This window comes from Chelmon rostratus, chromosome 23, assembly GCF_017976325.1.
Source record: "Chelmon rostratus isolate fCheRos1 chromosome 23, fCheRos1.pri, whole genome shotgun sequence".
NCBI classification, from domain to species: domain Eukaryota; kingdom Metazoa; phylum Chordata; class Actinopteri; order Chaetodontiformes; family Chaetodontidae; genus Chelmon; species Chelmon rostratus.
The window spans coordinates 1766180-1999003 of record NC_055680.1 but is presented as its reverse complement, the minus strand read 5'-3'; the positions used below and the strand labels follow the sequence as shown (position 1 = coordinate 1999003).

At 43.0% G+C, this 232824-nt stretch overlaps 1 protein-coding gene across 1 annotated transcript; it reads right to left on the bottom strand.

Moving 5' to 3' along the window:
- Positions 1 to 34960: 34960 nt before the first annotated feature.
- adam19a (ADAM metallopeptidase domain 19a) lies at positions 34961 to 212343 on the bottom strand. The gene is made up of 23 exons (XM_041965111.1): positions 212170 to 212343; positions 185067 to 185146; positions 130769 to 130845; positions 104197 to 104278; positions 96552 to 96628; positions 80441 to 80624; positions 76967 to 77032; positions 76295 to 76366; positions 75798 to 75964; positions 71698 to 71782; positions 66652 to 66794; positions 66079 to 66256; positions 63026 to 63115; positions 61563 to 61758; positions 60039 to 60147; positions 55939 to 56143; positions 50834 to 50911; positions 45619 to 45727; positions 44562 to 44703; positions 42148 to 42247; positions 40775 to 41026; positions 39196 to 39404; positions 34961 to 35807 (listed from the first exon to the last, which is right to left on the bottom strand). The coding sequence occupies exons 1-23, from the start codon at positions 212297 to 212299 to the stop codon at positions 35756 to 35758; spliced, it is 2883 nt and encodes a 960-aa protein (XP_041821045.1). The 5' UTR covers positions 212300 to 212343; the 3' UTR covers positions 34961 to 35755.
- Positions 212344 to 232824: the final 20481 nt, after the last annotated feature.

The following is a 232824-nucleotide window of genomic DNA, read 5'->3' as shown; positions in this document are numbered from 1 at the left end:
ACCTAGCTGCTCGAGGATACATTAGGCTCTACTAGCACAACACACCCAAATCTACCAGACTGACAGATGCTGAGTTGCATTGTGGGCAATTTAGGCACTGGGTGTAGGCACAGCTCTGCGTAATTATGACATTACAAACATTAAAATAAGGTAGAAACATCATCAAAATGTGTAAAATTGTCTAGATACTACTTTTAATAGCATGTAGAATAGCTGAGGTTATCAGCAGCAGCGCACAAAAAGGCAAGTGAGAGACATGCGATCGTTTTGGACATGGTGGGGATTTTCAGATGCAGGTTTATTTCTGAAAAACCTGCAAGCGAGTCAACCTGTGTCTCGTTCAGAGCTGCCAAAGCGTGGCAAAATGTCTCAAACATACAGGCTGTGGAATTGAACATTTGCGTCGCCGCGCTGGTTCCAGTCACTTCTGCAGCAGTGGATGGATACAGCTGTGTCTGTCCTCTTTGGGCACTCATCACAACACCGACAGCAAAGGTTTAATTAACGTAGCAAAGTGTTCCAATCCGAGGTTTTCACCTCTGACTCATTGGTCTAACAGGAGTAAACAGTTCTGCTGCAAAGTGTTGCAGGCTATGAGGTAGGTTGTACCATACAAGCTGTAAAACATTTACATTTTCCTTAAATTTAATCTTATTCTTTAACATGCATGCTCTGAACCAGGAGACTGATGATGGAACTGGAACAAATATATCTTGAGTTTCTTTCCCATTTCAACATTTTATTGAGTTGAGCTAATCCTATCACCTTTCTCTAAAATGGCGAGTTCGCCCTCACTTACCTCTTGTGTCATCTTGCCATTGGGTTTTGATTTATTAGTCCAGGTTTTGACATACGTGTCTCTGAGACAGCTTTCCTACCTTATCAGACAAAGTGCTTTACAACTGGCCTCTCAGTGACCTCACTTCACACACACACACACACACACTGGTGATGAAGCTGCATGAAAGGTGCTGGCATGCCCATCGGCAGGGGCGTTTCCAGGATGTTGGCCTGGGGTGGCACCGGCCACTCCTCAAATCTGATTGGCCACCAAAAGTGCCACACCATTAACCTAAAGTATGATTGGCCATCTGCCCAGTGAGAGGTGGGGCCTCAGTCCGAACAAATATGTAAAATCCTTACTTTTGAGGGTAAAATTTCTTCTTGAGGACTTAAAGTATAAAGCTTCATATTTTATTTGCATGGTGCCACTCAGTTGTGTTGTGATTAGTACTTTCAATCTTTTAAATAAAATTTTTAAACACAGGAATGTAAGAAACTGTAATGTTGGTGATTAAAGTAGATATGAGAAATGGTAAATTATTGCTATTCTGAGGTGTGTGTGTGTGTGTGTGTGCCAGTCAAAAAGTCTGGCCAGGACACTGCCCATCAGGAGTTACAAGGTTCAGTGTCTTACCCAATGACAAGAACTGAACCAAAGCCTCCACATTAAACACACTGCCAAGGATTTTCATATCCAGAGCAAAGTGTTATCCTTAGTAACTGAGTAAGCTAAAATCTGAAAGAAGTCATCTTAAGAATGGCTCAAAAGCTTTGTAAAAATGAACCTTTGTGATTCTTCAGTGCCAACTGAAGTGAAAATAAGAACTACAAATATGTTTGCCAAGCATTTAATCAGCCAATGATGAGCCGCAAAAGGTTAGGCATTAGGGCTGCATTACATTAATCAACACAACTTCACAATTTTAATGGTTAATCATTCTGAATTGTATTTAACAGATTATACATATATGAGGGACAGTATTCGCCCATGATAATATCAGATATTCTTTTGCTATTTGATATATAATTCAGGTGAAAATTGCTAAACTTGAAAACATTTTCATTTCTGTTTTTTTTGGCATTCTGACAAACCTGCACCACACAAAGTCCTCGTGCTCTCTGACAGAGAACATTATTATAATCATTAATATGAAGAAACAGCCAGTTTATCCTCAACAAACACCTGACATGTCATTACCACTGGAGAGAGTAAAGCAATGAACTTTACTAAAACTTTAGCCACCACCTCGGACACTACTTCACGAAGAAATGCTGCTGTCGAGGATTCTAAAATGTAGCATGTTGATGCCAAAAGCACCTCAAATCAAATTCCACTGACCTCCTTTGTATTGAGGTGGTGAAGGAAATCTTTAAACAAGGACAAATACAACCAAAACTGTCTGCAGATGCCACCAGAAGTGAGAAAAAATGCCTTTCTTTTACACTCTTTTCACTCTATTGATGACAAGCAGCATCAGTTTGGAAGCCAGAAGTCTCAGCATCTGGCCAGATAATCTTTTATTAGCAACGAGTCTATCGAGCACCTCAGTTGCTGTATATTATTATCATTCTGTGCTGTGTGACAGTTATGATCGTGCTTTACGTTTAGTTGCAAAGACAGACGGCTGAAGCTAGAGATGAAAACGTGATGAAACGCAAATAAAAAGGGCAGTTTCACGGCCGTGCTGCTGAGTGCTAAGCTATCCAGCGTGCAGCTGTTCCGCTGTTTATTTCTATGCATCACCACGTACACGCTCTCCATCACATCTCCTCCACATCAAGGCCGAGAAGAAGAGCGCCGCCTTCACTTCATTAATCAGCTCTGGCTTTAATAATGAGTCAATTAGCAGCGTGGTCTAATTGACTGCCATCTTAATTGCTCTATCACGCTCCGCCTTGGAGGACCGTCTGCTGCCAGCTTATCGTCTCACTTCTCGATAAGACGCGCTAACACTTGTGTGTGGAGATGGCGCCGGTTCGATTCTTCTCACGTCTGAGTGGATGCCCCCGTGGGGCTTACCGCTAACCGAGGCAGGGACTGAAGAGGCAGCCTGACATTTAAGGGATGTAATTGAAGATGGGTATGAACCCCCACGCTCAGACATAGATGGATATCAGCCAGCAGCAGATCTGCTGACTGCTGACTGTTAAATGGGGAAGCTGCTGGGTCTGAGTCTGTTTTCACATTGAGATCCACTTGGTCTCTCTGGGGGCAGGACCACGGGTTAGGGGTTAGGGGTTAGGGGTGAGGGTTTTGAGTTATGTCATCGGTGATGTATCTGCAGCTGGAAGTTCTGATAATCAACTGCTTTTCAATATTAGGAGTAAAATAATTGTCATAAGATAAATCTACTGCTAAGACGAAACACTTGAGTTGAGTTTAAAAATGTTAAATGTGGAGAAAAAACTTTGAAATTTGTGCCACTATATCTGCTATTGAAAAAGAATGAACACTAAAAATAACAGAAGACAGAAAGTCTATTTGGAAAAATTACAACTATGCCTGCTGTTTATAGTTTGTTCAGAAAAAATAAAGGTTGAGTATTTACAAGGTAATTTTGAAGGTAACTTATTAACGTGATTGCTGCACTAGCTAACAGGTGCTAATTGGCTACGTTTGGCAGCAAAGGTGCGCTTTAACAACAGGTGATTCATTACAAGCTGAGCCAGTGGTATGAAGGGGTACATGCTTCTTGTATGAAAAAGTATGATACGAAATAAAGGAGTAATTATTAGTAATTAACAGACATTATTTTCAGGTGCATGTTCCTTGTTTGAAGTCAGGTTGTAGTGAACTGCAAATGGCTAAAATCAACTTTTCAGTCATTTAGCATTCTTCACGTCTGTTGACAAAAAAAGTCAAATTGCGAACACGCACAACCACAAAAGCCTGTTTTGACTGGTGGCTCGAGGTCTTCTATCAGGTGAAAGGCATATGGTCCGTGTTTCTGGTTCAAACACTGACTCGCTGGACTCGCAGCGGGAACACAGTGAACCTGTGGGTGGCCGACCACCTGAGGTCAGACATCAAGGCGTTTCCACTAAGACGGCACAGACAGGGAGCAGAGCATCTTTTTATTATCACCATTCATGTGTCAAGAAACATCTTGTGAATATTCCATCATCTGAACGAGACTGGACTGGAGAACACGTGGAAACCCTGATCAGTGCATTCTCATGCAGGTATTGTAGATGTCACCGTGCTTCTGACCAAGCGTAATTACTAATCTCATCAACATTCAGAAACAGCCCGTGTCTTCAGATTCACTTGATGTTTCCTAACACGCTGACAATGACTCATCTGTGAATCATCTCTTTCCTCAAATGACTCACTTCATGTTGAATCCAGAGTCCCTGCGTCTCTGCAGTAAGGGGCTACTGTGTCTGCAGCTTAGCGTCCACACTCGGGGTATCTGGGTGTCTCCCGGGGCAGGTGGGGGGTAATGGGTGAGTCCTGAAATTAGACCTCCTCCTCCTCCTCATACATCCATCATCTGCTCTGAATTGAGGTCGGAAACTGAAAGCTGGACCTGGACAACCAGAAAAGACAACAAAACTCAGGTAGTCTTCTTTTTTCCAGATCACTTGCATCCGTCTTTAAAGAGCGGGCTGTGATTTTACTGCATATCCATCCATGATGTATTCAACCAGCTAGCTGCTTATTTTATCTGTCTGGTGATGGAGATAGCGTACAGTTAGTCTAGTTGCTGTTAGCGTTAGAATACTGACAAGTTAACACCTTAAAAGTTTAATGTGTAAAACTTGGCCACCTGTCGAAGGTTGATCCAAACAAATAGGGGCCAGTTAGCTCAGTTAGCTGTGCAGCCACTGGCCCTGTTAGCTGACCTACGAGCAGTCACTGGGGGATTGTTGGTGTTTACACCAGCATCTAATATAGCTGGAATATTTTCGCATATTTCGTTGTTCTAACTGTGGAAAGACAAGATAGTTTTGCATACTTGTCATGTATCTAACAAATGGCAAGTCAATCTGGACCCAGGCGTCCCCTGAGTTTGCTTTTGTTGGCCAACTATTGCACTGAGTCTCAAACTGAGTATTGTATTGAGTCCTTGAGGAGGAGCCTTTTGTTGTGATCGGGTCATTGGTAGCTGAACTGTGGCTTTTTTATTGAGCACTGACTGAATGTGGTCATTTACCTATTTCTGACATCGTTGTCATGGTGAGGAGTGTTTGTTGTTGCTGCAGAGTTCACCATTAAGGTTATACTGGAGAATTTCTGGAATCATCTCCTAAATCACAAAAAAAGGTGTCTCCTTTAGTCTTGGACACAATTTCTAAACTAGTGTAAATGTAGCTGTAACAGTATGCCTGAGTCAGAAATAATCATGGACTAACTGTGGGATGTGACGTTAATGAATTGATTAAATATTATTCTGTGATTGAGTTTAAAAGCCAACATCTGTGATGGTAGGGGGGGTATTAGTGCCCATGGCATGGGTAATGTGCACATCTGTCAAGGCACCAGTAATGCTGAAACTGACATACAGGTTTTAAAACCTCATTTCATCTTGTTGCCTGCACGTCTTTGTGCAAATGTACATATATAAAGGGGTACCCAAAACACTGCTCCTGAGTGCGTCTAGCAGTCCAAACTCTACACAGTGCCTGTAATTTTTTTTTTGCATCAAAACTATCATCTTTTCTTGTCTGGGTCATAACTCAGTGGTGATGGAAGTATATCTGATGTCCACTGTGGATCATTTTGAATTAATCTGTTAATATGCGCTCCTTTTAATGTAAGATATTGCATTATATTCATCAGATACGTGGCCTGTGTCACAAAGGGTTAACACTGGCTTTTCAGTTCCACTGAAGTAGCTTGATTTAGGGAGGCTATAACAGCTATTTTTTTAATGTTCTATCAAATGGCAATGAAAACAATGCAACAATATGAGAGGTGTCTCTGTCTCTGTGACATACTTCACAGAAGTAAATATATATATATGTATAGAAACAAAAGTATATTAAAAATATATAAATACACACATGTATATATACATATATACACACATATGTTTAATACATACATACATATACACACCTACTGCTCATAAAGCAACTGGAGGGGAGGACTTCATCGTCTTTACTGCTCTGGTTCACTGCTCTCATAGCATCGTTTGAGCATCTTCAGAGAAAAGCTCTAAAACACCATTGTACATGACCTGCTCTAGACCAAACAGCCGACAGACACAGTAAGAGACCGGCTGGTGAACATAGTGGAGCATTTAGCCGCTAAAAAAAACAGATAGTTCCCTCGTGAGTTGGTGGAGACCAAAACAGAGCTAAGAGAAGAGTGAATGCTGGACTTCAGGTGGACACGAACAAACAATGTCCCTGTCTAACTAATGTAGTTCACACATTGTGATGATACACAACTCGTTTCTGCTGTCCCCAAGTGGCCAAGAAAAAACGACAAAGGGATTCAGTTGTCATGGTGACTAACGCTGCAGGCCAAAGGAGCAGGCTTTTGTTTGGGCTCATGTTTCAAAGCATGTGAAAGAACCTCCTCCTCACCAATCGACTTTGAAGAAGAAGAAAAAGCACCGTTCCTACAGGACTTTACTTTGCATGGAACTATATTGGCAATAAAGTTCTACAATGTCTGTCCCACTTTGCTTATAAAAGATGGCCTCCGGGCTACTTAACCTATTAAATGTCAACTGTGTGTGAAAGCATACAAAGTATATTCACACTCATATATAACCTAGCTTTTATTTAGTTACTGTATTATTTTCAGCACTTTTTATATTCTTTTTTTATATTGCTGTGCTTCAGTTTCGTAACTTTCACCTACTCAAAATGAGTTACCGCTGCAATGAATGAATTTCCCAGGAGGGATCTCTCATTTAAATGGAAGCTGTTTGTTACGAAAGCTGCATGTTTCATGAATAAAGATCACTGTTAAATTGGTGAACTCAGTTAACAGAGAAGAGTTGGTAACCAGCATTATGAGGCCAGTTTTCCAGTCAGTGAAGCCAGAAGCCAGAACATTGACACCCTCCTCTTTACGAAAACCTTTTTTGTCATTAAAGATCCTATATCTAGGTCCTAGAACATGTACGGTTCCAGGGCCATGTTGGGTAGCACACTTTACTCAAGTAAAAGTACAGTTACTCCCATTACAAACTGCTGAAGTGAAAATTCCCATTTGACTGACCAACTTAAGTAAAAGTATCAAAGTGCTTGGTAAATTAATCACTGAAAGTACAAGTTACAAGTTTTAATATTGTTTAGTGTGTGCAGGCCAGAGATCTTCACAGGTCATTTTATGCAAGTCCAGGTCAAGTTTCTGAGTGGAGTCTCCAGTCTGTTTTTGTGAAATGCAAATTGATGGTGTTTCTGAAAAGCCTAATTTACCCTGAAATAAATTAATTTCCCTTGGGAAGGTCTGTTTGGCAACTTTAGTGGGTGCTTTGATGCTGTTGGGCCTTTCATTTCCATTTGACTTCATTTTTCTTTCCTTAGCAATGTGAATGTTGGCTGTTAGAACAAAGAGAAGTGATGCTGGCTTGAAGTATTTTTGGTTCCATTGAAGTGAGTTTACTTCATCAATGTAAAGCAAACAGAGGCTTCAGATAATAGACGACTGGGAGAAGGTCAGTGCTGCAGTGAAACCACAGCTGGGTCTGTAATTCTAGCAGAAATGAGAAGCATCATACCTGCAGAAGACAGTCCAGCAGCGCCATACTGCCAAGAGCTCCTTGACTACATACAGGTGTCAGTGTGGCTGACTCTGTGCTGCATACGCTGCCTATAGAGAGTCCAGTGTGCAGCAGCAGGAGGAAGACGAGGCTGCACAGCGAGTGAAGAGTGTAACCGACTAACTCCACCAGCCGCTGAACAGCTGCCCGTAGAGGGGGAGCTGCATGGATAGATCTACAGCTGGGACATACAAAACACAACAACAAGGTTGTGGTTGGTCTTATTAGAAATGTGATCACTGATCAATGACCTACTTGTCAGAGTATCAACACTCCTGAGAAAAGAAGGTCTTTGTATGAACAGACAAAACACTGCTCATATGTTGTCAAATGTATTTCTATCTTTTTTATCTGGGCTCTTCTCACCGGTTCCAGGTGGGCAGGGATCATGTGGTTCTGTTCACCAATCAGGATTTAGCAGCGCTTGAATCAGAATGCCGTGTTTTGATGGGTTTTACTTCCAGGTAAGTATGATCAAACCACACCCACACAGTCCTGATGAAGTCCTGACAGGTTTTTGAGTGTGAACGCTTCAGAAAAAATTATGTTTTTTTCCAAGATTAAATTTTGATTATTATATATTTTGTCACGACTATTACATTTTTTAATTAAAAAATTAGGATACAGCAAAGAAAAATAAAATGAGCATTGTGGGTAAATGAGGAAAATGTAAAACAACTGACAGCAGATACGATACATAATGCATTAAGCAGCATTGTGAATATGCATGTGCATGTGTTTACTACTAAACAGGCTGCAGAGCGCATTTCAAATAAGCAACAGTAGAATTTATGAAAAGAATGACACGATAAGATGAAGACAAATGAAAGATCAATGGCAGTTTTTGACTGAACCAGTCTGGATGGAGTTAAAGCTGAATGACAAACAGCAGCTATGGAACCAGACCATAACTTGGTGATTACTCTCTCCGGCTGATTAAAGGCAGGCGGGGGGCATTTGGACCTCTCAAAAGCTTCGTTACAAACTATTGTGAATTGGCCAACAGGTGAAGGCTCTCCTCTCAATGAGGACTGATTACTGTACTGGGGCAATCAATGGACCCTGCCGAGTGAAGAGGCATGTCTGATGGCCAAGCAAAGCATGAACTGCCTGAGGGAAAAAAAAGCAGACGCAGGGCTTGTGGGAGTTTTACAGGAAGCAATATTGTTGTCTACCAGCAGCTTGTTGATAAAAAAAAAACATTATATAGAACAAATCAGAGGTTTTATCACAGAGTGACTGCAGCAGAGAGCAGCCGTACATCTCCTCAGTGAAGCTACAGACTACAGACTGTTGCTGGGCATTCTAAGCCCTGGCATTTAAACTCCACCCAGGGTCCCTTGACTGTGTGTAGGAACAGAAGAGCTGCAGAATGAGCTGGGATACAGATTCACAGCTTTTGGAGAAATGGGGAGCTCATTTCCTGTTGTGATGAAATGCAACGACAACAATCAGCTAGTGAGTGAGGGACAGGCAGAAGCAATATATCACTGCTTTGATAAATTAGAGCATCTATGGATGGTCTCTTTCTGTGACTGGCTCTGATCTGATGCCTCTCTGTGTTCGTAGACACACAGAAATCTTTTCCTCACATCAGCAATGCAAGAGCCTGACTGAAGATTCCTGCTTTGTTAAATACGCAAACTCTGCAACGACCTACACCATCAGAACACAGCACGGTACAGACCGCATCATTCAACACCGGAGCCATGACTTTTCCCAACCTGGCTCATCCACCAGCGACTGGCTAACAAAGCAGCACGCCAAGGGGTCCCCCTCAGTGGACATACAGATAGCATCACAAAGCTAAGCACAGGGCTGCTTAACTTTCATCAACTCTGAGTTTATTGAGCCCGTTCAAACAGCATTGACATGCACCTCAGGTGATCAGATCAGAAGTGGACAGCACTAAATACAAGTGCAAACGACCACCAAGACACACTGTGATGCGATCCTTCAAACGCCATGTGTGTGACAGCCCTGGTGAGCTCAGACCCAGATGCAGAGAAAAACACAGGAGGCAGATTGATGTTCAAACAAAAATCACTGTCTTTACTATGTTTCAAAAAAAGGCAAACATAAGGAGTCCACTAAGGCAAACAAAACAGACAGGAAAAAAGACAAAACTCTCCAAAATCTATGGCAGGGAAATCCAACAAACACTGAGAGCCAAACGTAGCTAAGCACGAGGTGAAATCACTGGGAACAAAGACAATCTGGCAGAGACATGTGGAACTGGTGGAGGTATATACACAAAGGGAAGGGAGGGAGGTTAATCAGGGGCAGGTGAGTAAGTAGCCTCAGGTGGGGTTGATGAGAGGCGGGAAAACACAGGAAACTGGAATGACACAAGAGGTAGAGTTACAAAAATAAAACAGGAAACAACATGACAGGAATGTTACAATGTGACCATTTAGGAGTTTAAACACTAATACGACCCCAACAAGGACGCACTGGGAGCATGACAAGCCCGGAGGCACAAGATTTGAGGACTCAAGATGCAGACCACAGACAGCTCAGCAGAGTTTCAAAAATAAAAGGTTTTATTGAACTCAAGGCGCTCAGGATAATGCAACTGAGGGAGGTACAAAGTACAACAGAAAACGCTAAGGATAACTAGAAAACTAGAAAACAAACTATCAAAGCACGAAGGCTGATGCGATAACAAAGTACAAACAAAAGGAGAGAGGCTGAACTAATCTCAAGGCAGGAAGCAAAGTAGCAAACAAAAGATACAAAACTTGACTAGGTGCAAAGTAACAAACAAAGGATCTCAAGGCAATACTGACAACTAGACTTACACAGACAAGGATCAAGGACGCTAGAGAGCAAGGCGAGTACGAGACAAGGCACATGACAATGGGAGACGCGGACTATATATACACGAGGTAACAATGAACAGGTGGAGACAATTAGGGCGGGGTAGACAATCAGACAGGCGGGAAACACACCGGGAAGTCAAGGGCCTGAAACGAGAGGAGAGTTAGGTTTCACAATAAAACAGGAAGTGTATGACAAGACATGACGCTAGTGAACAAAAACACTTAACAGATTTGACGAGACATGACAGTACCCCCCCCTCTAGGGCCGGCACCTGACGGCCCAGGAACATCAAGGTGTTGTGTGTTAAAGTCCTCTATGAGCGTTTTATCTATAATAAAGCTTGTGGGGACCCAGGATCTCTCCTCAGGACCATACCCCTCCCAGTCCACTAGGTACTGGAATCCCCGTCCCCGACGGCGCACAGCGAGCAATTTTTTCACCGTGTAGACGGGGCCTCCATCTACTAGGCGAGGAGGTGGGGGTGGGTCGGTGGGGGGTACCAAGTTGCTTTCACGGACAGGTTTGAGTTTAGACACATGGAAAGTGGGGTGGACTCTCATGGACCTGGGGAGTTTCAATCGGACAGACACAGGATTAATGACTTTGGATGCTGCAAAGGGACCCACAAACCTGGGCGCCAGCTTTCGGGAATGCACATGGAGGGGGAGATCCTTGGTGGATAGCCAAACTTTCTGGCCCTGAACATACTGTGGTGCCGCTTTACGATGTCGATCCGCCACTGCCTTCACCCGTGCCTGGTTACGGCACAGCATGCTCCGTGCCGCTGCCCAAATGCGTCGACATCTTCTTACCAGGGCGTGGGCTGAAGGGACGGTCACCTCACGGTCCTCAAACAGAGGGGGGTGATATCCATACACCACATGAAAATGGAGACATTCCAGTGGCTGCTGTGGGAAGAGTGTTATGTGCATATTCCACCCAAGTAAGGTGGTCACTCCAGGAAGTTTGATTTTGGGAGACCAGGCAACGGAGGCAAGTTTCTAGGTCCTGATTCATTCGTTCACTCTGGCCATTGGATTGTGGGTGGTACCCGGATGTCAGGCTTACGGTCGCACCCAGCATCTGACAGAACTCTTTCCAGAAATTGGAGATAAATTGTGGCCCTCGGTCTGAAACAATGTCTTTAGGTAATCCGTGTATGCGAAATATTTCCCTGATCATAACAGTAGCTGTGTCTTTGGCTGACGGCAGTTTGGGTAATGCGATAAAGTGGGCCATTTTGGAGAATCTATCCACCACAGTGAGTATGGTTGTGTTACCTCTCGACGTGGGCAGACCGGTGACAAAGTCCAGAGCGAGGTGTGTCCATGGCCTCTGAGGGATAGGCAGGGGTTGAAGGAGTCCGGTCGGGTTTTGACGGAGAGTCTTGTTCCTGGAACAGATTGCACAAGCCTGCACATATTCCAAAATGTCTTTATTCATGGTGGGCCACCAGAACCTTTGCCTGATCACATAACCTGTCCTTTTTACCCCCGGATGGCATGTAAGCAAGGATGTGTGTGCCCAATGGATCACCTGTGACCTCAGACGAGCCGGTACAAACAACCGGTCACTGGGACAGCCTGCAGGGATTTCATCACCCTCAGTAGCTTGTTGCACATCCTTTTCTATCTGCCAGGAGACCCCTCCGACCACACAGTTCAGTGGTAGGATGGTTTCGGGCTCCTTGGCGGCCGGTTCCGGCTCGTAAAGCCGTGACAAGGCATTCGGTTTTGTGTTCTGAGACCCGGGCCTGTACGACAAGGTGAACCGGAACCGGCTGAAGAACAGCGCCCATCGGGCCTGTCTAGCATTAAGTCTTTTGGCAGTCTTAATATATTCCAAGTTTTTGTGGTCCGTCCACACTAGGAACGGCTGTTCTGCTCCCTCCAGCCAGTGCCGCCACTCTTCGAGAGCGGTCTTAACCGCTAATAGCTCCCTGTTGCCCACATCATATTTTCTTTCTGCCTGGTTTAGCTTGCGTGATAAGTAAGCGCATGGGTGAATCTTATTATCTTTAGCAGATCGTTGAGATAAAACTGCCCCTACCCCTTCGTTGGATGCGTCTACCTCGACCACGAACTGCCGTTGCGGGTCAGGTACCGTGAGGACAGGAGCGGAGATGAAGGCTGTCTTCAGACGCTGGAAAGCTGTCTCAGCATCGGGAGACCACTGAAATACTGATTTGGCAGATGTGAGAGCATGGAGAGGAGCAGCAACAGAGCTAAAGTTTCTGATGAATTTTCTATAAAAATTAGCAAAGCCTAAGAACTGTTGTAATTTTTTACGGTTAGTCGGAACTGGCCAGTTAGCCACCGCGCTCACTTTCTCTGGATCCATCTCAATCTGGTTCTTGGTGATCACATAGCCTAAGAAGGAAACCTGGTTAGCGTGAAACTCACATTTTTCAGCTTTTACATACAAGTGGTGTTCAAGTAGGCGAGAGAGTATTTGGCGTACATGGCGCTGATGAGACTCCAAGTCAGGCGAGAATATCAGGATATCATCCAAATACACGAAAGCAAAGTCATTCAGATATTCTCTCAATACATCATTAACGTACCCTTGAAACACTGCTGGGGCATTCGTCAGTCCAAAAGGCATTACCAAATATTCATAGTGTCCGCTGGGGGTATTGAACCCGGTTTTCCATTCGTCCCCTTCCCTGATGCGGATCAGGTGATAGGCGTTGCGAAGGTCCAGCTTAGTGAACCACTGGGCCTGTGTAAGAGCTCAAAAGCAGAGGACATTAGTGGCAATGGATAGCGGTTCTTAACAGTGATATCGTTAAGCGGACTGTAGTCTATGCATGGCCTGAGGGACCCATCTTTTTTTCCAACGAAAAAAAACCCTGCCCCCGCGGGGGAGGATGAGGGTCGGATTATTCCGGACCTGAGTGAAGCTTGGATGTATTCATCCATCGCCTTACGCTCAGGCACCGAGAGTGAATAGAGTCTCCCCTTGGGGATGGGAGCTCCGGAGAGCAGCTCGATGGCGCAGTCTGAGGACCTGTGAGGAGGTAACGATGTTGCTTTATTTTTGTTGAAAACCTCCTTGAGATCCCAATAACACCGCGGCACCCGGGCCAAGTCCGGATACTGCTCACTCTCCTCCTTCGAAACGTCGATAGCTGCCGTGCTCTGGGTCTCTATGCTGTGGACAGATAAGCATGGAGAGTTTGTCATGCACTCCCTTCCCCACCCCAGGACTTTCCCAGTTTCCCAGTCTATGTGGGGGTTATTTTTGCGGAGCCACGGCAAACCCAGAATGAGAGAGTGTTGAGCTGAATCGAATAGGTGAAAACTGACAGTTTCGCTGTGTGCATTGTCTATGGTCAGCTCACATGGCTCGGTGCAGTGAGTAATCTGAAATAGGAAACGCCCGTTCAAGGCACTGGCGTTTATGGGCTGTGATAGCTTCTTTACGGCTACCTGTGAATCCCTGGCTAATTGCCAGTCCAAGAAATTTTCGTCAGCCCCAGAGTCAATCAGTGCCTCTAAGTCACATAGTTTCTGATTCATTTTCAATGTTACCTTTGTCAATGCGCGAGGAGGATTCAGTCCAGGCTTACGGCTCACCAGCGACCTCCTTTCAGTTGGTGAGCCTGCTCTTTTACCTGGCAGGTAGCCAAGAGGTGGCCTTGTTCACCGCAGTAGAAGCAGGCGTTTTCCCTACAGCGGCGGCTCCTCTCTTCCGCCGTCAACCTGGTATGCCCAATTTGCATGGGCTCCTCCGTTCCAGGAGGCGGCGGTGTGGGCGTGAACGGCAGAGGTGCGGACTGCAGCTCGAAGCGGCGGTCCTCCTTCCTCGGAGGTTGTCTCCAGCCGTCTCCTCGGCGCGCGTTGTCCCACCGGCGATTCCTCTCCCGATCGCGTAGTCGAGAGTCGATCCGGATGGCCGTCGATATGATGGCTTCCAGATCCGAGGGCAGGTCCAGCGGAGCCAGCTGGTCCTTCAGCGCGTCGGACAGGCCGTGGACGAAGGCATCGTTTAATGCCGGGCTGTTCCACCCACTGTCGGCGACGAGCCTGCGAAAGTCTATGGCATAGTCAACAACTCTGCGCTGACCCTGCCTCAGGCGCAGCAGCGCCCGGGAGGCGTCATGGGCTGGTGACTCATGATCAAAGATTTTGGACAGCATTTTGGAAAATGTCTTAACATCTTGACACATCATAGATTCTCTGGACCATTCGGCCGTGGCCCAGGCGGAAGCTCGCCCCGACAGGTGGGAGATCATGAATGCCACTTTGGATTGTTCATTTGGATACGCACCGGGATACTGCTTGAAATGCAAATCGCATTGCACCAGGAAGGATCTGCATCCACCGGAGTCTCCTGAGAATCTTTCCGGAGCAGCGAGGCGTGGAGCGGCCAAAGTTTGGTCGCGGACCGGCGGAATGGCGGTCGGCTCAGCGTGGGATTCTCCGACAGGTGAAGCAGCGTTGGCAAGGTGGATGTTCATCCGGTGGAATTGTTCTGTGAGTAGATTAATTTGTGCCATGGCTGATCTCTGTAACTCGCTCTGTCTGTCTGAGAGATCCTTTACTCCCTGCTGAATACTACGCAGCTGGTCCTCGTGCTGGTGGAGGAGGCTGCCCTGAGCTGTAAGAGCTGTTCTTAACTGGCTAGGGTCTGCTGAGTCCATGTTTGGCCAGATTGTACTGACAGGCCCGGAGGCACAAGATTTGAGGACTCAAGATGCAGACCACAGACAGCTCAGCAGAGTTTCAAAAATAAAAGGTTTTATTGAACTCAAGGCGCTCAGGATAATGCAACTGAGGGAGGTACAAAGTACAACAGAAAACGCTAAGGATAACTAGAAAACTAGAAAACAAACTATCAAAGCACGAAGGCTGATGCGATAACAAAGTACAAACAAAAGGAGAGAGGCTGAACTAATCTCAAGGCAGGAAGCAAAGTAGCAAACAAAAGATACAAAACTTGACTAGGTGCAAAGTAACAAACAAAGGATCTCAAGGCAATACTGACAACTAGACTTACACAGACAAGGATCAAGGACGCTAGAGAGCAAGGCGAGTACGAGACAAGGCACATGACAATCTGGCACAGGACAAAGGGAGACGCGGACTATATATACACGAGGTAACAATGAACAGGTGGAGACAATTAGGGCGGGGTAGACAATCAGACAGGCGGGAAACACACCGGGAAGTCAAGGGCCTGAAACGAGAGGAGAGTTAGGTTTCACAATAAAACAGGAAGTGTATGACAAGACATGACGCTAGTGAACAAAAACACTTAACAGATTTGACGAGACATGACAGAGCATCACCCATCAGTGGTGGCTGTTATGGTAACAGTGCACCAATGCTCCAAAAAATCGAGAGGAGCACGGCACACACACACACACACACACACACACACACACACACACACCCTATTGTTCTTTATTTTAGTACTTTTAGTTGAATGTGTGTTTTCTGTTCGTCTTTTAAATAAATGCTTTTCAATATACATGCTGCTCTATTTAATGTTTACTTGTAGTTATTCATTTAATTAAGTTCAAAATTGACAGTTTATTGTATTTAAGACTTAATTAACTGGCAATCAACTTTCCCTTTTTGAAGAGTGCAGCCCTGAGGTGAATTTAATGCAAGTTTAATTACTAATTAATACAATCATTGATGCCATTGACTCATTTTCCCTACAACACAATTTCAGATACTTGAAAAACAATTCTCATTTATTACATCTTGGGTCTTGTTTTTATATGTTCAATGGCCAAGTAATGTAAAATAGACTTTTAAGTGAATGTAATATGAACAGCATTGACATTTACATAGGTTGTGCAGCTGGGAGTGAGTGACAATAATAACTCCTCAAGAATGAAAGTAAACTCTGGTGCCTACAGTTGGATGATGGGGTGGGGGTGGGGCTAAAATGCCATAGCAGAAAGTGTTCAGGTGACCAGTGCAGCAGCAGGCATGACAAAAGAAGAATGAGCACAGCAAGCACACTGCCAATCAAAAGGGTACGTTGGATATACAGAATGGTGCAATGAGAAGCATTTTCTATGTGAGTGTTCTGGCCAGCTCGAGCTAACTAAACTAGCTACCAGGCTTAATTGCTATCATTTGATTGCAATCACCATAACAACCGGGGAACACGGCAGCACTGTGCCAACAAAGTCAAACGAGGCCAAGAAACATGAGCAGTCAGATAATCAAACAGGTGGTAGACAAGGAGGTAAAAACCTAAACTCAACACATCCAAAGTGTGTGCTCTCCACAGGAGGATTTGAGTTGCCCCCCCCCCCCCTTTACTTTCAGAAATAAATGTTTCTTTGTTATTCATGTTCCAGCACCTGCACGCCCCTTTGAACGAGTTAAGCCAGAGGTGTCAAACTCAATCACTGCTCGTGTTCAAAAATTACAGCCAATTTGAGGGCCTAAATGTACTGAATACTAACCCAATGTGGTTGTAGTTTTAATCAAATTTCAGCTGGATGGAGCAGGACTTTGTGTTGACCTCTGTGATATAAATCCATTTAGCACAGGAAGCAATGTGACCTGTCAACCCATTCGACCAGAATGCACACAGGCGGATAGAAGGCTCGCTTGTAAATGTTTAGGTAGAGAAGCAGCACCTTTAACCTCCCCTTTCTTCTACTAGGAACAAGCTCACAGCTGACATGAGGAAAGATGTGATCTGGGTCTTGAATGTTCCAAGTGGCAAAATGTCAAGTTGTAAACAAGAAATCTATTCAGAAACATTTCTTTTGAAAAATGTATTGAAAATGGATTTGCTTTTATTTCGTGGCAGGATTTTTTTTTTTTTTTTTGCACATATCAACTGAAATGTGATAACAGTCCGTCATTCTTCTTTGTATTATGCCAAAGCTTATAACAAAGCTTTAAAGCTTACTGTACTTTAACAGCTGTGTGTGCGTGTATGGTAAGACGGTGTGTTTAAGTATTGTAAAAATAATAACTAAAAGTTAAATGGTCTGATCTGGGATTTGTTCATGTGTCCAACCTGACACTGACATGATATTTGGCTGCAGAAGTGACCACAATATCCTGGATGTGGGTCTTCAGAATAAACCTGTAGTCGTTCTCCCCTTTTCTCTGTCCCACACACAAGAGAATAAAGGCATACTGTGCATAGTTATAACAACACTATTTGTACTTAGACATATATAAGATTATCCAGTATGCAATGTACACCTGTTGTGCCTGGTGATTTATAAAGTCTCTGACATTCAAGGCTGGTGTCAGTGGTGCAGAAAGCAGAGAACCTCCTCCGTCTAGCAACACCTGTGCAAAAACAAATAAGCCAAAGGAGCATATTCGGAGAGGCGGGGATATCATTTGTAATTCAACTGTGTCCACAGCTGTCTTTTTAAGAGAGCACTTCTGAAAAATGTAAAATATTCACAGTGTGGTTGAGGCAAAAAAAAAAAGAAAAAGAAAAAGATATAATATGAAGCATCTGTCTGCCTTTTCAGACCAAACCTTTGAAGGAAAATATAAAGTGAGAGCCGTGTGATGGTTCATTTACATGGAAATAAAGCTTTGTATAAATGAGACCATAAAGACTGATTTATATTAGTATAGGTAGGTATGCATGAAATTACCTGAATTTCTTTAATGAGTCTATCCCATGCAGGAAGGGGGCCAGTGCGTGTCCTCTTCCATCAGCACATACTTCAGCCCAACATTGCTACCTATGCTGCCCTTTGCAGCTGTGGCAAGTGGACCACTTAGCTCTACCCCATGGACAAATAGGGGAGGGAAATAGGAATAGATAAGGTAGAGTAGAAGCAGTTCAATGAATTTATTAACACCACCATGCCGAAGTTCAAAAAGGCTTACGGGGCGGCAAGTAAGGCAGTCCCAAAGATTCATACAAAGGGAGCAGGCGAGAATCAAAGTCCAATAAAGTAGACAGAGTCCAGGGAATTAAAGCGCAATCCAAAATCAATGGGGAATAAATTCCAGGAGAATCATTGGGGGAAAACCACACCTGGACACGGCTGGAGCCACACAAGAGCGAGGGAAAAACACAGGTTTCAGTACACTGAGGAGGGAAGGCTGACGCAGGACAGGCGAAACTGTCGCTGAGGAGAGGGAGTACACATCGAAATAAAACAGGAAGCAGCCCCAGAGCCATAACACGCTCCGAGCTTCTCCGACATGGACGGGATGAAGGACAGGCGTTCGTCGTGGTACATGTAACATGTAACACCCATTTAATTCAGTCATTTAAACAAATCTAAAAATCTGACGGATGACAATAAAATATCATGCAAATCGAATCATAGAGTAGCGAGCTTAACTGAACAGCTTCAGACTGAAAAACGCTGGACTCTGAGCCGATCTGGCACCTACGCCAGCACGCTAGCATGCTAGCAGTTAGCACAATAGCTGCAAAAGTTTACGAACGACCAACACATTGAGGCAGAAAAAAAAGCCTTTTCATTAGAGCACAAGAAGATGTATAGAGCTCCGTCAGTGAGCCCATGCTAAACAAAACATTTGGTCGTCTGCTTGTCTCTGTTCAGTTGGTACAAACATCCCAGACTGCCGGAGTACACTCCAGCTTCAGCTTGGACTCGACAGAGCTCTCTCACACTGAAGCAGGAGTTTGCGGAGCACGCCTCAGAAGCTTTCTGTGAGAGAAACAGGAGCTTCACAGAGGCGGCATGCTGATGGTCACACTCAAACCTGCTGTAATGAGGTGCGACGGTGCTTGTCCACAGTTCACTGGGGTTTATCTGCCTGTTCACGATGGAGCAGCGGTTCTTCATCATTAGATAAAGGGTAGCTTTGTAGATCCGGTTCACAGATCCCGTTTTGATCAGACTTAGTGACAGGGGTCGATACAGGTGGATCACTGGTGTTGATTTCCTAATCTGGAGGTAAATTGAATCTTCTTCAATCCAGCAGAGTGTACTGCTTGTTTCTCTGAGTGTTGCAGTGTGGCTGGGTGTCATCACTGATGATCAGTTCTTTGTGGAGTCACTATTAGCTTTCCCAAACTTCTCCTCTTGCTCAGGAACTCCCTGATCATGCTCACACAGTCACATACATTCACACTGGGGCTGAACAGGTGGGACAGTATGTACTGTACACCATGTGACAGTAGACATGTGTCCACAGGTAGACATTTGGCAATGTCATTCCCACAATAGGAGTTATCCCTGAAGCTGCACTGCTGCCCTCCACAGCAAGTGAGCAGGCATGTTGTAGCTCCTTCATGCTATTTTCTGCTTGCCTCCATGTTGTTTTCCACTCTTTTGTTGATATTGTGGATTTGACCAAATCTGATATTCTGATATCAATATCAATATCCTCCTCCTGCACACTCTAACCAGAGTATTTCCAGTAGCAAGAACTTGACTGACACGTTCAAGTGTGCAACAGGTGTGAAAGGACAACTCTGGACAGTGTCCCAAGCTGATTCTGTGGACATGAGTGAGTTATGTGAGGAAACCGCCTTAGTGTCTAGTCTATATGTTCAGGGCAGGCAGTGTGATCTAGCAATCCATTTTGCTCACCCCTAATTCACACCTGGAAGCTGCCCAAAAACAACCTCAGTCTGATCTCATGGCCGCTGAGCGGCTCCTCTGGAGCACTTTGGGGTTATTAGTCTGCACAATAGCTCATGTTTCCTATACCTGGATTTTTTTACAGTCAGCTACAAGTATGTGGAAGCAGTCAGAGTCCACGGTTTTGCAGAGAATGATAAAGAAAAGGTGGGAATAGTTTCAGCTGAGCTTTATCTGCACAGTGGTGACCAGCAGTCTGCACACCAAGAGGGGTCTGATGTTCACTGCCTCCACTCAGAAACAAGATAAAAACAGCACCCTTCGGGATGAAGTTGCTTTTTTTTTAACAATATATTAATTATCGCCTTGTTTACACACACAAACACAGATTAACAATATGAAAACACACACACACACAGATAAACAAGACACAAATCTGTTTTTTCATACATCTGTAATCCCTCATGCAGCACTCCGAAATTGAAAATAACTGATCAAATGATATTTCACTAATTAACTTACATAATAACCGCCTTAAAAGCGCACACAAAACATTATGCAAGGTTTACAACAATTCGTGATTTAGTCCCTACACCACTCAAAACTTTTCGAACAAGACCATTTTCAAGAAAGGCTGCAGGCCCAGACGGCATCAGATCAAGGCTTCTCAAGTCCTGAACCTGAAGCTGGGGAGAGTGCTGCAGCTGTGGAAACATCCTCACCTGATAGGCTGGTCCTGGCCATCTCTCAAAAAGTATGGAAGATTTTTATTCCACCAGCAAAAAGTCACACCAAAAGACTTATTGCACTAAACCTCTGAACTCTGATGGATGAAATGCCAGGAGTGATGCTGAACACGCTTCTTAAAAGTAACCCTGATTCCAAAAAAGGTGGGCCGCTGTGTAAAAGGTGAATAAAACAGAATGCAATCATTTACAAATAAAGTGCATTCACTGAGTTTTATGTATTGTTCCCAAGCCCATAGCAACATCCATGCTGACTCATCTGTTTCACAAAGTGATGAACCTCGCTGCTCCAACATATTCTGTTTTGTTTTGCAGCATCTCAACTTTCTTGGAATCGAGGTTGTATGATTAAGATACCATATACCATGTTTTTGGCTGTTGGTTTCATCAGATTTGGCCAAATATCAGAATATACTGTGTCTATAAAAACATGTCAGGCCTCCTTCTAATTTCCAAGTTTGACTGTCTTTCAACTTTTAACTTGCAGTTAACATCCATGTCTGTCCAGACTCATAAAATATGTAGGGAAGACTTTGAAGGAGTTTAAGAAAAGGTATCAAGTGAAATGGAAGTTCTCACTATATTAACATGTATGATCCCAGTGAATAATGTCCAGTGAGAAACATGCTATCGTCACGTAGAGACTATTTTTCCAGAGGAGTCCAGAGGACTGATAGAGAGCTTCATCACATGGTGCAACAACAATCACCTGAAGCTCAGTATCAGCAGAACCAACGAGCTGTGCTGGACCACAATGCTTCAAACGTGGATGCTGCTGCAGAGAAGCTACAAACTGTAAAACGTGGAGGCTTCACACACGTCTTCAACCTGCAGCACAGAAGATCTAAACAATCAGCACAGTTTCAAGATTAGTCACCATTCAGTATCTGAGCGAGTGTGACACATGGTCACAATCTGCCTTCTGTTGCTGAGTTATGCTGCTGAATAATGACCAGAAAAAGAGTTTGCGGAGAAACCTTTGGGACATAAAATGTCATCACTTCATCAGTGAAATTTTGTCGCAATTAACATATCGATTCTTGAGTTATGGTCAAAAATGTGTTTTGCATGGTCACAGTTACCTTTGATCATTAATGGCCAGAAAAGCGTTTTTGCAGAACATTATGACATCACAGTGAAATTAACCTTTGGGATTTAAAATGTCACCATGTCATGATTTCATCCTATGAGGCATTTGTGTGATATAGGGTGTGAATTCATGAGTTAAGGCCAAAAAGGTGTTTTGTTTGGTCCCAGTGACCTCTGACCACCACAGTCTATATTCAGTTCATCCTTGACTTAAATGTTCGTGTCATATTTAATTCACCTACATTTTTTCACATCAATCTAGACACAATGCTCCACATTGACAAGTAAAAACTAGTTTGTTTGTTTTGTCAGTTTCTTGAAAATAGAAGATTGAAAAATTCCATTTTACATAGTGTAAGTCTACAGAGCCTTTGTAATGACAAACACAATTCAGCTCTGCAATCCTGATCCTACTTCTATCAGTGGTCCTTGAGATGCTCCTTCACCTTGATTGCACTCCAATTGTGCCTAAATTAATTAGTTGAACATAATTAAGAAAGGCACACAGCTGTCTATATAAAGCTTCACGGCTGATGGTGTATGTCAGAGTGAACAGCAAACCATGAGGTAGAGAGAACTGTCTGCAGACCTGAAAGTGCGCAAGAGCACTCCATCATTCTCGAATGGAAGACGTTCTGAACCACCAACAGTCTTCTCACATCTGACCACCCAGCCAAACTAAAAGGCACGTGACAGCTCGGCAGACAGCACATACTGTCTTTGAACTTACTCAAACTGGTCTCAGTGAGTCTCAACCTCTGAGTGCCCGACAATGAGGAGCCGAGTCCAGCAGGAGCCTTGGTGTGGCCACTCCGGTCTGATACTGTGGTGTTCAAAGTCTTCTCTGTATCCCTGAAGCACTAAACATGCAGGCATCATTAACCCCTCTGTCGTGGTATGGCTACATGCACACAGGTCATGCACAAGATGTGTCGTTTCACACTCGATGGCCAAGATGGAAGGCATGCTGTCGGGAGGTGTGCATGTCTGTGGCCTTTTACAATATGCCCAGAAAAAAGGGCAAAGTTCAAACATAATACTGCACTGGACAACTGTACTGCAGTAGACTGTTAATCAGGAAACTGGTGTAACCTACAGAAAGGAGTTGAGCAAAGTCAGTTGAGTAACTGGCAGGCCTGTCTCAATTACTACGTAAAAGACCTGATCATGATTTTTGAGCTGACCACAGTCCTTTTGCACCTTAGATTCCACACTCAGGGCAATTTTAACCCAATGTTAGAAATGTTTCAACAAACAGAATGCAAATTAGGTGCATTTCCATCAGCTGGCTTGAGGCAAATAAATTGTCTACATGAGCACAATGTTCCAGTGTCAGAAAAAAAAAGAGCCTGGCTGCTACACCTTACTGCTCTGGGGTATGTTCCTTTGCTTCAGCTCATTCGAGACCATATTTCTTGCTGTCTTAAGCAAGATGATGACAGACAGTTGCCAATAACAGGTCTCTTGATTTATAGAGTTGAGCCTCCCCTCTGTGCACAGCAGCGTGTTCGACAGCTCTGGGGAAATGTACGCAATGTAATCGAACCAAACAGCTGATCTGTCATGTAATATTCGCTGGATCATTATTTTTTCAACAAACGTGTTGCCATAAGGTCTTTTTGGACGAAAGGAAAAAACCCTCAAGCGAGTGTAAAACCTTCTCAGCAATATTGTGGAAGTTTTGTTGAATTATGGTTTTAAGCTAAATGAAAAGGAGAGCCCAATAACTGAGAGGAGGCAGTTTGTTGGATTTACAGCAAAAGGATGTGGCAGTCAAAGGTGCTAATACTAAAACATTAGCTTAAAATGAACAGAAAAGGACAATTGAATTGTTAATCACAATTATTTGTATGACAACTACAACTTTGTTATTGTGACTAGTGACTGTTGATGTTCTTGAAAATGCTGAATGACAACATCTTACATTCTGAGAGCAGAAACATATTCAGTGCTGCATGTTGGAGTACGATTGATCATATGTAGCCTGACTTTTTCTGTGTTGTGCACTTGTCTTCGTTTTTGATCCATGTAAGTAATATCAGATTGGGTTTTTTTCCTGCAGCAGCAGCAGCTGCAGACATCTCCTATTTAGATTTTTTTTTCTTTCATTTTGCATGGGTTGCTTTTCCAGAAATAGGGGACATCCTTAATATTGCAAGAACCCATTTTGTCAGTCAAGTGAAACTGACTGATTTTTTAAGAAAAAAAAAAAAACACTTTTGGCATTCAGGCTTTAAGTACAGTCAGCCTCATCTCAGTTTTCAGAAGTCAAAGTATTGAGTTAAGCCCTGCAAACAGTATTTAGGTCCAGAGACATGAAAAACCACCCACTGAAATCAAGGATGGTATGAATATATATCAAATATCAACATATATCCATACATCCATTAACCCAAATTTCCACTGCTAGGGATGAATAAAGTCTATCTTATGTTATCTTATGTGTCATGAATGAAGCATATGTTGATTGACGTGTGTACATAAATGTAAAATTAATCAGTTCCAGTAAAGGTCTTCCTATTGATCCCCTGACATATTGATCACATATTGAGCACAGTAACTATGGAGTCAATAAACCATGAAAACCGAGTTCACTGGACTGAACCACGTTCCATTTGAAATCAAAGGCCAATAACATGTCATTATCGAGTATATCAGTCCAACAGCTGTCTGTGCACTGGCCTCGCCCTGGAGGGGAGAGGGGTCGTGTGGGTCTACTCCCCAGGCGTCCACAGCTTGCTGCACCGACAGGCTGCTGTTGCGTCAGTGGGCCAGTGCTTCCCATTGGACGCCATCTGACATGCAGCGCTGCAGGCTAAGGCGGAAGTGGAAGTGCAGGCAGGCCTCTGCCAGCCAGCTGCTGTAGAAGTTGTCTTCAATGACGTCATAACAAGGTGTTTGGCTAAAGTGGCTCACCTGTTGTGATTCAATGATGGTAGCAGGCAATTCAACCCATACCGAGTTCACTAACAATTTTACATTTGCTGTCATGAACACAGTGTTTGGTAGTAATTCATTACATTCATTTATTGTCTCTTGAATTTCATCAAAATCTGATTATAAAGGAGTCTTTTAAACTGGCAAGTGCACTTGCACGCAACAGTATCTATGCACATTTTCCATTTGCACATCTGAATGGAATCATGTGAAGAGTCTCTCTCAATGAGGCAGTGATGCACTGATTCACTGAAACCAAAGACATAGTGGAGTATTGCATCTATCAGCCTTCCCTTTTGGTTTCCTGAGAAGACATACATAGATTGTGATTTTTATTTTGCATCAATATGATCAGCATACAGAATAACATGTCAAAATGAATGTCAGAATGACAGTCAAAAACACCTGAAAACCCACAGTTCTGAGAAAGCTGCTGTGGTTTCTAACATAAAGATAAAAAAGGTCCTTACGATTTATATGCTCTATCTCTGCAGTTCTTCTAATTCCACAATGCAAATATGCATCTGCTTATTTCCCTGTTCTCTGTGAGAAGGTAGTAATAAGTGAAATGAGCTGGTGTAGTGCTTGGTTGGAATGAAAACCTGCAGGTCCATAGCTGAGCGATACTCACTTCAATCACAGAGAATCCACCCTTGATCTTCTTGCCAAGTGGCACGGCCAGACTCCACAGGAAGAGACATGGCAAATAATGGTTTTAATCTGGCCAAAGAACTTGTGGAGGTTCTCTTTTTACTGTTCAAGACACCCAAGGCCGTACCTGAAAATGGAGCCAGCATGGTGAGTTTGGCATTACTTGAAAAGACTTTTATTTTATGATGTGTTCTGTTCTTTTTATTATTTTGGACATACGGTGCTATGCAGCCTTTGTCACTGATAACTCCACCGTGGACTTGTTAATGAAGTAGAGAGCCACGTGCCATGTTTGTGACTCATGATGTGCTTTACATTTAGCTGATGTATATCCTCTAGATTAAAATGGATTGCTATGTTCTTTAGAGTTACGCCTGGACTCCTCCTACAGCTGATGACAGTGAAAATGATTTGTAGAATATTATTCATATAAATAAAACTCACTTATGTTGTCACTGATGGTGCACAGTGTGCCATAGTTCCAAACATGCACAATAAACTGCTGTCACCCACCGCAACCTTCTGTATCGGAGTGTGTAGTCACTGTGTTAAGTCACTGAAAGCTGTTTGGCTTCATATTAACGGCACGTTTGTTAGCATTAATTTAATTATTTCATCAGAATGTACATAACATTCATACATAACAAGGCCACAGAGTTTCATTGCTATCTTACTGAAGACCATTGAATTATTTAATTCTTTCTTGTGAAGTAAGATAAACTGGAGGAAAAGCGACCAGATGCATCGACCTGGGCGTGCTCGAACAGATTCCATTCAAACTGGTTTTGGAAAAAATCACACATTTGGGGGCAGAGATCATAAGTCAGTATGACTCATTATTCTAAGATTTTACAACTATATTAGACAAATTTAGAACCAAATTAGAGTTTTGGAAAACACTCCCAAAAGTAAATGCAGTTAAGATGACTTGTCTCCCTCAAGTCTCCTATTTATCTGGAATATATAAATCCCATGGAATTAGGAAGGGTCATCTGTGCAAGCATGAAGCTTGGACCAGATTTCATGTGCTATTAATGGGTGGCAAACATTTGCTGTGTCTCCAATTTGCTGGTGGAGACCATTGTGCTCACCAGCTGGCTAGATATGGAGCAAGAGGACTGTCTACCCTACACACTGTCTCCCATTTGTCTCACATAAATCATGTTATAATTCTAATCTGGTAATTCATAGTACCATTTAATCAGCACCATTCACCAATCAGACAAAAAGCAAAACAGTTAAAGCTTAGAGCTCTATGCTTTAAACTGCTGATATCGGCAAATTCATCCTTCAATTCAAGGATGAATGAAAGGAAGTATGACGTCAGGGATTCATACAATTTCGGTACTTTTGCATCATTTCAGCAGCTCAGAAGAAATATGGGCTGACAGATTTCTTTATTTTGCAAGGAACCATCTTCACTATTTTGGGGAAGAAGGTTCTGGGGATAGAAATAGCAGAGGCCATCTGGGACATATCACCTTTTATAGTTATTACATGTTAGCACTTAACAGTTACTTGTTTACACATCTAGCAGACACAGAGCAACATTATCATTCATTTGAAGTTGTGATTGTATCCACCTGATGAATGTAAGTCCAATATTCACTCTCCTTTCAGCTCTAGTTTGGTCTCCACCAACTCCTGAGAAAAATATCTGGCTCTTTAGTGGCTAAAGCCAGCAAGCGAGCAAGTTTCTGCTAGTAACTGTGTCTGTGCACTGAGCAGCTAGTATACAGTGCCGCTGCCTGCGGTGGCGGAAAATGATGCTATGAGAGCAGTAAGAGTGAACTGGAACGGTAAAGTTGTGGGACAAACTGCTAAATAAACTTGCTAAAAGGCTCTTGTTGATGTGAGGCAGCCACATTTTTTCAGATTTTCACTACTGTTGTTTATTTATTTATTTTTGTTAATTGTATGACATAAGGCAAAACACTGAATGCTAGCTGTGTTGGTTTGATGTTGGTGTATGTGGTGTGTGGTGGGGTCTGTGTTCTGAACAGTCAGTCTATGGGGTGGCTGGATGAAAGAAAGAACACTGAGGGAAATTATAGGAAGGCAGACAACTTAAAAAAGATTAAGAGAGTGGGTTTAGTTGGGATCATTGTGAGTAGATAATTTATTTTAGGAAGTACTATTATTTTGGCCATCCTGCCCAAAATGGATAGTGGAGGGTTCATCCAGTGGTGGAATTTGTCATTCGTTGTTCTGAGTATTGGAATAAAGTTTAGCCTAACAGCTCTGACAGCCAGGGGAAAATGTTCATCCCTAAATACGTGATATGACCTGTACATAATGGGGTAGGTGGTGTGTGGGCTGCCCCATCCCAGCTGTTACTGTGTAATGGAAGGATGGAAGATTTATTCCAGTGGTCAGAAATATTTCAGTATTCTTCAATAAGTTTAATTGATTCTTGTTGCGATGGGTGAGGTTTTTGTAGGAACAGTAATACATCATCTGCAAAGAGACTGATCTTATAATGTGCTTTGGGTGTATGGATTCCCATCATGTTGGCGTTCTAAAAAATGGCTGCAGCTAATGGTTCAATGAAAATGGTGAATAGGGAGGGACAGAGTGGACATCCTTGCCTAGTCCTCCTGTGCAGTGTGAAGCTTTGTGAAGTTCGTCCAGTGATGTTAACAGTTAACAGAAACATACAGAAAGTTGACCCAGTTAATAAATGATTCCCAAAAGCCAAATCTTTGCAATTTGGTTACGAGGATTGACTAGTTTACTCTATGAAAGGCTTTATCTGTATCTTAGGTGGCTATGATGGTTCCAGCTTGTTGCAGTGATGAATAATCCGTTAAAAAGTCTGCATTTTTCTGGATTAGTGACTACCTTGGATGAAGCTGCTTTGATCTGGGTGAATTATGGATGAAATTAGTTTTTCTATTCTGAGCTAGTGCTTTGGTGATGATTATATCCACACTGAGGAGAAAAGTAGATCTAATCATCACCAATATTTCAGTTGTCAGGCTGTTTTAAGTCTGTTAGCAGACCAGAAGGCTGGATTTTGGTTTGTTCTTTACTAAGTTGTGGTTGGTTAATGCTGTTAAGAAATGAACTGATGTCCTCTTGACTCGGGTCGAGGTTGGTTGAGGCTTCATTGCTGAGTTTTTAATGGAGATTGTTTTGTTTTGTTTTGTTTCATGATTTGCCAAGTATTTACCAGATTCATTATTATGGTGAATTTTCTTTGTGAAGTCTATGTATCAAGAGTTTTCTTATTAATAGTTTCATTTATTTGAAATTTCCACTTTCTTTGTTCATTCTGGCTTTCCTCTGCGGTTACTTGCATTAATGTTTTCGAGCTGCTTCTTGTTCTTGTTCTCTTTTTATAAATGGAAAATGAATGACTTCTGGGTTTTTTTAACTGCCAAGTTGGAAGATTTAGAGCTCTCAGAAAATCTGACTTGTCTTGTTCATTTACTTGTTCATGATTAAATTAACCGGTTGTTCACATGAACGCAACAACCTGGCACTTAATGTTAGTTCTCACATGAGTGAATGAGGCATTAAGTACATCACAGTAGGCAGTGAACGAAGTGGAAGAGCTTTCGTCTATTATTACACATCTGTGCACATTCTGATGTTCCGCTCTGGTGCTTGACAAATAGTTCAATATTTCCTCTTCTTCAGGCAGCAGAGTGAATTTCCTGGAGCAGAAATGCGTATTGGGACAGGAAAACAACAGGATGGAGCTGGTACTTGATTTTTCTCAGGTGCTGGCTGCTTGAGCAATTCCATTCAATGTACCTGTACTCTGTCTATAATTAATCGCACACTCATCTCCCCCTCACTCCGACTGATCCCGAACAAGGCTCAACCTTAAATGAAATTCATTTCAAACAAACGAGCAGAGGACGAGGATGTGCAGTGGCAGACAGGCTTTCCAGCAAGCAAGAAGAAAAATGCAGTTTCATCACGATAACTTATGAAACACCTCTCAAGAGATCACTCTCATTTTCAATGCAGACACTGTACAGGAGATCATTTTTAGTCTGAGTGTCAGAGTGAAGTTTGGGTGGAGGTTGAAGAAGTCAGACAGTGACAGCTCATGGTGTTCAGTTGTTTTAAGAGCTTGTCAGGAGCTGTACAGTGCAGGGAATGAATAGTCTATTCGTAGAGACATGTACAGCAGATACTGTGAGACAGATTCCATTTAATTATTCTGCAGTTTAATACAGCTTTGCCTACTGGTGTTACATAACTGGGAGGAGATAAGTTTCGGCATTTTCAGAATCGTTTTGCAAAAAATGACTTATGAGTTGAAATGCATTCATCTGATAGGAGGTAACACACGATGTCAGCTGACAAGATAACTTGGACCAGATCACCCAACAATGAGTGTTGAGCCTTTGCACCAAGTACATGCAGGTTTTTATGAAAGTAAACTAAGCTAACAGCCACAGCCTTATGCATCTGTTAAATAACTGTTTTTTTACATGGAATTAAATGGATAAAAAAAACACAGAACACATTAACTGCTGGATTTGTCAAAATGGATTTATTAAGTCTCCATAAATATTCAAGGCTGGATTTTGAAAGGGATACGATGGCACTCAAGCTTTCGTCGGAACAACACAACAACATCCTCCTGGCAAACAAAGAGCCTTTCCAGGATGCTCCTTTCATACCCAATCATGATACTCTCACCTGTTACCAAACAACCTGTTTACCTGTGGATTGTTTCTGGAGCATTCCCCCACCCTTTGCAGCTCCTGTCCCAACTTGTTTGAAACCTGTTGCTGCATCGAATTTAGAATAAGATGAGTTGTATGTGATGATTTTTACACCGAGGCCGTTTCCATTGTACTTTTGTTTTTATTTTATCAATACATCAATGTCCTCAGCAAGCATAAAAACTTTTTTTTGATGTATTGAGATTTGTTCTAATTTTCGGTGTTTCAAGTATTTTTATGCGCATTGAATGAGACAATAATTTGTCCAAAAGTAGGGCTTTTTTCATGCTCTTGATTTGATTGTTTCGGGGGGCATAAGTATTTCGCAGAAAAAGCTACAGCAGAAATATAATACAATGGAGAAATTCACTTGAAAGACAATTTATGGCCAGTTGATAAAGACAGAGTGAAGTATGGAATACAGACTGAGGAGAGGCCTTGAAGGCAACAAAAAGATGTGAATTGAAATGGCAGGTTTGTAAATGTCACTGTGGGTACAGTACTGCTGTTTCACGAGAATGAAAAGCTTGTGGAAAGATTTATTTTGGACTTGAGCTCAGTCAGAGTCAAGTACTGATCCCTGTGAAGCAGCAGAGCCAGGTCCTCGAACATGGAGCGCTGCACTGAAATCAAAGAACAAACGCAACAGGCTTTGCTCACATCTCGTCGAAGGAAAAACCTCAAAAGGTGTCAATCAGCTTCGATGAAAAATAAGAGCTTGAGAAGGAGCAGGGCAGCGGGGAACATCGAGGGTGTGGAGAGCTGCTAAAATGTGAAGTGGTACTGATTCCCTGACTGTACATGTGATGTTGAGTCCATGCTAGCACCTTCTCTCTGATCAAGAATTTAATGCTAAATCAATCATGTCAAGAAACATTTGAGAATTGTGACATACAAGTTTTGTTGTTTTGTTTTTTTTTTTTAAAAAGCAAAGATTCCTGTAGCTTACAAATACAGCTAAATATTCAGTTTCTTGTCGATGTCTCTCACCTGAGAAAGAACTTGTTGTACAGAAGCTGCCCGGCCCAACTCTGCTTTACACATGTCCTCCTCACAGCTCCACACAGCTCTGTTTACTGAGTGATGCTGCACCATTCGACATGAATGATATGATTTCAGTGTGCACTTAGTGCTATTTGTGTGTGTCCAGCTACAGTTAGCTCCAAACTCTGTTCAAAAACATGGAAATTAAAAGATTCAACACACACACACTGATGTGAGTCCAGCCAAGCCTTAGGCTCTTCTTTGCTGGTGTCATTGAGGGCCACGGTCTTGCAGCAGAGGAGAAAAAAAGGTCTGTGGTGGTTTTGTCTTTTAGTTTGATCTGAAACCTTTGGTTCCAAAGGTTTGGATAATGTCAGTGTTCTCGGCTCTCGGCTTCCAGCGTGACAGTTTGCGAACTGAAATGGTTTTCATCTGAGGCCTGCATGAAAGCCTCCATTAGTCGGCTGAGTCAGTGAGGGACAACAACATTAACACCATTTATGCAAGAGGCCGAAAGGTTACTTCAAAGAGCAAAAACGTTCCTCTCAAAATGATGGAGCACAGACTGAATAACGTTTAACTCAGCTCACTGTGGAGTTAACGAAGTTGCCAAAGGGCCCTGACAAATAATACCTGTGGATGCATTGAGGTGCCCCTGCTTATTCTTGACGTATACCGGCCAGATTGCCATGAGATGTGCTGTAGCTATTCACAGTCTGCAGAGGATGACCCCTTTTCATCTTGTGCCATGATCAAACCAATTTATACCAACATCAAATATATATTTTCTGCACAGGAAATAGAAACAGATTTCCATGACACTTACACAACATATTCATGCTCCTCAGAGGAAGAAACTTCTCACACACAAACAGCCTTTCCCACAAGCCCCAGACGGTTGCAGGAGGGCTAAATGGTACAGATGGTTTTCAGAAGGTTTAATCGGTTTTCAGCGATTAAAGATTTTTTAAAGGTTTTTTGAATAGCGAGTGCTGTAGTCCCGTAGAAAATCATTCGTTTTAGAACATCTATTCGAAAGCTTTCCTTAAAAAGAAATCAGCGGGACAGCGGCTAGGCCGGATGTGACTTTGGGCCTCTGTTGCTATTAACCTGAATGTACTGTACGAGCACCAACACCTGGCTGGCTGCTGTTTTTATAAACCCCACACTTCATTTATGTGACTCATCAGCTGAAGGCTAGCCTGAGGAAAGACATTAGCGTATTTATTCAACTCCCTGCAGGCCCGCGGCTGCACAGGCCTTGATTTATAGACAGCGGTCCTGGAAAAACTCAGCTCTTTTCATTTAGATCACGTCTGCCGTCTGGCATAGAAACCACCCCACAGGTTTGTTTGGGCGCCGGGTGCCCTGGTAATGGGGTAGGAAAACGTCTACATCAATATCTCTCCCCACGAGGCCATTCCTCCTTGCTGTCCGATAGCGCTCCACTCGAACCGTGGACTCTCCAAATGCATTAGTCTCCGGGGAGAGGAGAGCTGCCTCTCGCAGATATCTCATTTCCAACAGAGTGGAATCCATTAAGAGAAGGTGAGAGTGGAGACTACCCATGATGCAAAGCCTTCATACTTGCTCATCAGCCAGAAACTATAAGATCATCATGACGCCACTGTAAAACAAAATGAGTCTTTGTTTCAAAAGGAGAACTGGCAGTAAGACAGTAGGGAGGACTGACTTAAAGGAGCCATCTCTCAGCCTTCAGTCCTACAGTTATTACTGAGGTCTTGTACATCCAAACTCCTAATTTTATTCCTCATTGTACAAATGTTTGACTCATGAGGTGGAAGTCTAGAATAAGGAGAGGCAGGTCTTCAACCACAGGACCTGAGTAAGACCTTTCAGTAAGATACTGAAAGCCTACAGTGGTGCACAGGTGTGCCCCTCCCCCCCCTGACCTTCAGCTGGCTGCTCTGCATCAAAAAACAACGTCGTCTGTAATCCAGTGGTCAGAAACAGTAAAAACGTTGCCTCATGTTGGCCTTTTGGGTGAATTTTATTTCTAATCGACTGAGAGCTTTTGACTTTGTTTCTGGAACAGATCAATTCCTCTTCCTGTTCAAAACCTGACGCCTACATTACCCACACTGCAACTCGACCACCAACAGTGATGTTCTAGTAGCAGCTAGCGTAGCCTTGAGCCGCTGGCCTCAAGCTGGGACGAGGAGCTGGCTGCAGAGGTCTGGCGAGCTCGGTTCTTCACATGCAAACTTCAGTCGTCTTCACCCCCAACTGATGCTGATTCCAGAGACATCACTTGAGGACATTTGTCAGACTTCACACAGCTCCCTCTGGAGACACCGAAGTCTGTACACGACAGTTGCAGTTGTACTCCGCAAAACCCGAAAGCAGACTTGAATGTGTAAAACTGGTGAAATTACCCTCTCACTGCATGTCCATACAGTAAAAACGCCTGCTAATTGAGCTGAAACCCTTTGACTTACCATCATGTCCCTCCTGCTGTTTGTGTCGTCCCCTTCACCAAAGGTTGTAAATAATAAAGCTTGACAAAATAGTATAGGACAACAGCTGTTTGCTCTTGTCTTTTGAGTAAAGTAGCTGTGTGCTGAACACTCTTGCATGTACTGAGTGTAAACTGAGAATAATGTGGGTTTTATTTGTATTGTCATTCCACAACACCCCCAGTTTTCATTTGTTTAGGACCTGACTCTGCTAACCTCCAGCCTGCACTTAAAAAGAAACCTCTGCTGACCCACCCAGTGGTTTAACTTGTCACCTTGCTGTGGTGATATACAGATGTACTCGAGTACATCATGGCATCACTGTTGCCACGGTTACAGTTGCAGTAGAGCACATTACTGAACACCCTTAAAGCTGTTTCACACCCAAAAGTGATGCTGGCTGCGATCAGAGGTTACACAGGCTTGAAACGTTCGACCACAGAGGGCAGCAAAACACTGACTGTCAGCCTGGTGTGAAGCTGCTCTTCAAGTCTGGAAAGTTGGGAGGTTCAGAAAACAAACAAACGCTTCACAGGAAACAGAGATTTCTGTAACGAACTCATTGTCCAGTGCAGAGAATCATTGTTTTGTTAAATTCAAGTGAAAGATTTAAAACAGAGCACAAGTGCTCTCGAATTCTCAAAATGTTTGTTTTAATGGGTCACTCCAATAATTTAGTGCTGCACGTCCATCCAGTCTCTGGTTTAGACATCTAGACAGCACACTGGTCCAAACCAAAACCCAGGAGGTGCAGGCCTGCACACATGAACTCAGTGGACATTAACATCAAGCTCACACGAGAGGACACCAGGAACAACACCCTGGTCTTTTTGGGTGGTGCTGTACACACTGAAGAGGACAGAAGTAAGAAGGAGTGATCAGAATCCTGCAACACCGAGCTGATAGTGCACCAACAAGTGTCCAGGCCCAAGAGAAGGAGGGCAAAATTCTGAGGGATACACTTGAAGCTTGTGGAGACCCTAACCAGACCTTTAAAAAACAGCCACAAGATCCAGGAAGAGGAGTGAAAGGGCTATTTGTGTAAAACTAGAGACATCCCCCCCCCAAGTAGTTCATAATATGGGTAAATCTCCAAAAAACACTGGATCCTGCATTTCCCATAATACACTAAATAATATATTTTTTCAACCTAAGTCTTTCAAACTCCACACCCACAGTTTATAACACAGCTTTTTGGTTATAAATATACATTCCTCAAGTCCAGATTTAGCTGACCTTGATGACTATGACTTCATCAGGGTTACTTTCTCAGACTTCATAAAGCTTCCTCAGAGCAACAGAAGACATAATATATTATGTCTTCTGTTGCTCAGTTTTCACAGCGATTCCCCTCATGACTAATACGTTTATCGTAATGTCTAAATGATTAATTTGTGTTCTTATGAAAAACTTTGGCCTTGGCATGGCAGCAGCTCATTCATTTGCATCCTGTTTGTCCCTTTGCACTCACAGACGGTGTCATCACATATAAATCTCCATGAGGTTAGAATGAAAAAAAAAAAGACAGAATGAAAGAAATTTGATCGTTTTGTAAAAATATTTTATGCAACAATTCAAAAGTCATAACACACAGCAAGAGACGTTAAAATCAACATGAGCGACCGGGGTGTGTCCTGCAAGCCCCAAGCATCCATCAAATCCTCCACCATGTAAACAGTGCTGAACAGAAGCTGCTGTGTGATTGGCTCTCCTCCCTCCTGATAGGCCACTGTATCTCCAGATTGGTATTTTAGACATTCCTCGTACAATACAATAAATTATAAAACCTAAAAAGATGGAGGAGTTGACTTGTGGTAAACTTAACGTGACGTAAGAAGATTTTAAAGCGGTCGGGACACACCCCAGGTATGAAGAGACCTCTTTGGCACATAACACAAATCATAAAACGTGACATAATACAAACTGTAAACAAAACAACAGTCATTACAAAATGCATTTTTTTTATACACAGACGACATTAACAGTTTAAAAAAAACAAACAATAATCCTAAAAAAATTGATTTGGCAAATGTGACCGCCCCCCAGCGATAACACTTGTCTCAGTCTGCAAGGCCTCCGTGCAAAAACCGCGTCGCTGTGGTTAATGTTGATGCGCTGGGAGGAGGAGGAGGGGGGGGTCAAAACCGAGGGGAGAGGGCGGAGAAGTTTCATTTTGAAGTCTGAACTGGTACGAATCCTGTTTGTTCTTTCGTGTCTCCGTTTTTAACTTTGTGTTCGTCCTTCTCTGGTATGTGCGACAGCTCTGTGGTTTACCAGCCAAAGTCTCTTTAGTGCAAATAAGCTGTCAGCTGCTGCCTCCACGGAGGGCGGAGGGGGCAGGAGAAGGTCATTTTCGTGGCGGAGGCGAGGCTGTGTTTGGTTTGGCACCTGGGACCGGTCTGTGAGGAGACAGAGGAAACAGAAGAGGTTCAGGGTTAAGCTTTAACTGTTACAGCCTGACGACTTGCTGATATTTTAGAATAAGGCTGGTGAAACTCTGAAACGTGGTGAAGTGGTCTGACATGTTGGTCTGCTAACATTTGCTAAATAGCACTAAACACAGAGTCCAGCTGAGGCTGATGGGTAATCTGTAACATTGTTTGAAGTCTGTTCTTTCTGGCCGTACTGGCCCTGAGATGATCTTCCCTTCCTAATGGAAAACAAACCCACAGCGCTTGTTCTGTGTAAAAATGCATTCTTAAATTCAGATGAAGATGTGAATATGATAATATGAATACATAGCAGCTCAAAATTATGACAGTATTGCATAATTTTGACTTAAGACGTATTTCTAATTGTGCTTTAAGGGGTTATGGTCTAGCAGCCGTAGCTGCCACAGCTGTGGCATAACTGACGTCCTCAAACATTTAACTGCACTTCGGGGTGACGGTGGCTTTTACGTGGAGGCAACAAGCACTGTGATTCGTCAGCTTGGACTACATGTGTTCTCCTGTGTTTCAGATGATGGTGGAGCCGTCTCCACTGCAAACCTTCTGCCACCGCAATCACTCTCTATTCCAGTGAGTCAAAGAACACAACAGTGATTGCATGGCTGCCGTCTGCCACTCAGTGATGGGACATTCAGGTAACACGTGGGTTACCTGGATGGAACTCTAGCTCTGGGAATGCTTCCACAGCCCAGAGGCACTCTGTTTCACAACGTGAATGATAAAACTAACTGTGAGGAACACAATTAAAGCGTGATTAGCATGTCTGGTGTGGTGGTGGTGCCTGAACCCCAGTATGAACCCCACTGTCACACCGTGGTGAGGTTTGTCTCGTCTTGGGTCTGTTGTCTTGTCATTTCCTGTTTTATTTTGAAGGTCTAACTCTCCTCTCGTTTCAGAGCACTTGCCCTTCCTCATGTGTCACCTGTGTGTCCGCCCCGATCACCTGTTGTCTCCACCTGTTCCTGATTACCCTCCACAAATAGTCTGCGTCTCCCTTGTCTTGTGCCGGTGTGTCTTTGTCCCTTGGTCGACTCACCCGTGCTTCGCTTGTTCACAGTCACAGCCACAGAATTATTGCCTACGTGTTTTTTTTCCCTCCTTCGGGAGCGTTTTCTGTTTTTTCATTTTATACATTCATATTCATTCTTCTTTATCCTCCTAGTGGAGCGTTTTTTGTTAGTTCTTTAGTTTGTTCATGATATAATTTGTTAGATTTACCTAGAGTCATTCATAGCCTTTTTGGTTACACTCTGCAAAGAGATCTCTGAACACTGTTAAATAAATCTGTGAATTCTGCTGAACTCTGCATCTGAGTCCTCATTCCAGTATCAGCCTGACACCCACGTTTGTGTCTCTTTGTCTCGGTTTTATTTATTCAATCTTCTTCTTCTCCTGGCAGAAATAGACTTCACTTTTATTCAGATTAAGGTCTCTTTATGAGGTTTGTTGACAATAAGGAAATATAGATTAATGCAAGCATGAAGATCAGATGTTTAATGTAATGTTCTGATGAGAACGTTGTTATTCCAGAGAACAGAACATGGTATGAGTGCTGTTTCCCGCTCTCCACCATATGCACATGCTTTGCTGTGGATTCCTGAAGTCTGATACAGACTGCTCATGCTCTTCACTCTCATCGAGTCTTTCCACTGAACGGAGTTACACGCAGCTGGTGTTAAGTGTGAAATCTGATGTGGGATCAGATCGTGAGAGAGAACCAGATGTAGAGATATTTTGATCCATCTGCTACATGAGAGGAGCAGAGGAACCATAAAACCTGAAGAACAAGCACCTTGAGGTTTCCCCGCCGGACTTTTACCACATTCACAGCGTGAAACTAAAAGCATGACTCTGCATCTGAAGAAGTAAGTACGAGCCTTCAGACTGGGGGCCTGTCATGTAGAAGAAATGAAAATGGATTGTTGATGAGGACCTGAGTCAGTGATTGCATGGTTTGTAAACTTGGAGCATTTATGTGCATACACCCACCCTGAACAGAGAACAGCATCAGGTGAAAGGAGAGGAATATTGTGAGGCAGTATTTCTCACAAATGAAACCTTTTATAGGTGGGTCATAAAAGGCTTTTCAAAAAGGCCTTGGAATTGTAGGATATGAAAAAAATACATGCAACAGCTGAATTCTTTCATTAGATGTTTGAAAGCATCAAGAAAAGTTAAAGTCAGAGGACGAACAAACATTCTTCTTTTGTGTAGATGCTGTGCTGCTGTTTACACAGGACTGTAAAGTACATACATACTGCAACCGCCTTGAGCAGTTAAATTATTCTTGACCCATCCTCAGCATTAGCAGCCATTCTGCAGCACCCAGGGGCCAACCGAGGGCCGGGGACAATTAACCTCCATCCACGTTTTTGACGGTGGTGGACAGCACCTGGAGGACACCCACACAAACACGTGCCAGGGTTTGAAGCCAGGACCAGCTTGCTGTGCAGTGGCAGTGGGGTGAGTCACTGAGCCGTCAATCGTATGGAGTGAAGGCCGTGAGATAGAAGCAGGTGTCCTGCATGCTCACACGTGGCATCCTGCACTTACTGCACCATACATTCAATCCACCCCTTGTGATCAGGCCGTAAAGAGTCTAATAACTCGGCTTGGCCTGAGCACTAGTGGTGACAATGTGCTTCGTCCACACCTGTACAGCAGTGATGTAGCTTGGTACTGGCTAGTTGTGTGTGTCAGTGCAGTCACTGACTGGAATGGCAGCAATCAGCTCCCAGAACACGGACGTGGAAACCGGTGGTAAGGCTGGCCCCTCCATCATACACATACAGCATATTCATTTATATCCCTATTTTATTCGATTTGATTGATAGAATTTAGATAACGTTAAGCTAAGTACCTCTTAAAATAATTTACATGATTCATTAAGCTAAAAGATCCCCAAGCTGGACCAGGCAGTTCCTGAACATGATGGTATGTGTCATCCTCGTGATCGACATCCTCGACTACCTAATGGACTCCTGGTGTCTGTTCTATCTGCTGAAGGAAGAAATGCTAATTGTAGCTTTCTCTTGAACGCTCCTCCGTTGTCTCTCAGGCTGCATCACTGATGGATTTTAAAACTGTTAGCCCTCGCTTCTTATAGTGAGTCCGCTGGTGCATTCAGTATCATTTCCATCATTTAGCATTATTAGAGAGCGACTTTGCTGCATAAACATGGGTTGCTGTATGTGAAGCAACAAGAACTACAAAGTGGCTCTCCCATAGTGTTTATCACACTGGTGATTTTTATCTTAGTGAACAGGACACTGAAGACCATTTCTCTCCTTCTCTCTGCATGTTTCACCGTTAGCGTGTTGGCCGTGTGTTTGCCCACCTGAGAGCTCTGAGAGGGGGGACGGCCGAGACTTTGCCCACAGGCTTGGGTCCCACCGCCGGGGGCATCATGACGAGCAGACCCGGGGTGGGTTTGGAGACCTGGATCTGGGCTGGACTCACTGTGGGGGAGGCTCCTCTGGCTGGGCTGAGGGGGAGAGGCCTCTGAGGAGGGAAGGGGGACGGTCTGGGCTGCAGCTCAGACACTAACTAAAACAGAACAAACAGAAATATTGATTATTGACATTTTGATTATTCAACACTCAGACGCAAGAGGACACCAAGACATAGCAACCAGACTGGGTTTGTACATAGCGTTAGTAACCAAGATTATTATACATTTGCAAATGTAGAAAGAAAAGACAGACATTTTAATGTAAAAAGGGAAAAGACAGGGTTATCAAGTGGGATCGCCGCCAGCATGGAACTCAACACTAAATCCATGGCACATGGACACAGCAGGGAGAACGCCATCCCAGTTTCTGTACTGGACTGGATCCAAGTTGTCTCTGGAATCGGTTCAGCTAACTGATAAGAGGAACTTCTGTCCCACTTCACACAGGTAGCAGTTTGAAATTACCACTACAGCGCAGCTCTGAGATCAGATCACAAAGTAAACTCTCATGAAATATTGGATGTTTGACACACACAAGAAAAAGCAATATGCCATTCAAACCATGATCTAATTTAAAGGCATTTTACACTTCACAGAGGAGCACTGATGAGAGCAGTTTTGGAGGCTAAATCAATAAGAAAGCAATCAGATAAGAAACATACTGCACTTATATTCATTATTTCTTCAGGGTTCAGAAGAAATCTCTGCACTTCATCTACAAAGTCTATCCACAAGTCCGACAAAGTCCAACAGTTTTCTCGTTAGCTCTGGAAAAGTACTGAAATACATTTACAAATTCTGCATTTAGCTGCAGCCAGGAGCGATGTGACGTTCTTTTAGTTCTTTTAGGGGTTTTCAGTCTACAACTATGACTGGATCGTCTGTCTTCATCTGTTCAGATGTAACTGAGTACTGACTCAGACGTTACCACAGGGCACTTTTTATATAGACCAGGTCTACACTGTGCTCTCTTTAGAATATTATTTACAGAGACCCAACAATTCCATTATCAATCCAGGCGTGTGTGCACATGCTCTGTGATTGTGGAAGGTTTCTGATCAAATCTCTGTTTAGGCTGAGCCCTCCTCACCTGTGTACATACAGTAAGTAATACACTAAGCCTCAACAGTACTGAAGGACCTGAAACTGCTCGTGATGTTAACATGGCAGCTCTGGAAACAGTGTTTCACCTCAAATACCCAGCATCATTTGTTATGGAATAAATAAAATGAAATTTGGGGTGAGACACAGACAGTCCTATAGATATCGTTGTATATAAAAATGGACCTGTTGAGTTTTTCCCGGATGAAGAGTGTTTAAATGTGACTATTTTGTGAAAAATTGAGGAGTTGGAGACGCTTTTGCTGCTGTGACAGGGGGACATATGAATTAACTTGATGACAGTCTGGTTGTCTGACAGGCAAAATGAAATAATAAACCATTACAGTTCAGAAGAGGGTCTCACCAGTGGAGATCGTGTCGGGTTTAGAGGCAGAGGTTTCTTGGGCGGGCTGAGTCTCTGTGGTGTCTGGGGGGATTTGGGTGGAGCTGCTGGGGGTTTGCCAGCTGGCAGGGGTGGGCGAACAACCTTGAGGCCCCGGGGACCACCCTGGGGAGACGGAGCGGGTCTCAGAGGTCGCACAATGTTGACTGGCTGGGTGCCGTTGGGTGCGGGACCTGGTCTGAGAGGCAGAACCTCTTTGCTGGTGTGAGGAAGCTGGGATCCCAACAAAGACAAAAACACAAGAAAAAAGGCTAAAGATGACATCAAACCAGTTCCCAACCTGCTGTCCTTAGCAGCGTGGGACCTCAGTGGAGCCTCTGATACTGTTTGATCACAACCTTTTCATTGACAGGTAGGAAAAGCTCGTTTCAGTCTCACTTATAAAACACATCAAATCACAGAGAGTGTTCCATACAGTCTTTCTGGGTCGGCTATTTTCAGTCTTCATATACGACCACTGAGGGTGGTCATCAGAGTGTGCAGTATTGATTTTTATGGATTGAGCCATTGATCCTGATGACCTCAGTGCCCGTTAATACCTCCAAAACTGAATCTCTGACATCAATCTATGGGTGAGCCACAGTTTTCCTCCATTCGACAAATGACAGCAGGAATCATAGATCCTGATCCGAATCAGTAAAGACAGAGATAGTGCCTACAGTCTTCCTCACTATGGGTGCTACCATGTACTCTATCGATCACTCATTTTTTCACCACAGGTCTATTTGTTGATAAAAGCCTCAATTTCACAACTGGTCAGTTGTTTGCTGCCTGCCAGTCAAACCTGACTACAGTCCTAATGAAGCTGATTACCTTGGCTTAAACTCTTCATATATAACACCTAAAGTTGTTGTTTTTCAGGGGCTTTAAGAAGTTTTCTTGAACAATTACTAGCTTCTGATCTGGTGCCATGGGAGCGACTTTTAGTAAGTTTTCCACTTGGTGCCCTCACCCTTTTCCTTCCATCGTTTGTCCCTCCCTCTCCTTTTTTGCTCTTGTTGTATCTCTTTCCTTTCCGGTGACTAACATACCCTCACCTTGAGCTGCAAGCTCATCTTATCAAATGAATGTTAAAAAAAAAAAAACAAGGAAACAGCAACATGATGAAATGATGCTGAAGGCGCAGTGAACCGGTGCAGAGGGGAGCCGTGGACGTGGGAGGAGGCGACTCCGAGTGGTCGCACAATATAACAAGCTGCTGTAAAATGAGCCCATTTAATATGAAGGTCAACCTCATGGATGGCCCATTATTCACTAAAACGCAGCGGGAGAAACAGTCGCCTCCCCCTCCTCTTTCCTCCCTCCCCTGCCTTTGCCACACGTACTCCACTCACCCCCTTGTGGCTGCTAGCCTTGTTGATCGGTCCGACCACCTTCAGGTGAAAGGCAGGATTCAGATGGCCATTCTTCCCTTTCTCCACCGATGCCTCCATCCTGAGCAGAGAAACGAGGACAGGCAAAAAATAAACCAGTCTGACACCTGAAAGCTGTCCTGCTTCATCACTCTTCTCAGTCTGACATTGATGTCAGAGCCCCAGGTGGGAAAAGAGACAGAGAGGAAGTGGACATGGGAGTTTCTCATCCGGCATGATGTGAGAGGAAATACAGAGGTGAAGGATAAAGATGAGAACATAACACTGACATATTGATGATCTGGCTACTGTGTTAACAGACAGTGTCCTATTTACACACCCAGCAGACAATGAGCAACATCAGCAAAATATCTGTGGCTTTTTGACTGCTAAATGCTCCACTGTGTTCACCAGCTAGTTGCTAACTGTGTCTGGCTGCTGTTCGGTGCTGAGCAGGTAGTTCACAGTGGCTTTAGCAGAGCTTTTTCACTGAAAGCAGCCACCTGCTGCTGCTGCTGCTGCTGCTTGGAACAAGGTTGATGAGAGGGTGGTGAGATCCGAAGCAGTTAAACTGGAGGCCAAAAATTAAAGCTAAAATAGGCGAAATGCAGAGGGGAACTGCAGCGTTTCTGTGGGTTCGTCACTCTGAATGACAGCTTCTTTTCACATTCATTACTCATCACATTGATTAGTGCAGCTTTAAAAGTCCAAGACCTTAAGCTGCTATGTATTTGTTCCTTCCACCACATATATGCAGACACATCCAATCCAGTACAACAATGCAGAAACAGTCTGTATAAATCAACTGAACCTAAATACTGGAGGCTTCATAAAGGAAGGATTTACCGTAGAGCTGCTGCGTTGGACTGAATTAGACCACAGAGGTGAAGTTAATAAACTGGTTAGTCAGTGTATGTATATGCTGCAGGCTCTTAGCTGATTAGAAGGCTTTCCAAGCATACTGGATATATACTGTATGTATTGTATATGCTTAGAAAGGCCTTTAATCAGCTCAAGCCACCCACTGTTGAACTGCAAATGAACCCAAACTATTGCCCATGGCACAAAACCAAAAAGGGAGAGGGTTTTCATTGCTGCAGGTGCCATTAAGAGTCTTTTTAATCATCATAGTGTCTCAATTTTCCTTTCATTCAGTTGTCCCTGCTCCGTCTCCTTCTAGCTGCAGCTACCATGAAATCCTGCTGAGGCCCAGCATCAGCTGTATTTAGCCTCCCTCTGTCTTCATTTGGAAGGTCAGGGTCTTTAAAAGGCTGCTGTAACGCTGGATCCTTTCCAGACACATTTCGGTTCTGTAAATCACTGTGGAGGACCTGAGTATTTTCAGAGGCACTAACTCAGCCAGTGTTATGACGAGGCTGTCTCTGCGGGTGAGGTATATGGCAGCGCTCATAAAGGAAGCTCCGGGGTTTACGAGGACATGGGTTTTGTTTGGTTCTGACGGAGGTGAGCTGCAGAAAAAATGGTGCCATTGATGCTGATATAGAGATGGAGAGATCCAGTGTTTGCATCGATCTGCTTGGAGCACTAGCAGACGTGGCAATACGCACTTCCCCTTCCTTCTTTCTCTTCTCGATTCAACACCTTTCCTCCTTGCCTTCCTCCTTTCCTTGTCTCATTTATTTCCTCCATGACCTTTTTTAATCCATTCTGCTGCCACATTGTCCCTGCGTTCTTCTTTTCCACCCCTTCCTTCCTCCCCTTCCCTTTCCTTTCTCCTTCCTTTTCTGAAACATTTTCTTCCTTCCATGCATGATTCATTTCCTTCTCCTTTCACTTCTTGTTACCCTCCCTTCTCATGCAGACGCCGTGATATGTGACAGTTCAACTGCATAGTAATACACAGTTTTTCAAGAAACTAAAGAGTTCCAAGATAGAGGGTGGTGTGAGAGGAGAATAAAGCATTACAACTCCACCAATGAGCTTATTTCTTCTAACCTAAACTGTCATTTATTTTCACTTAACGTCTGATTATGGGAATGTTAAATGGACTGCACTTCTGTACCGCTTTCTGCCTTAACGGACGCTTTACTATTGGCCGCTCATTCACCAGTTCTCACACACACACACACACACACACACACACACACACAGACACACACACACACACACACACATACACACACTCTGAGCTGGAGGGTGCTGGCCTGACCATCGGGAGCAACTTAGGACAAACTGAACTGCAGACAGGAGGAGCCGAGGATCAAACCGTCAACCCAGATCAGTGGATGAGTACAGTACATAATGACCTTCAATAATGCAACTGTGTCCTATCCAGTATGTAATTCCATTCATCCTCTCCATTCTGGATGCATTTTTAGCAGGCAGATACACAGACATGCAGACAGACAGACAGACAGACAGGTGGGACACAGTACTTGTTGTTCTTGTTCTTCTCTCTCTGGGAAAGCCACTTATGGTAATATGAAGTCTTGATCCTGTAGCAGTAGAAGAGCAGCAGCACTGCAGGCAGGACCACCAGGAAGGCAAAGAGCAGCCCCACCACCAGCCCAACCTGACCTGTGGAGACACACACACACACACACACACACACACACACACACACACACACACACACACACACACACACACACACACACTGATTGTGTTTACGTGAACTAGCATCCCTGATGTGAGTCGTATCCTGCTTTTGATTAGATTTGGATGTGATGTTTACACAGCTCATGGAGTAATCATATTATTCACAGATCTGCACGTGGTTATCATGTCATCAGGTTTCCAATTACTGCCTGTGTGTGTTCACATTCAAGGAATTTAACTGGTTGTCACCTCTCTCAGTGTTACACACATTTCCAAGAACGACAACTAAGCTGAGTGAAGCCAGGAAAACAAACATAGAATTATAATTTACATAGAAGGGGGTGGGGAGGGGATATGCCACTGACTGTCACCTCTACTGAGAATGTTTAGTCTACAGATGAGGATAACCTTACGGTGAATTATGGCTGTCTGGACACTGTTGCATATGAATGCTGTTGGTGCATTATCTTATTAAGTTGATGACATGCTTATGGAAATGGCATCTAAAAAAGAAACATCTTTACTGCTCACTTTATATGGAATACAAACTTTGACTGACATTTGTGACTATAAAAATAAATCTGAGACAACTGACAGTTTAAGAATATACACATTAAAGAACACTGATATATGATTGTCATGTAATCTCCAGTGTTAGCCTGTCACTTGCACTTTAAAAAAAAGCTGGCCTGCACATCCCCAACAGGTGAGGTGTGAACATGATGCTGTTCTGGTGTCAGTGAGGAAGTGTGTTTTAGAGAATAATCAGACGGCAGAGCCTGCAATATGGTACACATACCCAGTTTCTAATTCATGTGAGGGAGGCACAGCTCGACACAATAGCAGAACACTGTGTGTGTGTGTGTGTATGTGTGTGTGTGTGTGAGAACTTACTGTCATACTGGACAGGTCCACTGTCCACACTGCCGCCGAGTCCTGGCTTGTCACAGAAGGGTGGTGCCCAGCCACCATTACAGTGGCAGTTCCCATTACTGTTACACACCTGTGTACACACACACACACACACACACACACACACACACACACACACACACACACACACACACACACACACACAAAAGGCATTTGCCGATGTGATTTGCTGTTCGGTCTCGGTATAATCTTGTATGTGTGTGCCTGGAGGTTTTATCTGCCAAATTAGAAGCTCTAATTTCTTGTTTACTACAGACTGGCACTGTATGTGTTTTAATGGGATTTTCCTTCCTCTATCTTTAGATACTCACCTCATAAATGGAACAGACTGCACAACACTGACATAAAAAGCAATGACAGCTCACATTTGCTTCAAGTACTTCCATAATCAATCCGTGTATAATGTTGTACCTTTGTATGTGCAATTTTATTTCACTTATTTATTCAATTGTTAAGTATTTGGTTTAACTGTTTAAGAAATGATGTTAGAGTTTGAGTGTTTACTTCCTTTGTCATGTTTTCTTCTTCTCTTTGGTCTCACTTGAGTTAATTTGGGCAAATAGGCAACTGTGATGAGGCCTCAAACCATCAGGGGCCCTGAACGCCCCATATTCATTGTGTGGCAACTAATTATTGGTCATGTGATTAACTGCACATTTGTTCAGTATTATGCACCACTAAAGTATAATATGAACTGAAATGAAGCAACTGAAATAAAGGTGGCTCCTGCATTTACAGCTACAGTATATATAGTTCCCATACCTTGATCATTTCAATTAATATCATGTGCACATTAAATTTGTGATAAATCAAGTTAGGAACTGAAACAAACCAAACCTGGGGCAGGTAGTATTACAGCACAGCACTGATTGGTTTCAGTAGCTCCAGGCAAAATCTAATGAAGCTGCCACGTGATTCTGCTGTGTGCACTGTACCTAATGGGTGCTTAAAGGCAGCAGGGCACACACACACAGACACACACCCACACACACAGGGTGAACACATTGTGCAGAGAATGAAAGGAAAAGGAAGCTCAGGAGGCTTACAGCTACAGCTTATTTCTAGGTCCCGCATGAACGACAAATAAAAATGAACAATGAAGCACAGCGTCACGTATGTCCTGACAAGCTCAGTGTACAAATACACTACTCAAAATTCATAGTCAGTTTTGAAACAAAGATTTCAAGCAGAGGTAGACAGAAGCACCTTCTCACATCTAGCTGGTTGTCATTTTTTCTGGTTGTGATATCAACCGGTAGATTTTATCATCTCCATCTACCTAATGAGCAGAAAGAGCCTGAACAGACTGGTCAGGAGGGCTGGCTCTGTCCTCGACTGCCCTCTGGACACCACTGAGGATGTAGGCGAGAGGAGGATGTTAGCCAAGCTGACATCTATCATTGACAACCCCTCCCACCCCTTGCATGACACTGTGGCGGCCCTCAGCAGCTCCTCCAGCAACAGACTGCTGCATCCACTCTGAAAGAAGGAACGCTACCGCAGGTTATTCAACTCGAGCGCTGTATAATGTATCACTGTGTTCACACACATACTGATTTCTGCACGACTGTAAAACATCCCTCTACCTCATACTTGCTATAACCAGTGCAATATTCCATTCATTTTCCCTTAAATACTACACTATGCATATATATTTGTCTTTCCACTGTGACACACACATATATATTGATCTACTGTGCAATAGAGCAAATACTGTACTTGATTTATCCAGAACAACGTGCAATTTTTCTTTCAATCCCTGTGCAATTCTTTTTCAATATTTCTCAAGTGCTTTCCATTGCCAATATATTTTCTATAGTCTTTTGTATGAAATGTACATATACACTTCTTATTTGTATTTTCTTATTTCATATTAATTATTTTCTATTGCTTTTGCTATTTTCATTGATTCTGCTTGTAACCCCAAATTTTCCCCAGCTGGGGACTAAAAAAGTTCATCTTATCTCATGAACTGGGTTGTTGGTTGATGACGCTATGAGTTCACTGATGCTGTTAAAAATGAGAAATGAGTCTTGAACACGCACTCGATGGTTACCTGCATTGCTGTATATCCAACAAACACAATAATAGCTGCCTGTGAAGTAACACTGGGCTACCTCTGTAGGCAGTGAGCTTGAAAGCCAGGCATGCTAATTAATTGAAATCAGAGCTGTCACACTTGAATGGTGCCAATTTGGTCCTGTTATATTTCAGTTAGAGGGGGGTGTTACAGTTTCTCTAATAATCAAAGGGAAATAATCCAATAAAAAAGAGAAAAAAATGTTAACCACACTGGTGGGTGCTTGGCTTTTCTATAAAGTGAAACATACAGTGTAACCCAGCCCCCTGCTAGTCATTTCACCAAAACAGGCCTTTGAATAATTACCAGTAAGCTGCTACCTTTGAGACTTCCAGCCAAACTGTGAGCTGAGCTGGAAAAAAAACTCTCTTCACTTCACTGTATTTGGGAGTAAATCACATTTAAGAGTTTTTAAGTGTCTTAAACTTGCGAAAAGAAACTTTTATCTAGACATTAGATTGATTAACATCTCCAGACATCTTGTGGAAATTCACCGGCCCTAAATGAAGGAGAAAACACCGCCATGCTCCAATTACATCGAGATGTGATTATCCTATCAGTGATTAAGATGCCTATTTACCCCATTAGCGCTCGGTCGACATGAAGGGCACACAGTTGTTTGCTGATGCTTGTTGCTCGGATTCGAGAGGCCTGGTGTGGTTTCTTTGTGAAAATTCCTCATGCTGTTTTTTGAAGGGGAAATTTTAAAGGCATTTCTCCATCAAATAAAGATAAGAAGGGAAAAGCTGTATGAAATGAAATGCCATGACCTGGATTTAATATCATTGATATATTACGTATCCTTCAGCTTACTAAATCTCCAGGACTTCCAATATGTTTTAAGCTTCTTTAATGAATATCTCCAATATAAGGTTTTTGAAAGATGCAAACCAGTAGTGCTCGCAGAAGCAAGCAGTGCTTCCCCTGCTCATTATTCTTGTTTATTTGCATGAACATCCAGCAAACTCCACAAGCCCGAGGATCAATATGAATCAAACGATAATGTTGAATTAAAAAACACATCCAAACACATGAGAAGACCCTAAACTGGGGGGAAGGCAAAACGTTCTATTTAGAATAATCCTGACTCAAAGCCACTTCCATTATCCATCTGCTGTTACAGTGAGAGGAGCGAAGGAAAAAAAAGAAGCATAAAACAACAAAGTGGAGAGAGAAGAAGGGGAAGAGGATTACAGGAGGAGAGGATATGTCTGATGTTTTTCTTCTCGCTCATAATATGTCAAATCCTAATCAAATAGCTACGCCTTGCAAGCAGGAAGCGCATTTCTTATACAGGAGAGGGGGTAAACACAAACTTGACTCTTTAAAAAGTTATGCGGTGTGAAATTTCTGTCGTGGCTGGGTTCGCTTCAAACGCTCAGGGTCAAGAGAAGCAACAGAGCAGTTCAAAGCAGAAACTAGATCCAGCCGACTGGGCCCAGACTCGTATACTGCATGTATGAAACCGGCCTTTGAGTGAAAAACGTATGTTTTTGAAAATGTCTCGGGTTTAAAGTCTGGTCACGTAGGAAAATAGGTGCTGCTAGAGGCTTTGTGACTACTGCAGCATCACCTGTTGCCCCACATAATAATGTAGTTAGGTAATGACGTGCTAACGGGTGTAATGCTTGCCCCCTACTGTGGGTTATGAGTTAGCCAGAGTGAACAAATAAAGACCATTTGTCCTCCTCTCAATGATAAAAATACTCAAAAAAAAATTGACAATAACTTGAATTTAAGACTACAGGCTATATTTTCCACAGATGACACAGTTGAGCATCATTTCACCCCCTCACCAAACTAATAAAGTGGGAACTTTACGTTAGTACTTTGCAATAAAGCTGTATTACAGCATGCAACTGAAAACCCAACAGTTTCAGTTGTGTTGACACTGGAGAAACAGACGGCAGGAAAAACAAGGCAGGGGACTGAGGGGAAAACTGATTGCTACATTCAAAAACCAGTTTTCATTTCCCTGTGGTGTACATATTAGACTGCAGACAAAAGCATGTCAGCAGCTTCGGCCTGAAAGCCCTCAACTATCAAAAAGTCATACCGGCGGAACATTACGACAACACATTACGCTGCTGTGTTCCTTCCTGAGCCCAGTGGAATCAAATGCAGGAGAATGACAAAACAAATGAGTTCTTCAGGAAGACTCCGGCTTGTCTTTTCATTTCAGACCTGCAGAGCTATTGCAGAGTGTACCTAATAAACCAGTGACCCAGTATAAAATTCAATCTATATGAATGAATTCAACCTACGCACAGTTTCTGACAGCTTGGACAGGTATTTTCTGTTCATCTGAGGGCAGATCTATAATGCTTATTGCAAAATAAAGTGCAAGTAAACACAAAGGACGCAGTCTGAGTTGTTGGCTTTAAAGTAACAGTGCCACTGTTTTTAAGCTCCTATGCAGTGGTGGTCAATCAGCGACTCACTGGATTGCGCTGGCCCCTTCACAGTGGGAGGTGGAACTGGGAGGGATGGCAAAACCCCCCACACATCCCTCATGATGTCTGCCTATACCTGCAATAGACTGAGCTGGACCTTCCAAACTGGCACAAATTGGGGTAAAATCAACAAGATCGAAATCGCTACAGCTATCCATCCATTCCCTCTCGTGTTTTCACATACAAATGTGTGGTTAGGTTTCCATTAACATTCATAGAATCGACACATATCAATAAACTCAACAATGATGTCAGAGGTCAAAGTCAGAGTTCCAAGACAAGTAACCTTGATCTACATCTTTTCTTAGAGTAACAAGTGTTAAAGGCCCAAACACTCCACCCCAGAGCTTGGTTACTGACTCATAAACTATGTATGATTCCTCCTTATCTGCCTCGGTCTTGCTTGTACCAATTCCAACCGTTCCAATAAATGGTTCATCACGTCAGGCGCTGTCGTATTCTAGCCATCTATTTTCCTGCCTTTAACGACAGACTTGGTCACAGTGCTGCAAAGCGCTACCTTTGCCCAAGGACACAGTGTGACAATAAGATTAGAGAGCCGTGCCTGGCAGCTAAGTGAGTTGAGTCTGTTGCGTGACTCGTGAGTGTGTGTGTGTGTGTGTGTGTGTGTGCGTGCGCCTACCCCGTTGCCGTAGCAGCGTGCGATGCAAGAATCCAGTTCGGTAAAAGAGGCATTTTGGCATCGGCGGTCTCTGCACACCTGTGGCAACACAAGCAGAATGATCACATACTGTGTTAAAGATTACAGTTCACACTCACACTCACACACATATGCAGACTTTGATCGGCCCTCTGCCAGTGCCCTTGGGCTTTGGAACAACCTGTCTGCCTGAGGACATTGGGGGAGCAGTGTCAATATCCTGTTTTATATCACTTCCACTACTTTTATGGACTTACTACGAAAGCTTGTAATGACGTTTGTTGAAGCACTATTACTTAACCCATTATTAATTTAACACACATTAATGCTGGAGTGATGTTTTGCTTTATAAGGACTTTGCAACTCATGTAACATCTATCCTATAAGTAAGGACAGACATAGAGGGAATAGGTAGAAGCAGGTTTCAGGGGTGTGAAGGATGAGTCAGTGACACTGGGCCAGAGACTTGAACAGGGTGGAAAGGGACTGAAGCTCTTTGTTGTTGCATTTCAGCTGTAAGAAGAGGAGGTGGGATGGAGGAGTTAAAAACACATATTATAGCCTGCTGAAAAAACTCTTTCTAACTCCACCCAAACAGCCAACAATGCACATAACCAAACCAGCAAAATAAAATGAAATAAAAGGGTGTGGAAAGGGCTGGAAGAGAAGAGGCTGATGAGTGTGCATTTAATGGTCGCCACAATAACTAAAAAAACTGCAACTTCAGAGAAGCTTATACAGACGCACACAGTATGCAGCATAGAGAAACACACTGCTGGTATAGAAAACAAGGAAATGCAGAAATATGGCCATCAGGTCTGAGGTCAAGTCCCACGTCTCAACCAGCAAGCCCCATCGAGCCCTGCACGAGTCAGTGTGCTCCTTCACTCAATTCAAATGTCTCAAATGGCCAATTTTACATTTATTGCTCCCAAATAAAAGCCAAATTTAAAAGCCAGAGTGGTCAGGTGTGTCTTGTTTTATTCCCATGACACGGCTACAATCATTTGTCACTCTGAGCTGAATGTTTGGCACGTTGCTGCCTGTGTTCGTTTACCACAGCAGTCATTCCATCTGAATGTCCTGCATCATACAACATGAGTGTCTGCTGAGGGGTTGACTTTAGGTATATCCATTGTCAGGAAGATTTAGAGGTGACTGGCTGCACAATTATAACATAATTTTTACATTTTGGGCTTGGAGTGGGGATCAAGTCATTCCTTATTTTGTTTTATACGCAACCACAGTTTAGATTTTTATCTTATTTCTGGTTCACTGGTTTCTGTGGTTTGATTTCATTGCTGTTTCTTTGTTTAAATGCTTTCTTTACATTTGCTTTGAAAACATTATTATCATTATGAAGTCAAAGTTGAGTTGCAAGTCATTTTTGACTTAGTCGAGTAAAATCTGAAGTCAACACATTTACGACCCCAGTCTGACCTGAATTTGACTGGAATCTTACACAAGTGTAAGAAACAAAACAGAACTGCATTACAACCAAGTTTCCAATGAGTTTTCCACATTAAAACTGAGTTATGCAAAATAAATGAGTAATTAGCAGGCTAATGCTAGGTGTATAGCTAGTATCTAGTGCGCTTCAGAAGTGTCGGTATGTGTATTTTTTCATTTTGGACAGAGCTGCTTCCAGGCTTTATGCTAAGCTAGGCTAATCATGCCCTGACTCCAATGCTGTACTTAACACACCAAATCAATCTTCTCACCTCAGTCTCAGAAAGAGGCTAAATGAATGAATTTCCAAAATGGTGAACAATTGTTTTTACATAGGGGTTTAAGTTCCCTGACTTGAAGGTCCAGTGTGTAGTATTTAGGGGAATGTATTGGCAGAAATGGAATAAAATATTCATAGTTATGCTTTCATTAGTGTACAACCACCTAAACAAGCATAGTTACATCCATGGAGTCTGCCATGTTGCACCGCCATCTTTCTACAGTATCCCAGAATGAACAAACCAAACACTGACTCTACAGAGCACCTTTGGTATTTTTAGTGGCCACCGTAGGTTCTCCTACGAGGGAAGGTGAGTTGAAGGCTGTTCAGTTGGTTTCAATCTGCAGCCTCACCACTAGATGCCCCAAAATCCTTTACACTGGTCCTTTAACCCATACTGCGCTGTAGCTGCTGTGTGACATTGAAACACATTGGGTGTGAGCATTCTGAGTTGATGGAAAAAACAGCGTTCACCGCTGTCTTTTTAAGTGTTGTTGGAGGCGTCTCTTGCAAACTGCCTGTCATAGTTCATCACTCTCTTGTGCAGCACTCCATCACTGAGTTGTATTCACTCCCACATTAGTGTCTGCATTACTACTGCACCTTCGGCTTTGCCTGTTGTTGTTGGACTATTGTTAGCAGGGCAATCAATTTCATGTAGGTGAATGTGTGACTGTGTGATTAGAAGCAGCAGCTTTGTGCTAAGTTTGCATTTATTTCTGAGAAAAGGCCCGTTCGATATGATGACTCAAAATTCATCACGCTGGATGGCAGACAATATTCTCTGCTGCCTATTTATAATATATTACTCAGGCAGCACTATTCAGTCCTTTCAGCGCAGCCTGCACAATAGCTGAAATGGAATTCAAGTGTTTGGAATCTGCTGTAGAGGGAAAGCAATATAGACAGACAGAGAAATAGAATTTACTGGTGGAATGGAGGAGACTGCAGATATTACTCTGTGAGTGTGTGCATTGTCATATATAGGTATTTCATATGCATAATTCAGCCCTTATTTTGCATGATTTTTGTGTGGGTTTGTAGGTGGACTGACTGAGAAATTTATATTCCATTTAGCATCTGACTTGCGAGCCAGTATTAGAAAAATCGCCTAAAGCAAACACCTGACACACAACTGACCGTCTGGTTCCCTGTGACATTTAGACTGTAAGAAGTGGACTGATATAAAACCCTAATAATTGATTCAGAAGGAGAACATCAGTGACTAACATGGGAACAGACAACTGACTGCTACTTTTAGTTGGAATAAATTAACTTCTGTCTTTGTTCTTTCTACACATGTTCATCCACTTAGAGCGAGTGAAAAGACAAAGTCTAAGACCCTGTAGACAAAAGATCTAGCAACGTGAGTCCACCTGGTTCTTTTCCTCCAGCAGGCAGGTGAACTGTCCCAGATTGAGATCTATGAGCACAATATCTCTGCATCCGAGACTGAAGTCCCAGGCCTCCAGTCACCACCTCCTGGTGGACAAAGACTCTACCAATGAACTTCAGCCAGCAGACTCAGCCAGAAGGTAACTGAGTATCTTTATCCTTAAGACTTCTTGCTAACAAGTCTGAACTAATCTTCCAGAATCGTTTAAGACAGAATGTGTAAAGTCTTTCCAAGAAACCCAACAACAACAATGTACAGACTAATATGAAAATAGTAATAACACTCATCACTTACGGCTCTTTAGAAATGTGTGGTGGTGTCTGTATCTGCCTCTGCCTGTATTTTCTTATTTTGGAGTGTTTGGGATGTTTCTGGGCATCAACCTGTGTAGCCCACAGCCAATAACAGCACGCAAGGTGTGAGGGTGGGACTCTATGAAAACATAGTGCCCAGGTGCCAGATCGTAAGCACGCATCCTGCGAGGAATCTTACGCTGTTGTTGAGCAGGGGAGGGGGGCCAGCTTTGAGACAAGTCCTACTCACTCATCTTAAATCCAGAATCTTATAGTTTCTGTAGGCTGGACATTCAGGTCCACTCTCCTTGTAGCTCTGTTTTGGTCTCCACCAACTCCTGAGAAAAAAAGTCTGGGTCTGTTCTAATGTACTATGTTCACCAGCTAGTCTCTAACTGTGTCTGTCTGCTGTTAGGTGCTGGGTAGGTGGGCTACACGGAAAACGTCTGCCTGCTGCTGCTGGAAATCACACAGATGGGAGCTGTGAGACTGAAACAACACGGTAGAATTGGTTAAACTAAAACAATGAGCTAGAAGAGGCTGAAAAGCTTGGTAGAGCTCAGGGGAACTGGTGATCCATTGAGGGCTCATCACCAACAGTGAGTCCAGCCCGTAGAGTGGTGGTCCTTTTCTTTAACAAGCTAACTCTGGTCCAGAACAGACGACTGCGTGTGGACATCATGTCAGCTAGAGATTAGCCAAGTTTTGTTTTGGCAAGTTTAGGCAGAAACACTCATTATCATTGTATCATTATATAATTGTCAGACCAACTCTGTTCCAGTCTGGATGTGGTTTAGTTGCCGTTGACAGCTGGCAGATAGAAACACTGTGTAGTGCTGCAGGATTCCAAATTCATTTTTTTCCCCTTTCCGTATGGATTTTAGTATAAATCGCTGGCCGAGAAATGTCTGTTTCTGTTTTGGCAACAGACACATGCAAATCCCTGTGTTTTTCCTAGTAATGCAACTGTAATCACACCATTGATTCAGCTGGTCTTTAGGTCTGTCCAATTTTTACTGACGGACTCAACATTAATCAGCTCCATCTGATATATGTTGATATCTGCCATGTTAACTGGCAAGAGCGACAGTGAGCACGGGCTAAAAATGAGAAGCCCGAATGCGTCGTACACTGATCTGCGCTAATAAACCAGAGTGACGACGGCTGAAAGATGAGAGGAGTAAGCCAGCAAACTTGAGCAGAGATCCCATGAAATGAGTGAATGAGCTAGTCAAGTGAAGAGGTGAGCTCCGCAGACAGCAGAAACACTGCTCTGCCGCCGGACCTTTGGCTTGAAAACACAGCTTTAAAGCCTTTGTGACTGAAACGTGTTGCGCTGCCAATTGTCCTCTCCCTGCACCCCCTCCAGTCGCAGGCCAGTTCAAAACACCAGGCGCGTGTTAATGTTCTCAGCAGGTGGCCGTGCACAGTAACTGTTGAGCCAAGTGCTGGTATTTATCAAAAGCCCTGTTAACCTTATGGACCCTCCAGGCTGTGGTGCAGGAAAATCCCACTCATTCACTTAATGTATGGAACTAACTGATCAACTGTTCATGTGAGCTGCTGGATTATTCAATTATGCAATTTTGATAATATGACGCTTATTTATTATTGCACAATTACATCAGTCTTATTATGATGGCTGCAGTCCAGCCTGGTGTGGACTAACCTTGCCCTCTCCACATTTGGTGCCGGTCATGACGAGGCCGGGGTCGGGCAGGTCGCCCTGGCCGTCCTGGGTGCTGTAGACGTAGGTGCCCCGGCACTTCACCTCGATGCCGTCTGTCTTGATGGTGGTGTCGATGGACACGGCATTGGTGCCTTTGGGCTTCTTGGCGGCGCTGTGGCACTGGATCTTACCACATTTGGCATCACTGGAGGGCGATACAAACACACACAAAAAAATATGTAGCCTTTACTTTTTTATGGGCGACTCAACAGATCGGCCTGTAAATATTTAACAGCTCTGCTTTACAGTCATACAGCTCCACAGTCAGACCTCACAACACTGCCGGGATTCTCCAATATTAAATATTTTCCTGTAAATCTCCCTATTTTTAACCTTTCTAAAAGAAAAACGAAAAGAAAGATGAGAGGCATACGCAGCTATTTGATGTGTTTGCTACATTCCCCTTCGGTACAGCAGGGGGCAGTATGTGAAACATTAGCTGTAATTTCTATTGATGGAGGAGGAGTCATTCACTTATTAAAGAAGAAGAAGAAGAAATACTTAATAAACAGCAACATCAGTCAAGGTCACCCTTTTTGTAAAATATGCCTCATGGATTTGTGTCACATGGAGGGGCGCTGCGCCGGAAACTTTCCCTTATTTTCTAATCCAAGTGTTGACAGGTGTGCTGTGAGCCTGGGCAGCTCCAGTGGAACAGCAGGGAGTGGAGGTGTGTTGTCTGCTGACCAGTATCTATCAGCCAAACTACATTTATGTCGGCAAATCTATGTTGTGAAATACCAGCCGCACATAATCAGGCACATAACAGCAGGTGTTGGCATTTGTATTGATGTTTATGTGATTAACTGAAAAGAGCCGTACAAACCAGAATTCATCATTCAACTCTGGGAATATTCTATGTTTTTCTAATTATCTCCAAATCCCAAAGCCAAACCAACAATGAATATATCTAAAGCCTGATGTATCTTCCTCCTCTGTGCTGCAGAGCTCCATTGTTGTCCAGAAACTGTTAGAAACATCATTGAGCCCCACTGGTGCACTGGGTGACACGTCCCTTCATTACCATGAACACACACACTGTAGTTCCCCCCGTCCTGCTGCCACAAACACACAGCAGAGCATCAAATGTAAATTAATCTGCTGCTGAAAACAGCCCCCTGTTTGAGTAGCATTTATTAAACTACACATAAAGCCTTTAAAAATGAAACTGTTTGTTTGTGAGGCATATTTACAGAGTTATATTCAGTCAGAAGGAATCAGTGAGTTTGGAGCCACAGACAGCACTAAGAGACGGACTGACACATCGTCGGCTTTGGCCCTCTGTGGAATGCACAGACGATAAGAAATGATTCTAAGCAGCAGCCACATCTTTAAGGTGAGTCCAGACCATGTTGAATGGTGCCTTTTCTCCTGGCAGTGTTCTGTGGCCACAATCACAATGTTCTGACTGCACAGACGCTGGCTGTAAGTAGGAATAAATGCACTGATCGCACGGGTGCCACCCAGGACAAAATTGCATCCACTTGCCTTGCACTTTGCCGTGTCTGTAAATGCAGTCTTGATGGCTCTTTGAGTTCAGTCTTAATAAACATCTATGCATGCACACTTTGATTCTACTCTCAGTTCTCACTACATTTTCACTTCCATCTGCGAAAATTTAACTCCATAAAGGATGTACTACGTATGGAAGGTGGGAATTGTAATGACCCGTGCTGTGCACGCCGGTTTTTTGTTAAGATTCCCCTTGTGTGTTGTCTTTGTCTGGTTTTGTCACATCCTGTTTTATTTTGAAGGTTCATGTTATGTGTCTTTGTTTGCTTTACTTCCTGAGTTTTCCAGCCCTTGTGATTGTCTGATCGTTTCCACCTGTGTGTCATTAGTGATCCCTCCTTGTGTATATAAGTCCGTGTCTTCCCCCCGGTCTTTGTCTTCGTCACCTTGCACCGTTGTGATATCTTTGTCATGTCCGTTTCTAGTGTTGTCTTTGTCTTTTGTTTGCCACAGTCCCTGTAAGTTTGTTTCTTGTCTTGTTCTTGTCTTTGTTCATGTCCATGCCTCGTTTTATGTTAGTGTTCCACCGCCTTTAGTGTTGTCTGCGTTTCCCTTGCTGTTTTGAGAATCTATGCCATAGCCCCCATAGTGAGTGTTCTCGTTGTGATATCTTTGTCATGTCCTTGTCGTGTTTCATGTAAGTGTTTCTCGTTGTGTTGACTGTGTTACCTGTCTTACCTCTTTGAGTGTTAACCCTGGTGTTGTCTGATCCAAGTACATGTTCTCAAGTCTTGTCCTTGTCTCTGTCATACCTCAGCCCATGTTAGAGTTTCCTTGTTATTAACCATGCCACAGTTCATGTGTTTCATGCCATGCCGTTGTCCATGTTAGTGTGTGTTTGTCTTTCGTCATGCCCCAGCCCTAGTGTGTTCTAGTATCGTCTTGTCTAGCCACACCAACTTCCTTGTCAGTTTTTGTTCTGAGTTTTGTTTCCTGTGTTGTCTTCGTTCTCTGTGTAACCCTTTACCATAGTGTGTGTTTTCCCTAGTATCCTGAGTTTTGTTTTTTTCTTGGTTTTTCTTTGTTAAATAAATTTGTATTATATTATAATTATAATTTATATCAGTGCCCCCTTGTGTCTGCGTTTGGGTTCAACCCCTTAGTTTCCTCTTAAAACCCCGACCTTCCTGACAGGAATGTATTTGTATCTGAGTACAACATATAAGGAGACATGGCAGCATATCTGTGACAGCACGAGCCTGCAGACATTACTTTTTGTATGAGAAATGTTTTGTTTTCACTGATCATAGAGCAGGGGGGTGTATTAATTTTACATTGTAAAAATAGTTAAAGCATTTAAGTATTTTCTTATTGAAGAGTTTCTAATCTACAGCAGCATAGGTGACTTTGTCACTTTGATTAACAAGGAAGAAGATAAGAAGAAAGAAATTATTTTCTTTTTCCAAATATCTTTATTGCTAATTTCCCCTTTATTATGTACAAAATGTAAGACATTTATTTAGATGAGAAGCTTTTGGCTACTGTAGATGCCTTAACAACAATTATGAGGGTGAAAAGGGTTTTTCTCGTCAACAGCTAAATCATCCTGATTAATATGGAAATTTATACTCATAAATACACACACACACACACACACGGCTTATCTTGAGGAAAACGAATGAAGGGGATTATAGAATGATGGACAAATAACAGCAGTGTGTAGATTAGTCATATGTCTCCATAACAGGCACATTATAACAACAGTGCGTAACATAAAGTGAATAACAGTGCATTTACATATCCTGTAATCAGCTGTGTGACTCAGTTTGAGCAGGAAACACGGTCAGGGTTCCCTGTCTTCTCTTTTCCACACGACACTAACACGTTCCTCTCTGTGGAAATCTGATTTCCGAGAGTTTAATGTCACCACTTTTACTACTATCTCCTCTTACTGTTTTTTCCCCTTTTTTATTTCGTACCACGCTTCAATGTTTTATTTCAGTTCTTTTTGAAAGCTTTTTGTGCGTCATGCTTGGCAAGAGCTTTGCAAAGAAAATTCATCATTCTCATTATTATTAATTCATAACCTGAATCCCTTTTTTCTTCTGAATTATATGAACCATTGCTGCCTGAACAACAATAACACAAATAATAGCCCACAATTCTGCCTCCAGACAAATCTAGACTGAGCTTAAGTGTATGATTCAAAGTTAGAGGGCAACACAAGATTTTCCAATCCATTTCAATTTTTCTCTCATTTTCCAAGTGTTTTCCATGACTGGAAAACTGTTTTCCAGGTTTTCAAGGTTTTCCAAGAGGCATGGGAAGCCTGACTCTAATGACTCCGGTGGGATCCCATAATGATTTGGGCAGTGGTGGATTACACAATGCAGCCATCAACCACCTTTAATCCACAGCCTCATTTACATAGCTAAATCGCTAATTTGGCTCCACTAATTATCTCTGGCAGTGCGCCAGGGAAAATGTCTTCCAGAGGCCTGTGTTGAAAGCGTACAGAGGGCGTCTGTGTGTTACAATAGTGCCAGTATTGACTATAAAAAAATCTGTGTATCACCAGGACCTCTTACCTTTTCTCACACTTCATGTAGTTGCCATGTTCGTCTTTCCCACAGTTTCCAAAAGCGTTCCCCGCTGCATTCACATCTTCAAAGCAGGCATCATGGGCTGGACGGGCTCCTGGAGACACAACATATCCCATCAGCCCTCTGGACTGGAGGCCGGAGGCTGTTTACCTGCGGCTAACCATATTAGCGATGTTCTCCACAGAAAACAAATGCTAATGAGCTGACTCACAAAGATCTTGGCAACAGACAGACACAGCTAACGCTGATCTCACCCACCTGCTTTTCTACTGCGGACGTGATCGTGACGACCACAGTGCCGACCGCACACACAGTGTAAACCCTCCTTCAGCCACAGTAAGATACGTGTGGCATGAGCCAGGCATGTTGGGAAATATGCTTGTTTGTTGTCAAAGCAAGAGCCAGGTGAAAAAATCAATATTAACTTCATCCACCACATGTAGAATCAAAAGTCTGCTCACGGTGGAGTTCAACAAGAGCTAAAACGTGACAGCCCCACGATGAGGACAGTCATTCAGACATTTTATGATTTCAGTTTCTACAGGGGTTAAAAAGCAACAGCTTTGTGCATGTTAGAAGACGGAAATAATTCATTTTTGTTCATGCTTAACGAGCAGTTTCTGCCTGCTGCCAGGAGTCTTTGTGCTAAACTAGGCTGAACACACGCTGTGCACTCAGCTACCACTTTATTAGATAGAACTAATGCAATCTCATACCACAGCCCTGACATAATTACTACCTTCATGAGGGTGGGGCACTTTTACTGTATATTGATGAGGGTAAATTAAATGGACAGGACTGAATACAGCCCCAATTCCAATAAAGAGGGACACTGTGCAAAACATAAAACAAAATGCAATCAATTGCTAATCCTTTTGACATATACTCAATTGAAAACAGCACAAACACAAAACATCTACTGGTTTTTGTAAATATATCCTTATTCTTTGAACATTATGAGAACGCTTGTCAAACTCTCAGCTTTCTCCAAACAGTGGCACTACTGCCAAAGACAAGCACTGGTTTCAGTCTCTGTTAAAAAAAAAAAAAAAAAAAAAAAAGCAGAGCAGTAAAATAAGATGATGCACAATAAAAATCAGCGTGCTGCTTTTATCTGTTGTGCTCCATTGTGCTGCTGTACAAACACTGTCATACTTGTGGATGCCGCTTTCACATCTGAGATGGGGAAAGAACAAATACGTCTGGCTTTCATGAGCGTTTATTTTGACAGACTAGTCCCAGCTCATGTTATTCATTGTATTAATCAACCCTGACATACACTGCAGCATAACAGTTGTCAGATCTGGAGTCAGTTACATCGCAGCTTATTGTGGTTTTAACCGCCGATGCTGTTTAAAATCAAAGTCCTGCCTGAACCTCCACAGATCAATCGCTCATTTTCAAGTGTTTAAACAAAGGCTTAACACTGGTCTGAGGACACGTGTATCCCGTGCATGTAGAGTGAGTGGGTTAAGTGTATGATCTGGATTGTGTGGTAAAAGACTTTACCGTAGCCCCAGAGCTGCAGGCACTGCTGTTCGTGGGTGAGGCACATGCCGTTGTAGCAGTAGGCCAGTCCGTACTGACAGGAGGAGCCGTCCAGCAGGTAGACGTTGGCAGGACAGTAAGGAGAGGCCCCGGTGCAGTACTCTGGCAGGTCACACGCCCCCGCCGGGCCCCGGCACATGGTACCTGCCTGCTTCAGCTGGCACAGGCGGGGAGCGAACGGTGAGAGGGGAGGGAGGGGAGAGCACAAGACATCTGAAACAAGATCACGTCTGAAGTAGTGATGCAGTGACTCTCAGAGGGCTGGTTCGCAGTGGACCCTTTCGACAAGATGGAGCAAAATTTAGCTGTAAAATATCTAGTTTAAAGACATTTCAGTTGCTTGTGTGTTTAAATAGTGAATATCTCCTCATAAATTTGCATTTAAGCAATGATTACAAACAAAGTCTGATAATCTTAACACTGAGCATAAGTAGAAACAGACAAACGCAAGAAAACATTAGCATTATAGTATTTTTAAAGTGTGGAATACAACAGCTTATAGTGCTTTAGGTATGTCATTTGTGTATAACTATGAGGTGTGAGGTGGCTGGAGGTGGTGGATCTTTACAAACTAATGTGTAGACAGGCTTTGGTCACGGTATCATCACACTGTACAGTGTAAAAGAGGTTCTACAAAACTTAAACTAACTTAAAGCTGAATATTAGATTTGTTAACACTTTATGTTAAGGGACATAACATGCATATTAGTAACACTAAAAGGCCATTAACTACGAGTTTTCCCTCAATAACCTCCTAATTACGGCTTATTGATAGGAAGTAAGGAAGTTGTAGTTCATGAATTATAATCTTCATGACTTAACCGTAACCTTTAATAACCCCAACCTTGAGAATAAGTATAATGACTAATAAAGAGCCAATATGTTAGTAATATGCATGCAAATAACTAATGAGTGTTGAATTGTAGTGGTCAATATGTGTAACTGAAAAAGTATGCAAGGGATGAAAATATGCTCAAATATGAAATATGTACCACTGTGCAACATGCAGCATGTGAAATAAAAGGAACAATGTGGATGTTAAGATGAGAACACTGCAATGAGAACAGAGTGAGAGGAGGAATAGGACCTCCTCTGCAGACAGCACGTAAGTTATTGCCATCTCTTGTCTCCTCTGCAGGTCAAAGCTCAACAGAATTTGGGTTCACAGTTGAGCGTATTACAGTGTCAGGACGTGCATTTTAATAGCGAGATGAGAACAGAGATGAAGCGCGCGGGTGTGATGTGAAGATGCGACGGGAGCTGACACATGTTCGGGGTACAGTACGTCAACACGCTGACACGATGACTGACAGTGAACTAATGATACTGAGGCACGGCTGAAAACACGGTGAGCGCCCCGCCTCGCCGCTCTGCCTCGCTGCTCTGCCTGAACACGTGTGTGCGTGTTCGTGTGTGTTTCGTACTTTGCAGCCCTCGCAGCACACTCCATGGGCACACTGCGCCTCCTCCTTCAAGGTACAATTATTGGCATTGCAGCAGTCATTGGTGCACTCCTGTAAACAGTCACACAAGCACACACATGTTATCACAACTAATGCAGCTCAAACATACACCTCTAATGCAGTTAGTCACCCCTTATTAAAGGTTTATGACTAATGGCTTTATTAATATAAATCAATTATTTAAGAAATGCTTAATAGTTGGTTATAAACCATCCCAGAACAGTGTTTATCTGTAAGTATATTATGCATATGTAATACACATGAAATCAGCAGTGACAAATGTTAGTGAGTCATTATTAATAGCAATAAACATTAAGTTTAAATTTTACATGATTTTGCATGTTGTGTTAATGGATAATTTAACATCTGACCAATGTTCTGATCAACAGAAACAGAACCAGAAAAACAATAAACACACAAATAAGTCAGCTGTTGTAAATATTAGTAAGTCATCAACCAGTCAAGTTCCAGTTCCATAAAGTTCAGTTTAAAAGTTAATAACTCATAAATAAAAGATAATAGGACATCAAGGCAGCAGTTGTAGATGTTACTCAGTCATTAAGAAAAGCGTTTTTATTCAGTAGGCAGTTGTAAATGTTGCTTTGTACTTCTATCTGCCTGACCCTGACCCCAACCTAAACCTAATTTTAACACAACCAAGTCTGAACCAGCAAACAGCCCTTTGAAGCTCTGTCTGGAAGTGAGGACTGGCCTGAATGTCCTCACTTTGCTGAACTGTCCTCACCCCCAAGGTCGAAACCTCAAATTCGTTCTCACAAAGATAGCTGTACAAGCGCGCGCGCTCACACACACAGACACAGACACAGACACACACACACACACACACACACACACTCATCAGCCAGCAGTTCCAAGGTGACAGACGATTGACAGCTGTGACTGGCAAATCACGATTTCAACCGATGCTGGCAGTAAGAAAAAAAACCCTTAAAATCCAGAGAAGTGACTTTGCTGCTTCTCCTGTACCCATGTACACAAAAACAACATCTCCTGTTGCCATGCCACCCTCCGCCAAGCCACGGTTACCCTCAAAACAAATGTGGGAGTTGAGTCAAGCAAGAGGAAAAAAGCCAATTATACAGGCAGGAAGGAACGCAGAGGGGATTAACGACAACAACAACAATGACAAAGACAACAACAACAACAACAACAAAGACAACGACAACAATGACAAAGACAACAACAACAACAACAACAACAAAGACAACAACAACAACAACAAAGACAAGGACAACAATGACAAAGACAACAACAACGACAATGACAATGACAACAACAACAACAACAACAGACGCTGACTTGTTTGTAGAGTTTTCATTCGAAGGCGGAGCCAGTGATTGAAACCTATAAAACACCCCTGTTCTGGCCAATGCTGTCTCAGATTTTCAAAATAAAAAACTTTTTAGCTTTACATTAAAATATGCATGTAAAAGATTTGGTTTTGAAAGGATTCTGACAAGCCTTGCTGAAAATCAAGAAAAATAGAATTGCATCTAGTTTACAATCTGGAACTCCACACCTTTACGTAGGTCACGTCATGTTTGTCTCCGGTGGGGGGGATCACAAGGTGAGACCATTAAGCAGCCTTCTGTAGCTCCTCTCATTTGCAATGCTAAGAACAGGTGGCTCGTCAGTCGCCCGAGCTCGACTGTCAGATCCACTCTGAGTGGGAGTCATAACACACAGGCCCATCAGCGGCGCTGCTGCTGTCAGATACCAATTTGCTTCCTCTGTTTTCAATTTGCTCTGCTGCTTGAACCTTAAAGACGGTTTACTTAACCTCTGGGTTTATTGAGCGCAAACACTTTGTGACGATTTGAGGAAACTCTCAGCCGAGTTGCACAAATGCAACGCAGAGCGCATAAATGATGAGGCTGCCATAGGACGGATGAACCGGCGGTCAAAGAGTAACAGCAGCTGCTTTTTCACCACCAACGTCTGAAAGCTACATCGATTCATTTACATTATATGAAAAAATAAATGAAAAAAAAAAGAAACTCAGTTTTTTCTTTTCCTTATTTCTATTTGTGATTAACATGGTTATACAGAAATACAGTTCCCATCATGCTTTGCGTGATGCAAACAGGATGCATGAAGTTATCTTAAGATTTACATTAGCCTTATTTTTTCCCCTGTGCTTGTTGATATCATGGTCCACCTACAAGCTTTTATAGAGCTTTCAACCACGTCTCAGACTTGCAAGCTCTGGAAAAGCAACTAACCTGACCATGAGCTGGGATTATTTTGTATTTCCAGTGCCAACAACAGCAACATGAACTGATGAAGCCTGCTTGGATGAGAGGCGAAACGCCTTCTAAGACAAACTGACACGGTCCAGTTGCGAACGATTGAATGCCCTAAAGCCAACAATGAACTGTTACTCTACTTATATATTAGAGTTGATGTGAGTAAAGTAAACAGATGGATGGATCTATTTCTTGACAAACTTCCTGGCTTTACCAGAATATGATTTTTAACTGTAGAACTATTTTTAAGTCACAAGTTATCTTAGGCTTTTCTATGCAAAATCTTGATATGTGAAGTACTTAAATATCTCTAACTAAAAGTACAATGTTTTCCATTTAAATGTAGTGGAGTAGAAGTTTTAAGCGTCATAAAATGGAAATACAAAGTAAAGCACTTCAGTAAAGTGTGAAAATCAGTACACAAAGACTTGAAATTGACTTGATATGAGTAAACATCAGCAAAACAAAAAAGGTGTATTTTTGTTGTCAGTTATGTCACACTGTGCAGTGTCAGAACAAATTTTAAGTCTCCATCGAACCATTTGGAAATGAATGGAAATCAAACACTGTTTCACAGTGTGGAAAACACATTTCAAGATCTGAAACACCACAGTATGGAGTTGATAGGCAAAAACACCAGAACGGTTGTTTCAAAATCATGCATCACCAGAAATCATTTGATATGAAGTGGTGGGGGTGACGGGGTTGGGGTAGTTCAGACAACTATCAAGGAATAAATGTGCTCACATCGGGTTCTCCACAGTCGCACTCTTCTCCGTCCTCCACGAAGCCGTTCCCGCACTTCTTGCCCCCCACCAGGTCCTTCATGTTGGGCATGTTGTAGAGACACATGCCTCCTCCCTTCTGGAAGTAGCTGTCCAGGTCATGTTTGCTGCAGCGACTGAACACACGTGGGAATGGATGCCTTTTGCAAAATTTGCAAGAAAAAAAAACAACTAATTATCATCCAGAAATGATTCTTGCTGTGCATTGCTTTGCTGAGATGTAACAATAGTTCCTTATGTTCCTGTGTGGTGCTTTGAGGGAAAACTGTTTTTGGTCATTCGGTTGAAGCTAATATAAAGGACAGTAAAACAATATCAATGAAACCTGGTGATAAAAAAAATCTATTATGCTCACAATAAAGTAGTGCAAAAGTTTGTGTTTTTATATCTGACAAGCTCTTTAAGCAGCCGCATTAATAACTAATTTGTTTTGCCTTAAGCTGGTGAAAATGTTACTCGCATGCCACACAGTTAGCAACAACAGCAGAGTGTGAGCAGGTTTGTGGCGAAGCCTGACGCGGCGCCTGAGGCTCACCCGGTGGCAGCAGCCATCACGCAGCCCCCCTGCTCAGCGGTGGCCTCCACGCAGCAGCCGTCGTGGTCGTGGCTCATACCGAAGTTGTGGCCGATCTCGTGGGCCATGGTGGCCGCGGCGCCGATGGACAGCTCTGAATGGTCCTGTGGGCGAACCAGATTGATGATTGATGATTGGCATGGCTATATGCCATGAAGACAGGCCTGCATTTTATCTTAAGACCCCTATTATTTCAGTTTATAATGTGCTTTAGTGGTGCACACAGGATGCTAACACAAATGTGCAATCATCAAATTGGCACATAGCGAACCCACAGTTTTTTAATTTTCCAGACATCTACTTATTGCCCTCCTGGGTTCTAATAAAGCCAAAACCCGACACCTTCCTGAGACTCTTCCAACAGGCGCACCAGCCTGGCCTCACAGTTTGTGGGTTAGCTCAGTGTGTGCTCGCTGCAGCCCTCTCCTTATTGCGGGGAGAAGATTGCACAAGTAAGATGTTAGAAGAGGATGATTATGTGTTCCACTGGATTCGCTAAGGTGGAGGTAAACACAATCTGTGATGGACAGTTTTGTTGGGAAAATGATCTGCCTCTGAAAAGCAGGTGTGAACAGAGTGCTGATGGGATTTACGTGCGTTCACAAGGACGATTATAGTCGGGGGGAGGGCATGATAACCTGTATTCTCCAGTAATTCAAATAACATGACACAGTGGTTGTCATGGTCAAACAACACAATGACAATGCTAACATGCTGATGTTTAGCGGGTACATATAGTGCTTATTATGTTCACTCTTGTGTGTGTTGCATACTAACAACACAAGCTGAGGCTGATGGGAAAGTGAGCAGTTATTTGGTCTATTTAGTAATTAATCAAACTATTGGACAATTATAAATTGTGACCTAATGATGGCGCTCAATGAGAAGTTAAGAAACTCACCAAAGTCATTAGGATTCATCCTCTGGGGATCATGAAATTTCACAGCAGCCCATCCATTATTTGTCAAAATATTTCAGTCTTGACCATATTTCAGTCTTGACCTATGCTGCCATTCCTAGAGCTACGCCGCTAGTCTGGATAGAAATTAGTTGATAAGACTTGCTAAAGGGCCTATTGATACAAGGCATTCAGGAGAACACGCTGGAGGAAACTTAGAAAGTCAGGTACATAATCAGTACATGTGTTTGAAGGTGGTGTACAGTACAGTTTGAGCTAAACTTGCGACAGTGTCCTCATTCCAAAGGTAAAAAACTCACAGAAGCGGAGCTGCATGAACACACACAGCAGTGACAAAATTCAGATGAATTTAGCTCCTCTTTGATCCGCTGAAAGCTGTCATTCACTCTTAGCTCTGCCTCTGAATTATGCATACTGTATAAAACAGGGAGGCGTTAACTGTGTGGAAGAGCTGATATGCTCCAGGGAAATCCTTCATGTTATTTAGCATTAGCAGAGGCAACGTGTGCTGGTTGTGTGCCGGTGAGCGGCGATTCCTCAGCTCAGCCACAGGACATCTGGATTCAACTCCACCTCTGCCCACAGGAGAGGTAACAGCCTATTAGAAACTAATCAAGCTTGGAAAAGCTATCGATCTCTCCGACTGCGTCCATTCAGTCCCCTGCTGCACACATGTATGAAGCCGTACAGTCGTATACAGGAGCAGAACAAAGCTGCAGGCGGCGACGCAGGATTTCAATGTGAAATCCTGCACCGACCAAGAGAAGCTGCAGCAGAGAGGAGTGCCCCATCCTTGAAGCAATGCAGATTTGCTTCATCAAATTACTATTATGATTTACCAAGGTATGGGTCAGGATGCTGTTATTATGTTCAACACTACCAAAGACAAATCAAGTGGAAAACACTGAGGCAGTTGCCCAAAATGTTATTCATGTTGGACAGCCTGGGTCTGTCCCTACAGATCTCGTAACTCCAGCATTGATATGTGAAGGTCATTTTTTCTACCCACAAAAAGGAGGAATTACTTAACCTTGCATGCAGATAGCTCACCCTGTACTAAGTGGGGTTTTTAGAAAGGTTTTTCACTCATTAAGGATACCTTAAAGTCTCAGACCTTGCTGAAACATCAGCAAGCCTCGTATTTCCTGTCAGTCAGAACTGGGGGTTTTCGTGCAGTTTTAAATCTGACTGGTGGTGCCTGCATGACTTTGACTGCAGATGCTGCAGATAATTTGACAGATGTCATTTCTGCTTTAAAACATTTCAGCTCTGCTTTCCATTCTGAGTCCAGCCTGCCTGTTATTGGGGCTGTATTGTCATTTTTCTTGATGGCTAGGTGTTGCCTGAGCTGTGATCCATACAATCTTACTTAATATACTTAATGAGCCTGTACTGGTTGATGATAGAAGTGGGGACATTGATAATGAAAATTACCCCCAAAAATTATAGCTTTACTTGGATGATGATTTTGCTTAACAGACAATTCTGTGCTTTCATCATTCTGCTCAGACAGCGCCACAGGCTGCCGGAAATGTGTGTGAGTACTCCGTGTTAGGCAACGTGAGAGCAGCGCTGCAGGTGACCTGGAAAAAGTTCCATTCAGCTGCAAGGAAATGATGTCTACAGGTGCAAGATCCTCCGGTTATACTGAAGCTTTTGTAATGTAAAATGACAAAAAAAGGAGTAAATGGGGAAGTAGAATTACTAGTTATCATTTTACTTTGGTACATATATCCTCTTACTCTGTTTTCTGTGTCAGGGTGACCTGGAAAATGGCCCCAGTGAATGAGGCCAGGCGAAAAACACTTTCTGTGAAGGGGAGGCCTATGTCCTGTGTGTGTGTGTGTGTGTTAAGGAAAATGAGGCAGTGTGATCACTGCATGTTCAGAACATGAATTTGTAGAAATGGGTCAGATTTTGAAACAGAGTTATTAATAAGCCAATAGAGTTATGGTCAGTGCACGCCATTGCCAATTGGTCAAAATTTTAGGTAACTGAAAAATGAAGAAAGTTCTCTGTCAAGAAGAAGACAACAGAAATTGAGTGTGTGTGTGTGTGTTTTTTACAGTTGCATGCCCTTATTGTAGCTACAATAATGATCTTTTTAACTTTCAACAATCGATGTGTTGGCATGGTTAGCCTAGCTTAGCATAATGACCAGAAGCACAGAGAAACAGCTAGCATGGCTCTGTTCATAATAATGGTGATAAGTTTTGAGTCTCTTTTTGAGAAAAGCCTAAATTCTCTCTCCTCTCACAATGCTTCACAGTGATTGGCTTAATCACTATTCACTTATTCACTGTTGTGTGGGTAGTAACATCCAGTCACAGTCATGCAGGTGTATAGTGCAGATATTATGTCTATTCTGCTGTCTGCTGCTGCAGCTGACCTCTCATGGTCCGTGCTTCAGTGGCGGTTCAGTTTGCTATGCTGCTGCATCTCTGCCTGTAAAATTGTATGCATATTAATTCACAATGGTGTTAATAAAAAATATATGTTTAGATAATAATTCAGTAGTTCTGTGTAAGGTGAGGAGTCGGGGGCACATTTCCCCCTTGTGGTTTCGAGTTGTTTTGGGGTTTTTTTTTGCTCATGCATGCTATTTGCTGGTTTATGGATGTTCATATATTTGTTAGCATTCAAGGACAATTGCAACATGCTTGTTGCATGGATTTAGGAGGATGGACTGCACTGGCTCTGCTGTTCTGCAGTTTCAAATGCATTCTTTGCAAATGCTTACTAAGCAGGGAGCAGTCGTTTTGTTTTCGGGGTTAGCTTTCTCAGCAGAATCGTCATTGCTGCTCGGATTCACTGAAAGCTCCCGCAAACACCAGAGGCTTTGCTATGAATTGTCAATTCTGTGACATGTCTCTGACTGAAACGAAACATCGCATTAGTTCAGTCTGACTCCTTCTGTCCAATCATAATCACGCAGGTGTACGGCGGGGACAGCATAATCTGACACTACCACTGTTACGCTGCTGATTGCCATGCCAACACGGTTTGCTGCTGCAGCGCCCTCCACTACCCCAACCACCTCCTTATGTGGTGTTTCGTGTCGCTGATTTAAAATTTATGTTCTTGAGGGTGTTTATTGCGGGGGATTAGCTCACTCAGCACAGTCCTTGTTGCAGAGTCTTCTCCTCCATATCTAACTGTACAACCACTTACTATAAATGGGCAGTTCCTTGATGCAAGTTTCTCTGACTTGAGTCTTTTACGATATCTGATTATCTGGGTTCGGACTGTTGTTCAGAGAAAATAAGACATCGCTCTGGGCTTTGGGTAATTGTGATGGGCATCTTAACCAAGGCCAAAAAACAAATAGATTAATTGAGACATATTAATAATCATTACAAATAATTTGAGGTTAGTTAGTATTTTTCGTACCTTTAAAGTAGTGCAGCTTCACATAGCAACATAGAACAAGAACAATAATAATCATCATTATTAATATAGCACTTTTCAAGATTATGGCCAAAATGCCTTCCAGTTGAAAAGATTTACAGGATGTAAAGAAAAGAAAATTCCTACCAGCTCCTGGGTGTCTCTACCAACTTCTGAGGGAAATTTTTGGCTTTTTAGCTGCTAAACACTCCACTCTGTTCACCAGCTATTCTCTAATGTGTCTGTCTGCTGTTTGCTGCTGAGCAGGTAGCGCACAGTGGGTTTTTGGAGCTTTATCTCTGAAAACAGCTGCCTGCTGCTGCTGAGAGCTGTGAGACTAAACCAAAGCAGTGAAGTGTCCGGCTGCCACACCAAAACAATGAGCTGAAAGAGGCTAAAAAGTAGAGTAGAGTAGAAGGGTGCTGCAGAGCTGGTGATAATTCTCTGTGGGTTCAGTCACCTTACATACTCTCTTGATCTATTGTTAACATAAAAATACTGATTTCATATCTCACCACTGTACAATCAATGTTAACAATTACATTATTATAAAATAATCCTCATCAATCCTAATGTTAACTTGGACCCTAAACATAAACCAAAAGGCAATGCAAAGTGAAGAAGTGAAGGCCAGAAGCATATACTTATACACAAAAGCATGGACAATCAATAGAGGATGAGAATTGTGCATCCCTACGTACCACATTGATGCCTCCGGAGTTTTCCAGGCTGCACATCCCCTCCAGCGGTGCCATTCCGATAGTTGTCCCCTTGAAGATCACACCGCTGTCGGAGCCACACAAACACACACACACATAACGAGAAATCAGTTAGCCTTAATCTCCTCTTTGCTCACTTTCAGGCTCCACGGTGGATGCACATTGATTGCGCAGGCGACGGCAGTGCAGTGGCCGACACGACGAGCCTGTCGGATGTGGACTTGTGAGGAACCTCAGTCCACCATGTGGTCTTCCTGGCAGTTGTCACTTAGCATCCAAAAACAAAATCAAGCCTTGTCTGATGAATCAAAACAAAATAGGCCCTTTAGTATCAGCACAGCTAAGTGTGGAGCCGGGAGGACCAACAATTCACTGCTTATGGATGAATGTATGGGTGTGTGTGAGTGTCAGAGTGTGTGCACGCCGGCAGTCAAGCTGCGATGCTGCTACTGCCGGCATGCTGAACTCCTCAGTCTTATTACAGGCAACTGAAGCGACATCCTTAGCTTAATAACATCTCTTTAACTAATAAGTTGCCAATTCAAACACTAACGAAATATGAAATGATCTGACCCAATGCTGCGAGGGTTTCTGTCATTAGAGCCACACAGAAGCTCATCAGGGGACAGGAGGTGCATGTAGGAGGATGTGGAGTTAATCAGCTTTCTTATTAGCTGAGGTACAATGATGATTACGTCCCTGTGTACTAACATCAGGAGGGCAGGGAGTCTGCAGGTTCTCACTCCAAACAAAAACCGAAGCAGCTCGTTTCTCTGATTAGTTCCTCCTGAGGTGAAAAACGATGGAAGAATGACATATTGTTGAATAAGCGTTAGTCAGAGGTGGGTTGAGGATTGAAAGCTGCGTTACTTTTTGAAAATGATTTCTCAAGTAGAAGTAAAAGTAGCTTAAAATAAAATAGCAGCAAACGACTGTCGGTTTCCTCGCTTCTTTTATTTGATGTGAATGTGAAATCATTTCCATTCACCCTGGCCTTTCTCAGCTAAAGAGGTGAATACACATCTGTTTGCTTTTTCACCTGTTTGTAAAGTCTAATACATGTCAATGCATATAAAAGAATATATGCTGCATCATAAATGGTTAATGTGTAAGATGCCAAAAATGCAGAGAATTACAAGCAAAATGTGCCTGCTTTAGGAACTGACCACTGCAGGTCAGAGAACACAGTCAGCAGCTGGAGTTTAGCTCTTTACTTGCAGGCTGGAAATGGCATAAGCAGTGCAAACAGTACAGCATGGTGGTGCCTAATTCTCCAGTTACTGCTATACTTACTTTTTAGTGAAACAATAAATAAACTTAACATGGACTAGACAGTGTAGCATCATGAAAAACAGAGAGGGAATTGAGTTACTGTGCTACATTAACCTTATAGCAGTAACATTATAAGCAGTATCGACGGCACAAAGACGGAAAAAGACGGAGGCAGAAACAAACCTGTAATTATAAAACAAATGACTGATGACTCTGTGCTCTCTGACCTGCAGTGGTCTATTTTCCAACAAATCAGTGGCGGGGTCCAATCCCTAACATGTTATTTACCTAGTTCATGTGCACTAATTTCATTCCAGCCCATGTTTTGCTGTTGTTTATAGTCGCACTGTCTCTCATGTGATTTCAATATGAAGATGGTCCTGGCCAGAGCACTAGCAGCTCTCCTGTTGATACAGTGCATCAAAGAGCATTTTGTGTGTTTACCAATGTAATCGCAAAGCAGTATGAATGCATTATACGTCACTATGAAAGCCCCATAACGCACTATAGATGTGTTATCCCTGCTGAATTATATAACAACATACAGCATTTGCATGTGGTAATTCCTCTGCTCAGGCAGGGTTCCTGCTGTCTTATCACTGAGTCTAACTGTCGACACAGGCCACATAGTTAAGTCAGAAGAAACTAGACCTGAAGTGTACAGTTCAGTTTGCAGTCATAGATGAGAACGAGGAGCGCGAGCAGTCAGGCGGCTGGTGTAGGCAGCTGTAGCAACAGCTGCAGTCCCTCGTCAGCGTCAGCACTGGAGCCGTTTAGCCACAGCGCTGCTGCTGCACTGTACTGCATTTTAAAGAGCGACTTCTAGAGTGAATTTCTTGGTGAATTTATACCGAAGGCCTCATGGATATTAGGATTTCAAAAGAAAATATAGGATTTTATGTTTGATAAGCTATAATGGCAAAGAGTTGCATCAGTTGATGTCACATAAGGTGGTAACAGTTGGTAGTGAGTCTGGGCAGCTGTAGTAGTCTGGCTTCTTTTTTTTTTTTTGTAAATCTAATTTTGATTTTTTCCCCCCCTTTGTTTGGAGAACTCTGCTTATGCAAGCTGCAAAAATTCCTCGAGTCTTCAGTTTTCCAAACAGAAGAAGGAAAGGTGCTGGCAGTTGTGTCGGGGTGTGTTTTGTGCAGATGAAGAGACAGGACTTCACCGCTGCTTCTGGAATGAAAAGTGCGGCTGTGTGGAGGAAAGTCTCCCATTCTCTCTGTCTGCCTCTCTGTCTCCCTCTCTCTCTCTCTCTCTCCTGTAGTAAACAAAACCTGCCAAACAAATTCTTGCACATTACTTCCTGTTGTAAGTATTGCTATTTTTGTCAGTATTAGTTTTGGTCCTGCATGATGTGAAAGCAAACCAAGCGTTGCATATCAGTTGTAAACTCAGTTATAAAACTGTGGGTCATATACATATTAACATGGGCTCACTGTTGTTGCTCTTGATGTAGCATGGCAGCTCGCCCAGAGGTGGACATAAAATTATCTCACAAAAATTAGTCCAGAGTTGGACCTTCAGATGAAAATTACTGTTTAATATTTAGACTTTCTTACAAAATTTATGTTATTTATGTAAGCCTGTTAGTGTGAACAGACTCCTAACAAAAATGAAATATCCATAATGTTAACTAGATACTAAAGTCCCTCAGTGCTGAACACAAAAAACACAGTTCAACTACCAATGACTGAGTCCTGATCACAACAACTACAACTGCAACCCAGCGTGTCTTTTCTGGGAGCTTTCATGCCTCACTTGACTGTTCGGTTTGGCTCATATAGGCTGTTATGAACAAAGGATGTTCCCTAGTGTAGTCTATAAAGTTAAAAATTGTCTGTATATATTATTAGAGCCATTTTAAACCGTTAATCACCATCTTCATTAATCAGATTGCATTTGCATTTAAATGCCAGTGAAATGTGTTTCAATGGGTTTACAATGCACGTCCACTAAAAGTGCTTGTTTTTTCTACTGGAATGCTCAGACTGTTATTCTAAGTGTCTGATTACATTAAGGAAAGGATCTCCACAGAGATAGTTCCTTTTATTAAAGAGTAAGATCCTTTCTGTTTAACCAGAAACAGCCGCTACATCGCTTTGGCCAAAACCACCAGACTCCATTTACAGAAACAGAAATTTTATCATTGTAAAACACACTTCACTCAAACTCCTTAGAAAAAGAAATAAAACTCATCAAAACCTTCTTGGTTCATGTTTCCACTGTTTCAGCAGTCATCAACTCTGGTCTGGTCAAAATAAACCCTTAATACACCAAATCGGGAGAGAAGCAGCGAGGAAAACAGCGTGTAGAGCCAGTATATTTTCACCGACATTGTGGCTGGAGAGACTGAAATATGTCAGACCTCAACAGATTTTCCCAGAGAAAAAAAAAGATAGATAAGACAGATAACTCTGCCGTGCATAATGAACACATTACCCTATTATTGAAAAGTGTTTAGTCGACTAATCGCGCACATCTCTACCGTGAACAATCACTTGAACTCTGATGCAGACTAAATAATCAGACTGAGACCATGTGAAAAGATGTGATCTGGACTAAAAAGCAACAGTGTTATTTTTTCTTTGGTTTGCAACAAATGAACCAAACCACAGGTGTGAAAATAAACTTAAACTTTTAGTATGTGTGTACCCACACTGAGCTGTGGCTGAACAGATTCAGTGAAGACACGACAGAGGACTCATGATCTGCTGTGTTGCTGATGTGCTACTTTGGCACATGGTTGGCATAGCTTAGGTATGTTTTTTTGTGTGTGTGTGTGTGTGTGTGTGTCCGTTGCTCACGTCAGCAGCTGGGCGTTGTCGTGTTTCTTGCGGGACTTCAGCTTCTGCCTCCACTGGAGGAAGGACCAGAGGGTGGCGTTCGGCTCCTCGGTGACAATACACTGATCCCTGTCGGTCCAAACCTCCAGACCAATCAGAGGCACGCGGATGTTCAGAGCCCTGTAGAACTGAACATAAAAGCAACAACAGGTAGGTGCCAGCACACACCCACAATCCTGTCATAGGCTCCCATAACACAGCCTGCTCACATCAGGTGATTTCCCCCAAATCTCCTCTTAAGGGCTGTTGAAGGACACTATGATTAAACCCTGATGAGGCGTCATTGGACAGCAGACATTTGAGGGAAATTTCGATTACTCATTTATTCTGAAGATCAGAAATTAGTAATAGATGACATCAAGATATGTGACGCCTGTGCAATATCTAGTAGTTGTTGAACGGAGCTGCTTGTTCTCTGGAGAAGTGCAGTGTGCAGCAGAGGAACCCATCAGCCCTACCTTATCCACGTAATTGGCAATTTCCATTATCCTCGTCTTGGTCTTTTCATAGTCCTTATTCTGCCGTCTAAACTGCAGGATGGGGAAGATGGAGGAGTATTAGCGGCATGAATGAGGTCAGTGGTCAGAAAAATAAATAAAATGTTAGACAAAATCCTTCTTAAAGTTCTTTGCAGAGACTAATGACTCATGAAAACAACACTAATACCCAACCAGCCCTGCTTTACCACTCCTATCCCGGTCCATCATCATAATTATACCAATTACAGAAGGACAGGACCAGACTTATATTCATCACCATGTGCTGTTACCATGGCATTTATGTAGCGGGCGGAATCCTAAACGGCCTTTTATGAAGACATAGCATCTCATCACTGTAGCTTACTGTCTATCTAAAAGCCCTTCCACCTTTAGATTCCACCTAAATACTCTCCCTCATTAAGCAGACAAATCCCTCCGCCTCGTCTCCACGTGCTTTTGCCTCCCCACGTCAGCTCCGAGCTCTCACTGTGAAAGAGCTCCATTAGCTGCGATGAGATAATTGTTTAAGATATGGGCCCTGTTTCCGTCCCGGTGTGTCATTTCTTTGGTTGACTGACGCTCGCGCTGATGTGCGGAGGAATATTCTGCTGTGGCGTGGATGGGGTAGGTGGAGAGTTGCTGTCAACTTACCAGCGTGTTGTCAGCCACTATGTACAGCTCCATGTACTTGGTTGTGCCCCAAGTGTTCCTTTTAACCTGACAGTAGACAAAAGCAGACAGGAGCATGGTTACACACAGCACATCAGACTCTACCATATCACACTCTACTACACTATTTCTATTCTATTCTTTTTATTCTATTCACGTTGGAATAGAATTTGGCCTCATGTGACAACTTCAGGGACTCTAACATGACTGTGACACGGCGAGGAGACCCAGGTGGTATCAATGACCTTGATAGCGACCCCCCCAGAGGTTAAATATTCAGGTCTCCTCGCCAATCACTTAGAACTAAAGGAGCCCCTTTGGACGAGAGGCGAAACATTCAATTCCAGTTGCCCTTATTCAACCCTCCTGGGACGACCATGGCCTTGATGACCGAGACTCTTCACAGACAGCTTCACGATACGACCTACCAGGAGCTGGCAGCTAGATTCAGCCATGGGCCGTGAGTAAAGTGGAGCCAGCGTGGTTTTATAGACATGTATGCCGTCAGTAGTTCAAATTCATCCGACAGTTATTCTAATTATATAAGAATAAAATAGCTGTATAACACATATCATTTTCCCATCAATAGTGCTGACAGTGACACAGCAGCTTATCTCACTGTAAAACTAAAAAGATGTACGAGACCGCAACTGATTACTAACACATTAACATAACTTATTCCATTTTTCGTCCCTTTTTACTGAACTATTTCTACTATAGCTGTTTGAGAAAGACAAGAACTGTTTTTGCTTTTTACTACTTTCTGTTATCTGATCACTAATTTCTGTGAAGTTTGTTATTTTTGTAGGAATTTCTGACTTTTTTTCAGATCTAAGCAATGAAGAAAACCATGTAACATATTCTTCACACACAGTCAAACACAAAGAGCAGCACAGCAGAACGACAGGTCAAAGCTACAGTTTTCCTGGTGGAATCTTGTAATTTCATGACGTGATTGTTTGACCTCCTAAACGACCCAGTCTGAAAGGGGTACATAAAGAGGTGAAGAGCCTAATATGTATGAGTAGCCTCTTAGCAGTCCATGCTGCTTTACAAAGCTTTACGACTCCTTATGTCCCTCCATCATTAAGTTTCCACCCGGCTAATACTTGATTACAGCCATTAGGGAAAGGCTCTGCTGTAATTAAAACTCATTGATTTACGTGCAGACTACTACTTGGCTCGGTCTGGACTTAACACCAATACTGCAGATTGGTGGGGAGTCTGTGACGCTGTGATGGCAGCCTGTGGAGTTCAGACACACACACACTCACACACACACACACACATACTAATGCAATAACACATTGCAGTGTTTATTTGAGAGGCAAATAGTGGCAAGGCAAAAGCATTGGGACTCAGCCTGGAGTGTGCTGTGGCTGGCATTTCTGCATAACAACCCAGGATTAATGGGTAGCAGAGGAGGGAATTGGGAGAGCCAAGGGGTACGGTGCAGGAAGGAGGAAGATAAAGAAATGCAGGAAAAGGATGATGCCCCGGTGGAGAGCTAAGAGGGCTTTAGCGTACGAGGAGGAGAGAAAGATGAAGACAGTTTAAAGTGACTGAGAACGCAAATGGGAAAATGATAAATATGGGAAGAAATATGAGAAGAAAAACCAAGGAATGACTGTTTGTCTCTGCAGTGGAGACAAATGAAGGCAAAAATGACCCACTGAGGAGGCTTTTTATCATTTATAACTGCAGATGAGCAAACTAGTCCTGTGTTGAGTTCTTCTCAGGAAATCAACTTACTGTATGGCCGTGGCTTTAACAGACCTGAAAAGCTCGGTCAGAGCCACAGTTCCCTCCATTTCTAGGTGGTGTGACAGTAATTTTGCACCCTAAAACGGCACAGAGACCTATTCAATATTGTGTTTCCGTATGACAAAGAACCAAATGTTCCCATGTGGCTGGGGATTTCATTTTGCTGCATAATAAACCAAACCATAAGAGAATTACGACTCGGTCCATCGCATCGGAGGTGGTAAATGAATCACGACTTTCGTGTCTTTCAATGCATCCACTGTGGAATTCAGTTTCTTTACACACAACACAAAGCTTGAACGGTCCCACTGAAAGGTTATGAGGAATATTTCAAGTGTGCGCGTTGTTCATGGCTGGACGACAGCTGACGAGGAAGGAACATTCGAGCTATGTGTCTGATCATAGCAGTGAGCTTGATGATTTCAGTCAGTGTTGTTGCATGTGAATATAGAGAATGTGTCTGGTGGCGTCCTATTAGAACTCCCTTCAACTGACGATGACTAGCTGCACCCCCCACTTCACAGGAAAAAGCAGTTAGATGCCGACAGGTGGATGCTGGTGCCAAGGCCTTATTGCAAAGGGTGTGTTGGGTTCATTGTTCAGGTGGAGGATGCCATGTGACTGTCGCACTGACATGAACTGTCCGCTTCACTTAATCTCTGTTGTTCTGCAGGGAGCTATAGCAACTTCAGGTGTCCAAGCATAACTGTGAAGTTGTTAGGTCTGGTTGGTTTAAAGCAAGACTGTCAATGTGGGAAAAAGGGATATACAGTTGACTGCAATTTGCAACCTCACCGCTAGATGTCTCTAAATCCTGCACTCCTACACTTTCATTCAATACACTCAGGGGTTTTACGGCTGAAGCCTTGCACGGTAGGCTGCTGCAGTAGCTTGTGCTGGCAAATGTTAACTAATGGTAGCAAACCTAAAAGACAGATATTGCTGAGTATATTCACCATTATCCTCTAATTGCCACTTACGGCCACAGTGGCTGATGCTCAACCAGTTACAAAGGCCCTTGTACAAAACAGAGAGAACATTTGAAGTCATGAAAAAAGAATAAACTTGGAAAGAAAAACACCAACAACATAAGTTATGAGTGGGCGCTAAGGGATGCTATATCTCCAAGATTTCAGGGTTCTGCTGAAGGCGTCTGGAGGTGGAGGTTTGGGTATGTCATGTAATTCTCAGGAAAAGGAGCTTTTTGTTAAACGTCCCTCTGCTCTGTGTGTCAAACCATCCCACAATGATCAGCAGCAACAGCACTCATCAAAACAGCCACGTACTAAATATGTATGTAAATGTTGCTACCAGAGCTGTAGCCTTGAGACTTAACTCGACCTTCGTGCCTTTATAAGTTGTCTGATGTGACAATACTCCGACTGATTGCAGATGAACCCTGGTCCACTAAAACTGGATTCAGGAGGGAAACTTTGCAGCTAAATGAAATGAAAACCCTTGAACAAAAGCTGTTTCAAGGCTGCTTCTTCAATGTGGTGAGAGACACAGGAATCATTCCTCACATTTTCTTGGAACAGACCAATATTTGGTCATTAGTTTGTCTTGAGGCACAGTTTAGCATTGAAGACAAAATCTTAGTGTTGTCACACTACTTATTTTTACGTCAGGAATATAATTCTCATATTGTCTAACCGTGCTTTGCAGCAAATGAACGGCGTGCGGGAAACTCACCCGTGAATGAAATGATCTGAGCAGGCCGGAGATGTGGTCGGACGGTGTCGTCTCATGGTGGTGGCCGCAGTTTCCACCTTTGACTGGCAGTTCCTCTGCACTCAACAGTGAGTGGTGGAGAGGATCCACTCCGCTGATCGGCTCCAGGTAGTAGGTGTCACTAGAATTCAAGGATATCAGGCCCCTGTGTGAGGGAGAAAGAAGGAATGGAGAGGAGCGACGCCCGTGAGCTTGTGGAAGACACCAAGAGGGGATTGAAAAAGTGGGAGAATGAGGTTTTCTTGGGAGGGTTAAGAGAAGAAGGTTTTATACAACACTGCCTACTTCTTTGTCGAAGATAATTTACCAGGCTGTCATATCTAAAAGTGTGCTTTTTGCCCCACCTTTGAATGTGGACATACTTTTGTCTTTTGATGTGGTCGGATGACACTTTGTACAAACTACTTCTATTCAAACATTTCCAAGCTTTTAACCTTGTCAGCAAGACCACCAAAAAGTAGCCAACAGATGCCTCCAGCTGTCTCCAGCTGCATCTGATCCATACTTGAGAGTGTCCCCCATTACTTCTCATAATGCCAGCTCCACCTGCCCACTTTCCACACCGAGATCACATCACGCTGTGGGCAGAATCGATTGAACTCCAGTCATACCTACAATACCAGGTGAAACTGTGAAGATCTTGGGGAATAAAATTAGTCCGTTAATGCAGGTGTTTTCAAAGTCTGACCCTGTAGGCTCCACCTCAGACAGAAATGAGACATCTGCTCCCTGTATGGCTTCAACACAGGGTAACTATCTGGACATGAACGTGTCATCCTCAGACTTATTAATGCCAAGACATGTTGCCAGCGGAACAAGAAGAAAATTCATCGACTTTTCTCACTTTTATTGTGTCAAGCCTGTATCTGTAAACTGGCCAGCAAACTGGCACTATTAACAGCATGCAGGACTAGCTATTAGCAGTTCCTGTTTGCACTGTAACCATGGATATAAAGATGATGGATTAGTAGTGATTAGGAATTAGGGCTAGGAATAGTGAGATAATGAGTGGAGCTGGCTTTAACAGGAGAGGTCACACCACAAGTCGTGCATTCACAGGAAGGACGTCGATCAAGGACGACGTCATTCCTCGCCCACGTAAAGTCCGTGTGAAAAAACTGCTGACAGAGCGGGTCAAACTAACCTGCTTCCTGTTGTTTTTAGAACACCGGCGTGCACCGTTTGAGCTCCTCTGAGTTAATGTATCCAGATAAATGGTAAATGGACTGCATCTGTGGCACTCTAGTCTACTTTTGACCACTCACAGCACTTCACAACAAAGGCAACATTCACACACACACACACACACACACACACTGCTGACACAGCCTGGGGTTCAGTATGCTGCCCAAGGACACTTCAGCATGCCGACATGGAGGAGCCGGGATTGAACCATCGACCTTCTGATTGGTGGAAAACCCGCTCAACCTCCTACACAGAACATGTTAATAGCTGGTGGAAATTAATTTATTATCTATGAAAAATGTATGATCTATGCAGAGGGAAAAGGAAAAATGAGGAGACAATGATTCTGTCATATGTTTGAAGTTTAGTCCTACATGCATCCTTACAGAAAAGCCATAATGTTGTCCCAGACAACACCGAGCTGTAAAAGGCAATTTCAAGCAAAGAGGGTCATTCTGCATCAGTTACTGTCTGGGGGAATATCCAAACTATGTGTGTAAGTCACTTACACACTCACACACACACACACTCATACAGAGTGTGTGTGTGTGTGTGTGAGAGAGACACTGAGAAAGAGGTGGAGCCTCTTGTTTCATCCAGACAGACACATACTTATACTCAGTGCTAAATTTGTAAATCAGGAGGTTCAGGAACACAGAGCAGGTGCTGTTCCAGAGTGTGAGGGGAAGACAAAAAGCCACGAAACGCATCAGAAACCTACAGGGAAACCTACAGTGCCTGGAGCACTGAGGACAATGATGCTAGCTGATACAAGGAAACAAACCTGTCAACCCAAACGAAGCATTATTTATTCACATTTATTAATCAGCACACTCACAGTAACCATTCAAAATCAGCCGGGAGAGGAACGCAGAAACAGCTGTGCAGGGTTTGCAGCTCTCTCTGTCTGTCTGTCTGGCTAATTGTCTGTCTGTCCATCTGTCTGTCTGCCCTTCACTTCCCTGTCGTTTCCCTTCTGTCTGTGCTTGATTGCCACAATTGAGAGAGAATGGAATTGGGGCCAATGGTTCTATTTAGACCCACAAAAAGCAAGCAGGCTAAGAAACCAGATGTCGTGTTCAGTCTGAGTGTCTATCGATCTCCTTCACCCCGTTTCAGTACTACGGACATGAACACACAACCCCCAATTTAGGATACTCATGTCACCATTTCACAGCACAAACGCTCACTTGCATAGCTGTGCAGCTATAACATCAATTATTACACCAAATGTATCTACACATTTTGATAGAGGCAAAAGAGCTGCCAGATTCAGTCAAATAGGACCCCCCAGGCTAGATCTAGAACGTACTGCATCCTGTTCCAACAGGATCCAGCACAAATTAAGCCCTGCTTGTACTTCTGTTCTTATGAAGATCATCAACTGCCTACATTTCTTCACTAAACCCTCATAAAATTAGTCTGCCTCAATCCCAGGAGATGGTGTTTGACCTCTGACTCGTAACTCTAACCCTCTATCTGGTACATGAAGGAAAAAATGAGCAACATTAAGTCACCTGACCTCTGACCTCTTCAAAGGGAGGGAGAAATATTTAGTTGGACCCGTGTCTATCTATCTTTCATTTGACTTCAGGGCTTTTTAAAAAGCTGTTTTCCACAGCCAATTTAACTATTTACCCAAATGAGACCTGAAAAAAAAACAGTCTTATCCAAAATCTTTTTACTATGAAGAAAGTGGCTTTGAAAGGCAGCTGTAAAAAGCAGCAAAATGTTCATGCTAAAGTATTGTTATTATACTTTTTAACTCTCAAATATCAAAAATGTTATCAGCCTCATAATAACATCAGTCAGACTTTAATATAAACAGTATAAATAGCTTTTAATTGGTTAATCATATATTTAATAAAAACTTTAAATCCACATAAAGACATTAAAACACAATATAATTATACAAGTCTAAGGATTATTTTAATTGTGATATCTATACTTAGAAAGAGCATATGCCTTTTGTGGATATCCATCACTGTCCTGATGTTGAGAAACAATGATTCATACAGGCTTCCTGTGGTTCAATATGCATTTGAAGTTTGTATGAAAACTATTCCACCTTGCCTGTGAAGATTTTGTCAGAGTTGCTATTTATTTCACAGCAGACAAAATGGGCACAGAGGGAATCAAATTGGTTTTTGTGAGACGGGTTGGGCTGGCTATTGTGTTCATCCACACTGCTGACCATATGGGCACAGATGGGCTCGAAGCCATGCTTTCTGAGAAAGTACCGTAGGTTTTTTTTCTTTGTTCTTAAGTAATTATGTGTCCAAGGCTGTTTAACAATTTCCCTTAAAACCATGTAATTCATCCCGAGTCAATACAAAGCACCTCATTATAGCATGAAAGTTGCTGGCAGGGAAAATGAGCTGGGAACTGCAAGCAGGAGTGAAAAAGAAAACACACAGAACCGCTGGAGGACTGCAGATATGAACAGAGAAGGTCAATGCTGAAACCTGAACAAAAGTTCTGATCAGAAACTTTGTTATCCTGGCAGCAGGGGCCTCCAGTAACTCACATTTTTTTTTGCAATCATGAGATTTTTCTTTTGCATAATCATCACTTCCCTGTAAGTACTGCAGGGTTGTGCAATTTGTCCATTCCAAAGCAAAGTGTCAAATCCACAGAGAAAATGTTGAGGATATTTCATACAACACTGTAGCTGGAACACAATAAATAGGTATCATCAAGGTACTTTTTCAACTCTTTATCCTTGCCGACACATCCAATGCATATACCAGGAATTTTCACAACTCCTCGTTAAAATCCGGCATTGTTTGTGCCGTAATCATGATCTTATAATGAGAGCGACGGGGACAGATGGTAGAGTTGCACTTGATTCAAAGTTTATGACAGCACTGTTGTCGAGCAGAGGAAATGCTCAAAGATGTCAGGGCATAAAAGGTGACCCTTGACAGAACGCTTTCATTATGGCTCATTATGGCTTCCGGAAAAACACATCACTCTTTTCCCCGCTGAATCACACCAAACCTCTTTTATCTTTCTGCTGATTTTATTTGCTTCCTTTAACATTTTTCTGATATATGCTAATACACATGCCTACAGCATGTTCTGGTCGACCCCCGGGTCTCCTACTGGTTGGACGTGCCCGGAGGCATCTCGATCAAATGACTGAACCACCTCAATTGGCTCATTTCTTTGCGAGGGAGCAGTGGCTCTGCTCCAAGCTCCCTTTGGATGTCTGAGCTCAGTGAAAGGGTGAGCCCAGCCACCCTGCGGAGGAAACTCATTGCAGCCGCTTCTATCCACCATCTCGCTCTTCTGGTGACTACTCAAAGCTCCTGACCGTGGGTGAGGCCTGGAATATAGATGGACTGGCAAATCGAAAGCTTTGTCTTCCAGCTCAGCTCTCTCTTGACCACAACAGCCCAGTCCAACCCTGCATTACCGGTGCTCCTGCAGCGATCCGCTGCTCCATCACATGCTCCATTTTACCACCACTCCTGAACAGGATCCCCAGATATTTGAATTCCTTCACTTGGACCACTCACTCCCGACCTGGCAGGAGCAATCCACTCTTTCCAGCAGAGAACCAAGGCCTCAGACTTAGAGGTGCTGACTCTCATGCTGGCTGCAAACCACCCCAGTGCCTGCTGAAGGTCATGATCTGATGAGGCCAACAGAAACACGTCATCTGCAGAAAGCAGAGACGCAATTCTTCGATTACAAAAATGGAAACTCTCCTCACCTCGGCTGCGCCTTGAAATCCTGTCCATGAATATCACCTACACCACTGGAGACAGGGGAAACCTTCGTAGAGGCCAACACCCAATGGTCATCACTGTCAAGCACTGGGGTTTACGTGACAGCAGCGGCTGAGTTCTTGTGAGCAGAATTTTATGCCATTTTCAATTCATGAAAGCAGATTGCCAGGTCAGCTGCATCGTTTCATGGAATCGCCGACCTGGTTTGAGAGCTGTGACTTGAGCTAAAAATCAAGTCACAGCTCTCACTATGGTAGTACAATGGTCGGATGGTTCATGGCAACGGCCCCAGTACCCCATACTCCTGTAACACACCTGACAGGACTCCCCAGGGTACACAGTCACAGGAGACACATGTAGACCGGATGCACAGCCTTGTATGAACCCCCCAGCAGCCCTGCAAGGTTAAAGACCTGGTCTACTGCTCCATGGCCAAGGTGCAATCCGCAATGCTCCTCCTGGATCTGAGGTTGTACAATGGGTTGGAGGACATGATCTGGATAGTTTATACAAAAGCTATGTTACTAATGTTGTTGCGTTGTTACTTTATACATTATATATACCCAGTTTATATTTCCATTTCATTAGCAAAGAATAAAGTGTGTTAGTTTTTAGGGAGGTCATTTATGTGGTATTAGAGAAATATACTGGATTTCCTGCAGGTAGAAGGGTCAAGACACCTGGTCCATTTAACATCCGGAGTATGAAAATGAGTTTTGCTATAACTCACTTGCTACAGGTGGTATATAGTGACTCAAGCAAGACAAGACATTTCTCAGTTTCACACTCAAACTATATCATGGTGTCGACCAATCACAATACAATATTCTCTACAGTATTTTGAAAGGGAGCTGAAGCTTGCCATTTTTTTGCCTCTACCTTCAGATTTTTTTTTAACATGTCTGGTGCTGTCCCATCTGTCCCGTTCAGTACATTAACTACAGCAGCCACTCCCTGCATATTCTTTTGTGACGAACACAATATGTGCTTTCTGACCTCCACCTCGCAAGCACCTCAATTTCTGTGTCAGAAAAAAATCATTTTTTTCACCTTCCTCTCAAAAATATGAAATGCTTAACAGTCTGTGTATGTGTGTGAGGTTGTATACATTGTGTGTGTGTGCATCAATGGAGAGATTACCTCAGACTTCCCTGGACTGGCTGCTGACAGAGCTGCTCAGGCCATAATCATTGGACCAGTGAATTTCTGCCATGATGACAGGACGCCAGAGCTGGTCGCCATGTGCACATATGGGGCTGCTGTAAACATTTACGTGTTTCATTGTCAAGCTACTGCAGTTTTATTAACAAAAAGGTGGAGAAAAAAAATACTGCCATGCTGAAGAAGTTGTGTGAAGAGAATAGAAACTCCTTTTTGAAACTGGGGAAGTTTGACAGTATCAAATGGTCTGCAGGGACGCATGAAACGAGCGATAACAGCAACCTGCAGCATATCTGCAGAGTGTTTTTAGTGTTTTCTGGCCAACATGCTTGACATTGGCAACATTTTGAAGACCATATCCAACAGAACACATTCTTTCTGTTTCTAACACTGATGATGACAGGGACAAAACAGGTTTACTGAGGGGGGTTAACAGAAGAGTTTGAAATCAGACATGACTCCTTCAAATCATGTGATAATTTTTTAGTTTTTAGTCCTTCAAACTGACCTCAGAAAAAGCAAAACCTCCACCTCCACTGCAGCACAATGATGTGCACAATTCGTCAAAAATACGAGGCCATCCTGTATCTTGACAGACTCCACTGTGGATAGATGCGATTAAAGCTAGCAGGAAAGCAATTGGTAGTGCTGTCTGTGTATGACCTGGTCCAAAAAGTAAATACACGCAATCCAGTCTGTTACTCCAACATCAACAAGGTGATTGAACTGACTCTTACACTAAAAAAGTGTAGTGCATGTGGTGCTTTGCATTGAAGTGTGGTGCATGTGGTGCTCTGCATTGACCATTAATGGTTGAATGTGAGCGTGTAGAGGGTGGAACACAAGGCTGATCCACGTGCGTTCATTCCCAGGTGGACTAAAGGGAACACTGCCTTCAGCACAAGCCTTTTCTAGAGCTTTCACCCACATCTCACTTCCTAAATGAAGGCTCATCATTCACTGTCAGAGACAGTCAGCTGAGGTCATTGATAGGGAGATAGTTGAGGTCGCTTGTAAGTGGATTTTGAGTTCAGATTATTGTATCATGCACACTCGGTGTAGAAAACAAACAGGAGTGACAACATGTGAGGCTGCTCTCGTACCTTAAAATGTTCAAATCCTAAAAGTAATGGGAGGGCAGAATTAGCTCTTCTCTCCAGTGATCTGGTTGGAGCAATGGGATTATGAAGAAGTGGCAGGAATAATGGCCTATTTTAAGGTGACACAGCTCAGATTTTTACTCCGTGTTTATGGCCGTTTAATGACCCCTCTCCATGGCGTCAGTCTTTCTTGCCTTGACTTGTCCTCTCAAAGAAGTCCCTCCAGCACAGAGTTTTCTCTGAGACCACTTGAATTACAACATGCTGAAAGGGTCTTTTTGCCCAATGATGCCAAAAATAAACTGCCTATCACAGCTTTAATTTACTTATGCATCCTTGACTGAAAGTAAAAGGCTTCATTTAACCTCGGTTTGTTTGTGAGTCCAGGAACAAACTTGTGTCAGTCAGCTCACATTTGGAAAGCTCTGTGAATGACTGGACATTTAGAAAGCATTTACATGCTGTTGGCTCACAGAGCTTTATTCTCCCCCACGTCTGCTCTGCTGCCATCAAAGCTGCTGTCAACAAGCAGCATCTGGCGTCCTTCCCAGATCAGGACAGAGGGACTGAGATTGTCAGCTCTGAACCATCGCTGAACCAGCTTCTACTGGACAGAAAAATATAAAGATTTTCTTACAACGTAATGAAAAACTTCCTCAAACTCTTTATCGGTTTAGATTTACTGAACAGACTTCGGAATTAATTCCTGCTGAAGCCCCACTGAGCTCTAACTTGATGCCTCTTTTATTGGATCAAATTCATGAATATATTTTTTTGGGACACAAGTCCTCAGGACGTGCAACATCTTTGCCAGGAGAAAGCTTCAATCTGAGCCGTCAATATGCAAGGCGTTCCACATTAAAATCTGTCTGAGGCAGGGAAAATTTAAGACTTTAAAACTGCTGCCTGGATCCCCAAAGAGGATCAAATTAGTCATTTTTAGTACAATCTGAAGAAAAAAAGAGCTCTCACAGTGCTAGCTGAACTTTCTGTGTTCGGACAAAACCTTATCCAGACGTGTTGAGGGAAGGGTCCAGGCTCAGTGGCAAACACTGAAGCTGCACAATCAGACTTTCATTGATATTAAAATAAACACATAGCTTCCCTGAGTGCACAGGTGAAAACCCCAGTGAGCCGGGTGAAGTGAAGCAGCAAAGCCAAAGTCACGTGATAACACTTTAAAGTAAAGTACAGAACAGTAAATATATAATGCAGACTCTTCATCATATTTGACTGGAATGACATCAATCATTAACACAAGCACGTTTTCCAAATCACATTTTTGTTCCAGACAACAACCATCATAGTTCATTACTTTTAATATTTCTATACATTACACACTGGGCCTCTTGCTACCTAATGATGTTTATGACACTTAATGACTTTGTACTTCATCATGTAATGAAACTGCATCCTAAATCCCTTGAATTGTTGTGTTTTAAGGTTACCGACACAGTTATCCATACAGTATTCATATAGTTTAAATGTACAGTTAGAAAGCTCAAATATTATTAATATTAATATGTGAATTAAAACATGAGTAAAGTGAGTGTGGAGGCCACAGAGTGGCAGTAACGTCTAAGCCAGTGTCATTAGTTTTCCAGAAGAGTGTTGCGAATCCCCGGAGGTAATAATGTCACATATGAGACGACTTTGCTGGCCAGCATGAGAGAGGTGTAAAAACACATTTTGTCGATGCAATAATTGTTCAGGAAGGAGTTGAAAGTTGAAGGCTGAGACGTCATTTCGCTCACATGAGCGAAATCTCAATGAGATTACCTGACCAAATAAAGGTTCAATTAAAAAAAAAAGGGAGACAGATGCCTCGAGATGGTGGCTCCCAGCTGCTAGACCACTGATTCAAACACACATCTGTCCTTGGATATAAAACGTTTGTTCTTCTTCATTATTATTCCTCGACTATTGTTCCCTTTTCCCATTCAAAAACCAGAATACATCCAACAAACTGGATCATCTGGAAGAATACGTCCATGAAGGCGTCAACAGAATCATAACCAAGGACAATACAGGCCACTAAAAACAGGCAAAGCCATCTTCACTCCACACAGCAAAGCCTCCGGTCAGGTTCACTCTCCAGCCAGAGTTCAACACGGAAATAAACGCTCCAGTCTCGACGGCAGAATCGCGCTCGTTGAAGTGCTACACAGGGAATTTTAAGCGCAGCGTCTTCAGTCAGGAGTAAATAGACACAGAACAAATCACTCAGCTCATAACACTCTGTCAGCGCACTTCCCAGCCAGCTCAGCCCTGTCACCGCAGACAACAAAGCCATGAAAGAAACCGTTCTGGACTTACAAGCACGCAGAATGAGACAATCTAGTTTCCACCGGCATTCCTGAACAAACCGCAGATGACCCAGAAAAATCAATCAAGGAATTCATGACTAAACAGCTTAAAAAGCCTCCTGAGACTGTCAGCAACAGCACCTTTCACCACGCTCAGCGCCTGGGGCCGAGGAGCACCGGCAGCTGATCAGGGCCAGTCAGGGGCAGGCACCTGGATTAACAGACGAGTTCCCAAGAAATGATGCAAAGATGCAAACAGCGACTACAAATCTGAAAACAGATGATGAAAGAAGAAGAAAAGCAATAATCTCTCTCCTCCTCCACGTGCACACATCATGCCAGTCAGTTTCTCCATCTGTCTCCACTCTGCTGATGACACAAGCATCAATCATTCATTACTATATGATGATTCTTCATACATTGTTGCACACTTATCTTTATACTCATTGCACTCTCACAGCACTGCGCTCTCCTCCTGTATCAACACATGGAAACCCCCAAAATTCTCTTGACAGCAATTGCTTTTTTCTGTGATGAAAGAAAATAACATAAAATAGCAGAGCAGTGTTGGGCAACGTGTTAAAATTTTCCAACCGGCCACCATCAGCCCAATTGCGTGAATAAATCGCCAATGGCTGTTTGCTGAATGCAATCTGATCCTGAATATAACTTATTCCTTTCAGATGCCACTGTTATCTATTTTAGGGAGCTCTGATATTTCCCAGGTTTCCCCTCAGGATCAACCCTGATTCATGTCCAGCTTATAATGAGTCTTACAAAATGTCATCACTCAAATACATGCTTACTGCAAGAAACAAACCTCGCAGAATCAGATTATAATGAACTGACATCACCACAGTTCAATCACTCATTCTCCACAAATACGTCTCATTTGTCCATTACACCACCGCCACTGAGGGACACGCAGGACGTTTTATTGTCATGAAGGTATCAATCAACAACAGCGCAGCAGCAATCCGTAATGTTTATGACCCAAATACTTTTTCATACCTTTTTTCCTTCCATCTCAAAACATTTCCGATGGCTCAGTCATATGTGTGAGGTTTGTCTCATCTTGGGGTTTTTGTCTCGTTATTTCCTGTTTTATTTTGAAAGCTTAACTCTCCTCTCGTTTCAGAGCACTTGCCCATCCTCCTGTGTCATCGGTGTGTCCGTCCTGATCACCCGTTGTCTCCACCTGTTCCTGATTACCCTCCATGTGTTAAATAGTCTGCGTCTCCCTTGTCTTGTGCCAGTGTGTCTTAGTCCGAGAGCCGATTCACCCGAGCCTGTCTTTGTCCCGTTCCCATAGCCACTGCATCTCGTCCACGTGTTCCATTGTCCTCTTCATGAGTGTTTTTGGTTGTAAGTTTTATAGTTCAGATTTTGACTTTTCGTTCCTCCTTGTTAACCCGTTTTGTAGTCCTCATTAAGAGACTTTTGTGTTATTAGATCTTTTCTTTCGTAGCGTTAGTATTCCTCTGTTTTCTACAGAGCGATTTTCTTTTTCGATAGATTTTCTAGTCAGGTTTTGTTTTCTGTTAGTCCATTGTATTCTTCCTCCCTCGGGAGCGATTATGTTGGTTCTTTTCCTTTCTTTGTTTAGCATTATTGTGAATAGTATTACTGTTTATATATATATATATATATATATATATATATATATAACTTAGATCACTTTTAGAGCCTAAATAAAAGCTGTGATCATTTTAAGTTCTAATTGTGTGCCGGCCTGACACACTTACCAGCGAATAAATCAAATCAAACATTTCAGACTCAAAGGTCCCCGTCATCATTATCAGCGACCATGCCCCCATAACACAAAACCAGTCTACACACACCCAACGCCAGATGGCCAGATCTCCACCACACAGGACTCAGCAGGGAGGCCCCCACGTTCCCCCGAATAGCTAAACAAAATCATCAGAGAATGTTATGCCAATCTATACGTCAGTAAAGTGAGGAGGACATGAATTCATTTCTCTACGGCATGGACTTATCACAGCTCAGAACAAATTGCACACAACAGTCACATCCCATTATCCCCGTCACTAACCGTCAGCAGGCTATTAGACAACAAAACAAACGTAAACAAAACAAACAGTAGATTACTCCTCGCAGCTCTGAACATCAGCACAAAACCATCGTCACCACGCGTAGCGCGCAGTGGAAAACGTATCCGCCTCCTTCAGAAGCTCGCCCCGTCTGGTTACCCCTCATTCATTATCTGCAAACATGATTCCATTCATCTTGATACTCATTGATTTACTTTTTTTTTTCCGTCCGCCAGTGATAAATTGAACACACACAGCAGTATCTACACCTCCACTGAAAACCACACACGTGCTTGTATGAATACATGCATATGTACAAAAGGGGGAAAATGGGAAAGAGGAGGAAAATCAGTCATGACAGCAGGAATGACTGAGTTGCTTTTATGCGCAGTGCTTTAATAATATGTGTATCAATACCCATGACACTAATAATAATATTACTAATTATGACAGATATTATATCTACATATCTATTGTCATTATTGATTTTGTTCCTATTTATTCTATTGTACAGTAGATTATTCATTTATATGAAATCAATTCTTTATTTTTTCTCTGTTGATCTCAAATGTTTTATGTTTTCTCATTTTTATTATTAATGAGTGTGTTTACAGTATCAGTAAAGATTATAATTATGATTATTCTTTTTATTAAAAACTGCTACAGACACATCCACACTGACAACCGAACACAATGTATTTATTATTTCTTGTCATTTCATAATTGTCATAAAATACTTTATATTTGTCATGAATATTATGCATATCTCCCATATTTTGTGCCCCTTTTTGTGTAGCCACGGCTTCACAATCACCATATTGTTTATTTATTTGCCTTCCTTGCCCCCCTTCCACTCTAATACTCCCCCACCACCACAGTCTTAGTGAGTTAAATAAGAGCTGTTGGGGTCGTGCTCCGCCCTGTCCCTGGCAGCTGGAGCTTCATTCGGGACTCTCTGGAACAGGCGACGTGAGGGAGGAAGGCTCGGTCACCTTTTCACTCATTCCTCTTGCAAATTAATTTGCATATACTGGGCCCCTCCTTAAGGTCTGGGAGCATTTCTGTGAGGGATCAAGCCCACAAAGGGCCAGACCCCTCGTATAAAGGTCTGGAGAAAACCCAGAGCTGGACCGTCAGTCAAAATAAAAAAACACAAATCTGTAGAAGAACCAGAAAGAAAAAAGTCAGACTGTGAAAAAAGGAATTTTGACAAAGAGACTACAGCTGAAAGTATGTATTTTTGTTTTTCTACTGCTGTCTGTAATGTTTTATTGCAGACGTGACTGACTGAGGCACGATGCTGGGAGGGAGGAATACATGCAGGAGGCAGAGGGACAGCACTGTAACCAGGTATTAAACAGGCCGAGCCGATCAATTATTAGACTGCTGTATTGATAAGCTCCAGTGTCACTGGTCCTTTTGAGGCTACTTTGCAGCATCTCCTCTCCTGAGCTGAAGCTGAGCCCCTCCAGCAACACTCGTTTCTGTCAGTGCGACAAAAACCTTCACGAATGAAAAGTCAACACTTCAACGAGCACAAACATGTAAACATGAAGCAAAGCAAGGTTTCAATCTCTCATCTACCAGCAGCACAGCACACCAGCCTGGCTAACAGGTCATCTGTTTGCCATGTGTGTCCCTTCAGGACTGTTTTAGTTGTGTCTGCTGGCTCCTGGAGAGGACGCTGGCTGACTTTGGTCTCCTGTTTGCAGCACATGGACACTGTTCATAAGATTGTGTTGAACCTCCTCTCTTGAATCGTAGCTGTGTTTAGTACCAGCTGCAGATGCCTGCCCTCATATCTTTGTCTGAGATCACCACCAGTGTTTGCTTTAACTCGACGTTTTCTGTCGCTGTCACTTTCCTCGACTGTCAAAGAAGAAAATATCTTCCAATCTCGAGGCGGGTCGGAGGGGAGGGCTATGTTTGTCACCACTGAGGGCTGACGGGGCTCAGTATCTCCTCTACAACCATTTCTTCTGATCATTGGTGGGAACTGAACAGACCGCTTGCTGCTGTTGGAGAAATCTCTCCCCCAGCTCCCGGCGTGGGGAAGCGTCCCAGCATGCGGGCTCATTATGGATCAGTCGGTGTTCAGACAACTGCAAATCTTTCCGTGTCTTCTTCTGCTGTTGAAACATCTTTGGTGACCTTCTCAAAGCAGACACTCTCTCTCAGCCTTGGCAGTGCTCAAGACACACAGCCTACATCCAGGTTAACGGCTGGTTATGACCAGAGTCATGACACCAGCCACGTTTCACGCATCCAGCTTCCTGTACCACCTCCTCCAACGCCAACACAAAGCTGTCTGAACCTGGGCGTCTCAACAGCGTACACAGAGACCTGATGCATGCATACATGCTCTGCTGCAGCTCTGCTCTGTTTCTTTGCTTGATGTTGCCTGGTTGCTCTGAGGGGAATTAGTTTCACTTGGAGACACCTGAACTAAACACTTATCAACAACAGTTTGCTGGGTCATCTCAGTGCTACTCTGCAGCATCGCTTGCTTATAGGCTTCCTTGTGTCCTTCACCTTTCCTCTCCCTCGCTGTCACCCAAAACCGGTCCTGGAGGCTCTGCACTTACCATATTTAATAACACCATAACAGAACCGGAGTGAAACCGGAGCAAATGAGACGACAACGAGAAGAGAGCAGCAGTGCGAGTGAGTGAGAGGAGGTCAAGAAAACACAGCTGGGACCAGTGTATCAATACTGTGGCAAATGAGCACTGAAATACTTTAAAATATTCAGAATCAATATGCACTGAAAAATCAATGCTACTCAAAGTCTAGCAGCACTATTTAAATATTTAACCATTTTAAAAAGCACCCCCAGATAACTGTGGCTTAATGCTTAATGTCGTTTTGTACCTCACACCTTCCCATTTTTCTGCTTGTCATACTGTTTATGACACGAGGAGGCCTGACATTGATGCTTTGTGTATGTATGTGCATCATTCCACTTCCTGCTCTCTCACAGAGCAGACACTCTCTTCTGCCTCGCTTACATTCTTTCGCTGATATCCTTGTTTTTTTCTGTCAAACGTTTCAGAAAGTGGATGCTGGATACTTCTACATCACCGGGAATTTATGAGAGACACGAAGGCGACCATCATATTCTTATCAGTTTTATTCTAATCATTTATTATTATTATTGCTGTGTTTGTGACTAGAAACCTGGGATCAGGATGGAGACAAGATGCAAAACACTGTGGGCTGCACTGAGCGTGAGCGACCGCTTGAGAGAAGAAGAAGAAGAAGAAGAAGCGTTGCATCAAATATGTGAGAATGAGACATTCACTGAGTCCATAGCAGCTGCTGCTCAGGGTGCTGAAAATGGACAGACTTTTCTACGCAGAAGCACATCAGCTGTAGAGCAACCTGTCACGGATTTGGCTGACACGCTGCCCTGGATATGTCCTAACGCCACTGGATAAGCTCCTCAGGCTCCCAGACGAGCCTTCCTGATGACGATTCTCACTGACACCGCACCGGCACTACACCGAAAGCCTCAGCTCCGACCGGGACGGGGCTGACGTATCAGCCACCAAGACTTTCACCGCCGTTTATGCAGGAATTCTTAGATCTGATCCCTTGTGGTATCACTAGCTAGATTAACAGAATATTCCTGAATGAAGACCTGATTTCTTGATGGCAACGCTGAAGCAAACTTCTGTAATATATAAAATAATTTGAGTCACACAGCTATGACTGCTCTTTAAATGGCATGGTTGAACATTTCAATAATACCATGTCATCTGCTTTAAATACTGTTGCGCCAGTAAGGGTGAAAAAGAGGCCGACTGACTGAACCTCCTCGTGGTTAAACAACGGCAGTGTTAATGAGATTACGAGAATGTGACGAGCAGCTGAACGGAAATGGAAGAAAACTGGGCTCACGGCTCACTGTAGCACACACAGAGAAGCCAAGACCGTCTACAACAAAGCAATACGTCTGGCAAGAAAGGATTACTTTTCCAAGAGTACTGCAGAGAATGCTCGGAATATTATTCTCCACTATTGACCAGCTACACAGGCCTCTGCATCAAACTTTGAAGAACTTCTTTAACAACAAAATAACCCCAATCAGAGCAGAGAGGTTGAAGGATGCCATTCTGTGCGATTATCTCTCCTTTCATCAAACTGTGCAGGCTTAGTCAGAAAAGTAGATTAGAAGTCCTGTATCCTGGTAAGATCACAGCACTGTAGTACGCACAGCCGGGCAAAACCACAAACATGACTGTAGACTTGTTTCACATTAGTCAGGCATCGTGTCTGTACTTGATAGCCTGCAGCAAGAGACAGCGACATTCCAGTTATGTCATAATTCTCACCAGTCAGAGGATACAGTGTGATGTGTCTGCTCATTCAACTAGTTTACGGTCCTCACACTACACTGAATAGAATCACTTCAAGTTCTAAATGCAGTATGTAATCTACTGGGACCTGTCCCAGTCAAGTCAGTCTTACCCAAGCTGCCAAGGTCAGTAACACAAGCACACAGTAACAGTGCTGAATCTTGTTTTCTGTACCTGACTCCTGAGCATGTGCTGAGAGCCACCCAAGACTCTGGATGTCCTCTTACATGGCCATGGTAGAAACAGTGATCCTGGAAGAGAAAAGAATTGCAATCAGTGCCTTCATATTTCATGTGGTAGAAAGCTTCAAAAAGCAATGATAATGTTTATGCAGACACGCCTCCGGTGCAGCCAGCGATGAATCGATCTGCCGGATCGACTCGGTGGTGCAAGTGTCCACGAAGCGGGCCACGTGCTCCTGCTTCATGAGCGCGGCTGCCGGTAAAATACTGCCCACAGTATGTGAACAATGAGCATGACGAATCAATAAAGACATGCAAAGCTCCTTACGGCGGGACTGTGTTTGTGTGAAGGATGGAGCTTGGCCACTCGAACATCCTGATGAGGATTTGAAATTAATTCACAGGAGTAGCAACAAAAGGAGCTAAATTTCAATAACTTTGATAACAGAAACGCAGGCTGCTCTGGGGTGTGACACACACGTGTGGATTCAAAGCTGTTCAGGTGGCATTGGAGTGATCCACTGCTGGAGTCTTATCATAGAGAGCCACTGGCCTGATGAGCAACATCAACATGTTAACAGAACAAAACACAGTGCTGCACGCTCCTTTGGCAGAGATAGTGGACGTCACATGGCAGCTGATCTTTAATTCAGTTTTTCCTTTAAGGCGTCACATGATAACCCAAACAACAGTGCAAAACATACAGTACAATATCAATCATTTTATTCCACAAACCACACAGACCTGATGAGCTGCACGAGTGTAGTGCTTCTTGTTCCCGCCCCAAACTTCGCTCGATTCAGCCTGCACCAACCACTGTTGCATTAGCTAAATGCATTTACTGATATGATAAGGTCAACGCCTGCATGTGCATGGACATAAATGAAGTGTTTCACCTGGAAAGCTTTAGCAGCGGGTCGTTGTCTGTTAGCTAAACCATGCTCATTGAGTTAGCCTCCAGATCAGAGGTATCAAACTCAATCAACAACTACAATTGCTGATGCATGTAGTGAAGCCTTTGAAGGAGTTGTATGATCCCGGTGAATAATGTCCAGGGAGAAACATGCTGTCTTCACCTAGAGGCTATTTTTTAGAGAGCTTCATCACACGGTGCAACAACAATCACCTGAAGCTCAGTATCAGCAGAACCAACGAGCTGTGCTGGACCACAATGCTTCAAACATGGATGCTGCTGCAGAGAAGCTACAAACTGTAAAACGTGGAGGCTTCACACACGTCTTCAACCTGCAGCACAGAAGATCTAAACAATCAGCACAGTTTCGAGATGAGTCACCAATTCAGTATCTGAGCGAATGTGACACATGGTCACAATCTGCCTTCTGTTGCTGAGTTATGCTGCTGAATAATGACCAGAAAAGAGATAAAGCAGAATATTATGATGTCACAGTGAAGCTGACCTTTGAGCTTTTGGGCATAAAATGTCATCACTTCATCATTTTATCCTGTGAGACAAGTGTGTGAAAGTTTGTCATAATTAGCATATAAACTATTGTGCTACGGCCAAAAATGTGTTTTGGTCACAGTGACCTTCAAACATCAAATTTTAATCAGTTCATCCTTTACTCCTACTGAATGTTTATGTCAGATCGAATGGCCTCTAACCCTGAAATACTGCATTTATGAGAACGGGATGGAGGTCTCAGTGACATTGACTTTTGACCACTCACCACCAAAATCCAATCAGCTGATCCTTGAGAACATGTGAAGTCTGATGAAATTCACTCGAGGCGTTCAAGAGAATGGGACAGATGGATGCTCATGGCCATTTAATTTATTTCTAGCTAGTTAGGTTTACTCACAAACACATTCCAGTGAGTCAGTTTGTTGTGCCTGCCCTCTATACATTGTCTTTTTAAAAATGCTGCAGTCATCCAAGAATTATCCTATGCCCTGCAAAAACAGGCTCACTTTTGCATTGTCCAGGAATTATCCATTCCCCTGTATAGACAGATTCAAGGTGCAGTTTTCCACGAATTATTATAACCAAGTTGTACTAATGAGCTCAGCCTGATGTCCTACAGGAATTATCCGCTGCCCTGTTTAACTGAACACAAACCGCATTCATCCAGGAATTATCCACTGAACCTATATAAACACAGAGTCCGGCCATCCAGGAATTATTCACAGCTTTACTATGTAAAACTTGTGAATGAGCACAACTATATCTTCTACTACATCTATATATCTCTAATCTTTTATAAGAACAATGGAGAGTTACTGAAATATGTGTTTTCAATTTTATATTTGTGTTTAATCTTTTATATTCTTACTGACCAAATGTCCATGTTTGAATGGCATCAGTACAATACTGAATTTGCAAATTTCTTTTTGGAGATGAATAAAGTATCTATCTATCTATCTATCTATCTATCTGAATGGGGAAAAAGACCATTTAAGTCTGATGATGCAAAGATGATTTGCATGATGACAGTTTTTAGGGATTTTCTGATTCTATGATTTGTTCTGTATTTTCATGGTAAGTTGTTGCGTTTGTTCTATGTCTGCAGCTTCATAATTGTTGGTGAAACAAAGCTATAAATAAATGAAATGAACACATTTAACCTTTAAAACTACCGTTCATGATTTTTAAAAGCAAATCTACCTCAGGTCTCAGGACCTACTGTTCGTGCTGAAAAGGGCTTTATCACCACAAGCTTTAAATGATGCTTGCATGTTGATTTGTGACTATTCAAAAGCCTCTGTCAACTCATCAGAGAGTGAAGCGAGCTCTTTCATGTGAACAGCAGCTGCAGCGGTGAGTGCTCCGTTAGAGCCAACATACCCAAATCAACTGTCAGCGTGAACTCTCGCTGCCAGCCCCCAGCAATTAGCCTGCTTCCAGTCTGGTCAGAGGATGGGGGGTGGATGGGGCTCAAGAGACTGGCCCGCTAGGCCTTGTTTGAACTGTGTGGAGGATAACCTGCTATCTGTGAGGGCTTGATGTGCAGGAAAACACAGTCGCGCACAGAGACTGGATCCCATCTGCAGGTCACGCTGTGTGACCGCAGTTGGCCTATCGAATATGTTTGCAGGTCATTTCCTCTGGAGGGTGGGCCGTTCGAGCTCAGTTTGACCAGGGTGTAACGCAGACATCTGACCTCAAGAGGCCGTCCAGACACGTTAGGTCTTTGTCAGTCTATATTTCATGGACTTTATCATTGACAGCAGAGTGTGAAATTCTATACTATACTACACTATGCAGCATAATATGACAATTGGGGGGGGGGGTCCCATGCCATGGGCGGTCCTTTAAAAAAAAACAGAAACACTAAGCAAAACACAATCTTTCAGCCTATATCTCTCTCTTTATATATTCCTATACACACACATGGTCATTTTATCACCACATGCAGAGCTGTGCAGGTCGTCTCGGGAGCGATCAGGCCAGCTCCTAAGCTGATGACTCCACAGCATTTTAAACATGATATAAATCCTTCTGGAGGATTAACTTTGCTCTCAGGGTTTAAATCTAATATCCATTACTGCAAAATTAGCTTGCTTGAAGGTAAAGTTAGTGTTGATGCTGTCGCAGGGCAGTTGCCCCACTGTATGTTTGCCTGTGTGTGGTGTGTGAGACTCAGTCATGTTTTATTCAGCATGAGATAACACTAACAGGTGCACCTGTTGACCATATCTAACAGAAACCCATAACAATCCATCTGTCCAAATTCAGTGACTGATCTCAGGTCTGTGTGTCGATATTAAATTCCATTCACTTTTTGGGATTTGATGACAGCAAGAACGCTGTTGTCTCTGTTGTACATTGAGGGAGCTGTGACCTTCAGTTTCATTGTAATTCAACATGCCAAGTTTGAACTCCTGAGAACATGCAGTACTGTGAAGTGAGAAAGGCCCATGGTCCCCCTGAAAGAATGAACTGGCTCATGGAAGTGAGAGCAGAGAATGTAATCTCTTCTTGAGGCCAGTTTAGGGATTGAGAGCTTTTAGTGACTCCCTTTAAAATAATTTATTTGGGCAGCTCACCAAATAGATTTGTTTCATACCAATGTCTGCACAGAAACATGGTATGTTTCAGCTTCCCAAGCCCGCACACAAACTCCCAGCTCTCAGGGTCCGCCCCTAGCATCATGACTTATCTGACCAACACTTTGCTCATCACATTTAAAAAAAAAAAAACCCCACCAAATAGAAATCACCTGAATTTAGATTTGACTTCATCTCAACCTGGTGGCTGCTGCGATAAAAGCTCGCCGAACCGCGTCCAGTAAAGAGGCTGCTTGCAGAGAAGCTGAATGAATGAAAGTCATTCTTTGGTCTCAAAGAGTTCACTACAAAGAAAACCAAGGGTATTAACAGATCACATACATAATTGGCCGTTTGAATTCAACCGACTAATTAGCAGGAAATATCACTGCATATTGTTTCTATATCAAGATACAAGAGATTTTGACTAATCCCAGTGCTGTGGGGGCGACTGTCTTTATCGGTTTGTATTCTGGGAATGGGACAGAAATATGTTTTGCTACAACCTGAACCACAGAGCAAAGCCTCAGTTTTTTCTCTGTTGCAGTGCAATACAAGCAAACTGAGCTTGAGAAGGTTCACGTCATGCTAACTGATCTCACTGTGACTTCGGGCAGATGTTGCACCTCGACGAGCCCGCCGCTTCACTCTCGTCTGAAAGTTGTCCCGTCGTGTTAGCTTTTTGCTCATCACAGTGCTGAAAACGAACCATGCGTCACACGACTGTTGAAAGAGATTTTTGTGCAGATGACAGTTAGAGCTCAACTTGAAATTGTTGACTTTATTGATTTATCTACTGTATTGTATAACCTTGCACAGCAGCACTTATAATCCTCAATGACTGCTTCACAATGAAGTCTGACAGCGAGTCGACACTGCCCATGGTGCCGATTGATTAATCTTAAGCCCCCACCCCCCGCGATGCTTATTAGATGGTCCTTTTTTCAGACGAGAAACCGCTGCTTCATGTCATGATGCCAGAAGAATGAGTGAACTGGGTGGAGTGGGTGGATTCAAAGGTCTGCACCCAGGCAGCACGTACAAAGGTGGAAGCTTTGCTGTTCTAAGCTCTCTTTACAGTATAAAACAGGCTGCAAATGAGAATAACTGAGTATTTTTAACAAGCAAAAGCATTTCCTTCAATACAATGACACCATTTTTCCTTTTTCCTGCCTGACAAATTGTCCGGCCTGAAGTACTCGCTGATATTAGCTTATTACAGAGAAATGCTTGAGGTCATTTAGACACACAGCCTCCTTGGCAGAGTTTGTCCACCAGCACATCCATGCCAACACATTATTAGTAAGACATTCTAAAGCTTAATTGAGGTGTAGGTTAAAGGTATCATTTATACACAATGCTTACACATCAAATGACCTGTTGTTACGTAGCAGGACGGACTTGTCCTATCCTGTCTGCAAAGCAAGTGAAGGTGGGCGGTAGTGGGAGACTGCAAACTCTGAGCCACTAGCAGCTCCAAAACTAAACTAAATCTTCATACTTTATTCATCATTTAACTGAGCCTAGCCCGACACATCTGGGCATACAGCTCTGCAGCCAAAAGTCTACTGAGGACAAATTGACGATTTGGTTCCTATGATGTAGCAGTTAACAGCTAAGTTGATCAAAGGGCCAATCAGGGTGCTCAGCCATCTCTGATCATCAAAAACTCTTGAGATGTGAGACGTCTGCAAAGATCCTAATAATTTGACTCTTTAAAGATAGAAATCAAACGACTTCAATGGACGCTGCATGAAGAGAATTGCGACCCGCTAAATACTGTTGATGACAGACCAAAGAGGCAATCACCAAAGGGTTTCATTACCTCAATTTTAAACCTCAACGTTGGTAAAGACCAAGATGACAGTCAATGACCTCACGAATAGTTGTGTATTTATACTGATTTGAAGTTAAACTTATCAGAAAACGTCTTTGCGTTCACAAAAACCACTATCCAGGTTGTTTTTGTGAGGAAAGCAAGGTCGAGACGAGCTGCAAACACTTCACGTTTTCTATCAAGATTTACCTCGTTTGACTGGAGGATGATGACGGCCACTCTTTGTACTGAATACCTAACAAGCTTAAAGAGTAAATCAACACCAGGCCTCAGACACTTGTGTCAAAACATTGGAGAAGTGGATTTTGACATTTAGTTTTACTGCGAATGAAGCTGCTAATACACTCAAATATATGCTTGTTTGTTTCCATTAAATATATTAGATTTCAGCTTTTTTGTGATATACACTGACTCATATTGCTAAATGCCACATACACAATACATGCTCCAGATTGTGCAGCTGTTAAGTGAGCTGATGTGTTACTGTCTCTATTAAAGTTAAGTGTGTTTGTGTGTGTGTGTGTGTGTGTGTGTGTGTGTGTTTTAGTCGGTAACCACTCACATGATGCTTTCATACAGTTTCTGTTTCCTTTAACACACTTTCGACCTGGCAGACAAGCCTTCGCTTCCAAATGTGCCACACACACACAGCCTGTCTGACACATGGCCGACAGCGTTAATAAAGTGCTTCATAATTTATGCATCACTTGCGGCGGCAGCCTTGTGCTGCTGTGACATATCCCGTGCGGTCATAAGAACTAGGATTGAAGACAAAATCCACTTTTTAGGGAATGTAGGATTTCAATCTGCAGTGCTCAAAGCACTCCAGAGGTGTTTTGTTCTGAACAGTAACCTCACTTTCTCCTCACTGGAGGATAAAAAAAATGAGTTAGTATATTGAAGACTGTATTTGCTAATATTAAAATTAAATTATTTAGTCAAATCAAAATAATGTTTTCCATTTGTGTGTTCATTTATTTAAAAAATGTATGTATGATGTGAAAAAGGATCCAATTTTAATTTGAAAAAATGCATAATTACAACCAAAATTAAACCCAAAATGAAAACATTTAATCATAACTTTATTAACTTGGATCCAAAAATTACTTTTCATTTTTGTATTGGCAGATAATGTGCAACCTACACTTAAAAAAAGACATTGCAAACTGGAGTTTTGCATTTGAATGTGAATGATGTCCCCATTTAAAATAAAAATCCTTTTTAAAATTCAGTTTTAATTTTGTCATACATCATGTGTGCAGAAATGGAAATTCAATCTGATTAAACTATTTTATTTTAATGTTGGCAGCCAAATACTTCCACACAGGTGACATTGTCTGAGTTTTGTGAAACCATAAATAACAAAATATTAAAGATGAAACAAAACTACAACTATAAGTACAAAATAAATATAAAACATATATAAATATAAATATTCATAGGTAAGATCAGGGCTCTACAAATCTCTGCAATAATGTAATCATGAAGGAAACATTTCAAACGTAAATCCTGATGTGCAGACATATGCAGTCTTTTTTAAATGTCGTTAAATTCCACATGAAATGTCAAATCACATAAATATGTGAGAGGTTTTACGCTTGCAAGCTGATTTAATTACCATTCTGAAACAAATGGCATCCGATGGCTACCTGAGGACACAGCAGGTATGAGACACAGTGCTGTTTGCTGGGTAGAATTAGGACATTGGTTATGATAATGGGATGAAAAGCCTTAATGGAGGAGTGTGCTTGTAAGCAGCAGTCAGATTGACTCAAACCTCTGGCTTCATACTTACAGTGTAATTGTTATTGGTCACAGTCACTGGCTGCCCATCTTCTGTGTAGTAGGTCTCGGTAAAGTCTGGACCTAAGAGCTCCCTGGGAAAGAAAGAGAGAAGAGGGGAGAAAAGGAGGGCAGGTGATTAGATAAGAATGAACTTTAATGATCTCTGTGTAATTTAGATCTCAGCAGCAGCGGGTAGAACTAAGACGGTATAAAGAAAAATGGTCTGGGGTTTGCACCACACAGAACATGTTCAGGGCCTTTTTCTGATCTCTTTCATGGACAGACCGTCTTACACACCGCCTTTACGCTCCAGGAACCTCGTGTTGATCTCTTTAGAACCTTTTACTTTGGGTGAAAGTTCTATTAGAGTATATCTGCCATAACCAAATGGAGAAAATCACGAGCAGGTTGGCAGTAATTGTTTCTGCTGATACCTCAGATACCGTCAGGACATACTGAGGAGCATCAGGCTGGGAGCGCCTTGACAAAGAGCTAGTTTTTTTCTTCTTTAGGCAGCTAATGATATTAGCTGATGACACTGGCTAATGTCATTAGCTAGACTCGCTAAGTGATGGACAGCAGCTGACTGCGGTTGCCTAGCAATAAGGACATTTCCTGAGCTGCTGCTTCTTGCAGAGGTCTGACAGTCAAGGCATTGTGCTTCACCTCAAGTTTAAACTAGAATGAAGTTAAACAGAGGATTTATTTAAATGACTGGTAGAGCCCAGCAGGAATCCTGCGCACCTGCTGCCAAACCAGCTACACCTGTAGCCTGCAGTATACAAACCCTTCCTACCCGTCCTTCACTCCACTCTTCACCACATTGCTCAGTGTGTCATTCTGATACTACATTTGGCTGAGTCTCCTCGTTCTCTACAGTGTCCTCTAGCTGTCTTTGAACCTGCCTAATCCTATTTTACCTGTGCCTCAGGTCCATTGTCTCCTGGCTTCCTGGTTTAGCTGCTCCAACCTGATCCTGGTCAGTCTCCAGTGTTTTCCCTCCCTGCTCCGCTGTCTGCCTCTGATTCACAATACACAATCCCACCGGTCCGGCTCTGCATTTCCACCACTAACTAATCTTATAGTAAATGGCTCTTGGTTTAACTTTTACATTGTCTCTGAGTCTGAGCTCTACTTTTGGGTCCTGAGCAATCATCCAAAACTTAATGATATCATACTACATCATTGCCAAGATAAAGACTTCTTGCCATTTATCACCATAAATTTTATATTTTACCTCTATATTTATTAAAAATAAGTAGTATAAAATAAATTATTTAATCAGTGACAAATTCAAGCATGTTGCCTCTTCATCCAGACAGACCTGGTTATTCCCGAATCATTGATTCGGGAGTGATGAGTGTTTTCCATCACTCGTCACTCAAGCCAAGACGACCCTGATGACATCATCCAGGGTCATCTCGGCCTGGCCTTGGAGGCTCCAAATTTGAACAGAAAGCAGAGGGAGCCGCATGAAAAGATGCTACTAGTTGCATTATGGGAAATGTAGGATCCAGCATTTAAGAAATGAAATTAAAAATGTTCCATCCAGGTACCAGTATGATTTCCTGATGAAGCTGATTCTTCAGATGTTGAGATGCTGGCACTGTGATTGGCTCAGCTGTTTCAGAGAAATGAGACCAGTGATGTGATTGGCTGAGAGTGTATTCATTAACCACAACACCCTCCACTCTATTCTCCACTCCACCCAGCTCTGTTGCACTTTGCGCTGCTGCACATACATGAACCAGAACAGCAGGTGGGCTCGGAGACGCCCACACACAACGCTCTGTGCTAGTTTCTGAGTTTGCACAATTAAAGCGGGGCCCGAAACGTCAGACTTTCACTGCTGTCTCGCCTCATTGGCTCTCTGTGCACACCAAAGTCAATGATTGAAAAACTAACCACTTGATTGTGGAGATCGCAGTAGGTGATCTATACGACTGTGCTCCGGAGTGCCATAAATAGACAACACACAATCTCTACGAACACGTCTCGCAGAAAGCAGTCAGCTCACTCACCATTACCATGCAAGCTCAAAGTAATGACAGTGCTCGCTTGATGTGAGACCTCATTCCAGCTCGTACTACACTCGCCTACTGAGCGTCTGCTTTGAAGAAAGTGCAAAGTCAGACAAAGCCTCAATGATATTCATAACTTCTTTCCTTGCGTGCTCCCTGTGTGACTTTTTTGATATTGCCAAGCCTGATTGCAAAAAGCATAATCTCCTTCAAATTAAATGTTGGATCAGCAGGACTGGAGTCTTTCATGTTGATGGAGTTGGGCATCGATAACAAAAAGAGACAGAGAAGGAGGAAAAATATCCCAGCGCCTTCGCTGCGAATCTATCAGATCTGATTCATCCAACAGTTACTTATCTCATGCAAATTCTTATCTGGTGCAACCAAACTTTTCTTTATCTGCGTTTTTGTTACCGCTCTGCTGACAGACAGCTCGCAGAGTCCGACAAAAGAAAAAGAAAAGAGATTACTGTTTGATGTCTCCTAAAAGGTCACCTCACAACAAAAATGCATCGGCTCCATTTTAGCCGGCGAGAAAAGGTGACATTTGTCATGTCCGGGGACGAGCAAGTCGGTCGTCAAATGCCAAGATGTCCCTAGATGGACGCTTCAGTGTTACAGATGTATGGATCAGCGGTATCATGAGGACTTCTGGCCTCGTTCTGCCTCTGTGTGTGGCTGAATTACTGGCCAGGCAGGAGACACACTCTGGCAGCAGATCCCTGGGCAGGAATGGGCAAATGGAAGACGGACATGAAAAGATGAGCCCAATCTCCATTTGGTCCCTGGGGCCCTATTGTATTATTCATCGAGGGGGATCGTAATGGAACATAATCCAGCTTTCTCACCCCTTTTACTGCAGACAATTTGCTCTGCAATATAAAAAGACTGTCTTACGTGGCAGTCCCCTAAAGTTAATTTGATTGAGGCTGGTGCAGACAGCAGTGTGTGAAATTCAGCTCCATCTTATCCAGGACAGTATTTACACAGCAGCTTCATCAGTGAGAGGAAGAAGAAGAAGCCGATTGACGATCACAGTCAAATATCTCCTATGGCTTCATTAAAACCTGGGAAAGGGTGTGATTAACTCAGAAAACCTCGACGCTGGTGAAAAGTTCACCTAGAGTGACCGCCTGCTGTTTATCACAAATTACCTTTCATGTTGCCGGAGAAACACAACAGACGTTGATCCGTGTGTGTGTGTGTGTGTGTGATCAGCGTAAAGGTCTGCAGCTCCGGCAACCCGAGCTCGATTGAAGCTGTCAGCCTGTCAGGCTTGGTTTAGGCTAATATTCACCTGCATGCTGCAGGTCGGGTGGAAATTGCCTTATAAGATAAGATTTAAAAGGCAACTTTCAACCATCTGAGATTTGTCCAGTTCTGGAGACTCGTTGCTCTGGTTGAGTGTGAGTGATGGTCAGATCACTGATGAGCAACATGGTGTATGTCTTGAAGATGTTTATTCCCACTCGGGTTGGTTCAGTTGTGACGGCACTGTGCTAACCAAAGTGAGCGAAGTTGCTGAGATCTCGAAACACTGCAACATCCCTAAAAATATGCCTGTTTAGCCAGACAATCTAATCCAATGGATTTGGATGTAGCACCGAAAGTGACGGCACCCATAATGATGCATGCGACCCCTCAGTGCACAGAAGGCAAGTTTGGCAAGTAAAGTAGGTGAGAGTTGAACCAGGACGTCAGGCTGTAAACTGTGATTTGTTTGTTTCTAATGGACAGTGTGGGTAATCAATTGACTGTGCGCCTGCTACTGCTCCTGCGATCAGTTTGTGCACAGAGAGCGAGTCTTCATGCCCGGGCCTGCAGGAATCAGGTCAGGTACTGAACATCGCTGTTGATGGTGAATGTAATTGATTTGTGTGTTTGCAGTCCTGCTGCTCGACTCCTCTTCTGCACTTCATCTGAACTGAAACCAAAGACAGCGGAAATGAGACAGAGAGAGAACTTCTACTCTATTCGACCTTATTTTGGGGGCATTTCTCAGATCCACTTTGACGTGGCACATTGCTTAAAGGAGTAGAACATATATGGACGGTTGCTGGTATCGAGTTGAGTCACCATTCTGCACAAAATGCGATGATTTCCTGAAGTTTACCAACGTCACTTCACTCATTGTGGTTAACTCTTCTCGTTTTGTCCTCTAGATACAAGCCCTCACCTCCATGAGGGAGGAAGTGTGCAGGTCTCACTCTGCCACATCGTGCGTTCAGCACTGTCGTCGACATGAATGCTCATTAAAAAAATTCCAGTAGATGTGGAGCAGCTCATCAGCAGCCCTGACACTGAATAATTACACAAACATACCCGGCCTCTTCCTCTGCCTCAGAGCGTCAGCTGCAAAGCCACACAGTGCGGCCGGGGTCAAACCGCTGTGCTACCTCCAAGAGTATAAGTAATGGGCTCTCTTCAAGGCGGAGGGGAAGCAGACAGGCAGCTTGGCTTTGGCACTGATAAAATGTGCTCTAACGAGCAGGCCGAGAGGATGAACAACTGGATACAGAAGTGTAAGTGTGTGCGTGGACATACTGCAGAGGATCTGTGTTTTTCCACCCGTGATCTTTTCTCCTTTTGGCTTCTGATTGGTTAGCAAAGCTCGGTTGAACAAGCTCTAGAAGAAACCACAAGGGGAGGGGAGAAGAGAAGCAAAGCAGGCGATGGAGGTACGATGAGTGAGGGGAGGGGTGTTACTGTCGGAGGTTCTTGAAAAACCAACAGGGAGGCTCTTTCTCAGATCTCGTGCTACAAACATGGTGCTGCAGGAATCACCCACATGGATATCAGATGCCGTTTGTGTGGGTGTACTTTCAACAGACAACACTGTTTTCCAACAAGAGCAGTGACTTCAGGTACATTGAAGGGTTTGGTGAGGCTTTCATTCATCAATTATTCATGTAATCCAGAAAATGTCAGAAAATAGTAAAAACAAACACCCATTCAAATCTTCTAGAAGCCAAGATGAGGTCCTCACATGTTTTCCTTTTCTACGACTAACAACATAAAACAAAGAAAAGCAGGCAACTCACACGTGTGAGCAGCTGAAAATGAAATTTTATGCAAGTGTCTGACCTAAAAAATCATGAATCTTAACGATTTAGCAAACTCTTGTAAACTTCAAGGCTGAGACCAGCAGCATTTCCTCACCCTATCAGTGATACCTGCTCAGCAATAAATCCCTTGACATTTCTAACATTTATTAAATCTTAAAGTATTCTTCTAGCACGATAATCAAAAAGAGCCAATACACAGTATTGATAAAAGCAGTAGCTTCAGTGGCATTTCATGCCTGCCATTTAAAATGATTGGCATTGGCTGCTACCTGCGCTCATGAGGCCAATTAGACAGAAAATGTCACGTCAGTGCACATTCTTTATTTCCAAACATTTTGTCTGAGTTCGAGTGGATAATACATTTTTTTGTGTTTTTTAAAAAATGTTAATTGGCAGCAAAATAAAGAGATGCTGCTGGCTGCTACTGTTCATTTATTTCAGCTTGTGTTCTCTCTCAGATATGAGCTGCTGCTATCTGCTCATCGCGCTGTTCTGCACTAAAACTTTTCAGCTACATGCTGACCAAGAATCACTTGATCCTTTAAAGCCCATTGCCTGTGAGTGTTTACTCAGGGTGGGTGGAACCAGTCCTGCACAAGATCCTGCACAGACCCAAATGTCAACAGTGAACAAGGCACAGAGCTCACCTCTGTCCATCTGAGATGTGAGATAAACAGATTTCTACATCACCAGATTTCATGAGCAAACACAACTCCATGCTATTCAGCCGCTGTCTGAATAAACACGTCACATGAAAATGACTAATAAGAATAAACATTGTGCTGTCTGAGAAGGTCTTATTGAACAGTCATGCCTACGGGCTGCTGGGACTGATAGGAAAACAGGGAATACCAGAGTCAGTGAATGGCTCCATTGAAGCAAAGCTCTTCATTTTTGTACTGAGTTGCTGAATGGAACTATCACATGCTGAATATTAAATACAGCGAGTGCTTCAGGCACAGTTGCTCTCAAATGAAGCTTTCTGGAACGTTACTAACAACAAAGTCACGCTGTTCTTGAAGCTATAGGAAATTGCTACTGTAGCTTAGCTTCAGCCTGACGTGCTTCTTTGTCCAGGAGAGAATTTGTGCTGATTTTTGCCTCATACGTGAGTGATAAATGTACAGGAGGATCAGTCTCCAGGGATCATCCGTTATCACCATCTCTGTGGCGATAATCCAAAAAATGCAATGAAAAACTCCAAAATTAACCAATTTTCTTTAATATGTAAGAAGTTAAGTAAACGGTGAGCCTTCTCTTTGCCACAAACAGAGCTTGCACATTTGATGAAGGTGAAAATACACAGACATGATGAATAAAGCAGTGTTACTAAACCAAGGAAGTAAATATTTCATGTTTTACACATTATACGAGCTGTGCAGGAGCATATACACACATATACCTTCCTTTGTCTGGAATGCATATTCAAATGAAACAGGACAACCCGATCACTCACATGAACCTGTGTGGGGACTAACGACACACACATACTCTATGTGTTCATAAGTGTGTACATAATTGGGATTTGGGAGTAACGATGCTGCATAAAGAGTACTGTCAACAACAAAGACAAGAAGATCTAACCATGTTTTACAGCCAGGAAGACCCCAAACACATGTGATCCATCCTTTTCTGTGGCTGACTTCTCACACGACATCAGTTTAAAACCATGTCTATGAACTATCTGCAAAATAAGTAGGTCAAGTATTAAGCATCACCAAGTATCAAGATAAAGTAACGTTAAGTATGTTTTTTCAGAGATTCTACAGACAGCCCAGACAGACAAAGACTAAGACAGCAGGAAGGAACATATATTTTGATGATTTGTGATTTTGAGCCAATCACAGCGACGCACAAAGACAACATCTCAACAACCGCAGGATGGACTTCTTCAGGAAATCAGACTGTTGTCTGGACAGAGCAGAGCGTCCAGATGTGAACACACTGAGCCACAGATCTGCAGCCAGAGGCAGATGTTTGTCAGCACTTCATCAGCACAGTGACGACAGAAAGAAATCATGAAAAAAGATTTGGTGAAGCAGGAAACCTGATGGCATCAAACCCATCAGTCAGAACTCACAAGCATTTGCACTGTAACACAAGATTTTTTTTCCTTTTACCGCATTAATAGTTCAACACATCTGTTGTAAATGAGTTTATTTATGTTTTGAGCATTATTCTATTTTTGCAGCTTGATCCAACAACTTATTCTGCTTCTGTTGATAAAAATCACCAAAATGGCAGCTGAGCGTTTGAGACTGTAGTCTCAGCGAAACGTTTAAGGCACATTTTCCACCAGACCATCAAACTGTTTCATTTGAATGAACCTCCCACCTGTTTGTTCCTCCCCTCCCACCTGTGCACCGCGCGCTCTGCGCTCGACACCAAGATACCCGACTGCTGGAGTGCTATTTGTGCTGATTGCTGTGCCGCTACAAAAACAGGGCCCGAAAAGTCATGGATTGTTCCTGTCTTCAATTCTGGGATCAGATTACACAATATTCTCCCCTATCAAGATGTGACTGTGTCAGATTGGGGCGTCATGGGGTAATATTAATCCTAAATTCCTGCTGAGTGCCGACAGACCAAATGTTAGACACTGGTCAACCACAGCTTGCTGTGTTTTATGACTTGCACAACATCCGCTGTTTCATTCAACCTGGTTTCTAGCAAAACATTAATCACGAGATATGATACATCACCAGTATAGATGCACTGATTCATTCACCTCATACTCACTGAAAATAGAGATGTGTGACCTTTGAACAAAACTGAGGGCATGCATATAAACACCCAGAGGTGTAGTGCGTGTCACTTTAAGGCCAAACGATGCTGAGTGCTCAATCAGGAAATAATTATTTGACACAGCTCCAACAAACAAAAGCACGGAAGACGACATCAAATCAGCTAAAACACATTCTGAAAAATAAGCTCAAACCCTCAACAGACTCTCAAATCACTGTCTGTAACCAAAAAAAGCTTGACAAATGCTAACTTTTATCTGTCTGTCTGCTTCCTCCTGGCCTTGCCTTATCGTCCCTGGGCTCAGTGCTCCGTGGCTGCATAGAATGCCATTAAAAATACATACAGAGGTGAGATAAAAGCTTAGGGCTTCACAGTGGCTTATGGAAGCACATAGTTTGTCACAAATGTCTGATCTCCATCCAACCGCTGATTCTATTTTGTTCTAACTGCCACAACGGTAAACCATTTATCTGTACCGCTGACGGATGATCTATTTGATATAGAGAAATGGCAAAGCTGGAGCCTGAGTGATAAAATAAACCTTTGACTGAATCGAAAAAAACAACTGAACTTTTTTTTGCTTCTTTGAGATATTTGAGATAAGTCTTTGTGTTAAGGAGAGGAGTCAGGCTGTTCAGCTGCTTCCAGTCCTTATGCTAAGCTAGGCTAACCACAGCCTGACTCCAGATCCATAATTAACACACAGACATGAGGTTGACGGCAATCTGGCCTGTCACTCACGTCAAAGAGCAAATATGCGTATTTCCCAATAAGTTGAACTCTTTTTAACATCTGCGCTTGTATCACACATGTATCAGTTCTTTTCTGCAGCTGGCTGCATCCTGCTGCAGTATTCATATCTTTCTAATGCACATGTTTTTAGGCACTACCCATTTCTTTTTGCTTTTAGCTCTACACCTTAAAACAGCACAGTAGAAATACAGCAGCACACATGCATATTCTCGACAGGGCACGTAAGATTAGGACTGTTTGACTTTGGAATTTCCTCCTGTACTGTAGACCATGTTCAACACTGTTAGCCTACAGTAAGGGCTCACAATGATACTGGCTCCTATTGGTTCATCAGATTCCTCTTAATCCTCCCACTTACCACTTGCTGTCAAATTATTATTTTCTCTATTCATGTGCGGATTATTCCCTTGATTAATCCTTTGTCAAAGTGGAAATGTCACATTTGAGAAGCTGAAAGAAGCAAACAGTTGGCATTTTTGCTTAAAATGACTATTACTCGACCAATGGTTGCACGTTGAATAAACTCCCACTGATTGTCAACACATTTCAACCAAATGACTGCCACCCCAAGCGAAAACAAAAAGGACATTAGGTCCGATAAAGCAATTTCTGTTTCATGTATCTTTGAGAAGTGATTTAGAGGAACAACAGAAATGCCATGCAGGAACTGATACTGCCAGGGAAAAATGATATCATGCTGCCAAGACACAGGAAGTGAAAACTGAACGGCTGAAGGGTGTTGTTCCTCCTTCTAGTCGCCACCTGGCTCTGCTTGCCGCTGAGCTGCTTTGTCTTTAAAATCTGCCTTGATGCTGAGTTGCAGGAAGTGTCAACACGCTCGCCCGCATGTGTTAGAAAAACATCCTGAATATCTCTGCCCCAGTGCTTCGGAGCGATGCCTCGCCTCTCTGAAACATAGCAGCTGTGCCAGTCTGGTTGAGGCGTGTCACTATCTCAGCACGGATGAGGTTAACCACAAGCACTAGAACAGCTCTGAAGATGTGATAGCCTGAGACACATGCGAAACTGTAGCTACCCTTTACCGCAGATGATCAAATAATCTTATTTTAAAGTGCAAACTCAACACTTGCACAAGAACAGTATCTGTCATTCAACAACAAGATTACATGTAGTGATAGATGAAAATATGCCGTTATGTGTTTCCAGCATATCCTCAACATGGATGCAGGTTTCATTTTAGTGATAACTGTGAGTTATTAACTACAGGCTTTAACTGTGCATGCACAGCAACATGCAGACCAGCGTGGGTTTCAATATAGTCCATCAAGATGGAACACAAGTCTGTGAAACAACAATATGCTTTATCCCAGAGAAACTAGACTGGAAGAGTTCAGTGGATTACCTTCGCTGTCAGAGTCTGTCTGCTACTTCCTTTGTTTTAGTTGTGAGTTAAAGATTAGCTGTCATTACTGTGTGTGTGTGTGTGTGTGTGTGTGTGTGTGTGTGTGTGTGTGCAGTCTTGGAAGTAATTGTTACAACTGCATAGCAGAGAGAGAAGACATTTCTAGTCTGCATGAAAATTTTATATTCAAAGACGATAGAATTTACTTTTTTGTAAATTCTTTAAATATTGATTTGATGGGTTAATGTGAAACAGTGTATATTTGGCAAGTGCATGCATGTACAGTTTCTATGTGTATGTACACAAGTATGCACTGTGTGTGTGTGTGTGAGTGTGTGTGTGTGTGTACACTTCCACCTACCTTTATGGTCAGTGTCATCTCTTTTTAACATGACATTGATTATTCTGTGGTTGGAAGCCACTGGAACTGAATCTGTTTTGACATGAAGACTGTATTCAATATTTTATATGAAAGATGTTGAATCATGTGAATATCATGTCTTGGAATTATGGTGATTTTTATTGATTTTGTAAATGTGCTTTCCCCATTGAGAGTAAATACTGAAAAGATGTCTCACTAATACTGGACTTTTGAGGCTGATTCCAATATAAATAACTGAGAGTTTAAAAATATATCTCAATTTTTTGAGTTAACCACTCATCTGTTTCTCAGTTCACATTGCAACTTATTTCTACTAGTGATGAAGCTAATGCTTTACGAACCACTGATCCCAGAAATCGGCTGAAGATAACAGACTGGATCTGTTCCTTCTGAAGCTTTTCATGGCCTCATCACAGAGCAAATAATACACACATTTCATCCTTTCATTTTAACTGGTATAGTTCCCAGTATCTGGAAGGCTGCTCAAGTGATTCCTTTGAATAAAGATAACATAAGATAAGACTTTATTCATCTCCAGCCGGGAAAATTCAGGGAAAGAGGAGACAACGGCAATCTCAATGTTTATAGGCCAATATCCAAACTTGTCTCAAAGATCCTGGAATCACGGGTATTTCTCTCAAAATTATGTTTCTTAAAGATTCCAATACGTCAAAGCAGGAATTATGTAATTATTTTACAGTTCCAAAATGTTCTGGGCTCTGCTTGTGTAGTTTCTATTAATAATATTGTCTTTTGCTGACTCTGTACAACTTGCTGTTGAAACCCTACAACTATCTCTCAATGCTTTTTTTCTGGAGAAAGAGGTGATTTTATCAGCCTACACCTATCCACACTGAGACATCCACAGAGTATAAATATGTATGTATAGTGTTTGGCTTAATGAATCAGTTACAGTTAACCATCATGTTGAAAATCTTCCCACCAAATTCTGGCCAAAACTCTGCCCAGTGGAGGCCGTCTTTCCATCAGTCCTTGATTATAGTGATGTACATAATCAACAGACCCGCCACTGCTTCCACTCTCAAACCCCTCGACTCAGTTCATCATTCTGCTGTGAGATTCATTACCACAGATTGGCCCTCTGTCACAGAGGCATGACAACCACTTGTACCTTTTCATCATAAATCCCTTATAACATCCATGCTGAACTGGACCACAGGACCCTACCAAACTCACTCCCCCGTCTTCAGCCCCGAGGCTGATGTGCAGCAAACGTGGAATTATCTGCAACACGTTGTCAGATGGACACTCTCACTGGCTCTGCACAATTCAAGACGATGATCTCAAACCACTTCACCTCTGTGTGCAATTGCAGGTATTGTCCTCTTTTCAGTTTTTTGTTGTTAAACTGCATCTTTCTCTGTATCTATCCATCTGTATCTGACATCACTGCAAATGAAAGAAACCTCAATGATTTTTAGCTTAAGTAAAGGTTTGAATTGACTTGAATTGAAATATTTACCTCATATAATAAATGTGCTACTCTCTGGAGGAAAAATCATGAAATGGAGACCGTTTTTAAATGGCCTCAAACACGTCTTTGGCATTTCTCTACAGCGACGTCTTCTTACTTACTGACTAACGTCCATGCCAATATTGATACAGGGATCTGAGATAAGGCTGTGACTATCAATTATTTTCATTACAGATTGATTGGGTGATTATTCTCTCGATTAATAGATCAGGGTTTAGGCTACAACATGAATTAAAATGTGACAATGCCCACACACTTGTTGTCCAACCAGCCCCGCCAAGTATTTAATTTATACTATTTATTCACATTTGAGAAGCTGAAAAAAGTGAATTGAACAGTGACGTTTTTGCTTCAAAAATGAATTAAACAATTATTTGATTGTCAAAGTTGTAGGCGGTGGTTCCTTTGATGTCAGTCGACTCACCAATTAACTGACGAACCGTTTCAGCTCTAATCTGTGACGCGCTAAAACTGGCGAGTGCATCAGTTGGGTTTTTTTCCTGTAAAGTCATGCTAGCTGCTCTGTGAGGCTGCGCTAACAGGAAGCAGTTTGTGCTTTGAGCTAAATGCTAACATCAACATACAAACAGGCTCAGGTTTAGTGTTTACCATGTTTATTGTGTTAGTTTAGCGTGTTAGCATGCTAACATTTGCCAAATAGCACTAAACACTAAATAAATCTTAGGCAGATGGCGATGTCATTAGTCTGACAGGCATTTGGTCATAAACTTAAGCATCATTAAATCATATTTATTATGTGATGAAAAGCCAGGAAATCACCAAATTTCCTGGAATTGAATACAGAAGGGAACATGAACGCCTGCTCCAAATGTCATGGCAATCCATCCACTAGTTGTCTCTACTGACAACTTAAAACCAAAGCTGTCTTCATCATGCTGGTGCTATGGGAAAAGTGACGGGATCACCTTCCTCTGGACAGCGGGCACCATGAAGGTGTGCCCAGATTTCACAGCAATCCATCCAACAGTTGGACCGGTGTGTTGCACCTGACTGATCCTCTCACTGACACCACCATCCATGGAACATGGCTGGTGGCGAGGCTAAAAAGTGGAAACCTCGGATACCGTCCTGATGAAGGACAAGAAGCAGACAATTTTGTCGGGATAAAGCAAAGTATGTTGGGGAAGTGGTGCTTGACTTGTCGACAATTCAAACAGATTAAACTGAGGTATTACTGATGACAGTGAAGCGTGCCTGACTAAAGCTCACGCTGCAAAAAATAATTGGCCTCTTTTCTTTGTGGTTTCCACGAGCAGAGTTAGTCGTGATGGCTGTTCAATCACTGAGCTGTTTTCTGCCGGGCCAGGGACCGCATTGCGTGTTTTCATGTCGCTTCTGCACAACAAAAACCCGAAATTGCTTTGAGATCCCCCACAGTGAACTGACAATTAAGCAGTAATTGCTCCAAAATGCTGCACTCCACAAGGCCAATCAATAATCGCACAAAGATAAAGCACAGAAATGTAGAATGTGCAAAGCGTGAATGGAGATGCGTCGGGGCCTGGCATCATTTCTCCACCTTAACGACAAAATGATGATGAAGATCTGGACTGGGTGAAAGGCTATCTCTGGTTGGCACTCCATGTTTTTGGTGAGTCATCGACCTTGTAATGACGAGTCCATTTGTTACTGACACAGATCCTCGTTAAACCAGCTGAGGCACGTTTGAGCTGGCCAAGAGGAAGGATGTAGTCACATCTCCTCTTCCTCTTCCCGTCTTCCTCCTCTTTTGGTCGAGTATTTTCTTCTCTCCTTTTGTGATCCTGTACTTGTCAGTGCGGAGGTTTCAGAACACATAAAGTGGTGATGACGGCTGACAGGATTTTATGGTGTGCTTTGGAGCTGCAGATTACAGTTGTGGGGAGAGGACAGTTTGTCTTTTCCTGCTGCATCCTTTGTTTGGGCCTTGGGGATTGTGGAGAAGGAAGAAGTAAAGCCGAGGTTTTGAAAAAGGATTCAGATGAAGCCATATTTTCCTAAATAAATGTTCCTTTATAACCCAAAACTAATTTTGAAAGCTTTTCCATCGTCCCATCAGACTTGATGATGGGACGATGGAAAATGATTAAAATTCCTGATTAAGATCATGTGACATGATTAAAAAAAATCCAGAACAAGAAGACCATGAACAGGAAGTGGAAGTCAAAACACATTTTTCTGTATTCTGCATACCGTCTCTGAGACATTTCATGCAAAACCACCCAGAAGATCTCGCGGTCAAGCCGGCTTAAGATTACTCGATGATCTTTCTTTCTTAACCGAGAAATCAAAGCTTGTCTTGTCTGCTTTTGCTGATAATTCACAGTCCTCGCTCTTTTTCCCCAACAAGGACACGTTTTGCTGCAGTCCTCATAGGCGACACTCTGACGAGGTCCTCTTCTTCAGGAGTCGTTTCTTTCTCGGCCCCCCGCAGCGAGCCCAGGTGATGCAGATGACTGCGGCGTGGTTGAACTATGTGGCGCTCAGACAGCATCCTTGACTTATAGCTCTGCCCTGAATAAAGCTTTTGTGTTTTAGTTATCTGTTTGAAAGCAGCATTTTTCTTTTCTTTGCTATGAATTGCATTAATCACGACTCTGCATCTGTCAGCAGTGTGAAGTACTGTGAAGACCAGACTCTTTTCAATTAGAGTGAAATGCTTTGTTGTAATCGATTGAACAAAAAAATATTTCACTCTTGTTCTACTGTTTGCTCGATTGTGTGGATTTATACTTCACTTGTTCTGTATTTAGGGAGACATTTGATTTGACATCTACTAGAAAAGTATGTATTCTGTAATTTCGGATGCTACTGAACAGTACTGCTAATGAAGGATTTCACGTATATAATTCCAGAGGGGTTCATGTTGCCTTGTCTTTCATGCATTGGTATTTCCTCTTTGCCATTTACCTTGTCAGCGTGTCGCAGAAGGAGTTTTCATTTCTGGCTTTTTGCTACGGTTAGTTCTTTCATCATAAAGGTGTAATTTCACATACTGATACAGGACCTTGGCATCTGCAGTGTAGACATGTCAAAGTGTCCTTGGGCAAGACACTGAAACCCCAAATTGTTCCAGACATTCGTGCCATTAGTGTGTGTGTGTGAATGGGTGAATGTAGCATGCATTGCAGAGCACTCTGAGTGGTCAGAGGAGTAGGAAAGTACTGTATGAATGTCAGGATTTATACTGCATGTTTGTGCTTTGACAGTAGCTGTCTCTCGGTCAAACCTTTTTGGCTTCCTCTGTATTTTCTCACTTTGATCACCACCAGCTGCGCCTTATACAACTTCTACGACCAGCACAAAGAGATTCACTTCGTCTGATCTGCCACCTCTGAGGATGAGGTTTAGTTAGGAAGGAAAAGAAAACATGCCATTGAAAACTGGATTATGTGTATTAATGTAACTAATGAGTCTTCGCTGAAGAAATACAGTATTAACACTATTTGCACTTGCTCTGATCGCAGCACTTCCTCACCATGGCTCTGGCAGCAGGTAGCTTAGCTTTAGCTACCAGCTAGCATAAACATGGCTAAAATGCCTAAAGCTAGAATCGCGTGTAAGGGAACAGTTTGGCGATGCACAGGATACACGTGAAGGCAAAGCGATGCACCGCGTTTGACGGCTTGCGTGACCCGATGCAAAGCACATCAGCTGTGAACTGTGGTCACCCCGGCGATGGTGAGCCCAGTGATGATGATGATGATTTTACCCTTCCCTCAGGTTAGTAATAGAAGGGATAAGGGTCTATATTTATGCTTATGTTTAAATGTGTTTCATTTTGTTTGAATGAAGCATGTTTTACACTGAGTTAACAAAGCAATTAAACTATGCTAATCTTAGCTCAATGTGTTAGCAGCGCTGCAGAGCTGTGGAGGACGACTGATCTGAGTATTGCAGCTACGGAAACAACAGCTGATGTTTGTCAGGCGGTTGTAAAAGAAAACCTCTCATTTTCTACGAGCTCTGTCTCTCTTTAACGTGTTACTTTATATTTTAAACCGATCAGGCGCTTGCTAAAAATACAGGCGCGAGATGATCACAAGCAGCAGATGTCAATCTGCACACCCCACACACATTAGCACCTCTGACTTAGACAAGCTGAGAGACAAAATAACCGAGTCGGAGCACTTCCTCTTTGTTGAAATGTGTAATGTCAGTAACACTGTCACGCTGCTTCTGCTTAATGTCGAAACACTACAGTAATTATTTGCACTACCACAAGAGGGCGCCTTACAGGAGAATGTAACAGGTCAGTTTAAGTGTGTGACCAGAAAATGAATAGTGTTGTTTTTCTGTTGAGAGATGCTGTTTCAGTGCAGTCATATGAGAGAGCAGACAGTGGAGCTCGTCTTCTTTTGCAGGCACATTTTAAGGTCATTCAACCTGAAGTTGAACTGTGGGGAAATTCACCAATAATATGCTCATTTGCAACCCAGAGTTTTACACCACTCAGTGCTCCACCCTGATTCAATTCCTTTTTATGTCTTTTAGCTCTGTTGTGGAAACAGACTATTTATCGGGCAGCTGAAACAACACAACAAGCCTAAGAGCCCGGCCAGCTGTTAGTTATGTCTACAAATGAACTACTGCCAAGAGCTGGCAGAGAGACATCAGCAGATAGCAGGGAGGGGGAGGGTGGGAGAGCCGAAGTGACCCATTGCCCTACTAACAGACGAAGACATGAGGAAACAAGAAGAAAATGTGCAAACACACATTTTTCTCTTGCTCACACACATTCTCACACGTTAAGCACTGCCATCTGTTGTTAATCATCTCTCTTTGTCCACTTCCCCCCCTCTCCTCCTCCTCCTAACCATCATTACTGACACATTCCCAAAACTAGTTGAAGAAAAATGCCTTCTCCTTCAGTCTACTTCACTGGCTACCTGCCCCCCTGCTCCAGGGACTGATCACAACAGCAGCAGCATCGAGATGGGCTGATAAACATGTGGCACCATGGGGAGGGAGGCGAACAGTTGCCCTCTCTTGGCTCCTCTCTTGGTACAGCAACCACTGTCCCCAAAACAGCATCTTTTGCCTGCATCATCATATCGTAATGGATTATACCAACACACAACTTACCTTCCACAACCTAAATTAAATTAAACACAAGCTGTGCTATAAGAGGACTGAAAGGACTGGTATGCAAACATTCTTATCAAAAGAAAAATGACTCAATGCCTAACAAGCGAAACACAAAAGCAAAAACAAAAAAAGGGGGGGGTGATTGAACATTTGTGCATGTCTGAACTGAGCGTATTGTGCTGAGTCTCAGACAGAAACGGGAGGGCTGAGAGAGGACATTCATCATGTCGGCAGGAAGGGTTGAGCGCTGTTGGAAGACGGAACAGCGGTGATAAGGCAACAAAGTGATGATAACAGCCAGGTTTCAGGTGCTGCTACATCAAAACACCGCCATCCCTTTCATTGTGCTCTGCAGAGAGAACATAAATACTTTAATAGTAATTACAGTGTGAAGCTAAGTTAATAGCTTTTGGGAAAAAAAAGGAAAAAATCAATGGTAGAGCTGCAGTTAATGTAATTATGGGGCCCTCCCAGGTCCTCTAAGAGACATGTGGAAAAACAGAGCTAGCATGTGAGGCCTGATGAGGGGCCGCCATTACACACTACAGCAGACAACCTGACTCAGTGAATGGCACACATGACTGTTACCAGACACGTGTGTCGTTGTAGAGGAAAGCTAAATGATTACTCAGACAGTGCACGGTTTGATGGTATACTGTAGGGATCCAATCGTTAATATTTATAAAAGCTGCATTATTCAATACACACACGCAGAGGACTATCACCGGCTCTGCAGCTCCTCTCAGCTCTGAAGAGCTTTCTGTCCTCTGTCAGCTCATCGGTTGGCTTTACACCTGCAAACTGCGCTCTTATCAACCTGGTTTCCAGCTGCACCAAACAGCTAACGGACACAGCGAGCAGACATCTGGTGAAGAGAGCTGAACATTTAGCAGCTGAAGAGCCGGATATTTTGGACACTAACGTTGATCTGTGTCCACTGGACGTGTAAATGACGACCAACCCTGTAAGCTACCTGTTAAAGATAACTTAAAGGTCATGTGATGCAGCTGATGTGCGCTAAGGGGATGCAGCTTTAGAGCGTACGCTCATAGTCACCATAGCTACACTGTGACTGACCTGGACCTAGTCAGAAACGTACACATCAGGGCAATGGCAGCTATGGAGTTCTGACGCTGGTGGACATGGTTGAAAGACAACATGAAGCTAATGCACGTCTAGCAAAGTCAGGGACGACCTGACAGGCACGCCTCGCAGCCAACCTCAACCCGACGGTATGCCGCGGTCACATTCTTTAGCTCGGACAACCAGGGACCGCCATGTTTGTCACGCTGGCTCTAATTGGCCCCGGTGTCTGTTCACGGCCCGTCACCCATCTGTGAAGTGTGCTGTCAGCTCCCTCAGCCCCTGTCACAGGACCGGGGCTTATGTTCCGCTGAAAGCAGAAGAAGTGGTGATCGCTCAGGGCAAATACACAACCACAATTCCAGAGACATCAGGACGCTGTGTAAAACGTAACAAACAACGCAGACAAACTGTGTTCACCAGAACGGTTTTACAAAGTGTGTCCATGCAGCAACATCCTTTATCCAATCATGTGATCACAAAGTGGTGAACCTCGCTCCATCCTCGCTGTGAACCACTGAGCCTTTCCAGGATGCTCCTTTCATACCCAATCATGATACTTTCACCTGTTACCAAGCAACCTGTTTACCTGTGGAATGATCCAAACAGGTGTTTTTGAAGCGTTCCACATCTTTCCCAGTCTTTAGTTGCTCCTGTTTCAACTTGTTTGAAACATGTTGCTGCATCAAATTCAGAATAAAAGGTAAATATCAAATATATTGTCTTTGCACTGTTGTCTTCTGAGTACAAGTCAAAAAATGTTTTACACAGCGTCCTAACTTTTGTGGAATCAGGGTTGTGTGTTGGTGCCAGTAAAAAGTGTGTCTTTGTGCAAATGTCAATTCACAATTTGAAAAGTTAATTTCACAAATAAAATAGTACAAATAGAAAACATTTATGTCTTTTAGCTCTGTTCATATATCCCTAGTGCAATTTAAGGTGTTGAATGAACCAAAGAATGAAATCACTTTCTATAGTGCCTACATCACGTCTCTGACCTCCGCGAGTTACTGCATGAGGCGGGAAGAATACAAGTCCCTTAGCTTTCTCTAGACGTCATGTTTATCTGTAAATAACAAGCACGAGTCAAGCTCTAAGCGTTCCTTGGGCGGCCTTGTGGAGAGCGGAGCTGAGAATATATTGAGACAAACATTGATCACATCTTGCACTAATTAAATGCGATGTGATAAACTTTCCTGGAGCATCAGCGCGTGTCAACGCCGGGACAGGCCACAGGCAACGCTGCGTCATCTGGCAGAAAAGGTTTTTGCATCATCCAGAAAGGCGCTGACCATCGAGAGCAAACATTCAAGCACGCAGCCCCTCGCATTGTTTTAGTCCAGGGCTCATGCAGCCAGACTGTACTGTTCCGAAGTCTGCTGGATGTGCACTCTATAGCATTTAGCAGCGTCATTAGAAATAGCACTGAGGACAAACGCGCAGCAATCACATGTTAGCATTAGGAAGGCCAAATGAGAGAGAGCCACCTGGCTGCTAGCTCAACTAAAAGAGAGACTTGAACAGAAACTGGATGAGGGGAAGGCCACGCAGCGACACTGTGAGAGCTGGAAATTCAAATGAAAGAGACATCAACTGACTGCGGCTCAGCTTTGCTAGACCCAATTCAAATTAACATTTAAGGTCATTTTCATTGGAACAATTAGCCTAAAATGCTGGGTGTGGATTAACATATTAAACATACACCAACTGGAATAGAATAAACACTGAAAAACTCACAGGGAGACACTCTGAAAGCTAAAATCATTAACTTCTCAAATTGAAAACAGCTGCGTGCTTCATCAGGATGAAAACCTTTCAAGGTTTAGAGCAAAGATGAAAAACTTTCAGACATTTTAATGATTCCAAGAACCTTTCGACTGCGTACAAATGGACCGCGGCCGTGGCTTTCTGTCTGAGGACGTGGAAAAGGTGTGTGAAGTGTGATTTGTCCCAGCCATCAGTCATCCCGGACTTGAGGCGTGAAGTGAAATGAGAGATGGCAACAAAGCCCCGCGGGGCCGAGCCTCGGTCGTGGTCTGTCTCAGGCATTCAGTTTCAGAAGGTCACACTCTGACAGATGAGGCTACGCTGTCTTTAGGGATGCAAACACGCCGGCGAGCAGGACTGTACTGCGCAGGCATTAGCTGTCAGAGAGTGTGTGTGTTTGTGCACACACACGCAGAAATGTGAAGTAAATATATAATGGTTCAAGGCTGCACAGCTGCTCGAGCAGGACTTCCTCTGCCCATGCCAAACAGGAAACACTACAGAGTCTGCAGGGTATACAGGTCTGGCAGGACAAGGCTTGCGTCGGCCAAACACCACCACCTGTTCTCCGTCTCGCTCCGTCTTTACATCTAACTCTCCTCTTCCAGATCCTCACCCCTCACGACCTCCAGGACCAACTCTCACTGAAGGTTTGTTCTGCTTCCTGTGAGCTCCTCTAGCTCTGTAGCGTCTCTGTCTTTCCCACACTCCACGGAGCCTTTGAAGGACAATTCATTTCCTGGTACTGACTCATACGTCACCCCCCTCTCATCATCCCCCTTCGCTCCCTTCATCCCTTCATCCCGCCAGCTGAAGTGGCTCCAAATCGGAGCGGTTTTCTCTGGATTTTCCTCCGCAAAAAAAAAAAAAAAGGAGGCGGGCGTGGCCGGCTCGGAGCTGCCAGTCATCCTCTGAGCTGACATCCCGAGCTGGATTAGAGCAGATTAACAGAACAAAGCTCATTATTGATTTTAATCACTATTAAAGTGGAGACACTGCGGGGCTGCAGCCAAGTTCAAACAAACTAGTATCTCCTGGGGAAAATCGATGGAGGAACTGGGATAATAAAAGCTGTTGCCAGGAGAGCGCTTAAAAAGTGCCGTTTCCTCTCAACTTGTCTTTGTGAAGTCGGACTCTCGGAGGACTCGAGTCCTAATTAACACCTTGTCGGGTCTGCCGCCTGTGGTACAGCAATACATATAGCTGAACTAGACACATTTGCAAGGGTCCGCCTCATCATTATGCACAATGGATAGCATGTATTGCCCATTTCATTACATATCATCCCAGGGTGGCGGTGTAATCACGGCTTTCATTAACATAAAGAGAGCTCACACTTCATCTAGTAACCCTCAACAGAAAATTTGCAATTACGATTAAACGTGGTCTTTAAGTGCAATAGCGACATCCGGAGCTGTGCGTGTGAGATATACTGAGGCGAGGAGATAAAGCTGCTGAGCACCACCAGCCTCTGCAAACTAATTGAATGATATGGTCAATTGTTTTGATGCCATTAATATTTAATATATGATGATTACCCTGCTGGCAGTTCTTTAATAATGTACGTTTGCTTAATTTGTTTTCCTTGCTTGTACAAGCTCAATGCACACACACACACACACAGATATGCAGCTGTTTAAACAGGGTCACCTGTAGCATCAGCAAGAGAGAGTTTCCATCTTTCTGATGTGAAGAAGCTTTTCTTGATTTCCTAAACCGAAACTGTGCACAATTTTAAACAGATTTGTATTATACACTGTGTCTTCTCCCTTGAAAGCTGCTTCATTTTCTCTGTTTAAGGATTACTTTGGCTGTTATGAGATTATTTCCTACTGGATGAGGAAATTGCTTTCTTCACAGCGCTGCTATCCATGAAATAATTATTGACAGGAGAATAGATCCAGCAGACGCAATTACAACAATTACTTCCTGACAACATATAATGTCCCGCTGTCTACAGCTGTGGTCAAACTAGCTTCAGATCTGACGAGCTGCTGGCCGTTTCCTGGTGACCGTGAGTCTGCGACCGTGTAGGTCCATCTGCACTGCTCAGAAATGTCCCAGCCGCTAGCAGGGAGCCTGAATCACTCAGTCTTACTGTTCAGGACATCGCATGAATATTTCAGGTCAACATTTGAATCAGGAGCCGGGCAGCCGCTCAGTAAAGCGTGGCATCACCTCCAAATTAAGTCAAGTGTCACGTGACTCAAGAAGAGGCGCCGACATAACTGCTGTATATGACTCCAGATCACTAATATAAACCCAATCAACAACTCTGTTTTACATCATTTGAGGCTCCTCTTAGTTGTAATAGTTTTATATTGCAATTTTATATGGACCACCACGGCCTTATTTACAGTTTCTACCAGAGTTTTCTACCTTTCTTTGGCACAGATTTTAATGCTGTTGTATTGTTTAATATTGTTGATGACAAATCTGAGCCGTTCAGTAAAGCTTGTATCAGTCTCATAGATTCTGCTGCTCTTTTACGCAGCATGTCGATGCAACCACTCACCTCTGTGGCCGCACGCTTGACCGAGCCTTGAGATGTGGCCTCTCGTTCTCAGGTCCAGCTCTCTCTGATCTGTCCTTTCAGATCACAGCTCGCCTGCGTTTGAGGTTACGCAGTCTGTGCACTGTATTAGCCAACACTGCCCGTCGTAAACTTGCAGAGCAACTTCAGTCTGCTGTAACCGCCACAGATCAGTCATGCTGCCTCAGCAGGTTCACTGACAATTTAAATCTCACATTAAACTCATTTAATTCAATTGACCCCGTCTACTGGGAACGCTACACTAAAACTGTGCCCCTGGGACAACCGACACATGTGGTCTCTTCAACAAAAATGCAGAAAACTGGAGCACAAATGGCCGATAACGTGTGAGCCAGCTCCACTCACTGCTAAAAACCTTTAGCTTTCTGTCACAATGAAAGAAAATTCAAGGAGTTAATTCTCGACTTTAGAAAAAAATCTCAACAAGTCTCATCACAACGTCCATTTAGTGTCTGTGTTGGAGCTTTCAGCCTTGATCTTCCATCAGTAGATGGAGTCAAACGTGTTCAAAGTTCTATTTTTATCCACCTTGCATCAAAAGCAGATGTTCTAATTTTTTTCTGATGATTTAAGAATTATTTCTTTTATCTTCTTGGAGAGCCTCAGCAGATGTGGTATCCATGTTAACTGTCATCAGCTACTACTATAATGAACACTTTCTCAGTGTACATACTTAAAACTTGCTCAAATTAGTATGCAATGAAGAAGTGAGGCTCGGTCAATCCTGGCTGCAAGTATGCAAATGATCGTGTTGGTGCGTTACTCATTACATCAGTCTGAGCCAGCGTCAAGACGGACAAACATGTGATTCACAGATGAACTGGCAGCACATTCCCGGTCATCTGTCTGCTCTGAGAGCTTCAGCCAGCACAGGCATGTCCTGCTTTACGTCAGCTGGCATTCCAGGACCCACCACACACACGCACACACACACACACACACACACACACACACACACACACACACACACACTCACACAGCGAAGAGGCTTCCCCTGCTCGGTCAGCTACCCCTCAGCACTCTCCCAGCTCATTCTCATTCCGTCCCTGCTGCGCTCCTCCTCCCTCATGTCTGTTTAAACTTCATGAAGTGAATGAGTCACACCTCGTAAGGCCGGCCCATCGGTCGGATTCAGCACGCCTCAGATACGCCACTCACCTGAAAGCCTGCCGCGGCGCAGAGAGGAAAGCGAGGAGGATGGACGGGAGAATACGCCGGCGGCTGAACAAGCTTCTTCAGCAAATGTTTTCATTCCAACAAGACATTTGAAGCGAGATGGGTTGTTGGTATGAGGACATAATAATGTGTCTTCATCAAAATAAAGACTTTCTTTCTTTCAAATAAGATGTTTTGTTCCGATTTCATGATGTTTTTAGGATTTTAAAGAGGTATTTTATTGTTGTTTTCTGTAACAATTAGGTGTTGTTTTTACTATAAAGATGCATTTTTCCTCGAACAAGAAGACACTCTGTTTTCATATATTTATCATTATAACATATTGTTTTCTTCTTCTAATGAGATACTTTGGGCTCTTCTTCTATAACAAAATGCAGTATGTTTTTTCTTCATAATGAGATTGTGATATTGATATGATGTGATATTGTTTTTCATAATAAGAAGCTTTCTTTCACAATACTGCTGTGATTGCTTTCATCAATATAAAAAGATATCTTGCACCCTATAACAATATACTTTGTAATGATAACGACGTGCTTCTGACATTATGATATTTTTGATTTCCTTTAATTTGGCAACAAAGTACTTTTTTATTATAACAAAATATTATTTTCTTCTATTAACAAGATGCACTGCCCTGATAATGCTTCTATCAATACTATGAGGTGTTTTTGTCTTCTAACAATGACATGCATTGTGATAAAAGCTTCTTTTTTTATTCTAACAGATTGTAGTTTCTCCTGCTAATGAGGTGCTTTATAGTGAAAACAGGATACTTTTATTAGAACAAAACATGTTTCTCTTTGGAAGACGGTTTATTGTGAAAAGGAAATATATTCACCATTATAAGATGTCATTTTCTCTTGTTAATAAGATGCTTTGTTTTAATGAAGACAACCTATTATTATTATCATCATCACCATTATAGTAACTGTATTTCCATTCCTTGAAATGAAAAGCTTTGCCATGAAATTGCACTTTCACCAAAACCTTCATTTAATATACACTACATGTTGTTTGTAGAAGTAATGATCTTGGCCATCAAACAGCTTCTTCCTGGACGGTTCCAGTCCCGTCCCAGTGGAGCAGGCCCAGTAGATAAAATAAACTCAGTTTCCTGTAATATTCCCAGTGACTCCTCCATCAGCAGAGTGACTGCTTCCCCAGAATACGTCCCTCTTTCTCTGACCTACATTTGCTAGTCCAGACCGAACTTGAGCGCCTCGCCGGGACTCAGCTGCTGCTTTAAAATAAGCACAGACTCTGCCGGCTCGCCGTCCTGTATCCCACACTGTGGCTCCCCGTCACCAGTCAACAATGTCTCGGTCCTCTCGTCATCTCATTCATCACTGCCTGCCTGCTTCATGTATGCCACCATTGTCTCAGGGCTTCTTCTTTTCCTGTTGGCCTGACTAACTGTCTGCATCAGGTCCTCCATTTTTCTCCTCTTACTTCAAGTCATCAGTTTGTTTCCAAGCAACGGAAACCCAATGCATCCAGTACGTGAACGCTGCCGTGGACTGAAATACACAACAAACCAACAATGCTGGGAAATAAGTTGAACACAAATCAGCCTTGAATTGCTATTTGTCTGTATTCTAGTCAGTGTTATGCATTATTCTGTGTGGTTTCAATCCACTGATGGCTGAAAGCACAATTAAAATTACTTGATACAATGGAAGTTGTTGAAGTGTATGACAATCTAAGTTCAAATTGTAATGGCTAATAACAACAACAACTAAAAAAAGCTTAATTATATGCTTTTCACATTTGGTCCAAGGCTGTTGGAAGACATTGTTGATGAAAAAAGTGCAATTTTAAGCAGTAAAGACAGACATATCCTGACTTTTAGTGACTAATATGGGTCAAACCCTGGGTCCTACTTTCACATAATGCAACTTAACACCGTGTTCTGGTAGACTGCCTGGTCTGATCTTGGCTCTTTTCATAGACTTGACAAAGCTCCTCCTGAGCTCCAACGTGAGAAGGACATCTTAGGTACATCTCAACATATGTATGCTATGTTTTGATCATGTCCCAGTGGTAAACAGAAAAAACAAACAGAAAAAACCTCGAGCAGTTTTAATGTTGCACATCTCTAGAATTAAAAGTGAGGCACATGAATGTACTGTTATTGCAACTCACTACAGGATAAATGAGGATGTCCGTTTTGATTGTGGGCGTCACTCCCCACTAACACATATGCAGTTCAACCCTTAATTATTAGAACTAGGGTTCCTAAATGAAAGTCCTCATGTCCATGGTCTAATGAGGATGTGTTTGTTAGGTTAGAGATCCCTGCTCTGGTGAGCAGAGGGGAGGTGTTCAGACATGTTCTCTCCACCTCCAGGCTTCACGGGCATGTTAAGTGGTCCACCTCGGGAGTCTCGGCACGTCTCCGGCTAATGTGCACGCACCAGGCAGAGCTCCCCTTGATGTTATCGCAGGAACATCACAACCTCTGCTGGCCTTGAACCCTGTTCCACGCGCCCTTCATGGGGACTCGGCGCTCATTCTGATTAGCCTTGTGTCTCTTTGCGCCCTGCGGTGTGACACTTACACATTCCCTGCTCCCACTACAAAGAAGCACATAAGCGGCTAAAGCGATGATTCAAGAGCATGTCATAATAATCGCTCGAGTTAAATATGAAAAGCTTCAAACGCCATTGGTTGAAACCACGACTTCCCTTTTGGGTCATGGACTAGCAGCTATCATGACCATTAAATAACATGTGTGATGTAACATTCGCTGTCTTTTTCACAATCAGTGATTTAGAGCTTTCTGTGACCGGTGTTCGCAATGTATTTTTAAAAGCTTTATGGTTACTGAGCTACCGTCCGTTCAATCTTTAATATGCTTTCAAGCCGTGGAAAATTTTGTAACCTTGAGCGTCTGTCTTAAAGCACAGATTGACCAGAAAGTCAAGACAAAGCTGAGAGAGAGCAGACACGGTTGGAGCTTTTTGATATCTCCTCCTATTATCACTTCACTCTCTCTCCCAATTTATTTCGTCTCTCTCAGGTGGAAGGCGGAGGAGGTTATTAAAGGTGTTGAGGCAGTAACGATGGCAGGAGAGAAGGAATACTCACTGATTACGTTCCACTTGTAGCACCAGTTGGAGGTCATTGGATGAGAGCACTATTTCCCCTCTGACCGGGTAGTCTTCCTGTCGGGTTAAGAAGAGAGAGATCAGATCAGGCCGGAGCAGCGGGAGATCTCACCAGGAGCGCGTTACTTAAAGAGATTTAAAGGCATCAAAGTGCATTTACAGCGCCGCTCCAGCCAACAGGTAACACTCAACAGGCTGCCCGAAGGTAGTTCATTTCAAGCTGAGTGGCCATGGAGCCTGAGAGCCATCTATTTCCTGAAATGTATTTCAGAATAAACCATTTTCTGTTCAAACTGCAATTGATTTTTTTTTCTGTCTACTGACTAATTGTGTTTTCTCAATTATGGTTTTCTTTCTTTTCAGAGCCCAAGGTGATACCATACAAGTGTTTGTTTCATCCAAACAAAAGTCATGAACCCAAAGATATTCAATATCAAGAAAGATAAAGGTGGCTATAGTCTTAACTGCAAGTCTTTTCAAAAACAGAAATCTTTTTTTCTTGTGCTCACTGTGATGAACGTTATCTAACATAGACATAAATGCCACCAACTAGAGGAAATGGTACTTGAATGACTGAATTTTGTTGAAATCTGTTGTTTTTTGCTGCCTGACAGCAGCTGTGCAGAATAATAGTCATCCATAGGAGGCTGTCAAATCCTGCTAGCAAGGAAACAAGTTGAAGTGCTTGAAGTTTTTGTTTCCTCATGCACAGAACCCTTCTGTGTCTATAGAAAGAAAGAATGTGCACTAAGAACAATTAGCAATGAAACCATGCACTCCCAGGTAAAACAAAATGAGCTGTGCCACGTCCCGCTTTTCCACAGACAGCGTTTGCTTCCCGTTTGCCGCACCGCAGCTGACAAGAGTCTCGAACGCCGTAAACTTTACAAGCACCGTGAAATCATTACACTTGTCTCAACAGAGAAAATCCTCTAAAAAGAGAGAGAGAGTGCAGCTGTGTCTCTGTCAGAATGATCTGAAGTGACACTGCATGCCTGCTAGTCCTACAGCAGCATCAAAGAGACTGTTTCCGAAACCATATAGTTTTCTAACATGCTAGGAGCTCAGAGTGGCGGTGGTGCGTTTGATGCCACTACGGTACGCGGCCATCATGCCCGAACCGCACCGCCCACACTGTGTGTTCTGCCAGTCGCCGCAGCCACTGTCTTGTCAGGTTTAAATGTCAGAGTGTCTCATATTTTCTTGCTCTCTCTCTCATTTTACCATTCTGAGTTGGGAATGACAGATTGTGAATGTCAGTTATCAACTCCCCTTATGCAGTTTTGTGCACAAACCGTATGTATGCCAAGTGCCACAGACAGAATCAGATTTATCCGTTTCTTTATGTGGTTGACGATGTGCGTATGTTATGTATGAGCGACATTAAACTCTAATGGGCTACTACTGTCAGTCATGTGTGCAAAATTAATAGATTGACAACTATTGTCCTGAAGACATACTTGACCCAATATTGCTGCAGAACAAATGACATATTTGATAGTCCAACATTTCCAGGTGAGGTTCACTTCGAAATAGCAGCTCTGTGCTCTGAAATGAAAAGGCAACAGGGGTATTCTGTCTGTGAAAAAGAAAAGCTTCTTTCAAGGTGAAACTAAATTATTTTAAAATTGCACTGGCTTCCTGATGGTCCTCCGTAAATCCAGGAATGCCTCTTTTTCATCTTGTTTTTCAGCCACTGCATCACTGAGCGCCTGCAGCTCCGGTCTTTTGTCATGAACGACAGCGACGCAGCTCTGTGCCCAACACGCACCCGTGTGAAAACATTTTGCTCATTTAGCAGTATATTAACCTCACTGTTTGCAAGGTTTGTATATTATATTAAGCTTTTTAAGAAGGATGTCATTGACAATTCCCACCTTGACTAACATTCAATGCCAACATTCAGTGTCAGTACAGGAATGAATCCCTCTTAATGTAGCAAGGAGAAAAGAGAGTTCAGGGAGGTGGATGGACATGTGCAGCTTTTGTTGCAATGTTCAGATATCGTGGAAAGCAGCGGCAGTGAATATAAAAAATAAATAGTTTTTGTTTGGCCAAAGGGTAGCTCAGGTAGAATCATTTAGAATAGGTGTGATTTTTCACTGTGCACCCGTGTCTCTATGCACATTTAATCTTCTTACACACCAATTTAGAACTTGGGCTAAGGTAAACCCTGCAACATGACAGTTAAAAGGGTTACCTCTCTCTATTAAAGTGTGAGCGGAGCGAAATCATTCACCACGTACGATGAAACAATAAAGAGGGATTAACGGAGACGACAGGTCTTATCTGCATTCTGTCAACCATCTCCGAGGAGGGCTCCAAACAAAACAACCCACTGTGGATTCAGCACCATCTTTTCCCACATCATTAAACTTGTCATTCCAACATCAAGTGACACATGCTCAGCAGATGCACTTCCACTTCTCTTGCATAATTTTCAGGTGTTCAGTTGTGAAACTTCCCCAGCTCCAGCTGAAAGACCTCACTTGTGGGGTCACAGTGGAGGGGGGGTGAATGGGAAGTGCGACAAGGGGGACAAGGAGTGCCACTGGTGCCAGCCAGCAGTGCGAGTACGAGGTTTTACCATCCCAGCTGGCCCTGCCTCGCTGGTGTATTCATAATATGGTTTGAGTTATGAGTATGTATCATGGTGGTGGCCCATCTGGCACCCTTATAAAACATTCCTGGGGGTGCCGCTGATCTCAGGGTCGTTTCTTCATAATGATTGGTTCAGAGGCTCTGCTTACTGAGTTTGTTGTGGGGTATCTGCACATTAACGGATCAAAGGGCTTCCAAATCCTCACATTCCCTGAGCCACATTTGTTGATCTTTCGCAGCGGCCACTGGAGTTTGTGCTCTGAGTGGTCTGGGCTGCTACTCCTGGTCTCAGCTTTAATCTTCACGTTGCACCCTCACTCGCTTTTAAAGGGCGAATAAACGCACAGTGCAAAGCTGTGTTAGCGTGAGCACACAAATTTAAACTGCGTGCCGCTACATGTTTCAACGTCGGTCGGTTTGGATCATCCTAAAGGTTAAGATGGAGGAGGAAAGATGGAGAGGGGCGATGAAGAGGGACGAAGAGTTCGAGAAGCCACTTGATGTTAGAAAAGTCTTCTTCAAGAGGCTCACTTGACAAACTGAGACAGCTGGAGAGACACTAACAGACACTGAAATAGAGACAGAAGCCAGACAACAAAGAAACAGGAAAAGACAAATCGATGGTGAGAAACAGGAAAAGAATAAAAAGAGGAAGCCAAAGACACAGCACAAGAAAGGACGACGACCACTGGTGCTTATCTGCCCCGGGGTGTGGACAGACGTGGAGAGGGATGAAGACGGCGGCATCCATGCATCAGATGGAGCTCCCAGTCTGGGCCCTCTCTGTGCTCCAGTGAGGCAGAGCAAACACACACTGTGCCAGAGGACGGCTTATTAGACGGATCAAAGCTTGTCTAATCTACATGCTGAGAATACGATGAGAGGGCCCTGACAATCCTCCCTGTCCTCCTGAGAGGCAGCGATTATTACACAGGGCTGATGAACAGTAAACATACAAAGATGTGGTGATGTGCTCTTCACATCTGTAACGTGGCTTGGTTGCCACAGTGACAGTAACTATACTCTATTAAGGCTCATCTCGTGCATTACAAGATGCAAGGTAACCCTCTTTAGTGTCAGTTAACGTGTGTTCATTTAATGACACAGAAACATACTTATAGCTGCCACTTTGCACAATGGGTCCCCCAGAATGGCACCGCAAGACCTCAGATGATTCTGGTTCAATAAGACTTGGGTCTTACTTCCACAGGTTTATTGTACTGACTAAGATAACACCTGAGATCTGAGAACGCGGTGACACTGAACTCAGTCAAGTCAGACGAGGCAAGAAACAGCAGTGAGACAGTCAGGCGGGTCGGAAACAAGCCGGTGTTTCATCCAGATGACCTAAACCACTTCATCTGAAAGGTGTGACTGAGGATGAGCACCTGAAATGTCAAGAACGATCCATCACTGCACAGAAAAACTGTGAGCGCACAACTATGGCAAGTACAGTAGGTCAAACCTGCAGAAGGTGATGAAAGGACAGTTTGGCTCATAATTTTAGCCCCCAGCTTTTCTCTTCCAAAAAAGTTTGGCTAACCTGGAGGTTTGTTTGTTGTCTGATTCCCAACAAGTTCATTGTCAGTATTTTCATGAGTCTCATGTTACCATGACAGATAGCAATGATGGCCCAAACTACAAAAGTAGGATCCAAGTTTTATTTACCTTTCAAATTACAGACCTGAACACAGACAAATGTCCTCTCAAAGAGGTTCTACCAGTCGCTGCCGTTTGTTCAGCGGTGTGGTGTTCATGAGGGACAGCTTCTTCCCCAGAGCTGTCAGAGCTATCACCCCCAGCAGCCCCTCACTGGAGTGAGAGACTGTGAGGACTATGAGCACTTTTACACCTCCACCTCCACCTGCACCTTCTGTGTACTTAACATTTAAGTACACACACACTTAACTTATTGTCAGTAAGTAATGACCTTAGTTTGCCTAGGCACTGATTGAGTATCAGTAATATTCAATCATTTTAACACCCACAATAAATGCAGTGAAGCGTTGCTTTAAGTTTCATCATTTTTCAAAGAAATTCCTTACCGCTGACTACACCTGACACCTGAACATTAACGCGGCTAATTATTCATTATATATCTGTCAAATCAACAGCAGCTCAGAGGAGAAACTGAGACATATTCAGTTGTAACACTAACCATGACCCAGAAAAGCTGAAACCCACTCAGTTCAACTGTATTGAAGTACATATGGAAGAAGGTTTGTCAGTGTCACGTCTATTGAGAAAGCAGATGCTCAGTCACATACAGTATCTGCTAACAGCTAAATATTAGAGAGTAAATAAAAGAAGAAATGGTTTCAGGATTGAGCTTTCCATTCGCAGTGCTGGCTGACTGACTGACTGTGAACCAATCACTTATTCCTTCCTTTTTTGGGGCTGTTTTTCTTATCTGAGTGAAACTAGGCCATGAAATAGTTGAAGGAGCTCTAGTCGTCTCCAGTGCAATTTCTCCCGATCAGTGAAGCAGCATGGAGAAGGGCCAGGAAAGGTGTGAGTGGATGGAGCTTTACAGGAGGAGGCAATCACGTCTGAGGCCCGAGAGGGCCTGGAGGGCGAGGGCGGAGGCGGACGGAGTGATGCCGAGGACGGCGGAAGAGGTGCGAGAGCCGAGGCGGGGACGGCTGCTGTGCTTTGCTGAGGTTGAAGTTGATTTGCTGCAGAAGAAACGGCGCCCTGAATAACCATTTGTTCTGGTGGTAGTGTGTGTGTGTGTGTGTGTGTGTGTGTGTGCGGGTCTGCGACTCACTAAAGGACATGAAGAGCCTCTATAATTAATCTATGTCGAATGTGCGTCAAAACTGCTCAAATTAAACAACTCTTGTTCTGAGAGGCAGAGGAGAGCAGCATGGAGAGGCGGAGGCGGAGGGTGGATGGATACGGGCACATGCAGCGAGGCGCTCATTACTCTTCCCTTCAATCCCCTCCTGAGCCAAAGTGGGGTGTCGACAGCTTCCGATGATCTGTCAGGCCAAAAAAGCAACCGGAGCAAGGTATCAGTATTTCAGCAGAAACCCCCTCACTTCCAGTTTGGTGTCTTTGGATACTGTAATGATAACAGACAGGCCTGCCTTTCCTCAGGGAACAACCCAGCTTTGTTATAAGCAGCTCAAAGACAAATGTGGTTGAAAGTGATATGTGTGTGAATACCTACTCTTCTAAATACGAACCAACAGTTGAAAAATCAATGTAAGACCAAGACTGAGAAACTTCATACGGCATCTTTAACAGATTTTTTTTTATGATGCCCAATAGCAATATCAGCATCATCCAAAAACATCCAGTATTGGCTGGGCTATAGCTAGCCGGAGTCTCGTTCCAGCCAACAGCTGGCTTCTTCTGTTGAGATAATGATGCTTAATCTACAAAGGTCATGGCATTCAGTAGATGCTGCTAAAAGCAACACTTAGAAGTGTGCTTTCTTAAGTCTGTTAGTTGAATCTCGTATCCTTCTAAATTTAAATTCTGAGCTAAAGTGAATTGTATCTAGCTGACTCTGAACCACACTCGTTACAAATGAGTCTGTGTGAGTCATTCTGTATGGGATTGTCGACCCCGTCCATCTACATACCCCTCTGATCTACCTATCTACCTTCTGCCTTTCTCAATCATTGTCCCATTTGTTGATGGTACTTATAATAATATGTCAATTGATCTGCCATTGATTAATGCTTAAAAAGGCCTCATTTGGTTCCCACAGACAAAAGAAGAAGTTGAACTCAAACAGCATCAGATATCAGTTTGTGATACGAGTCGAGGGCTATTGGCTGCTCTGATTCCAGCTTGTTTGAGAATGTGTTGATGTTTGTCAGGATCTCCTGGCTCTGATGCTCCCTCATGCTGTGGCAGACATGGTATCCAGGCTAATCACATGCACCGCAGCGCCCAGATCCACTCAATGAATTCACATGCTGCAGTTTCTCACACAACAAACTACAACAAAAGCTAATGACCTGCTTGATCGCTGCGAAATCCATCTAAGAGGGAATCCAGAGAGCGTGTTTTTGTGACGGCACAGCTGGATGTCGGAGTCAAACAAAAAAAGGCTAAACAGCAGAGTTTTCTTATAAAAGCACGGGTAAGGCTGTATCCTGAGAGGCTCTTTGTTTGATTCTGATGCTTTCGCAAGTACAGCATTCCCAAACTTATCAGCATTCGTTATGAACATAGTTTGGCAAAAACAAGTGTCGGCCCGAGCATTTCCAGTTTGTGCCACTTTCTGTCACACAGACGACAAACGGCGTAGGTGACGGAAAGCAAGAAGACGAACCAGTAGCTGAATCACGGCTGTTTGTTCAGCGCCCTGAAAGAGAATTTATCACTGATTAAACCTGCACAAAGCTACGATGGACTGAAGATCAGGACACATTCAAAGAAGTTCAGAGTTTCTCTTCTTTTGATAAGTTGATTCTCTCCCTCTGCTCTGACCGTGAATAGCTGCAGTCCAGCAGTACCTGACTGGCAGTGAGCCTCCACAGTACCTTCACTCATGGACAAAACAAATTACAATCAAAGCTTTGAGCAAGATGTGAAAAAGCTTTTGTGATGCTGGACAACAACGCAAGCCACTTGGGGAGGACACAGACCTTCGCTCACAACAAGGCCAAACTTATATTACAGTTCAACACCAAAGAGTTCTCCCAATATGGCGAGATTGCAATTGCAGCAGTGTGCACAGGCATCCAGTAGGAACTGTCAAAATGTACACCCCTGACTGTGCACCAACGCCTGCTACTGGCTAACAACAACATTTTCTGATTTACCTGTTGTTGACTATCATTTCAACATTAGCTAGACGGAGCGAGAATAATCAATTTCAGGCGACTTGGAAAGAAATCCATCCTCTGAACCGGTTCCTTGAGTGCACAGGCACTTTCCAAAGCCACAGCCCCTGAGGGAAATCCATGCAAATATGGGGAACATGGAAACTCAACAAATACTGCTCCAGCAGGGCCCCGGCTGGCCAGTACCTGGACGCAGTTTCAAGTAAACTGTGAAATGCTGCAGCCTCATTTTCATGGCTGTACCTCTACATGCACTCCTTTGTGAACGAGATCAGAAAGCAGCGGTTCTTGTTCTTGATACTACCTTTCTAGTTCAGGGAAGAAGAATCAAGTTTAAGATGCACAGAAACCTGCAGTTATCATATGTATTGAAGTAGTGGCCCATGCATAAAATACCATGCAAATTATTGTATGATACTAAGTTTTTTGTCCAATGCGGTGGCCTGCTTTTGGATTGGAGAAGATTTGTAATGAAAGGTACTTTAAAGATCACCAAAACCAGACCGCTAACATTCACCTCCTCATCCATCCTCATCTGTTGCTGGAAGACAGCAATCTCTCTCTTCCCTGATTGGTTTAGGGAATTAACATACACTCTCCATTCCTTTGGTGTCGTAGGAACAGTGACAGGGGCTTTAGTCATTTTTCTCTTGTACTATCAGTTCTACCTTTTGGATTATTTCCACCATCATGCCCTTTACTGTAATTCCACCTTTCTGTGGACAGACCAATCTCTGGTACACTAAGTACTTGCACCCAGCGCTGCATATTCAACAACCTTTGAGAATACATCAAATTTGATTTTGAGTAAACCAAAAGCTTTACTCTCCCTGCTACTCTGCCATCAGACACACAATCCACTGCCACTGACATGGCATTTAAATGACATCACACACAGCTAGACCTGTTTCATTTGTCATCACAACTGCATTGGAATATCTCAGGCTTTAAAAATCCCCAGAAACAATCAGGAAAAGGAAAAAAAAAGGGGATCCAGAAGTCAAGGCATCATACGTCTCTGACCTCCACACAGGACAAAGATGAAAGACTGATCTCTGTTCATCATTAGCATGTTATCTAACAGTGTTTACAAGGACTGCAGCTGCATTGTAAAGTCAGTTTACCATACCAACGTCGTATTAGTGCTGTATAAGTTCAAGACTAAACAGTCAAAACAACTTTACTTCAAAACAGGTTATACAGAAGTATAATATTCTAAAAAACAATTTCCATACAAATCAAATCCACTGGAGGCGAAAAGACAGGTTTTTGCTTGCTTCTTCCCTTGGACACCCCTGTGTATGGCTCGGAACATAATATTTCACCGGTCACTTCACAGCATGAGACCTCTTTCAAGGAAAATGAAAATCCCTTTTACACTACTAATGGTTCTGAGAAAACAATCCCACCTCCAAAGAAGCAACAAATATGTCCAATTAGAGCTGACGGAGACGTCTAAGGAGAAAGTAACCAGACAACTTGTGATTAATCATGTAAGCCAGTGTCATACTGTACTTCAGGCCACAGAGCCTCACTTCTTCACACTGATGAGAGTATTCTAGGAGGACGGGACTAAGCCGCCACAGTGAAGGAAGCTCTCGCAGAAGTCACTGCGAGTGTACAAAAAATACTGAAATAATACAAATCGAAAAAACTAAACTTGTGGTAAAGTGTATTGTGTCGTCTGTAAAGACTTCAGTTGTTTGTGTTTGTGTGTTCGCCTGCCTGAGCACAATGAAAAACGATCAACTCCTTAAGGGTCATTTATCAGCTAGAAGTGAGTCGCTCCGCACTCATGGTGCTTAGCATCTCGCCTCACTCTTCGGCAGCGTGAAATGTTTTTGGAAATGGACGTGGGTGGCTGGATGAATGCTGATATGAGAAATGGAGGGCTCTCGTTTGCAACTTTGGTATTTTATCTTGGCTGAAAAGCTCCTGTGTTTACCTGCTTAATATTCACCTGGAGCCAGGCACCATGAACAGCGCTCCTCAGAAGCCATTTAAAAATAAAAAGCCTGTTAGGAAAACTAAGTGTGAGCAATTGACAGAGCATTCTGCATTCAGGCTAATATGAAAATATCTGTGCTGTCCTTCGGCCTGCTTACTTTATCCGTACACACTCCTCTACTGTTGCCTTGAACAAATTTACCAATCAATAATGTGGCCTACTTACAGCGAACTGCATGACCAACTGCTACTAAACCCCCAAAGATAGACACGTTTTCCATTTCCTCAACAGCACTGGTCTTAAGTGAGCTTGTCTGATAGCACTTTGGTTGGAAAGCTGATGCTGGATCATATTTTGCTTTAACCCTTTGAAACCTGGACTTTTTTTTTGCTTGGTTGTCATTCCTTATATTGGCAGGCTTATGTTATAGTCACTACATGCATTCGGTAGGCATGCCACATGAAGCTAATTCCAGGACTGCCCAGCTTTCAGGAAGTTGGACTTCTTAAAAATACCACCAATTAGCACTGTGCTATACACTGACTCTGAGTCTTACGCATCTTTATTAATAGGTGGCAGTGGTCCAGGAATATAAGGACCATGTTGCCTTAGCAAGGTTAAAAAAAAAAAAAACATCTGCAAAACAAATTAAGTTTACTTCCATGAATTGGGTCATTTCTTTCTCGTGGACATTGAAGATCAATGTGTTTCAAATTGACTGAGTAATGACTCTAAAAAAAACAGGTGCAAATTGCAGGAATTTGGTTAGCAGGGTTGCTGTAGCTGAGCAAAGAACTGCCTATTTTCACATCCAGTGGGCTCAAAGTAGCATTCATTTGTCGCTGTGTTTGACAGATCTACATCTAACATCCACTCTCCTTTCAGCTCTGCTTTGGTCTCCACCAAACCAGAGCCGGTGAAAAATGTATGGTGTGCAGTGGGAACAGTGGGTGACTGAGGTCCAGGGGCTGACTTTGGGTTGCTACAGAGACAACCGGGTAGAGAGGACCTCTACTCTGTTCCATCACTTTCAGCAACTACTTCCTCATTACACGCAGTAATGTGATTCCTCGTTAAGCCAGGACATTGAGTTAAAACCGACACAGCCTGCTGTGGCCAAAAGTGCTTGTAAGAGGCAGAACAAAAAGACTCAATTATTGCACTAAAAATTCTTTCTCCCTGAGGGAAAAGGACAATTTTCTTGACTTCACACTGGGCTTCATATCTTCCTTGAGAAGTCATAAGTTTATAGATGAATTTATCTGTGGTTTATAATACAGAGCTGATGTACAGGAGGTGGACATAGCTTTAAAGCTCTTTCCCTGCAGGTTCAAGGCCTTAAGGCAAATTTTTGAAACTTTTCAACACTCTGAAGCCTCGTTCACTAGCACAGAACACACAAACAGAGAAGAACAGAAGTGTTGAATTTTAAAAAAAGGACCAGATGAAAGGACATTGTGAGAAAGCACATAAAAAAATAGCAAAATTAGAGCCTGCAACAGTGGACGAGTGAAGATGGTCGACTCCTTCCACCTGCAGCTTCACTTCACTGGTGACTTTCATTTCTAAATGAGTCGCCTGAGGGCTGTAAAGAGGAATTCGGATTGAAGCTGAAGGCCCTTGGGGATTTGATCTAGCATGAGGTAATGGGCACTGGCGTGGTTAAGGAGTCAGCTGAGCCCTTATCGGAGAACGGCAGGCTCAATTCCCAGGTGCCGACATTGTGGCACGTAGAGGCGAAGGAACCGGCTTGCTGATTGCTTTTGGGGCCAAGAAGAAGTCCATCTCTATCTCCATTCCAGTCACTTTGCACCATGTCCAGACGGATGGCCCGCACAACCATTATCTCACTTATCGTAAGTGACGTCCAACAGGCACTGACCAGCAATTATGTCCTCCTTCCAGTATGCAAAACCCCAAAGATGAGCTCACACACACATACACTCTCAGAACACAGGCTGTAGACACTGGTAAGACAAAGAGAGGCTGGAAATGATTGAGTGTTTCAATTTAAACATGCAACAAACACGCACACTCGTCTCTCTGCGTCTGTCCATAGCAGCAGGCCTGGATTTCTGAAGCTCCTTTTGCCCCATTGGAGCTTGATTAGTGTTAATTATTATTCGCGTTAGGGCGTTTGCTGAGGCTTAAAGGAGCTTTTGGACGGAGAAGGTAATGATACGCAGTGCAGGAAACCTGTGAAACTGAGCTAATTTGAAAATGATCTGTAAAATAAAATAATGGGACAAAGCTAATTTTGAGTTCAAATTCTATAGAACTCATGTTTTAAAACTGGTTGTGTACTCTTCCTCTCATGTTTAACTATACTCCGGTTAAAAAACATCAATGATGTTCAGATTAAAGGCTGCTGAACGGTGTCCAGTGTCATATTGGCTGAACAGCAGAGAAATCGTGACTCTCTCTGCAAAATAAATCATAGTAAAATTACAATCTGGATCCATGGCGCTACAATCTCAGCTTTACATGCATCACGATCAATCTGCAGCATCAAATGAAGCACCTACAATTTCTCACTAAACTGTATCAACAAATGATAAGGGCGTTTCCACCACATGACACCACCACAACATGTGTACGCGAAAGGAGGGAACAAAAATGATGGCGAAGATCAGATAAATGTAACCGATCCCAGCAAATGCAACACCACAGGTTAGTACAACCACCTGAAATGCCACAAGAACAAGGCCGGACTAAGACTGAGGGCGTACTCAGACACAGTGGTGCTTTGAGCTAAACGCTAATGTCAGCAAGTTAAAATGCTTACGATGCTAGCATGTCGATACTTAGCAGGTATGTAATTGTTACCATCTTTATCATCTAATTAGCACTAACCACAAACTGCAGCTGAGGCTGATGGGAATGTCATTAGTTTTTCAGGTATTTGGTCACAAACAGCCCCGGACATACAGAAATATTGACATGATGGTGGTGTTACAAGCAAGGTCCAGGGATTAGAGTTTTACTGCAAAAATCATGAATAAAGCCGTGAATGTCAGCTCCACGTGCCATGGTAATCCATTCAGGGACATTTTCATTTGAAAATGTCAACCTCATGGTGGCACTAGAAAATAAGTCAGAGGATGAATTCATCCTATGGGAAATATAGTGCCTGCTTCAGCCTCTCATTGATTGTAACTGCAACCACCTTTTAAATATGCTGACTTATGTTCAGCTGAACGTTTACTTCTGTGGGGACTGTGTAGAAAAAAGGAAGTCAAGTTAAAAGTCCAATGTGTGGGATTTAGCATCTAGCGGTGACGTTCCTACATGGCGGTGCAACATGGTGGTATCTGTGGAAGAGGACACACTCCCTCTGTATAATAAGAGCTCATTTTAAGGTAACGAAAACACAAATATACTTTTTTTAAGGTGATCATACTATAATGAAAACATGAAAATTGAATATTATATTACATTTCTGCAAATTCTACACACTGGACCTTTAAGTGCGAGGAAACACTTCCAAATTAAAGTCAGCACTGAAACCAATCAGTCATTGTTTCACTACACATCGACTGTGCTGGAGTGTAAGCCGACACAACTGAAAATGTGCTGCTGTTTTCTGCCAGTGTGACCTCGGTCCCAACAGTCACAGTGGAATTCATGCAGCATAACACAAGTCTGGGCCTGCATGCTTCCTCTGTGATATGGGTCATTATAAGTGAGTGTCTTTCCAAGAACCTTATACGCTGACGCTGACAGTAGCGTCCTCAGCAACCTGAAACCCTGTGTGAATCCTGATTCTGAGAGTCTTCCATGCAACAATCCCACCACTCATGGATCCTGGATCTCCCACCCAAGAATCCCTCGGCACAGACGTAACTGGCACTGTGCCGAACAAAGCCAGCATCATGGCCTTGGCTGCCTTTCACCTTCAGTATCATTTGTTTAACAAATTCACAGGATTCACTGCACATCAAACTATACCGTATGTATTGGTGTTTGGTGAAATATATACCAATATTATAACATTATATTGGTGTGCTTGGGCATGGGCATTCTCTGTGTTTTTGTTGTTCTTTTGAGCATGCAAGTAAGTTTATGAATGCGATCTGTCTACAGCAGCTTTAGATAAGGGCCAACTGTCTGATCTGACAATAATTTAGAGCAGAGCATTAAGGTTGCAGTATAAAAGCTCTCAGAATTCATGCCCTGATAAGCACACAGAAGCAAACAGAGTTGCTTTCCCAAAATGCTTGGAATAGCAGGAATATGTGATTACATTTCTCCATTATCAGCTCCTCTACACCCTTAGCCATGCTTGTTATTGTTCTCTGCTACACTTAGGCTTCTCCGTCCTCGTGATATAATCTGACACTCAAAGGCTTCGCTTTGGGTCCTGGCGGTTTTTCACAATTTGCTGATGATATGTTACGCCGCAAACAAGCAATCAGCTAAATAAGGGAAAATAATCAGTAGATGGAATGACACCGAAAATAAAAAAGAATCATTGGTTGCAGAACTAGTGTGGCTGTAGATTAAAATGTTCATTACTCGTTCAGGCTTTTCTGCCTTTCGACTCTGGCCCTGACTGAGCACAAAGACTTAGTCATCTCCAGGCAGAGAGACACATGAACAGACAAAGAGAGAGAGAGAGAGAGAGAGAGAGGGAGAGAGAGAGGCTGTCAGGCAGCATAAACACTAACTTATGGATATCGTCTCCAGATGCAATAGCTACGGTACATTAGACAGTCACTGTGGACACCACCCAGTTTCTTTTCTTGGTTAATACACATCCATACATCACGCTGCAATAGGAGACGCCCATCCGCCATCCATTTATAACACACTGAGTAACAGAAGGACAGAGGAAAGGCATGTTTTTGTGCTTTTGTTGCTCCTCCAGCCACCCTGCACACTGCATGCATCATTCTCTAATGTTAATAGCCTGTTTGGGGATTCTCTGTCTGCCAGGACCTTATAAGACTTCAAGCCAAACCCAGAACACAGATTGTTACGGCCCCTTTTTGATTTGCCTTGGCTCCGTCTTGCTTTCTGCCTCGCTTTTCGCCATGTTATTATTCGTGCTTAGAGGCGGGGGACCACATTGTCGCCTCTTTCATTATTTTACTGTTGCTTTGTGTAGATTTTTTTGCTGCGGTGGCTCAAAAAAAGTGGGTCAGGCGACTTTAATATTCATGTTAATAGTAAATCGCATTCTGCGGCTGGGGCGGCAGCAGGTGAAACGGTAAAAAGTTACACCCTCAAATTTGCAGAACAGACACAAAAAGAGACAGAATGATGTATGTATGATGTATAGTGATCCTCAGCACTGGTAAACGGGAGGAGGAAGGAGGGATTTTTGGGGGGATTTTTTTCATTTCTGTGCTGTAACCTTGTTTTTCTCCCTGGCTGCAAACCTTCCCCTGTTCTGACTTTGATACATATAAACACTGGGCCTCCTCAGAAATAGAAAGAAAATAGAAAGAGGAAACGAAGGGAAAAAAATTGGGGGGGGTTGAAATTGCAGACATAAATAAAAGAGAAAAGGGGGAGGACAAAGAGAGGAACTAGAATATGGAGAGGCAACAGAGGAGGTGAGCGCAGAAGAGTCAGACCAGTGAGGGAGGTGAAGAGGTAAAAAAAATCAGGACAAAAAAGGGAGAAAGAGGACATTTCTTGGCTCGAACTCCTCCCCCCCTCGTGTGCAGGCCATCTTAATGAGAGCCACATTTAGGTCAGCGGTGGTTGGCTTTTTCCCTCGTTTTCTCCTCTTCCCTCTCCCTCTCTCTCTCTCTCCTTCTTTTCCCTCCCCACCCCCACCTCCCGAGAGAACGATAAAAACCAGTACTGTGTGGTTTGGCTATGAAATTAGCGATTCCACACAAGTTAAAGAAAAAAAAAAGCCAGAGGACTCGTTTCTAGAGACCCTTTTCAGACTTTTCCAGGACACTTTCAGGGATGATGTGGCTGGTGTGACAGACAGGCATCGCTCCATACACTAACATGTTCCTGTCTGTGGAAATGTGATTTAAAAGAGTACATGAGCACGACTTTTAGATGGTTTAATGTTATTCTTTGCTTGAGTGATCTGTTAGGGTTGCTTGGCAAGTGCTATGTTAATAAAATGTATCTTCATTATTATCATTAATTCATAACCCGAATCCCTTTCTGCATCTGAATTATATGAACCATTGCTGCCTGAACACCGATAACACGAATATTAACCTACAATTTTTGCCAATTGACAATACGCTGGACCATAAACTCATTATTTGAACGTTAATTTGAATTTTTTCAGGACAACACAAAATTTTCCAATACATTTCACTTTATCTCTCATTTTCCATGTGTTTTCAATGAATGGAAAATGATACCTGTTTTCCAGGTTTTCCAGGATGGGCGCAAGCTGAAAGTAGGTTTGTTGGTGGTTTTAATGCTAGTGGTAGTGGAGGTGGAGTAATTGTGTGTGTGTGTGTGTGTGTGTGTGTGTGTGTGTGTGTGTAGTGGAGGTCAAAATCACTATCATTCCTCTCCACAGAAAGGACACTTGGAAACAAAACACTCACTTGAGAAATTTCACAGAGCCTATACTTAAGGAGCACGCAGACAAAGAGCGAGCAAAGAATGCACCGAAATACAAGAAAGTCTACTTTTATCTCTTCCTGCTGCCTTGGATTGGTAAGGACAAAAAAACAACCTACTCGACACTATGAGGCATTTTTCCAAAAAAGGAGAGCAGAATGGGCACGTGAATGAACCCTAGGAGGTCGATGTGCGGCCACACGGCGGATGCCCCACCAATAATAGATGAGCATGGGCAGGAAGAGAGAGGGACAGAGCTTCCTGGTTGGAGAAGTTCAAGGTTTCCTACTGTCTGACTTGAGGGAGGGGAAGCAGGGAGTTGGGTGAAGTGTAGAGTAAAGGGAGAAAGAACGCAGAAAGAGAAACAGAGGGAGGGGTTGAATTTACACAGGGTTTTGTGGGAAGTATTTCTGTCCTTTGGTTTGACTGAAATACGAGAGCATCAGATCAGTTACCATAAACATGCAGGGCCACTACAAAGCCTGTGCTAGTACCAGAGGAAACTTACGCTGCTGCCCTTGAGAGCCACTCATTTTCAAACAGATACATTTGACATGATGTGATAAAATAATAATAAACTTGTCAACATGTCAGAATTCACTGTGTCCAAAGGCTGTCCACAAATACTCTAAATCTGAATATATAAAAGAAAAATGCAGCGGCTGTTCCAGCATGGGCCTGTGCTGCTGCTGCGCTCAATGTGCTGCATGACGGACACAAGTTTCTGTTATCCACTCATTACTGTTTTTCACCGGGGGAATCTGTTAAAGTCTGACACACTTAAATCTCTCTGCTCATAATGTCTGGTGAAAATAATTCCCGGGCGAGATTCTTCTCCGATGTCCCCCTCTCTCTCGCTCCTCTCTCGATTCAGCGAAATAAGGATGAACCAAAACCACAGTGGTTGGTGGGTGGTTGTTAGAGCAGTGAAAAGACGAACCGAGGTTTGGATGAGTTGTATTTTGTTTGTATCATGAACATTTTACGTTGATAAAATCACTGTTTCTGTAAATGGAGTCTGGTGGCTTTGGCACGAGTGATGTAACAGCCGTTTCTGGTTAAACAAAAAAGATCTCACTAGTTAACAGAAAGGTCCATCTCTGTCGGGAATAACAATCTGAGCCTGTCGGTGGCGAAAACAAACACTTTCAGTGGACGTTCACTGAGCACGAAGGGATTACACTGCAGTCTGTTTTGCAGCTTCTGGCTACAGCGCTCACTCAATACTGGAAAAACTTGGAAAATTGTTGTCCCCATCAGTCATTCACACATGGCAACATGGGAAAATAAGGTCCATAAGACAGGTAATATTCACTGGAATTCCTCCTGTTTGTCCGGGACATTGAAATCTTCCCTTTAATTGATTGAAAACGTAATGCAGGTCAAGCCGATACAAGCGAATAATTCAACGACATGGTAGAGGACATTATTTCATTTATTTGTTTTTCGTTGAGTTGGTTTTCCTTTTCATGGGCATAATCTGCAAATATACTTATTCAAATGGTTCAAACCCATGTGTTCGCCTCTGTCTGTGTGGCACGTCCAGTGTGTGCTATCAGCTGACGCATGTGAAAACACAGAGCACGGTGACGGTGTTAATGTGTGTTGCGCATAAGAATTTCAAAAGCTGAAAGCAAGCACCTTCTTTATGACTTCCTTTTTCCGTGACAGCCTGTGGTAACAGTGTCACTTCAGTGAGCTCGCAATGGAACACATGGAAACACAGAATAACAATCCTCATCCAGATGAGGACGACTGATGAGTCTGTTTCTGTCCGACAGATGCTGGTGCAGCAGCCCAGCTTGAGCATCTTTCCAGGCAAGACTTTCTGCAGTCATGACAACAGACCAGACTCAGAGGTAGGCAGACTAACCAAAAACTGTACTCAGGTATAAGTACTGTTACTCTGCAAGTACTAAAGTTAGTGTGACTAAACACATTGAAAAACACTTTGAGGAGAAGAACGATGAGCTAGCTAGCAAGTAAAATCACTGCTTCAGTAAATGGAGTCTGGTGAGAGCGGCAGACAGCAGACAGCCGCGGACCAGGTGTGAACCCCTCCACATCCTGGCCTCTCCAATCACATGAAGACAATAAGACTAGAGAAGTGGCTCAAACAGTCTCTTATCTTTCATCTACGCTGATTAGGAGATGCTGTGATGTTTGCTATCTTCAGCTGCTCATTAGATACAGGTGTGTTCACTCCTTCACTTTAACATGAAGAAGACCATCTGTGGTGAAACATGACAGCAGTCATGCCCACCTCTTTTTTTTTTTTTTTTTCATGTGCGTAATTTGGCTTCTACTTTCCTGTCTCTCTTCATCGGGCTGCTCCAGTGAGCACGGCGAGTTAAATTCCCACCGCTTGCACACCATTAGCTCGCATATTTACATCGCAGCGGAGGGAGGGAGCAGCGGAAGGCTTGAAGTGGGGCTGTCCACCAATCACAAGGTCGCTGATTCGATCCCCTGCTCCTCCTGCATGTCGAAGTGTCCCCATGGCTCTGCCATCAGTCAGACAGTGTGTGAATGTGGCATGCAGCCCCTTTACCATATACTGTGCATATATTATTAAACATATTAGCACGAACACAAATATACTCAAGTGTAGTAAAAAGTATGCTGCATTAAAACTACTCTCATAAGTACAATTTACTCAAAAAAAAGTTATTTAAGCACATGTACTCCCCAACATGTTTTAAAGCAAACTCTGAGTGTTGACTCAACCAACCCTCCAAAAACAGACGGAACATCTTGAGCTTCTGCTGAAGAAACTGCATTTTCTGCATTCTGTCCATTAAATCATTCTGTCTCCTTCCCGACTCTCAGTTTGATGGTTTATGCTAATTTACCGCAGGTTCTCATTTTCAAACCAGCCAGCCAGAGAAATGAACAAGTCCAACTGCAACAAGGGCAGAGGTAAAGGCAGCACGGGGCATGAAAAATTAGAAATGTGTGGAAAGCTGAAGATAAATGGGCAATGAAAGAATAAAAAAAAAGGAGACACAGAAAAGAGTGAAAGGGCCGTATTCAGAGAGGAATAAACCGAACCGTACTGGCATAAATGCAGACAACCCACGCAGAGCTGCATGGAATACAGAGACAGAGACATCCAAGTGAAAAGCTTACCAGTAATGTGTGTGAATGTGATGTGGAGGCTAATTGCCCTGTAATGGAGGCAGGTGTTGTGTGCTAATTAAACACACGTGACCGCCACTAACACACACACACACACACACACACACACACACACACACACACACACACAGGCCTGGCCTTTGCCGAGCAGCTAAATGAGGCAAACTCAAATCAGTGTTTGGCCGCCATGCTTTGGCCGCGGACGTGTCAAATAGGCCTGACTGAGTTAACACGAGGGATAAAAGGGATGAGTCATGCCTGCGTGTGTGTGTGTGTGTGTGTGTGTGTGATTGTTACTATACTTGTGTGAACCTTCAGTGGCTACATGCAACTCTTGAATGAGGGTTATCTTTCTCTTTTATCAGCTCTCGGTGTTACTACCTGCTGCCTGTGATGAGCACGCGCAAGTTTTTTTCGTGGTTGAAATCCATTACCGACGGTTTTAATGATTCTCCTTCCACAGCTTCTCTCCAAGTACAAATGACCACAGTGTTTCCGGTGTCATGTTACATCTGCAGCTTAGCCGCTAATGAGCCACAGTTAGTGGGCTGGACTCAGATTGGAGCCGACTGCTCCGTCACACAGACACATCCAGTACGCTCGCATCAGAGCCGCAGCCAACACACATCTGAGGATTTTACATGTAACATATTCAATCTGTAAAGGTGCACGCATCAAACTAAATGCTTGTTGCATCTTCGACACCCCACGCCTTTCCAACATGGGTAATGGCAGGGGGGCTGCATTCTGTAAATTTCTGAAACCGACCACCTTGCGATCACGCCTACCTTACGCAGGGATTGGCCGGCTGTGCAGAGGTTTAAAAGTAGCAGTTGAACTTCTATGGAGCTCACTCATTACACAACTATTTCTGTCAGTTTGCACGTAAACACCCGAGTGCAACACCATAAACGCCTCAGGCAGGGACTGTTGGGAAGCGCGTGCTGTTACCCCCACTGCAGGATTCATTGCGTCTCGCCCCTCTCTGCGACGGCAGGCTTTTCACCGCAATTTCAAGTGTGTCTGCTCAGAGCTGCTATAAACACTTTTGCCTTTAGATGTGGTTGGAGTTCACTTTGCTGTCCGCTGTCTGTCTGCCCTAGAGAGACAAGGGTGTGGTTTTATTTGACCAAAGAAAAACTTGTGTGGGACACAGAGGCCACAGGAACATCAGCAAAGTGGGATGATAAGTTCCATCTTCTGTGTTTTTGAATCTGTTTTACTGTCTCTGTTTACTGGTAAAGCCTTGATTCACTCCATATCTTTACATTTTTTGACTTCTATGTCTGCGCCACTGCATATGATAAACTAAAAATACTGAAGGTTAAGCAACTAAAACACTTGGACACAGCTAAAGACTGTTTGTGCTTACAGTTAATAAAAGACAGCACTAACAGCTGGTCTGTTACAGGTCTGACTGGCGATATTGTTAACAAATCCCATGAAACACCAAAACCAACACTGAATTTGGCCACTGCGATTTTCCATTTCGCATTTGTCTGTATATGAAAAACTAGATTTCCCGCCTTGCAATTGTCTGCCTCCACCATCCAGTCAAGCTGCAGTTTACATCCATGCGTGTCGAGACTTTGAAGGAATTTAATAAAAGTATCAGGTGTACTGTTTGGCAAAAATGATCACTATGTTGACATGCATGATTCCAGTGAATCATCTCCAGTGAGAAACATGCTGTCTTCACTTAGAGACTATTTTTCCAGAGGAGCACAGAGGACAGATGGAGAGCTTCATCACATGGTGGCATCACAGTGACCTTGACCTCTTGACCTTTGACTATCAAAATCTAATCAGTTCATCTTTGAGTCTAAGTGGACTGTTTGTGCCAAATTTGAAGAACTTCCCTCGAGGCGTCCCTGAGATATTACATTCATGAGAAAGGGACGGACAGACAACCAGAAAATATGAAGCCCCTGGCCACGGCTGTTGCAGGCATGGAGCCACAGAAGTAGAAGAACATCAGATTTGCCCTTTAATGCTCTGTGTGATAACTTTTTAGCACATTCTTGTGATGGAATGATACAAACAAACGCCTGCATAGCCGGTTTTCTCCTGGACAGGTTTGTCTGAGCTGGAATGTGGAATAAAGGAAGTAGTTAGGATGAGCAAGACCACTGAAAATGAATGAAAAGACAAACACACGAGAGACGAACACCTACAGAAACTCTAATTCAACTGAAAATCCAAAAAAAGTATGTATTTAAAGCATATATTTACCACTAATTTATGAATTCAATAAACATGAGAACTCCAATCTTAACTTCAACCCAAATCCTTTCAGGCAGGCTGAGTTAGCCAGTTAACTTCAACCCTAATCCTGGTTCTGATGTTAATCTGAAACCCTCGTCCTAATCCTAAACTAGCTATGAGGAAGAAATGAGGAACGAATCTTCTCATTCTGGAGGATTTTCATCTTCTTTCTCCCCTCATGAGGACATTAGGGCCACGCACAAGAACAACCATGCACACACATTTACACGCAGTCCTGAACCCTGAGCCCAGATCAGATGTTTGAGTGAAGCCGACAGTGGATTAGAACATAAAAGCCTGTGAAATGGAACCGAGGGTAAAGGAGTTTCTTCCGAAGTAGCTTTGGCTTGGGCGGAGAGCTGGTGAGGTGACAAATTAAAACATGTCCTCTGTGTGTTTCTCGCGGATTGCATGGTGAATTGTTACCTTGCTGCGAGCGCTGAGCTCCTAAAAAGCCACTAATCCCCAAAACAGACCCCCAGAGTTTGGAGAGAAACATGGAGGGGGTGCGGCGTGGAGAGGAGGGCGCCTGCAGCTACGGGTAATGTAATAACAGCCGTATAATCTTACAAGTTCTTAACATGTAACGCTCTGTCCCTCCGTGTGGGTGAGGAGGTTAATGAGAACATGCCTACATAAGACTTTATCACATAACACGTTTACACAGGCACTGAAAAACTACAACATTTCCATGGTGCAATGACTTATTGCATAATTATCAGAAAATCTTTGAAGTTTAACTGACAGAAAAACATGAATCAGTGTTGATGAGCTCAGATGATAAAACATTTTGACGCTACTTCTCTGAGTATTATAAAGCATTGATCCCCAACCCGTGGGCTGCGGCCCACTAGTGGGCCGTGGGTCATTTGGTACTGGGCCGCACAGAAAGAAAAAATAATTTCCATTATTTTGTTTTTTCACTAATGATTAGTGAGAAAAGCGATGCTACCGGAAGTGCCCTCGCAATTTTATTTTGAAATGTATCACGTGGTTTCCCGTACCGACAGTGGAGGTGCCTGACAGTGCCAGTCTGCAGCCAGGTCCTCTTGACAGGATTAAAAAGTGGATTTATGTTCATTATTATTGTTATTATTATTATTAAAGAGAAAATACCACAGTTTTTAATGCCGATCTTATCATTTTATTTAGTTTTTATCTGCTATACCTTTAGACAGGGCCGTGAAAATATTGTCAGACATTAAACTGGGCCATGGTACAGAAAAGGTGGGGGACCACTGCTGTAAAGGACAGAACTGCTCAGTGAAAACCTTTAAGTCCTTCAGACATTATGCCTCTGTTCTGCCTGTTTCCTTATATTCTGTAGCCATCACCCTTAATAAAATAAAAAATCCTCAATCAAAATCCCAAACCTGGAAAAAGTGATTATCGAATCAAATGATCGAGCTATCCAGTGATATTGCACACCGCTTTGGGACAATCTGCGCCTCTGAGCAGCTCTTTTCAAAAACTCAGTTCTGCTCAAGGCTGTCTAGCACCATCATCACAATCATGTCATATGAAACAAAGAGCAGCAGCTCCAGTGAACGTCGAGGTTAGTGTGATATAACGTATGTGTTCAACAGCATGCGCCTCAAACGGTGTCATAAAAATTGAGCTGACTGGGAGAAGGGTTCCCCACCCCTGGTGGAATTAAAACATGTTATGCTCCAAGAGTAGGAAAACTGAAGCAAATGAAAGCATGGCTGAAGCACATGTGGTGTGACTGTCAGGAGTAATCTCTGGATTTAAATGCACTTTTTGAATATGTGAAAGGGGACTGCTCAAGCATAAATCAATAATTAGTTACCGTGCTGTTAGTTATTAGAAGGCCTGCTCAGAACTGTGTACTTAATTATCCTTTCTTTGCTTATTTTCCCCTGTGCACATGAACGTTTCACCATGTCATTAAGGCAATAATGGAAAAGGGGAGGTGCTATACGCTCACAGATTGGATTTGTGCCTGATGCAAGTAACCACACACAGAGACAAACACAGAAGACACACACACACACGCACTGTGAAAGCTAGCATTTTTCTAAAAGCAATAAATTATAGACGTGAGTGGTTAAGAGGGAGGGGCTCCAGCTGCAGTGAAGGAGGCCTGGTTTCCCAACAGGTGGCAACTTACAGCCAACCATCCAAAAATACAAAACCTGAGGACAAAACCCCCCATGAATTATTTTAGAGATCATAATTTATTTAATTGATTAAACCAATTTCCCGTTCCTCACTGAAAACACACCACAGTAACTCACCACTGAAGTTTAGCTCCTTCTGATGATTAGCAACACACGGCTGCACAAGAAGTACTGCCAGCTCCAGGTAGGCGGAACGATATTCACGGATCCAGAGTTCCCTTAATTGACTGATTTCCTGCACAGTGTCACTGTGCACCGTGCTCAGATCACAAAAAACAATTCATAATTACTCATTTAAAGAGCATTTTTACCTCACAAAAAATAAAACAGCATGAACAGCAATTTATATTATAATTAATGTTTTTTTTTTTGTCTGCTGGGCAGCGTCAGTCTATTCAATCTCATTTGCTGTAGGTTTATTTCAAAAGCGTTTCCCAACTCACTGGGGATTTGGTGATCCTTTGTGCTTCCACGCATGGCTAATCATGGTGGTTGTTAAATATGTAACACCTCATTAACCTTCAGCAGGGACACGGCTGACAATAACATAGCTTAACAGTGGTGATTAGCACATAAACACACTAATCATACTAACAGTGCATTTATGAAGCAATCTCACTCATTTTACATTACATTACCAATGTTTATGTCCTGATACACCAGCTTACTCATGGTGGACAGGCTGATAACGCGGCAGACTGGACCATGTCTTCATTGCACAGCAAGGAATCGAGAGTTCTGACTCCGACACAATAAGACAAGATTCAGGACAATATTTCCCCCACACTGCAAATTAGCATTTTTTAAACGATATCCTGAATGTTCCTCAGCAACAAAGCGAGAAATCCCCCCGATATTTCACTGAAGCAGCTGCAGCAGCTGAATCTGACTTCCTGACTGCTCGGGTCTCTTACCCTGTTGGACAAATTTTAATGATGTCGTCACGTCTCAAAATGTTTCCTCAGCTGATGGCAGAGCTACAGAGTGGTTGCATTACTGGCACAACAGAATTTCAAGCTCAGTTTTTGGGCGCTGCTGTACGTACACAGGCTTGAACCATTGACGTTTTAGTGAAAGAAGCAGGTATTTCAGCCTCAGCTGATCCTCTCTTGAACAGGTCGAATACTAAAGCAGTCACAGACAATTATACTGACAAAATGATTCCTGTCAAAGCCAGTGTTGTGATAGTTAATGAAAACAGTAATTGGTTGCAAATACTAGTTACCTAATTAAACAGTAACTAAATGAACTTACCGATTACTTCCACCAAAAAGTAATACCTTACTGTGATAAGTAACGTTTAGTTAGTTTACTTTTTGCCTGTTTACTTTGAAATGCTGCCGTTGATAATAGTGCTGTGCACATCCAATATCTAAATGACACCCAATGATATTTTTCTCTTAATTCAATGAATAAACGCTTTATTTAAAATGACCACACGGACCTGTTTCCTATTATACACTCGACAAATAGAAGGTACTTACTCATATTTGATGGTTAATGTTTGTCCAATTATTCAGAACCTAGGTGTACATTTTAAATAAAGTATGTATGAATGTATAAAATAAAAAAAGTTTTATTTACTATAGTTGCAAACAACATAACCCAGCATCTGAGTCTGGGCTTTGTTTTGAACACCCAGCTGTATTTTTGTGTACTGTTGTGGTGACCGCACTGTAATTTTCAAAGTATGGTTTTCTGCTGCTTGTTAGACTTTTCGTCTAAACCACGTCCCTGCGACAGAAGTGGAAGCTGGTCATTGTCATTTTTCTGCTGGTTTATAGCTTCAGCTGTGACTGAGGTGGCTGTTGACGTTTCTGTGTGGACTGTACTTATATTTCTGTACAACAGCTCTCGTGATGCAAGTAACAGTTCAATCAGGAGAGGCAAATGAATGCAGTGGAGATAATCGTTTATCAAGACAGATGATATGTGATGATTCAGTCTTATCAGAAAGTCGCTGATGAGGATGATGACATGATGAAGAATCTGCAAAGACTGAGCGGTGACGGGGAGGTGGAGGGGTTTGCATAACGGCAGCATGAAAGAACTAAGGCAGAGAGAGAATCTCATGATAGGCTAACAGTGAGGGCGTGTCGCTCTGCTATTGGACAGCTGTGAGCAGCTGATGAGAACAGCTGAACAGCGTGCATGAGAGGAGCGAATGCAGGATAGCTTCAGAAATAAGCTACAGACATGAGCATGTAAGGAACTTCCGCAAGAGATTCACTTACATTTCAGGAATTGTAATTGGATTATTTAATGTGTAAAAGTAATTAGCTACATTTTAGTTTCTGCCAAAAGTAGTGAAATTAAGTTTTTTTGCTCCAATTGTCAGACAACTGAACCGGACATGGACAGCCTGAAATAATCCAGCCCACTTCACTACTTCTCTGGTTTCCAGCTTTGGGTCTGATTCTTCTAAATCAAAGCTTCACTTTGGTTTTTGTAGTTCTGGCATATCCCTTTAAAAGAATACATTTTAATGACTGTTGTTGTACTTGCGCACAGTGAAGAAAACAAGCTGATTAAGTGCCATTTCAAAAGAAGATTTGTAAAAAGAATAAAATGATTCCTTCTTTGTGCGTTCGAGTATGACCTGCCTTGGACCAAAGGCGTGCTCCGATGGCAGCGCTGCTCATTAATTCATGTGTTGGCTGAAGAGCAGTGTGTTAGCAATAATTACTCCACAAGTAAACAAGAAAACAGGACACTAAAACTGGGTGTTGTTTAATCGTGCTAAACAACATGCTGTATATGAGCCTTGTGAGGATATTGGCCATTAGCACGAAGTGAGTCACAGTTTTTGGTTTGTTAGCACTTATTTATCTTTTAATAGCAGCCCTGCGTCAACCTAGACCCACTCAGGCACATTAAGTTGTGGGAAAAGTACTTTTTCCCCACTTCAAAATACCGTTGGGCTGTTTTATTGCCAATCTCAGCCGAATATTTACAAGCCTAGACCAGTATTGGGCTGCTGGCTGCAGATGCGTTCCACTGTTCCACACTAGAGTGCAAACAATGCAAAGGGCTTGGTTTGGTGCAGCCAGCTGCAGCTGCAGCTACAGTGTGTGGTGGTCTGCAGGTACAGTTTTAATCCAGTAATAAATGTGGTAGCAATTAGGTCCTGTAGATAATAGAAAAGAAAAGTAAACAACGCCCTTGTGTTTTATTAATGTCCTACCTTTTTTGCCAGGGAGTCTAATTATTGCAGCCAGGAGATGCATGTTTTCTCAGATTGTCAACTATAATAGGCCACCTGTGGTTTTTAAGTATTAGGATCCTATGATGTGTTTTTCATGATTAATTCATTCTCAAGAGAGCAAAACAAAGAAAACTGCCTCAACATCTCAGATGTTAGAAGTCTCCATGCACTGTTGGGGAAATATGAACAGTCACAGTCACACCTCCTCACGACTTTTCACTCCAAACAAATCATTTTCAATGTTGTTTATTCTTGACGTCTTTTAGAAACAGTTTGAGACTTTAACTGACTTTAAATGGGGTTAGGTAAAAAGCTGCATGGACTTGATGGACTCTTTATGCTCCCACCATCCAAACACTGGTAAAGTTCCATGGCTGTCTTGCTATTTTTTTGTACCCGTTCATCATAAATCTGCCACCAAGTTTGTGTGTCCTTTTCATGTTTTAAGTAATTACTGGACGGTTTCAAACAAGTAACATTTTCAGAAAAAAGACGGCATCAAAAGCTAACTGTCTTCGCTTGTCAAGACCACAGTAATGTGTAAACCGTGCCCAATCAAAACCACTTCACTATGTAAACAGGAAATCACAAGCTGTACCGTAGTTTCCAAAGAGCCAGCTGCTACATTAAACTTCCATTTAATTCAATCAGTGCAACCTCACTGGCAAATGTAATGTAATGTAAACTTACATGTAAAGTAAAGTTTCCACCTCGCTGATGTAACTTTACATACAAAACATTTTGGTAAACGAGAATCCAGCACTGGAACAAGGAAGGAGGTGGAAACTAGGTCGGCATAAATGTGAGGACCATCCATTAATCTTAATCCATCAAATTTCTTAAAATCCACAATGTTAATACACATTCTAATCTACTAGTCTACTTCATTGTGTCTATGATCAGAATGCATAACAACACTGATTATGGGAAGAAAACTGAAGAGTTTGTCAGTTTCTTTGTTTTGGTGAACTAGATCTCACCTTTTCTCTTGTTCCTATGCTGAATCTCTTTGGTTGCTATGTAGCTGACTACCTTGCCAGGTGTAACGCCAATTACAACCCTGAAACCAGACAAGCTGGGACGCTGTGTAAGACATAAATAAAACACAACGTGAGAATTTGACCAGCACAAAGTCGATATATTTGATATTTTACCTCATCGGCTTTATTGATTTTTGTAAATATCTGCTTATTCTGAATCTGATGCAGCAACATCTTTCAAACAAGTTGGTTCAGGAGAAACTAAAGAGAAACTAAAGACTGGGAAAGATGTGGAACGCTCTGAAAACACCTGTTTGGATCATTCCACAGGTAAACAGGTGGATTGGTAACAGGTGATGGTATCATGATTGAAAGGCTCAGCCGCTCATAGTGAGGATGGAGCGAGGGTCAACACTTTGTGAACACGTGATTGGATAAAGGATGGACTCAGGAACACTTTGTATAACTGTTGTCAGTGAACACAGTTTGTTTGCAAATGATTGAATTCTGGTTTTATTCACATGTACTTCTCAGTGGATCACGTGTTTCTGTTCTTTAAAAGGGATCTGCACTGCATGGCTGCAAACCCTGAAAGAAAGAGGATAAAGATAGAAATGCTTTGTCTTCTGTGGCGTTCTGTCTATAAGTCATAATATGACACCCACAGACGATTTACAGTGTAAAAGATGAAACGCATACGTTACGGAGCACATATAGGCCGGCGAATGACCTGTTAAAGTAAGCTCCAGCCTCCCCCACCACCAGCCCGTGTGAACGCAGACGATCAGAGTGGACCCCCGTCCAACTCGCTGTCACTGACTCGGCCTCTGACAGAGCACCGTCCCAAAATTAAATACAGCGCTATTCATTTCTCAGAGACTTCCTGCCAAATGCGCCGCTTCCATCTCTCTTCTAACCTCGTTTCATCGTTACGATGGATCCCCTGATGCCTCCTTTTCATCGAGCTTCACCGTGAAACCATTTACTGATTCACGCACTTCCATATGCGCGCGCTCATTCCCCGCTTCAGACAATTCAAACACAAAATCACTTTCAAACAAACAAGAAAAGAACTGGCACACGCACACAGCCATACGCAAAGGCTGCTGAAATGAAATTGAAATGAAAGCACTATTACAGTATCAATCTTTATCTAATCCATTCTGTGGATAGAGAGGCCAATTGTAATTACCTCCTACTCTGTGTGCTCTAACAAGGTCCAGCACTCACATCACTCTTCCTTACCTTTTCTTCTTTTTTCTCCCATTTCTGTACTCTACAGCTGAATAGCAGCCACACAATGCCAATGGCAATCAATTTCCCATCATACAAAAAACCTTTCAAGGCTCTCCATTTCATTTTCAAACAATGCTGTCCAAGAAAAAGGCCTGCTGTACTCTGGAGGAGCAAATCAGGGCATAATTTCTGGCCAAAAACAGCTAACAAGACATTTGCAAAGCGTCACAATCCTTTTCACATCTGTTGAGTGCTCACGCTGTCTGATAACTGCTTCCGGTTCCCGCTGAGGGGACTGGGACAAAACCCAAACTTCGGTCGATATAACTGAGCTCAAATGCGACATGACAGGATTATCAGGCAGCAGCCAGCGCAGGCTATCTGCAAATTCAGCTTCCGCTGGCTCCAAGTGTTCCTCAGTTTTCAGGAAAGTGACTAGAGAGCAGAACTTGGAAGCAGGAAGGACCCTGGTGTGACAGACTCTGAGCTCTCTGTGCAGTTGGCCGACTTCTTGGAAAAAGGATGTAAGGGATCCTCCTTCTGTTCAGCTCTGTTACTTTCAGATCCCGGGAACTCTCCTCACCGAAGCTCTGACTGAAGAAGTCTCACGTCCTCTCACTTAGCGCTGCTCCAATGTTGGACGTCAAGACTGCTTAATGCATAATCGACTCGTGCAACCTTGTCTCTTCTACAACACATATTAATGTGTGTATGTGTATGTGTATGTATGTAAATGAATTTTGGAGGAAATGGAATTGCTGCTGGAGTGAACTCCTCCAGCGTCTTTTCCAATCAAGTGAGTGAGTTTTCTAAAAGGCAAAGCACACCTGTCCTGTTTGATATAACTCGTCCTGACACCTGAACGTCCTATTTCCAAGCATCGAAGCGCTTCGACTCTCCACAGAATCTGCATGTTTATCAGATTTGCTCCAGACTACCTTATGACCTTACATGATGCGTCAGGTGATACGGCTACAAAAGGAGCGGGCCGTGCGATGAATGAATTCAACACAGCAGCACCTGTGTGTGTGTGTGTGTGAGAGAGAGAGAGACAGAGCCACTTGTTTGTATGTGAGGTGAATCGATGGCACATCACTATTCTAGCTGGTGGCTGGAGTCTGTCGTGCACTCAGGTATCGTGTCCCCGGCTGAACTGAGTCCATACATCCAACAACCATTCCCACAAATCATAGGAACGGCTGTCACGTCGATACAATGCGATGCCAATCTGTTAAAGACGTCTATCCATAATTCAAATCATCACAACAGATTTTCAAGTGGTGACATGTATTTATGATACAGGACGCTTAAAACATTACATTACTTTAAAAAAGTGGGTTTTCATAACAAAGAACTGAACTGACTCTCGTTGCGGCTGATGACTTGAACCTGCAGATTTTAGTGTTTAGTTGTTACCCTGCTTCCCGTGTTTGTGTCAATCACTAATAAGAGAACAAAACACTTTTTAGATTTAGGGTGGTGCTCATTATGTTTTTGTTTGTATTTTCATTTTCTAAGAGACAGAAATATTGTGTTTCTAATGTGAAGCTAAGAGAGTGACCCGTGAAATGCAGGAAAACTGACATGAACTGCTGCTCATGTTCAGCTGACGGAGCACCACGCTGCTGCCACGGTCGGTGTCCTCTCTCGACTTGTCAACCACATTTTGGATCCAGTCTAACTGTCTCTGGGCCTGTTCTGATTAGATCTGCTGTCCTCGCATCCTTTTCACTTCGGGTCTTTTTTTTTTCTTCTTCTTTTGTGAAAATGAATCTATACACTGAGGTTTGCATGCCCACAGTCTTTTCGCTTGTTTTCCCTGGAATGCATCCTCAGAAACATCTTTAAAGTTGTGCTTTAACTCAAAGCCGCTGATGAGGTTTAGAGAAATATGGTGGTTTTGGTTTAACGTTGAAAAAGTCAACACATCCAGCATACCATTGTATGAAGTCAGCACTGACTTTCAAAAACACTTTCCCTAACCTTCACTAAGCGATTTGTATTTAAAACAGGAACAGAAGTAATATTTTCATTATTTCACACTAGAAAATGTTTTGCAGATATGCTTGGTATTTACATTTGGGTTGAGAGTGAACCGTTTCCTGACATAAAATCACAATCCAAGCCGCTTTAAGTTTTCTTCAGAATGCAAATTTGTTGAACATTAAACTAGTTTTTATGCAACTGAGTTCCTTCATGATATCTCCAAGAAAGCTCATCCAAAAGTCAGCGTGGACAAAGATGAATGGTTAGGAGGAAACAGAGGAAGGCTTTTATAAATCTGACTCCTGTTCATGCCGACAGTGTTTTAATGTGCTGCCTGTTTGTTCACGGAAAGCCGGCACCCTTATCTCGAAGGACAAGATAGATGGTTTAGGAAGGTGCTTATACTGAGAAATGGGATCTGATTTCTGCTGGTTGTCATGGTGAATGTAACAAAGAAGTGTTTTTTTGAAGCGAGTGTCTGTGTGTGTTTGTGTTCTGATGTGCTGGTGTCATTCCCCACGTCTTCGCCTGTGTGTTTGTTATGAGTCACGGCTGTGTGCACGTTGGCATCTGCTTAAAGGAAAGGAAAAAAAGCGCCGCTCACTATTCAAACTAAAAATTTGCTCTGAAAACAAGTCATATCCCATTTGTGCTCCTTGAAATATCCCTAAACCCCAGCAGACTGACATCTCCCTGCTCATTGTGGAAGATGTCTCTGTATTCTAAAGAGAGCCTGATCAAAGCGGCCTCCTATTGGAGCAGCACAGCTGTAGACTCTCCCTCCATGGCGTTCAGAAAGCCGACCCCGCTGCGATCAAAACAAGACTCCCAATGGATCTATCCGTGCTCTCTTTCACTGCCTAGTACATCTGCTAATGTCTCTCGCCCCTACCTTTCTCCACCCAAAACACTTGATTATATACATACTGTAAATCCTTTTATCCTCTGAGCTAGCTTCACACTCGGATTTGAATGACGGGAACATAAATAAATAGCAGTGATTGCTTTTAAAAGCTTAGTTCAAGATCTGGAAAACATTCTTTATAACTTTCTAAGTTAAATGCAAATAAGTGATTAGTAGTATAGAGGAATATTAATATTTGAAGCAGTCACTCCAAACTTGACTTGGCGTCTTTTACTGACATCAAATATGTGGTGGGCAGCGGCACTAATAAAGCAGATCAGAGCATACCTACTTCATGCTAACCATTGGAAAGCTCACTACAACACAATGCAAATGATAAGTGAACTCCTTCTTCCTGTAATTCCACTTGTGTAAAACCTGTAGACAGGGCCGAGGATTGATCCCTTCCTGAATTTCTGACCTGCTAACCCCATGTGATCTGAGTGCAGCCTGAGGTCTTCAGGTAGGTCTTCATTGGAACGCCATGGGTCAAGGCTAACACCATAGGGCATTTGCCATTAGGGCACCTCAACTCTGTAGAGGCCTGCCAGAAGGAGATCACGAGCTGTTTATCTTCTTTTAAATCTCTCTTGAAAAACATTATTCCAGAACTGCATTTTCTTAAATCATTTCCATTCTCTGCTTTTATTGCTTCAAATGTCATTTGTTGCATTTTGGGCTGCAAGTAACGGATCATTTTCCTGATTAACCATCCGGACCATAAAACATCAAACAGTGCATAGTAGACACACGCATCCAAATGCCTTGAAGGCAGGTGCTGGACCACCATCTGAACAACAGCATGAGCTTGAAATGTCACTGGTGAACGTCAATGAAATTGTACTTAAGAGAGTTACAGTGTGCAGACCTTCTTCATGTTTCCATTTAAAAAGAGGCCATTACAATATTTTAGAGCACAGGGTGATATCATGAAATGTCTTGTTTTGCCCGACCAATGGTCCAAAAGCCCAAAATATGCTATTGACTACAAAGTAAGACCAAAAAAAGCAATCATTTCTCAATTGAGAACTTATGCCGCTTTATTAATTTGATTGTAGTGGTGTGGTGGTTGCAGATATACTTACTTTTAATCAGCAATTTTTTGACTCATTTATTGACTCATCATTGCAGCTATAAAAATTTTATGCAAATATTTATTTTTTCATATCCTTTGGAAAGAACTTTGGAAAAGTGCCCTACAAATACAGTTACTGTCGTCATCATTAATGAAGTTATGCGTGAGGAACTGTGCGTGTTTAGCCTCGTAATGATACTGTAAACCTGGAACTTGATGAAATTGCAGTGGAAAATAATCTAGTTTGCAGTAATGCTCACAGGATGACCCATAAATGACTGAATGACTGTTTCTGTTAGCATCTAGGGTTAGGGTTAGAGAGAGACATTCTTAAATGTTCTCATGCCAGTGACTCACAAATCGACACACGCGAGGACATACACCATCAACTGATTGTCAAATGGCAAAGATCTGAAGATCTAATTATTTAGTGTCTACACCATGGGAGAGTAAAACCTATGATATGATTATAGCAGTAAATCTTAATATGTTGTGTGACTGAGATCATTTCAGCAGAATTAAATTAGAGCTGAATATTCATCAGGTTGTTTGAGTCCCCCCTCAGCAGCCCTCTGGACCCAATTTTGAGAATCACTGATCTCTTCTACAGCATCTCTTCTGAGAATCTGACCCCCGAGCCAAACCTCCAGCAAGATGCAAACACCACGGGGGATTTCGAAGATATGATCTCAATGTTAAAAAAACATTAGAGGAGGATTTATGGATAGTGCACAGGCACGCAACAGATGTGTTTTTCTGAAACTCAAGACCAGACAGGATGGTGATAGGAATTCATTCAAAATGTCTTAAGCACAGTTGGAGATGCCTACAAGGTCGCATTGTTGGTTGATCTGATAAACATCTGGACAGAGAAAACGATGTGAAAGTACATGTCATTTCTGAAATGCATCTGCTGCTGTCAGGTTTACTGATGAGCCCTGTGCAGATGGATGACTCAGTCCAAGGACCATGACCTGTATTCATTTTCCCTGAAAAGGGTATTGATCTAGCATACGGTCATATCATGTTCATTATCAGTTGACCCACACAGGAAAATAACCACAAATGACACGAATGACACAATGTGGTAACACTTTGAAGAACTTTGGTCCGCAGTAAGACAATATTGACAACCACCTGCACAGGCATTTGATGCAGATCTTTGTGGTTTCCAAAGAACGATTCCTTTAGAAATCCACAGCCTGAACTGAAGGATTCAGTAAGCTGGAAACAAGCGAGTGTATGGGGAGGTGAAAAGATCATCATAAAGAGGGCCAAGATGTGAATCAACCAGTGGGGATAATGGAGCACAGCTTCTGTCAGGATCCATGGTGCTATGCTCAGCTGCAAAGCGATGGAAGTAGATGTGTGAAGAATGAAAAAAGCAACTGAGAGGAAATCCCACTTTCTCACTGCGGCACACCTGGCGTGAACGCCGCGTGACCTGGGTGTGCTTGTCAGATGGTCAGTTTACAAAGCCTGACCAAATTCTGCCAGTGGAAGGGGGGGTTCAGACAACGCTGGTGGGTGTGCTGACCAGAACAGCCCTGCATAGCAACAATGCAAGGGGCTACCTTGGTATGGTTGTGTTGCTTCAGGTACCACTGAGACAAAGAAATACAATCCAGGAACCCTAACCCTGTGAGATCATTGGTTTGTTCATGTTATAAAGTAATCAGCCCAGGTGAGCCAGGTTGAACGTTTTTGCTGGACGACCCTGTGTGTTACTGTTGGACCCCTGTTGTGTCAATGAAGTGGCCTCTTTCAAATGAATGAGCGGGTTGTGTTTTAGCTAGCTGGGCTAAAGTCGGTCTGAACGCAGCCGTAGCAGATCCAACAAAGCACTTCACTCGAGGCAGCTAACAAGACGTTTTATTGGAGCAGCATCTCAATCCCACGGAGGTCTTTGTCAGCCTTTGTCAAAGTTTTTCTTTGTTTCTCGACACAGCACCCTGTGAACTACTGTGACTGCCAGCTTTTCTCTGGTGCCACCCTCACTTCAAACTGCCACCTTTGCACATGGGTTTAATGACAGCATTTCTGTGAAGTTTGCTGGATATTCATCATCCCAAAGGAATTCATCTCAGATAGATCTCCACAGATCTTTCCTTCGTACATCTGTCAGAGCAAAACCACAGAAATACCAACATTAAAATACAGATTATCATACAATTTGCTGAGCATATTCATCCTCCAAAAGGGATAGACCATGTAAACTTGAGGTTGATCGATTATTGGCCTGGCCGATTATTGCCTACGTTCACACGGCAAGTCTTAGCAAAATGTTAAATTCGATCCATCTTTTTTGCCTGCAGTCTGAACATCAAGCATTTGTTGATGTGTTGATGTGCTACTTTGGCTTTGATATAGCCGGCTGTTTCTGTCCCAAGTCACCACTCTGCGGTCTTGCTCAACTTCCTGCCCACAACACATCTGATTGGTTACACGTCAACAATAATATCCTTTCAGCACTGAGGGCTAATGTGCCACAGACGGGCAAAGAGGAAGATATTCGAAGCCTGGATCTGCTCTGATGAGCGAGCGGAGATATATTTCAAAGAAAAGGCAGCAGGTATTGCTGAAGTTGCATAACCGTCGCCATCCTTCACAATGAAGTTGTGAAAAACCCACAATGTAATGATTTATTTCTATGATGACGAGACAAGACGCGACAGCTTTTCGAATCATAAAAACACTGTCTTTGCTCACCACCCTCGTCCGTTCCGAGTGAACTGTTGACCATCATCGGCTCAGAAAAAAACACATCAGTTGACCGCTGATGTGAACCCACTGCCGTTCCTCTAGCACCACCCTCAGGATAAAACCTTTTCATTTTTGGCCACCCTGCTGGTTAGCTCTGGGACTAGCAAAACGGTCCGTTTTTCGTTCCAGTGGAGAATGGACTAAAAGCTGCAGCCTGTAAGGCCGCTAGCAGAGCTTCAGACTTGAGCTGCAAAGCAAACGGTCAGTTTTATAATCTCAGAGTCATTCGTGCATCTGGCCACTGGGATCATGTGTTTGCTTCCAGATGGAGGTTTATTGTCGATGGTTTGCCAATTCATTGCTCAACAATAGTCATATGGGGAAGGAACCAGATGTACACTGGGGATGAGCAGTTCCAGCATTGCTTCACATCTCATTGTCAATCAGGCGGGAAAACAAACTGCACTCAGCACAGCTGTGTCTCCAGCACAAAGGGAAGCACTGGGGGTCAATTCCATTTAAATTCATTTGCTGCAGTATGTCCATGCAACACAAGTGCCTTCTGGACAGAAAATGTGTAATATTGACTACTACAGACTACTCAATAACAGTCAATGCTCTAGAATCAGACTGAAATATGACTAGAAAAATATCAAGAAACAGAACGGTGGTGAATAGTTAACGTGATAATCTGTGAAATCTTCCGTTTTCAAACCATTTAATTAGCATCTTTCGTGCCACTTCTATGCTGCTTTTGTATTTTGATCAGCTGTCACTCAAACAGTGTAGGCGGCACTGTGATGTCTCTTCCCTTTGATCCTCTGTTTGAGTTTGTTTTGGATGGTGACACACTTTGCTTTGTCTGATCTTCCTCTAAATAGACCTTTGTGATGGTGGACATTTTGATGTGTCAAACACAGGCGTAAGTAGCAGCATTAATTCCCTTTGTATGCCAGCAGTCCGTGGTGCTGCGACTGTAGTCACTGGGATGGTTTCCTGTCACACCTACAGTAAATGGAATAGAGCTTCCCCTGCAGTGACAGTCAGAAGTCAATGTCAAGTCAGCTCAAGATTAAAAATGTCTGCAATGACAAAGATCTCCACAGCTTTTCCTAGCTCAAAAAAAATAATTTAGGTGGTTCCTCAACAGTGACAAACACACCACATCTACCTAATCTCTCAGAGCTAATCTTGTAACTGTTGGATTCTGTTCTTTGTCATTGAAAACATGATATAATTTATAACAAAACAGGTTGTCAAGCTATACATTTTAATTTAAAAAACGGCACTTCATCTGTCACAAAAATAACATCTCAAGCAGATGGTGCTTAAAATGGACATTTAAATGCCAGAAAAATAGTTCATTGCACTATAGAAATGTGCTATAGTATTATAGTAGTAGTTTTGTCTTCACGTAGAGACTATTTTTCCAGAGGAGTCCAGAGGACTGATAGAGAGCTTCATCACACGGTGGAACAACAATCACCTGAAGCTCAGTATCAGCAGAACCAACAAGCTGTGCTGGACCACAATGCTTCAAACATGGATGCTGCTGCAGAGAAGCTACAAACTGTAAAACGTGGAGGCTTCACACACGTCTTCAACCTGCAATGTTTTGAGATTAGTCACCAATTCAGTATCTGAGCGAATGTGACACATGGTCACAATCTGCCTTCTGAGTTATCCTGTTCAATAATGGACAGAAAAGTGGTCAAAAAAAGTCAGTGTACCTTTGACCTTTGACCACCAAATTCTAAGCAGTTTATCTTCGTGTCCACGTGAATGTTTGTGCAAAATCTGAAGAAATCCCCTCCAGGCGTTCCTGAGATATTGAGTTGACAAAACTGGGACCGACGGATGAACAGAGGCGACATAGAAACATGATGCCTCCGGCCACAACTGGCGATAGTAAAACAGTTCTCTATAAACTGCATCGGTAATTAATTCAAGCTGATGCGGTTATGCTGTTCTGTGACTAAATGATTAGTTGCGTCACAAATCATTGCCGTTGTATACGGGTGTGCTGAATTTGAATTTTCTTCACGTGCGAGTGAGGGTTCCTGTTGGTACAGATGAGCTACCTACCCCTGCTGCAAAAATCAGCTCTGATGGCTTTAGTACAACATAAGAGACGCTGTAGGTCTTATTATTGCCACTGCAGTCATGGTTAGGGCTTAAAAGTATCACCAAAAATTGGGCCTCCCTCCCCTCACCCCGGGTCGTTAATATGACTCAGAATGTCCTTTAGCGAAGATGCACAGCTCAGTAATGTATAAAAACATGAAACACACCTTAAGCATGCATTTCAAATGCATCGAATTTACATTGCATGTGAATTAATATCTAATAAACCCACTACTATAATTTGCCTTTTATTGCAGCCGTGCAGCTGCACAAGTATTCATAATGGGATCGTAATAAAATTTTGACATTTCCTCAAGCAATATGAATTTAGATTTGTATAACACAATCTGGTGCTTTGAAGTGCTGCAGACTTTTTCTTTTTTTTTTCTAGCAATGTTATTCCTCCCGCTGAAAATTTTCCAGTGCTCTTCTGCCCCCACACAGCCTACATTATTGTGCTGCAACATTTCAAATGAAGACTGACAGCCTGGATTAGCGTGGAGAAATGACGGTTTCAATTTTGTTTGGTTTGTAGAATGCCATGGTTGAGACAATATCTGGATTTAGGAGTGAAAAAACAGAAACAAACACACATTTCAACAGTAAACAGACAAACACATCCTACTGCTTTCACACTCCTGACCCTGCAGCCTGACCTTGGATGATAGCGAGAGAGAGGAAGAGAGGCGCAGCAGACAGTGTTCTAAGCTCATTGTTGACTCTTCCATGTCCCTGCTGTTGTCCTCACCTACACATACCCCGCGACGCTTCATGCACTGCTGCAGTGCACCGCTGCTGGCTCCAGGGAATGACCAGCCTGGGCAAGGTTCCACATTAACCGTGTCCCCTGTAGGTGGCCCCCTGTGGCCACGGAGTTTCATCAGGTCTCTCCTGAGAATGAGATTACCATACTGCCAGGCTTCGCCAACGCAGTGCTGCAGTTCCACAAACATCCCACTTCATTTGCTTCTTTGAGTTCAACATTCAAAAAAAAAAACTTGCATATACTTCTACAGAATTCTTTACATTAGGATTCAGCATTGCTCCACTAAAACTGTGTTCCTGGCTGTGTGGACAGGGATTTGAAACCTCATTTGACTGTCATATTGGAAAATAAAATGGTAATGCCTTACTTTATGGGTCCATAGTTTCCAAATAATTTCTAGAAATTTCCTGGAAAGAACCATTTAATCTGGTACTAATTATAAGGAAAATGTAAGACGGAATTATTATAGTTAGGTTATGCGAGTAGATTTTCAGAATTTCCTTGGAAGAACTCCATATAATTAACATTTTAAATATAATTACACAGATTGAGGTGGGAGTTGGGGTGGAGGGGGGCTATCTTGGCTACAGCCCCGATCTCATGTGATGTTGCCGCATGTTTTCGCTGAGGCTTCACCACGAGGAAGGAATACATTGCAGAGAAAAAATGTTTCGGCCATGGTTGAAGCCTGAAGTGCTTAACAACTAAACATACAAAGACATCAGCACACAGAACCAATTTAGATATATACATCTCTCTGAGCTGCAACCTAAACCATGTACACAGCAGCAGGAAGGTGGGCTTGGCAGGAATACAGATAGCAGCTTATTGCTGACTTCGCTCAATACACACAAAGCAGAAAAGCAGGGGAGCGTACAAATGCCAGATGTACACAAAGGAAGGAGGGAGAAAAAGCGAACGCAGCAACACTGAACAGACTGTAACGCACTTCCTTCCTGTCAGCGGCAGTCCAGGACAGCGTGATGAGCAGCATTCACAACAAGCAAACATGTCCAAGGATTGATATTAGCCTGCTTTTTTTCCCCAAAACTGCTTTTCACATAGAATTTGTTCACAAAAACAGGCAACTGTCACTCTGTAGCCTTGATACCTTAAAAGGCTGACACCTCGATAACCTCTCATAAACTCGTTTTCTCTCACCTCTGCTCCCACCTCGCTAACATTGGGTCGGTGCTCGAGGCAGCAGTGACCATCAATCAGCTCGGGTCCAAAGGGCCAGGAACCGTGGGACAGCAGCCCAGAATTACTGCAGCACCCTAGAGACATTTGTGACCTCTGTTTCTCCACCACTGTAACTCCGTCACACTAGTTTCACTACAACATAGCTGAGACGCCGCTGTGTTCTGTCTGTTTGTTGTTTGGGCTGCAAACTCTTTCACTTCTGCCGATCATTTTCTTCACAAAGTGCCTTGATTAAAAAGCATGACGTTAATACACTAGATTTGTACAGAAAAAAGGGTCCACGAGTTTTCCATATTTCATATTTGCTGGTTGCCAATAAGAGTGCAGGGGAGAGCTCCTTTACAGATCCTCACATGGTCTTCAAAGGCCTTGATGTGGAGGGTGAGGCCTAGACTTTTTGTAGTGCCTCTCCAGCTGATGAACCATGGCTTTCACGGTGGGGATTTGGGTGGGGCAGGATGGGAGAAGGAAACAGTCCGGGTGTTGAGAAGGAGAAAAGTGTCAAGGCTGAGGGACTGGGCTGCACTGTAGTGGTCTACCTGACCTTCCACTGTGGTAATAGGGGTATCAGGGGTAATATGGGCTGTTGCCTTCACTGTCTCAATGTTTCTGAATGTGATTGTATGTTCTGGGGTACGGGTAAAGGAAAGTGGATGGCATTATGGATTGATACGACATATTGCAGATGGGAAGAAACTGAACATGTGGAGCACACCAAGTCCAGTGTATGACCTTTAGCATGGGCGGGACCTCAAACATGCTGGATGATGTTTAAACAGTGCAGCAGTGACATGAATTCAGCAGTTGCTGGAGCCTCAGCTGTGGCTCAGGAGGTGGAGCTGGTTGTCTGATAGGGTTGCCCACTTATCATAAATACCCAGTTCTCCTCACCAGCCTGTGAATACGTCCAGACCACTTGGATCTCCTGGTGTTTCGTTCTTTGCTCGTGTATTTTTTATTACTGTGCTCCCCTCGTGCCTCAGGATCATCTCCATCCTGTGTCCACCACCTGTCCTCCTGCTGACTCAGATCACCTGCCTGGCCGCTCCTTCCAGGATCTGCTCAGAGTGTCTTCCCAGTGAACAATTTCCCTTTTGTTACACTAAACCCCTTTTTAATCACGTCCATCTGGAGTCCAGCTTTTCACTCGGCCTTTAACAGTAACCATTTCAAAAACATGCAAAGCACCTAAATGAGTGCTTATCGTATCAGAGAGGGGGTGCTCAGGCTGTGGTGCACACATTTCTGAACTTACATGAACTCTTTTCTCAACTTTTTCATACAGTAATGTGGCTCATCAACTTCACTTCACAGCCACCTATTGTGAATTAATGTCTTAAATTGCATTTCATTCTGGAAGAGGCAAAATTCCACTTAGGCTTAACAGCAAAGTGCACTGTGATGAATTGGGACCAAAATCATAAATATTCCAAATGCATTTCTTTTGCCAGCAGAAATAAATACAGGTTAATAATCCAAACACACTGAAAGTGCACACTGTGTCAAGCAAATGTTTGCTGAAATAAATATCAAACATGTAAGCGTGCACAAAAACTCCTGAATCTCTCTCCTCTCCTTTGCCCCTGCCCTTTAAGTGGCCTTGGGTACCTTTGAACACTGAATGCAGCGTCATTCAACAGCTCAAAGCGCTGCTTCCCTTACAAACGCTTCAAGGGGAGAAATGCCTGGCCATACTGCAAATGAAGAAAAATGTTCTCTGAGGCAGCCATGGAAAACCCATCAATAATAAGCATTCAGTTTTGCTTTATGAAACGATCCACAGAAAACATGGCATGGCTGGGCAGTCCAGAACCTTTCCGGTCGGCTGCGCTTCAGTGTTCGCACACATTCAGTTTGTCAGTGTCAATACAGGGTTGTATCAATATAGAGTTGGGTGCAGGCCAGAGAAACACAATAAAAATAAGGCTAATTGATTGGTGACATCACAGCCATGGACTGATCAATACTAACAAAGAGTTCTAATGGAAGACTTTAGCCTTAATTGATTCAAAGGAAACAATGTCTCAATTTAATTGAATCTGCATCGATGGGAAGCTTTTTAAAATCATATCAGGTGAATCTTAGTGGGCATCATCAGTGCGGCTGTGTGATGTGCATGTAAAAGCTTCTCCACATTAAGGCTACTACAGACACCCCCCTTCACCTGGCATCTGCACCAGGCATGGGTCCATGTGTGCACCCCCTTATCTTGCCAGGGTGAATGTAATTGCCATCTCCCGCACGCTCGTGAGGTGAGAGATAATCTAATCACTAGGGAGACAGAAAGTATGCAGATGTGGCTTCGGTGGGAAGATGCTGCAGAGCTCTGAGAGGACTGGGAGATAAAGAAAAAAAAAACGAGGCGGAGGAGGACAGAGGCCACGGAGAATCTTTGAACTCCCCTGACAAATAATTGAAGGACATAAGACAGAGTACAAAGCTACAACAACAAACGGCGACATACGAAACCTTGACATTGGGCTGCTGCCTCTGTGTATGAAAAAATGAAAGAAAGTGAATGCTACCCTAACAGATGTCCACTTAATGACTCTGTCACACCTTTTTTGATCGTTATCTTTCTGGACGTGCAATTAGCGAGATCAAGCCCAACTGGAGGGGCCGGGTTCATTCCCCCACGTCGCCATATGTGTCAAAGTATCCTTGAGCAATGACACCTACACGTCGGATGTACTCCAAAACGGGTGCAGCCTTGGACAGCAGGAGTGGAGTTTGTGTCGACATGTTCACACAAGCAGTTAACAGTCAGCGTCGTGCTAAAATTTCGGGATGCGTGTGAACTAAAAATAACGATGTGTGGACAAAGGATGAGATCAAAATTTTCAACCTCCAGACCCTCATGACTATTTGAATAAAGAAAGTACCATTTGCACTTTATCAGACTGAAAATCTCACTGTACTAACAAATGTAATGGAATGTGTTGTTGTGGGAGTGCTGTTTCAGACGATGATCCAGGAAGTGTTAGTTTGAACAATTGGGTGTCTACTAGAAAATGTTTACATGCTTTCATGAAAAAAAAAAAATATTACTTTCCTAATGCTGTACATTGCTGCAGTACTTCTATTTGTCCTTGTCTGATGCACGCTCCTGTCCCTTCAAGGGCCCCCTCCCAAAAAACCCAGTCTGCTTTGATTGGTCAGCTTCCGCAGGGATGAGCAGGCACCACCCACCAACTTTCACATCAGCTCCACCACTGTTTTTACAACCAGGGAATCGCTGTAACCAGGTTTAGCTGCACTTCTATTGTGTGTATATCACATCAGTAACAGCAACTTAACCAAAAACTTCACAGCCGTACATGTTCGAGCGGGAATCTGACCTGAACAATAACTAACTATAAAGACTGCAGGTTTCCCTGACGTTTTCCTCAGGAAAATTTTTGTCTCTGTCACATCTTCTTAGCTTAGTATTTATGCACGAACTCTCTAAACTGTAACCACAAAAAGAACACTAAAATCTGCAATGAGATGCCATATTACATTACAGCAATAACCTCTATTAGACATGGCAAACAGGCTGTCTTATGTGCTGCAGAACAGAAACCTGCTTAACTGAGTCAGGCCAGTTTAAATGCAACACGTTTTAACATCTGCACTGTTACCTTTAACTGTTTCCTGTATTTTAAGAAAAATGAAAAGAATGTTTCACAGAGTGACTGGGATCTTTTCACTCGATACGTTTTTACTCGCCAGCATATCATTACCATGTTTCTGCTTTGACATGTCTGTCAAAGCTGCAGATTATGATACCCTTTCAAAATACTGTAGAGAATATTGTATATTTTATACTGTGATCAGTCGACACTGTAATAAAGTTTGACTGTGAAACGGAGAAATGTCTTGTGTTGCTTACAGAGCTTCTATCTGCTATCTGTAGTAAAGCTTTTCCAGAAAACCTTTGTGAAAGTGCATGACGTCTTTCTGTAATCCCACATGATCCTTACCATTACATTTAAAAACAACCAAAGCCTTCAGTTAAAATAACACACTTTATTCATAGTCGATGGAATGGAAGTATGAATTAGGTATATACAAAGCAAGTAGCAAAGCCATAACTTTTATGTAAGCTGTCCAGATCATGTGCTACATCGAGTTAAGGTCTTTATGTATACCTGGGGGTGGGCAGACTTCCTATAATGAGCCATTTCAATTTTTCCTTGAGAGCCATACTAAATTAATGAACACACATATCACACTAACTTCTGCAACTGATGGGACTGCTTCTCTTTGGCGAGGCAGCTGATAGATAGCAGTGATGACGATTTGCAGCTGGTTTTCCAGGTTTGGGTCAGTCAGTCTTGAGAGGAACCAGATCTTTGCAGTCAGTTTAGAGAACAACAACAAAAAACTGCTCTCAGTAGTGGGTCGTTGCGTTGCAGCTGAATGGTTCTGTGTCAGACACATCAGCTGTTTAGCATGTGTGCTAAACAGCTGATGTGTGCTGCCGGATGCTGCTGGCTGCTGTGTTATCTTCAGGTCATCGCCTGACTGAGGCAACAGCTGCTCTGCTATAACTTTGTCCTCTTATGGTTCCTCATGCTGGGAGAAGTCCAGCAACACCTCATCCAACACAGCTTCATCACCTCACTCAGACAACCTGTAAAACATGGCAGATTCAGTGCTACTTACATTAAAATGCCATGGTTTATCAGGACCCAACATTCTTGGATAAATCTGGTCTTGAATGAAGGAGAAGCATGGAGGTGTGTGTTGACCACACTCCAGAGGAAACCCGAATGGCAGAACAAAATGTGTGAAGAGACCTGCTCATTGTATTTGTGTAATTCCTGAATCTAGTGTGTATTTAATTTGTCGGCGATGTGAGCAGCGTTGCTGACGTTTAAAAAACGTTCTTCTCTAATTGGCCTTCTATACGGATCACTTCCAGATCTGATGTAGCCTGATAAAAGTGTTTTGACATTTGGAAGGGTTTTTAATGTTCATTTTAGTATTTATAGTGATTCCAGTAGGCATGATCTATTCTCATGCGAGTTATTTTGAGCAGTGAAAACACGTTACCTTCTCTTTTTTTACACTGTCACGTTTTCTGTTTTTCTATTCTCAGTAATTGCGCCTGCAATGCTCTTTATGTAGAACCACAGGATTATACTATGGAGGGCCTCAGTGGTGAGGGCTCAGCTCCTCCACATCACTGAAGACTGTCCTAGAGACTGCCACTGAGCCTCGAATAGCATTACAGTGAACAGTACATTACACTGGCAAATGACACATACACACACTTATTGGGATTTCTGCGTAACTCACAACATGTCTGTCAACTCTGTCAAAGCTCCGACAGAGTCTGCAGGGTCATAGGTAGCAACCAGCCTTCCTCCTCCTCCTCAAGGTCCAGTTGAGGGGGGGCTCTTTATTGGTGTGGATGTTGGAAAGGCCTGAGGAGCTGCATGGGAAACAGTTGATGTGCCAAAAAACAGTTTTTACAGGACACAGCAGTCTGGACAGCTGTAGCAGGAAAGCAATATGACACAAACACAAACACATAGCAATTTTACATTACAGTACAACCACTAAATGCAGGTAACTGTTAAACTTATTACTGATTGAATGATAACAAAAAGGAAATTTAGAAAAGAATGGATTGCACAGAACATTTGACTTCATGTAATTTTTAAGTGAAGTTATTTAAATGTAACTTGCTGTTGTGTGAGACTCGCTGTTGTTTGTAATGCAATAAATGCAACGTAACACAAGAGGGGAGACCTGGGGCTGTTGACAGTAATCCTATATGGATTTCACACTGGAGCTGCAACGGAGACGCGGTCACTAATGGCGAGTTAGTGGCTTGGTGCTAATCAAAGTTATACAATATTGCCAAGCAAAGTCATTTATTTTTCATGTGTACCAGGGGGTATGTCAGTCAAAGATATTCGCATACAGCAGCAGCAGACACACATAGTGAGGAGCAGAAGGGCTTTCATGTGAGTTTATGAGAAATCCAGGTGAGCTAATGGCAGTGTTTCATTTCATAGTTCCACAAAATGTGGAAAAATCCAACCTGCTTCTCAGCAGCTTCAAACGAGGCTGAACGTTCACACAGTATCTCTAGACTGTCCCTCAATACTAAATACTTCCAGTGTGTGGGCCTACAATAGATGCTAGCCAGATTAGCTGCACAATAATTGCTAATATGTGAAATGAATAGCAATGTAAAAACTGTAAAACTTACAGCTTCAAAGTTTGAAGTCGGTCTTGATCCATCCTTTAGCTTCATTAGTCCTCGTTGAGAAAGCAGTCCAGAGTAAAACGGTTTGCGTACACGTATCAGAGTTTTCTTCCTGTTGAGGGACATCTCCATCAAAAATGAAGTTAATCCACACAGCCCTCCTGTCCTCTGAGGCTGTGGGTTAATGTAATGCTTTGTGCTGGTCTGTGCACTCAGCAGCACAGCAGCTTCGCTCGTAGCTTTGACATAATGCTGGCTGATGCCAAGCCAGCTCACAAAGAAACTGACCAGGGTGCCTGATTTCACTTTCTGTGGGTCGGTTGAGTCTCCTGATACCAAAATGTAAGAGGGTTGGGATGATATTGGCCGATTGATCAGCTATTGGCTTTTCCTGCTCCAAACTACTGTTAATATATAATACAAGTCCCCTAATGGCTGTCCTCTCATATTAATGCACGGTGCTCATTTTGGATCGTCTAACAGTGTCTGAAACACTTCACACACCTCACACCTTTCCAGAGTCAGAATTGGCGGGAGCGAGGTTTGAAAGCAGGCAGCCTCTCTCTCAAGCTCTCTTTTTCGTTCTTCGCACAACTACTTTATTCACTTTTCATGCAAACACTTGAGTGCAACCATGAATGCCTTTAAGTGCAGACTGTCTGAAAGTGAGCACCATTATCCACATCTGCACAGTGTCAAAACTGCAAGGGCACAAAAGACAGTGGTAGGAGGGAGATGAGGAGGGCGGGGGGATGCAGCCTCTGTGCTGGCAGGCTGTCTGCCTCACCTTTGAGTGTGGCTGTTCAGAGCAAGGACAAACACTGAAGATATGATCGGCTGACTGGTCGTACAGACTTGGGCTGGGTCGGTTTCGCCTGTGTGGAGGAACAAGCTTAAAGCAGACTGACTTTATGCAAACCTACAAAACCGTCATTAGTTTTCTCATTGAGACATTCTGGTACATTAAAAGTAGCCAATATCAGGAACCAACTAGTACAGCATTAGTAATAAACAAAAAATAACGTGATTAACCTCCTTGGGTCAACAATGTTGTATATAATAGTGAAATTTTCCATCCCATTGCTCTTGCCACTGTCCACATACTCCTTACACTAGGAAACACATCGAACAGGCCTGTCAGTGTCACAGCCAACCATTTTTGCTGTTTGTTTTTTTAGAAAGGTTAAAATATGGGAGGTTTACAGAAAAATTTAAAAGGGAGGGCAGCAGGAGAGAAGGGTAAATTACAGAAAAGCGGGAGGGTTGACAGGTCTGACGATACACTAGAAATCTCTGAATGCTGCTCGCTAGAGACTTGCCCAGAAGGAAGTATCCCTTTCAGAGGCTTTATAAGCCAGCCTTGAACTGCAGTGTCTTTTTAAATCCAGTATCCAACACTGAATGGATCTGTGACTATCTATCTATTATTCTGTGTTGAAGATTCAAGATTCAAGATTCAAGAGTCTTTATTGTCATTGCACATGTCAATGAAATTTTCGTTGCAACCCCCATGTTAGATGGTAAGAAAGATAAGACTAGAAAGAGTGAATAAAATTAAGATAACTACAATAAAATAAAATAAACCAACATGCAATAAAAAAAAAAAATATTCGTGAAGCAATTAAAAATATAACAGAATGAAAATATACTTAGGCAATAAAATATACTAAACAATAAACAATAAAATATGGAAGTGAAATGTGCAAACAGAATAAAATATACAAGCAGAATAAAATATAAAATATACACAGTGAAATGTACCGACAGAATAAAATATGCCAATGAAACTGAAATGTGCTGATATACTAAAATGTATATAATTATAGTATATGTGTGTACATAAAAGTCAAGTACACAGAAGGTGCAGGTGGAGGTAGAGGTGTAGGTGTAAAGTGCGGTGTGCAGTGGTTCACAGTTCTCACAGTCTCTCACTGCAGTGAGGGGCTGCTGGGGGTGATAGCTCTAACAGCTCTGGGGAAGAAGCTGTCCCTCAGTCTGTTAGTGGTGGTGCGGATGTTCCTGTACCGCTTTCCTGATGGAAGCGGTACAAACAGTCTGTGGCCCGGGTGGCTGGGGTCCGTGGCGATGGATCTCGCCCTCTTTCTGACCCGACCTTCATATATAGAGTCTAGGACAGGGAGGGGGCAGCCCACGATGCCCTGTGCAGCTTTAACCACCCGTGCCAGTTGTTTCCTCTCCTGTGCCGTGCAGCTGCCATACCACACTGTCACATTGAGGCAGAGGATGCTTTCAATTGTGGCCCTGTAGAAGTTAACGAGCAACCGAGAGGAGAGTCCAGCCCGTTTCAGCTTCCTGAGGAAGAAGAGCCTTTGTTGTGCCTTCTTCACCAGGCGGGAGGTGTTCATGGACCAGGAGAGGTCAGATGTGATGTGGAGGCCCAGGAACCTGATGTTGTCCACACGCTCCACCACTTCTCCGTCCATGAGGAGGGGGGCGTGATCCGTCTTCCTGGACCTCCTGAAGTCCACAATGACCTCCTTGGTCTTCCCTGTGTTCAGCACCAGGTTGTTGGCTGAACACCACTGGGTGAGCTGGCGTATCTCCTCTCTGTAGTGGGTCTCGTTGTTATCTGAGATGAGACCCACTACTGTAGTGTCGTCCGCAAACTTCACGACTGTGTTGGTGGGGTGGATGGCAGCACAGTCGTGAGTAAACAGGGTGAAGAGGGCTGGGCTGAGCACACAACCCTGTGGCGTGCCCGTGCTGAGGACCAGAGGGGATGATGTGATGTTCCCTATTCTCACCACCTGAGGCCTGTTGGTGAGAAAGTCTCTGATCCAGTGGCACAGAGACGCAGGCAGACCCACCATGTGTAGCTTCAGCGCCAGCTTGTCTGGGATGACGGTGTTAAAAGCTGAGCTAAAGTCTACAAATAGCATCCTGACGTAGGTGTTGGGCTGCTGCAGGTGGGTCAGGGCTGTGTGCAGGGTGATGGAGACAGCATCCTCTGTGGACCGATTCCCTCTGTAAGCAAACTGAAGGCTGTCTAGGTCCGAGGGGATGAAGTCTCTGATGTACCTGAGAATAATCCGCTCAAAGCACTTCATGATTACCGGGGTCAGTGCAACAGGCCGGTAGTCATTCAGGCAGGTGATGGATGTCTTCTTCGGTACCGGAATGATGGTGGAGGACTTGAGGCACTCAGGAACCGTGGACAGCTGCAGGGACAGGTTGAAAATGTCCAGGAACACTCCTGCTAGCTGGTCAGCGCATGTCCTCAAAGTCTTGCCTGACACCTTATCCGGTCCTGCAGCTCTGCGGGTGTTGATCCTCCTCAGGGTGGATGACACCTGGTGCTGCTGCAGGACGAGGGGCTGGTGCTGCTCCTCCAGCCGGGGTAGGTGTGTGACTTCTCTGCTGCCTGATGTGTCGAAGCGGGCAAAGAAGCTGTTCAAGGTGTCAGGCAGGGCGGGGTCGTGGCTGGTGAGCTGAGTGTTCGGCTTGTAGTCCGTTATGGTTCTGATGCCTCTCCACATGCTCTGTGGGTTGTTGTTCTTGAAGTGATCTTCAATTTTGTTTTTTGTACTGGAGCTTGGCCTGCTTGATTCCTTTCTTCAGCTCTGCTCGAGCCTTGCTATAAGCCAGCCTGTCTCCAGATCTGTAGGCAGTATCCCGGGCTTTCAGCAGGGACCGCACTGTGCTGTCCAGCCATGGTTTCTGGTTGGGAAACACTGTGATGGTCTTAACAGGGAGGACAGCATCAGTGCAGAACTGAACATAAGACAATACAGATGATGTGTACTCCTCAAGGTCTGCCTCTTCTCTGAACACAGTCCAGTCTGTCAGTTCGAAGCAGTCCTGAAGTGCAGAGGAGGCCTCCTCAGTCCATATCTGTACTGTCCTGGTGGTCGGCTTTGTTCTGCAGGCCAGAGGCTTGTAGGCAGGAATGAGTTTCACGGAGATGTGGTCTGACATGCCCAGGTGTGGAGCTGCTACAGCCTTGTAAGCAGCAGGGATGTTGCAGTAAACTTGATCCAAAATGTTACTGTCTCTGGTAGGAAACTTTATGTACTTATGAAATTTGGGAAACACCGCCTTCAGTTCAACGTGATTAAAGTCCCCCGCCACAATCACGGCCGCCTCCGGGTTGTCGTTCATCTGCCCGCTGATCAGGCAGTACAGCTCCTCTAATGCTAACTTAGCATTAGCCCGCGGTGGGATGTAAGCGGCCACAATAACAATAGACGAGAGTTCTCTAACCAGCTTGAACGGTCGGCATTTCACCGCCAGGTATTCCAAATCAGGAGAGCAGAACGTGCTGACGGTGCGTGTGGCTGTACACCAGGCATTGTGTACATACAGCGCCAAGCCTCCGCCTCTGCTCTTACCTGAAGCTGCAGTCCTGTCCGCCCGGAACAGAGAGCGCCCCGCTATCTCCACCGCTGCGTCCGGGATGTTGTCGTCCAGCCAGGTCTCTGTGACAACGGTAACACACAGCTGTCCATCCGGCGAGAGACTATCCTTAGACGGACCTCGTCGATTTTGTTGGTGAGAGACCTGGCGTTGGTGAGGAAGAGACTGGGGAGAGCCGGTCTGTGAGGGTTAGCTTGTAGCCTAGCACGCACGCCGGCTCTCTTGCCCCGCTTTTGTTTACGGTGCCTCCTCCGTCTCCTTGGCAGCAGTGGGGGGATGGTGGTGGGCTCTGGGGTCCGTAGCAGCTCCGGTGGAATAAAGTCCAGTTTAGGGCGTGTGTGAAGTCCGAACTGTACTCCAAAGTTCCACAGTTCAGACCTGCTGTACTGTGTCAGAGCTTCCAGAAGAGAAGTAAAAGTGGAAACGAGTAAAAACAAACAAACAAAAACGTAAACACGGGAGCTACGAGCCGCTGCGTCCGCACGCGCCGCCATCCTGCAAGTTATTGTTGCTGTCAGCATGGCTGTTAGCCATTTACTGCCAAGCTTGTTTCAATCATACTGAACCCTTAAACCTCTATCTCAGGGCAATCTTGTTGACCTTTGAGCTATGAGGAAAGAAAACTAAGCTTCAGTTACCTCACTTAACATCCAAAGTGCATGGACTCCAACGAGTTTTAAGACACACAAAAAATTGCAACCATATGGAGGCAGGGCAGACATTAAATATTGTCATCTTAAGAAGGAGAAGTCTTAGAAATGTGTCACCAACTATCTTAAATCCTCAAGCTTGCTTTCTCATTGCTTCATAATCCTGCTGATCTCTCCTGCACTGACAGCACCCCTCTTCATTCCCTCTAACGATGGCACCGGCCAGTCCAGCATCAGTATCCACTCGTTAGCATGCTGGTTAGCGCTAGGACTGCGGTATGCAGATGACTGCATGGCTCTGAATCATTCTGCGTGGTTATGTTTCTCAGCGGGGCTCCACTTTCTCATTATGGGAAGCATTAAGATTCACAAGAGGCAGTCGGACGCCTCCCACGATCACCGTCAATTACACGGTGCCAATCGGTGGAGCTGGCCCGAGCCTGTCAGCAAATCATCAACAGCGAGATGCGGATGAAATGACAAAGGCCTGGTGTGCAGCAATAGTGAGACACTTTCAGGTCTGTGCATCAACCTAAAGCAGTCATTTCACGTTCCTTCCTGAGTCAGGGCAGCGATAATAACATCAAATTAAATTGGGGGAAAAAACATTCATATCCAAATACTTCGACGCAAACCAGGGATTCATTAACTTTAGTGTGGCGCTAAAAGTCACAGCAGTTTTTTAGGAACTGGATCTTAATTCATTAGTTTCACTTCAGCTCACTTCTTTGATGGGTGCTGGGGACACAGTGAATCTGAAGTTAAAACAGGGTCTCATAATGAGGAACACAAACTGTCAGACAACCACAGAGGTTTAACATAAATCCCCAGTTTAACCAATTATGAGTTCCTAAAAACCGACTTGTTCCGAACCTCAATACTCAATACTACCAACCAAAATACACAAACTGTCAGAAAGATGGCATCAAATGCAATCTTGTTTACTTATTCTCTGATCAAATACTTCTAGATTAAAATCAAAATTTTATTTCTGATTTGGATTTTTTTTTTTCTCTTTGTGAGGTAGTTGACAGAGTTGCAACCAAGACGACTGTGAAATGATTCATGAATCGGGAAGGATAAGCTTGCTCTGTTCAGACAGGTCTCTGGACATCAGGGTGGAGTGCCACTGGTTTGCTTTCACCAGCCATGTTTTCCAATTATTTTTTTTAATTCAAACCAGCAATTTAATGTGTTTAAAGCTGTGGAAAATGTTTAATAGAAGCTTGCAAATAGTTGAGCAAGTTAGCAAAGCTGAATGGATAACCTTGACCAGGGGTGTCCACACTTTCTCAGCTTGTGAGCTACTTATAAAATGACCAAGTCAAAATGATCTACCTACTATAAAAATGCTAAACATGTATTTATTTATGAATATACTGAGAATTCTTTATATGCACAATATATGTTGGTATGGCTTGCATAACTGCATGAATCCATATTTCACAATACAACTCTCTACATCTGTTGTCATTGCCTTACTCTGATGACTTGCACTGAATGGAATCAGCCAGGGATGCATAGTCTGGACAGTAGCTGCTGATAGCCAGCCTCAAGCACTCTTCCACAATAACAGCAGGACAACAACTCAGAGTGGTCACAGTCGGGTTCTCCAGGTGTGCACGGAATAGCCATCTTTGAAGAGATCTGGCGCCAATAGAACCGGCAATCTTTGTTGCCGCGTCCATTATCTCTTTCACGTCGAGCATTTTTGCGCATAACGTTTGTGTATTATGCAGTGGTAACTGAGGTCGCAGTTTCTTTTTTGAAAATGACATAAGTCCACCTCCCACTCACAGTTTTTGACTTCTTACTTTGTCCAGCTCCAACACTCATTTTTATATCCTTTAAGAAATAAATTGGAGGTTATCTTGCCAGCTTGCTAGAGTTTTGCAGCACATGGCGCCGCTGTATGCATGCGCATGTTGGGTGACATATGTCAGAAAAGGTCAGATGTCAGACTGGCTGCCCCGTACGTCAATCAAGTGACAGTTTCATAGCGAGGACGGATGGTGGGCTGATGGCTAATGACTTGCGATCTACCCACACTACCTTTGCGATCGACAGGTAGATCGCGATCTATGTATTTGGCACCCCTGACCTACACAGACCAAAACATGAGCCAACATTAGCTTATTGCAGTTATAATCTGCATCTGTGTCTATGCCACACAGACACAGGTAAGAAACTGACGTTTAATTGTCTTCTGTAAAACGCCCTGCTCGATACATATAGTAGGTCACAATTCTTTAAAAAGCAAATTAAAGGGATCCCTTTCAACAGGTTGTATGTAACATATTCACATAATTAATGAATATCAACAGATACATTGTCATTGCACATCAAGATGTTGAGTTAGGTAAAGCAAGTCTGAAACAAATGTGTGTATTGAACAAACAAGTATTGCTTGTACGTTATTGTTTGTAGCATGCAACCTCTGCTCAGTTTCTCTTGCCATCAGTGCTGCTTTGTGTTTCCTAAAGCTTCCATTAGCAACGTTCATCAAACTGTTCGCTGGCCATCAGGCATGTCTGAGCTCTCCATGATGTCACATCACTGTCAGGGTGTACTACATTTTTATTCTTAAGAAAGAACACCATGCTATTCCAAGTAGACCATTTCCAGTTTTACAACTAAGCCCTCTATTGTAAATGTCCTGCTGTTAATCTTTATGGAATATGCTGTGCTAAGTTAAAACTGTTCTTTTGAGCAACTCCTTCCCTCCTCATCATTTTTCTAAAGGGCACATAGTCTTTAATGTGCTTGTCCTCCCACCTGTGTGTGCATGTGTATATAAAGCGAGGTACGTGTGTGTGTGAAGTGTGTGGATACAGACCAGTGAGGAGGGCATCCGGACTGAAAATGAGGGCAGTAAAAAGCGTCCATATCTATAATCACACCACAGAGTCAAGCGTCCCCTCAGGATACAAGTAGAGAACCAAAGGAGCAGACGTCCTCATTCATCCATCCCCCCCCCCCCCCAAAAAAAGCACCTTGCAGCTAAGGTCATCTGTGATGATTCAATATGTAAGCCACCAAGGCCACAGAAGGTCTGAGAGATGACGTTATTAGACATTTGTGTTATTATGCAGGCACATGTTTGGACACCTTTTAGAGAATAGATGAACCTTCAGGATTTTTATGCCCCCGTCGCCTTTCAACAACTTGAATTTTTAGGCGCCACCACCAGTGAGGCTGTAGGAAAAATGACTGTGTTGCTGGCTTTGTACAACATTTAATCTTGTTAGATGCAGCAAGCTCTTGGAGCCACAAGCAGACTTTAGTCTTTTCTCTTTGTTACCAGCCAGATATCACCTGGCCAATCATAAACAGTTAAAGCGATGACCACAGGCAGTCATCGCGTGTAGCTGCTTTTCATGTGACAGGGTCAGTGTCGGCGAAACAAACATGAGGGATGAGTTGTCTGACCTGTGTCGACGTCCATGCCTCCCTCTTGGTTCGGCCGTGAGAAAGCCACTGCGCCGTCACCGTCCTTCTCCCCCGCAGCCCTGGAGGACACAAAGCAGGAGGGACATTAAGTGCATGTAGGACCGTGACGCAGACTGTAACATTACATGTGATGCAGGTCAAAGCAGAGAGGACATGTTTACACATAAGAGGCTCGAGCGAGCAGGGAAATCGACCGGGTCAACTGGCTGCACAGTGTCAACGTCCCCAGGTCACTGAGGAAAAAGCAATCAGCGTTACAATAACTGCACTGTGACCCATACTCAGAAAAATGTGAAAATACTGATAAACATGGCATTTCATGGTTTGTTTGGATGTTTTCCCCTGCGAGGTATAAACTCCAGGGAAACCCAGTGCGTTTTATAGTGGAGGCACCCAACCTCTACCTTAATAACCTCCACTAACATCCAAAAAAATGATTTTAATTAGCTTTATATTACCAGACATGTTACCCTTCAGGGACAACAAACAGTGTTAACTAAGAGTATCTATCGAGTAGCTACATTGGTAATGAGATTAGTAGGTGATTGACTGTTCACTTCCTAATTAATCAATTAGAGTTGGGTGAGTAAAAAACAGTCTGGCAATCACCTCTTACCTATGCTAAGCAGTTTCCTGTGGGAGACCTTGAGCTCCTGTGGCTAGACGCATTAAATCACATGTGGATTCGCGACTAAGACGGAAATATGCAAACACATTTTTTTCATCAGTTTCATGCAGCTGTGCATCTCAGTCAATGTCAAAGCTGGCGCAGATTCACAGGCCTGATTTCCACTGTGACAGTTCTCCACGAACAGATGCAGACGCCGCCTTAATCCCCTGTTTGTTCAACTGTAACTGACAACTATTTGGATAATCAATTGTTTCGCCAGTTTTTCCAAGCAAAAAAAAAAAAGCCTAACAGTTTCCAGCTCCAGCTTGGGCTTTGGAAGTTTTAATGTGCATTTTTCACGGTTTTTGGACATTCCACTGACTTAATGATTAACTGAAAGATAATAGCATCACAATAATGAAAATAACTGCAGGTTACACCTGGTGCAATTATTAAGAAAGAACAGCAAAGAAGTGGCATGATTTCACAGGTTGCATCACATCAGCAAGGACGACCCAACGACACAATATCTGGCTGTTTGGTTGCTAAATGGTCGATGTTGTTCACCAGCTGGTCTCTAGCTGCGTCTGTCTGCTGTCTGGTCCTGAGCAGGTACTGTACTGTGGGTTTGTAGACTTGCTACAGCTACAAACCATGCCATGAGAGCAGTGACAGCAAGCTGTGTGTCGGACAGCTGAACAACGAGCTGAAAGTCGCTGTAAAGCCGAGGAGAGCCGCAGATTGAGCTCCTTATTCTCTGTACAGTACATTCATCATTACATATTGTTTTCACATTGTCATCTGATAAATTGCCATTAATAATCTGAATTTCTTATCTCCATTATATTATTATAATTTTATAGTTCTTTTATACGAGTCTGCTTGATTAAGAAAGCCCAGTACTCAATGGTCTGAAGCACGTTTGAGCTCTCCACATGTGCATACGTGTTCTTTGTGTGGCTCCTGCTGATAGAGTCACTGTACAGCTCAGGTTGTACGAGTGCAGAAAACCATATAATTCAAGTCAAAATTCTCATGCCTACGCACAACAATGGCCCATCACCAACAATCTATCTTCATAAGAGCTAATTAAAAACTGAAAATAAATATGTCGCGATCACTGGAAAACCATTTCACAGGTTCTGTTTCAGGATTTGTCTTTTCCAGCTTGATTCAAGTCAATGCACAAGTGCAGTTCTGTGGAATAATGGCTCCCATTTTCACCAAGCAAGGATCTCAACAGGATGACTAGATTAGCTCAGATGAGTCATGAGCTCACTTCAAATTGACAAAAACACTTCTAGGGACGTTGAATTTAAAAGAGAGTGATTAATACACGTCGGCCCGCGCCGGCTGCACATTCGATCACAGATCCGTTTTATTCTAACTGAACACACAGAAAGCTGCTCCAAACTTTCATTTCAACTCTGGGGAACATTTAGCAGATCGTCATCTGGAAGACAGAAGAAGATGCAACATAAAGGTGGGGTGTACTAGACTCTGAAGCACCTGAATCAAACGCACGCACGCTGCAAGCACAAAGTAAGAGAGCGAGACAAGGTTCTGAAACGATCTCCCTTTCCATGTTTACCAAATGAACAACACAGAAGGTTTTTAAACCAGGAGCCAACGAGGACAAAATGAGACGGACAATCTGAGTCTGCTCTCCCAAAGCCAGCGAAGAGACGATCAGCTGGGTACGACAGACGTGCTTATTAAGCCGTCAGCATGAGGACAGTGGTGCGCGTGTATTGTGTGTCTGAATTATTTGTCTCTGGAACAACGCTTCCTCCCATCTCCAGCTTTTGGATTTCCCAAAGGACCCAATCAACTCACCCGAAGCAGCTAATGAGGAGCCAGACACAGAAACAGGAAAATGTTCTTCTCCCTGCACGACACTAATGGTTGCATTAACGCTGTAGTTCAGGCTGTCGGGTACCTGAGACATACTGTGGACGGGGGGGGGCATGATGGATTATGTGTCCAAAGGTACATGATTCTGTATGTACAGAGAACATGTTGATGAGAGAGATGTGATCACTAGCATGAAACAAGGCATAGGGTAGCAGACTCCAAAGGCTTTTCTTTTCAGTGTCTTACAATCTTTCAGCATCTTTCTTTGTTGGCAAAAAATAAATAAAAAATGCACAAAACATTTTGGTAGCATTCAGCTAAAAAAGACAAAACAACAAGGGATGTCCTGATCGAAGGATTTTACCCTGATCCTGAGCTGAGTCTGACTTTATTTAAATGTTGATTAGACGTATCTTTCACACTGAAATAGCAGCTAGAGCTATTAAATCTGGCACAGGTTCTGTTTCACAAGCTTGATCCGAATACTGAAGGTCCTGATTCAAAACGCCTGACTGCATGAGCTTAATTTACTGATACGATGAGGATGAACGTGACTCCTCACTCCTGAACTGATGTGATGTAATCAGCTGAGAGAAGAGGTCTCACTCTGTTGAGTTTCTGCAGACACATTCAGGGTAGTACAGTGATGCTATAGTGACGTTTCCTCTTCTTACAAATGACATTTAGCTGAGCACAGTAACCAGCTTGTCGAGAGCAACTGAATCAGATAAGTTTCATTTTGTTCGGTTGTCAAGTTACTCACAGAGCTGACGTTGCAAAGAGGAGCTGCTTGCTGAATGTTTTGTACATTGATCTTTGCTAATGAGATGAGAATTAGTGTTGTAGTTTAGCGAATACAGGTATTTTGCCCATCCTCGGAGTCTGAACACACTCTCACTCTCAGGTGAGCCCCAATCATTTTTCACATTGGGCTGAGGTGGTGGAAGAAAGGATGGGATTTTAATCGGCTTTACTTTAGCTGACACAGGGCCATTAAAATATGGCCGGATCAGCCCGATGCGATACTAAGGATCGGCTTGGAACGTCTCTCATGCAAAATAGTGGAAAGCTTAACTTAAACATGTTTGAGTCTGATTTGATTCTTGATTCAGTTGAAATAAATGCTGAAGAATCCCAGTTCCACTGGCAGCCCAACTGTTTCTGCTAATACTGATGCCACACAACACACAAAGTCTTGATGCTGCTTTGTCCTTGTTGACTCAGAGATACAGTGATGGAAGATGTCTGCGTCTGTTGCAACTAAGTGGCCCTGAGCGTCAATGGTGCCAAATCTGAGAACACAAAACCAAAGTCCCACCTGAGCAAGACTGCTCTCTTAGCCATTTACCCTTTAAGCTAGCGTCCAACTGGGCTAAGAGCCCACTGAGACATCACACTGCTTTAACATCCCAGCAAGGGCGCCTCCCTGGTCACTACAGGCCTCCGCCATGTTCTCGCCACATATGCTCCTAAAAAAGCAGTGAATTCCAACAGGGCCCTGAAAGGCCCACGTCACTCTCTCTGTTTGTACAGTAAGCCATCGGGCTCTCTCACTGCGGCCTGCAAAGCTAAATAACACTTCCACAAGGTGAATGTAGTAAGCCCCAGAGTACGCTGTGACGTGCGCTCGATATCAAAAAAGCACCCCGACATGAACTTGACTCTTGAAATCAAACGCTGATAGCCTCGTTTCTTCGGGCTGGGGAAGATCAAATGCTTTACCCTCCAAGCAAAGGTCACCATTAATCGCTGATACCACTGAAGGGAATCCATAAAATGTCAGCAGCACTCGGGTTGAAATTGCTCCAGACGGGGAGAGGGAAACATTTCTGTGACATTTGAGGATTTCAGAAAAGGGGCAAGCAAAATAATGAGTCGAACAGAATGGAAAGAAGTGGATGACTGTGGCAGCCTGATGCAGATCCTGGACTCTGGATCGTCCTGGCAGTGCACGCGTTGTCCATGGTGTGGCATGCTGCGCTCATCTGTATTTCTAAAAAGAAGAAAAGCGACTTCTAAAAGACAAACTATGCTTTCAGGGGCTTTTAACAGTTTCATACTGGCAGTGTAAAGCAGAACTCACAGTTTCACTTCACTCCACCTTTCCTCTTTTTACAGATGGATGCCTCTCCTTCACTGTGCAGGGCTGTGATCAAGTCCTTTGTTGTGCTATTGATACTGCTGCCAAAAACTGCTGCTGTTAATGCAAGCTCGACAAGTCCGACTATTGCTTCACAACAGAATCCTTCCACTGGCAAATCACTAAAAGGCCTTTATCATGAAGCAGCTACAGACGGTGTTGACGTTGTCACGGAGATTAGACACCGTCTGCCAACTGCTCATTCAATAGAAGCTGTTCTGCATCCAGATCTGGATATTGGTTTCTGTACTTTTTTTTTTTTGCCAGCAAAGAAAACACCGCACAAGAGAAAGAGGAAAAAGAGCTGCAACTAATTCAACAGTGCTCTCGCTTTTAACTTCTCCACCTTTGATATAAAATGTGGTCGTACCCTTTTTATCTTTTTATTATTATCTACTTTAGTTGCTGAATTGTCATTAATTATTGTACATGATCTGGATTTGGAAAGCATCCATACTGAGAAGGAACCCACAATAGCCAATGAGAGCGAGCTAACCAGGGAGCGCCACCGACCAAATCCTAACACTAAAGCTTTATTTCCAACTGACCTCCAGCTCCAAATGTACAAGCCACGCTCATTCTATCTTCTCAGCCACGATTTCATCCAGTTTTCTTTCTCTCTTGTTTTCCAGGGCAAAATGTTGCACACAAGTGCAGCCAGCTGACGACAGTCTGCCTCCATGTTTGTTTTTTCTGAAGTCACATTTAGTCTCTCAAGTTTCTGAGAGATTGCAAGTCCCTGGAATTGCCACTCTATATTAGTTAAATACAAGCAGCGAGTGTGTGGTCCTGTGTCTTGACTGACTCGCCTGGTGTGTGTGTTTTAACCGGTTGAAATATAAACTATTGGTTTAATCTGTTGTCTATCTGTGGTCTCCCACGTTTTGAAATCAATCTCGGTATCACCTTTGAGCCAGCTCAGAAGCATTGCCATTAAACGAGCTGATGATTGTCACAAAAGCCTTCATTTACTCTCGGCTAGATTACTGCCATGCTCTTTAATCTGGAATTACAGTCATCCTTGTCTCGCTTGCAGCTGGTGCAGAATGCTCCCGCTAGACTACGAGCTGGTGCCAGGCAGAGAGACGGCATCACACCTGTGCTGGCCTAAAGAAAAGCTGGAGTTAACAGTTTGTCCTGCAGTTGGGTCTAAATCGAGCACACGGGTGGGCACACACCTCACATTCAACTTACTAATTACCCTACAGTTTAGGTTACTCCTGCCAAAGCACATGTAGGCCTGCACCTCATTTTTATTTGGAGCCGCACATCCATTTTTAATCCTTTTTATTTCCTCATGTGTTGCTTTACATTGTTTAAAGAGTAAAAAGAGGTAGAATCATAGCCTTTTAGTTGTGAAATACCATGATATAATACCATCACCGTGAAAAAAAACAAATAAATTAAAAATACTGTGATATAAATTGTAGGTCATATCGCCCACGCTTGACCGCATACAGTGCAGCACAGTGCCGATACAGATGTGTATTACAATTCAATGGAGATTCAACATTTGTAAACGCTCTTAAGCTCCACTCTCCTCCCACAATGCAGCCCTCCCCAAGCCCCCACCTCTGCATATAGCTCGGAGAACGAGAATGCCTACTCATTCCACTTCAGCTTCTATGGAAAATGATGGTTATTGCAGTGTTCGCTTAGCTCATAAAAGTACTCCAATTGCACCGATATGGCAATGACCTGAGAGGAGAACATAAGGGAGCTTTGTTCAAGTCCAAACTAGGAGCCTGCAGCTCCAAGCTTTCCGGCCTTTTCACATCTCACTTCATCTTTAGCTCCATTTTTCAAACAGGGTCAGGAGAGTGTTTGGGGTAGCGCCCGAGATGTGACCCAGAAAACATAAACATCTGTATTCAATATTCATTCGCTGCCAAAATCAACGAATGGCACCCTGGTCTGCTCTGTCATTAGGGTATCCTCTCTGCAGAAAACATTAAGGCTGGCTAATAGGTTCAGCAGAGGCATTAGAGGTTGGAGGGGATGAGGCTCTCCATCACGCCGCTCCTCCTGAAGGATCGGCTGTAGCTTGACGAGGCTTCTGGGCGCTTAATAAACACCGGGCAGATGTGATACCTAGTCAACAAATCACTGCTGTCCTTCGCTTCACTTTTCGTGGCTCCACTTCCAGAGCTTTTCAATTACAAGATCGCTTTGTGTGACAGTGCGTGTGAGCGCATCTGTCAGGTGGTACATGTGAGCTGGGTGAGCCGATCTCCCCCATTCTGCAGGGGAAGAACGAAGAGGCGGTGGATGGACGGACAGATGGATGGATGGTTGGATGAAAGAGGATAAGGAAAAGCAAAAAGGACGTGATGGGCCGCTCCTCTAACCAAGATCCTAAACCTCATTCCCCAGTTTAGCAAAGAGCTCATTGGATACACCGTCTTATCCGCCTGCTCAAACGCCAACCTCGGGGCATCCGTTCACAGTCAGAGACAGAGATAGAGCTTTCTATGGTAAATGATCTTTTAAATGCTTCCTTTCATGTCTTGTTCCGTCTTGTCTCCTATTCCAGCTCCGTTAGTAGTGCTGGATAGTTTTACGTCCGCTTGTGTGGCGTGGCTGCGGGCCACCGGCTAGCTTCAAAGTTTCACAGAATCCTGACCTCGACAGCGACTCTGAGGCAGGAGCAGAATGATGAGTTGGACAAAGTTTGAGAGAGGCAGTTCAGCATATCCTCCAAAACGGCTGCCCCCGGGTCCAAAGAAAATCAATTTCTGTTTAAGAAGGTGTTATACTCCATACACTGAGTTTTTCAGCTCTTCTACAAGTTGGTAGCCCCATAAACTGAACATCTTCAGCCTCTCCCACTCCCTAAAGAACAGCAGCCCACTTTGCTCGGGTTAAAATCTACATGTATAGAGCAGCAGGCTCTGAACACAGTCTAATGTCAAAACACTGACAAAACCAGAGGCCTCGGACAAATTGTACTCCATGATATAATCCACACTGGACTGAAGTCATTAAAGCAAGTGTGCTACTGATTAGGGGGGATGTCTTTGCCATAATACACCCATTCTGAACTTCAACATTATTCCTCCACCTACATCATGAGTCAGCTGCTCTAACTTCTCCCTCTCCATCCTTCTGCACAGCACACACGGTGGTGGTGTTTCTGCACTCAAACAAACAGCATGCAGTGCTGTGACGTGTTGTCTCTGGATTCTCTGTTTGTGCTGGGAGTTTCTGGAGGTGTTGCACTCTTTTTACAGCCACAGTGGCTAGCACTGATTCTGACTCTTCACTTCCAGAAACATAAAGCACTTGACAAATTTTACATGTCAAAGTAAATTCACTAGTCCCTGGGAGTTCCACTCAGCCCGTGAAAACAATTGTGTAACGTTTTCTGTGGGTCTGGAGGAGCTTTGTCAAGTCAGATAAAACAACATCTCAACCTTGGCCTTGAGATGACAACGTTGTGACAGAAAGCCCACGTTAGAAACTTAAAGAAAGATGTGGGCATTGACAAGACACAAAATATCTCAAGGCCATGGTATGCTTGAAGCCAACTACTTTGTTCCATGTGTCTTCCAAAAGTGTCTGAAGGCAAAAGCTGGGCGGAGGTTGTCAGTTTCACATACAAACAAAAATTGTCAGAAGCAAACCCACAATTTGGACCTGAGAAAGGTGTGGGAGGAGGGCTTTCAGATGCTATTCAACGATCTGCCAAGCACTAACCTTAAAAAAAAGACCCTACTGAGTGGCAGTGTGGGGATTATATGATTCAATGTTTTTGAGACTAGACCTGTCCTACAGAATTACAGTCAAGATAAGTTAGAGGCAGACTGATGCATCAGTAGCCAATATTATCAGACAGATATATTGGAAGAGGCGGTATACGTATATGTCCATAGGTAAAAAGAAAACATCAAAGATATGTTGGGGTTGGACGTACTAAGCTAAGATAAGCATGTATTAAAGCTAAGATAAAAATGAATATATGTTGATACATTTCAGTCTAAAAAAATCCAGTGTCACTCGGCCTCTTTTTACAATTCTGTTTTAAACCTGTCTCTCCCAAAGTTTCTTCACTAAAAACCCAGTTAAGCTTTAAGACATCCGTCTGGATTACTGAGCTGGGGTGCAGCTATGTAAATGTATCAGCTTTCAAAGCCAGGCCAGGAGTTAAGGTCATGCCATCACGCTGTCTGTTCCTGATTTTCCAGCATCTCTGTGCTCTGAACTATTTAAAACACCTGTGCAATCTAAAAAAAAAACACCATCTATCTCTGCATCAGGTTGTTTGTCCCAAATGTGCCAAAGTTTCTATCCATTAAGAGTCATGAATAAAATTCTGATGAAATGATGCAAATTCAATGGAAGTGCATGATTGAGGTAATGACACAGCATGGTCTCTGTTCATTATAAGGCATTAACTTTCTGTATGGTACTTTAATCCCATCAATTATGTGAGAGGATTTGAAATGTTTTTTGCTATTTTGCAGAGACAGTGGAATCTACCAAACGTGACACGATTTTATTTTCCTACCAATGTGAAATCAAGGCTGAGTGATCATTCAGAATTATTAGTTTGCACCAAAATAACTTGAAATAATTAATCATTCAGGGCTAATGTGTTTTGTCTTTTGTCTGCATAAGTAGACACAAGGTATTTATGTAACTTCTGCACTGGAGCGTACGACATGATGCACAGTTTTTAGCTTCAGGGTGGAAAAAGAAGTTACCGTAGATTAGATGAAGCTCCCCATGAACAAACTGCAGCAGCCGACAGTAACATATAGATTAAACATGACTCTGGAGAAGTGATGACAGGGATTAAAATAGAAAATTCGTGAACAGCAGTAAATATGCAAAATAAAGGCTAAGGACAGCAGAGAAATGCACCATCACTGCTGCAGAGACGGTCACAGCACGTCTTTCCTGATGCTTGGCTGTGGTAGCCGCCTTTAACTGCAGCAAGCTTATGACTCATTTTCTCCATCTACAGTAGATTAGACACCTTAGTGACCCGTGAGAAATTTCTAATAACTCCACAGGAGTGAAAGGGAAAAAAATCCATTGAGGAAAAAATCCATTATTTCTATAGACAGGCCTTCACATTGTTTCTACTAGTTTTGCTGGCTGATGCTTTGCCAATTTATTCTATGGGAATTCTGTCCATGTCATTATTCCTAATTTTAAGACACTTAAGTGCAAAATTAGTTGCATCTGGCCTTTCTAGAAAACACAAAATTGGGTGCAAGTCATTTACATTTCAAAAGGCCAAAATTGCACCAATAGCCCGCGGCAACGTTTGACATTTATTTGTCTTCCCGTCTATTGACACAAACATTCACGTTTATACTGACACTGGTAAGTCTTTGATAGGTGTTTTAGAATCATTTGTACTGGAATGGTAAGGGGTTGCTGTTTAATTATAGCCACATGCTAATGCTTTTGAATACTGCAGGGAACAAATGAATTGTGTTGTATTTTAGAACTTAACCCTGGTTTCCACCGGGGCACAGCTACAGCTACTTCACATTCCAGCTGCGACGTGGGCAACACAGCTGATCACGGCCATTCCGGGCGATGCTTTTGATTCCACCACAAACGCCACGGCAGGTTTCAGGAGCGCCACAGAAGCTCGGCTGAAAATGTGCGCCTAGTGTATTTTTGACAGAAGCTGCGTCAAGCTGCACAGAACAGATAGAACTAAAACACCCACCGCAGAGCCCTGATCACATATCAACAACTCACGATTAACGATCAATGAGAAACACAATTAAAATTGACTAAAAAGAAACGATTAAACAGTGGAGCCTAATTGCCCACGCTAGGAACACAAATCAAGGAAAAATGATCAAATCAAGTAATACCACGAGTAAACAAAACCAGGCAGGTATAACACTCTGCTACTTAAAGGCTTCCTGTGTGGTATGAAGCCATGCAGAGGACAGAACAAAACCACAGCACAGCAGCTAGTTTAAGGAAGCACGACATGGGCTGACTGACTGCTGTGCTCTGACAGCCTCACAACACCAGATGTGCCCGGGCACGGCTGGAGCACATAAAAGACTTCAACTTTTCGCTCTCATTGAAAGTCAACTGGCACATCAGTGTGGCAGTGACACGTCGTTTCACAAAATGACACAAAAGGTACTTTTTAGATACTGTATCTGTCTCTAAAGTATGTCTGCGCCGCAATTTCACTTGTGGCATTGAAAAACTACATTCAAAAGGAATCAAACAACAGCATCTCTTTTCAAAAACTCTGTTCTTGTTTTGCATAACCGACAAAAAAAACTGTCAACTTGCTTTTGGAAAAAGAAATTTCATTAACCTTTATTTCATTGGGGTTAAGGCTCAGATCTCAGAGAAGGACATCACAACACAAAACTTCTTTTCGCTTACCTCAAAAGGACCATTCAGTCTTCAATTCAATTCAATTCAATTCAGTTTTATTTTTATAGCACCAAATCACAACCAAAGTTGTCTCAGGACACTTTACATTTAGAGCAGGTACAGACCAAACTCTTTATCCACAGAGACCCAACAGTTCCCTCATGAGCAAGCACTTGGCGACAGCGGCAAGGAAAAACTTCCTTTTAGGAGGCAAAAACCTCAAATAATGTTCCTGGGCCTTTAACAAACCTAAAAAAAAAAAATCTGGACTCGAGTAAAACTGGAGCGCAGCACACACTGGCACCCGCATCAACACCACAAGGCCATAGGGCCTTTATGCCACATAGGCCCTTTCAGACGCAGCCCGACAACGGCACCACTGCAACCCGAAACCCATCATTTCCAGTGGTTTGTACACGCCACAACAGCTTTTAACTGCGTCAAGTAAAGTGGCGCGGACAGGCCGCTTTGCAAGCTTGCTCCCAGAGTTCAACTAGACTGCAGGTTTGCCAAAGAACCACTGAACCCAGCAGTTCAAATCGTGTTGTGTCTCAAAGTGCCTTAAGAACTGGTGAAGGTATAATAGCAGGACATGGATTGATGTCATTGCTGGGAAATAGGGCAGATGTGTGTTGGGATGTATTAAGCGAGCTGGATACGGTGCCGCCGCTCAGCCTTTCTGCCTAATGGTGCAAAAGCATTTTCCCCGTGGAACAAAACTACAAAAGACACATCAACAAGTTGTTGCTGGCGTGCAGACTCAAACTGAAGCAAATGGGCACGGGTGTTTTGAGGTGTCTGAAGATTGAATGAAAAAATTGCCCAGACGGTGGTTTCAGAGTAAAGGTGGTTTTATCCTACAGACCGGAACAATAAGCATGCAAGTGTTAGGAAATGTGTGTGGCCTTGCTACATTGTTGTATTGTGTGAGAGGACGGTGCAATTAGAAAGGTCAATGTGTTAATCTACTAGTGAAGCTTTATTTCATCACCGGGGTACATGCCAAAGTACAATCCTCACAGCTCATTCTGTGGAGGCTGGGGAGCAATCCCTTTTTTTTATTTGTTCAAGTACTAACGTCCTGTCCTTCTCCATGCCTCGCACACACACTTCTCACACTCATTTTTTTATTCACTCTCTTTTCCTCTGCGAACCCTGAGGGACTCTCAGCCGACATCAAGAGAGAAAGCCAGAGGATCCGCACTCGCCCGCCGAGCTATCACTGCAGGGCGCTGGGGAAAAACAATGAGAGGCGTGATCTATATCTGACAGCTACTCCAGCGGCTGAAAGACAGAGAGAGGGAGGACGGGGAAGAAGGGTGGGCAGAGAGAGAGGGAATAATACACGGCAAATACTTTATCTTCCTGAGGAATGACTGTATGGATTCACTTTGTAAAGGGAGTGGAGAGGACTCGAGGGAGACAAAAACGGGAAGAGATAAAGTGGGTAATTTCAATGGAGGGGGCCAATCAGCTTTATGTATCTGATTCAGACCCACCTCTGCTCGGCCTATTAGCATCCATCCTTGTGCTGTCCCTGACAACAGACACCGCCTGTAGTGACAGCTCTGGCCTGTTTGCATTGCTGCTGCTTTCCTGTATCATATCATGCATGGCCAGTCCTACTCAAGTGATGAATCTTCTTTCTCTTCTTTCCCCTGGGGGTTAATGCCCAGTGTGTAACTACAGAGAACTGAGATGGCACAGCGTACGCTTTCTCTGCCATCCAGTGCCAGACTGAATGTGAATGGAAATTATTTTTTTTATATTCTTTCTTTCTTTGCTGTAACCCACTTTGGTTCCCCTGGAACTGGGGATGATGGTGGAAAGTTTGTAGGATGGCAGCAGACAAAGTTAGATGGAGAGACAGGAAGGGGTGTCAATTTCCCCCCAAACTGAGATTGAACACTCTGAGAAACTTGATCAACTGTATTCCCAACTCCTGAAGTACAAACCACAAGCACTGAAGGCTGGCAGCGTTTGCCACTGTAGCTGCTTCCTTCTCACTGGGCATTGAGGACACTTACTCATGATACAGCCAACAGCCTCATTAAAGAGAAATCCTGCAGAAAGCAGGAACTCATTTTTGTGATCTCCGTCTTCTGAAGGGTGAGCCAAGGGGCTGGTGGAATGACAACAGTCGCAGAAAGAGCCAATCACTGAACTCTCTTGTCGTATCCAATCAGCAACTGTCCAACTCTTTCATAACTTTGTTGTGTAATACCCTGTATGTGTGTCTTTATTGTTGATGCTGGGAATGAATATTTAAAGATAATTATGAGTTTCCGTTCTTTGTTTTTAGTGGATTCTGTTACCACTGACCAAAACCAAAATCATTACGCAAGAGTACTTATCAAACAAGGCAAGATATGAATCTAAAACTCATTAATATGATGACTCAGAAGAGGGGTACGATTAATGAGAACAATCCTCAGACTGTCTTCATTCCAGTTCTGAATAATACTTGTCTAGATTCAGGCAAAATCTCAGTCCTTGTCCTTCTGGATAACTGTGTGCTGCCTAGGACACGGTTGACCACGTAATTCCACCAGACTAACTGGAAAACTGGGATTCTCAGGCAAAGTCCTGAAGTGGTTCAAATCCCATATTCTGGACACATATTGAATAAATGTGTCATCTTTAACTATCTTCTACTCACTTAACAATTCATAGCCACAGAAACCATGGCCAAACTTTTGCATGCCACTGTAACTCACCAGAGCTGATTCAAGGGATATCTAACTTCCCCTGTCAGCCAAGATAAACATACTATCAGCATGCCATCAGGGGTTACAAGCACGTTTTATCAAATACTACTCTTTGGACTTCTTCTTTTTCTTCTTCTTTGGAGGAAGTGTCTTTTCCTTTGTATTGTCCTCTATCGTAGGTTTGTCCTTTTTATTATGTCTGATTTGTCAGAAATGCATTAACATCCAGCAGACCAACATGATGCTAGGGTTCCCTCAAGGCTCAGTCTTGGGCCTCTGTTACCTCAACATTTACTGTACGTGCTTCTATTGGACAAAATTCTACCAAAAAAAGAACAATACACTTATCATAATTATATGCTGAAAGCCAGATTTACCCTACTTTGTCCAGTCCCAGGCTGCAACCAATTTTTTATTAAACTTAATTAACTTATAAATGAGCCAAAATTATAGCTTCAAATTGTGTCAAACAATAGTCCAGAACACAAAGATATTCAATTTATAATTATCAAAAACAGAGAAAACCAGCAAATCCTCACATTGGAGAAGCTGGACCCAGACAATTATTAGCACTTCTGTTTGAAAAATGACAACTGTTCTTATTCTAACCCAAAAACAAATTCAGAAATCTTAGCACAATCACAAACTGTAAGAACTTTAATAGCGAATCAATAAAGTCTGCATGCTGAAATCTTCAAAACAGAAAGAATCAGAGGGTTCGTATTCAAGAGTGACTCCGAGAAACTTGTTCACACTTAGGTCATCCGAAAAAAAACTCAACACAAAAGTTCACAGGACTTTACACCACTGTCTGCCAGCGTGAGACAGAATCCAGCTTAGACTGCAGCTCGTCTATAAATCTGCCAGTGGCCTGGGACCAAAATACATCTCTGACTGACCTCCCAGGTCACCAGGTAGTCATCTGCTAACTGCTCCCCTTGAGTCCAAACCACTCCAAACAAACAAATGGATAAGACTGGGGTACAACATCCAGTCACAGTATATCCACTCCTTAAAGAACCATTACACCACTGCAGCCCACACCAAACTGTAGCCCCATACAGATCAATAGTTCTCTGAATACTCCACTTGTTATGAACATGTGTAAGTAATGCCTCCAGAACATGCTGCTGCACTCATGGTTCTCATTTAAAAGCAAAATGCCTGCTTAACTATTCCAAACAGCAAGGCCCTCACATTCACTTTGCTTGTTACTGCAGTAAAAATGCACTTTGTCTCTGTTTGTGATTTCATCCTAAAAAATTCATGATGAATGATGATAACTTGTTAAGCTGGAAACAGCACAGAGACAATATATTGAATGTTTGACCTCATCATCTTCACTGATTGTTGTAAATATCTCCTTATTCTGAATTTGATGCAGCAACACGTGTCAAACAAGTTGGTTAAGGAGCAACTAAAGACTGGGAAAGATGTGGAACGCTCCAAATACACCTGTTTGGATCATTCCACAGGTGAACAGGTTGATTTCTAACAGGTGATAGTATCATGATTGGGTATGAAAAGAGCATCAAAAGGAGAGAGCAGAGAATCATGCCTTTACTGAAGAGAGTTTACACACATTTAAGCCATGCAGGAAGGAAGGGACGCATGTTTGGATGAAAAATGATGGAGAAACAAAACCAGGAGGTAGGGCAGTGAGAGACGAATGACACAGAGACAGACAGAGAGAGGACGCTGACTGCCGAGGGCCAGAAGGTTCAATCTAATGTTCAAAAGTAGTTGAAATGCCTCAAGTTTGCTGTATAGGAAAATAGCAAATACCAATAATACAGAGACGCCTGCCAGTTTCAAGGTTATCCTCTGCTTAGTTCAAAGCTAAGATTTATTCTATTTATTTCTATTATTGTATTTATTATTTTTCAATAGTACAGTCAATATGCCACCAGTCAATGTTCAGCTTTTTTGCATTACACATGCACCGTGAGCATGAAGGTCAAATATAAAAAGCACTGAGTTGAAATTCTAGAAATAACTGAAAAAAGGAAACAGTCGCTATAGTTTGAGCATGTTATATATTCTGCACTTTCGTTTGCCCAAACGCACCAGAGGGCTTCTCCAAGTCAGTACCCTTGTGACATCAAACAGTGTGGCACTATAGCGGGCCTGCCCTTGAGGGTGTGAGAGTTTCAAGCGACAGGACACCCTTACAAGACGTTATGATGAACCAGGTTGCCTGTTGTCTGTCGCGTTCTCCACCTCATGTTCAACTATAATGGCAGAACTTGACCACTCACCATCTCAAAGTTTTGGGTAATAGAGTCATTAAGGTCTTGGCAGCTTCAGTGAGCACTCTTATAAAAAAAACAGTAATGAAATGGACCAGCGTGAAGATCAAAACAAGGTCACTGCTCCACCTCATCTGCGGACTCATGAACACTGTCTAAAACCACTGACGTGCACACACTGCTACACGCTCGTCCTCACGGGAGACGCTACTGTGCTTCAACACTGTAGTACAGGCTGGAAAGCCACCTGGAGGTCAGCACGAAACAGGTAAACCTGCAGATTCTTGTGTAATTCTGGTTATTTGGTGCTATTTATCCCTCTGTCAGCCGTTGAGAGGCATGTAAAACCAAATTAACAGTGTTCCCTCAACAAAAACAAATTGTTCTGTGTGACCGCCAGCTGATTACAGCTGTTAGTAACACATGCCAGGAGCCAATCATCAACAAGGAACCACTTGCTCAGTGTTTCCCCTATAATTGTACAGGGAACCCCCGCCTGGCCAAAAACAAAACAAACCAAAAAAAAAAAAGTTTTTTTAATGCCAAAAACATTATCAACTAGCCAGTCAATCAGAAATCAATGATTTGCATCTGTGGTGGCTTCTGCGTGGCTCTGCTACAAAACATGAGTCAATCCCTGTTGTTGCCTGGGAAACTCTTAATGCCTCAGTGCCAAGGCCAGTGTTAACCTTCATTCATTCTGCAGTGGCATGAGTGCCACTGCTAAAATTTCACATGAGCATTAATATCCTCTGCTCTCATGTTTCACTGAGGGTGGGATCTCACACACACACACACACACACACACACACACACACACACACACACACAGAACAGCTAGTATTCTGTGTGTGTGCAGCAGCAGTATAGGAGAGACAGGTGAAGTGATGATAATGTCGTTGGTACTATACAGGCTTGTTCGTCAACAACACGCTAACATGCTGATGTTAGCTGAGCCGGACCAGAAAATATCAGGTTAAAATAGATCTGTGATGCTGTTTTGTCCGCATTGTTCTCCGTAAAGTTTGCTCGAAGTGAACGCTGTACTGAACTCTGTTTGGTTTTTGGGGGGTTTAAGACAGAGAATGACTTTTAACTATATCAATGTGTGAATGCAGTAAAGTAACAACTGCAAAGCTGGGTTGACCCAAATCAGAGGACAACAGGTTTTTTTTTAAAAAAAAAAAACCACAGGGCTGTGTGACAGACAGAAGCAGTAGGGCCTGGCAGTGATGAACTAGTGCTCTCCACAGAAGTGTTGGAGTGCCATGCCACTGCAACCCAATCCTCCTATAAACAGCTTACTCTTATATTTCCTATATCCTAAATCCCAGTAGACTTCATCTCTTCCCCTCTTTATCTCTCTCCCGCTCAGTTCAAGTATTCCTGAGCTCGACAGAGTCTTAATGAGGCGCACAGTGAAGGAGTGCCCTTCCCCTCTCGCTCTTCCTTCCTCGTTTTTCCACAGAACAGAAGCAGTGGGACTTATCAGTCTGAGTGCTCTCCAAGGGGAAAGTAGTTGCCTATCTGCACTGACAATTGTTAGAGGCTCCCATCACCTTTCCTCACACCCGGCAGAACAGGAGCCACCGTTAGCATGTGTGTGAGACAGAATAATTACCAGATCCAGCGGTACGCCACAAATTATGCCTGCAATTCCTGAAAAGCTGTAGCATTTCAATAAAAATCAGTGTGGGGTTTTTGCTCGTCTTTATCACCAAGTGATTCAACATAGCAGCCATTCAAATGTGCTCTGAACACCTACTTCAGACGAGCCGTTTGAGGACATGTTTTCACTTTAATTTCCTGTCAAGGTCTAGAATAACAAAAGCATTTGCAGGGTTTGCAGAGTTTTGCGATCAGAAACATTTAATGTAGGAAAATGTTTAATGTTACGAAACAAAAAAAGAAAGCCTTTGTCATGCCTGTGTGTCATCTTAAAGGGCTGGTTGCAGCTTGACTCAATCAAACTCAAAGATTTTAATGTCCCGCACAAACAAGACAATTTCTTTTTCCATTTTCCCATGTTTCTGTGTCCAAGTGACAAATGGAGACAACAATTTTTACATTTTTTTCAGTAGCAAGAGCACTGCAGCCATCAGCCACGAAACAGGCTGCAATGTAGTCCCACCGGGTGTTTGCACAGCGTCAATATACGTCCTCTATAAGTGTTTGTTATTCTAAGTGTCTGACAGCATTATGATTCCATAATGCTGTCGTACCATAACCAGAAACAGCTGTTATAATGCTCTCACCAAGGCCACCAGACTCCACTAACAGAAACAGTACTTTTATCATTGAAAAACACACTTCACTCAAACACAACAGAAACAAATATTACTCGCCAAGACCTTCTTGGTTCATATTTCATTTGCAGTTGCCACAGCTTTAATTTTGCTTCAGATGATTTCACATTTGAAAGCAGAGAGCTGAGAAGCTGCTGGAGCTTGAGGTTCTTGGTAATGTCCACCATGAAGGCCACATCACACAGACACCTGCTGTCACTGAGTTCCCACCATTCCATCACTGTGTCCCCACAAACTCACTTAGACTAACTTGCTTGTGTTTTGTCTTTTGTCCATTTCTCTTGGTAAGCGAGACACTCTGCGTGTGCTTCTGTCTGTTACAACGCTGCATCTGGATGAAACACTTTTAGAGTTAGATTTCCTGGCATGGCTTTTCTCACAGCATCCTGGGCAAACACTGATAACATTAGTCTATAATCATATCGTGTATTTTGACACTTTGATTGCACTGAATGGTTGTACATTTTGCTTTTAATGTGTGTCTTGTGGCTAGAAACAGTGGTGTACAACATTTGGTGCATACATCTAAAACTGTGGATTTGGAACTACCGCATCTAGAACTGTTCTCCGGCTTCGCAGGTCGACAACATTGACAAAGCTGCAGGCAGCAATGCCAGACCGGCCCAACAGGCATGTTTTAAACAGGCACTTTAGTACTAAAACACAAATAGGATCTGTACTATATTAGTTTAGTCTCAATAATCGCTAAACTACCAGCTACAATAAGATTATCGTACAGAAGTGTATACTAGATAGTGATATAAAACCAAACAGTACCAATGCTCACCTTCATGTTATGTAATAATCTAAATAGCATCTGACTCTTGCTGTCAGAGAAGAGGCAATTCAGCTATCTGGTGTGAAAGAGGGGCTCTTTTCTCAGTTCATCATAAAAGGGGTTACAAAACTTCACATGTTGTAGAACAACATTACACTGCTTCCTGGCATGGAGACAGACAGCATTAGCCTGTAACTGCAGACTCTCACAAACACAGTGCTCTCTGGCAGCCCATCACCTACACACCACAGACCTGAAAAGCATAAACATAACACTTGGAAAATGAATAATGGCTAAAAAGAAGCCCACACAGCAGACCAGAGAGGGCCCTGCACGGTATTCCTGTGGGTGTTACAAATAACATCCACGCAATCCTGTTAGATTTCAAACAAAATATTCTTCAAGGGTGCAACCTCTCCGTCACGCCGGGCCGGTGCTTGCAGTTAGAAAATGAGGTGGCGTGAATAGGTGAGCCGAGCATTGTCGGGGAACGTGTCACTAATGAAAGTTTGCCAGTTTGGAGGTCGAGTCACAACAGTTCTGCCGACTGCTCAGCCAGTAACTGCCCCCCCCGCCCGGAATAACAGCCAACATTTTCGAGAGCTCTCAAATCATTCCTTACAGTTTCCTCGAGGCTCAGAGAACAGGCCTTGCATTGCGAAAGCATATGGAGCACAGACTCCGGGCAGGCTGCTCTCAGTGCCTGGTAAATGGGCCGTGTTGCAGGCAAAACTGCTGAGCACGGTTTATTTGAATCCCAGCAGAGCAAATGTGCATTAGGAGTTTTGAGGGCTTTTTTAACCTATTGATGACATGTCTGAAATTGAGAGAGTGTGAGAAAACCGACAAGGAGAGAGAGCAGGAAGGGTGCAGGGCGTGCTAATAACAAGATGCAACATGGAGAGAGGTTACAATCCATTGAGCTGCAGGGTAAGAACTCATACGAACCTACACATTAACCCTACTCGTGACTATAGCTGGCATCATCAGGGCCATGAGGCAACACCATTCATCAGCCAACTAATCTACAAGGATATGACATTTGACATTCTATGATGTCACAACATCAGGTTTGAGCTTTTAACTCTATCGTCCATCACAACACATCACTGCAATCGACACGGATGATAATGAACATTTGGCATCTTTTACTGATGAGATGATTAAGACTCCCTGAAGATGTCACTGCATTTGTTGCAATCTAAAATCAAACACGCCAACAGTGCAAACTCCACTCATGTATTTGTGTAACTGGACCGGTAGAAACACTCCAAGTGAACTCAAACTGTGGTGAGCTCTGCTGAGGTAAAACAAGCATCAACCTGCACCTGAGCAAAACACATGTACAAAGAAGCACTGTATTGACAAAAGAAATGGAGAAGGGGGCGTCTGTGACACAGATCTGCGTGATAACATCAGTTTCATTTCATTTTAAAATGCATGAGTTAAAGCCTGTGAGAGGAAGGAGTTTTTAAAGTCATCTGTGCAAATGGATCCACATAATACAGTCCAAAAGTTCTAACTCCTTGATCTGCATGACTGGACTATGTCTCTCATACAGACTTCATTTCTATTCAATTACGCCTGCCTTTTTTCAGACTAGAGATGTCAGTTTTGGTTAATTTTGCTTTCAACAGCCCAACAGCCATTAACTGGTAACTAACCAGTCATTTTGCATTAAAGAGCACACGTGGTGTCCTGGATGATTCCAATGTCCTGAACAAATGGGAGAAATTACAGTCAAATATTGTCTGTGTCTTTATGGACTCTATTTTCCCATGTTTCTGTGTCTAACTTACTTTGGGGACAACAGTTTTTCAATTGTTCCTGTACTGAGTGAAGCCATGAAACAGCTATAATGTAATCCCTTCGGGAGTGTGCACACCGTTGTGTATGTCAGTGTATGTGAAAGTGTGCTTTTTTCACTGACAGATTGCTATTCTAAGTGCCTGACAACATTATGGAAATGATCCCTTCAGAGAAACCTTTTGTTGAAGAGCAACATCCTTTTTACTGAACCAAAAACAGCCGCTGTGTCACTCTCGCCAAAGCCACCAGACTCCATTTACAGAAACAGTCATTTTATCATCATAAAACACACTTCATCCAAATTTGATAAAAACAAAGTAAAACTCACCAAAGCCATCTTGGCCCGTCGTGACACTGTTCCAACAATCACCACCAACTCTGGTTTGATCAAAATAATCTCAATTATTATGGAAACCTAATTTACAGAATCAGAAGAGGAGCGAGAGACAGGGGGCGGAAAAAAAGTGTTTTTCAATGACGGTACCGAACTAGCTCCCTGACTCCCTCGTCCTCTACCGCACTGACCGGCAGCGTAGGGCCCTCAATCCTACGGCACACCAACTGGGTGATGACCTCAGACCGGAGTGTATCACACCTTCTCATTTCACAAAGCAACAATTGGCAAGCGCGCAAATCTCCATTTCAGTGACGTAAAACGCTGTTTGTGTGCGAATAAGAGGCCTAAACACAAAAAACATCTGTTCTGCAAGATATGCGTGCACATGGCGCCAAGGCCTGGACCAGACAACACGTATGGAAGGCCAAAAACCAAAACGACCAGATGAAAGGCACTAAAACGCTCCACAGAACGACACCTCTTATACGAGAGTCAGCTATTTTTATTAATTCATTAATAAATTCATTCAGTGAATGGGCTGAAACAACACATATACTGCACCAATTCCAACAAGCCTGGTTTTACTACAAACTTATGCCACCCAAGTTATTTTGAAAGATGCAATAGTCACATACAAAATCTACACATAGGTGCTTTAAAATAAGCTGACATCGAGTGATCACACCTTAGTTCTCTAATTTTACCAAGAAATCTTGTCTTTTGGTGCTATCGTTATTTCTTTCACAAATAATAAACATATTATTTGTCTAAGGGGAAAACTTTGGTCACAACTTGCGTATCTCATCTTAAGAGAGCAAATAGTGTTCTTTAAGATGACTGAAGGTTTCTTTTGCAGTCCTTCATTTCTGGGTTCATCTCTTCTACTTAGGTCAAAATAATGAGCACTGAGACATTTGAGAAGTGATTACAAGAAAACAATGTTTGATACTGTATGTCAGAACAATGTTGGAATTCAATCATTCAGGAGAGCAGAAAAATCTAAATATGGGCACCATTTCTTATTTTGACACAGATAAAACAAGGCAGGATCTCAAGATAACAGCCCTAAAAGCTCTTTATCAACCTCACCTCCATATATTATGACACATGGTTCTTAGAGTTCCTGTCTGACGCTGCTAAGAATGAAAATGAGATGTGTGAGCGTGGTTCGTCAAATCAAATATCATGATGCAGATAAAAATGTTTTCATCTTGGATTACCCTAAACTCATCATAATCTCTGCCGTTGGGAAAAAAAAAAGGTTGTGCTCAGGGGAGCGTACAGAAAGCTGCACAGAGGAGAAGTGATAGTGAAATAATCATTTTTTAATGGATCTGCATACATTCAGCGCTGATGAGCTGAACAGAAATGGTAAGCCTATATTTCCCATTACAATCATGAAGCTGTGGCCTCTTAGCAAGCCTGGTAATGCATATATTCAAGATTTAATTTTCAAGACGTATACGTATTAACACTGTATATTCGTGCAAAACGATGTATAGCAAATATAAAATACAGCACATCTACAGAGATGAATAAACAAATCGCTGAACTGCTGAAAAGCTGGTCTTACACAGTGGTAAGTTTGTCCAGGTACAAAACAAACAGCGGGCAGACACTATTAAAGGATAACTTTCGTTTTTTTACAAAAATAAAAAACGAAAGTTATCCTTTAAGGTCTAGCTGGTGAGCAGCTTAAATACACACATTTTTCTCAGGAGTTGGTGGAGACCAAAACAGAGCTAAAATGAGAGTTAATACTGTACTTGGATTGAGCACCTGAACACAAACACAACAAATTCAATCTAAATGGCCTCCTGCCTACTACCAACCAACGCTGTGCAGCCCGGACGCCGTCTGGTACGACATACAGTCATAGTAAAAGCGCTGATTGTGGTGTGACCTCTGCTGTTAGAAGCAGGCCTGCTGGCGCCGTAGTTTAGTAAAAGCTTGCACGTGCATCTGGGTGGGTTGCGGTTCACCTGCCATCGTGAAAATGGACTTAAAGGTAAAAATAACAAAAGAATTAAAATGGTGATATACAAATAACCTAGTAGAAATACAGTAATGTATTCTGTGTATTTATATTAAGCACTTTCTTTTTCTTGTTCTGTATTTGTCATTATTAACTCTCATATATCTGTATTGGTATTATTTAAAAAAAAAAAAAAATTGAAGCTATCAGTGCACTCTGGTTATTACTACACTGTTGAGGTACCTTGACAGCACCACATGCTTCTCACTGTGACAGCTTATTCTCTTGACTTCAGATAATCACAGGCTGTGTTCAGAGATGAACTGTTGATGGCAGATGGATGATGCGACGGTTGATGGCTGTGGTTCTGCTGACTGCTGCGAATCAGCTCCCAGCTTTAATGGCACACAATCACTACTTTGCTGATGTCCGTATTGTTTTTTTGGAGGGTATTTTGAAGCAGCAGGCAGTTGGAACAGACGAACAGGCAGTTATCACTGTTCTAGTTAGCGTTTTTGGGCCAGTTATCATCTGCGGCCAATTAACTGGTGCATTACGGGTTGGCACCACGCTGCAGAAGAAAATGCTGATACAAGTAACAGATCGACAAAAAGTGACACAATATGGTTAAAACATGAAGGGAGGAGGACGACAGACTGGTCAGGGAGCGGAGAGGAAAAGTGGCACGATCGTCTTCTGTTGGACCGGCTGCCAGTTTCCAGCTGTGGGAAACAAGTGTGGGACATGTGGCATTATATCAAACATAACAAGCAGCACAAGTTAACCACTTCCTGGCCACGGCGTGTGCTAATATTCAACTTCTTAACAACAAACAAAAGCTGGAAAATTACAAAAAATGTGTTGCTGTCCCAAACTGATGAACTGCATCATACATTCAGTGTTGTCTATGTGCTGGAAAGTATGTATGTCTTAAATTAAAGACATTATTTATGACAGACTGATGGTATTTTTGTGGGTGTTGATGTCCATGCTGGTTCGGTCATGTTATGAACATTTCCAGCTTGGTGGTAGCTGCATCATTTTAATAGAAAATGTCAAAAATGTAACGTAATGACAGACATCAGCCGGCGGTCGGCTAGTTTAGCTGTAGTTTGGCACAGCTATGGCTTGTTATTGCGTATTCGTAGCCGACCGCCGCAGAGTCAGCCGTGTTGTGGCTGGCTGCTCGCAGCGCGCGGCGTTCGGTAATGACATCATCCATGTCAGAGGTAGTTGCCTAGAGACGCCGGATGTTGATAACATGCCACCACGGGCTCAGAGGGGAATAGCACCAGCATATCATAACAAAATATTGGAATATGAACAAGTTTCGCCGCAGATTATGCGTTTATAGAGGCTGCGCATAGATGCCCCGAGTACTCGCATTATACGGATATACGCGCCGCTCCCCTGAGGCTCATTTCTTCAAAACGACTCCAAATGCCACCAAAGTTGTCTGGGTGTCTAAATGGTCGTATTTTACTGCTACAAATAAGGTCCAGGTTGTAAAAAACGAAAGTTATCCTTTAGCCAGTGTTGCTGCGGTGCTCTGTGTGACTGTGGGCTAAGAGAAGGTCTGTGAGCGAGACTGGCCGGCTAGCTGGCGAGCTACGCCCTGCAGGTGCTTATGGCGCTTCTCAACTCCAAAAACGTTTTGATTCGTCATCAATTTTTGGAAAACTATCAATATCTGAAATCTACACAGTTGATTTCTACCATCGAAAATTCTCAGAAGTGATTTTAGTGATGAAAGAGCAAACGAAAACAGTGAAGAAAAAAATCTTCCATTGCTGATCAACATTTTTTCACAGCGAATAAGCCAACAGAAAAGAACTATACTGCTATGTTTTTGTACACACACCACACACACACACACACACACACACCACACACCACACACACACCACACACACACACACACAGAGCCATGTGGATGGGGTCCTCTGAGATAGAGGAAAGCAGCTTATCACTTCAGCAAACTCTCAGAGGTGCAACCACACTGACAGACCATAATGCAAGCTTGTTGAAGACTTTGTGGCTGTGTGCATTAAGTCAGATCTCCTGCTGGGAAAAATGAAAAAGCTACGTCCATTTCTGGTCCAGTGCCGCAAACCTGCAGGTGCTGCCCAGACGTGACAGCGGACCACCTCCACAGTTGGATCGAGCTGCATGTGGAGGCACGAGAGCCGACTGATACACAACAGTGCAACGCCGTGTGACGTCAAATTCATTGATATTCATTACAATCTGAATATTTGTGATTGAACTTTTGAATTGTAATAATCCACCACATGATTAGACGCCCTCTCCAATGAGAACAAGGGCTAAAATCGTAAAACACAGACAGAATCTGGAAACATTTCAGTGGGTTTCATAAGGCCCTAAACATGTCCTGAGGAAGTGTTTCTATTACAGACACTGACGGCTGCATGACAATTGTTATGCTAAATGTTTTTTTTTTCATAAATTTAGTTTTTTTATATGCTAGTTTGGCTCGACTGCCTCACAGTGAGTTATTAGACTGACAGCATATAACTCCAGGGATCAAATCCTCAATAAACACACAGTTCTGTGAAGTGCATACGGTGTGTGGAGTAACATTATAAACCATAGAGAGCAGTCCAACGCAACACTGCCGCTAACCACAGCCTCCAGACACTACAGCTGGCCCCACACCCCAGGCCAATCAGCCTGACCCCCCAGCACTAACAAACACGGCCTGCAAACTATATTAACTTGGAACATCTTTTTTCAATGGGGGCATTGTTGGAGTCTAACTTCGCCTTGGCGTTGCTCGGTCCACATGACTGGACAGGGTGGTGCATCCTCATCCTCATACCAGCCACTATCACACAAGCTGAGCTCCATCTGGAAGCTGCTCCACACACTCCACCAAAGTTTCCACCTTAATTTCATGTCATGTTGAATACAGACAGACTTCCACACAGACCCTCCACAGAGGACAGAACAGATAGAAGTCAATCAGGAAGTTTTACTGTTCTGATTTCATTCACAGCCCGTAATAACCCGACTTTCTGTGTCATATGTTGTGGAGTGTGGGCTGCTGTACTGTACCGGGCTCCACTGTTTCTCTGCCTTTTATGGACAACGCACAAAGAGGACGGAGTGAGTCTGTAGTTTGAGTTAAAAAAAAACTATTTTCAACGAATACACACAACTAACAACCAGGCGCCAAGAATAAATGAATTTTACAACTCTGATCGTGTGCGATACAAAACTAAAAACTGAAAATGAGTCTTTTTAAACAAATGCTGGGAACGGAAAGACGCTCGCCTCGAAGCGGGTTTGGATTAGAGACACTCACCCGAAACAAGTTGAAAAACTCGTTCAATTTAAAGTTGCATTGGATACACTGAAAAACGAGCATATTAGAAAAGAGACTACTCCTTTTTTTTACAATAACTAACCTCCTCCGTTAATTTCGGCATTAAAGCTGCAACCCAATAATGTCAACTTTTAGAATAGATCCGTCTTATTCTCCCCCTAAAGCCCGATGATGAGGGGGCAGTCGTGGGGGTACCCACAGACCCGGAGAAAAGTAGAAACGTTATCACAGTGCTATTCAATGGATATGTGTTAGTGTTTTGGATGCAGGCTATGGCAAGACGAAAACTAAATCCCTGCTATTTACTGTTTAATTAAGAGGTCATGTGTGGCTTGCGCCTTTGCCGGATAAGCAACGCGATATTAAATTGCCAGATTTTTTAATGGAATTTGGCTTACGCAGCCCTCTACTTCATATAACGGCTAATTACTCTAAGAAAAGTTTCAGTGCTATGAAAGCAAACCTTTGTCGCTTCAGCTGAATCCCGTGGTACTGAATGACACACTTTAAAGCTTTCAGACGTGTTTGTCCACTGAGCTTCAACGCTTCAACACGCAACTGGTAGATGCTAAAAGAAGTTTTCCAGCATGTCCGCGCTTTTCTGTACCTTGTTCTCCAGTGTTCCCGCTGGCTCGTTCCAGTGTGCCGTTCAGCAGCAGAAAGGAAAGAAAAACGAGCAAACGTCCACATTTTGCCGGTGATATTTGGCCATTTTTCTGCCTGTGTTTACTGTACATCCCTGTGGCCCTCGGTTCCGCCGACCGTCCTCCCTTTCCTCGCCGTTCTTCAACTCTGCCTCTCTTTCTGACTCCGCTCAGTATCAAACACACGAGAGTCAAACACAGCACTTCCGGTGTGCATCATCAAAATAAAACCGCAGCGAACGACTGGCATGTTGAGCCACGTTACAAGTGAACATTTCAGAAAAAAGGGGCTCATTTAAGATTATTTCTTTATCTAGAATGATCGTTTGACATTGTCATAAGTATGTCTACGGTTTTACCTCAGATGAACCTTGAACCTTGACATACTTCTACATTGAGACCAGTTTTCATTGGCTGGCTTTATTCCAAGGAAATTTTTTATCAACTACATTTTTATGCAAATAATTTTTAAGGCAACACTTTTTTTCTTGTACATCAGACTGGGATCGGGTAAGGTTCATGCAGTGGTATCAGTAACTTTCCTGGGATCTAACCACTGGTCATGCGTCTAGCTTGACTGATGCTGAAAGAGCTCAACAAACTCAGAGGTCAGATATCACAGCTTCTCACCAAGTACTGTACATGCACCACATTAGCAGACCCTGGTCTGTGCTATCAGTGGAAAAACAAAGCTTTGACAAAAATGAAAACATTTCATTCAGTTTAAGGTGGGTATGTCTTTCCTCTTTAACTATATTTGCCTATTATAATAACTAGAACTAACAAGATGACACACATTTGAAGGAGTCCAATAAGTATCTCTGTATTCAAATGCAGATAGTTATTGGGTATAAGTATCTGGGTATTCTTCAAGAGACATTGACTTAGGGTGAATTCACAAGCTCAGCTCTACACAAGAGATTGTAAATTTATCATTGAGCTCTTGAATTTCAACGGGCAAATACTGGAGATTTTCCTGTTTTCTGAGGTAAAAGCTGAGTGGAAATTACCAGAATGACATTTTCCAGGTCAAATTATCTATTTTCCACACTATTTTTCCACTACACAGAATTTTCCCTGTTAGAAAAACTTGAGTGACTGAATAAGCAGATTTGCTTTGTTCAGCAACAGAGAGAGTCAACAATTTCTGTGTACACAGCATGACATGGATCTTAACAGCCTGCAGTTTAACCTGTATGTCTTTCTGCTGTGTATTCTTATAACCTCACTGCAAAGCTCAGGAGAGTGAACATCTATTTCCTGGCCTAATTATCAGCTGGCTGATCAGCGTGATAACATGCAGCTGTCACACCTGCTGCTGCAGCCTGCAGCGTGATGCAGCTGCAGGTCCTCAGCAGAGGAAACTGCAGGGGCACTTAAATAACATCCACTGTAATATTTAATGTCCATTTACTAGCGAGTGTCTGATCTAATTTATAATGATTTCGCAAAGTGTGAGCCTGCACACACGCTATCCGACTTTTTTAAGACAGTTGAGACTTTTATTTTGAAGTCAAAATCAACTTTCATCCGGTAATAATCTCACAGCGTTTAACTTGACGGTACTTGGCGCTTGAGAAAACAAGGTATGGATTTGATTAATGTTGCCTTCACGTTCCCTTGAACTTGAAATTGGGAAGATGCCGACAGACTTCTCTGGGAGTTATGTTGCTTTCATGTTTCAACATAAAAGTTAAGTTATCAATTAAACTAAAAAATGGCATAAATAAATTCAATTCTTCTTGAAATAGCATGCACTGCAGTGTATAGAAAATGTTTCTTGCTTGAAAATGTTAAGTATCTTTGGTTTTAGTAAAATACAGTGCCATTACATGAGTGTTTATGAGAGTGATTCTGAAATAATCTTCTTAATTAAGCAACAATTTGGGAAATGCTTTCTCTGCAAGAGTGAGATGAGAAGAAGGATGAATCTGAGATCTGTACAGAGCTGAAGTCAGGGCATGGTTAGCCTAGCTTAGCATAAAAACTGGAAGCAGGAGGAAGCATCTACCGTGGCTCTGTCCAGAGTTCAAATATCCCAACAGTTCTGCAGCTCAGTAATAAACACGTGTCGTATGTTAAATCCGCACAGAAAAAGAAATGTTGAGACAGCATTCTGTCATGCTGAGAGAAGTTACACATTGTTACCTCCCAGAGTCTTGTCATCACATTGAGGTTGCCAGGTTTGTACCATCATGTCTGTACAGGGACCCAAACCGTATGTGGCACCCGGCGTTATAGCCAGAGACACTTCACAGAAGAAGTAGAGGGAAAGATGGACTCAGAATAAATGGATCTGTTCAGCCTAACATGGAGATAACGGAATCATCTTTCAAAAGCCTGCGTCTGGCAAACCCAAAATAACGAGCAGCCAAGCTGACACATGAAGCTTAATTTGTAGCTTGATGCACAAAGGCAGCTGGAGCTCTGTTTTAATTCCAAATATGCAAATCTTTGTGTGCTGAAGACCCATCATCTGCTGGAAGGTGTGTTGTCTGGTTTAAAGGTGGAAGACGGCACAATGCGAGAGGTGGGTGGTGGGATGCCACAAACGCAGCACGACCACCCCCGCCCTAATGCGTGTGAATTATTGCGCATCAGCCCGCATAAAGTTCGGAAAATGAGACCGCATGAATAATGCATCGCAGGTCATGAGATGGCCTCCACACATTCCTCTGTGCAAGACAACGTCTCCTGCTGGGATGCCTCTGTCGTTGAAAATGCGCCTGTTGTCGTCGTTGTTGTTTTAAATGTCTCCTTTTTAAAAAAAGTTTTGTGGCAGCATGATTTTACCTCATTTTAATTCCAGTCTGGGGGCCAGTGAACTCGCCCGTGCAGTTTGTAGAGCTGTTAACATGTAGAGGTTTAAACATTACAATGCAGAATGGAAGCATATTGTCAGAAATAAGAAAACTGTACGGCTCGCTATGTTTGTTTATTGGTTTAAACCAATAAAAAAAAAAGTCCACTCTTCTACCGTCGCTCTCCCGCCCTCGCCCTTTGGTTGCCAACCCTTCTTGAAGCTTGGCATCCAATCAGAAAATGAAAATCATTCTATCCTAACCTCCAACTTACACCGACCTCCACCCCTCTAAGAAGTTTTAGCTCTTTGCACTCCGTCACCTTGGTCTGAGCAGCACATATTGGCGTGGCTGGGTTGGAGCTCAAAGGTTGTGCCCGGTGTGAGACGGAGCGTCAGTATTTGATGCTCTGGGAATGAGACCAGGCATGAACAAGACATCAACCTGTGCAGAACATTATATCTTGTGTGAACAAGATAAGCTGTTGACAAAACAGTCACACACATTTTTATTACTATGATTATTTTTACAACTTCGGGTCTGCACATTAATCCCTTCTTCGTTGCTTTTGGATGATATCTGGCCTCACAGAACTCTGTCCCACCTAATTGTTCCACATTTTGGCTGTTTATGAGCTCGTAGCTATGTGGAAGGGTTTGGGGACTGGAATGCAGACTGCAGCTCAGCTTTCTTTTGGCTGAGTTACCGCCAGAGTTAGTGGACCCGTTCAATATTAATTCAAGCACTGAGCTCTACGCCTGTAGCAACACTCACTATAAACATTTTGTGCAACTCCAATTTTATCTTCCTTCCTCTCAGTGGTGTTTTTTTGTTTCCCCCTCTGCCCTCTTCATCTCTCAGCCCAACGCAAAATCAAACAATCTGAACAGCCTCCCCCTCTCACATCAGCTTACTGGCCGCTGTGGCCTTTGTTGTGCCGTATCTGGCCCAGCACAAAATGACATCCGCAGCCTGGTGTAGTTCGGAGGAGCTATCTGTTCCTTCCAGAGGACTCAGATCATGTGCTGGCGAGCTGCTTACTCTATAATGAGTGCATGTGTAGCAGTCAGAGCGTGCTGGCAGGCCAGGATGAAGCTCAGAGTCATTGTCTATCCGTCCCCCCGCTACAGCGGCGTGCTGGTGTCATGCTCACTCTCTTTGACTTTGGAATTATGGCAAGGATTTAGACTTAGCTGGCAGGAGGGGTTGCTGGATAAGGCGGATTTATTTCACCTCATCTGGAAAATGTCTCCTCTGCCGTACGACCACTTCAGTGACTCTTTATCCTGCCGGTGCGAGAGTGGACGCTGTGCTCGTTCGCCGAGCCGTGGCACAAATGGCTTGTTTTTTGTTGTCGCTCAGCTCTGTTTGGGGGGATACTGTCACCGCCACTTGTTACACTGAAAGGTCAAAAGCATCGTCCCATTCATGCTGCTCAGGGACAGACAAGCACTGTGTCAACTGTAGGCATCAGAGCAGGGAGGTGTGAGGTATAGAGATCTTATAGTGAGGACTGGGTGGTGCCAGACTGATTTAGCATAAATGATGACGAAAGCTTAACAGAGAGAAAGTTGAACCGGAATGCGATATTTAAAGTGAAGACTGAGCTCTGTCTTAAAGCCTCCAACCGCTCCACCCCCTGCCCCTTCAGACCCGAGGATTCAGAAAATGCAGGGCCAGCATGACAGGATCACCAGTCTCCCCCCGACAACGCAGCTGACTGGTTCTGAAGATCTACATAGCGGTGGCGTGCAGAGAAATGCATGTCTTTCAGCTGTGCCTCTAGGGCCACGTCATCTGCATCCACGAACAGCATCAGTTCACCAGTAACAGGTCGTGCTGTTTGTGTAGATGGAATGAAAGGGATAAAACCCAGCCTTAAGGCACGTCTGTATTTAGAACAATACCGTTGGATTCAGCACCATTAACCATCCCATGCTGTGGTTTATCCTCCCAGAAGATCTCAATCACAGCACCAGTGTGGGCTTGAGTTAATATCTGAAAATAGAAAGTATGGATTTTGTGGCCTTAATGTACTCATATGATTCAAATGAGGGGCTTGTGGAAAGACCTGTGTGCTTACAGAGGTGCTATCGATGTTGCATCCTCCTTCATCCTTTCCACGCTATTCCTGGCAGCAGGCATTACTGTCCAACATTTATCGACTAAAGAGGTGTGAATGTAGTTGAAAGGATGTGGCGGTTTCTTCTGACATGTTGCCTGTAATGGCTATTTGACAGGAAATGGGGAGAGTGCGAAGGGGCTGACGTGCAACGAAGGTCCTTCGCTGCAACAGAACCAGGGCTGCTGTGATTACAGAGCAGAACACTGAGTCATGGGGACGCCCACGACAGCTGATGTATGATCGTGGCGTTTTATCTGCAGAGGAAGAGATCCAGGACAGACTGGGTTTTGAACAAGAAAGACATGCATCATGTCACCAGAATGAATCAGGAAGGCATACTATTCAGAATCTGAGCACAATTAGAGCTAATAAATAAAAATACAAATCCTAAAATTTTTCCCACATGCTGTTTATTTCTAGGAGAGGTGTTGCTGGTTGCTCCCAATAGACCTTATTCACATGGCAGCCATTTTCCTCTGACGTCATGCTCAGGGTGGAAGGCTCAAATTCTCTTCTTAATCAGAATAAACTGCTAGACAGTTAATGTTTGCATTCAGCCACTTCCTAGTCAACATCACCGTTTCATCGTGAAAAGTCAACACACATCTCGGACTCGGACAGTCTGGAAGTAAAACCCACCGGATGTATTCAAGCTTGCAATGAAGCGTAACATACAGGCATGTTCCCGCCTCTTCAAGCTGCACAAAACACGCTAACACACTTCTGCGTTGGATGTAATCTGTAGGAACGTTACACAGAAATATGTGTTCCGGCGAGCATAACGTCACATGACCCGACTTAAAACATTGACCACAGAATGTAGCGAGGCAAACTTTAGTCACACTTCAATGGAGGTGCTGGAAAAAATCAGTCACTTCTCAAGGACCTATGGTGACACTGAAATGATTTTCAGTGCAACACTGTTAGAAATGTGAGTCTCTGCTTATTAACCACTCCCAGTTTCGCCAACCAGGACCGAACTTTACACAATGAATTGAGCATTAGCGTATAAATGTTGTGTTAGGCTGTTTTTGTATATGTTGTTTGTTTATGTCTGTGATGTAAAGGCGGTTTCGAATTGTGAAGGAAAGCTGAAGGGTTGATGTGAGTCAAAGTTCCAACCCTCATACTACCATATATGACAGAAAAATGATTTAGCATGTCCCAGTGCATAGTATGTTAAAAATACCAGGATGTCCTACTCACTCACATTTTGCCAGTTGCAAGCCAGCATGCTTTTCTGACTGTATTACCCACAATCCTCTGCGCAGTGCAACATACGTCATATCGTCTGAACTGCCGAGAAGAGGGTGTGTACTGATTCTTGACACCAGATCTGAATCGCATGCTTTTTCTTCTTACTTCAAAAATATTGCCTATGGACTGCGACAGACGTTTAAGTAAGAGGGTCAAAGGTCAGGGTGCGATGTTATGATCTTTGTGAGGGCAGGCTGCAGGATGTAATAAAAGTAAAAACAGAAAACAGCCTGTATGTTGCAGCCTCCATCAGACGATTGGGAGCACATGCATCTCCATTATTTTCACCTTCAACTCTACTGACTCACCTTACAGCCTTTGGATGTAGAAGGGGCTTTGTATCCCCAGTAAAGGTGACTTACTGACTATATGCCTTCTTGCAACATGAGACATGTACCACACGCGCATTAGACTGGGGTGTTGTTGTCTGTTTGATATTAAAACGCATGCAGTCAAAATGTTGGTAAAAAAAACACTGAAAAAAATCACAGATCACTCTGCTGGTTTCAGGTGTATTACTGAATATTTTAGTGATGTTTGATCCGAAACTGAGCAAAGAATAAAATGTTCAGAAGCAGAATCGCTTTAATCACCAAATGCACAATGTACACAGGAATTAGACTTAGAGATACAGCTCAGTGAACAAGAAAGTTCAAAATGAAAGTCCTTGTTCGTGCATGTGTGTGTGTGTGTGTGTGTGTGTGTGTGTGTGTCTGTCTGTGTGTGTGTGTATGGTGGGTGGTTGGAGGATGAGGGAGCGAGGCAGGATTGGGTTACTGAGGACAATGATGGCCTTAGGGGAGAAAACTGTTCAGGTGTCTGCTGGTCCTGGTGCTGATGGAGCTGAACCTGTGGCCGAATGGGAGCTTCTGAAATAGCAGCGAGTCGGGTGTGATGGATCTGTCGCTGTCCTACAGGCCCACTCCGGCTCTGGCATCAGGCAGAACACTCTCTGGCACTTGATCCTGTCCTATGAGCTGTTTTTTGTGTGGCCATCGGTCGCTGGTGACTGTGGTTCCTAGAAACTCAACAGACTCCACCACCTTCACAGCTGCACTGTTGTTGAGTAGTGGGGGGCGTGAAGGTGGGTGCTTCTGGAAAGTCCATGAGCATCTCTACTGTCTCACTGACGATGAGCTCCAGGTTATTACAGGCTAGTACACCATGCTGTGACACAGTTTAAATCGAGGCCAGCTCATTGCCATAATTGTCCTCGATGAGGCCTCGGACTGTGGTGTCATCAGTAAACTTGACCAGTTTGATGGGGGGGGGGGGGTGGCTGTCACTGGTGTGCAACAGGCTTCCAGCAGCTGAGATGCTCAAAACAAAGAAATCATTATACAGTGAAACATTGACATACAATCACTACGTAATATAAACGCCTGCAAAAATGGCTACAAATTGATGCATTGGAGTTCTAGGTGTAAAACAAAACTTTTAAAGCCATCAATGGTGTGTGTACTTTTAGAAAAGTGATGTTCTGCAGGAGTAATGACTGCGACTGCAGGTAAATGGTCTGAAATGATGAATGACCGATGACCACATTTGTAGCTGAATGTCTGTTCCCAACATATAGTACGGTATGTAGCCTCGGCCCTGCACTGTCTCTGGTCCTGGTGGCAGCGGGGTGGGGTTTCATCTACCACAACTGTCTCCCTACAACTTCTGTGCAGTCCAAGAATTTTGCACTTCACAGACTGGAAAAAACATTGCAGGAGAATATATTACATAATTCATCAAATTATATCAGACATATCCACTGAGTAGTATATAAACCTCAGGAAAGCTGTGTGTGCACCACTACAGTGAGTACAGTGGATCAAAGTCTGAGTATTTAAACTGCAATGGATGTTTACAGTACTAGGTACTCGGCTGAGTGCCAGCCTCGGCGGCTGAGTCTCCCATCTGAGGTAATGTGTGGTTGAAATTCATGACGAAGGGGCTGTTTAGCTTGCACACTGCTTTTAAATGGGATTTTTTGGGGTCACAATTTGATTAGAAATAATCAAATTAAGAATAAGATCATAAATCTCTAAAGGAGTATGAATTAATGAAGAGCTAAAAAACCATCGACCCTTGCAGCACAGTCAGGCTGAGCGAAGGCCACAGTGTTCTCTCTCTCTCTCTCTCTTTATTTTTACTAATGTAAATCTTGTTTTGATAAAAAATGCCCCTTTTCCTTTTAAGGACTTAGTCAGTTCATTAATATGTGAACTGACCACTGACTATAAATCATGACAAGGACTTAGTCATGACAAGCTGTGCTTTTTTTTTTTTAAAGAAATCAACATATTTCTAATAGGACATGCCTTTAATTTTAGTCCTATTAAGAGTAGTAATATTAGTTTCAGTGGGACAATCAGTCATTTTCCTAGCTAACAGCATGCATTTCATTTTATCTGACAGTAATATAAGAAGTTTGCTCTTCAGTCCAAAAACAAAATGCACACTTTTAACCACCTTGACAAAAGGGGGCGCATGCAACCAAGTCATTGGCCAGTTTTCTCTGACATGAACAGAAAAACCACTGTTCATGTGAACTTACTGAAAAGTGATATAAAACATGAGTGAATGTTGCCATTGAGGCTTGTATCTACTGCAGCAAACCTAACACGACAGATTAGAGAGGCCTGCTTATCAAACTAAACTGTGACATTGTTGATTGAAAGAGAACAACCAGTAAATATCATGAGTTCAGTGAAAAAGTACAAATCTAAAGTGAACAAAATTAAGGTCAAGTAAATGCCACATTGTTGATTAAATGAGAACATCTAGTAAGCTTCATGAGTTCAGTGAAAAGTGCAAAACTAAAGAGAACAAAGGTCAGTTATAACGGTGTTATCCACATAAAAATGAATTGTACCATTTCTAACTTTGTCACCTAATTGATTTATACAAATTGTGAATAAAAATGGCCCGACAATTGAATCTTGCGGGACACCTTTTTTAACACAACTGCACTGAAATCCATCAGCCACAACAGCTTGTGTTCTACCATTTATAAACCATTTGCATGATTTTTCATCAAATCCAATAGAATCGAAGTGCTTCAAAAGAATTTGATGGTCAACAGTATCAAATGAGTCAATTAAAAGGGCAACACAGTCCTGCTCATTATCTAATGCACCAGCAACACCATTCTAGACAGTAACAGTAACATGCCCTGATAAAAAAGTAAAAACCCTGATTGATTAGGTTTTGAGATTAATCTGTTCTCATCTGGTTGTTAACAGTTTAGCTCAACACACAGATATTTTTAAATGATCAAAAGAGACAGATAAACCATTTTTAAAGAAATGGTAGCAACCCGTAGAAGGCCAATCACATTGAACGACACTGTCGTTATCGAGACAAAAATCAGCATTTTAAACTTTTTTTTGTTTCAGAGATTACACAAATGTCAGATTCAGTTTGCTGCAACCAAACCTTGACAGAGTTCATTCTGGATATGACACTATGTACGACGTTCATATAGACACTATCCAAGCCCTTGTGATGCAAGAAGCGTTGCATGCTGTAATCAACACGATACGTTTCTTCCAAACTCCAATCACAGCCTCTGGAGCCACAGGTGGACTCGCCAGCTGTTGCATGGCTGGAGTTCTTCAGGGACTGTGTTTGAGAGTCTGAGCACACAGCGGTTGGACCCACGCTGTTAGAGCTGGACGTGACAGCGGGAGACACACGGGTCTGGATCGAATGTTGTTGTGGTCCACATCAGAACGAGCTAAAAGCTGTAAGCTGAATAAAATGAGTAGTCAACGGCTTTGACCCCTCTCGACTGAGGTGCACACCATCTGCTCTATACAGGCTTGAATTAGTCCAAAAGTAATCAAAGTTTGAGTGGAGCTGCTCGATGGAGGCTAACTCCCCCTGATCTCAGAGATAAACGAGACGGTGACCAGAAAGAGATATAACCTCAGTTTCTTCAGGAGTGACGCTAGCGAGGAGGCAGCATGCAGGGGGGAGAGGAGCAAAGAATAAAAGGTCATAAAAGTGCTAAAAGTGAAAGTGATCGGCTAGCTTAGCCACCAGGCTAAAATCAAGGCTAGCCATGCTAGCAGCAGCAGTTGAGGTTCACCTTGTTAAAACACAGAGGTAAGATAACGAGGACCTAAAGGTGTAGCTGAAGTAAAAACTGGATTTTGTTGTGCATTTCTGATTTATGTTTCTGGTGTACAACCAAACGCTGACGCACGCCAGGACATTTTCCTGTCAAACAACAAGGTGTCAGGCATCGCTTCGTTAACCGGTTCCCTCTTTGTTTACAGGCCACGAGGTCCTCATTTGTTCCAAGCACTGTTTCATTATCTCGGCTCTCTTCAGGTGCTTTTCTCTACTCTCTTGTGGTTTTAGCGGCTGGCTGCAGATAATTATGCCTGTAATGTTATGAAGCTCGTTTAACTGATCGCACACAGGGGGGGATCGGCGGTGCGTGAGAAGTTTCACTCCAGCGCTTCTCAAATGTTCAACTCAAGGACGCGTGGAAGGAAGCAGTCCCGCTCATGTCGCCTCAGCTTCACCTGGCTTTGGGCTGCACAGGAGGTGAGAGTCAGGGGATTAAGAATAACCCCCACTCCTGTTCTGCATGTACTGAGCGTCCCTCTGCTTGAAAGATCAGAGCGAGGCTTTTTGTGGCTAAATTGTTTTTCCTCTGCAGTGGTATGACTGCTGATTACGTTTCACCACTCCAAGATTAAAGCCTATCCTCATGTGTCATTTCTAAAGCTGCCTTTTATGTTTCAGTTACTCCTGGAAGATATTAAAGGTGTGTGCCATTGTCAGATAAGAACCAAATATCCTCAAAAAGTTTTTATTGCTATATGATTCAGAGGTGCAGAGAGGTGAGAGGGAAAACTACATATGGAATAAAGCCATAACAATATACTGTCATCACATGGTGTGCACCCCCGACCACGAAGAATTCATTCAGTCGTTTGTGGAAAAGTTTCCTTTTTAGTTATTCTTTAGCACAGTTAAAGCAGCTGTTAAGGCAAAATAACTAAGCAAGCATGTCCTGCTAGGAGAGGCGCTGGTCAGGGAGCCCAGATATCTTGACAACCACTGGCCACATTAAATACAAACTGAAAATTCATACTGTGATAATCTGTCCAAATACCAAGTTCACCAAGTGCGTATGAGCACAACAAGCCGTGTCCTGCATGCCAGCGGGGGGACGTTCGTCAACTGCGCTGTCATAATAAGCACATTTCCATCCTGTTTTCACGAGCATTTTCAATTTGCACATCAAATTAAAAAAAGAACCTGTCACCAGAAAGGTTTTATGCTCGACTGAGGCAGCACAATGATAAAAGTGCCAGGAACACAGACCTGGTACATGAAGCATGTGACTGAACCAGCCACTCAAGCTTCTGCTGAGGGATGAAAATCTCAGAGGTAACAAACAGAAGTGTCACATTTCCATTGTGTTTTCAACACTGTTGTCCACCGTTTGACTGGAGTTCTTTTTAATCACTTCATCTTGTTGTGTCCTCCTCTTCTGCAACAGTTTAATGGCACCCGACCGGAGAATTAGCCACACCACCTGCTTATCTTGTAGTGATCTTTATCTATCTTTATCTGAAGATCTTTATGCAATCAGCTCTGAATAACAATAGTGGACAATAATAACAATAGTGGAAGCACATTAATTTGTACTTTCTTTTGCTGATTTTGTAAAATTTGGTTGAAGTTTGAGCTACATTTGGGCAGAAACCTGGATACTTATGGCTAAGCTGTCTAATATATATTTCATGAAACCTGTTCAGTAGATTCATGTTCCCAGTGGGATAAAGCCTTTGATTTTAATGACCCTGTTGTCTTTCCTCTACAGTTTTCCTAAATGTTATAGTTTCAGCCCAACAGGGTTATAAGAAAAAAAATCATGAGTTTATTGTTGACTTCATTGGACACTTTACTATTTTTGAGGCTGAAGCTCAGCAGGGCTTTAGCAGGAGTGTAGCAGTAGCAGGAGAGCTGAATGCCTCATATCGGTGTCTCCCTCTCCTTCCTCTGTGTGCTTTTGCCTGGGCTCGCTGAGTTTGAGTGTATTCAGTGGGATCCAGCGAGCTGCCTCTGAAAAATTGTTCAATAAAGTAAAATTACAATCTTTTATTGAAATTGCAGCTTAAGTTTAACACCGAACTACAACATATGTTTCCTTCTCTCCCCCAGAGTTTTTCAACTTTAATTCAACTTTAAAGCCAAAGTCCGTTTTGCTGAATGCTTTGCTCTTGAAAGGAACAAACTGCAAAGGAAAGCCTGAAGCTCTTCATCAAACAGAATATAACACTAATAGTCCTCAGACACAGAAAGATACAAAAGCAGCCAAAGAAAAATGGGGGCAGCTGCTTACTTGCTTATGAGAGGAATGTATATATGTCAAAAAAAAAAACTTGTCTTCAAAAGATAATGGGATGGATGGAATACAGCCAGTTTCATTAAGGCGGTACATGGGGACGAGGATGAAGCTGTCAGGAGGCCTGTGGGTGAACAGACACCCTGTCATTACAGACAACACTGCTCAGAGCTGGTTTGTTTGACACAAGATAAGTAGCATCTGTTCCACTGGAAGTCCCTCAGCTGTTTGCCGGTGAAGTCTCGCTGGGGTCAGACAGGAACAGGAAACAGGGGCGCTGATTTTACAAACTTGGCAAATATGTCCAGTTCTCAAACAACAAGAACACCAACCCCTGCTGCTTCGCGTCAGCAGTGAACCAACCAAAACTAAGCTGTTTGCATTCTGAGGCTGTGGGTGTCTCTCTATTATCCGAGGAATTCAAGACAAAGCGAGCTAAAGGGCATTTAATGACATTCTGATGTCTTCAGCGCCCAGTGCCTCAGTGTTGAGAGAGCTGATGGGAATGGGCTTATTAATCAGCGTTAGAACGTCGAAGTGAAATCACAACTTTCAGTTTTTTCAGTTCCACAAGAAAACCTGAAATCGAAGCAACAGCTACAATGAGTCATTATGTTTGAATTATTATTATTAAACCAAACGTCACAGGAGCTATAACCGTCTTTGTATTCTTGAACCATTGTTGAACTTCTGTACCAAATGCCATAGAAAGCACTCAGAGTAAAGACACACAGAGGCACACATCAAGACTTCGGCCTTTTCAACAAAATCTGTGTGTGTAGCACTAGACAGAGCTGTTTTTAAATGATGGAGAGAGTCCAAAGTGTGCAACAACTGTAGTTGCAAGTCTTGCAGCTGTCTGAACAGTAGCCATTAAAACGACATGCCATTTGATAGGTTCCCTTTCTGTCCAGAGGAGGTTAGCTCGCCTGTTTAAGCCTGTCTGCAGCGCTCCCACCACCTCACCTGTTACATTAGTTTAGCTTGTTTCAGCTGGGTTAGATACTCAAGTTTTTGTTAAAGCCTCCCACAAAGCACTGGAATGTTTTTTCTCTTATTAAACTCCAATAGATATAAGGAAGCTGGAGTTAAGACCAGGTTAGTCTACCTTAAGACTGGAAACATGAGGATACAGCAAGTCTGGCCCATTCCAAAGTAAAAAAAATATGCCTGCAGACATCTCTAACGCACCATTTGTCAGGTATGGTAGGTCGTACAGGTTTTGTTGTAATTATCTGCCATACACTGCATATAGGAGCAATGTTACCAAACCTAAAAACCTCTCTGTAATGACTGCAGGATGCCCTGTTGTTTGCAAAGACATAGTCCCAGCATGTAATTGCCATTTTTACATTTCTGTTTGTGTACAGATTATCCAAATCAGACTCAAAGTGTTCATTACTGAGCTTTAGAGGTGTTGGCAGGTGCATTTCTTTGCATGCTTTGTCTTTCTGCTAAGCTAAACTAAGCGTGTGCTGACTCCAGCCAATAACAACAATCTCATCTCACTATCAGAAAGAAAGCTCACCAACTATTTCCCCCCAAACTGAACTCTTTCTTTAATAAAACAGCAGCATTGGCCCCATGTGTTGGCAGACTCCTGCATTGTATCAGCCTCAGTAAAGCCCAGTGGTTGGGACGACAAGGTTTCAAATGTTTTCTGTGTTTCTTTCTGTCGTCGCCAGCAGGAAGAAAACATCCGAACACTTGGTGTAAGCTGCAGGCGCCGTCTCATTACAGGCCTGCCTGTTGAAAACTGCTAACATAAAGCTGTTGGCTGAATGTAGCCTGGAGAACACGCTCTTTCTCCACCAAATGACTTATTTATACGTGCCATATGGTTTCACAGTGTTCTGTGTATTTGCTTTGTTTTCTCTGAAGAGGATTCAAATGTGACATCGTGTGCGTGAAAGATAGAGTCAAACGCTTCCTTCCTCTCCACTAATGTTATTAGCAGACCTGTCTGGGGAGCGTGACACACTTCTCACAACAGAGGCCCGGTTTTATCAATCAGGGTTTAGCTGGATCCCCAAATGGCAGAAAGTCTGCCTAAAGTTTGCCCCTCCTTCGCTAAAACACAAGAACAAAGCTCTCCTGCTTACTCTTTTCTCCGCTGCAGAGCACAAAAACGCAGAGTTATTCTGAGGTACCCTGGTGAGAAAGATGTTTATTTGGATTATCACATCTCAAGAGGAAGCATGCCTCCCTCAGCCAATTTGGAATTTGCCCTATAGGCCCGAAATCTTTTGCAGAGTGGATAAGTTAATTAAGAACAGTGAAGGGATGATAATGGCCTTGTATTCTGCTCCTGCTGTACAATAATTGCATTTCATAGCCAGTATTTGTGGCAGGGGGTCATTGTGTATCAGAGGACCGCACTCTAAGAAGATAAAAACACATCATTATTGTACAAGACCAGAGTGGAACAGAGCCAACTGACTGACAAATCTCTGACACGTCTTTGTCTCTAAAGCAGATGGGCCCAGTGTATTTACTGACTCTGGCTATGATTTGCTTTGAGGGAAATGGCTTGAGAGAGGCTATGACCAATGAAGCCTGTCAGTATTAAATCATAGCGCTTTGACTTATAGTGGCTTACAAATATGTTGACGTGATTTTATTAAATATGAAGTGCATGAAATTTTCAAATTATTATTTGAATGTTTTATTCAACTAGTAAATGTTTCAGCTGTGTTTTTTAGGTTTCATGGGTTAATGCTTCATTTAAAAGTGTAATGTATCTCCACTTAATGCATGAACATTTTTTTTTTTTTTGCTAAATTTTACACAGCAGGTGCAAAATCCCCCTCTTCTTTCGACCTGTTTGCATTTGCTTTCAGCGGTAAGCAGCACCTGATTTTTTGTTTACACCTAAAACGACCTGCAAATGTACGTGAATGATTTTCAAAAAGTAGCTGAAGCTGGGAGGGGGGAGATCCCTCCCACCAGAAAACCCACAGCATTTGTTCTAACACTTGAGACAATGTTAACGTTTTTCTGACAACTGACCGCTTGTGGTAATGTCGATGAAAAGCGAAGGTAGAGGCAACATGAGGTTATAGTGGCCCTCATCACAGTAGGGAGGAGGTGGGATGGTTGCAGCAAGCCCTCCAACCTAAACAATAACAAGGTCATTTGTCACTTCCATATAGAGTGTTTTGTGATTTGGTCCTATCAGCAGGACAGCATTGTTTGTCAGTGCCACCTGGCAAAAGGCGCAAATTGAACCTTATGGTGGCAGTGGAGGAAAGGTCAGACAATCACTAAAATCATTAGGGTTTATCCTCAGGGGGCCAAGCATTTCTGTGCAAAATTTCATGGCATCGTAGCTGAGAGCTGACTGACCAACAGACAGACGGGCAATTAGTTAGAGTTAGGAAGTGTTGGCAAAACAACATTATATAATGCTAGTGTTCAGAAAATGTGGCAGCTTTAGACTGATTGAAGATCAACTGGATATTTGAATTCTGTCAGAGATGTGGTGGAGCCATGTTGCAAGCAGAGTGAGATATAGTCTCCTCAAAGCTCCCTCTGGAGGCACCAGAGGCTTTATACAACTTTTTGAACACACTTTCATGTTAAAATCGGTGGAGTTCCCCTTTAAGTGTCTACTTGTCCAACGCTGCGGTTTTGATCTTGTCTTGACGGTAGAGAGTACAAAGTGTTAAACACTTCGAGACAAAGCTGAGGCCCAGTTTAAAGAAACAAGGCCTTGCAACATGATGCCAAACACGTCTGATGGCAAGAGTCTGAATGGCTGTTCTGAACGGCCACACCTGAAGGCAGAGGGACGGTCTGCTGTCACAGAGAGGGACGAGATGCAATGAATCGTGGAAATGGCTTTAACGGTGCGCCCTTTCAAACAGTCTCCCTTCGAAGACGTCTGTATGATGTTGCACTCTTTCCTTCACACAGAAATTGACAGAGGCAGTTGTTTGAAGAGCGGAAAAGAGAGCGTGAGAGTGAAGTTCAAACCCCGCTTACTTTCACACCTTAGATCGCTGCAGAGTTAGATCATCCCACACAAAGTATGCTTTGTTTAGTCTGGAGACATCAGAGAGCAAGAAGGTTCCTATTGTTCCTAATATTACCACATACCGCAGTTTACATGATTTCAATGCTGAAAACATATCTGAAAATATCAAACAGTTCTTTTCAGTCTTACCATGTTTGGTCATTTTTGACACGAGCCAGTTCAAACGTAAAGCCCCGTGTTTGGATGGATGTTTCAGAAACGTCTACACACTGATCAGAACACAGAGGCTGTCCTCACAAGCAGCACAGCCTACAGGTTGACTTTTCAAGCAGGTTATCACAACCCATATTCACATTTATCCTCCAGAAGGAACCTCGAGTGGCTGTGCTTACTATGATGGCAGCAAAGGAGGAAGTGAGGTGATGTCAAACAAACGTACGACTTTCATCCAGCTTGTGTCCTTACAAAACGTTCTCATGTTCACGCACTTTACAGTGAAGTACTTGTTTTTCCTTCCTAAGCAAACTGTGACCATTCTGCGTGAACCACTCGAGGACAAAGGCTCAGTATGATGAAGGTCTGCCTCCAACTCTCAAAGGTGATATATGTCGTTCTGGGAGTGAGAATGTGTTGGAATAAACAGGGAAACACTGGATACCTGGACGCAAGGCCACAGAAACACTGTTAGAAAACACTGGTTCTCAGCAAGTGCAATGCGACAAACTCAACGTGTGTGTGCAGAATGCACACGCGTCTATCTCTGTTTTGTGGAGGACGGATCTTATTATGGAAATCAACGCGTAGTAAACCCGGAGCTTTCACTGGTATTGGCAGTACAGACACATTAGTATGGAGAGGATGGAGGATAGAAGGTATTCTGTCTCACTATCTGCTTCAGGAAAAAAAAAAACAAACACTGGCTTTCTCCTCAATTACCTCTTCCACTGAATCCAATCTTACTGAAATTGACATGAAAGCTCGCTCCACATCTTCTCTCATGTAAATGTTAATATTGAGGAGCAAAGCGTGGCTCCTCAGGCTTGCTGAGGTTGGCTTGGTCTGACCAAACCAATCGATCTCAGCTGAGGGGGGTAGCAGCAATGACTGGACTCGTCTGGTTCTGCATTTCTTTCCAGTAAGAGCCACAGTAATAGAGACTGCAGCTGAAACGTCCGAAAAGATAACATCACAGCAGTATGCAGGGAGCCGTATATACTGCACGGCTGTATTATTTACCAAAGATTGATGATGAGAATGAGCTTTTCAGGGGACATGAGATGGTTCATAACAGCATGTAGAAATATTACAAATTAAAGCTGCTCCAAGATCATTTTTAATATGTCAATGGATCAAGTGACTGCTCATACTGTGAATGGTGTCACCGTAGCGACACACCCACAGAGAAAATGCCCTGATAAACCCACGGTACACCACCTGTCCAGCACCAGACAGCATTCACACAACGTCACAAGCTACTGGTGAAAGCAGCGTTTAGCTGCTAAAGACCAGCGAAATCCACCTCGTTTGGTGGAAACCAAAACAGAGCTGAAAGGAGAGTGACAATGAGGCTACGTACGCTCGTCAGATGATAATAACACTGCTCTGTGTCTGCTGGATGTGTAAATGGGCTATTTTAAGCAGCTTCATCAAAACAACTTTAAAAGGTGATGATTTGTCAGTGCTTTAGCTTTTTTAAACTAATGCAGCTTTTGTAGTCAATTCAAAACTTTCCATAAATAGAATTTGAAAGTTGCACTAAATATTTCTGCTTGTGAGGGATAATGCCTGACGACGCGTCCTTTATCAGGAATTAATGGATGACGAGGAGTCCATGAGTTTCTGATTATGAGGCCCTGAAGGACTGCACTACACAGTGTTGCCAATAACATATGCAGATTTTTTTGTCATTTCATTTCTTTCTAATGTCAAGGACTTGTTAACATGTTGCAATAAATTGTAAATGGAGACAGTGACTGCGTCCCTGTTGTTATGGTTACTTGTTTTAGACACAGGCTGATACTCTGTAGACAGCACTGTAATTTAGAATGATGAACAGCCAATCGCACTGGAACTACTTAGTAGGTGTCAATTATCAGGAATTAATGAACACCCTGCAGCCAATCGGAATCAACATGCACCCAGACCATGGTATAAAGATATAAATACTGGTGGAGTTTGTGGAGACCAAAACATAAAGTTGGACTTACATTCATCAGAGTGGAAACACAACTCTCAATAAATGGATATAAATTTATAAATTAAATATTTCTGTGTGATAAGCAGCTATTTTCTAACACGCTCACTGTGTTCTGTTTACAGTTTGTTCTACTGAGAAATCAGTGAATGCAGATTCAAGTATTAAAACAATTTTGCAAAAATGTTTATTTTAATACTATTTCATTATTGTTGTCTGAGTGTGGAAACAGTATTCAATGTTAAAAGAAGTTCAGCTTGTTTTTGTGAGCTTATTTAGTAACTTCTCCATAAGAAATGTAGGTGAGACATAAAAAACTCCACAAAACAATAGTGACTGAATACATTTACAGAGATAGCTCCCGTCTTTAAGTCATAAGACAAGAGTGTTTACTGTGTCATCACTGCGTTTATTGAAAAATATAGCTTACTGTAAATTTCATGTTGGTATAGACCTACTCTCATATCACAATTATCATTTTTCTACATCCCAGTAATTATCAACATTGGTATAGAGTAGGTTTTGACCTGTGGAGCCTTGGTTTGGGTCAATAACTGGTCACTCCCATTTATATATCTGCTTTTAGCACAACACACTGGACATTGGATGGACATCTCTGTTGCTACAGTAAGTGCTTGGTTTTTGTGCTATTTCGCTGTTCCTGGCAGGTTAATTACTGCAAAGATATCTCATTATTATACCATCACAGCAGATGGCAATTTTTAAGATATGTTTTGAATTTGAATTTAGAATTCAAAATGACCTTTTGTTGGTTTGAGCAATGCTTGACCACACAGTTTTTGTACTGATGGACAGATAGAGGTTCTGTGGGCACGAACACACTGTGTAAACCCTCTGAAAAGTAAGCTCAAGGCGCCCCCTTGTGTCACTGACAGGTACTTTCCTATGAAGGCAGAGGACATACAGCCTGTACATGCAGACAGAAACATATCCAGAAGGGTTAAAAATGAAAGAAAAAAAAAAAACTACACATGTATACACATATGCATGTCTTAGTAAGGTGTTGGGGCACTGCATTTGAGTAGCTTTGATACACCTTGCATTGATTTTGCACGTCTCTGGAACTCTACTGGAGGGATGAACTCCATTCTTCCTAAAGAAATTGCCTCATTTGATGTTTTGATGATGGTCGTAGAGACAGCTGTCTAACCTGTAAGTCCAAAATCTCCTATAGGTGTTCAGATCTGGTCACTGCAAAGGCCATAACATATGATTCACATACATGTCAAACACTCAGTGACCCCTCATGTCGTTTGAACGGAGGCATTGTCATCTTGGAAGTGACCACTCCTCTCAGGAGAGAAAAGTTCCATCATGGGATGCAGGTGACCACTCAGACTTTGTACTTTTGATTTGAGCCTTTCCTCTAAGGAACCATGCCAGCAAAATGCCTCCCACAGCCTAACAGAGCCACCGGTCCCCTCACTGTCAAGCATTCAGGCCTGCCCCGCTCTCTTGGTACACCACACATGCACTCACCCACTTGTGGAGAGTATGATGAAGGATGACTCATCTGACCGTATCACGCTGCATCTCTGTAGTGCTGATGGGTTTTTTTTATGTGTATTCATCTTTGTAATGAGGGATTCATGCACTGCAACTCTGCTACATTATCCCTCTCTGTGTGATCGGCTGTTGTCGCTGATGCAGTCTGATCACGTCCTGCGCTGACATTCTCCATCACCTGAGGAAGACTTGCTCTTCTGTTCTTCCCGACATATCACGCTAATGCACGAGCATCACGGTCATCGAATGTGTGCTGCACAGTTTCTGACTCTTTCCCCACAGATCTCAATGCAGACGTCACTTCAGTCACTGTTCCTGTTGAAAAAACAGCCGGTTGAGAAGTCTCTGTGACTGAAGCTCCTGCCATCTGTGCCCCAACA

Bases quoted from the DNA above. Each gene is read 5' to 3' on its own strand.
- adam19a (XM_041965111.1), bottom strand. From the start codon at position 212,299: ATGTACAGTAAACACAGGCAGAAAAATGGCCAAATATCACCGGCAAAA. The intron at 61,759-63,025 runs GTACGAAACACA...CGCCTGTGCCAG, and splicing joins TGTGCTGCGAGGGCTGCAAA to CTGAAGCAGGCAGGTACCAT. The intron at 41,027-42,147 runs GTGAGTGGAGTA...TTGGGATCCCAG, and splicing joins AGGCTAGCAGCCACAAGGGG to CTTCCTCACACCAGCAAAGA.